The sequence below is a fragment of the Equus quagga genome, chromosome 4 (genome assembly GCF_021613505.1).
Source record: "Equus quagga isolate Etosha38 chromosome 4, UCLA_HA_Equagga_1.0, whole genome shotgun sequence".
Lineage (NCBI taxonomy): Eukaryota > Metazoa > Chordata > Mammalia > Perissodactyla > Equidae > Equus > Equus quagga.
Window position 1 is genome coordinate 29,635,495 of NC_060270.1, and position 288,358 is coordinate 29,923,852.

The 288,358-nt window shown below is 40.9% G+C and overlaps 3 protein-coding genes across 13 annotated transcripts; 2 read left to right on the forward strand and 1 right to left on the reverse strand.

Moving 5' to 3' along the window:
• The first annotated feature begins 12,705 nt into the window (after positions 1-12,705).
• On the forward strand, positions 12,706-142,421 carry ATP13A4 (ATPase 13A4). Of its 7 annotated transcripts, none has more exons than XM_046658317.1 (31): positions 12,706-12,803; positions 18,076-18,226; positions 53,432-53,605; positions 65,619-65,765; positions 70,101-70,171; positions 70,264-70,344; positions 71,864-71,933; positions 73,431-73,565; positions 77,526-77,595; positions 84,303-84,437; positions 87,299-87,469; positions 88,853-89,010; positions 89,589-89,801; positions 92,267-92,328; positions 95,631-95,781; positions 97,772-97,858; positions 98,089-98,242; positions 99,406-99,517; positions 104,413-104,537; positions 108,766-108,929; positions 109,758-109,880; positions 111,140-111,219; positions 112,706-112,748; positions 113,165-113,274; positions 115,435-115,531; positions 117,246-117,318; positions 125,631-125,802; positions 126,504-126,697; positions 127,774-127,862; positions 131,611-131,691; positions 137,925-142,421. In XM_046658317.1, exons 2-31 carry the CDS (start codon positions 18,164-18,166, stop codon positions 138,135-138,137), a joined length of 3,618 nt encoding a protein of 1,205 aa, XP_046514273.1. In that variant the 5' UTR covers positions 12,706-12,803; positions 18,076-18,163; the 3' UTR covers positions 138,138-142,421. The 7 variants fall into 7 exon arrangements, with proteins under 7 accessions (XP_046514273.1, XP_046514275.1, XP_046514276.1 ...); XM_046658319.1 differs by having other exon boundaries at positions 89,613-89,801; XM_046658320.1 differs by lacking the exon at positions 87,299-87,469.
• Positions 142,422-148,998: 6,577 nt separating this feature from the next.
• Positions 148,999-257,986, forward strand: ATP13A5 (ATPase 13A5). Of its 5 annotated transcripts, none has more exons than XM_046658260.1 (30): positions 148,999-149,059; positions 168,215-168,388; positions 169,086-169,232; positions 169,458-169,528; positions 169,631-169,711; positions 176,674-176,743; positions 179,870-180,004; positions 189,809-189,881; positions 190,811-190,939; positions 199,004-199,174; positions 201,373-201,530; positions 204,527-204,715; positions 208,766-208,827; positions 210,855-211,005; positions 213,598-213,684; positions 214,347-214,503; positions 216,710-216,827; positions 220,454-220,578; positions 221,960-222,120; positions 224,192-224,317; positions 225,435-225,514; positions 228,166-228,208; positions 230,051-230,160; positions 233,665-233,761; positions 236,032-236,104; positions 244,258-244,432; positions 246,830-247,032; positions 253,565-253,653; positions 255,901-255,981; positions 257,476-257,986. In XM_046658260.1, exons 1-30 carry the CDS (start codon positions 149,042-149,044, stop codon positions 257,734-257,736), a joined length of 3,615 nt encoding a protein of 1,204 aa, XP_046514216.1. In that variant the 5' UTR covers positions 148,999-149,041; the 3' UTR covers positions 257,737-257,986. The 5 variants fall into 5 exon arrangements, with proteins under 5 accessions (XP_046514216.1, XP_046514220.1, XP_046514217.1 ...); XM_046658259.1 differs by lacking the exon at positions 148,999-149,059 and adding an exon at positions 154,132-154,371; XM_046658261.1 differs by lacking the exons at positions 148,999-149,059; positions 168,215-168,388 and adding an exon at positions 154,131-154,371.
• Positions 257,987-261,834: 3,848 nt separating this feature from the next.
• PLAAT1 (phospholipase A and acyltransferase 1) lies at positions 261,835-281,184 on the reverse strand. The gene is made up of 5 exons (XM_046659399.1): positions 281,150-281,184; positions 278,389-278,490; positions 272,086-272,224; positions 267,798-268,066; positions 261,835-262,094 (listed from the first exon to the last, which is right to left on the reverse strand). The coding sequence occupies exons 3-5, from the start codon at positions 272,222-272,224 to the stop codon at positions 261,993-261,995; spliced, it is 510 nt and encodes a 169-aa protein (XP_046515355.1). The 5' UTR covers positions 278,389-278,490; positions 281,150-281,184; the 3' UTR covers positions 261,835-261,992.
• Positions 281,185-288,358: the final 7,174 nt, after the last annotated feature.

The following is a 288,358-nucleotide window of genomic DNA, read 5'->3' on the forward strand; positions in this document are numbered from 1 at the left end:
AAGTTGCTGGTCTGTTAAGGCCTGAGCCTTTACTGTCACTTCTGCTGTGTTGGTTAAAGCAGTCACAGACCCTGTTAGATCCAAGTAAATCTGTGGTCATCTTTATTTTACCGCAGTCCGTTCTCTGGCCACAAATTTTGACATTACTCCCACAGACAAATTACCTTCTTCCCCTCCCACAATCCCCAAAGTCTCCTTCCATTAAAGTATCAGACTCAGACTTGAGGTCTAGGTTTTTGGTGGATTAGAGAACTAGAAAAAGAGCTAAGAGAGCTTGGGGCTCTGAAAGCTGAGGAAAGAGGGTTGCAAGAAGAGAGTGGTCAGTAGGGTCAAAGATCAAGTCGCACAGACACTGATGAAGGAGAGCTTTGGGTGTGGCCAACAGAAGACGTGGGTCTCCTACCCTTCCTCCTTCACTGGGGGTGCTGATACTGGGAGTCAGCGACCTTCTTCTTTCCCTTTTTGTATGTAATTTTCTTTTTCTGATGATATAAAATGTGTTCCTTCCAGGAATATAGAAAATATGGAAAATTAGAAAAAAGAAAAAATAATGCATAGACAACCACTAAAATCTTTTGTTGAATTGATTTCTTTTTCTTTTTTTTAAAGATTGGCACCTGGGCTAACGACTGTTGCCAATCTTTTTTTTTTTTTCTGCTTTATCTCCCCAACCTCCCCCCCCCCGTACATAGTTGTATATCTTAGTGGCAGGTCCTTTTAGTTGTGGGATGTGGGACGCCATCTCAACGTGGCCTGACGAGCGGTGCCATGTCCCCGCCCAGGATCCGAACCCTGGGCCGCCGCAGCGGAGTGCGCGAGCTTAACCACTCGGCCACGGAGCCGGCCCCTGTTGATTTGATTTCTCTATTCTTTATATAACTATGCATGCTTATATGCGTGTATATATGTGTGTTTGTGTGTATACAGGCATACCTCAGAGATATTGTGGATTCAGTTCCAGACCACTACAATAAAGCAAATATCACAATAAAGTGAGTCACACTAATTTTTTGGTTTCCAGTACATATAATAGTTATGTTTACATTTTACTGTAGTCTGTTAAGTGTGCAATAGCATTATGCCTAAAAAAATGTATATTCCTTGATTAAAAAATATTTTATTGCTAAAAAATGCTAACCATCATCCGAGCCTTCAGTAAGTCATAATCTTTTTGCTAGTGGAGGGTCTTATAAAAAATAAAATCTATTTTTTTGCATATCTGTGAAGAGCAATAAATTGAAGTGCAATAAATGAGGTATGCCTGTATATATTCATTCCTTTTTACTTCCATCCTTCCTCTGATTGTTTCATCACCAGCAAGACTTTTCTGTGTGCACTCAGGGTAAAGTTACAGCAGAATGCAAAGGGAAAGAAATGAGACAATTATCAACAGTTGAGTTTTCTAAACAGACTTGAAATTCGTGGAAGAGACATTATTGAGAGAAGAGGATTTCTGAGTCTCAAGTCTGACTTTTGTGTACAAAAGCTAAATTTCGTTTTAAAAATACTAGGCTTTGGGAGAATGAATGATGTAAGAGCCAGTTTTCCTGCCACGTATTTGATACAAATTTCACAGCTGAGGAAAGTGAGATTTGTGAAGTATGCTTGGGTTTGGTGTTGGCGTAGGTCTTAGAGACACTCCCATCCCCTGCGGACTGATGGAAGTCCCAGAGTGGTGGGGATGGGGCCTCAAGCAGAGAGCTGTGTCTTGATCCCTGGAGAAATCTGAGGGGGCAGTGACACTGACAGAGAAGTCCTTGTCACAGCAGGAGCGGCGAAGAAATGAGCAAGGAAGGGCAAGTCTAGCCAGAGACCATACCCCACATTGCCTGTGGCCCAGGAGGCTCAGGAGTGCCCTCGAGTTTACTTGTCCCAAGATGGTGAAGGACTGAGAGAAGGCTGAGGTAAAACCTGTGGTGGACCCACAAGGCTCAAAGGAGAGAAGCCTACTATATGCATTATGACCAGAGAAGCAAAGAAGCGATGGCTCAGCTGATGCCAGTGAAGGACAGCGGACGGCAAAAGACCAGCCGTTCCTCACTCTGTGACACCAGAATCCGGTGAGCATAGATGCCAATCTAACTGGAAGGAAGAGGGAAGAGAGAATCCTTGATTGACTGTTTCAACAAAAATGCTCAGGAGTACCCTGAGGTGACTGAGAGAACTCATAGTTGACTAGATTCATTTTCTGCCATCAGGCAAAATGAGGGACTAAAATAAAAATCAGATCTAGATTAAAAAAAGTTACATTTTCTTCATACGGTGACCCAAGAAATATGGTATCATTGTTTGTGTGTATACGTAAATATGTATGTTCATCTATGTTATTCCCTAAAGTTTTGATCACACTGTTTCTAGTTTTACTAAACATTATATCGTGAATAGTTTAATCATGTCATTAAATATTCTTAGGCATGTCTTTATTTTATTTTTTTCTAGGTATCTCTGCATGCCGCATTTTATTTATTTATTTTTTGTTTTGATGAGAACTTTTAAGATCTCCTGTGGGTTTTTTTTCAGTTATTTTATTGAGGTCATAATGGTTATAACGTTGTGTAATTTCAGGTGTACATTATTATTTATCAGTTTCTGTATAGACTGCATATTGCTCACCCTTAATAGTCTAGTTTTTATCCATCATCATACATGTATGCACCTTTACCCCTTTCTACCTCCCTTCCACTCCTTCCCCTCTGGAAACCACTAATCTGTTCTCCTTATCCATGTATTTATTTATCTTCTACATATAAGTGAAATCATACAGTGCTTGTTTTTCTCTGTCTGGCTTTTTTTACTTAACATTATACCCTCAGGGTCCATCCACGTTGTTGCCAATGGGATGATTCTGTCTTTTTTATGGCTGAGTAGTATTCCATTGTATATACACATCACATCTTCTTTATCCAATCAGCAGCGGATGGACACTTGAGTTGCTTCCACATCTTGGCTATTGTGAATAATGCTGCGATGAATATAGGGGTGCATAAATCTCTTTGTATTGTTGACTTCAAGTTCTTTGGATAAATACCCATAGTGGGATAGCTGAATCATATGGTATTTCTATTTTTAATTTTTTGAGGAATCTCCATACTGTTTTCCATAGCGGCTGCACCAGTTTGCATTCCCACCAGCAGTGTATGAGGGTTCCCTTTTCTCCACATCCTCTCCAACATTTGCCATTTTTTGTCTTGTTACTTATAGCCATTCTGACCGGTGTAAGGTGATATCTCATTGCAGTTTGGAATTGCGTTTCTCTGATAATTAGTGATGTTGAACATCTTTTCATGTGCCTGTTGACCATCTGTATATCTTCTTTGGAAAAATATCTGTCCATATTTTTTGCCTATATTTTGATTGAGTTGTTTGTTTTTTGGTTGTTGACTTATATGAATTCCTTCTATATTTTGGAAATTAACCCCTTATCAGATGTATGATTTGCAAATATTTTCTCCCAGTTCGTAGGTTTTTTCATTTTGTTCATGGTTTCCTTTGCCTTGCAGAAGATTTGTAGTCTGATGTAGTCCTATTTGTTTTTCTTTTGTTTCCCTTGCCTGAGTAGACACGGTATTGGAAAAGATGTTGCTGAGACCAATGTCAAAGAGTGTACTGCCTATATTTTCTCCTAGGAGTTTTAGGGTTTCAGGTCTTACATTCAAGTCTTAATCTATTTTGAGTTAATTTCTGTGTATGGTGTAAGATAATGGTCTACTTTCATTCTTTTACACACGGCTGTCCAGTTTTCCCAACACCATTTATTGTGGAGGCTTTCCTTTCTCCATTATATGTTCCTGCCTTCTTTGTCAAAGATTACCTGTCCACAGATGTGTCGTTTTGTTTCTGGGATTTCAATTCTGATCTGTGTGTCTGTTTTTCTGCAAGTACCATGCTGTTTTGATTACTGTAGCTTTGCAGTATATTTTGAAGTCAGGGATTGTGATGCCTCCAGCTTTGTTCTTTTTTTCTCAGGATTGCTTTGGCTGTTTTGGGTCTTTTGTTGTTCCATATAAATTTTAGTATTCTTTGTTCTATTTCCATGAGGAATGTCATTGGGATTCTGATTGGGATTGCACTGAAGCCATAGATTGCTTTAGGTAATATGGACATTTTAGCTATATTTATTCTTCCAATCCATAAGCATGGAATATCTTTCCATTTATTTATGTTTTCTTCAATTTCTTTCAATAATATCTTATAGTTTTCATGTATGAGTCTTTCACCTCCTTGGTTAAATTTATTCCTATATATTTTATTCTTTTTGTTGCGATTGTAAATGGGATTGTATTCTTGACTTCTCTTTCTGCTAGCTCACTATTACTGTACAGAAATGCAACTGATTTTTGTAAGTTGACTTGGTACCCTGCAAATTTACATAGCTGTTGATTATTTCCAATAGTTTTCTGATGGATTCTTTAGGCTTTTCTATATCATGTCATCCACAAAGAGCAAGAGTTTTACTTCTTCCTTTCCAATTTGGATACCTCTTATTTCTTTTTCTTGCCTAATTGCTCTGGCCAAAACCTTTAGTACTATGTTGAATAGGAGGGTGAGAGTGGACACCCTTGTCTTGTTCTTGTTCTCAGGAGGATGACTTTCAGTTTTTCATAGTTAAATATGATGTTGGCTGTGGGTTTGTTATATATGGGCTTCATTATGTTGAGGTACTTTCCTTCTATATCCATGTTATTGAGAGTTTTTATCGCAAATAGATGTTGGATCTTGTCAAATGCCTTCTCTGCATGTCTTGAGATGATCATGTGATTTTTCTGCCTCACTTTATGAATGTGGTGTATTATATTGATTGATTTGTGGATGTTGAGCCATCTCTATCAGACATGGCTTTATTGACTGCATAAGAGTCCATTATATGGATAAGGCTTCCCTTCCCCTCTTCCCTTCTTCCCTCCCTCCTTCCTTCCACAATTCTCTGATTGTTAAACACTTGTATCTAATTTTTCACTGTAATATGTAACTTTTTTGTATTTTAAATATTTTTCTGTAACTTGCCTTATTTCCTGGGAAATAATTTCCAAAAGTGAAATTACTTGGTGAAGGTGTATAAATATTTTTGAGGCTTCCCATTCATACCGTCAAACTGCCCTCCTGCCTGCCATGCTGGTTACATTCCCACCAGCTTGTTCCCTCACATGGATGTGTCTTTCTTCAGAGACCACTCAGGAGGGTAAAGGCCTGTGTAGATGAACAAAGGGGAGTGTGGTCCTAGAAGATCAAAGTGTCTAAGTATATCTTGACTCTTGTCTAGACTTTAAAACATCACAAGTGACTAGAGCATGAAGGCAGCCCTTTGCCAAAAAACGTAAATATTGAGCCACTAGGGGGCAGAGTTATCTCAGTAAACCAAGGGTGTTTTCGTACAGCCCAAGCCAGTTTATACCCTCGGTCTAGATCTCAACTCTGACATCGCCATCAAGGTGGCTTCAATTATTTTTAACAGGGTGGTAAACAAAAGCAGGGATGCTATAAATTTAAAACAGGCAGTTCCCAATTACTGTAACAAACACATTGTATTCACACTGCTTTTTGAAAATGAACTTTTTATTTTAGAATAGTTCTAGATTTACAGAAAAATTGTGAAAATAGTACAGAGAGTTCCCATATGCCCCAAACCCAGTTTCCCTCATTGTTAACATCTGGCGTTAATATGGCACATTTATCACAACTAACGAAGCAATATTTACACATTGCTATTAATTGAACACTCTATTTTATTCAGGTTTTCTTAGTTTTAACCTACTGGTCTTTATTGGTTCCAGGATATCACATTATATTTAGTTCTCATGTCTCCTTAGACTGCTCTTCGCTATGGCAGTTTCTCAGACTTTCCCTGTTTTTGATGACCTTGACAGTTTTGAGGAGTACCGGTTAGGTATCTAGTTGAATTTCCTTCTGTTGGGATTTGCCTAATGTTTTTTTCTCATTTTTAGACTGGAATTATGAGTTTTGGGGGGGACCATCACAGAGGTAAAATGCCGTTCTCATCTCGTCATATGAAGGGTACATACTATCTACGTGATTTATCACTGTTGATGTTGACCTTGATCCCCTGGCTGGGGTGGTGTTTGTCAGTGTTCTCCACTGCAAAGTTATTCTTTTTTCCCTTGTCCCATGCTGTACTCTTTGGAAGGAAGTCACTATGAGCAGGCCACACTTAAGGAGTGGGGAGCTACATAACTCTCCTCGAGGGGACAGTATCTACATAAACTATTTGAATTCTTCTGCATAAGAGATTGGTCCCTTTCCCCCCGTTTACTTATTGACTCTATCCTTTCTTTATATCATTGTGAACTCATGGATAGTTCTTTTATACTTTGGGTTATAATCCAAATCCAATTTTTAAATTTCCTTGCTCACTTTGTTTACCTTTGGCCTTTGGGAGCTCTCTCAGTTGCTCCAGCACCCCTTTGATGTACCTCCATCATTGTGCTGTTTGTTTTTGTTTCATTTTTTTTTTTGAACACTTCTTACTTTTCTGAACTAAAAGAGGCTCCAAGCTTATCTGGTACATTTGCTGCCCTAGTCCTGGAATCAGCCATTTTTTTCCCAAGGAGCTCTGGCTCCTTTTATTGGAGAATGGTATCAGAAACCAAGATCTGGGTGCTAGATTTATGTTCACTTATGAACACATTTTGTATGCTTTTACTCTTCCACTAGCTGCTGTAAAGTTCTTAGCCCCAGCCGGGTGTAGAGCCTGGCCTTGGGTCCGGATTTGGGGTGACTACAAATCCATGCTCCTTTCATGTCCAGAAATAATGGCTGATGTGGAAGAGGAGTGTCCATTACTGCCTGCAACTGGATGAAAGATTTTGCATTTACTTTTATTTTTCTTTCCCCAGAGAAAGAAGCAGCTTTTGTCACGGAACCAACTGTTTGCGGAAGCTTTCTGGCAGCGACGGAAATCGGTGGTGCTTCCGGTGCCACCACGGACCCAGGCAGGATCTCTGGCGGGCTGCCCTGCTCTGCCTGGCAAGATCAGAGGAAGGGGAGTCTATCTGGAGGACCCCGGGCAGGCTTCAAACAGGACCGGGGCCAATCGGATCTGGGAGAGGCAGGGGCTGGTGGGGAGGAAACAAAGGAAAAATCGCTGAGACGAAAAATCCCGGAAGAAGGAAACATCTTGGCAGAAAAGGGAAGGCCTAATACATGGCCGCTAAGTTTCCACAGCTCCAGGCAGTTCCGGAAGTTTGGTGAATCCCTAGTGAGGATTCATTTCCTGCCATCAAGTGAGGTGCACAGGTTCTTTATTTGGATATTTCCTGTATAATTGGAATAAAGTTGCATTACGTTTGCATCTCCTTATGTTTGGCATAATATTAACTTCTAGCTCATGGGCTCAGCCAAAGAGATTGACACTGTGAAGTTCCCAGTGGGGCGAGCAAGAGACTTCGGCTCTAGCACAGAGATGTTAAGTAAAGCTTAAAGAAATTATGCTATAGCAAAATATGCTTTTAATAACATTTACTTTTTCAGATTATGACATTAAAGCATGTTTATTGTGGAATATTAGACGATACAGACTAGTGAATAAAGCAAAGAATTCTCCCACTTCGAGACAGTCACTGTATATTGCTGTATTTCTTCTTCTTTTTCTCATTTATGCCTCCATAGATAATACTGGGCTCATGCTGCATATAAAATTTTGTATCTTGTTTTTCACTTAATTTTTGATTGCGTTTTTCACATTACTAAATATTCCTGAAAAATTTGATATATAATGGATGCATAGTATTCCGTCATATTGGATATATTCAGTTTGAACTATGCTGTGATAAATATTTGCATACATACATTTTGAATATAGCCAAAATTATTTCTTTAAGAACAATTTCTAGAAGTAGAATAAAGTGGTGACAGTAAAAGTATTTTTCTTATGGAGTCAATGACAGGAAATGATTCAAGTTAAACAACTTATAACAGTGTTTGGTACATGGCAAGCATTCAATGAAGGTTAGGTGTGATTACTGTAAATGTATTTTACTTGATAAATATTAAAAAATAGTCTTCCATAAAACTCCTTTTCACTCTTAACATAAGCATGTCATCAAATATTTTAGTAGTAATTGAAAATATTGTAAACCACACACTAAGCTTTGTGAATGACATCTGGGATAAGAGATGGAGTCTTGGCCACAGGGCTAGAAGAAATTGGCAATAGGCCTCCCAAAGAGCAGGTTAAAGGGAAGAGAAATGTCATGGAAAGTGATGGTGAAGCAAATGTTACCATTGGATCTAATGGAAGTGTGACCAGGGCTCCTGCTGGGATTGTGCGTGTGTGTACATGTATGGGTGTGCATGCATGCGTGTGTATATGTGTGTGTGACATTGTGGGGATAGAGGGAAAGGGATGCAAGGCTCTTATGATGCCTGACATCTTCCTGTGGCTGAGAGGCCCCAGCAGATCAGGTTTGGGGCTGCACACCCAGGAGCGTCACAGACCATTGAGGGCAGAATACAAGTGGAGTGGGGTCACTAGTGCTTTGGGGACGGAGGCAGGCCAGTGGCTGTCCGGATACTTGGAATGTTCAGTTATGGAGAAGACATAAGCTAGAAACCATCTGTTCTATCACAGGGGTTAAAAAGATCAAAGCGAAGAAAAGCCTGGAGATCCAAAATTAAGGGTGATCACTGAGGTAGTAAATTTCAATGTTGAAACTGGAATTTAGGGCAATAGCAAAAGGAGCAGATTAGGAGAAGAAAGGCAGGCGCATTGCCTGCAGGGAATCATGGTCTAAAATGTGTCTGTGTTACCTGCTGGAGAAGAAAGCTCTTCCACTCGCTCCTTTCAGCAACTGCACAGGTTTGTGCATTGAGGACTCAGGCATTCTGGTCCATATTGCTTTCACCTGCATTCCCTCATATGCTGCTCACCGGAGTCTCATAACCTGCCCTTCATGGAACACTTAACTCTGTGCTGAGCAGTAGTAAGCACTTCATAATATTACAAGGATTGGGCAAATGATATTGGTTTCATCATGCAGATAAGGACGTTGAGTCTCAGAGCAGTGAAGTGACTTGTTCAAGATCGCACAGCCGAAGAACAAGAGACAGGCAGTGAATGTGTTTCCCACTTCCTATTCCAAAATACTTGACCATTTAATAGTGTTTAGTATGCTAGCTCCTGGCTGCCAGATGCCAGCAAAATATGCCAGCTGGGGAAGGTGCCCTGTGCAGGGCCACTGAGAGAGGGGAGGAGAGGAAGACTGGGACACTCATGGATAGAGTGGGACTTCTGGATGGGAATCGGACCAGGCAATCTCTAAAGCTCCTTCCAATGCCAAGATGATCTGGCTCTGAATTTCTCCCACTGAAAAAGCTGAGGTTGCCAGCATTCGACAGTGAGGCCGGCAGAGGGTGGCTGTGATTCTCTCTTTCCAGGGCTCTCTGATGGCCTATCAAAGTCCCCTGGACACTCCCAGACCCCAAAACTGCCCTCCTATGCCTGCTACCCTTATACGAAACTACCTCTTCCAATGTTAAGAACTTCATAGAAGACAGAGCACCCAACAGTAACAGCAAATGTTTGCCACACATTGACTCTGTGCTGAGCCCTTTCTATGCATCATCTCACCCAGGCCTCCTTTGACTAAATACACATGTACATTGCATCACGCACACGTAAATACATTTTATGCTTTTATGAAAATGGGACTATATTCTACATTGTGTTCTGTAACTTAAGTACTTTGCAGTTTATGTATCATGGACAACTTGCCACGATGATAAATCTACCTTATTCATTGATCTTCCTTTTTAAAAAAAGTAGTAGAAGCATAGCATAACCCATACTTGCTAAAAATGTAGATTCTGTATTTCTCCTCCCAGGGATTCTGATTTGGAAGGCCTGGGTTGGGGCCAGGGCATGTGGAGTCTAGGAAAGCTCCCCGAGTGACTGCCAGGCATCACTGGTAACGATCTTCTGCTGTTCTAGGCTGGCTCCTGCAGGTGAATGGGAGACGGCAAAACAGAGCAACAACGAAGCACACAACCAGCCAGTAACAAGGGCCCTGGTGCCAGCGAAAGGCTGAGAGGAAGGGGAGAAGAGGGCTCAGTTCCCAGAGCGAGGAGATGTACAGTAATATTCTGTGGCAGACATAGGAAGAAAGCAGTGCGTTTTCATAGGGACTTGCAAAGGCAGGGAACACCAAGACAGTGACAGCCCCGCAAGGCCTCTATGAGAACAGAGATCAGACTAGAAGCTGGGGGACTTATCTGAAAGTTGTATTTGCTTGGCAAACAGTTTTTACCTAGATTGTTAATTTGAGGTGCTGTGGCAGGGTTCTTAGAGGATTTGGGAAGAGCTCAAGAACCTCAGAGAGCCCTCTTTGATGCCAAGGTGCCTGGGGGAGAGTCTGAGTACCAGGAGTGCATTAGTTCCACTTTACATTCTTTTTTCCATCAGGAGATAACATTTCCCATCACCCATTTGCTTAGGGCTTTGAAAGACTTGTGCAATATGAACAAATAAAATCTCTGAACTTCATTAGTCATTAATTTCAATCTCTTCTCCTTCCTCAGATATCCCTGATGGATCCACCTGAGAATCTCCTCCCTCCTGGGCAGGGTCTTGCTTGCTGGTGACAGTGGTGACTGGCATAAATCATCCCAAAGTGGATGTTAGGAAGGATGGGAAAACAGAGAGGCCCCGTAGCCTCTCCATCTCCAGCAAGGACCTGTTCTTGATTCTCACCGGGGGTTCAACCCTGTTCCTGGGTCCTCCCAGACCCATGTTGTGGGTCCTGAATCCAGCCTAGTTTCGCTCTCCACTGCTCAGCACTGAGTTACATTCCCTGCAAGTATTACCAGAGTCAGCGCCCTCATTCTGCTAATCGGGCTCCTGCCTCATTCCGAAGCCTTCGGTCCCTGTGGATATCCTGTTCCCAAGTTCCTGTGTGGCAGCCTGCCTTGAGCCCCAGATCCTTCCTAGGAGTAAGGACTAGACTTTCCCTTGCCAGGCTCCCATGGGGAAATGGAACACTGCTCTAGGCCCAAAGCTCTGGTTGGGCTTGGCCACTAGAGGACAGACTCCTGGAGCCAGTTTCCTATCAAGATTTTAAAATATCACCTGCCCCATGTTCCTCATCACTGGACTCGAACTGCTTATTGGAAATGTATCCACTTCTGTCTAATGGGATCCCTCCCTTCTCCCTTCACCAACTGCTCTCCTGAGCTGTAAGCAGACCGCCATGGGCTTCAATTGCCTGCTAGATTGACCTTTCTTTATTAGCAGCTGCAATTTCTTCAGTTCCCGGAGCGCAGACTCTTATGCCAGCAGGTGTGTCAAATGCCACGTCCCACGCCCTCTTGATCCTGCTTAGGTGGATATGCCTGGCAATTCTATGACGTGGCCATGGCTTTACACAATTGGCAAGTTCTGGAAACATTCTATCTAAATCAAACTTTCCAAATGCAATTGTCTTTTAAATATTCCACAGAGAATGTTTCAAAGAATACTATTCTGATTCCTTTACAAAAGGTGGGTGGCCTTGTGATGCTATGTGAAGTACATTATAGAAAACTGGAGTCTTTGATTTGAGTCCCACTTCTCATGTGACCTTGGACAAATTATTATATAGTCTTCCTCGAACTTTTTCTTCACCTGACAAACAATGAAGGTAATTTAGTAATTTCTGAAGGTCTAGTTGTAACACTCCATGATACTTAATAGTTACACCTGAACGTGTATTATTTTGTCAATGGAAAATTGCCAAAGTTCTCAACATTAAGTACACTGGTATAAAGTTTCTCCCTGGGGATTTACTCTTTTGGCTTTTGTTTTTATCGACTGTCCTTCCTGACCTGGAATTGTCAGGATAGTTGCCAACTAAGGCAATCTTCACAGAAGGGGAGCTGCCTTACCTCCAGAGAGCAGCTTGTTATCTTTTATTTTTGGAAATAACAGAAAGCAAGGAGGGGCTCTTCTGAATGTGAACTGACGGGCCACCTCACGCCACCTTGAGAAAGATCAGAACCCGGTGCCAAGCGGAGATAGGTGAGAGCAATGCCTCTGAGAAATCAAGCTGGCCATTAGCCTCCTCTTTTCTTCTGTAATTAATGAGAAGGCCCTGTATCTTTGTATTAAACCCTTTAATCTAAGAGTTTCTAAGTGTTTTACAAACATTAATTAATTCAATTAAACTTCATGTCACCACCTTGAGGCAGGTAATTCCTCTTTGGGACATCACATCTTGCTTGCTCCAGTATGGTCCACAGATTAGGCATTAGTGCAGATTGAGGTAATTGATAGTAATAGTGAAACCTTGAGTTTAGATGAAACTCTGTGACTAAAGACCTCAAGCACTTTACAAATATCAGATCTGGGTAATGAGGACTGAAGAGGAATCTTGAGGCGACTCACTGTCAATGATAACAAGGCAGAAATATTGCACTTCTTTCAGGTTCCACGCCAAGCTGAAGACACATGACCTTGAGCAGTTCTTTGTGACCCCTTTGTGACTCAGTTTCTACAGCTCTCAAGTGGGGGCAATAATATTACTCACCTCCATACTTCACAAAGATGTTGCAAAGAATAATGTTTGTAATCTGCTCTGGAGTTCTCAGATGAAAGATGCGAATTAATATATGATGAAACATCACTACCCACTTATCTTCACATCATCTAAATAGGTTAAGCAAGTGAAGGATCAGCATCCCCACAGTCTTGGCAGAAACTGTCATTATTTCCATTTGATGTGTGTTATACATACCCAAAGAGATTGAGAACTGATCGGAGCAGCAGACGTGCTTCTGGGATAAATGAAAGCAAGCTGAGATATCAGATCGGCAAAGAGGTAGCTGATTTATTTATTTTCTTCTTCTTCTTCTTTTTTTTCCTTTTCCATTCCTATTTGAGACAGGGTATTTAAGAGGGAATGAGTGTAAGGAGAGAATCAGGGCATGGCTGAATCAACCTTTCCTCTTGGACATTCCTCTCAATTCTAAGTTATCAATATATGTGTATAATTTGCAGTCTCTGAATGAGCTCATGTACAAATCCTCCTCTGGGTCTTTGCTTGCACTCTCCTTTGCCAACAATCTTTTCCCTCTCCGTCTCCATTTATCTAGGCCAGCATAGAACTCCCCACCTCCACGAAACCTTCCTGGTCTAACTCCCTACTTGAACTTTTGTAATTAGCACATGTGTTAGAACTTATACTTTGGTGTTGGTCTTGCTTCCTAATAGACTTAACTCTACCAGGGCATATTTTATTTGCCCCTTTTCTTCATCTGGTACATGTCTTTGGGTACTGAGCTTAATCAAATAAGTGCAAAGTAAATAAATGAATGGAATCTGTCAGCAAAATGTGAAGATTCTAATTCAAACCACACCAAAGCCACATCTTCTATTCTCACCACGCCATATGTGACTCTGTGAGGCAGATGTAGTGCAGAATAAAAATATTAAACAGGCAAAATTAAGGAAAACACATATTAAATTAAAGAATAAACTTTCAACTCCTTTGGGTAAACACCAAGGGGCACAATTGCTGGATCATGTGGTAAGGTGTTTAATTTTGTAAGAAACTGCCAAACTGTCTTCCAAAGTGGCTGTATTGTTTTTCATTCCCACCAGCAATGAATGGGAGTTTCTGTTGCTCCATATCCTTGCCAGCATTTGACATCATCAGTATTTCGGATTTTGGCCGTTTTAATAAGTATGTAGTATCTCATTGTTGTTTTAATTTGCAATTCCTTAATGACATAATCAAATGAGTTGAAAATGTATATCTACACAAAAATATGCACATAAGTATTTATAGCATCTTTATTTGTAATTGCTAAAATTTGGAAGCAACCAAGATGTCCTTTGGTAGATGAACAGATAAATAAACTGTGGTACATCCAGGCAATGGAATATTATTTAGCTTTAAAAAATGATTTACCAAGCCTCAAAAAGACATGGAGAAAACTTAAATGCATATTACTAAGTGATAGACGTCAATCTGAAAAGTCGTATGATTCCAACTATATAACATTCTGGAAAAGACCAAACTATGGAGGCAGTAAAGGAATTCATGGTTGCCAGGGGTGAGGGGAGAGGCAGGAATGAACAGGGACAGCAGAGAGAATTTTTAGGGCTGTGGAACTACCATGTATGATACTATAATGGTGAATACATGTCATTATGTATTTGTCAGAACCCACAGTATACACAATGCCAAGAGTGAAGCCTGATGTAAACTGTGGACTTTGGGTGATAATGACATGTCAACAGAGGTTCATCAGTTGTCACAGATCTACCACTTACTACTCCACGGGGGGATGCTGATAGTGGGGGAGGTTGTGTGATGCAAGGAGAATATAGGAAATCACTATCTCTTCTGCTCAATTTTAGTGTGAACCTAAAACTGTTCTAAAAAATCAAATCTATTAAAAATTTTTGTTTTTAACTTTCAAACAATGCTCCAAAGGGAAATAGAAGATTTAACTTAGAGGATTGAAGGAAACTGCTATATACGTATAATACTATCTAGAAAGACTGAGTCACTTTAGAACCTGCTTATGCAATGATTTCTATAATATTTAAGAACAGGCTGATCAAGAAAAATATGCATATTTATGACATCTGTGCACCTTCACCTATCAGTTACTTATTGCATTAAGCCCAGACTCAAATTCAAGACGTCCATGGAATGGCACTGATCTGTATTTCCTGATACATCTTACTCCCCTCTTCTTCCTTTGCATGCAGCCCGCATGCAGCAAAGGTGATGGACTTACTCTGAACAAGCACGTGTGTTTCTTCTTCCTATGGCTCCCTTGCTTTGAATGCTCTTTCCTGTGGCCTCCTTCCAGTCTGGGCCCTAGCATCTCCACCTATTGAAAAACCTTTCCCGTCGTTTTCAAGGCCCTTCTCAAATGCTTCCTCCAGAAAGAGGCTCTCCTGGTCATAGAAATGCAACATCCCTCACAGATATTCCAAGTAAACCAGTAGAAGCAGTGTTAGCCTGGAAACTAGGATGCAGAATTGGGAGAGCAGCATTGCCTGGTCCAAATACTCACTTTTTACTAATTGCTTGGATTTAAGCAAATTATTTATTTTCTGCACTTGAGATTCCTTGTCTGCTAAGTGAAGATGACCATAGTAGTTCTGACCACAGAGGCCATTGTAAGCATCGTGCCATAGTGTGTGTAAAATGCTTACAATAGTGCCTGGTATATGCAAGAGTTCAGTAAATGTTGCTTGCTTTCCCATGGAATCTAGCCCTGTTTCTGGCTACGCTCGTGTTTGTAGACCAACAGTGCGAAACGAGAGAGAGCACTGCCCATGAGTCATGCTGCCTCAGAGGACTTGGATGTCTTACCATGCGAACTCCTTGAGGACGTGAAGAAACTCTCTCACTATATATTTCAACGTCCTCAGTTCTACTGGACCATGTTGCTGAAAATGATTTTCTATGGGCTCTGAGTTTCTACAAAAGTTTATGTTCTTAGGCACTGATTTTGCTATTCAAATTTGGCTTATATATTGTTGTGGCGTAACCAGATTCGTTTAAGGGGGTAAGTTTGTGTGCAGGTTTTCCTATAACTCTTAGTCAATTACACGCTCATCTTAACCCCACAATGGTGCATGAGTTGCCAATTGTATTCGGGAACCTAACCAGAAAGAAACAGTGCAAGTATCGCCAATTATAGACAACAGAATGAAAACACTTCTCTCTCACCTGCATACCAGCACTGGTATAGTTTTACCATTTCACATACTCACACTCTTTAATCCCCATCAGTGGAGACAAAGTTTGAAATTTTCTTGCTTTGTTTTTTTCTCTGCTAAACGTTTGAATGACCCTCTGCTAGAGCTCTAAAATGTTGACTTACTATTTTTGAGGTATACTTTTTTACTGAGGTATAATTCATATTCATAAAATTCATCCTTTAAAAAGTATATGGTTCACTGAATTTTAGTATAGTCACAAAATTGTGCAGCCATAACCACTAATTCCAGAAATTTTCATCTCCCTTGAAAGAAATCCCATACTCATCTTTTGATCTTGTAATAAAATGTTAATTTTATTTTTATTTATCTGGTTAAATTGTGCTAATCATTTTTAGAAATTCAGAGAACAGCATATATATATTTTGTAATTACTATTACAATAGCTTACTATTTTTTATGTTTATCTTACTTATACTTTACCATTTGCTCAAGGATTTTTTGTGTGTGTGTGTGAGGAAGATTGTCGCTGAGCTAACATCTGTGCCAGTCTTCCTCTGTTTTATGTGAGGTGCTGCCACAGCGGGGCTTGATGAGCAGTGCTAGGTCCGTGGCTAGAATCCAAACCTGTGAACTGTGGGGCTGCTGAGGCAGAGCGTGCAAACTTAACCAGTACGCCACTGGGCTGGTCCCCATTTGTTCAAGGTTTTACACACACACACACACACACGCACACACACTTTAGTCTTGGTCTTCGTAGGGTTACTAGCATCAGGTTGGGGATATCCGTGCCAACAGTTGTACACAGCTTGAAGGAGAGTGAGTGAACACAGTGAAGAGAAAAATAGCTCTCCTTTGTTGGAAATGTACTATTTCGCAGGCACTATTCCTCACACAACAGTTTTAGGAGGTAAGTTCTATTATCATAACCTTTTTTTACATGTGACCAAATGGAGGCTTATGGAGTTTATGAAACTTGTTATCCTTAGGTGGTGTAACTAGAAAGCCCAGATGTGAACACAGGCCCTCCAAATTCACAGCACATGCCCTTCACCACTATGTTCCATCATCTGCTGTTAAATCAGATGTTTCATTTAATTATACCAAGAGCACTTGATCAGTGCTGTATGATATATTTTCACGAGTCCTCATTCAATTCCTTCGATTACCGAGTGAGAAGAGCCAGCTGGTGTAGGTTAAATGATCACACAGTTTGACCAATGCCAGTGGGCAGCTGGAATCCAGGGTTTTTCCCAGAGCCAAGGTCGATGTGTGTTGCCCTACATCACATTGGGATTTCTGACATTTATCTTAGCCTTCTGTGGCAGCTTTCATAATAAAAAACCACCTTCTACCATGTTTGAATCCCTACATCAGTCTGCGGATAGTAAATGTGACTTGATTTATATACGCAATCCCTCTGCTCAAAGCTTGTGTATTGAATGAATGCGTGAATAAATTAAAAAAAGTCTTACCATACAGTCATTTGAATATTTTATTTCTAGACCCCCTTAACAATTTTTTTTTAAAGATTGTCACCTGAGCTAACATCTGTTGCCAATCATTTTTTTTTCCTTCTTCCCTCCAAAGTCCCCCAGTACATGGTGGTATATTCTAGTTGTGAGTGCCTCTGGCTGTGCTAAGTGGGATGCCGCCTCAGCATGGCCTGATGAGCCATCCCACGTCTGCGCCCAGGATCTGAACCAGTGAAACCCTGGGCTGGTGAAGCAGAGGACATGAACTTAACCACTTGGCCACGGGCCGGCCTCATAGACCCCTTAAGAATATAACCACTAGTGATATTTTAGTGGAAGAAGACTGCATAAAATAGTTTTACTATACCTTTGTTCTTTCTCTGCATGTTTTTCAAAAAAGTAAACCATTCCACGCATACATTAAGTAGAATGTTTTTGCATACACAAAGAAATGTGATTACAAATACCTTTGGAAGAGGATTAGTCATGATTTGTACCTTTTGTAGGCAAAAGAGCCGATAGATGGGGCCTTTCATTAATCAGATCAGCAGCTCTGTTAGCCTCCCCCGACCCCAGCTCCTTAGCCTCTGTGAATAAAGCAGTGGCCTGGGCGTTCTTGCACCCGCTCCCCACTCCTCAGAAGGGTCCTGCCAACTCTGCCTTGTCCTGTTGGATTTGCAGTCAGATGTCTCAGGCTGGCACTGGGCAGGCAATGAGTTCTTTCCCTGTAACTTGGGCACAAAAAGATCAGCATGGGAGCAGCCTCCTTTGGGACAGCTGCTCTGAGAGAATGCAGTAAGCAAGGAGCAGGAAGAAATTCCTCCGAGAAGAGGGTGACTCGTGGGAGGAGTTCAGTGTGCTAACTATTGTCATTTGCTGAGAGAAGGTGTGTACTTGAGGAGTCTTAACCTGGAGGATCCTTAACTCTTTCAGTCAGCTGGCGAGCAGTGGTGGCTCAGCAAGTTCGTCCTGGAAGCGTCTGCTCGGGAAGGTCAGGGCGGAGGCGTGGAATCGTTCTTTCATGGGGGACCACTTTGAGAAGGGCCAGCACGCTTTGCTCAATGAAGGAGAAGAGAATGAGATGGTAAGATTCTAGCCACATTCCCCTCTTCCCATTCCCACACCCCAGCCTCCAACACACACACACACACACACACACACACACACACACACACACACACACGCTCAGACACACTCACATACTTCCTTGCAATTTGACTCTGGTATTGTGTGAGAAAAGATAATGTCCAAGAATCTCTCTGTCCCATGCACGTGACCTCTAACAGGAGAAACTTGCTAGAATGAAAATATTGCATTTATTTTATCAGTAGTATTTTCTTTTTAAGCAAAACAGAAAGGGAGAGAAGCATGATGGCACTTCACGGTGAGCTTTTGAGCCTTACCAGCATAGCACGTTCTGTTCAAAACTTCTCGTAATTTCTGCAAATCCCTAAACTTGGGAGCAGTGTATTACCTGACAGGATGAAGTGGATCATCAATAGTGAAGGAGTGCCTCTGGTTCTTTGACCTTCTTCTCTTCTCACTTATCTGTATTCACAGAGACTGTTGGACAGGGAAAACATAAAATAGTAACAATTATCAGCCTACACACACATTTCTGTTTACTTCTAGAATTTTACTTGTAGCTCCCTAGTTATAGGGAGTGGTTACAGGAAACTTTGTGTAGTCCACTGTCTCTTTTATTTTAGATGTGTTCCCCTCTCGGGAACTGTAGGAAATTCAAAGATGATTCTTATGCTCTTACTGAATTTAAAGCTGTATTGCTCAATTACGATGTAATCAAGAGAGAGTTAGAAATGTGTGCTCTGTTTAATAAGGCCTTTCTGCTAATTGTATAAGCATCGTCTTTTACGCCAGTAATGGTGTAATTAAAATGTTGAAAAGTGATGCTCTCATTCTATGATAGCATTTTATCTTCCTGGTATTAATATATAAATAACACACCCAAAAGACATTTGCTTAAAATATTTGCTTGGTTAATTGCATTAGTCCTGACTATTAAATTCTTTGTTCCTAAACTGGTCTTTCAAGTCTAATCTGCTTACCTGTTCCTATAGCAACAACATATTTTGGACCTTCAAGAGTAGAGCTCTTCTACTATCAGAGCTGAAAATATTATAAAGGAATAAAAGGCACCCAAATTTAAGTGGCTTTCTTAACCATCTCCTTACTTCTTTCAGATTTGACCACCAAATGACAATTGCCTTCAGGCCCTACACAAATGTCACCAGAAATGACCTTCTGACCTCATGTTGGATATCATGCTTATTTCTCCAGTGTTTTCTTTAGAGAGTGACTATTCTATTACTCTCTCTATTAAGTTGAAAATTTGATTCTCATCTTGAATACTCTTCATCAGCAGGCAGAGTCTCCTTCCTTCTAATGGTTTTTTATCTTGCCTCAAATCCTCAGATCGAATTACACCCACTCTTTTCCTGTACACTCATTTCTGCTCTTCGACAATTTGTCATTCGAGAGTCATTAAGACTCATCTCCTCGCTAGCAGATGTTCCTAGTTTCAGGGAAACTACTATCTCTTCTCCAGCCTCCACATTCCAGCAAAGCAATTTTGTTAATAGTTCATCTTCATCATAGCAGCACCCGATGCACCAGGGTGTCAACTTAGTTTTGTACACAGATGAAAGCCTAGTTAGGAGCGGGCCTTTGAAATGGGAAGGGACACTGTGTTTTCTGGAGAGGAGTCATTTGGCCCGTCGCCTCCATGGAGGTGCCGCGATTAGTATGCACTCTTGAGCTCCCCATCCTGTTCCGGCTGGAGAAGGCTGGCCACCTGCCTGCTGTTGTGTCAGATACTCTGTCCTTTTTTTAACTCACTCCTCCGTCCCCTTCGCCCAGAGCAGTAAATCTCAAAAATTACCAAGCTATCTTAAATTCATTCCACATATTTTCATATTGATTCTTAGTTTACAAAATATTTTGTTGGCCACTAGCTACTTTAGCTTCCACTACACCCTGTGCAGCAGGTGCTGTGCTTCCATCTTTAAGGATGAGGAAATGGATGCTCTGAGCATTGGCTTGTCTAAGGTTACATAAGTCCAGGAGCTGAGGCAACACTTGCATTAGTTTAAATTGGTAGCTTTTTTGTCTCTGGATCTGAACACAGCCCACTGAGACCTTTTTTCATTTCTTTCAAAGGACATTCTACTCTTAATAGGAGAACACACTTCTTCCCTTAGTAAAGCAAAGCTTAGGAGAGGGTCTGCTTTTCTCAGATTTCCCAGGATCTGTTCTGTTATGTACAATTTGTACTTCCTGAGTAAGTCTGTCTCCTCTGACTTCAATGTGAATCCCTCTGGAAAACCAAGATTGTCTAGAAATGTGTCACATCACAGTGTTTAAAGTATTTTCCTTTATAATATACAGTTTGGACCTTTGCAGAAGTCATTCCTCTGATAATAGAAACGATTTCAAATTTCAAGAGAAAACAGCATTTTATGGTTTAGTCCTCATGTCAGGTAAAGAATGGGAGTATTTCCAGGCTTAAAGATGCCTGGGACTATTTTCCATTCTAGAATAAAAGAAATAAGAACTAAAGAGCAATTCTAAATGATCTGAAAGTAATATCTGTAAGTGTAAAACGAGACAGGAGCCTATGGAAGAAAGAATTCTTTGGAAGGACAAGATTGGAAAGGGGAGGAAGTGACACTCACAGAAGGTTCACCTAGATGACTGCCCCAGAAAGGCCTCAAAGAGGAGACTGAATCCCAGACAGCACAATGACTGGACCAGAGGCCCGGCTCTCACTAGCCACTTGCCCTCTCTAGCCTCGGTTTTCCCATCTGTAAAATAGGAATGGTCCTTCTGACCCTACATGTCTCACAAAGCGCTTATGAGAATCAACAGAGATAACCTATATGGAAGTGTTTCGGGAAGTATAAAATTCTGGAGACGTATAAGCTGCTATTATCTAAACAGAGATAGGAGTCAGGGCTTTAGCAATTAACCAATTGAATGAATACCAGCCCCCAAAAATGAATTCATCTCTTTTCATTAAATAATGACAAGTGGGGAATGTATGCTTTCATTCACAAGCTGTAGAGACCACTTATAAATGGACAGGAGCTGAATTATCTTATACCCTGCCTTGTTCTGCTTACTTTGGGAAAGGACCTACATGTCTTGGGACTCAGTTTCCTTATTTATAAAGTGAGAGTATCAGATGGCCTGGGAGTTCACATTCCTTTGAATTATGATGTTACATATTTATAATGTGAAAAGCCTTAGAAACGCTGAGTGCTCATTTCCTCATACCATGACTGATCAAAGATATCATGGTTTAATTGATTTGAACAATGCCCGCCATTATCTTACTTATACCCTAATGCAATCATACTCCTTTTGGGGAAGTGTTTGTTCTAGTGAGACTTTTTTTAAAAGTAACATTCCCTGATTTTTCTTCTTTTCTAGGTCTTAGCAAATGGGGAAAAAAACTCTTGAATTTTTTTTCTGATTATAAAGGTAGCATATGTTTGTTGTAAAAACATTGAAATGACATATAAAGGTCTAAAGAATGAAGTAAATATGATTCATGAACTTTCCACCCAGACTTCTTCCAGACTTATAAGAAAGGCATACACCAAACTTGTTACTTTCTAATTATTTACGACATTTTAATATTATCTATGCTCTTGCAATCATTTACATCTGTTATGTCTGTATTATGGAAATATTACATAATGCTGTGCTACTGTACATCTCATCCCACCTCTGCACCCAGTGATGTCACATTATTAGCTGGAAGTGAATAATATTGGGAGGATTTATGCCATAGAAATCAGTAAATGCAACACGGACTTCCAGTCTGCCCCACCTGAAGGCTGGTTTTAAGTATTTACCAGCACATCACAAAACATACTTCTTTAAGACTTCTCTATTCTTTCCCCTATACATATCCAAATATAATATCCTTATTGGATTCAGATATCATCCATTTATTTGCAATATGCATGATGCCGAAACAAAATAAAATCAATTACAATCTAATCTTAAAAGAATGCACACACATACTCATAAATATGACTCTGTTTTTAACAAAAAATGGGGTCATTTCAAGTATACTCCTTTTTTAAGCTGGCCTTTTCATTACACCTAAAAATACACATGTGTGTATTTTCCTTTTGATAATTACAGTTCCGCATAGCCATTTTAATGTTTAAATTGTGTTTAGATGAACTGTGCTATATTAAGGAAATCTCTTATGATGCACACTTATGTTATTTCTACACTTTTTTTGGCTGTGATGGATAACTTAATTCATGTATTTTTTCGTATCTGTCAGATTATTTCCTCAGGATAAAGTTCTAGAAATAGCATTGCTACATCAAAGGGGATGTGCGTTTTAAATTTTGATTGATATGTAATGCCAAATTGCCCTCCAGAAGACTGTGGATGTACCGATTTATACTCTGACTAGCAATCTTTTGAGAATATTTGCTTTCTCCACTATGCTTGCCAATGTTGAACATTATCAATCTTTTTAACTTTGGCTCATCTGGTAAGTGAAAGTGATACTTTATGGATGTATTACTTTTGCATTTCCCTAATTTGAAGTTGAATACGTCTCTTTATATGTGTATTGGCATTTATATTTTTTCCGATTAAAATCTCTTAATGTTATCACTGATGTTGTATCAACTAGTAGACTGGGTAACTAAAAAGTAGTGAATGTAGAAAAGCAATAGGAACTCTTTTTGAACTCCATGTGATTTCTGAGAACAGCAAGAAGTTAGTGCTGCAACGGGCCCCTAACATGGCAGCAGAGTGGTGTGTGGTCTTTGCCACATTGGAAGTCCTGCCGTGTCTTCAGCATGAGCTGGGGACATCTGTCCTTACCAATTATTTGGCTCACTTTGATAGCTGATGCTCATCTTTTCTTCTCTAACACCAGGGAGCAAAAGCACCTCCCCCACCTCAATAGCCACTTATTTATTATGCTCCATGAGCACCTCCGAATTGGTTGCCAATGTTAACTAGTGAACCCACAGATCTCATAGTGGAGGAATTGTGTTCAGACTGAGACATTTTGTCAATTGAAATGTTCAGGAAGCTGGGCCACTGGCCAAGTCTAGTGTCTTTATTCTTGATTCATTGCTACAGAACTCCCATGAAGTCAACTCATCTTTGATATAAACTCTTGAAGAGTAAGATTTAATTGCTTCTGGAGGACAAGGCCACTGCTTGGTTCACCTTTTTGTGGCCTCCCCCTTGCCTTTCCCCAGAATTTAGCACAGTGCTTGGCATAGATACTCAGGCCATATTTGATAGCGCAATTGCAAGCTTCATTAACCTGCAATTTTGCATTCTGAGAAGAATAGAGAGGCAGCAGAGCTCAAAGAAAAAAACAGTTTGATTAATTTAAAGCGAAACCTAGGAATTTTATGTTTATTTGGATGGTCAATCATCTTGTGAATTTATCAATTGACTCCTCCCTCCTTCAAGCATAAACAAAGCTTATTCTTCGGAGTTAATTAGCCGTACTACACTATTTTTCTATGAGATACCTTATTTTCTCCTTTCATCCCTTCCTGTACAAATTCAACAAATGTTTACCAAACCCCTATTCTGTGCCAGGAGTCCTCTGTGCTAACCGAGGAAGATTTCAAGTGAATAGCAAACAGCTTCTGTTTTTAAGGAGTTCACAGTCGAGTGGGCAAGACCAAGTACATAATTTATGGGGCTCAGTGCAAAATGAGAATGAGGTGCCACTTGTTCAACAATTGTTAAGAATTTCAGGTTGCCTGTAGCAGAGCATTAAACCAAGTTCATGGCCCTTCTGAGAGTAGGGCTGAACACTCATGAAGCTGGCCCTACAAGTGAAGGAATGAGGGATGCAAATGTAATGAACGTGTGATGAAACAGATGTCACTGCGATTGTTATGCAGACAGAGTTGTGGGAGCACAGAAGAAGGATAAACTCAGTCAAAGAAAATTTCAAGGGGAAGGATGGCAGTTAATTTCCCTGGAGGGGTAGGTGAGGGCCAGATTGTGAAGGACTTTATAAGACATCCTAATGAATGTATATCTTATCCTTTCCAGTGATTCCCAAACATTGGTCCATGAAAAAACTGCACCAGAATAAAACTGGGGAGAATAAAAAAAAGTTTCCTAGGCCTCGTTCCTGACCTACTGAATTAGAATCTTTGATGGTGGAGCTGGACTTGGTTAGAACGGTTGTCATGCCAGCCTGGAGGAATGGGGAAGGCGCTGGAAGATTTGAAACAGGGACTGATATGATAGGATTTGCCTTTACAAAGGATGTTACATCATGGGGTGAGGAAGGTTGGTTGGAAGAGGAGAGACCAGGAAGAAGGTATTTGAAATAGTCCAAGTGAGAGATTCAGGATGAAATTACAGCCTTGTCAGAGAGGATGCTGAGTGGAGAATGGATTTAGAGATATTTGGAGATTAGAATTAAAAAGACTTTGTAATTCATAGACTGTGGGGTAAGAGAGAAGGGGCCAACGGGTGAGTAGTTATTAAAGATGTCTTTAAGGTTGCTAGTTTGTCCAGTGGGAGAAGACGATGCTACTGTTTAATGCCACAGGGAAAAGTAGGAACAGGTGGGAGTGGGGATGGCTATAGTAATAGCAAATACTTATACGGTGGTTGATCTGAACTAAGAAATTTACACATTGTAACTTATTTAATCCTCTCAGCAACCCTATGAAGAATTATCATCTCTCTTCTATAAACAAGAAAACAGAGGCATAGAGAGAGTAAGCGACATGCCCAGGTTCACGGACTAAGTAAATGGCAGGCTATTATTTAAGTCACCACTTTAAACATAGTGGTTTGGGGCTGGCCTGGTGGCACAGAGGTTAGGTGCACATGTTCTGCTTCGGTGGCCCGGGGTTCGTCGGTTTGGATCCTGGGCGCGGACATGGCACTGCTTAGCACGCCATGCTGTGGTAGGCGTCCCACATATAAAGTAGAGGAAGGTGGGCACGATGTTAGCTCAGGGCCAGTCTTCCTCAGCAAAAAGAGGAGGATTGGCAGCAGTTAGCTCAGGGCTAATCTTTCTCAAAAATAAATGAATAAAAAAAAATAAACATAGTGGTTTGATGCCTCTTGATTTTGCTAAATTCTGTATGCACTACTTTGGTTGTTAACAGTTGCAAAAACAGCAGTAAATAATTGAAAGAAACACAACATTAGGAGGCTGGAGACCAGCATTATGGTGTTGGCTCTGCCATTATTTATTCTTCCAGCCTTAAAGTAAACTCTGGTCCCCTCTCTTTGACTTTGCCTCATTTGCAAGGTGGAGATAATAACACCTTAATGGTTTGACACAGGGACTAATGCAGATGGTTTCTTGAGGTCCTCTCCAAAACACACAAAAACTATGATTTAAAAAGTTTTAAAACAGGTGGATAAAATCACTGTGAAACATCTTAAGAAATTTAAGTGATACTCTTGATTTTTCTCAAAGAACTGTGAGATTTTTTTAGTCAAGGAAAGGAGAACATATCTGGAGACATTACGTGAACTGGGAACTGGAAATTTATGGCAGTTGCTGTGTGGATTACTCATGAATAAAGGACTAAAGAGTAATTTTAACGGTAAATGATTAACCAATGCTGAACGCCATAGTGTCCTCAGTTCCACAGAAGACAGAGAGCACGGGACTTGGCCTTCAAAAAAGTTAGTTGGTGATTTGATGATGTATCTAGAGGAGGTTCATTCTTGGGTGCCAGTTTCAAGGCTTTGTGAAGACTAGTCAGAGCGGGACCACCTATCTAAATGGCCTGCAGCTATTTCTGGATGCTCCTAATGTAAACCTTCATGAGTTGCCTGAAACCGCTGCCTGGGTGGAGTTGAAAGGCAGCTCAGAACACCGCCTCCTCAACTCCATCCTCAGCCTCAGGCTACTCTTACGGGCAATGAGCACCGCTGTGCCCTAGATGCCCCCTCAGAGAAAGAACAGAGAGGAGGCCCAAATGTGCTGCGTGCTTTCCAGAGAAATATGATGTCCCTCAGGCCAGAACACTTTCTGACTTTTGTGGTTGTACACACAGGGCCCTGGCTGAGATTATAATCATTCTAGCATTTCTAGAATCTCTTAGCTTCTTGAGGAAACCATGACTGGAGGATTCTGAGACTCTTGTACTCAAGTCTCAGAATTAGTACAGAGAAGATGATATTGTGAGGAAAGATCAATGTTTTGAGGCCAGTTCAAAAACAAAAGTATGCAAGAATTAAGTTTGAGTAGATAAGTGGTTACTTCTATATGTTTTTTAATAGAAAAATAAGTTGATTTTTATGGCACACATTTACCTTCAACTTTGCTCTCCTTCTCTTGGAATCACCAAGCATAATAAGGATCCTTTAGCTTGGAGGCCAAGCCAACTTGTGTAGATTTTTCCTTTAGTCAATTCCAAGAGACAATTTTTTACTTTCCACCTTCTCTGATCACCCAAATGTGGTCTGCTTGCTCTTCCCAGATTGTATTATACACTTTCTCTGCCAGGGACATATCTTCACCCTGCTATCTGGCCATCAGAGTCCTGTCCATCCATCGGAACCCATCTCAAATTTGAAATCATACCACACAATTTTATGTGGTTTTTCTTCACCTAATATTATTACATATATTAAAAATACTTAATAAACATTATTTTAATGGCTATATAATATTATTTAATGACTACCCTATTCTTATATATATATATTGCTTTCTATTTACTACTACTAATAACATTGCAGTGAACATCTATGAATATAAATCTTATTGGGTTTTGTATGAGTTAGAGGTATTTTTTTCTTTTTTGTTAAGATAGAGAGTCTTTCTTAGTGACCTAAAATCATATCCTTTGGAGGTCTGCACATTTGTAAGGTCAGGTTGGCCTTGAATATCCCTCTCTCGAGTAGAGATCTAGACTTCTGTGGAAGTGCCTTGAACGGATCTGATTTTGATGCTCAGAAATGCCATTTGCCATTCTCCATGCCAGAGAACTATGAAGAGGGAGTGTGTAACGGGAAATTGTGAATCTTCAATTTGTTCAAAGGCTTCTCAGGCAAAAAGCATCATGTGCATATAAAGGACCAATTCTGACCACAGCAGACACATGTTGCAGATGTAGATAGGGCTCTGGCCACAAATTGAGGGGCCTTCATATTTAACTTCAGAGAAGTTTCCTATGTAGCCTCCTCCTGCTGTTTCTACCCTAGGAAGAATAAGTAAAAGCTAAAATTTCTGTTATCTTGGTATCAAATTCTATCCTCTGTGGTCACAGCTATAGTATTTCTTCTTTAATAAAGACCTGACTGTGGGGGTTTTCAACCTTAAGGAGAGAAAAAAACCAATCATCTTGCTTCTGAACTTTTACATAAGATCCCAGAACAAAAAAACCTTACTTTTGAATTTTTTTTTTACAGGGAAAGATTTACCTGAGCTAAGATCTGTTGCCAATCTTCCTCTTTTTTTTTCCTCCCTGAAGCCCCAGCACATGGTTGTATATCCTAGTTGAAGGTCCTTCTGGTTCTTCTACGTGAACCACCACCACAGCATGGCAACTGTCAGATGGGTGTGTGGTTCTGCAACCAGGAAATGAACCTGGGCCACCAAAGCAGTGAGAGCACCGAACTTTAACCACTAGGCCATCAGGGCCGGCTCTATTTTTGAGTTTAAACACCATTGACATAATTACCTACAGAATGTCCCTGTATAAATTAATTGGCCAATAGAAAATACAAAAGAATATGCAAGTGACAATGGAATATTTCATTATTCCAAGGAAGATACACTTTGTATTTAATTTTTAATGGATTATTGATCAACCATTCACTGTTGTATCTCCAATGCTTAGATAAATGCCTGGTGCATAGTAAGTACATAATATATATTTTTGAAATAAGTAAATGAATGAACGATGGATGAATGTAGGTAGTTACAGTTACATTCCAAAATTATGTGAAGTAGCATACAAATTCAAAGGCAACTAAAGATTAGAATTTAGAGAAATGGAAGATTCATTTACTAAACTCTATTTCACGTATTCCATAGAGTCACAGAGTCTCAGATCACAAACTTACTCAAAGTTGATCTGACCTTCTCCTGCCCTTTACTTCACCCGTCCAACCTTTTCTTAAATGCCCTTAGAGAAGGAAACTTACCATAAGACAAATCATTTCCTTGTAAGACAGAGCTGACTATTAAAAAATTCTCTTCTTTATGTTGAGCTGAAATATGGTTCAATCTGAATCCATTAGTCCTACTTCTTTTGCCTTTTGGGGCCACTTGTCAAAAATCAGCTTCCATTCCTACAGCTCAGGTATTTAAATATTGTTCTTGTCCATCTGTCGTCCCACCATCTTTTCTCCAATCTAAACATATTCAATTTCTTCAACTGCTCTTCATGAGGCATAAGTCTTTGAAATTTACCTCAGAAAGTCTTGGGAAGATATCCCCTATGATGGTTTAAAGAAGCAACCCTCTCTTAGTGTGATTCTCTCTTTGAAATCTGCAGAGATTCTGGGATAAAGGGGCATCTTCCAAGAGGAACACGGATGGACAGCTGCCGCTGACTGTGTCACTAAGTTTGTTGAAGATAAGGAGTTCAGACCTGTCTGTTCAGATCCAGACAGGTCTTAGATCAGTATGATTCCTGCCTAACGATAGTAATAGTTAATATTTGTTGACTACCTACTAGGTCCTACGCCCATTGCTAAGCACTTTCATGTGATATGTCATTTTAAATTCACAGTAACCCCATTAAGTAGGTACTATCATTACAGGTAAAAACACTGGTTCTGTTGTTTGTCTATGGCAGGGGTCTGCAGACTATGGATTGTGGGGGAATTATGGCCCATGCATTGTTTTGTAAATAAAATTTTATTGGAAAACAGCTCCCTGCATTTGTTTACAGGCTGTCTCTGCTTTTGCACTACAACAGCCAAGCTGGGTAGTTGTTGTGTAGCCTGCAAAACTGAAAATATTTTCTATCTGATACTTTACAGAAAAAATTGGCTGACTCTTGCTCTTTTCCTTTCCTTTATGGTCTCATTCCTTTTTTTTTTTTAAACTTTTCTTTCATTGCCATAGTAAAATGTTACTTGTTAGGGTTGTCCAAGTTTTTTCCTCCACCAGTGCTGGTTTAGTAGAACTCTGAAAGGTCTTTGGCTGGGTGGAACTTAAGGGTTTGGACAGGCTGTCAGTGAGGTCAGCACATATTTACATACTGCTGTGGTGGAAAGGGCCTTGTTTAGAAGCCTGGGTTCTTTCCAATATGGGTTCTTCCATTAACCGTTTATTTTGTGTGAGGAATTTCCCCTTGCCTGGCCTCTGTTTTTTCATCTCTAAATACATGTAGATCTGTAGGATCTGTCTGATTTAATTAGATACTTGTCCTCATTTCGTGGTTGCCTGGACCCTTACTTACTAGCACGAACATTGGTGTTCAGATCTGTAAGAAGCTTCACCTGCTGGAAATAGCGCAGCCATGTATAACCAAGAGCCAATAGATCCTCAGGAACCACCCCACCCCACCCCTTCGCCAAATCATGGAATTTCAGATATAGAAAATCACTTAGTGATAATCTAGTCCAACACATAAAGGCTTTTAAGTTTTTTTTTTTTGTGAAGATGATTGTAGATTCACATGCAGTTGTAAGAAATAATACACAGAGGTTCTGTGTACCCTTTACTCATTTCCCCCCACAACGTCTTGCAAAATCATAGTACAATACCACCATCAGGAGATTGACGTAGATGTAATCAAGGTATGGAACATTTCCATCACCACAAGCATCCTTTATTTTGCCTTTTTACAGCGACATTCGTTTTCTTCCCACCTGCACCCTCTCCTTAAGTCCTGGAAATCACTAATCTGCTCCCTATTTCTATAAGTTTGTCATTTCAAGAATGTTATATAACTGTAATCATACAGTATGAAAACTTTGGGACTGACTTTTTTTACTCAGCATAATTTTCTGGAGATTAATCCAGGTTGTTGTGTGTATCAATAGTTTGTTCCTTTCTACCGCTGAGTAGTGTTCCACAGCATTCTATGGTGCCATGGTTTATTTAACCATTCCTCCACTGAAGGGCATCTGAATTGTTTCCAGTATTTGGCTATTATGAATAAAGCTGCTGTAAACATTTGTGTATAGGTTTTTGTGTGAATGTAAGTTTTCACTTCTCTGGGATAAATGCTCAGGAGAGCAATTGCTGGATTGTATGGTAGTTGCATGTTTAGATTGTAAAAAAACTACCAAACAGTTTCCCAGAGTGGCTGTGCGATTTTACATCTCCATCAGCAATGTATGAGTGATCCAGCTTCTCCACATCCTCACCACCATTGACTGTTGTCACTATTTTTTACTTTAACCTGATAGGTAATTAGTCACATTTCATTATGGTTTTAGTCTGCATTTCCCTAATGGCTTATGACTTTGAACATTTTTTTGTGTGCTCATTAGCCATCTGTATCTTTTTGTCTTTTGTCAATTATTTAATTGAATTGTTTGTTTTTTTACTGTTGAGTTTTGAGAATTCTTTATATATTCTGGATACTAGTCCTTGCAAGTATTTCTTCTAGTCCATAGTTTTTCTTTTCCTCCCCTTAAGGGGTTCTTCCACAGAGCAAAAGTTTTAATGAATTCCAATTTTTCCTCTTATGGATAGTGCTTTTGAAGTCAAGTCTAAGAATTCTCTTTGCAGCCCTAAGTCCTGAGATTTTTTTTCTTAAAGTTCTTGTTTTACAGTTAAGTGTGCAACTAATCATGTTAGTTTTGTATAAGGTGTGAGAGTTAGGTTTGAGATCCGTTTTTTTTCGTCTGTGATGTCCAGTTGTTCCAGCATCATTTGTTGAAAAGGATATTTTTTCTCCATTGAATTGCTTTTACACATTTACCAAAAATCAATTGGGCATATTTATGTAGATCTATTTCTTGGTTTCTATTCTGGTCCATTGATCTATGTGCCAATGTCACACAATTTTGATTAAGTAGCTACATGATAAGTCTTGAAATCAGGTAGACAGGTTACTCCTACTTAATTCTTATTTTTCCAAATTATTTTAATTATTATATTTCTTTTAATTTTCCATATAAATTTTAGAATAATCTTGTTTCTATCTACAAATAAATGTTACTGAGATTTTGATAGGAATTGTGTTAAATTAGTATATCAATTTGAGAAGAATTAAAATCTTTACTATATTGAGTTTTCCAAACCATGAACACAGTATGTCTCTCTGGTTATTTAAATATTCTTTGATTTCTTTCATCAGCATTTTGTAGTTTTCAACGTACAAGTCCTGTGCATGTTTTGTTGGATTTACACCTATGTATTTGGGTTTTTGAGTGATTGTAGAAAGTCTTGTATTTTTATTTTCAGTATCCATGTGTTCATTACTAGGATATAGAAATACAATTGCTTTTTGCATGTTTATCTTGTATCTTGTGACTGTGGTGAACTGACTTATTAGTTCAAGAGGCTTTTTTTTTTTGTAGATTCCTTGGGATTTTCTAGATAGAAGTCATATCATATGCAGATAGGAACAATTTTATTTCTGGATGCTGTTAATTTCTTTTTCTTGTTTAGCTGCAACTCCAGTGCTGTGTTGAATAAGAGTGGTGAGAGTAGATTCCTTGTCTTGTTCCTGATCTTATGGGGAAAACATTCAGTCTGAAATATAATGTACCCTGTGTGTTTTTAAAGATGTTCTTTAAGTTGAGGAAGTTCCTTTTCATTGCTATTTCTCTGAGAATTTTTATCATGAATGGGGCTGAAATATTGTCAAATGTTTTTTCTGCAATGATTGATATGATCAAAAGATTTTTTTTTTAGTCTGTTAACATGGTAGATTACATTGATTTTTGAATGTCAAAGTAAGCTTATATCCATAGAATAAACCCACTTGGTAATGGTGCATAATACTCTTAACGTATTACTGAATTCTATTTGTTAATATTTTGTTGAGGACTCAATGCCTTTATATTCCTGAGAGATATTGGTCTACAATTTGCTTGCATTCTTTTTCCGTCCTTCGTTCTCTCTTTGCTTTGTGCCTTTGTTCATTTGTCTGTTCCTTCCTTCCTTCCCTTTTTATTCTGTCTGTGTAATTTTGTTATCAGGGTAACACTAGCTTCATAAAGTGAATTGGGGAATGTTCCATCCTCTTCAATATTCTGGAAGACATTGTGAAGAACTGGTGTTAATTTTTCTTTAAATGTTTAGTAGAATTTTTCAGTGAAACCACCTGGGCCTAGGGATTTCTTTTTTGGGAATTTAAAATGCATGAATTTAGTTTTCTTAATAATTATGGAGTTGTTCAAAGTATCTGTTTCATATGGAATGAATTGTGTAGCTTGTGTTTTGTGAAGAATTGGTGTATTTCATCTAAGTTGTCAAATTTATGTGTGTAGCATTTTTCATAGTATTCCCTTGTTTTTCTTTTGATGTGTTTATTCTTGGTACTGATAATTTGTATATCTTCTCTCTTTTTTCTTTCTCAGTCTTCCTACAAGTTAATCAATTTTACTGATCTTTACAAAGAACCAGCTCCATTGTTTTTCTGTTTATAATTTGATTGGTTTTTGTTCTGCTTGCGTTGGGCTATTTTGCTCTTTTTCTTTGTTCTTGAGTTGGTAACTTAGATCAATGTATTGGGAATTTCCTCTTTTGTAATATATGCAGCTAGTGCTATAAATTTCCCTTTCAGCACTGCTTGAGCTTTGTCCCACAAATCTTGATAAGCTGTGCTTTTATTTTCATCCAGTTCAATGTATTTTTAAAATTTTTCTTAAGACTTCCTCTTTGGCCCATGAAATATTTAGAAGTGTGTTGTTTAGTTTCCATGGTTTCCTATTATATTTCTGTTAATAATTTCCTGTTTTATTCCATTATGATTAAAGAACACTATGCATGATTTCAATTCTTCAAATTTGTTGGTGTTTGCCTTGATGTTTCATGAGCACTTGAAAAGAATGTGTATTCTGCTGTTGTTGGGTGGAGTGTTCTATAAATATCAATTTGACCCTGTTTGTGGATAATGCTCTTGAGGTCTTCTATATCTTTGCTGATTTTCTGTTTAGTTGTTCTATGAATTGTTGAGGGAGCGGTGTTAAAGACTTCAACTATAATTGTGGCTCTGTCTATTTCCCCTTCCAGTTCTATTAGTTTTCGTTTTACATATTTTTCAGCTCTGTTATTTGGTATGTACACATTTAGAATTACCATGTTTTCTTGGCAGATTGAAACTTTTATCATTATACAATGTCTCTTTCTGTTTCTGGTAATTTTCTTTGTTGTCTCGAAGTCTATTTATCTGATGTTAAAATAGCCACTCGCCTTATTTTGACTAATGTTGCCTGATACATCTTGTTCCATTTTTAATTTCAATGTGCCTATGTTGTTGTATTTGAAGTAAGTTTCTTGTAGACAGCATATGGTTGGATCATACTTTTAATCCACTCAGATGATTTCTGTCTTTTAATTGATGTATTTAGACCATTTCATTCAATGTAATTATTGATATGTTAGGGATTATCGCTGTCCTTTTATTATTTATTTTCTATTTATTCTCCCTGGCGTGTTTTTTTATTTCTCCATTTTCTTTTTTTCTGCTTTCCAGTTGGTTTCTCAAATGATTTTTGGAATTCCGTTTTGATCACTGTCTAATGTTTTTGCGTGTATCTCTTTGTACTGCTTTTTTAGTCGTTGCTCTAGTACTGTATTATATATACACAGCTTGTCACAGTTTACTGGTGTCATCTCTTTATCAGATCAAGTGAAGTTTAGAAATCCTAACAAGCTTTTCCTCCTTTTATTCATCCCTGTTTATATTTTAATTTTCTTAAATATTCTACATACATTTAGAACCACATCAAATAGTGTTATAATTTTTGTACAATCATTAAACATAATTTAGAAAACACAACAGGAGAAGAAATTTCTACTGTATTTGCTCTTATTTTTGCTTAGCATATCCTCTCTTTCTTCCTGATGTTCCATATTTTCTTCTTTTGTTTATCTTCTGTTTAGAGAATATTTTCTTTAGCCACTCTTTTAAGCTTGGTGTGCTGACAACTTATTTTCTTAATTTTCCTTTATCTGAGAATTTCTTGATTTCCCTCTCATTCCTGAAGGATATTTTCACTGGATATGGGATTCTGCATTGACTGTTCTTTTCTTTCAGCACTTGAAAATGTGTTGTGCTGCTTCCTTCTGGCCTTCATGTTTTCTGATGAGAAATTTGCAGTCATTCAAATTGCTTTTCTCCCCATAGGTAGGTATTATTATTCTCTGGTTGTTTTCAAGATTTTTTTCTTTCTCTTTCTTTTTTTTTTTGTGGTGAGGAAGATTGGCCCTGAGCTAACATCTGTTGCTAATCTTCCTCTTTTTGTTTGAGGAAGATTGTCCCTGAGCTAATATCTGTGCCAATCTTTCTCTATTTTGTATGTGGAATGCTGCCACAGCATGACTTGATGAGTCAGGTGTAAGTCCGCAGCTGGGATATGAAGCTGCAAACCACGGGCTGCTGAAGTGGAGTGTGTGAACTTAATCACTACGCCACTGGGCCTGCCTCTCTTTGTCTTTATTTTTTACGTTTGACTATTATACTTCTTTTTGTGGATTTCTTTGGGTTTATTCTGTTTGAAGTTTGCTCGAATTCTCAAATTTGCAGATTTATGTCTTTTGCCAAAGTTTTAAAGTTACAGCCATTATTTCTTTGATCAGTCAGGCCTTCTTTCTCCCCTCCTTCTAGGATTCCAATGACATGAATAATTAGGTCATTTTTTTATAGTTTCACAGGTCCACAAGGTTGTGTTCAACATTTCTTTTAGACTATTTTCTCTGTTGTTCAGATTGAACAATTTTTATTGTTCTACCTTGCCTTTCACTGCTTATTTCCTGTCCCTCCATTGTACTGCTAAGCCCATTCATTGTGGGTTTTTTTAAAAAAAAAAATTTAGATATTGCATTATTCAGTTCTGAAATTTCCATTTGGTCCTACTTTATATCTTCTATTTCTTGCTGACATATTTTAATTTTTCATTTGTTTTAAGTGTGGTTTTAATTGCTTGTTAAAGCATTTTCATGATAGCTGCTTTAAAATCTTTATCACATAATTCTGACATTTCTGTTTTCTTGGTGTTGGCATCTATTGATTGTGTTTCTTCATTCAGTTTGAGATCTTCCTGCTTTGGGTATGGCATTTTAAAAATTAAAACCTGGACATTTTAGATATTATGCTATGAGAGTCTAGATCGTATTTAAAACTTATATCTTCGTTGGCTTCTATTGACGCTGCTCCAGTAGGGAGAGAGTAGGGCACCACCTGCTTGCTGCCAGTTGGTGGTGAAAGTCCAGGTTACCTACTCAGCCCCTATTGACACTTGGGGAGGGAGAGGGTCCTCGGTATTGCTAGCTGAGAGTAGGAGTTCCAGCTTTGCACTGGGCCTCCACTGATACCCTTCTGGCGTGGAGGATTAGGAGTCCTCACTACTGCTCCCACCATGGCCTCCACTGATGCCATGGGATAGGGTCTTTTTACTGCTGGATGGTGGTGCAAAGTCTTGACTCTCCACTAGGCTTCCTCTGACAACACCTCAGCATGCAGAGGGAGGGGAGCCTTGTTACTGCTGGTCGGGAGTGGATTCCAGGCTCCACATGGTTTCCACTGACACCACAGGTGAAAGGGTGCTTCTTACTACTTTGTGGGGATGAAAGTCCCTGCTTCCTTCTTAGCCTTATCTGACATCATCCCTGCAGAGGTTGAGGTCCCTCTTTATAACACGGTGAGGAGAGTGGTCTGGACTCCCCACTTGGCCTTTGCTGGTGTCGGTAGGTGGGGCCACAGCTTTGTGTGTGTGTGTGTGTGTGTGTGTGTGTGTCTGTGAACTTTGGACCCTTTCCTGGTCATTTGGCTAGAGAGGTGAAGGTTTTGGTGGGGACGGTGGTTTTTTTCCTCTTCTCTCTTTTTCAGGTTGCCAGCTTCTTCTGCTCTGAGCCATAGGTGAGGCAAATAGAAAACCCAGGGATTCACTACTGTGTCATTTCTTCTGTGGTTCTCAAGTTCCCTAGCCAATCTGCCTTCTCTCCACCCTTCAGAGTCTTCTTAGGTTTGTTTTTTATATAACGTCCAGGGATTTTAGTAGAATTTATTGACAGGAATAGAAAAAAGGAAGTCTACTCTATGTTTCCAGAGGTAAAAGTCTCATGTACTTTTAAAAATAATATGACTGTCTGACTTTATTTGAAAATATATTTTATAAAATTTTGAAAACACAGAAAAGTATAAGAAAATAAATAAACATCACCATAGTTCTATCATTGTTAACATTTAGCGTATTTTCTGCTAGCTTTTTTTCCCTATAAATTTCCTTCTACATTATTAGACTCAAACTATAAATGCCTTTGTTCGTTTAATACATTATAAATATCTCCCTGTGTCATTAAAAATTTATTGTCAACTTTAATTTGATGACTGAATAATATTTCATTTTGCGGAGGTGTCATATTTACCTAACTGTTCTCTTAATGTTGAAGATTTAATTTCTTTCTACTGCATTTTGTACTCTTATGTATAAAAATATAGAATTTTACTTTTTCATTTCAGATTATTTCCTTAAGACATATCCTAGAAATAATAATTGCATTATTGGAGCAAAAATTATGAACACTTTTAAGACCTCTGATAAATTTGCTGAATTACTTTCCAGAAAGTTTGTGCAACTTTGTAGAAAAATGCCCTTGTAACTCTCTTTGGTTGGCTTTCAGTCCTTGCCAAAGATCTTGGCCAATTTTAGTAAAAATGATGTCCTGTTTTAAGTTTTTCCTCCAAGCTTATTCAAGATTAACATTTGGTGAAATTTAATTTGTTGGGGGCCTATTATCTATGAGTTTCTATACTGGATGTCAAAATGCCAAGGTGAATACAAGGATGAAAAAGGCATGTCCTTTTCACCAAGGAACTCAAAGTCTAGGAGCAGTACACACTTGCCATGTGTCAGGCATTGCGTAAGCACCTTATAGGCAACATATTATTTAATTGTCACATCAACCCTATGAGGTAGTTACTTTTGTAATATTCATCTGAGAAAAGAAAAATTACTTGTCCAAATGGCAGAGTCCCTGTCAATGTTTCCATCAGCAGTTCCCCAAAGCCTCAGCTAGGATACTGAGCTGGAAATACCCTAAGCCTCTGGTCCTACCCTCAGAAATTTGGGGTGGTGGCCCAGGAACCTGCGTTTTTAAAAAGTGCCCATGTGATTTTGATGCTTGTGGTTGGTAGTCCTACATTTGGGCATGTTGGTATAGGTAACTACTTATGGCTTGAAAATAGGGGCTATCTGATCATCAAGCAAGGAATAATTTTCTCTGACTAGGCAGAGAACCTAATTGAGGGTAGAGCTGTTTGAACTATTTCCAGTGCCTAGTTTAGATGGGAGATTCCAATTCTCTACACTCCCATCTATTTATTTAGCAATAAAGAGGTTCTCCCTCAGAGAAGAAGTGATTGTTGTAAAGGGAAATACGTGGCAGTCACACTCAGGAAGGGGCAGCAGTCAATTAATACCTTTAGACCACACTTATGCATCCCTGCAGTCCCTCTTGACATGTCTCCCAGCAAAGACCTTTATGTCACCATCTTTTCTCAGTCTTAGACAATAGCCAACCATAGCAATTGAACAAGTGGAATGAGCCTCTGTAGTGTGGATGCTGTAGAGATAGATAAGGCTCGGTTCTTGCCCCCGAGGAGCTAACACACTGTTGGGAGGAGCAAACATTTTATTCAACTATCTAGAATCTAAGTTCTATGCAGAAGGCGAAGTGATCTAGGGAAATACCTTTCCTCCCTTCCTTCCTTTCTTCCTTCGTTTCTTTTTCCTTCCTTCCCTACTTCCTTCCTTCCTCCCTCCTTCATTTATTGAGCACTTATTATGTGTAAGTCCTTGTGCTAGGTATTAGGTATACAAAGAAAAGTCCTAGGTCTGAATATCTGATGGAGGATAGAGTTTGGTGGGCTAGTGTGACCACAACAGTTTATGCAAAGTGCTATGAGAACACAGAGGGAGCTATAGCCAATTCCTGGATGATTTCAGTGAAAAAGTGCCAATTGAAAAGAATCTAGATGGATGAATAGGGGCTTACCAGCAAGCCCAGATAAGATGAAGGACATTCTAAGTCAAGGAGACACAATGTACAAAGGTACTGAGATGTAAAGGGACGAAGCACATTCCATTCGGAGCACTGAATGTAGCTTGGCAAAGCTGGTGCACGGGGTGCATGTCTGTGTGTGGTGGAGTGGGACGAGGAGAACAGAGAGCTGAGACTGAAAAGATAGTTTGGGAAAGATTAGGAAGAACTTTGCATGCCGCTTTAAAGAGATTTAAGGGTTTTAAGTAGGTGGCCAATCATCCTGGTTTGCCTGGACTGTCTAGCATCAGCATGGAAAACCCACATCTTGAGAAACCCCTCTGTCCTGGACAAACTGGGACGGTTGGTCACTCCAGTAAGGAATTGAAATCAGATGTCTGTTTTAGGAAGGTAATTTGATAGCAGTGTGGACAAGAGCGTAGACAGAGGTGGAACTGGAAACAGTGGCTCTTGCGGTGATTCTAGCTAGAGTAGGGATGGAACTAATAAGGCAGTAGCAACAGGAATGGAGCAGAGGAGACCAATTTGAGAAATTCTAGGAGAAACCATCAGTAGACCTTGGACTCACCAGGTATTGAGGGAGGAGGAGAATATTAAAGGAAACCCCTAGATTTCTTAGTCACATAACTAGATGTGCAGTGGTAGTGGTGGAGATTCAGAGAGGAGGGTGTGAGCAATGAGTTGGGTTCTAAACTTGTGATTAATTCTTATCGAGGAGGCTTCATAGAGATACTTTTATTAGAATAATACCTTAAAGATTGCTAGGGTATTTTTTTCTGGGAGACGGAACAAGGAGGTTGGGGCAGGTGTTTGCAAAACAAAAACAAAAGCAAAAACAAACAAACAAAAAACCTGCTTGAATAAAGGCATGTTGGTGTGTAAGATTGGGTGTTTCTAGGAATGCTGTGTAGTTATAGGACATACTCAGTTTAGGTGCAACTTTGGCCAATATGGTTCTGATTAGACTCAGGGACATAAGAGAAGAGAAAAGTATTGTTTTGTAGAAACATAGAATAAGGCAAGGCTACCCAAATGGTGAGCTGCAAATGGCACTGGGGTACTACAATGGATTACAGAGGTCCTTACAGAACCTTGAGACATTGATCCCCTCCAGCTTTAAACAGCCTCATCTTTTTTTAACCTGATCTGCACTGTGCAAACGTCGCCATTTTTCTATGAGTGCCATTATACGGTAAAGATTCGGAAGCACTGTGCTAAGGAAATCCCTTCTTTTGTTTGTTTAAGAGTCAAACTTAAATGGACATAAAATTACACCTAAATTTTTATTAGAATGCAAAATAGCAAAACAAAAATTAAGTTCTTTTCCCTTTCTTGTTCATAGAGACATAATTACATATAACATTGTGTAAGTTTAAGGTGTACAATGTGATGATTTGAAATACATATATAGTGTGAAATGATTAAGTTCTTTATAAACAAAAACTTGGGATTTTTTTTTTTACCATTCTCCTGTGGGATAAATATTATTATTTCTAAAACAAACAGACAAAAAACCCAAAACATTAAAATAAAAGAAGCTGAAGATTAGGTCGTTTGTCTTTTGTCTTTGTATAACATCTGCAATCAGTGGGAGTGTAGCTATCAGCACATGAACTCTTGCAGAATGACTGGCCCTTCAATAAGTCATTATCATGAAATAGGGAAGGAACTAGATTAAAAGAACCAGCAAAAGTACAATGATAATCTTCTGAAAGTATGTGACATTTCCCCTTTTCTTTTTTTGGGAATTACATTATAGTATATATAAATAGTACTTTTTGTACCTACATAAAAGTGCACAAAATATTTCCATACAGCTTAATGGATAATTACAAGATGAACATTCATTAACTATCATCTAGGTTACGAAAGAGAATAATGCCAAGCTAGTTTGGAAAAACCAGTTGTAGTGGACATTAGTGAGTCTTTTGGTGAAATTTGAATATGGTTTGGATATTAGTTGAGTAAAAAACTCACTCACTTGGAAAAATGGAGGCCATTGAATGAAAAAGCAGATAGTAAAGTTCATTGACAGAATGGTGTTGTTTTGGTAAAAGAAACAACATATATGCCGTAACTTGTTAATTGTAGTGATTTCTGGGTTGTGGGAGTGTAAAGTTTTTACTTTTATTTTTATTTTCTGATCTTTAATATGTGTATGTATTGCCTCTGTAATAATAAAAGCATTAGAAAACCCTGAAATGATGTATAACTATCTGGCCCAGCCTTTAAAGTCCTGAATTACCCTGTCTCCATTGGGTGTGGCACCCCAGGATGTTTGAAAAAGGCAGAAATCCTGGTCTCCCTTATGCCCCACTCTTCTCCCAAGTAATCTTCTATTCTTATCAGGTCACTCATTTCCCTGTCATCCTAATTTCACCATCTTCCTCTTCTTCCCATTTGCTTGAAATCCTCCAGCAGATTAGAGGGCCCCTTTTCTGTCATTCTAAACCAGAATCATGCATCATGACTTGATGATACCACCTTACAGAATTGCGAGAAACCTTCCCCAAGGCTGTGCTCAAGTCTGAATACCAGTTATGAATATGAATCAGGTAGTCTTGTCACACTGGGGATTTCTGATGCCCAGTTGATGAATATGGCACAGTGGTCAGGAAGTCACACAGTGGCAGGCTAACTCCCATTCTTGGGATCAAGCATGGGGCTTCCTGCATATGGCATGCTCCTTTCTCCAGAGGGCTGTCTCATAGTTCTCAAGGAGGTGGTCTGTACAATATGTTGGCACCAATTTGCACAAATGGCTCAATAGAAGTCACCCTTCATTTTTCCTTAAAGAAATGTCAAAGCTTGAGTGAAGGCCACATGGCCAGCTTTGAAATGGAGGCAGGCATCTCTGTGAAAGGGATTTATGACCTTAGATGTACACTTATGAGGGGACTGCAAGCTGTCACATAGGTGGTATTCAGGAGGTTCCTATTGTTACAAGAATTATAGGTATTAAAATTTAGAGGGATTCAAGAGATCATATAATTCAATCCCTTCTGTTACAGGTGGAGAAACTGAGGACCAGAGAGGGGAAAGGGATTGTTTAATAGGACCAGAGTTGAGACTAGAACCCAGGCTTCCCTATCTCCAAGCCAGTGCTGTTCTCCCCCATGCCGGTGGTTGCAAACTTGTGGGCCGCAACTCCAGATAAGTCTTAAGAGTTATTGCTATGGGTCTGAGGACTCATATGCCCAACAAGCATTGATAATGCCTTCATAAGCAAAAGTAGAACTCAACAATTTGAGATTATGTGGCATTTATTTTGAAATGTCATATAAATGTGCAAAAAATATATACAACCAATTTAATAATAAATCAAAACCCATATGATCATTGCCTAAGTCAGAAGATAGAACACTGCCAGCATTCCAGGTATTCTCCGGGGGCCCTGCTTAACTACACCCATCTCTGTCACCCTCCTCCTATGCAGAAATAACTCTCATCTGACTTTGGTAGTTATCATTTCCTTGCTTTAAAAAAATAATTTTCCTAAATTTGTATGCATCCCATAACAATATTTTTGAAGTTTATATGATTTAAATCACACTGATTATTTTTTGTGTGTGTTTTGTTTCTTCTGCTTATTATATTTGTGAGACGTATACATATTATTACATAAAATTGTGGTTTATTCATTTTCATTGTATTGGTATATGTCAGTGTACGACTATACTTTAAAAAGACAGTTTCATTGTTGATAGACTACTGGATTGTTTTCAGCTTTAAATTTCCTTGTTTGCACTTGCTGATAAACACATGAACATGCTTTTGTAGTGAACACACTTAGGAGCAGAATGTTGGGTCATACAGTCTGTATATTTTTAACCTTACTATCTAATGTGAAACTGCTTTCCAAAATGCTTTCAACAATTTATTTCTCACCAGCAATGTTAAGAAAGGCTCCTTGTTCTAAAAAAGGGTGGTAGCCATTGTTCTATAGCATGCTTTCCACCCACTTCCGTTATATGGAAAAGATTTCAGGCCGTCTCAGCAAGAGAGCTTGGTAAGATGGTGATTTTCAAATGATTTTTATCTACATAGGCCCTTGTTTAGGCATAAACTTGCAATGGATGATCAATACATTTATACTGACTTTATATTGTTTGAACAAATAGAATGGAGTTGTTCTCGATGAAAGGGAAGTGGTGTGTGTGTGCATGCACATGATGAGTGGGAGGGCGCTCTGACTACCACGGTCTGGGCTCTTGCCCAGTGTCTGGCACACGGTGTGATTATTAGTAGGGTTGTCTGAAAATGGAACAGGCTTCCCAGGCAGTAGAGTTTGCTTCATTGGAAGTGTGGGAGTTTCACATTGTGAGAGAAATACAGGATCAGATCATCTCTGATCCTTCCCTCTCTCAGAGTTCACGATACCATACTTCTCTCTCTTTCATTCCCTTAAATACTATGGAAAGTAACTAATAATAATACCTGGAATACAGACAAATAATACTTGAGGATACAATTTATTGTCAAGATAAATTCTCGACTGATCAAAGAGTGGAAGCCTGACTTTGGAAGGAGATCATTGCTTGTCTGATGCATTCTCTCTCTCTCCGTGTCCTTGTTTGAGAATTTTCCTAAGACCTCAGCTTTTTTCTCTGAAAAATGATGTTTGACTGGATATTTGCTGAGATTCCTTAGGTGCTTACAGTCTGTGATTGTCATTTTTGGCCTCTCTGTTTACCAGTCCAGTAATATTCCAATCTACTTCCTTAGATCGGAATCCCGGCAATGTAATCTGAGCCATTTGTTCATTCAAAAAGTATTTGTGGGCCTATTTTGTGCAGGGAACTGTTCTACTACGTGCCAGGGATCCAGCAACGAACAAGATAGACCAAAGCTCTGCTCTCGTGAAACTTTCATTGTAGTAACAGATCATAAAAATGTCAACAAATGAAGGGCTGGCCCAGTGGTGCAGCAGTTAAGTTTGCACCTTCTGCTTCAGTGGCCTGGGGTTTGCTGGTTCAAATCCCGGGTGCGGACATATGCACTGCTTGTCAAGTCATGATGTGGCAGGCGTCCCACATAAAATAGAGGAAGATGGGCATGGATGTTAGCTCAGGGCCAGTCGCCCTTAGCAAAAAGAGGAGGATTAGCAGCAGATGTTAGCTCAGGGCTAATCTTCCTAAAAAAAAAAAATTAAAAATTAAAAAAAAATGTCAACAAATGAGAAAAATGTCAGATAGAGATAAGGGCTTGTAGAGATTTAAAATAGGATGATGTGCTGGGGCCAGCCCGGTGGCATAGTGGTTAAGTTGACGGTCTCCGCTTTGGTCTCGGGTTTGTGGGTTTGGATCCTGGGGCTGGACCTACACACTGCTCATGAAGCCGTGCTGTGGCGGTATCCCACATCCAAAAGAGAGGAAGATTGGCACGGATGTTAGCTCAGCGACAATTTTCTTCAAGCAAAAATAAATATATATATATATATATATAGGATGATATATGTATATTGATATGTGATATATATGATACCCATATATGATATAGGTGCTAGAGAGGGACTAGGTAGCTTCTTTAGACTGTGCGGTCCAGGAAGCTGAGATACAAATGATAAGGAGGGACCAGACATGTCAGGACCTCACTGAGGTTTTATCAATCAGCCTTAAGTCTAATTGTCCTCATAATAGGAACAGCTTATATTTGAATAACACTTTGACCGCTGTTGTCCATTTTACTGTTGTAACAGTTTTGTGAGGTAGGCATTAGTATTCTTATTTTTCAGGTGGGGTAGTGACTTCCAGATGATGAAATTAGTAAGTGGCCTTGTTTGGTCTTTAAACGTGGCCTCTTCCCTTGCTCTGCCCTGCCGTGGGTCTTCATCCCGTGCAGTGAGTAGGCTCCCAGACAGGATGGGCATCCCAGACACTGACCTGTCTGTGCTCTGTTTTATGCCGCTCAGACGTCACCAGCAAGAGAAGTTTTAATTTCAGCAACACACGAAAACCCAGAAATTGTCTCCTGTCCAAGACAGGTAGACCAAGAGATAGGATGTCGCCTGCAGAAACCAGCATCTGGCGGCTGGGCGGAGTCCCTCCTGCAGATTTCCTCTCACTCTGTGGTCTGAGGCTTGTGAAAACCTGCTGAAGGGGAAGCTGAGAACTTGTCTGGGCAGCACAGCCATTAGCTTGAAGGAGAGCAATCAGCGAGAGTTGCAGCACCTGCCAGATGAGACCATCAGAGCGCTGAGGAGGGAGTGTCTTCATGAGAGGAGGCCTCGTTGGGAGGAAAGGATTTTTAAGTAAGAAGGACCTGGTTCCGTGACCTACCAGCTGGGTGACTGGATACACTGCTTAACCTCCTGGGACCTCACCTTCTTGTTCACCTACAGCTGATATTACCTTCCTTAGAGGATTGTGAAGATTAAGGCAGAATATGGAGAAGTATGTATTTGTAGAGACTAGAACATAATAAGACATTATTATTCACCCAAACTGTGTGTTTTCATGAGTTTCAGCCAAGTTTGGATAGACAATTATCCACAGGGCGGGGTGTTACTACCCTGCCTGCCGCTGACAGGAGGGACGGGTTTCTTCTCTCCCAGCCAACCGGCGTAACAAGGAAGACTTTCCACAGCCCAGCTGGCGGCCTCGCGGGCTGAGAAAAGGAAACCCTGATTAGTCAAAAGACACTAAAGCTCCACGGATGTCTGTTCACCCTGTTCCCATAATCAGCTTGTGGCCCAGACAGAATGGCCAGAGGCTGCGGGCTCTGCCCTGAGTTTGCCTGAGGACACCAGCTTTACGGAAGCCTGAGAGGTCCACCTGCTGGTTGTGGAGGCAAAAAGATGGAGGTGCAGTTTTTAAGGGTTCAGTCAACTGTCTTCTGGCCAATGGCTAGCTGGAGTAGAGTGCATGTGCTAGAATCTCAAGTCCCACCCAAAGGTGCATGGTCTGGCCATACATCACTGGGTTAATTGTAGTACCACAGGACACTGGCCTGGAACACCTTCAACTGGCATCTTGTCCTTAAATACACTCCATGTTTCCACACTCTGCACCTTTGCCCAAGGCTAGTTTCTCCACTTGGAGTGCCCTTTCTCCTACCCTCCTTTCCCAACTATTGAAATTCTAACAATTCTCCCCAAGTCCACCTCAAGTAACAATTCTGAAAAGCTTTTCCTAATTATCATCCCAGAAGGATATCTTCAGGCAGCCCTGGTGGTCTAGTGACTAAGATTCAGCACTCTCACTGTTATGGTTCAGGTTGGTTTCCAGGTCAGGGAACCATACTACCCATCTGTCAGTTATCACACTGTAGTGGCTGGGTGTTGCTGTGATGCTGACAGCTATGCGTAGGGCTTATGATACTTAAGGCCTGAAATACAGTTACTTTTTAATTCATCATGTCTCCTGTCAGCCCATTGAGGGTGGGAAATTTATCTCCGGCAGACCTAACTTACCCATGGCCTTAGACACAGCAGGCAATTTGAATTGACCTGAAGCAAAGACACCTCGGAGACTTTATGCTGGGGATGCAGTACCTAAACATTTTTGTGCTGAGTTGCTCCGTTCTGGGGACTGACACTAACACGGGTGTCATTCTACTGTTTCCCATAGTAGTCGTGTGGGTGATGTTGTGGCAAGAGAATGGCCAGAGAGGTGGCATTCCAAAGCTAGGAATGAGAGAGAAGTGAAATTCCAATGCCAGGAATGAAATTGATTTAAATGACATCTAACTGTCTGACAAGGGACAGTGGATGGCAGTGAGGCCACTAGACTCCTAAAAGTTTATATGTGAACAGCGACTGAAATAGGCAAGACTCACCTGAAGAAGAAAAGCTGTGTGGAAAATTACTCTGCTGGGTATGGAAACACTCTGAAGCAAAGGGATTAAGACAGTGTAATAGCAATGCTAGAGAGAGACCTTGAAATTGACCTACACATATATGAAAAATGTGATAGATCCCCTCAAGGCTCACACTTGGCACCACTTAATGGATGTCAACACTGTTAACAGAAATTGAGACTCAGCTGTTAAGTAGTCATTGTGGGAGAGTATTTCTTCATATATTTTTAAAATAATTTTTCTTGTAATTTCCACGGTTAGGAAATTAGCACAGCTCACCCAAAGGTAATTGTGGACACATCATTTGGTCCAGAGCAGGAGCCTAGGCAGCAGACGCCCACATCAGTTTGTTCTTTCCAGCCCTGGCCCTTCTTGGTCTGGCTCTGTTGAAGGTAAGGAGTTTGTGAATCTCAGCCTTACCTTTAGCATCTTTTCAACTCCTGGAGACAGACTATGAGGAGGAAGAAAAAGAAAAATGAAAGCACTTGTTCGAGAAATCTGGCCTTAGAGATTAACTTGAGTGGAATGCAAATGATGAGATAGTTAACATTTCCTCCTGACCAAAGACACAGAGCAGTAGGTGCAGGTTGCTTACATCCCCTCCCCCACCGTGGACTGATTTCATTCTTAGGGTGTCCTAGAAGAGGATATAGTTAAACTTGTTGGGCTAGGAACATAGAGAGTAAGGGTTTATTAATTTCCGTTCCCTCCTTCCCTCTGTCCTTCCTTTCTTCCCTTTTTCCGTTAGTACAGTCGCTCATTCATTCAGCAAATATTTACTGAGTGCCCACTACGCAGAGATAATGTGCAAGGTGCTGGGTAAACAGTATTGGCGGAAACAAACTTGAATGGATCCAAACAGACGGAACTTAACGTCTTGTTGTAGGGGTCAGAAAGGAGGAACAGTTAGAAAAGCAAGCAGAAAATACTACCTGGAAATTGTGAAAATGCTAAAAAAGTGTTAAAAAGAGTGTATGAGATCAAGGGCTTGTAATTATATAGGAGACTGGCTAAAATCTTTCTGAGAAGGAAACATGTAAAGGTGACTTAAAATGATGAGAAATAAGCAGCTACGGGAAGACCCTGAGTCAGGAAAGAGCTCAATAAGTTCGAGCAAATGTCCTGGTGGCTGGGGCAGAGTGAGATGGGGGGGCGAGTGGCTCGGGTGGGGGAGGGAGGAAGGAGCAGACCACATGAGCAATTTGCTTTCTCTCATTTGCAAAATGAATTGCTGTGACTACTACTGACCTAAGGGGTCACTTGGCATTAAGCACAAATCCTTTTTTGCCATAGATTTCAATATCAAAATTTTCTAGTTCTCCTCTGGGTGCTGAGGACAGCTTCCTAGGCACTAGGACCTAAAGACCTGCTTAGGTTAGGTGGGGAGACTCAAATGCCTACAGCAGGTTTCCTAACCTCGGCACTATTTGGGGCCAGATAATTTTTCGTAGTGGAGGTTGGGGGGCAGCTGTCCTCTGCATCGTAGGATGTTTAGCAACATTCTTAGCCTCTACCCGTCAGATGTCAGTAGCACCTGGCACCCAGTCCAGAGTGGCCAAAAATGTCTCCAGCCATTGCCAAATGTCCCCCGGGGGGCAAAATGACCCTGGTTGAGAACCATTGCCTACACCTACAGTGTGAGGCCATAACACCAATGAGCCAGCCTAGTATGAGATGTGAAATGAAAGATGACATGTGGCCTCAGTGTTGGGAAAAAAGAAAGCATAGCGGAGACCACAGGAAATGGGACTTGGGGGGCACCTGCTCATTTGAAGGGGGACACCTCTCTTAGTCCCTCTGACTGATTGTTTCTTCCTTTATTTCCTAAGACTTCAGGTGCTCACAATTAGGTTGTCCATAATACTAGTTATTTGCCCATGCATTAATTCAGTTAGTTATTTAATTAGTTCTCTATAATAATGTGATGACCCCACCACCCCAAACAAAAGCCACGACCTTGAGAATAACCTCCATTTGACAGCTTGGCTGCTCATTTCTCTGCCTCGTCCCGATAGAGGTGAGCATTGTCCTGCATCACGTGCTCACCGTTCCCTGGCCTTCCTTTCCATGTGCTTTTCTTTTATCTAAGTGTATCCTAAAAATATATTTTAGATGTTGGTTGTCTTTAACCTCATGAAAAGGTTATCATGCTGCTCTAACCCTTTGCCCTGACTTTTTTCGCTCACTGTTACATTGCTGAGCATCGTCCGTATTGCCAGCTGTTGCTGGCAGTGATTGTCTGCAGGGCTGTGTGACATCCCATTGTGTGAACACACCGCAGTACACCACGCCCCCTCACACTGCGTGGTGTTGGCTTAGGTCCTGGCTTATTTTGTGCATATCTGTTGGTGCTTTCTCTCCAGCTGACTCTTACAGTGCAAAAAGGTGGGCACAGTGTGCTCACGATCTCTCGTTTATTTTAAAGAAAAGGTAGCAATCAGAATTTTTATGTGAAAATAACTGAGGGGTCAATTTAAAGTTTTAAGAAATACTTGGCAGGCCAACAAAAAGCCTGTCTGCAGGCCATTCTTTCTGAGCCTCCCATTGAAGATTTCTGGATTAGGTCATTCAGGTTGAGAATTTCTCATCTGGATCTAGAAGTCAAATGGCTGAGAGGATGCTTAGAAAATCAACTTTTCCCATGAAAGAGAGGCAAACAAGAAACCACTGAGGCAGAAATTTGAATAGGGTTTGGGGTTGGGGTAAGCAGTGAGGTAAATCGCATTCATTTAGCACAATTTGTTGTAGTGCATGGAAATTATAGTGAAACGTTCTTTTCACACCAAAAGTTTGGAAATAAGGGAAAAGATTATCTTCAGGGAGGTAAACTTTTAAAAAAGGAATCATCTAGGGGCTGGCCTGGTGGTGTAGTTGTTAAGTTCACGCGCTCTGCTTTGGTGGCCCGGGGTTCACTGGTTCAGATCCTGGGCACTGACCTACACACTGCTCATCAAGCCATGCTGAGGCAGGCGTCCCACATATAAAGTAGAGGAAGATGGGCACAGGTGTTAGCTCAGGGCCAATCTTCCTCCGCAGAAAGGAGGATTGGCAGCAGATGTTAGCTCAGGGTTAATCTTCCTCAAAAAATAAAATAAAAAAGGCATCATTTACACTTTCAGATATTTAATGAATCCAATAGAGAAATGCATTGTCTTAAAGAGAATAAATGGCTCCCAGGCCAAAAGGATTTGACTCTAATTTGATTGAATGAGTTAATATGTTTAAAGGAGGCATGTCACTCAAGATGGGAGATGGTCAGAGAAGATTCCAGAGCCCATTTTAAGCACTATGCTTGCATATGATTCCATTGGTGGGATGATCTTGACTGTGGAGATGGTGCCTTTGGGGAGAGAACAAACTCTTAATACTTACTTGTATGTTTATCGGGTTGGTGTGACAGTTACATATAACTCCCGTTCTCATTCCACCTCAGTCTCTGAGACCTGGTTGACTTGAGTCTTCCCTGTGAGACGTGGTCTGCCTCCAGTCTCTGGGGCTCAAGGCTGAGAGCCACGCTCAGGACTTGGTGAGCCCCCAGGTGATGAAAGCACCCCAGGAAGCTTCTTAGAGTCAGCCACTGCCCTGCTCTTGTTGTCCCCTCACCTGCATTTCCAGGTGCTCATGTCTTCACATGTCTCCCTCACTGAGTGCTTCCCTAGTGTCAGACCCTAAGGTAAAGCACTGAGCATAAATTCTGGAAGATCAGCCTTGATTCAGCCTTATGAACCCTTTAGGGCAAGGTCTTATCTAGACTCTGGGAACCTCCTGAATCTCTGTGGAGAAGTTTATGTGTATGCGTCTCTGTTTATTTTTCTGAGGAGAGGGTCTGTAGACTCTTAAGCGGTTCTGTTGGCTGAGGTGGTTTAAACCATTGCTTTGGGGAGAACAGTTGGACTTAAGTACAGAGACTCTGCAGGGCAGAAGGCCTGGACACCTGGAAGCCGAAGTTTGCGCCCTTAGGGATGCAAAAGATCTAGATGCCCAAGGACACAGGGAGGAGAAAAATCTGTGGGTGGGAGGGGGAGAAAGGAAGGGACAGTGTGCGATTCTGCAGCGCACGTAGACTGCTGTGAGTGTAATATTTTTTTGACATTTTCCCGATATTCTTTTTTTGGCTATTTGATTCCTTTTTGTGGGATGGAAGGGCGTGTGGAACGCAGGGTAGCAGGGACAGTTCCCTCAAGCATGCTCGGAGACATGGAAGGCACTCCACAATGTAGAAAGTAAATTGCTACCGGGTGATGAGAAAAAGCGCCATGATAATTTTGGCAATTTTAAACCTCAATATCTATTAACAATCCCTGCAATGCAATTCACTTCAAGTCATATAATTCAACTCACTTCAACAAGCAATAATTGAACACCCCTTGTCCATTTTACTCTCACCTTTCTACTGAAAATTTGACAATGGATTATGGGTCATGAGCTACTAACCGGGGTTGTAGCGTCCACAGGACTGAGCGCAGGTAGGCTTTCAGAGGAACGCTCTGGTATAACTAGCGGAGTAGTCACCTGGCTTGGCCTGGGTGTTTCTGGTCTACCTGTGCTGTTCCGGTGTTATTATCAATAGCACCCCATTCAGATGACAATTTATAGTCACGCCTTTGTATAATATTTTCATTGCTCTAACATTGTTCAATCGTCTCTGTTTATGTCTCTCTTTCTGTTAAACTAGTGAGCTTCTTGAGACTAGAGACATTGCTGTATTCATCTCTGTGGCTAGTACATGCCCGCTATTTGGTGGGTACAAAAAACATTTGGCAAAATAACAGAAAGAAAGAAAAGCCTCAGAGCAGAAATGGCCAGCTCACATGATCTTCTGTTTGCTGCAAAGGTCTAGGCTGGAGGCCCAGTTTTGAGTCACTTATGAGCTTTGTGCCTTGGGAAACTTTATTTAATCTTTTTCAACTAAATGGGAGAGTGTGTGTAAAGTGCTTGGTGAAGCGCTTTTAAGGGCTCAGTAAATGTTAGCTACTATTATTGTTACCAAGTAGTTGTTAGTAATAACTGCTACATATAACTTTCAACTTCAGTTCTTAGCTGGGAAACGAAGGTGATCATTCCTCCTTACTTGATTTTGGACACTTTGGGAACTACAGAGGGCTCTCATTGCATAGCCTGGAAAGAACGCATGGCAACAGGGAGGTCTGGGCTGCGGAATGAGCGTAACTCATGCATGTTACATGGGGGTTCAATGGCAATACAAAGATTCTTTTAAATATAATATTTTAAAATGCCAGTAAGATGCCTGGGTTGGAGGGTAGTAGTTGATCTATCGCAAAGCGTAGAAACATAAAAAGGCACGTGGGAAAAGATGGTGGGACGGACTCAGGACAGGTATGGAATTTTGGATGGGACCCTGCTCAGTGTGGGATCAACAATGCCTTGCATCAGGCACAAGGAGGGAACAGGTCCTTTCTAGGCCTGGCGTCGGGAGAGCTTGAGCTTGGGACAGAAGAGTATTCACGTTAGGATAGACATTCTGCTCTGCAAATTCAGTCAGAAGCTTGTTATTTCCGAGTTAATGTGAACACTTTATCAAAGGCGTGTCAGATGTGGACAATACCTGAGGAAGCCTTTCAGCACCTTGATGTGCTGCTGATAGAGGAAGGAACCTAACAATTACTCAAGAGCGGCTTCTGTGTGGGATCACAGAAACTTTCCTGATAGTGTAATCTTCATCAGGTTGCTGGATGTCAAGTAGCATGTTCCAGCTCCCTTGTTATCCTAACAGGCAGCTCTAACGAGAGCAGGACTATCGACATGAGGAATTCCTAGATCTCAATGCCAATCAACCAGGGGGTAGAATTTCAGGTCTATGTTCTAGACCCGAACATTCGTTTACAGGGGAAACAGTAAAATAGTAGTAGTTGTAGTAGTAGTAGTAGTAGTAACAGTAGCAGCAGCAGCAATACTACTACTAGTAGCAATACCACTAGTAGTTATTACTACTACTAGTAGCAATAGTAGCAACAGTAGTAGCAGTAGCAATAGTAGCAACAGTAGTAGCAGTAGCAGTAGTAGTAACAGTAGCAGTAGCAATAGTAGTAACAGTAGTAGCAGCAGCAATAGTAGTAACAGTAGTAGTAGTAGTAGTAACGATAGCAGCAACAGCAGCAGCAGTAGTAGTAAACGCTTACAGAACACTTACACATTTTAACTTATTTAAACTTCACAGCAACGCTGTGAAGTGAGTACTATCATCACCCCCATTTTATGGATGACAAACTGAGGAATAAAGAGGTTAAATAACTTGCTCAAGGTCACACTCAGTAAGTGGCAGAGCTGGGCTTTGAACCCAAAGTGTCTTAGTGCAGAGAATGTGCTTTTAACCAGGGCTCTCTACTGCCTCTCAATTTTAGCCATTGTAACCAGATACCTGTGGTTTACAGCCATGTCCCTGTGGCTTTGTGGGAGACAGTTGTGGGACTGGGCCGTACACTTCAGGGGTAGCTTTCCCTTCTGTCCCAGGCTTTCCTTGGAAGGAAGAAGGTTGTCCAGATGATAAATTTAGTAGAGGTAAGACTCTTGTCTTGTTCGTATTTGTATCCTCCAGGGTCTTGTATCCCCTCAGGGCACACAGCAGGTGCGCAGTGAACATGAGTTGAAATAAACCAAATGGTCTCTATGCTTTTTCCCCCTTGACGTGAAATTCTTTTTGTTACTGAACAAGAGAAGAGATGGGAATGCATAGCGCTACCCTAAACTCCCAAAGGCAGGCGGGCATTTGGTTGTTCATCCTCTTGTGGTCAAACACTTTCACCAAATCCTGACTCCAAACTCAAGGCCTGGTTCTAGTCCCTCTTGCCCACAAGGCTGCTGGTCCCAGCCAAGGGAATCATTGGTCGCTGCTGTCATTTGGTCCTCCCGTCATGTGGCTCATCATCATGTCTGTGAAGGCTGTGGATCGAGCTCAAGATTTGGAGGCTGACACACCTGAGTTTCAATTTGGTAGCAGAACTTCCTAGCTATGTGGCTTTGGACAAGTCATTCCGTTCAGCCTCTCTGAGCTCAGTCCCATCATTTAGGAAATGAGGGTAATATTATCCTATTCAGGGCGTGCTTGTGAGACTTAAACAGGGTAACGTATCACCCAGCATAGTGCTTGGCACAGGGTGGCTTGGTGCTCAAATTGTAGAAACTAAATTTCCCAGTTAGATTGCCACTTCTTGGAGGCCTGGGATCACGTCTTATACTTTGTCAGGGACCCTTCTCCACTCTCTCAACCTCTCACCCTGCTCAACTTCTGTACTCTCTGGCCCTAGTTTCATCACCAAAATCTCAATTTGTTCATTTGCTATTTGTTGTGCTTAACCAACATTCAGGGTTGTTTTGGTTCTGCCCCAGGAGATATTTGGCTACCGGACTCATGGCTGCCGGAAAACCCTCTGCCTTGCTGGATCTATCTTCTCCTTTGGGATCCTCCCCTTGGTGTTTTACTGGAGACCTGCTTGGTACGTGTGGGCAAATTGCATCCCGTGTTCCTTGCAGGAAGCAGACGTCGTGTTGCTCAGGACAACAGTAAGTGTGTACCTGGTTTTGTACCTGGTGGCCTTTTCTCCTGGACATCATGTTATGGGATGGCTGTGGGGAGACGTGCACAAGGCAGGTGGCAGGTGGAGGCTCCAGGCTCAGTTTCCGTCACAGCCTTGCCTTTATTGACCAAGAATTCAATAATTTGTGTATGATGGGATTTGATTAAGAAGAGCTATTTTACAGGGTATTCCTTTAAAAATTTTGAGTTTTGTGAATAATAGAGCAGGGAATATCCATGTTAATAGCTAAAAATAACAGGTAGTGTGAAGTAGTTAAGTCGGGCTTCAGACTACAGCATTCACTCTGACCCTTCCCCTGCATCCTGACATATCCATGCCTATGCCAGCCCCCCTCCGCTGGAGTGACACTGGAGGAAGAGATGGGGAAAGGTGAGGGAGGAGATGGAGAGCACCCCTCTGAGGAGGATGCTGTCTTCCCCTACTCATTTGAGAGAGCCATGGTTATTGATTGGAGTGCGTTGCATCCAGTTATGCTAGACTAAAAAATGCAGCCATCTGATCCCCGAGGTCATCGCCTCTCTCTATTAATACAAAGTCCTGGCGTTAGGTGAGTTTCCATGAGTTTGCTCCAGTACACTTCCTCCTAGCGCTCATTACACTTAGGCAGTGTGCTTCGGTCCTGCGGGACTGTCAGCTCCACAAGGGAAGGGACACTTCTGACTTGTTAATGGCTGCATCCTCTGTTCCTGCATGCGGCAGGGAGCCCATACATGTATGGCGGCTGACAGGCTGAAGTGGATGTTCCTATTGATGAGAGTCAAGGTACAGTCTCACAGAGGACTCTTTTCTGGCTGACTTTTACTGAGTGTTTCTGGCAATGCATCAACCCACATGACCCAGAATGACAACCAAATTCTTGATAAATCAGCCACTTTTGGGCTGTTAGCTTCTTTTTATATAGAGCAATCTCTCTAGATAAGCATTCTATTCAATACAGCCAGAAGGGCACATAGCAATAAGTCCTATAACTGGCCAAAATAAAAAAAAATCCAGGAGCCTGCCTGGTGGGGCAGTGGTTAAATTTGGCACCCTCTGCTTCGGCGGCCTTGGTCCATGGGTTCGGATCCTGGACGCAGACTTACACAACTCGTCAGCCATGCTGTGGCAGTGACACACATACAAAGTGGAGGCGGATTGGCACAAATGTTAGCTCAGGGCTAATCTTCCTCAACAACAACAAGAAAATACACATTTCAATCTAACAGAATTGGAGCTGGACCTCAGTGAAATTGGGAATTGGGTGAAGATTGTCTTTGTTGACTCACTCCACTGGGGTCAGCCCCACCCTTTGTTTCTGGATCCTGATTGCTTCAAGAACCATCTGTTTTATGCTCCAGCTTAGCTGACATGATAGCTGAGGCACCTCCCCCCAAGTTCAACTATAATTTAATTCAAGATTCTTGGAGAAGAAACTTTAAGACTTTAAGAAGGCAAGATTATTGTGGAGTCAGAGCAGGTCACATTGGTGATGTTGGGCTGGGAGCCCCACTCCACTGCCGCCTCACTCCATGAAGTCTCACAGAATATCCGTGAGAGGAATGCCTGGTGCTCACCAAGGAGCACTTCCTCATTTGATGGATGAGGAAATGGGGCCTGGAGAGGAGGCATAGTGGCCTGACCAAGACTAAGTCCCATGTCTCCTAGCTCCTAGGGCACAGCTGTTTTCATGGATTGTACTTAGACCAATGGTTCCTGAATTTCAGCCAGTATCAGAATCATCTGGAGGGCTAATTAATGCAGATTGCTGGGTCCTACCCCCAGAGTTTCTAGTTCATTAGATTTGGATTGGGGCCCAAGAATTTGAATTTTTAACAAGTTCTCAGATGATCCTAAGGCTTCTGGTAAGGGACCATATTTTGTAAAACACTGCTGTCGATAGTCATCAATCCCATTTATGAGCTCACGTGGTCCTTGGGAGAGGAATAGAGGCCTGGGCATTTGCTTTATGGTTCAGCCAATATACATTTATATAGTCTCAAGGGAAATGACCCAGATTTAGCAAAGTGTTTGAAGTGGTCCTCTCACATACAACCTGAGTGTCTTGCTGGAGCAGGGGTAAAGAGAGGTTGTTTTCTGGGGCTCAGAGTGGGAACATAAGAACTTATGGAAGACCACATCTTTGGGATCCTTTCATAGATCAACCCCCTCCACGTGAACTTGAGGATCTATGAGATCACTCTTTTCCGGCTTAAAAGTGGGATTTAGGAAAGTACTTAACTCCATGCTGCAGGTGCTTCCATTTCCTCCAAATAGTCCTTGGGGAGTATGCTTTTGCTGCAGCAGAAACGTCAGAAAGAGAAAGGCTTTCTGCCTTTCAGAGTGCATCACCAGACTCCTCAGATCTGAGAACATCTGGCTGGCTGAGCTGTACTCTCTGAGGTTGCTGGCAGAGTCAAGGCACAGATAGAGCTAAGAGGCAGTGAGCAAGAAAATGGCAAAGGAAGGGAGGAAAATGAAAGTAATGGAAAAGAAAGTAGATAAAGGGAAATGAAAAGGAAGACAAGAGAAAGAAAGATCAAATAAGTGTGAATGAAGTCAAAAAGTATCAACCAACAAGGAGATGGTGCATTTTGGGATTCGGAGTCAAAAGTTTTGACCTCTAGTCCTAGCACCTTAGGTGTGTTGCACTTTAGGTTTGTTACCTAATCTTTCAGGACCTCGATTTCTCCGCTTGTAAAATGGGCCTAGTAAAAGTATTTGTTCTTTCTTGGGCTGGTGTGAGGATGAAGTGAGATTATGTACGTAAAAGCCATTCGCAAACTGTAAAATGCGTTATCAAAGACCATTTTGATAGTGTATGTGTGTGGTATTGCTCAGGCAACTCCACTAGCTTGCTATACGGAAGGACTCGCTGTAGACCAGATGCACCGTACGTGAGCGCCCCACTCATCTGCATGCTGTGTCCTCTCCTTATCAGCCAGGAGGACGGGCATTCCCTTTCAGGACAGGTGACACGGGGAAGGCATCCTGTGGCCGGGAAACTCCAACACTCATCCATACTCAAGTCACCCCTCCTAAATGCCCATGGTCAGCTTTGCAACTGGACATATACTGGAAACGTTCAAAAAGCCGTTGGTGCCGCAGGGAGCTGCTTTCCATCATCTGACCTCTTTGAAAGTCTGTTAAGCCCCTTTCCCATTTCACTGCCCTTCACGACTAATCAGAGCTGTCGAAACCAGCTTAAATGTTGCCTTTTTCATCTTGATTTCAACTTTAATTTTTAATTACCTGCTCTTGTGTGTCATTTTATATGGATTTGCTATGCCAGAGTCTCTCCAAATAAATGAGGTTCTAAATTAGTCGTTATGTAATTAGACAAGAGCTCAATTATTTCAAACACTCTTACTATCCGAGCCTTAGAGAAAAATAAGCTTTGGGCACCAATAGTTTAAAAGTCTGCTGCTAGGTTATTTGCATTAAAATGACATCTTTAAAAAGATTTTATTGGAATTATATTATAATAGCTGGACTGTGAAGACTTTCCATTACAGAGGACGGGATGACTCCCACTTGAAATGTGTTGTCTATCTGTTTCTCATGTTATTAAAAAATCAGTACTTGGTATTTATCATCAATCCCACACTGGTAAAATTCCAGATCATTATCACAGATACTGATTAGGTCGTCACTTCTTAACATTTTTAAAAAAAGGCGACGACGTACTGACTGCAAGTGTTTAGCACTCAGTTTATTTTCAGTTCTTCTCTTATTAAGCGTCTCGAAGAGTGAGATCTTTCCAAAAGATAAGAGTAATTACACTCTTATTTTATAATTTTAAAAGTGGCATTTTATTCATTATTCATCTACTTCCAAATTGGAAGCAATATCTGTATGGAAGCCACATTTCTATGCAAATGACACGATTTATATTCATTGGCATTTTGAATTCAGATGCTCCCGATGATTTCCCTCGTTTTCATCTTTATTATAGTTACAAATGCATTTTTTCCTTCACTGTCATTGTATGTCACATGTTGTCAAAGACCCACAATGTGCAGAGGAGAACTTTGTGATGAGTGGCTTTCAGGCCTGACTCAGGGCATTTCGTGTCAATGTTTTAAAGGGGAGCAGTTTTCCTTCAGTCTCACCTAAAGATGTCAGCGTTAGGGGCTTTAGTTTGAAAACTTAGAAATTCCACAAATCAGCCCAGCAAATGGCACCTCAAGTCTGCGAGCTCACCAGGGTACTCATCAGCCACCACTATTTGTGCTCATGTTTCCTGGATCCCTTACTCATCTTCTTCCTCCTCCTCCCCAACCTGGTCTCTCCACACCCAGGCTCCCCACATCAACACGATTTTCTAAGGGAATCAGACACTTTGTTTTGTCTATGCTTTTACTCATAAAATTTCTTCTGATATTCCGTATCCTCTCCATTCATTCATTCATTTATTTATTCATTCAATAAATATTTACAGAGCACCAATCATGTACCAGACGTTGTTATAGGCACTGGGAATACAGCTATGAACAAACAGAAATTCCTGTTCTTACAAAGTGACATTCTGGTGAGGAGTCACCTGATGCACATACACACGCACGCATGCACACACATGCACAGACTCGCCCACTTCTCTAGAGAGTAAATACAGAAAGTAGCTGTTCTCCCTCTGCTTATTAAAGCCAGCCTGGTGGTGCAGCAGTTAAGTTCGCACGTTCTGCTTCAGCGGCCTGGGGTTCGCCGGTTCAGATCCTGGGTGTGCACATGGCACTGGTTGGCAAGCCATGCTGTGGCAGGCATCCCACGTATAAAGTAGGGGAAGATGGGCACGGATGTGAGCTCAGGGCCAATCTTCCTCAGCAAAAAGAGGAGGATTGGCAGCAGATGTTAGCTCAGGGCTAATCTTCCTCAAAAATAAATAAAGAAAGAAAAAACACCCCTACTTACTCCTCAGCCGTACACCACTTCTCTATCAAGTCATTTTTTTTCTTTCTTTTTCTCCCTAAATCCCCCCAGTACACAGTTGTATATTTTAGTTGTGCGTCCTTCTAGTTGTGGCGTGTGGGACGTCGCCTCAACATGGCCTGATGAGCGGTGCCATGTCCGCGCCCAGGATCCAAACCAGCGAAACCCTGGGCTGCCAAAGCGGAGCATTTCAACTTAACCACTCGGCCATGGGGTGGTCCCTAAGTCTTTGTTGATCCGTTCTCTGACCCATTTCTGGAGGGAATTAATTACCTTTCCTTCATTCCCTTTTAGCTCTGTATTTTCATCTCTGACTGCTATAATGCTTTTTGCAGTCTGCTTTGTATTAAAATGCTTTTAACTGTACGTTTTACAGAACAGCATTTTATTGATTATTTCATTTAATTCTCATAACAACCCTGCAAAATGGGCATTATCATCTCTATTGTACAGATGAAGATACAGAGGGAAAAAGCAACTTTGCAACCTAGTAAGTGTCAGCCAGGATTTCCCTCCCTCCCTTTCTCCTTCTTTCTCTCCCTTCTTCCTTCATAAATTCCATGAGCACAGGTTGTGTGCCAGCCACAGCGGTAGCTCGTGGGCAGGGGGCAGGGAGTATAACAATTACTAAAACCAGGGTTCTTGACCTAATGGAGTTCATTATAACATTACATAAACAAATATAAAAATCCACTGTTATAAGTGCTACTTAGGAAAAGTTCATGGTTATGGTCGGATTGTAGAATAGGGATTTGATCAAGTCAAGAAAGCCAGGAAAGTCTTTACTGAGCTCCAAAGGATGATGAGAGTTAGAAGGTGATGGTGGCTGGTGGGGAGGGGCGCATGGGGAATGGTCCAGGTAAAGAGGATAGTGTGGACAAAGGACTTGAACCTGTCTTCTGGCTCTCTAAATCCAGAGTCTTTTCCCACCATGCTACATTCCTTTTTATAGCTTTTTCTTTTATTAGATTATAAGCTTTTGAAGAATTGACCGTGGCTTGCTTTTCATTCCCTAATGCCCGTAGCACTTGGCCACAGAAGCTGCTCAATATGGATTTAATTCAATTAAATAAATTGAGTTGAATCTGTAATAAATGGTCTCCTGGTCCCTATCAACACTTTATGACAAAGACACTAAAGTGAAAGGTCAAGTCTGAGAAAGTAAGAGAAGATAGTAGTATGTTTCTTTTAGGTACACATTGCCTCTTCTGAATCTCATTCCCCCACTCGCATTTCAGTCTGGTTTTTCCTTAGACATCCAGCCAGAAATCCGTTTATATGGTGATTGACAGTTTGAAACGCATTTGCATTTATCTTATTCTATGTTTACTGATAGAGATTATTTTTTCCCCATTTTACAGATGGAGGCACAGAGAAGTTAAAAGAGATGCTCAGGGTCCCATAGCTGTAAGCAGTGAGAGCAGAACTTCTACTGAGAGTTGAACTCGAGTTGGAACTAGAGATCTTTCTTAACATGGCCTGTCAGTGACCAGACTCTACACAGGCAGGATTGTGAAGTGGTTTAAGAGCACAGAGTCTGGAGCCTGACTGCCTGGGTTTGATGCCCAGTGTTGCTCTTGACCTATCTTGGGAACTGTATTAGCTCAGCCTGCCATCACAGAACACCACAGACAGGGCACCTTAAACAACAGACGCTTATTTTCTCACGGTTGTGGAAGCTGAAAGTCCAAGACCAAGGTGCTGGCAGGGTTGGTTTCTGGCGAGACCTGTCTTCCCGGCTCCCAGACGGCCAGCTGCCTTCTCTACATTCTCACATGGGGTACAGAGAGAGCGCTGGTGTCTCTTCCACTTATACGGGCATCAGCCCTGGTGGATTAGGACCTCATCCTTATGACCTCACTTAACCTTAATCACCTCCTTAAAGGCCCCGTCTCCAAATGCAATCACACTGGGCAATAGGGCTTCAACATATGAATTTGGGGGGAATTCAGCCCATACCAGGCAAGTTACTTACCCCTCTCTGCCTCCATTTCCTCTTCCATTCAGTGGAGCTAACAATAGTGCCTCCCTCACTGTTGTGAGGACTAAATGAGGTGGTATGTGTAACGTGGTGAGAGGAAAACCGTGCCTGGCACAGAGGCATTCCATGGGCATTGGTCACTACTCATGTTTTTCAACTAATTTTAACTTTTTATTCCTTGCTTCTTACTATGTACTGCATCTCCAGATATGTTAGACAATGAGCCGGCTGATTCACTGCTCCCTCTCACCTCAGAAAAACATTATAAAAAAAAAATCAAACAAAAACCCCAATCTCTCCAAAAACGTATGCAGAGTTGTTCAGGATTTCTTTTTTTTTTCATGCAAACATGGGTACAGCCTTTCCTTTGCCATATAACTTCTCTGCTTTGGCCACCCTCCTTCCCTCTTTTTTAATTTTGGTCACTGTGTCCCAGGAGTACTGAGAGAATAATTAGTGTGAGACTTCTCCAATGCTTAGAACTTCCTCTATATTTTATAACTAAATCTCACATTCTAGCCAATGTCCACTTTTTCCAACGAAGCAACTTTGGGAATATGAGGTCAAGCTGTCAAGAGTATCAATGGGTCCAAGAAGGGGAAAGAGAAAGAATAAACGGTACTTAAATATAGAAAGAACAGTATTTTGCCCAAGTTGTGGGTCTGTAAAGGTAGTGCGGTGTTCTAGAAGGAGTCTGAGAAAAGTAAGTCATTACTTTATCCATAATCATCTAAGTACTTCACCTCAGCTTGAGTTCAACTTTTTAGCATTGCAATGGATCCATCTCCAAGTGAAAAGTACTGATTTCCTAATGTCTCTTTGGAACTGTGCAATGGGTTACTTTTTTCTTTTTAAAGCAAGCTCAGAAGTACGTTTTTGTAGAGTGAACGCCTACACGAGAGGATAAGTCACAGCATTGGCCTGAACTTAAAGTGACTGTTAACGCGGCTTTTAAATTCCACGAGATGAGGCGCTTACAGCGAGAGGTTAGAAGAAGATGAGCGAGGTCACTCACTTCATTCAGTTATAAGAGTTACTCTGGTATTTGCAGGCTCAGAAAGTGCAAGGCCACAGGAAATAAAAAATGCCGGGATTTCCTCCTCTATCTTTCTGTCCAGGTCAAACATAGGTCCCCGGTGTACATTCAATTCCTTGAAATGCAGTCTTGAACTATTTCAAATCTGACCCTTTTAGAGTTCAAGGACTGCTCTGGTTAATTCTCTTGATAAAGAGGCGGTAAAGCGTACTCCATGAGACTCGAGGTGTTAAAAGTCTAGATTTGCTGGGCAAACAGATTGGATGATTTGCATTACAAAGCAATTATTTAAAGTGGAAGCTCCTCTGGTGCATTTAAGTATTTTACAGATCATTAACAGCTTGAGAGAGCTGGGAAACAGACTGAAGTGGAAATAGCCATTTCCGGGTAAAGAGGCGTCTTTTCCAGAAAGGAAAAATAAATAGAGAGACTGTCAGAGATTCTCGTTTCCTTAAAGGGAAAATAAGTTCACGTTTACAGAAAGATCTCAAGAAGAACATTCAGTGGAAAATGAGGCACAGAGCTATATCCAACTACCCCTTGTGTACCCTGCTCTGGGCCAGACCTCAGACCAGGTGCATTATGGATTATTGTGTTTAATCCTTCAAACATCCATGAAATGTGGTATTATCATCCCCACTCGCCACATAAAGAAAATCAGGCTCAGAGAGTTGCCGTGATTTTCAAGACAGTTTGGAACCGAGATATGAGCTCAGAAGGAGCCTGTGCTCTTTCCATATTGGACAGCACTAACCCAAAACTTAGAGAAGTTAATGATGTTACCCCGTGTGCCCATTTCACATAGAAACACTTTCCCTCCATTTCCTTGTCTTTTTTTCCCCTGAAAAAGTCAGGCAAATTTTTTTAAAAATATGGATGATTTCATAGAGTCTTTAATAGAGTAGTAAACGAGAGAAAAGTCAATATTATTGCCTTATCTAAGAAAAATGGTTGTCTCACTGTGGTACCTTTTGTAGCCAATAGAATTCTACTTTGCATTATACGGAATTATAATTAATATTGGGGGCAACAGGCATGACAAGAAATGAGATTAAAGGCAAATATATCCAAGCACCTTTGATTCGGTTATGCCTCAGGCTATAATAAGATGGAGGCATATAGGTGAATTTCAGTCTTTCCCGCTCAGCTAGACTAAAGCATGCAGTTGGTGCAATGAACTAACACTGGCCTTCGAGAGCTGGGGAGTTCCAATGGTCCACTTTGCCTTTCCCTTTTAGATGTTACAGTCTAGAGTTCTGTTTGCTGTCACACAGGGCGGAAGGGTGATGGCTTGATTTCAGGAATCAGATTCTCTGCTACCATGAGAGCAGACAGTGTGAGAAACCAGATGCTATTTGTTACGTGGTACTGAATTCAAGGTGATTTTCACACATGAACCACAAACACCACGGGACAACTTGTTGAAACAAAGAGGAAGGAGATAAGATTTGGAGTGAGAAGACCTGGCCCCAGGTCTCAGTTCTCCCTTGCTACCCACACCAGACTGGCTTGAGCAATTTACAGCCTTGCTGATGGAGAGTTTTCTCATCTGCAAAATGGAGATGATAATACCACTTTGGAGAATTGTGAGCCTAAAATAAGATAACTGACAAAAAGTTTTTGTAAACTGCTAAGTAATTATATGAAAATTAGTGGTTAATGCTATTTTAATGCACTTAAGAGGACCAAGAGTAGCTGTCTTCCTAATTGTCCTCACTTGGTAGCCAGAGGTCTCTGGTCTTGATGGCACTTTTATAACTTGTTTTCCTATTTACCTACAAATTATGTGTTTTCTTACCAAATTTTTCATTGAGACTTTGTTCTTTGGCAGTCCCAGTTCAGGCTGAATCTAAAAGTGGCAGATCAATCAAATTGTATTTTTAAACAAAATGGAGAGTAGAGCAGGGTAGGAGGTGGTCTGGAAGGGGTCAAATCTCCTCTCTCATAGTTACCAACTGTCCTCAGTTTCCTCACCTGTAGAATGGGGAGAATAATGATCAGTTACTACCTCATAGGATTTTTGACCATTAAAAGAAATAATACACAATATGGCACTATGTGCCCAGAACATAATAAGTGATGAATAAATATTAACTATTTTTATTATTAGAATGCAAAGTTCTTCTGATAACAAAGCCCCCTTTGACGTGGTCAAAGCAAATCTAGTAATGCTGAGCTATGTCAAGGTGTATGCCATGGGGTGGGTTGCCTGCTCCACAATACGTAGAACAGGTCCACCAGTTCAGTGGCTCGGTCTTTGGAAAGTTAGCCATCTTTGATTATTTGGAGGCTCTGAAGGTAACTCCATGCAAATCTAATTTGACCTGATTTAGCCATCTTTCTTTTTTATGAGATAATGAACAACTTTACTGGCTTTTAAAATGCATTAACTTTCAAATTTCTACTAAGGTCTTTTCCCCCTCCTCTTTTCTCCCCTCGTCTTCTCTCTCCCTCTCCTCCTCTCTTCTCTCCTTTCCTTTCCTTCTCTTCTCTCTCATTCCCTGCCCTGCCCACTTCCTTAGCTTTGCTTTCCCTCCTCCTCTCCCTCCTCCCACTTCTCTCTCTCTCTTACTCTGTCTTTCTCAGAATCTGTGCTAGGCCTGGATAGAGCACAGACATGCATCCGATGCAGTCCCTACCCACACAGTCCAAGAGGAGCGATAAGGTGGACAGGCAAAGGGCAACACACTGAGATAGACTGTGGTAAGAATCCCAAGTACCCTGATGGTTTAGAGGAAAGATCACCCAGAGAATTTAGAGAAGTTCCCATGATGTGAACTTTGAGCCAGACCCTGAAGGATGATTAGGATCTAGCCATGTGAGGACTTAAAGAGAGCAGAGAAGGGTGTATGTTCCAGGCTAAGGAAGCAGCAGGAGCAAAGGCATGGAGGTGGGCTTCTCTTCAGGAGAATGGATGTAAGAGATTTAGCTACAACAAGTACTATATAATCTCCTCTCTGCCTTTTGCAGCGTCAGCTTGGACACTCTTCATGGCAAAAGTGGGTGTGGTGGAGATAATTCTCAGCTCTGACCTACATTCCCCAGCCATCAGGTTATTTCCCAGGCTCGATTTCCTTTGCCATCCTTCCTAGCTCCCGAGGTTTACCAGGCACCCAAGTAGATTTTATGTGTAGCATTTACCCATTCAGATAATAACCACTGTTGCTATCACATCAGTCTCTAAGGGACCACTGTGGCACCTGTTACTCAATCCAGTGCTGCTCTCTCTAGTTTTATTCTGTGACAAGCTTTATCAGGGAAATGCAAAGGGGAGCAGCTTCAATTAGGGTCATGCAAGAAGGTACCTTTTTCAAGCCTACCTGTGCCAACATCCTGACAATTACCTGTGGGTACGTTCAGTCCATGTATTCAGTCTTTTTTCCATCTCTTTATCAGATCTCATTGAGCAGGTCACAGTTCTCCACATAGATAAGATATAGGGGACAGTAAGACACGGTCCCTACCTTCAAGATAGTCTAGAAGAACTAAGAGAATACAAAGCAGAACGTGATTAGGAGCACAAGAGAGGGGCAGTGAGAATCTTTTGGAGTTGATATAGGGAAATTTCCCCCACCCTCCGCCCCGGCAAGAGTGTGTTAAAAGGGCTGTTCTGGAAGAGGTGGAATTGAAGTTAAGCCTGGAAATGTGGATATTTAGTGACCTGGTTTCCCAGCCTGAGAGACCTATAGAAACTCTTTGGAATGCTTGCTTATATTCTTGTTTGTTTTTTCTGTGAAATTTTGCATCTGCCTGTAGCCCCACGGTTGGAGGGTAATAGGGGAAGCTAATTCTTACCTGAGAACGAGCCTCCCAACTCTTGAGCTTTGTTGCATGTGCTGTGCCTGATATTTATATCCAGATTCCTCGATAAGAGATGGCACGATGTTTCCCCTCAAGACTCTATGTCCACCAGCTTTCAAAGGCATATAATTCCATCTAGAATGTTTATTCACTCCATAAACTTACAGAATTATGTTAAAATGATGTTTTTCAGGTCGAATTTTAGCCTGATGACTTCTTTTAACTTCACGGGGGTTTTGGTGTCTATTTCCTCAGGATGAATTCCAAACTTACTCTTGGAAAAAGGTGACGTGGATCTACCTGTCGGCACTCAACAGTGCAGTTGGTCTCACTCCTGACCACCCTCTCATCACAGATGAGGAGTATATCATAAATAGAGCCATAACAAAGCCAGATCTAAAGGTAAGTAAATTTATGGCTATGGCTGATGCTAGAGAAATTCAATCTTTTTCCCCCAACATGTAAGGTTAAATTCAAATCCTCCACTGTGCCAATCTCAATTGACAGCATAGAACATTATAAAGGACATGGACTTTGGAGCCAGACAGTTCAAATCTCAGCTTCATCCTTCTAAACTGTGCAATCCTGGATTAAATACTAAATTCTGCCGAGCCTCAATTTTCTTACATATAAAATGATAATGATGCCTACTTCTCATATTAATTGATGAAATTCAATAAATTAAGGAATACAAAGATCAATACGGTGGCAGGTACATAGTAGACGCTTGGTGCATATTAGCTCTTAGCAGCATCATGCCCTGTATTGCACTGTACGTAACAGGGTTTCTCCTTCAGTAAAGGTGATTACCCAGGGCTATCCCAGGGAGTTTGCTGATGTCTGCAAAATGAACTTGTTTTGAATTCTGCCATTCAAATGTATTTGGTATTAGGTCTTCATCCTATTAAATTAGTACTATTTTGATTATGACCAGTTAACATTCATATTTATAAGAGACTATTTTCTCAAATTTATATATGTGTAGACAGCTGTTTAAATTAGTTTTATGAGCTCAAGGTCAGTTTTTTAAAATAATAAAAGTCAACTGTTGAGCAGTTTCTCTACTGTCAATTGTTATCATTTAGTTGTCTTAGTTGCCAAAATAAACACAAACAAAGGAGGTCAGACACCTCCACCTAACAGACTGCTTCATCTGTGGCCACTCACCTGGAGAAGTAGGAGGCCCAAAGTCAGCCTTGTGGACACGGCCTCAGAGCGGTATTGACCTCCAGTATCTTTAATTGCATCAAACAAGCAAGTGGAAGAAATGTTGAAATTGACAAGCAAAATGTGAGGAAAGGGCAGATATCTCAAAATGGAAAGTTCTGGCAGCCGGGCTTGATATCTTCATTTACCAGCATATGGCATTGGAAGTTTAGCTATTTACTGCCACTCTGAGCCTTGAGTTTCTTACTTATAAAATGAGAGTAATAACCCCTTCTCTGACCATTTCTCAGGGCAGTTGTGAACCTAAAATGAGAAGATGGATGACTAAGGTGTTTGTGGGCTGTAATGAGCTAAATTCATATAAAGGATGGAAACTTTCATGAGAATTGGAGGAAAAAATAAAATAAAATAAAATTGGAGGAGATGTCACAGGCTGAGCCATGACAACACTGATGGCGATAAGAATACTAACACCATACCAAAGTAATAACTGTTCAGGGCCATGTAGGGGGAGTTTGGAGACCACAGCAAAGAACCTTGTCAGCTTTGCAAATATAGGCTAAGAGGAGACTGTAAGTACCATTTTGTAGGGTTGCATGCAAAATTGAAACTCAGTGTTTAACCTGTTAAACAGGATGCTCTTACTACTTGTTCCAACAAGAAACGAAGAGCAGGAAGCCTTGGGAGGGGAAGCTTCCTAGTTTTGAGCAGAAAGATGAAAATCACAGCTCATCACAGCCCACAGCAGATCCCTGATTTTCTAATTACTGGTTCCTGCTCTGAAGTTCCAGGAAATGGGCAAATAAACTTCACCTCTTTCAATTAGTATGCTTAACATCCTCTTACCAACTTCCAGAGCCTCGAAGGTGATGAGGGAAGGAGAGAAACTCCTGGCAGAGATGTTTCCTGCTAGGGGAAGACGTTTAAAAGATCTGTGATGGAGTCCTTCTTCTCACTCTGTGATGAGTGGTCTCAGAAATTGTCGGGAGACAATGGAAATTTCCATTTTCTGGTCTGAGGTGAAACTTATCAGTAACCTGTTTCTTCCTCATTATTGCTGCCTTCATCTGCTGATGCTTGGCACCTATTATGTTTTCTAAGATTCTCAGTCTCAGCCTGTGGTTTCACAGCCTCTTGAGCTGGGTTCTCTGACTCAGTCGGGGCTCACATTCTACCACAGCTTGTCCTTCAAAATTTTCTCATGTGGATTTTTGAACTCACAGAGTTAATAAAGCAGGCAACTCTCAGTTTATACAACTTGAGTCCTGGAAGTTATGGGATTTTCAGACCTTCTTCGGAGACTAACTTGACTGTTAGATTGTTTGAGGGAGTGGACTTTCAAGACAGATGTGCTTGAGCTCAGGTTCCAGCCGGGCGTCTTAATAGGTGAGATCTTGGGCAAGTTACTTAAACAAAATGAACTTCAGGAGTGAAGTGAACATGAAGATAATATCTGTCCTCCCACAGGATGATGAGAAAGACTAATGATAGTGTATGAAAAGCCCCAAAGGGCTCAATAAACTGTAACTGTGTTTATAGTCCAGCTCTACTTGCAAAATTGCAGGTACCACTGAAAAGGGAAGGAAGAGATGAGGCAAGAAACTTCAAGTTCCAAGATCGGCCATGACGGCTGACACATCGTAGGCTGCTCGCTTTCAAATGCTCTTTCCTCAGTCTAACTCACAGCTTGTGAAGGAATAATCATTCCCAGTGGCGATTCAATGCAATTTTATGCTAAAATTCATTCGGAAAATAGGATTTATTTATTTATTTACTTTTTGTGGGGAAGATTGGCCCAGAGCTAACATCTGTGCCAGTCTTCCTCTACTTTGTATATGGGATGCTGCCACAGCATGGCTGATGAGTGGAGTAGGTCCACACCCGGGATATGAACCCGTGAACTAGAGCCGCTGATGTGGAGCACATGGAACTTTAACCACTTGGCCATGGGGCTGGCCCCCAGGATTTATTTGTTTAAAAGTTATTTTGCATTCAACTGTATTGGAATGAATCCATTCTGTAAAATAAAAAAATGCAGCATTTTTACCCGGTAACCATGAATGTGTGTGTGTATATGTGCACCCATGTGCATACACAGTGTGAACAGGGTTAAGATTCATTTGAGGTCACCCAGGCCTTGGATCCTAGGGACATAAATCTATTTCTAGCTGACATGTGGTTGTCCAAAGCATTCATTCATTTATTTAATAAAAAATGTATTGAGCAGTTATTATGCACCAGCTATAGGCTCCTCCCAGTTTTAGAATTTATCTAATAGTTATATGGACAATAATATTCATAGATACAGAACATATACAGAGGAGTTGCAGTTGAACTTATAAATGATCTGGCCAATTGCTTCAATTTGTTAATGGGAAAACTCAGGTGCAGAGAAATTTAGTTGAATTTCTCCAGGACTACAATTATCAGAGTAGCTATAAAAGGAAGTCTTGAAACTGTTTCTCAACTTGTGCTGCACATTAGAATCACCTGAAGAAATTTAAAAATATTTATGCCCAGGCTATACCCCATACAAATGAAATCAGAATCTCTTGGGGGTGGGACCCAGGCATCCATATTTTTTAAAACACCCTCATTTGATTCCAGTGGGCAAAATGAGGTTATAACTATTGTTTCATAACAATATGACAGTGTCGCTGTTTCTCTTTGTGCTTAATTAGGTCAATAGTCAATGAAAATTCCGATTTATGTATAAAGTTGCCTAAAGAAACCAGAAACAACAAGACGCAATTGTCATAAGCATTAACCTTTCCTTTCCACTGCCAAAATCCTCAGACTCTCACTTCCTGGAGCACGTTTTCTTGCAATAACCTCTTTACTCTCTTCTAGAATCTGCTGCCAGACTAACGTTTTTCAGTGTCTCTTCTACAGGTTACCCTGCAAGTCTATTGCCTACAAGATGAAGTCCTAACTACCTCACCCTAGCATTTAAGGCTGCATGGTCTGATCTTTATTTATCATTCCAGCTGCATTGTCCATTCTGTGGGCAAATAGGCCCACACAACTTGCCCCTCCCCCACAACTAACTTGCGCATAATCTCTTTGAAATGCCCTTTTTCCTTCTCCCTTGAGCAAAATTCTTCCAATCCTTCAAGGCTGCAGCTCAGATGTCATCTGCTCCATGATGCCACTGTCATCTGCCCTCTGTATATTTCTACACTATTTCAATAGTGTAATTTTTACTTTATTATATTTTTATTTTTTGACATGTACGTATTTGACTATATGGTATAGTGGATTTTTTTTTTGTAATATGTTTTCTTTCCTTGTTAGGTTATAAAGTCGTGGAATGAAGAGACTGAGTTTTATTCATATGCTTATCCATATAGCAGGCCCATGATACACATTGGTTGAATGATGACTTCTAATAAAGAAAGCTACTGGTGTAGTAGAAAAGGATAGAATGAGTTAGGAAAATATAAAATCTTAAATAAGTGTAACATGGCCCTATCTTTGCTTCTTCTACAAATGCTTCTTTAAAAGCCACTGAACTGCTGTGTATTCACTGATCCTCAAACCAGAGACTTTCTTAGTACTTTTCTTTCACAGGTGAGATGCATAAAAGTGCAAAAAATAAGATATGTTTGGAACAACTTAGAAGGACAGTTCCAGAAAATTGGGTAAGTTGTTTCAACAATTTCCTTCAAACAAGGAAAATATTATCTCAAAAATATTATTGCTAAATATGTCTTTCTCATTATTGTTATTTTAGCTCTTTGGAAGACTGGCTCAGTTCTGCCAAGATACATCTAAAATTTGGATCAGGACTCACAAAAGAAGAACAAGAGATTCGGTACCATGCATATTGCTATCTATGCCAGCTCAAAAGGACTGTTACCAGTTAGCCAAATAGAGAGCCCAGTAAATAGTTATCTTAACTGGTCAATATCAGAAAATATTATAATGCTCTATTTAATATCATTAAATGCTTTCATATATTATCTCATTTCATCAGAGCAACCTTGTGGGGCAGGTAGACCAGACATCATCATCGTGATCTCAATATAGCAGATGAGGAATCTGAAGCTCGGGTCTAATAGCCTGAACAAGTGACACAGATGGGAAGTAATAGAGGAATAATTGAGTCTCACGCTTCTGCCTATGGGTTTAGTGCTCTTTCTACTTTATACAATGCTTCTCAGGGTTATTATATTAATAAGGTTGAGCCAATTTTGATTGTAATCAGGAAATATATATTATACTACAATAACATAGTTAAATAATAATTGTAGAGCAGCAGAAGAATATTATGCAAGACCTGTAGCTCCACAATTCCGAATCAGTTGCTGGGCAGAGGCGCAAGGTTTAGAAAGGGCACTGGATTGCATGTCAAGGGGCTGTCATTAATTCACTATGTGGCTTTGAGCAAATAGCTTCTTCTCTCTGGGCTTTAGTTTCCTAATTGCTAAGGGAGGGGGGAGGTCAGGACTCTATAATGGCCTTGCTGGTCCTACGTTTTTATGATTCTCACATTCCCTTCCACCCCATTTCCGATGGTTAGAAGAGACCTAGAGTGCGGCAGCATCAGCACCACTGGGGGCTTGTTAGAGACGCAGAATACCAGAGCACACCTCCCCCCATGGAATCAGAATCTTTATATCAGCAAGATCCTGAAGTTATCTCTGTGAACACTGAAGTATGAAAAGCACCGCTCTAAGATATTTGGCCAAGCTATTTGATCTGAGCATCTATGTAGAAGGCACAGAGAGAGTGGTTAGTGCTCCTAACAGCAAAAGAACTCATACAGGGTCATTGCTTTGTGTAATGAAAGAAATAGGTTTCTAGGTTTTCAATTAAAGGGCCGTATATACCTGTATGGAGCTATTTCTGAGAGCCCAACACCTTTTCACTCACATTAAAATAAATTCTGCAGCCTCCTAGACCTGGAAAGGAGCAGGATAGATACAGGATTCCTTACCAGTAAAACTACTGTCTCCGCATGACCCCTTCCTCCCACTTCCACGGAGCCAGAGCTGGGGAGAGACAGAGTGGAGAGAGTGTCAACCCTGAAACTACTTCAACAAAACAATGGCTAAAATGAAATACCCAAATTACCATCAGGGGAATATTCAGACCTCAGGAAGAGTTTAGTTCAATAGATGCAATAGGATCATGTTTATTGTTTTTGCACCTGGGAACCCTCCCACTCCCCAGTTATTTTGAGAAGGTTGGGGATGTTATGTAACGAGGAAGGCTTATGTTGATCCCACAAGTCAGAAAGCGAACGTGGAACAGATCTTTTTTTGAATGGGTGAGAAATGAGTTTCATTTTTATTATTAGTAACTGAATGATCTGTGATCTCTCCCTCTAGGAGGTTAATATGTGGGCCTAATACCATCGATGTTGAAATCACACCAATTTGGAAACTGCTCATCAAGGAGGTAATCAGTAGTGTCTCTGGGTGCTGGATAGAAAATAAAGAAGTTTGGTTGTGGTCAAATGATCAAGAATGCTACTTGTTAATAAGTAACTGTAATTTGGGTTATTTTAAAAGAATGCGAAGCATATTTTCTTCACATCTCTTTTCTACCCTTTTCCTTAGCATCCATCTTTTGGACTATGATGCTCGTGTGTCTACTTATCCTTAAATGACTGGATAAACATAATGTTTCTTTTCTTCTTTCCTTTTTAATCCTACACTCCTTAGCCTGTCTCAACTTTGTGAAACTAAAATAATACTTAAAATTAAAAAAAAATTAAATCTCTTTCTTACGGATGCAATGTACAATTTCTTCAATATCCAAAATTGTGGGAAGAAAAGTATCTGCTTAGCCTTATTAGTTTTATTGATCTCAATGTGTGTTTGGGGGAGAAAGAAGGATTTGACCACCATTTTTATGAAGTTGAGGTTTTCCTCTTTGACTCTATCACTGGGTTTATTTTTCATTTTACAGTGGTTATTATGAAGCTGTAACCATACAGCTGTACTCAGGGTCTCCTGCACTTCACCTCCACTCCTCCTTGCCTTAAAAAAGCTTACTAAACTCAAGTACTTTATCAATATTTCTAGCAGGCTTTCGGGCATGAAAGAAAGCAAGAAACTGATAAGAAACGTTTTTGGATGCCTCTTCCCTAACCAGAGGCAGGATTACAGCTCCTGTTTTAGACAGATGGAAATCAACTAGAGGGAATTTGAGTAAGGGCACAAAGTGTTTTAAACCAAAGCAAGATTACAGCTGTTGGGGTAACCTCTACTTTCTCCCACCGTGTTCTAGATGCTCAGTTACAGGTGACCCTTTCAGCTTGGCTCTCTACTTCTGAGAAAATGTAGTCTTCCACTTGTACGTTAATCTAAAGCATTTTAACAGCTTCAAATATGGCAGAACTTGTGTCATGGAGAAGAACAATAGACTAGAAAGCATTTTAACTTTGCAAACCTGAAATAATACTTTACCCGTCAGAAGGCCAGTCAATGTAAACTAGACATGATAATATCTACTTACACAATAGTTGTGGTGCTCAACATGAGGATCCATGAGACAATGCTTTGTAAATTATAAGGTGCAGCAGTAATTAAAAGTAAGTGCTCTGAGGCTAGATTGCCTGGGTTCAAGTCTTGGTCTGTGACAGTCACAGCTGTGTGACCTTGGGCAAGTTTCTCAAGATCTAAGGCTCAGTTTCTTCATCTTTACCATGGAGATAAGTAATAACGTTTGGTTAATAAGGTAATTATGAGAATCAAATGAGCAAATTCAGGTAAAGTTGCTTAGTGCAGTGTCTGGCACATGGCAACTGCTGAATAAATATAATAAAAATAAGAATATTATGTGGGATGGTTTATGTCGTGGAGGCGATTATGAAAACAAACAAGTCAACGAACAGCTAAGTGTGAAGCCTAAATGTCTCCATTGTCTTCCTGTTTTTATGTCTGCCAACAGGTGTTAAATCCATTTTACATATTTCAACTCTTTAGTGTCTGTTTGTGGTTTACTGAAGATTATAAGGAATATGCTTTTGCCATCATAATCATGTCCACCATTTCCATCGCTTTGACAGTATATGATCTCAGAGAGGTGAGTTTTTCTATCAATTTTATGGTCTCAGAAAGGGAGCACTAGTGACTTTATTGAAATTTTGTTAGAAAGCAGAATCAAGCAATAGTCATTGACTACTCCATAACCAATAAGACCACGTTTGTAAATATCTAGCACGATAGTTGGTGCTCAACAAGTGTTAATCTTGTCCCTTCCCTCACATTGCAATCCCTAATCTTTCAAGTTGTTTTTTCCCCTCTCATTAGCTTGCTCAGGCTGATTAGCCAAGAGAATATGCAAATATTTATGAATTGTGAATAAGTGAAAAAATATATGCAGGGAATACTGATGGATCTTGAAGATGATAGAAGAGGGGTGGAAGGTGGAGGAGTCTCTGTTTGATATTATGTCTTTTGCCCCTTATATTTGGTTAGTACTCATTTGTTGAAACCCCAATCCAACTCTTTGCTTTCTTTATGCCTGCACCAGGGGATCTGGGTGCTTTTGGGAAGAAATCACATAGAACAGATTGGTTCATTGTACTATAAATCCACAAATACCAACCTCATCTGGGAAAGCTTTCTATATGTCTCTGGTCAACATGCTCTCCTATTCTCTGAAATTAAGGTTTCAAACCAAATCTCTCTTCAAGTTTCTGAGATCCCAACTGCCCGTATTCCATTTTTCCTCTAATTCAGTAGATGATTTCACAAAGAGATGCCATAAGACAGGAATTTGCTAAATTCCCCACTCTCCAACTGCCAAAAGAGTCTTGTCTCCACCTCCTTCTTGCTCTGACCTCTCATTGCAGAGAAGGAAGTGCCCTCTGCTTGTATTTGGGATAGCTACCTCTCCCACCTTCCCAGGGTGCTTATGTGGTCAGTGAATGACTCCTTCTTGCTCCCTCTCCCCAAGAGCCTTCCCATTTAAACGTTCTCAAGTTCCTCCCAATTTAAAAAAAAACCCTGAAACAAACAAAACACTCCCTTCTCTTGACCATGCATTTGCCTGCAGCTACTACCCTACCTCTTGTCTCCCTTTTATAGCAAAACTCCTCGAGCTCTATGCATTCTGTCTTCATTTACTCATCTCCCTCTCACTTCTCAGCTCTCCTGACTTGGCTTCCTCTCTCCTCACTCCATTTAAACAACACTTGTTAAGGTCACTGCTATAATCCTAAGGCTCATATGTAGTTTAAAATTAAAAAAAAATTCTTTTTTTTAACTATCTAGTGTTTTTACTTACTAGAAAGAGTAATATATGGATATGATATATAAGAAAGTCCAAACAGGACAGTATAAATGAAAAGTAAATATCTCCCCTACCTTGGTTCTCCCGGTGTCTGGGTCCCCGTTCAGGAGACATCTGCTGGAACCAGATGTTCTATGTATTTTCAGCAATATTAAACACATGTGCATTAATTTGTTTTACACAAATGGAAATACACTATGTATGCTGTTATGTATTTGCATTTTTCTTCTGTTTTTTGCTTTTTTTTGCTTTTATTTTCTTTGTTGTTTTTTTTTTTGAGGAAGGTTAGCCCTGAGCTAACATCTGCTGCCAGTCCTCCTCTTTTTGCCGAGAAAGACTGGCCCTGAGCTCACATCTGTGCCCATCTTGCTCTACTTTATATGTAGGATGCCTACCACAGCATGGCTTGCCAAATGGTGCCATGTCTGCACCTGGGATCTGAACCGGTGAACCCCAGACCACTGAAGCAGAACATGCGCACTTAACTGCTGTGCCACTGGGCCAGCCCCTGCATTTTTCTTCTAATATATCTTAAATATATTTCCAAGTCTGCACAAATATATTTTCTCTAGATGTTCCATAATTTTTAAACCAGTCTTATATTGATTGATACTTAGGTTGTTTCTAGTCTTTTGCTACTAAAACAGTGCTGTAGTGAGGATTCTTATACATATACCTTTTTCACACGTCCACATATATGTGTATTTATAAATATACGTATATAAATCAAAAGTATATATAATTTATATTTTATATAAATATGTATATAGTAGGTTTATATGTATGCTTGTATATTTCTTTATTAATAAGGAGATAAACATTTTCTATACTTGAAATTACTTAATCATAAACTAGATATATTATTTTAATAGATGTTGTCAACATGCCTCTTAAATAAGTAATACCAATATACAGTCCTCCGAACAGTAGATGAGCTCTTTTTTCCTTATCTTTGCCAAAATAAGTGAAAATAGAATCCCATAACTTTAATAGCATATTTTCCCGTATGAATTGAGCACTTGCTGTTACTTTTATTTTACTGTGATCTGTATTTGTGTCCTTCATTAATTTTTATTGGGTTGTTGGCCTTTTGCTTGCTGAGTTTATGGTCCCCCTCCCACAGAAGACATTTTTTTGGCACAGATTTCATTAAACCTCTCTGCCACATTGGATACCATGAACCGCTCCAGAGCTTCGCTTTGAAGCACTCTTTCCCCTTGGCTTCAGTGACAACACACTCCATCCTCTCTAGTTGTTCTTCTCCATTCTCTTTTGCCGTTCATCCTCCTTTACTTGGCCTTTTTGTTTTCAATGGATGTCTCAAATCAAAACAATATGAAAATGTATACAACGTAAAGGCTCCGTCTTACTCTGCCCTTCCGCTTACGCAACCATTTTTATTAGTTTCTTGTGCATTCTTTCAACAAAAATTTTTAGGTGACTCAAGCAAATGCAATTACATGTAATTTGTTTTTCTTTCTTTATTAGGTAAGAGGTAGCATTACGACATTATTTCCTACCTAGACTTATTGTTATTTTTAATGATCTGTCTTGATGGTCTCTTCATATAAGTACATTGAGAGATTCTTCATTGTTCTTATGGCTGTATATGCCGATGATTTCTAAAGGTAGATGCTAATAACTTTCAAATCTCTATATATCTCAAGTCCAAATATCTCTTTTGAGTTTGAGATTCATAGATCCAACAACCTGTTTGATTCAGTGTCACTTCTTCAGGGGAGATTTCTATTGGTTCCATTGGCTGCATATGCTCCAAAAGCACATTATTTTTTTCTTATTATTACTGATTGTTAATGATACATTAATACGTTTGGTTATTTGATTAAATGTATTTCTCCAATTAGGTTGCAGATTTCTTGATGGTAAGAACTCTGTTTTGTTGAGCATTCTATCTCTACCTCTTAACATAGTCCTTGGCACATAAAGGTTGTTCAATAAATGTTGAGTGAATGTGTCAATGAGTAAAAGAATAAGTTAATAGCAAAACGCTCTTTCACCTTATATTATTCTATTAATAATTCTTAGGACATATTAGTCAGATTTATAAATTATTTGAAGCTGGGAGCCTTAAGGTGTTCTAAACGACAAAATCAGGATAAAAAAATGGACACACTACATGATTGAGACCTTTAACACCCAGAACCAGGTAGAAGGCCTTTCACACAATAGTTTCTTAATAAATGCAAAATCAAATGTAATTTTATTACATATTTTTTGTCTCTTATTGATTCACTCTCAGTGTCTCATATATTTTGTATATTAGAACAATATATACCATGAGGAAATAGCAGGAATCACCAACTCCTTATAAAGTTGTAGATTAGAAACTCCGATGTGGGGTATCCCAAAGCTGCAATAATGCTTAATTCTTGAAACTATTTAGGTATAAACACATATCTTGAATGATTAAAGTTCTTGATGTTATCTATTCACTTCAAGAACTAAACACAAATTTATGGTTATCAAAAACTCTTTTGAGTGGATGGAGTATGCTGGGAAGTTCTTTTCTACTGAAGAACCCATACTTCTTATTTCTGGGTGAAGAGCACGACAAATTGGATGCTTTTCCAGCTGAGTAATTGGCTACTCAATCTTGTTTTTAGACAGTGTATTCTGTTGGTGATGAGACAGTGCTCCATCTCTGAAGAAGCCTAGCACTTTACTGAATGATACGTAAGACCTATCCTCAAATAGAAAAGCCTTTTCTTATTTTCCCTTCTTTTTCAGCAATCTGTAAAGCTCCACCGTCTAGTTGAGTCACATAATAGCATTACGGTCTCAGTATGTGGGAGAAAAGGTAAGTCCCTTTGTTTTATATCTGTGTGTTGTCTATATGGCATCAGAAAAGGATTTAAATTTGTTTTTCTGATTGTTTCTACTACTCCCATCTTCATACGCATCTTTTCCTATGTATTTACTTAAAGTGATTAAGAACTCAAGATCTTTTGATCTTTAAGAGAAAACAACTTTATTGAGGTGAAATTGACATACAATGAACTGAAAATATTTAAAGTGTATAATTTGATAGGCTTTGACATATGTACACACCCATGAAACTATCACCACAGTAAAGATAATGACTACCCATCACCCCAAAAAGTCACGTTGTGCCTGTTTGGAATCTTCCCTCTCAGCCGCTCTCTACTCCTCCCCATTCTCAGGTGATCTCTTTGCATGTTTAGAATTTTAGATAAACGGTATTGTACAGTACGCATTTTTTGTCTTTTATAACATATTTTTGGGTTAATTTTATCTGGATCAAAGTTCATAAGTATTTTGAAATCAATCCATTTTGTTAAGTATATCAATAGTTCATTCCTTTTTATTCCTAAGTAAACGACCATTGCATGGATAGACCACTTTGTTCATCCATTCACTTTTTGATGGAAATCTGGGTTAATTCCAGTTTTTGGCTATTACAAATATGCAACTATGAACTTTTGGGTTCAAGTCTTTGTATGGACTTACACTCTTATTTCTTGTGGGAAAATATCTAACTGTGGAATGGCTAAACCATATGGTAGATAAATGCTTAACTTTTAAAGAAACTGCCAAATTGTTTTCCAAAGTGATTGTACCATTTTACATTTCCACCAGCAGTGTATGGGAGTTCCAGTTGCTCCACATTCTTGCCAACATTTGGTATGGTCAGTCTTTTTCATTTTAGCCGTTTTAATAGGTGTGTGGTAATATCTCATTGTTGTTTTAATTTGCATTTCCCTAATGACTAATGACATTGAACATCTTTTCAAGTGCTTATTTGATACTTGTATGTCTTTTTTGGTGAACTGTCTGTTCAAATCTTTTGCTGATTAGATTTTCTTATTATTAAATTTTGAGCGTTCTTTCTATATTCTGGATATAAGTCCTTTATTAGACATGATTTGCAAATATTTTCTCTCAATCTATGATTCATCTTTTCATTCTCTTCACAGGATCTTTCAAAGGGCAAAAGATTTAACTTTTGCTAAAGTCCAGTTTATCAGTTTTTTCTTTTGTGGGTCATGCTTTTGTGTTATATCTGAGACATCTTTCCCTAATCCAAGGTCATCAAGATTTTCTACGTTGTCTCCTAGAAGTTTTATACTTTTAGGTTTTACCTATCAGTCTGTATCGTGTTTTGAGGTTCTTTTTTCGAGTTGAAGTTCATTTTTTTTGCAAACGGATATACAAATGTTTCAATACCATTTGTTGAAAAGACTATCCTTTTCTCCACTGAGTTGTCTTTGCACCTTTGTCAAAAATCAGTTGTGTATGCGTAGATCTATGTGTGAACTACATGTTCTGTTCTAATGATCTATTTGCCTGTCTTTATACTAATGCTACACAGTGTGGCTTTATAATAAGTCTTGAAATAGGATAACGTTAGTTCTCCAGCATTGTTCTTCTTTTTTAGAGTTGTTTTGGCAATACTGGGCCCTTCACATTTCCGTATGACTTTTAGAATCAACCTGTCTACCAAAACACATGCTGGTATTTTGATTGGGATTATGTTGAATCTATAGATCAGTTTGTGGAAAATTGACATGTTAACAAGTTCGGCTCTTGTGACCTATGAACATGGTTTATTTCTCCATTTATTTAGATATTCTTTGATTTCTCCCGCAATATTTTGCAGTTTTCAGTGTATGGGTCTTTCAGTGTATGGGGGATCCTCTGCAGGTCTTTTACTTTAATCCACACATTTCTCACTCCATATCTTATTTTTTTCCTCGCAAATTTTCTTGTTGAAGAAACTATTGTTTCATCCTATGGCTTCCACAGTTTAGATTACATTGATTGCATACTCATGGAGTTAGTTAACATGATTTTTCTATTCCTTGTACTTCCTGTAATTGATAGTTCTGAAGCTTGAGTTTTTTGCAAGAAAACGTCATAGTTGGTATTGTGTACTTCTCATGGGAGGTACGTAATATCTGGTTGTCTTCTTTTTGTGATATTAGCAGACTTGAATGCTCATGATCTAGATTTATTATTTCATTCAGAGTTTCAAATTTCTTCTTCTATCATGCCATCTTCATAGATCAAATAGAATATTTCTGTAAAGAGAAACATCCCTCCTCAACTATTTCATTACTCTGAGATTCAGTTTGTTTAAGAAAGAGAGGAGAAATAACTATTTCTCTTCATTTAACAGCTTTCAAAATAATGGGTTGACCCTCTAGCATTTTCCAAAGACTTTTTTTTCCAGTGTCATTATAGACATATATTGTTAACATGGTTGGTATATTTCCATCCATTGTAGTTTTTGTTCTTATTGTTGCCCACATTGTCCCATCTTCAGCCATTTCGAGCCTTTTCAGATTGGCTCCTGAGTTCTTTTGACATGAACCCAGCAGTCTTTGAAAGTTTTATTGCTTTCTGGTATGACAAGATATTCCAGACTCATCTTGGACAATTCCTGCTCCAAACCTGGACACATCCATTTTTCCAAAGAGCTCTTAGATTTGGTACTGAGAGGCCTCAATCAGAGTGTTAGGAGTGCTCATTTCTTTGGTGTTAGTCATTGTTTCTAGGATTTTTCAGAAGACATACCTAAGAAATAATATTTTAAAGATAACATACATTAACGAGTTCATACTGGTATTTCCATTGGGGCCGGCCCAGTGGCGTAGCGGTTAAGTTTGTGTGCTCTGCTTTGGCAGCCTGGGGTTCACAGGTTTGGCTCCCACGCATGGACCTATACACTACTCATCAAGCGATGCTGTGGCAGTGTCCCACATACAAAATAGAGGAATACTGGCACAGATGTTAGCTCAGCGACAATCTTCCTCAAGCAAAAAGAGGAAGATTGGCAACAGATGCTAGCTCAGGGCCAATCTTCCTCATCAAAACAATAACAACAACAATAACAAAACATACTGACATTTCCAATTCAAGCTTAGAACTATGGGCTTTTTACTTAACTTCATTGATTGTACTTCTGTCTCTCCATTCTCCGTAATAAAAGTCCTGATTCTCAATGACAGCAGGAAATTACTCATTAGCTTTATCCCATCATATACAATAATCTCAGAATAACAAACCAAAACACCCAGCAACAATATTATTCCTAGAAACAATGTAAGATTTTTTAGAGTTCTTCTTTTCCCCTGTTTGTGATATACCATTAGAAATGTAAAAATTATACATTTAAAAAAATCATATTTTAAAGTCACTCAAATAATTCTTCTCTATATAGTTATGCCAACAACTTGATAGGTTCGTCTCATTCATTTTGCTGTAGACTTTTAGTCTTAGCTTTTCAAATTCATTTTCGTAGTCGTTTGCACAGATGTTATATAAAATATCTGCTTGTTTGGAAAGTTAAATCCATCAGACGGAAGACATTCAGGGGAGTCGAGTTCTTACCCCTCTTCTCTCTGCCTTACGTACTCATTCTTTCAATAATGATCATTTTTGTTTGTTTTTGGTTTGTTCTTACATTTAAAAAATACAAATTATACATAATATTCATATATATATACAGAGTAGGATATATTTTTATACTGCTGGGTTTTTTAGATAACAGGAGTATATCATATACATTTAACTTATATTACCTGGTGTATGTGCTTTACACACTTAATTTTGTTTCCCAGGGACCCTCCCATAGCAGTGAATACAGATATTCTTCATTCATTGTTTCAGCTGCATGGCACTCTCGTGTAGAGGAACCTCTATTTATTCAAATAGCTCTCTATTAAAGGATTTTTTTTCAATCTTTTACTATTACAAATAGTGCTATAATAAAAAGCCTGTGCACATGTCTTTTCATATTTTTACCAGTCTATCTTTGGTATAGATTTTGAGAAGTAAAATTGCTGAGTTAAAGAATAAATGCATATGTGCTTTTTTTTCTCTTTTTCTTTTTGGTGAGGAAGATTAGCCCTGATCTAACATCAGCTGCCAATCCTCCTCTTTTTGCTGAGGAAAACTGGCCCTGAGCTAACATCTGTGCACATCTTCCTCTATTTTATATTTGGGACTCCTGCCACAGCATGGCTTGATAGGCAGTGTATAGGTCTGTGCCTGGGATCAGAACCTGCAAACCCTGGGCCACCAAAGTGAAACACGTGAATTTGACCACTACGCCACCAGGCTGGCCCCAATGCATATATACTTTCGATAGCTAGATATTGCCAAATTTCTTTCCATAGATATGGTACCAGTTTGCATTTGCACCAGAAATGTGTGAAAGTGCCTGTTTCCTCACAGCCTTGCCAACAGAATATACTGGCAAACTTTTAGATTTTTCTAATCAGGTAGGTGAGTAGTGTTATCTCGTATATATTTCTCTCTTCTTTCTTTCTTCTTTTTTTTCTTTTAGAAAACAATTTAAAACTTACAGAAAAGTTGCGAGAGTGGATCAAATAACTTTTTTCCTGAACCATTTAGAATAAGTTGATGACTTGTGGCTCCCTGCCTCCTGCGTACTGTAGTGTGTATTTCTTAAAGACAAGAGCACTCTGCTACATAAATGAGAGTGCAAACCTTAATATCAGGAAGTTAATATTAATATCTTCATACCAACTAATGCTCAGACCCATTCAAATTCTCCAATTGTCTCAAGAATGTCCTATATAGGCAAGGATCCAGGATTGCGCAATACTATTGTTTGCCACATCTCTTTAATCTTCTTCAATCTTTCCTTGACTTTCATGACCTTGACTCTTTCTCCTCTGCTTATTTTATGAATGCTCCTCAATTTGGATTTATCTGACATTCCCTGATGGTTAAAATCGGGTTCTGCATTTTTGGCTGGAAAGTCACAAAAGTAATGCCAAGCAGTTTTCGATGCTTCCTCTCAGGTGGTACATAGTTTAAATTTGTCCTATTACTGGTGATGTTAACTTGGATTGCTTAATTCAATGGTGTCTGCCAGGTTTCTCCATTGTAAATTTACTTTTTTCCTCTTTTTAATAAATAGTTGTTTTGTTGAGAGATACTCTGAGACTACATAGATCAACCATCCTCATCAAATTTTCACCCACTAGTTTCAGTATCTGTTGACACTTCTCGGCTAGATTAATTATTATTTTGATAGTTGCCAGATGGTGATTTTCTGGTTTTATCTTTCCTTGTACATTAACTAATTGCCATTTTACTGTAAGAAAGAACTATGTTTTCTCCTCATTTGTTTACGTCATTATGGACTCATGAATTCCTATTTTATTTAATGGGTTAGAGTTCATTATTATCATTAATTACGCTGATGTTCAAACTGTTACAGATTTAGTCCACGAGAGCCCTTTAAATTGGCTTCAGTGTCTTTTTGATATGCCCTCATCATTCTGTGAGCACTTCCTTAATGGCACAACCAGATGTTCTGGCTTATGTTATACTTTTCTTGGCCCAGCCTTGTGACCAGCCATTTCTTTGTGGAACCCTGATTCTTTTTTGAGGGCAATGGAATTTAGAAACCAAAATTCAGGCACTGGATGTGCACATTATTATAGGGTTTGCACTGCTCTCAGGCCCTCTCAGAGAACAGAATTAGAGAATATGTGTATAAAAATAGACAAGCAAATCTATCATATATGTATGCTTTCTTATACACATACGCATTTGCATCTACATTGCTTCTTTATCTATTCAAAACCATTAGTTCACACTGTTGTCTCAATTCTAATCCCAATACCACAGAGTTTATCCTGGTTCTATTTTTATCTATATTTGTAATTTCCTTTCTTTGGTGAGAAACCTGGCTCTCATTGTATCTGCTTATTGCATCAATGCCCCCTTGGATGACATCCATGATCCATCACTGCTAATAGCCCTACCATCCCCCACCCTACTCCCATGTAGACTCCTTTTTCACCCTGCTCCAACTCCAACATCCCATACCAGGCCATTGCCACCATGGAGTCCCTTCTTTCCCTCTTTGGCCTCTGACACCCTGCACCAGGCCATAATGAACACCCGTCCACCCTTCTTAGGCTCTAACACCCATAGCAGCCTGGGGTCCTCCATCCCCACCCTACCTAGCCCCTTGCATAAATGCTTACCTTGCTTAACCCCTTATAACTTTGGGATTGAATAAGGTAGGAAAAGAGTAAAGGAAGGCAGGAAAGCAGGAATTTTCAATTTTCTTATTATGAGTAGGAACGAGCATCTTTTCAAATGTTTAACATGCCGCTTGCATTTTGTATGTGTGAACTATCTTTAACATCTCTAGCAGTTTTCCTATACAATCTTTTGATATATCTCTCTTTTTTTAGGAACTCCTTATATATTAGGAATATTAGTCTTTTGTCTGTAAGTTTCAAACATGTTTTCTGAATTTGTCATTAGTTTTTTCTTGGCGTATTTATTTATTTTTTTGCCCCACAGAGATTTTTATCTCATATAATTGAATTTGTTACTTTTTTAATTATTGTTCCAGATTTTGAATCAATGTTGAAGAATAACCTCCTTATTTTAAGTACCTTGGTTGCTTTTTCATTGATTTCCAATTTAGGTAGATGTCAGATTGTGCTTTTGTGGGGAAAAAACTGACTTGACTTTGTCTTCTCACACTTTCAGCTGGAGCCCAAGAGCTGGAATCACGCTTCCTGGTACCCGGAGATCTATTAATTCTGACAGGGAACAAAGTGCAAATGCCATGTGATGCCATCTTGATTGATGGCAGCTGTGTGGTAGATGAAGGCATGCTGACAGGTACAGTTCTAGCTCATGACTTCAGCCTCTGCTGGCTCTCCCAGGCTCCTCCTCCACGTGAATGACAATGGCAAAGCCTGTGGCTGCTGTGGGACCTTCCTATGCCCATAAATCTGACTTAACCGTCCTGTTCTGGATGATTCTGAGAGTTCAAATTAAAGCTGCTTTCTATGGGCTAAGTTTGATATAGTCATAACTTGTAGAATGTTTAGCATTTCCTTCCTGAGCAAAGGGTTATTACAACCCTGTTATTTTATCTTAGAAGATTGTAACTCATTAGATGTTTCAGGATCATCTGTGACTTTTATGTTTACTATTTGTCTATAAAATATGTCTCAGATAAACTTGGAGGGTTTGAGAACCATTAATGACATTCTGAAAGCCACAAGGTCAATTCCAAGCTCTTCCTGGCTTGGCTTGAAAATGTTGAAATGTTCATCATGCAGGATTTAACCAATCTACTACTTTCAAAATATACACTGGATATTTGGAACTAAGTATCTCATTTTTAAAGAGCATGCTGGAGCTGGGAGGGAGCTTAGAGGTCATTGCATCTCGTAGAAATGGAAGCTGAGGTCCAGAGAGAAGTGACTTCTCAAGGTCACAGTGCTTTGAGTTCTTATTTGCATATGCATTTATGAGGTGATGTAGGGCCAACATTTCTGTGAGGGAAAGAAGAATCATAAAGTCATTTTCAGAGATGGAATGAGAGCCTGCGAATACACATTGACGTACTGTGGTTCCCATTAAAGTCCAAATTGAATCCATTTCTCCCAGGTAGACCAGAAAGGCATGAAATAGAGACAAGAACATATGTTTCCCTTGTACGTAACTTTACCGAAAAGATAAAAACGTGTGGTGGGTCAGGTTTCTTCCTCTAAGGAATACATAGATTCATAAGTCTCTTGGTACTGGAACTTTTGCAATGCCAAGTACCATTTTCCTAATGAGAGTGGCCCTAGTATGTGGGAACATCTCTCTGAAGTTATACTGCCCACTCTGCAAAGACCAGCAGAAGGTCTTAGAAGCTTTGTTTCTCAGAACAGGCCATCGTCACTTTCACAACTCCATTCTCCCTCTATATCAGCATTTCAACCCACTGCCATCTGCCCCTCCCCCTGCACTGGCAAAAGTCACCCATGTCCCACTTGCCAAATCCAATGGATTCTTTAAATTTCTCTTCTTGATGACCTCTCTGCTGCTTTTGACTACTCTGACCATCTCTTCTTTCTGAAAACTCTCTTCTCCCTGGCTTTCCAAGGCAGCACTATCCCTCCAAGTTCTCCGACCACTGACCACACTGTTCAGCTTCCTGAACGCCTGCTCTTCCTCCATGCCCCTGCTTGTTGGTGCTGCTCAGGCGTCCTGGTCCTCTCCTCTACTCACCCTACACTTGGTCCCTAAGTAATCTTGTCTCTTCTCTCGGTCTTAATTATCATCTATAAGGTGATGAACTCTCACTAAATATCTCTGGTCAAAGACCCTCCCCTGAGCTCCGGACCCAAATAAATCTCTACCTGCCTACAAGGCATCTCAACATGGTCATTCCACAAGGCATCCCCAACTCACAGTGACCAAAAGGTAATTCTTCCTTCCTCCTATGGTCCCTGTGTCGATAACTCATGTCATCCTCTGCTCATTCCCCAAGTCAGAAACCAGAAAGCCAGTTTAAATTCCTCTGTCCCCAGGACTTGCCAATATAAAAATCTCCCCAAGTCTTGTGGTCTCTTATGTCCTCATTTCTCAAATCCAGCACTTTATTTCTACTCCCACTGCCAGCTGCCATAGTTCAGACCTCATCTTCTCCAACTGGAGCTCTTGTGATCGTTTCCTACCTGGATGTCCAGTCTCCCACTTCACCAGGCTGCAATTCATTCTGTGTGCTGCAGACAGAGTGCACTCCTGTGTACAAAAATGTGATGTACTCTTCTGAATAGAACAGTTCAACGTCTCCCCATCCTCTTCTGCCACGAGTGCCTGTAGAAAAACAGTTATCACTTAGATATGCGCATGTAGGGCCCTCCATGCTTTGGATCCTACACAACTCTCATGGCCCCTATTCCCCACACCCCACATTCTAGATGGCACAACTTGCTGTTCCCTAAATGGTTATTTCCAGCCTATTTTAGCATCCATGTTTCGTTTTACAATGCTCATAGCATTTTTTTTTAAAGATTTTATTTTTTTTCCCTTTTCTTTTTTTTTTTTTTGCTTTATCTCCCCCACTCCCCCCCCCCCCCCCCGACCCACATAGTTGTATGTCTTAGTTGCAGGTCCTTCTAGTTGTGGGACGTGGGACACCGCCTCAACGTGGCCTGACGAGCGGTGCCATGTCCGCACCCAGGATCCGAACCCTGGGCCGCCGCAGTGGAGCACGCGAACTTAACCACTCGGCCACTGAACCGACCCCTTCTTTTTCCCTTTTCCTTCCCAAAGCCCCCCAGTACATAGTTGTATAGTCTTCGTTGTGGGTCCTTCTAGTTGTGGCATGTGGGATGCTGCCTCAGTGTGGCTTGATGAGCAGTGCCCTGTCCACGCCCAGGATTCGACCCAACAAAACCCTAGGCCGCCTGCAGCAGAGCACGTGAACTTAACCACTCGACCATGGAGCCAGCCCCCAATATTCATAGCATTTTTAATATGACATTATACTTGTTTATTTACGTGTCTGTCTCCCTCTCTGGATTACAAACCTCTTAAAAACAAGACTTATGTTTCTCCTTGTTTCCCCAGTACCCAGGGCTGTCCCTGCCACATGGCAGGCTCACAGCAAATGTCTGCTGTATGATGAGAGAGTATATGCATGATTTAAATGAGTGAAGGGACCCCACCTCACAGGATGAGATGCTTGTTTTCTGTAGGAGAAAGTATTCCAGTCACTAAAACTCCGTTACCCAAGATGGATGGCTCTGCGCCCTGGAAAACACAGAGTGAAGCAGATTACAAGCGGCACGTCCTCTTCTGTGGCACGGAGGTTATCCAGGCCAAGGGAGCTTGTTCCAGGACCGTGAGAGCCGTGGTCCTGCAGACTGGTTAGTTAGCATTTCCTACTTTGTTTTATTTTAATGAAATATTTTCACTTAGTTTGTCTAATGCCTTAAATTTATTAGGTAAAGTGCAGTCTTTAGATAACAAATTAAATGTGTTAAATTTATATATTTTAAATGTGAATTGAACTATGGCAGATGCCTTTTAGTAAAAATAACACTGATGACAATAATTACTGTTTATGGGGGCCGGCCTGGTGGTGCAGGAGTTAAGTTCGCACGTTCTGCTTTGGCAGCCCAGGGTTCACCGGCTCAGATCCTGGATGTGGACCTATGAACCACTTGTCAAGCCATGCTGTGGTAGGCCTTCCACATATAAAGTAGAGGACAATGGGCACGGATGTTAGCTCAGGGCCAGTCTTCCTCAGCAAAAAGAGGAGGATTGGCAGTAGATGTTAGCTCAGGGCTAATCTTCCTCAAAAAAAGAAAATAAGAAAAAAAAGTACTGTTTTTGTGCTTTGTAGTTTATAAACTATTTGCACCTATCAAACCAGCAGAACAAAGACGCCTACTGTCTCTGCTTTGTACACAAATAGGCTAGGGCTCACACAATTCAAGTGAACTTAGAAAAATCACACAGCCAGTAACTGACAGAACTGGACCTAGAACTCAGGTCTTCTAACCCCCAATCCCAACTTCTTTCTAGGCAGGACTAGAAACTGAAAACTTGATACTAAGAAGCATTTGAAATTGAATCCAGGGGCTGGCTCGGTGGCACAGCAGTTGAGTGCGCACGTTCCACTTCTCAGCGGCCCCGGGTTCACCAGTTCGGATCCCAGGTGTGGACATGGCACCTCTTGGCAAAAGCTGTGCTGTGGTAGGCGTCCCACATATAGAGTGGAGGAAGATGGGCATGGATGTTAGCTAAGGGCCAATCTTCCTCAGCAAAAAGAGGAGGATTGGCAGTAGTTAGCTCAAGGCTGATCTTCCTCAAAAAAAAAAAAGAAAAGAAAAGAAATTGAATCCATCAGTGTTTACTGGGCCATTTAAATTTAAATTCAAGTGAATTATGTGTGTGTGTGTGCACATGCGTGGGCACATGTGTGCGTGTGCGTTCCTGAGTCTCCTTAAAATGAAGCTATATTTGGAAAAGCTGTGCTCTGCCTCCAGTATGGTGCTTTCCTATCTCTGGGCTGCACTGGCTTTGGAAGCAGAGGGAAGGCAGGCCAGAGAGTGATAAGCCCTGAAATAGGTAAGATATTTCCATCCTAGTGCCTAGGTATTTGCCCAATTATTCTTTAACTGTGTTTGGGTTTAAACACTGTTTACATATCTCTAGAGAAAATGAAGGCAATGTTGAGGTTTAGAGGAATGCTGGCAGTAATATTTGTCGACCTGAGAGTGTGGGGTGTGTTTTTGCCACTTCAGGATTCAACACTGCAAAGGGAGACCTTGTGAGGTCCATTCTCTACCCCAAGCCGATGAATTTTAAGCTCTACAGGGACGCCATCAGGTTCCTCCTGTGCCTCGTAGGGACGGCCACCATTGGCATGGTCTATACTTTGTGCGTCTACGTGCTCAGCGGGGTAAGCTGCTTCTCTTCTTTTACCACATGCACGCATACGCTCACCTACGTGGATTTTATACTCTGAGTGCTGACCTTAATCTAAGGCATGGTTTACAAACCTGGAACACAAAGCCAAATACTGAAATTTGCTTTTATATTCCCAGTTCCCCAATACAAGCAATTGATCACGAAGTTCCATAATAACAATCAGATCAAGTGGGATAAAACACTTTGTTTGTTGAGATATCAACATGTCTCCTCTTGCACACTTTTCCTTACACAATTTTTTCATTTTCAATCTGAGAATATATTTATTCCAATCATGTAATACTTTGTAGCTGTTAAATGAGGAATTTTAAATACACCTAGATACCCATTGTTGGTGAGGTCATGGCAAACTGGTACATTGTTCTCTGGGGGTAGCCCTATGAATTGTTACAAGCCTTTTCATTGCATGTTTGCAAAATATATTGAGAGCCATAAACGTGTTCATACCTTTTGACCCATATTTGACCCATTCATACCATTTCTAGGAATTTAAACAAACAAAAAATGTCATATGTGCAAAGCTGTTCATGACTGGTTTATCTTCGACAGCTAAAGAGTGACTTCATCTTCCAGGAACCTCTCCAGGAGGTGGTGAAGAAAGCCCTTGATGTTATCACCATCGCAGTTCCTCCAGCCCTACCTGCTGCTCTGACCACGGGCATCATTTATGCCCAGAGGAGGCTCAAGAAGAGAGGCATCTTCTGCATCAGTCCCCAGAGGATCAATGTATGTGGACAATTAAACCTTGTCTGCTTTGACAAGGTATGTGTGTTTCATCCTCATTCTCATCCCCATTTCTATCATCGTTATTGTCATGTTTAGGTAATTTACACTCTTGTGAAGCAGGAAACATAGGATGTGGATACCTGACTTCATTTTATCTCTGATTGGATGTGTGATCTAGGAAAGACGCATCTCTTGAGCACTGAGATTCCAAGGTTGAGAGAAGGGAGAGTAGGTACTGAATAGGTCAATCTTTTAGGGTCCTTCCAGCTCCAATATTCTATGAAACACAACTAATTAAAATAGCATTCTCTCCCTCTATAGTCAAAACCCTCACACAAACAACAAAATTTAAACTTTTTTGATTTAGGGATATTGCTGTATCCCATATGCCAAGAATATTGCCTGACACATAATCAGTGCTGAATAAATATTTATTGAGTTAATGAATGAATAAAAAATTAAGAGTTTATTTAGCTGTATCTTACTATGAGACTTGGTTACAATAAAGCCCCAATCAAACCCTTACTGTATTTTCCCATCTGCAGTATATGGCTTAAAATTCTCCTTGATTTTACACCAGTTACTCCCAAACAGCCTCTTCATCTCCCTTCTCTTGAATGTATCTTCTAGTCTGTACACACATATGCTGGGGTGAAGATGGGCATGAACAGCTCTTTTGTGGCTGGGTCTTAATTTATAAAGGCGACTGAGCGATGGAAGGGGGAGATCAATGCCATTGAAAGAAAAGCTTAATGTTGTGTACAGTTCCCCTAGACAGAAGAGGCATGGCTCACCATGCAGGGCCACAGGGGGAACGTGAAGTTTTGATCAGAAACAAAGCAGGAGCCATGGAAGTGCTTAGGCAATGGCCTTTGTTGGGGTTTCTGCAGGAAAGGCAAGGCAGGGCAGGGTAAACAGCGATGATTGGCTAGTTTGAATGATTTCGGTGAGCTTTGAACTGTAGAGGTGGTCTCTAGTTGTCTGATACCTGGCCCTAGGTTATTGAAGGCAGAGAAATACTGTCTCCTGGGGAATAAGGCCAGATAGAGGAGGTATGGCTCCCGACTGGACTGGTTAGTTTCCGTATCAAAGACGTACTATTGGCTGAGTCTCAAAGAGGCAGTCTCTCTCCAGTCAGAAAGGCTTTTTAAGATGTCAAAACATTATAACATACAGAAAACTCAAAAACATATACAGTAAAAGGGCATTGTAGGCAGGTGAATATGGGCAAAAGCGTGGAGTCAGGACAGCAATAGAGCATGGTTTTGACCGGAGTAGGACGTTAGTAATGGGAGAGGGTGTTTGTAGACCTTGATGTTTGACTAAGAAATTTTTACATTCTCTTTAGGCAGTGGGGAATTGTTGAAGGTGTTTTTTCTTTTTTTTATCGTTGCTTTACTTTTTCTTAATATAGTTGTTTATTGTGGTAAAATGTATGTAACATAAAATTTATCATTTTAACCATTTTTAAGTAGCTTTAAGTGTATTCACATTGTTGTGCAACCATCACCACCATCCATCTCCAGAACTTTTGCCATCTTCCCAAACTGAAACTTTGTACCCATTAAACCACACATTGAAGATTTTGATAGCAGAGAATTAATGGGACTCAGAGTTGTGTTTTATAATTACTGCAATATCAGAGAGATGTACCAAGATTGGAAGGTTAACACAGTTCTTGCCACCATTTCAATATTATTTTGTGATCAAACTAGCATCATAAGGAAAGAAGTTCTACTTATGGGATCATCTCATCTTGGACTTGGAAAAAGAAACAGGGGTGGGAGAGATAATTGTGACATGAATTTGAATAAAAAACAAGTAATAATTATGAGAATTAGCATTATTGTCAGCTCTTGCTCTATGCCGGACGTCAAATTAAGCACTTTATTTGTATTACCTCATTCACCCTCTACGAGTATCATGATGTTACAGATAAAGGCTCTGATATTTAGAGGGATAAAATAATTTGCCTGGGTTACCCCGCTGGGTTTTAACCCAGTCCAAGCTCTTCATCATTATACTGCACTGAGAGAAATTCCAATAAGCACCTTTTTACCAAATAGGTGTCAGATAGCAAATAATTTCCTTAGAACAGTAAAACATTCTACTCCTGTGATTTATTTCTGATGATACTTTTGACTTCTACTATGAAAACTGGACTCACCCATTTTATAGCTCTTACAGCCTTACCTGGGACTTTCCCATCCATTTGGTCTACATAGATCCTCAAAACAAGCCTCTGAAATATGTCAGGCAGATACTGTTTTCTTCCTTATATCGCTCAGAACACTAAAATTCAAAGAGATTAAGTGCCAGCTTGTCACACAACTGGTATGCGCTCATCAAAGTTTCTGCCCAGGACTCCAGAAGCCCACCATATTGTGTCTGTCCTTGAAGAGCTGATCTTGATAATATGATTGTGACACATATTTACCTTATTGCTCATCACTATGGGGCTGCTGGATCCCCAGGGTCAACTGGTGCTCGTTTCTGTTTAGACAGGCACCTTAACAAGAGATGGCTTGGACCTCTGGGGAGTCGTGCCCTGTGACAAGAATGGGTGAGTACTTTGGACTAAAGGCATTTAGTTTCGCTTTTCCCAGAACTCTGTGTTTTCTCCTGAAAACTAATCATGGAGAGATCGTGCCATTGGCTTTAGTGAGCAGTGGTTGCTGGAGTATTTTCCTTTAATTTCTTTTCTTGAATATTTCTAAATCTCACTAAAGCATGCATATTTCCGCCCACTCCAGCCCCTGCCCCATGCCACTCACAAACCTAGGAGATGAAGGGGTGTTTTGACACTGCATTCAAATCCTTGCTCGAATGTAATGTGTTGTCAGCATATTAGTCAGGGGCCTGAAATTGGCCCAGGGTCCCTAATTTGGACAATACCACGACATTGTCCTTCAGGGAGGTGACATTCCTAGTACAAACTGAAGGCTTTCTGTGTGCTAAGGGGAAGAACACTGCACTGACTTGTGTGCGCTGAATTTCAGGAAGAGGAACAGCTGTGGACCCGTGGCTAGCGTACTCCTTTGCCTCGGGATTCTAGCTCTGGGAACTCCACCTTCTGGCTGCCAGAAACCCCCCTTTCCTGGCCAGAGAAGACTCAGTTTGGGTAGATTTCAGCTTGGTGTGGTGGATGTACACATCCCCCTGCTGGGGCCCTCTTGTGGCCATGAGTGAGTTTGTTTCTCTGCCTGCTTTTTCTCTCCCCTGCCACTTCCAATGTGATCAGAACAGGAAGCATTTGACATTATTTCGTTTTTTTAATGAAAATACTTCCCTCTCACACTTACAACCTAAATCACAAAGCATCTTATACATGGAAGATACATTGTGGTTCCTGCATAATGCAGAAGACATAGACATAGAATTTGTCCATAAAATATTTTAATCATGTATGTTTAATACATTTTCATATTAAAATATAATTTATAAACAAGTCTATTTCCTGGGTTAAAAGATTAATCCTGATGCTTCTAACCACTTTAGTCTCCAGATTAAGTCTCTTACAAGGGTTAAACTTTCTAAAGTTATTTTCATTTTCCCTTGAAGATAGATTGGATGTATACCTGGTCTCTTTGTTCATGAGTATTTTTCTGTTTTAACTTCTACAAAAAGTGTATGCATTTATTCCAGTATGTGAGCATCCTGAGGGCAGTCTTTGTCGTATTCACCTTTGTGTCCCTATGACGTAGCCCAATACCAGGCACACACAGCAGACGCACAGTAAATGTTCATCTGAAATGAACTAAATACCTTCCATCTTTTGAATGCTCTTCCACTTACTGAATTGCCATCATATTTTTCACAAGACTTTTGAAACTTTCTATTTCTAAGAGTGGCTTGTCAACTTTAAATAAAAACAGTTGATACAATATTTAGGTGAGTGACTAATTAATTAATTAGGCCTACCACTCTCCCTTCCTCTCTCTCTCTCTCCCTTCCTTCCATCCTTAAAAAAGGTCAAAGTTGGCTTCAAATGACTAAAAGAGAAATTTAAAGTTTAAAAAAAAATTGGCAAATTTAATTAACAAAATGAGAGAAAAAAGATTCAATTCTAGCCAAGAAGTCAGCACCTGACTTATAGACTATTAAATATCTTCTTGTGAAAGGTGAGCCCATCTCTAATAATTCATATCTTCCAAAAATGGCCTGCCCAATGTGCCAGATACTTCAAGAACCATCAGAAGGCTATCTGGCTACCTGGGCTTGATAAATCATAAACCTTCAAACAAAAATCCAAGGACAGGGATGATAGAAAGTTTTATGTATCTGTTGTGCAAATCAATCTGGCTTGATCCTCAGGAACTCAGAATTACATAGTCAGAATTCTTACTGATGACTGTGAGTGTGCCATCTTAAAGATAAGAATATTTCCCCCCGATCTGTGTTTGCTTTTTGGTTTGAGCTTAATGTCTGTGTTAATCATGCTGCAGGTGATCACTTCCTTTTAGATGTTCACTAAAATACCAGGTGACACATTGTAAACTACTAAGATAACTCGATCTTTCGATATGTAATAATAGATATGATCAACAGAGTGGGTAATCAGCCAAGAGGTTTTTGAACTCTTTTTGAACTTGAATGAGGCAGCCAGGAAGAAATAAGGCTGAATTATGAGTCAACACTGAGATGTATATGCTTTCAAGAACAAAAGACTAGAGCAAACTAAGGCCGTATTTAAAGAAATGCAGTGTCCAGGTCGTGGGAAATAATAGTCTGATCCTGGAGATGTCATTTTAAGACAAACCATGACAAATAAAAACTTCCAAGCAAGAGTAACTAGGAAGGTGAGAGGTCTAGAAACTGCATGTTGGAGGCACGGCTACAGGTTCCTGTGGAACCCCAGAGAAAGGGGGGATCAAAAGGGAAAAGAGCCAGGCTGGTCCACAAATCTGAGAGAAGCGGCCATGTGGAGCAGGGAGAGTAAGTAGATTCTGACTAGCTCGAAGAAGCAGATTTTGCCTCGGTTCAGGAAGCACTTTCTGGCGCTCAGAGGTCCTCCAAATAGGATGGGCTGCTTTGTGAACCACCTACTGTGCTACACATTTAAGAAGGGACTGACAACAAGGTTACAGAGGACACCCCTCCAGCGGACCCGAGGCCAAACTTGATGACTTCAACTCTGGATTAGTGAAAGAACCCTGATTACGACATTTGAGTTGTATCTCAGTGGGTTTTAGATGAAGCCACTTTCTATAGGAAGCGATGGGGATGATGGCTGCCATATTGACACTAGATGCCAGGTTGGAAGAAGGGGATGTTGCAAAACATTCTCAAAGATGTTTTTGAAAGTTCCTTTCTTTATCATTATGGTCTTTCGGGGTTCCAGTAACCAACTCACTCATTTATTCGCTCATACATTTGCTGACTATCTACTGTGGACCAAACATCAGACATGTTGGGGAGAGGGCTATGGAAGACACAGCCCCGTCCTGAGGGATTCATTGAGGGAGATACACACATACACAAAGAGCTATAGTGGGAACTAGCCTGTTCTGTCTCACAGCATTGGAAATGAAGTGGTCTGGAAGTTGGGGTGGGAGTGGATGTGTTTAGAACTAAGGGTGATACTTCTAGTTCTTTCCATACCTCTGGAATTAAATCACGGCCAGAGAAAGGGTAAGGAAAAAGAGGGAAGAAAGAACTTGAAAGAATCTCAGAGACTTTTCTCATACTCAATGAACTTATGTAAGGATGATGGCCGAATGAAGCACTGTTAATTCAGGGGATTAGAGAGTAGTCACGTAATGTAACAAAGCATATTAAACCACTCTTTAAAAAGATAGTCACCTCCAGAAGCTCCATTTTGGCCCGGGAGAATAGGATTGAAACTCTTTCTATTTTCTTCTTTAGCTTCCAGGAAGTCCATAGCTTTGCCTCTGGCAGGGCTTTGCCATGGGGCCCACTGTGTGCGGCCATGGCCAGCTGCCACTCTCTGATTCTTCTAGATGAGACCATCCAGGGAGACCCTCTGGACCTCAAAATGTTTGAAGCCACCACCTGGGTAAGCCCTCTGCTCTACAGAAACTCTAAGAACTCTCTTCAATGCCAGAGCAACGCAGGTTTTATTACAGCTATTCAATACTTATAAAATGTGAATTCCCCAGTATAGTGTATGTAGCAGTGAGGGGTAAATCATGTAAGCCTGGTTTTCTTCTCCGCACAATGTATCTCTGTGGTAGGATTATTGTGAGGATTAAATGGGATGATGCATTAAAAAAAAAAAATCCCTGATACTGTGCCTGGCACATATTACAGGCTCAATAATATTAATATAATTGTAATTATTATATAATTATTTCCAACTCTTTAGGCTGTAGTAGGAATAATGTCTGGTTTCAAAATTTTCTAGAACATAAGGATGAGGAAACATCACTGTCACCAGTGGTTAGGATAATTTATTGTGACCAGGAGTTTTATTCTTATTCATTTAGTATCGATTTTGTTTCCAAGGCTGGAAACAATAAAAAGGAAAACCATGAGAGCTTTTGTTGAAACTTCGAAGTTGATTTAAGAGCAAATGTTGCTGTTCAGGACGAGGAATATGGCTCTCCCGGTTCTAGTTTTGGTTCTGCTCTAACTGACTGCTTGACCCTGGGAGGTCGTCTCTCCTGTGGGGACTTTGGCTTCCTTGACCTTAGAATGAGGGCATTGAATTAGACCCGCAGCGTTCACATAAAACAAAACAAAAAAGCCACAATCTTTGCTTAAAAGGAAATCTTATTCAGAAGAACCCTATAAAACACAAATAATTGGAGTTGCTCTGGTTGAGAGCGCATTTGAGGAGTAAAGGTGAAACTTCAGGGCACACATCCCCACCTACTTAGCCACAAGCCCATCACCACCCCCTGTAGCCTGGTGCAGCTCTGGACCCCCACGATACATGTGTGAGCCCTGCTGAAGGAGACCGTCCTTAGGATCCTTTCCAACTCTACTAGGGCATGGTTCTGTAGCCATCTGATGTAACTTTGCCATTCTTTCTGGGTTACTATCTCTGTATCTTTAGGTAGGGATTGCAATTTCCTCTCTCAGATTTTTTCAGCCACTCAGTGAGATGACTACAAAGCATTTTGACATCTCTAGTTCAGAAGGTTCCTTTGTTTATAATTTAGGGTCATTATTATAGCAATTAGCTAGCCTTGGTGGTCTAGGTTTGTTTCCTGGTCAGGGAACCACCTACCTGTTTGTCACTTGTCACACTGTGGTGGCTGTTGTGTTGCTATGATGCTGAAAGCTATGCCACTGGTATTTCAAACACCAGCAGTGTCACCCATGGTGGACAAGTTTCAGTGGGGTTTACGGACTAGATAGACTAGGAAGAAGGATCTGGCCACTCACTTCCCAAAAAATTGACTATGAAAACCCTATGAATAGCAGCAGAGCATTGTCTGATAGAACACCGGATGGTGAGAGGATGGCACAAAAAGACTGGGCAGGGTTGCGCTCTGCTGTACACAAGGTTGCTAAGAGTTGGAATCCACTCGACAGTGCTAACAACGACAAATTACAGCAATTACGGAGTGTTTCCTGAACATTAACCACGTACATCACAGTCCCTGCCCTGCTGCACGCTGAGGACCATCCATCCAAATTAGACAGAGAGGGAGAGCTGGAGGAGCACTGAACTCCAGGAAAAGGAAGACAGTAAGGTGCTTGCCTCACACACAATAAGTCTGGCTATTCATGTTCACTATTTTCAAGTTAAGCTCTTCAGAAATGAGAATGAGCCTTTATACAGCACATCCAACAGAGATAGCAGGACAAATTGCATGAATAATTCAGAAGTGTCTGCCCTTCAAGTTCTGCAGCATTTCTAACGCACTATTTTTTTCTGTGGTGAAATAAGGCTGGTTCACCTCCGTCTAGCTGAGGGGAGAGACGCCGAGAAAACATTGATTGGTGTGAGGATTTTCTCAAGGGGAGGATTTGAGCATAGTATCAGTGGATGAACAAGGAATAAATCCCTACAATGAAATATCCTATTTGTGAAATAGGAAATGGCTATTTCTGGGGACGATTTCCATGTCAAAGGAGTACCGGCCCACGCCATGGTAGTTAAGCCCTGCAAGACAGCCAGCCAGGTAAGCCTTGCTTGCTATCTACCCCACCACACCCAAACTCAAAGGGAAGCTTCCCTCACATCCATGATTTTGAAAGGTCACAGGTGTGTTTCCGTTGAATTCCACATGTGGAATTGGTGAGACCTTGTTTCCCTTATTTGCTAAAATAAGGATCGAGGGAGGAGGAGTTAATTCCCAATAGTCAGAAGCTATGTCGATGTGTCCCTCTCTCTTCCCCGTCCCTCAACCAGGTACCAGTGGAAGGAATTGCAATCCTGCATCAGTTCCCATTCTCATCAGCACTGCAGAGGATGACAGTCATTGTTCAAGAGATGGGGGGTGACCGGATGGCTTTTATGAAAGGTGCACCAGAGAAGGTGGCCAGCTTTTGCCAACCTGAGACAGGTAAGTGAATAGACTTGTATTACAACTGGAATATCTGTATTTCCAGCTCAAATATGTGCCTTCAGCACTTGATCTATGAATCCTATTGCCTAGTGGTCATTGCCAATTGGGTGACTCATTGGCATCCCAAACTCAGTACCAAAATCAAGCCTCTCTTTCTCACTTCCTATATTTCTCATCTTGGTGAATGGTACCAACATTCCCACCCTTACCCCTAGTTTAGGATTTTCCTCTGATTCCTCCCTCTATCTTAGTGCCTTTATCTGTTCAATTGCTAATCCATGGCCCTGTCACTCCGTCAGCTCAGGCTCTCATCATCCCTCCACTGGCTCACTTCAATAGTTGATAAATTGACCCCTGCCTTCAATCTCCCCTATGCTGATTCACCCTTCATACTGTGACCAGATTGGTTTTTCCATTGCATAGCTTAACTATTTTGTCACTTTCCGGCTTTTATTCTTCTGGTTGCTTCACATAGGGGCCAGAATAATCTCAAACTCGTTTAGGATCATATATATGGGCTTCATGATCTGTCGCCTATCAAACTTTCCACATATGCCTTACCACTCCTCTCCTCACATCCTGTGCTTCCCCTGAGCTGAACTAACTACTCAAGGAATGCTGAGTCTGTGCCTATGCACATGATGCTCCCTGAGCCAAAATGCCCATTCCCTTCCTTCATCTAACCACCTCCTCCCAGTCTGCTATATGCACACTAAGTACTTCCATAGCAGCTGCAATTGCTCGGATCATAGTATTGATTGTATTGCTAGCCTTCCAGCCTTTACCCCACTGGACAGAAATCCTCAGGGCAGGGCCTACAGTTCAATCTCTGCAGAGCCAGAGCCAATGACTGACAGAGAATAGACTCAATAAATGTTCACTGATTAAACCAGAGAAAAAAGAATTATACCCCTTTTCCAGCCTTTTTCTTTCTTTCTTTCTTTTTTTTTTTTTTTGAATGCCTCCTTCTCATTTTGGCTACACTGGATCCCACAATGTCAACCCTGGCAATGTATGTTTAGTGTTCCCACTGACTTGTTTGTGTACCTTTTTAGAGGTACGTTTTCTTGGACAACAGTTGGATCTGGTTGTAAAAAATTTCTATGCTAGTAATAGCTGAGTAAATTTTACATGCTAATCTTGTGTTATTTTCTGAACAGTACCAACTACTTTTGTTAGTGAACTTCAGATTTACACGACACAGGGCTTCCGGGTCATAGCGCTGGCCTACAAAAAGCTGGAAATGGACCACCACACCACTGCCTTGATGAGGTAAGTGGAGAGGATTTTGATAAAGCAGAATGGTTTTGTGGGAAGATGCACCAGACTGGGCAGCGGACACAGAAACAGAGCGTGCTGGATTTGCGTGCATGAAATGTTTTGAACTTGGTAAACAAGGATGTAGTCATCCCTTCTCTTCCTAAATCACAAAGCTGATATGAACAGTGACTGGGAGAATTCATGAGTAATAGCTGTATAAACCGTAAACTACGATGTGATTGTAAAACTTTGTGAAAACAGACCTATAAATATAACAATGCTTCAGAGAGGTTGAAATTGTGGTCGTGCCCTCATTTTGAACTAAATATAGGTAGCTAATCTTTCATTGTAGTTGGTGAGTTAGTTGAAAGTTAGGAAACATTTGTCTGAAAAAATTCTTGATAAGAAATATACAACTTAATATAACAAATAAATATAGTAGCTTGGACTTACATAATCTAGGTAGCATTTGTAGAAAAACAAGAAAAGCTTCAGAGGGGCCCTTCTACAGAAAGTTTTGATAGGTATAGATTAATAGGGATGCTCAAAGGCTGAAATGGACTGGAGTGTTTATTAGTTCAAATCTATTCGTTGTTTTATTTTCCACCGTTTTTAGGCTATCATGTTTATTTCACCTTCAATGCCATGTCCAATACCTTATACCACCCACTATTAGTAACACTGCTATGGAGATTATCAAGGCTTATATTGTTATTTAGGATTTTAAATTTGGAAGGTCTAACGTATTTGTGTTCGATCCTGTCAGACTCAACCCTCTCTTCTTGTGACTATATTTTGTGCCACGTCCTTTAACATACTAAAATAAAATTCATGTGTAACATGATCTGTACGTATTCTCTGTAAAAAACAAATAGAGTGCCCTTCTATACAGTAAAAATAAAAGGAAAAAATGCAATGAATTACAAGAAGGAATGGTTCAATGAAGTTTCAGCTGACTCCATTAAAACAAAATGAAACAATATATTGCTTGCACCTGTGTGTAGAGTCGTTCCAGCCACAACAACTAGGAATGCAGACTGACACAGGTGTGCCAGACACCGGAATCTCAAATACTGCCAGCACTCTTGCTGCCAGTGTGGTGACTCTGTGAAGTGGTTAAAAACTCTTCGTAAAACTGAATAAAACAGTACAATCTTTTCTCAACTTATGTGGTAGTTACATTCCTGGAAAATTCAATGGAATATTGAAAATGTGCAAAAATACGTTGTATTTATATGTAAAACAGAGGTAGGGGAAGTATACACAATTTTGTATGTGTTTAACATAATATAGTAGTATTATACGTACTGTAATAATACAGTACACTATCTAGTCCAATGTAAACAATGTAGGCCTGTACTGGCTTAGGAAAGTATAAACAATTTTCAGCGTCCACGAATGTCCTATAAAATATTCAAAAGGCACGTGGGATGCAGAATAATTCTTCGCTGTGCATTGGTCAATGCAGAAAATCTTACATAGGTGTCTAAACAGTTTCCCGAATGTCCTCTAGAGGCGGTACCACCCCTCCTGAGAATGACTGATGTGTCCCAACCCTGTCGCTTCGTGGATGGGCAGTGAGGCCCAGAGGGGGAGTCACTCATCTGAAGTCCCTGAGTATTGGATTCCTGGCCTTATTGGCCCACTCTCCCTGAGGCCAGCTTAATGTGACCCTTAAAACTTTGGCTATTACAATTCTGGATAGTCGTTGTAGTTTACTCAACTCTGGTCACTCAAGTCAGAGGGCTAAGAGTGAACTTTGAGACTGGATGTCACATGTTAAAGAAGAGGAAACGTGGGTCCAGGGAAGGGATGTGGGGATGGAAGGAACTGGGGATGGAAGGAACTGGGGATGGAAGGAACTGGGGATGGAAGGGACTGGGAATGGAAGGAACTGGGGATGGAAGGAACTGGGGATGGAAGGAACTGGGGATGGAAGGTAGTTTCCTGAGAGCCTGTTGACAGGGATACATCAAGAATCTGGCCACTATGCTGCTGCTTCTGATTATTGTAATAAAATATTTGCAAATCTACAAGTTTCAGACTCATGGCCTTCAGGCTTGTGTGTGTAACAAAGCACTCCTGGTGGAGGCCCATGAGCAACAGGAAACGGTGAGGGCTGTGGCACACAGGAGAGTACGTGACCTGGCCAAGGTCATTGAAATTCCAAGTTTTCAAAATCCGGTAAGGTCTAAACACAAGTTCACTAATAGGATCTGATCTTAGGTTCTCAATTTGCCCCTCCTGTGTTAAAGCCACATCACCACTACTCATGGCCAAGTTAGTTTACCTAACCTTTGCTAATCCTTGATTAGAGCAGAACATTCTCTCTGGGGGGGGGTGTGTGTGTGTGTGTGCGCGCGCACGTGTGGTTACTCAGAGTGCTTCCAGCACTGATATCATAATTTCTTTGAGTGTTCTTGGCCTGCTTTATGCATATTTCATCCTTTAATAATCACATGGATTTTAAGAACATGAGATATAATCACAGGGATGACAATACTTGTTTGTATTAGATGCCCCATTCCTTATTATTTTTGGATGCTTCAGGAGGAGGTATAACATCTATGTAGGAAGCAGGAAAAGATAGGATGCAATTCCAAGTTGCAGAGCTTAAGACCTCTCAAGGGACTACTTCTCTTTATTTCCTGGCTCGGATTGAATACATGTGAAAAGAAGAATCATATCATGTTAGAGCTAGAAGAGACTCTGGAGATTCATTAATTTCACCACCTTCTTCTACAAAAGAAGAAATAGGCTGACATATAAAGAACAGGCAAGGTCATGCAACAAGGTCATGATGGGGATTAGAACTCTAGTCTTCTGATTATTGTGCATTGAACCCTACGAAGGCTATGTGCCAGAGGAACCGTAAATATGAGTGCCAGACTATGTCAGATGGTTGACCCTGCAGCCATCTTCTTGGCTCAATCTAGTGCCTTGTGGTTGGCTCATGTCAAATCATCTCTGAACACATCCAAAGCCTGAGGCCTGGTTAAGAAGGTTACTAGAAAGACGGGAGGACCTCAATCAGGCGTCAACTAAGTTATCCTCCAAAGACCAGCTCAAACATCACCTTCTCCATGAAGGTTTCTCCAATTACTCCATCGAGAAATGACTACCCCTTACTCCATAGGACTCTTATTTGTACATCATCACAGTACTCTCCCAGCCCTCCTTATAACTGAGATAGTCAAGTCTAATCTTGTCCTCCAGGTTGGACATGAAGTCTCTGGAGTCAGGGACCACTGAAGTCTCTGCATATTCTCTCCCCTTTTTCCTTAGCCTGGGTCCTTGTACTTAGATATTCAGTAAATGTCATGGATTTGACGGACTGTCTGACTTCGGTCCCGTGAGAACCTTCTGGCAGTAGAATTTCTGAAAGAGGCAATACATTTTCCTAGGTTCCCTGACAAACAATGGTCACTAGAGTCTTTTAACTAGGCAAACACTTGCCAACCACTTCCTCAGTCTGGGGCACCGTGTAGGTGTTATTGAATTTGTTGAACCAGGCTGGCTTGCCCTCAAGGAGTTGAGACAGAGGGACAGATCAAACGGCAAAGAATGGTAATATATGGACAAATAAAAACAAGCTAAACTGAAGTAGGAGTAATCTGCTGAGGAAACAATTATTTCTATCTGGGGAAGCCTTCATGGGGAGGTGCATGTGAGTTGGACCTCAATATAGGAAGGATTTCAATAGTAGATCTTAGGGGACTTTGAACCTTTTCCATGAAATAATAAAGAATGTCTCATGGCAGTCTAGAGCAAACGTTTTAGAGCTGGCTGAGGACAGAGCATACCCATGGTGAGTGGTCCAACTTGGCTGGAGGTTAGGGTGGGTGAACAGTTTCGTGATGGATGAAGCTGGAAAGATAGTTTGGAAACAGATCATGAAGAGACTAAATGCAAAGTTCAGAAGACTAGGAAACTCCATCCTCTTGAGGCTGCTCTGAGGCAAGTAGTTCAAACTGTGTCCACTTCCTGCCACTCTGGTGGAGGTATTAGCAGTGTCATGGGAGCATCACTAACTCTGGGTCATACCTCTCCTATGTGAGGCCCAGCATTGGGACGCACATGGCAAGTAAGGCATGTTGGCTTTTCGGGGCGCTGCTTCATCTGCAGTGCAGCCAGATATAGGCAGTGCTGGTTTCTCACTCATGTGTCTGCTAGAGGTATTTGGGTCTCAGGTAAATGAATCATGGAAGAACTTTGAACCCCTAACCCTAAATGTGCTCCCCTGCGCTTAGTCCTGTGGAATGTCTTGGCAATATTCTCATGGTGAACAGGAGCCTCAGAGGCCTCACTTACTCGCAGAAACATGCCTACTTTAAGCAGAAGCCCAGTGCTACCAGCTGTGGGACAAAAGGAAGGAGACACTCAGCCTTAAAAGAGGGGCCATTTTTTTTTTTTTTTTTTTTTTTTTTGAGATTATGGCCTCATATCTCCTGGGGCTAAAGTAGTGTTGATTATAGCCTTGGTTTCTCGAAAACTGGCATTTTATTTGATTTTTCTTGTGCCTCACTTATTTTTCATGACGTTTTGTACCACAGCTGGAACTCCTCTCTGGTGGTTGGTGGCAGGTGAGGTGATGAAATCACCACAGCAGATGGAAGAGACCTCTGCGGTCCTTCAGTTCATTCTCTACAAAGTTAAAGCAAATCTTCTGCTTAATAAATCCTCTTTCTTCCTCTTGATTCAGTCAGAGGAAATGTCTCAGCATCATTCGTGTCCCCTCTGTCTTCTTCCTGGATAGTTCCTGGCACATACTTAGTGTCTAAGGAACAGCGCGTGAGTGGATGAGAGGGAACCCCTCTGACAGGATGATATTTGTCTTTGTTTTTGTCTTGCTTCCTGTAAAAAAAGACTACAATGTCCTATGTCTGTTCAATCATATATACTTCCAGGGACAAGGTGGAGTCAGATCTGATATTTCTGGGACTGCTGATCTTGGAGAATCGATTGAAGGAAGAGACAAGACCTGTGCTGGAGGAGCTCATCTCAGCCCGGATAAGGACTGTAATGATCACAGGTACAGAACACAGTGGACGATAAAGCAGTAAGAATTTGATGTGGAAATGGACAGAGATTCACTCATTTAGCAATGTTATTGTTGACACCTACTATGGGCCAGACGTCTTTCTAGGTGCTGGAGACAGGCAACGAAAGAGGCAGAATTCCTGCTCTCATCGAGCTTCCGTTCAGGTGGGATGAGATAGAAAATCAATCCACCCATCAACCAATCCAAATAAACAGCTGGTCATAAGCGTTATGAGGTTTGTAAAACAAAACAGGGCGATGGAGTAGAGTGTATCTGACCGGCTACTTTAGATGAGGCTCTCTCTGAGAGGGGGCGTTTGGGATATCATCTGAAGGAGAAGAGGAAGTGAGCCATACAAACATGATGACGATTTTTATCATTAAATGTTAGGAGAAGAAGAAGGTATAGTCAGCACGGTCTGTAAACTACCCTTAAGGCCCATCAATAATGAAATCTATGATCCTGGAGATAAAAAAAAAAACGCTATCCCCTCTACTCCTACTCCCAAACCCCAAATCACACACCCAAGGGAGTGGTGAGAAAGGATTGTGCAAGAGAAATGTGTGAAATTTCTTAGTGAATGCTTCTGAATGGAGAACAGATGATTTCCTAATGCACTCGTAGTTTTTGAGCGTGTGCCTTCCCTTTCACTGCTCTCATAGGCAGACACATCTAACTCTATTAAATTGTGTTACAAGATACAATATTTCCCCACCAAAGCACTTACTCCCGCCCCACTTCCCCTGAACCCAGTTCTACTGTTGGGAACTGGAGAATGCTCTTACCTCCGCCTCTGTGCTTCTCCATCTCGCTAGTCTCCCCCGACAATCCAGGAGAATTTTGGGTCGTTTTTCCTCTCTCCATTTCCATCCAACTTCTAGGTATTGCTGAGTTAATTTACTACTTAGAATTTCCCTTACATTATGACCCTTCTGTTTCAGAATCTTTATTTAACACTTATATTACACATTCTCATAATCTTTAAGCATTTAGATTAATGTAGAAATAAGAGTTCATTGCTTTCCACCTTCCCTCTTGACTTCTTCCCTCATATTGAAATTTTTGTCCTGTTTCTTTCCTCACTTGGCTATAATTTTTTCTCAAGAATTGTCCTTGGATGAGATGGAAGGGTGATATGCTCTCTGATTTCTTACCTATCTTGGAATATATTTCTTTGCTCTGACAAGGGATAATGTCTTGCCTGGGTATAGAATTTGGGGGCTAGAGTCCTTTTTTTTTATGAGGAAGATTGGCCCTTAGCTAACATCTGTTGCCGATCTTCCTCTTTTTGTTTGAGGAAGATTGTCGCTGAACTAACATCTGTGCCAATTTTCCTCTATTTTATGTGGGGTGCTGCCACAGTGTGACTTGATGAGTGGTGCTATGTCCACACCCGGGATCTGAACCTGCGAACCCTGGGCCACTGAAGTGGAGTGCGCACACTTAACCACTAGGCTACTGGGCCGGCCCCTAGAGTCCTTTTTCATAAGTGGTCTGTAGGTGTTATCCTTTGGTCTTCTGGTATTTGGTGTTGCATATTATAAGTGCAATACCAGTCCACTGTAGGTAACTTGTTCTTTTCTGCACATAATCCTTTTTCTTTAAATTTGGAGTTTAGAAATGTTACCAGGGTATGTCTATATGTCTATCATTTTTTATTAATTTAGTCTGGAACATAGTGAGCACTTTTAATCTGTCTCAGGGAAATTTCTTCTATTGTTCATTTAATTATTGCCTTTGTTCTTTCTCTTTCTTTTTTCCCTTCTGGAATTTCTATTATTCACATGACAGGCCTCCTGGATCTATCCTCTCAGTCTCTTATCTTTTTTCTTGAGACTCTCATATTTTTATGATTTTGTTCTGTGCCTTAAGATTTTTTTTTGCACTCACTTTTTCCAAATCACAAACTCAGGTCTCAAAAATAACCATTATCTTCTTTGAATCACTTATTGAATTGTTAAGTTCTTGAATTGTGTTTTGGGGTGGGAGTGGCTCTAGAAAACCTTTGTGTGTGTGTGTGTGTGTGTGTGCATGCACACACACACACACACACTACATTTGAGTTTCCTTAAGTGCGCTCACTACTTTAATGCAGGTTTCATTTCTCTCTAGCAGCTACTCTATTTCATCAGTCATGTGTTCTGGTTCTTTCACCTGATCTTTTCCTATCTAGCTTCTGGGACTTCTTAAATAAATTGTTACATTCCTTTGTCAGATGATTGAGGCTCAGGCCTGGCCTGCATATCCTAAACGGTAGAACTCTCATGGGTGGTGGATGAAAAATGAGCCGGTGTTGCAAAGCAGACTGGCTGCTGGTGCCCTGCTGAGGCCTGTGGAGGAAGCCTGTCAGCTCTCAGGGCTCCCTGTGCTCTTCCGACCTCAGGGTGGAGCACTAGTTAGCTCTTTTGAGGATCCTCATAAGTATTTTGGTAGAAACCTGGGAGAAGCCATCTTAGGGATAGCCAGCCAGATGTAGTATTATACATTTTTTAATGATTGCTCTAGGAATTACAATATCTGTACCTACCCTTGCATGAAGGCTTACCACCACAAATGTCCCTTCCCTCCTCTCCTTTACCTTTTGCTTATGTGTATGACAGACAATGAAAACTCTACCAGACAACGTTAAAGGTGTTACTTTCAACAGTCAAGTTAAAGAACATAAGTAAAGAAAAAGACTTTTATATTTACCCAGATCTTTATTATTTCTGTTACTATGTTTTCATTCCTTATATCACAAATTTCCCTCTGGTATCATTTCCTTTCAGCCTAAAGAAATTCTTTTAGCATTTCGCTTTGAGCATGTCTGCTGGCAACAAATTATCTTAGTTTCCATTCATCTAAAAATGTCTAACTATTTCTCCTTCATTCCTGAAGGATATTTTCACTAGCTATATGCGTCTGAGTCCACAGTTCTTTTTTCAATACTTTAAAGATGTTGTTTCACTGTCATCTTGCCTTCGTGGTTTTTGATGAGAAGTCTGTGATAACTTGAATAATCATTCCATTATATCTAATGTATTATTTTCTCTAGCTGCTTTTAATTTTTTTCAGCTGTGAATTTTTATATATTTTTCATATTTTTATATTTTATATTTTTTTCACCTGAGAATTTCTCTTTTGTCATTTATTTCAAGAGTATTAACCTTTACCACATGGCGGAGGCTTATAATACCTGCTTTAAAACCGTTGTCTGATAATTCCAACATCTGGGTTATCTTGAGATAGGCAACTGTGAATTGTTTTTTCTTGAGAATTGGCCAGATTTTCCAGGTTTTTTGTATGTTGAGTATCCTGAACGTATTGAATGTTATATTATGAGATTGTGAATCCTGTCAAAATCCTCTGGAGACTGTTGAACATTTTTGTTTTAGCAAGCAAAAATCTGGAACGTGGGAGGTGATTAATATCATAGTTCACTTCTTGAAAATTTGCTATCCTTCTTTGGGTTTTTTCTACACACGCAGAGGTCGCGGAGGTCTGGGTTAAGCCTTGGGCTCACACAGTTCATACACTGAATTAGTCTCCTTGACTAGTTCTCTCCTTTCCAGGACTTCCCCTATAGCTCTTCAGCCCTCAGCTGCCCCTTTTCCTGGTTCCTCTGGCTATAAAAACTAAGTTTCTCTGAGTGTTAGCCACCTGCACAGCTCTGGGACTGGGGCTTACACTCAGATCACATATATGAGAGGAAAGAGAAAAAAAGTTGAGAATCTCGCCACCTTGTAGATAGTTTCTCCAAATTTAACTCCCTTCCACATTCTGTCTGCTTATGCTTACTTTCCAAACTCCTTGGGTAGTTGCTTTTTGTATTTTGCCCAGAGTTTTCCGCTGTAATCAGTGGGAGAGATAGATTATAGTGGGCTGACTCCAGCTTGACTGAAAGTGGGACCCCCAGATACTATATTAAACTAGTAGGGTTTTGTTAAGCTTTTACCAAGCTGTTAACAAATGACAGAAATAGATTAGAATTTCGCCTTTTTGCTTCTCCTTCCCACTCTCTGACAAAGATATACTGGTTATGATGTAACCAGATGAAAAGCAGCAAGAACCAGAAAAGGAATTATGGAGTCATAGAAAGTCAGGGCTGAGAGAGGCCTTAGAGATTATTTCTCTTCATACCTAAAATAAAGTCTGAACTCCTTATCCTAGTTTTCCAGACTCTCTATGAATTGGTTCTATCCTTTCAACCTCATCTTGGGATGTTCTTCCTTTCTTCTAGGTGACAATCTTCAGACTGCAATAACAGTGGCCAGGAAGTCTGGAATGGTTTCTGAAAGCCAGAAAGTCATTCTTATTGAAGCCAATGAAGCCACTGCGTCCTCATCAGCATCTATAGCTTGGAAATTGGTAGAAGAGAAGAAACACATTGTGTACGGGAATCAGGTAAGCCTCAAAACAGACCTTCTGCCATAATATCAAACTTGTCTCACAGTTTTGGCAACTGAGCAGCTTTGACCGGCAGAAGGGTACAGGTGAACTAAGGTCACAGAAGTGTACAGGTGAACTAAGGTCAATGTACTTCTCCCGAATGTCTAACACATATGCAGTTCAGTGAACTCAATTATATGAGTTTCCCATACTATTCCTACTGAATTTTAAGGTACAGTGCTTTCCTGGGTGCTTTTAAGCTTAAAAAAGTCATTGGCTGTGTATGAGAAAGAATATAGTAAATGAGACTGAGAACATAATTTTCCATTTTTTCCCTTGCTTACTAGCCATTGCATTGGGTTCAAAGGGGGTTTAGTTCCTAGGAGAGACACCGCTGTGTACATTGGAAAATCAGACTGTCTTCAGGATGGGAAAAAAAGTTTTATTAGTTTATCTCTAATCTTGTCAGTATCCTCTCTCTATTGTGTCCTTGTGGAACAATATTAATTCTGTAAGAAAAAAATTCTAAGTTCTCACTTCAGGGAGAGATTTGTTAAGCTGCAGCGTTTTTGTATTTTACACTTGAAATGTGTGAAATGTGCTCTTCTCTGGAACTCACTGAGATCAAATCAGGATGAGAACAGGACATGAGTAAGTGATATTCTCCTATTCACTAGAGGCTGTGATGTACAACGGTTGATCCAGCAAAGAGAAAGGGCTTCTCTGAAGAATCTGGGCCGTAAAAAAGAGAGCCTCTGGACTGTCCTCATTGCCTTCTCTTAGATGTGCTTAGATAGCCTAACCACTTTATCAAATCTAAAATAACTGTGTCTTGCTTTGCAGGACAATTACATCAACATCAGGGAAGAAGTCTCTGATAATAGCAGAGAAGGAAGTTACCACTTTGCCCTAAGTGGAAAATCCTTTCAGGTTATAAGTCAACATTTCAGCAGCCTACTGCCAAAGGTAAGGTCTAAGAGAGTACCGATCTCCCAGTAAAGATGCTGACAGTGTCACTTACAGAACATGATCCGAAGTAATTTCAAACCTCTAAAGAGGTAAGATATACCTATTGAATGTATCATAAGAGAGGCAGATATTTTTGCAGAAGTTACTGTTGTCTCATTTCCTACTAGATTTAAAATAAGTAAATTTGATTAGCCAATTTTCCCTCATCTATAGGATTAAAGTATTAGTGCCTTAAGTCATAAGCACTGCTTTTGGGTAGCTGTTACTGTATTGCCATGGTTAGGGGGTTTCACAGCATAGTGGAAATTCAGCAATTATGCAGGAAGGCAGGCCAAGAAGAGAGCAATCCCATTAGATTTTTGATAGAAGACCTGTATAAAAAATAAGTTCACACTTAAAACTTTTTTCATGAAGAACAAACCCATAGTGGGGACAGGTAAATTATATATATATATATGTATATATATGTATATAACATGTGAACAAACTAGTTAAAGAATGTGTCTAATGTAACCCAAATAAAAATTATTTGTATTCAATTGCTCATCATCTTAGGTACTGTTTAAGGAAAAAAGAATAAAGACTTTGAGGTTGAGTGAACACTAAGCTGAGTTTACTGCCAAGAAGAACAGGGAATGCACAGATCTAACACAGAAGAATTTAGACCCTGCAGACTGGAGCTCAGGTGGATGGAGCTGTTACAGGTTTATATACCATTAAACCTTCAGTGTTCCATAGACCAAATAAGGCTTGGGATGTCAGCTGAAATTCACAATTGGTGAAGCCCAGGTGGTGTGGTTAAGTCGAGGACTGCAAATAGTCACTTCTCCACCATTAGGCTGTCTTTCTGCTGGTTCTGAATAATTTTCTGCGATGCAGTTGCCTTCTTTCCTTTTCCTGGGCTCCTGATCTGAATTATCTTGCAATTTCTCATATTCTTCTGGTTTAAATTTCCATTAAGCTCAGAATTTTTCAAACCACATTATCCATAGTAGCTGAGCTAAATTCTTGTAGGTCATCATTTTCATCAAATATTTTTATTAAGTAGTCATCATTACTGATTACAGTCTCTCTGATCACTTTTCCGATGCCCAAATTCTCAATGTATGTCTTAAATTCTGAAGGAGGACTTCTTAGAAACATATTTTTTTCTCATTCATGGATATCATTACCCAGTCAGTGTTCTGAGTGTTATCAATTATTTCATGTACAACCAGCTGACCTGATAAAAAATTTCCCTTCTGAGTTCCTTACAGATATTGATCAACGGGACCATCTTTGCAAGAATGTCTCCTGGGCAGAAGTCCAGTCTGGTGGAAGAATTTCAGAAACTGGAGTGAGTTCTTTACCAGTCGAGGTGGTATGAAGTGCTTGGAGGCATAACCATCATGGGGAGTGTTAGAAGTACAGGTCACTCAATTTAGCTAGGCAGCAGTTGTTAACCCGGCTGCACATGACAGTCACCTTGGGAGCTTTGAAAAAGTAGCAATACCAAGGCACGAGCAGCCAGAGATTCTGATTTAATTGCTCACATAAGGCTTGGATATCATTCTTTTTTCAAAGTTCATCACAAAGGTCAATTTTGCATCCAGAGCTGAGGACCACCGAACTAGAACATAAAGGGCATGAAAGGGTATGGTGAGAAATAAGCCGGGAAAAGTAATTTGAGCTCAGCTTCTGAAAGTACAATGAAAATTTAGACTTCATTTTTGCAAATTATCATCACAGTTATGATACAGAGAGATGTATATGACAAGAGATTCACATAACCCTAAAAATATTAAAACATTCTTATGCCAAAGCATCCTCTCTATCCTAAATCAGAAGAATACTTCTCTTCTAACACAAAGGGTCTCCAGTGACAGGATGGGCAGTCCGAATAAAGTGCCCATCATTTGAGATCCTTTATTTCCTGTTAATGGAAACCCATGGACTCCTGGAGCCTTCTCAATTTCTGGCGATGGACCACATCCACATGACTCCTACTCCTACTCACTCCTACTCCATCCTACTCACGTAATTCAGTTACTAGGCAAGCTTCTCAATTCAGAAAACCCTGTCTTCTCAACAAGGTTGAGAACCTAGACAGTAAATTACTTGCCTTCGTATAGCAGAGTGGAAGAGAAGGACAGCGAATTTTGTAAATGCCATCGGCGAGCTTCTACCTTAAAAAGCAGGCTCTCTGTAATCTTTGTTCACAATTCGAGACAGCAGTATTCACCCAGCCTCAAAAAGTGATCCTGAAGCAGGGATGTATTTTCTTTCTTCAGCTTCTGGGCCTGGCATTGCATTTTTGAGTTGAATGACTGCTGGCAGTGGATTTCCTCTCATGTTACTATTAACAGCACCAACAACTAATTCTTAGTTATCACTTTAGAATTTATAAGAGACTTTCCCATACAGCACCTCACTGAATGCTCATAACACTTTGTAGGGGAGAAAAATGATAGTCAAAACGGTAAATTGATCAGATCAAAGATCTGGATCTTCTGCTTCAAATCCTGTGCCTTCTTCACCATGCCATGCTGTCTCACCATCCAAATTGTGAGCATCCCTGGTTTCAGCTGACAAAGCTGCTTCCTAAGCAGTGGAGTTCAGGGTCTCCCTGAAACACGGGCAGGAGGGGTAGCTGGACTTCTTAATCCATTCTAGGAACTGCTGAGTCCCACCTTACCTTTAGTCAAGCCAGACTGTTAGGAAACTCTCTTAAAATAAATAAGTTTGAAACCTAAGGAATAAAGCTCGTTTTATCTTTTGAATTAGAGAAATAAGCAAGTAAGATTGCTTTGATCTCCTCTACAATTGACATGGCTTCCTTTTAGTTATTTTGTAGGTATGTGCGGAGATGGAGCCAATGACTGTGGGGTAAGTAGCTGCCAGCATGTGGGGCCACAGTACTCAACTGTACTTGCCTGGAGCCCTTTGGAGATAGGATCTCCTGGAATATATACCACCTCCACTCTTCCTGATGGAGAAACTGATATTGAGGGTTTGGGAAGGTTTTGATTCAAGCCACACAATGACTCAGTGGTCAGTATAGACTAAATGGGTTAGAATTTGGTTCTGGGGTCCCCATGTGTTCTTTGGCTAGGTGCCTCAGTGCCATCTCTTTCTTATGCAGCAGGCAGAACAAAATCCACTCATCTCCTGGCTAGTACGTGGGCCCACAGGCCATGTGGCACCATGAGCCGCGTGGCCAGCTTAGCCAGCCTTTTCTTATGTGGCCTCAGGAGAGATGTATGGGAGTGTGCGTGGACAGTAAGCTGACTCTTTGCTTTCAGGCTTTGAAAATGGCTCACGCGGGCATCTCTTTATCAGAGCAGGAGGCATCTGTGGCCTCGCCATTCACTTCCAAAACTCCAAACATTGAGTGCGTACCTCACCTTATCAAGTAAGTAGGCACATTCCACCCAGCATTGTCTTAATCTCTCCTGACTTTTAGGTGCCGAGCCCATTGTTCTGCCAGGCAGAGACCAGGGGAACTTTGTGTCCCTGGGCAGGGAGGGTGCTTCGTGGAAAATGTAGTCAAACATTCTAGTCCCCAGTGGACTTACCAGGAGTTAAAAATAACCCTGGGAGCGCCGGCCCAGTGGCACAGCGGTTAAGTTCGCACGTTCCGCTTCAGTGGCCCGGGGCTCACCTGTTTGGATCCCAGGTGCGGACATGGCACCACTTGGCACGCCATGCTGTGGTAGCCATCCCACATATAGGGTAGAGGAAGATGGTTGTGGGTATTGGCTTGGGGCCGGTCTTCCTTGGCAAGGGGAGGAGGATTGGTGGCTGATGTTAGCTCAGGGCTAATCTTCCTCTAAAAATAATAATAATGATAATAATAACCCTGGGAAAACAGTGGAATATCTATTGAAAATCATTGATTTGGTTACTTTAGAAGATTGGAATCTGGAACTTGTTACTGCTTTGAAAGTGTCAATCATGTTCTTATTATTTTAAACGTATCTCCTTAGATGCTTTCTAATGGGGGATGGACAGAAACTTCCTCACCCTCACTTGCCTTCCTTTCTTCTAGCCTCTTTATCCCTCCTTGGAATATCCTTCCCATCCTCAGTTCTCAAAGTATTTATTTGTCTTTGCTGTTTCTACTAAAATTTTCCTTGGTGCGTTATTCCCTCCCCTCGTCCCCAGAGTGTGTACTTCTGCCACATTTTATTAGAATGATAGAGATGGTTAGTATCGTGGCTGCTTTGGATCATTACAACCAATATGTATTTTCAGCTTATAAAGTGCTTTAATGCCTATTGTCTTATGCTTCAAAATAGCCTGGAGATGCAGGAATGGTCACTATTTCTTTTACAAATAAAGAAATTGAGGCCTAGAGACCTTAATTGAGGTGCCCAAGCTCACCCAGCCATATAGGATTGGATTTTGTATTAGCATTGATTTAGTTTAAATGTGTTTTATCTATCATACGCTTTCCACCACCATGAAAATATTGATTTGGTCAGCTCCTCCTCCTTTTTCATTTCTTTATTCAATGCATTTGACAAATATTTATAGAGTAGGCCCTTAGTGCCAGGAATGGGTGGAGGCTCGTGGGAACCCAGAAGCAAGGAAATCAAATGTGTCTCATGAAGTTCTCTTTCCATGAAGAAGTCGGGCAGTAAACACACGCACACATAAATCAAGGGTAATGTGACAGGAAGGAGGACGGCTGGGGAGGTGGAATTGGTCACTTCAGATGAGGTGGTATGGAGAAGCCTGGCTAACGAGGTGAGGGATGAGCAGAAACTACCTTGTAGGCAGAGCAAATGGCAGCAGCAAAGCCCTGATACAGGAAAAAGCCTGGTTTGAGGATCAAGTTTTGGAATCCCAGGGAACCATTATGACCAGAAGCAAATTTCAACTCTATTTTTTTCACCAAATGAAAGAGGTACAAGTAGCATTTCACAAATAATCTATTTTATACTTTAAATATGTACTACTTCCTCAAAGTTGATCAACAATAACGCAAATAAACATGCTCACTGTTTCTGGTCTATTTCAATTAGTCATATATCATGACTACTTTGAGCATGCATTTTTTTTAGCCCGGTTTTAGAAAAAGTTGGGACTGCCAAATGAAATTTAAATGAAGTGTTTGCCAAATTTCTGAAGCAGCTGCATGAAAATAACCTCCAAACCTGTGATCTTATTTAAATACCTTGGTTCACAGACAAAGGAACTGTGACTAGAGAGGGGAAATGACCTTCCAGATCACGTTAGTGAGTAGGCATGAGATCCGGAGCCAGTGCCCAGGTCCCCTGACACCGAGCTGAAATAATGCCCCCAGAGAGGACGGGAGTGGCTCTAAATCTGGGCTCCAGGGCTACACCAAGGCCTGTGGACCTTGGCCTGGAATATGCTAAATGCAGTCATTGAGCATCCTGACAGCCGGCTCCCCTGGCTCAAGGCTGTCCAGTCTGTCAGACAAACAATCGAATAATCAGGCTTTACATGTTTTTCTCCTGAGCTCAGCTGAACAGCACAGAATAATTGAGCTCATTCCTTCCCCTTGCTGTCATTTCATTGCTTCTTTATCTCTTTTCTCACCCAGGGAAGGACGTGCAGCTCTCGTGACCTCGTTTTGCATGTTTAAGTACATGGCCCTGTACAGCATGATTCAGTATGTTGGTGTTCTGCTGCTCTACTGGGTATGACTTGGGACCTAGCTTCTTGGTTAGTGAGAACTAAAAGACGTGGCGGCGTGCTATCCATTTGTAATGCATCTTGAAGAAAGTGCAAATAGGATATTCGAGCACCAACAGCCCCTCTAAAACTTAAAGTTTTGAAAGTAAATCAGACATAGACACAGGTGCACAGGAAAAGTTGTTGGTGTCAATGTTCTAAGTTTCTGACATGGAAGCTTTTTATCTAATGATGGCTGAGGACCGGAAGTGAATGTATCACTTTCTCTCTCACTGTTGCTTTCCCCTTGCTTGGACCAGGTCTCTAACTTCCCAATCCCAATGTGGCTCTACCTGAGCATACCATCCATTAAACAGATGATTCTCTCACTCAGGGGCTGGTCAATATTTCATAACTGGCTCTCCCCGGAAAAACAAGCCCTGATTATGTATGTTTGCCAATTTCAGTGGTGTAAATACTCTCTCCTTGGCTAGTTTCAAGTTGTCTACCTGATGTCACCAGACAGGGAGTTGAGAAGAGACGTATAGTAACATATCATTATGTGGTACTCGTACCACATAAACATGAGAGCTGTAAATAACCTCAAGAGCAGAGATAACAGTAGAATGTAGGAAAATGATTAGAAAGTGCTGAGTTTTGAGTATTCATTACCTTTGTTTTTAGTCCAACTTATTTAAAGGTAAATTTATATAATTTAAGTTTTTATATTGGCTATGTTTAAGAACCAGATCACAAAATTCCTAAAAATTTAGCAGCTGACTCTCATGAGCCAGCATATCACTGATTCCCTGAATATAGGGATTTGAAAATTGGCATATCATACTGCAAAAAATACATAGGTCTTGTGATGGCTTTCACTATTTAGCAAAATATAAAAGGAGAGAAGACATGATCGTTGTTTGTGAGCTCAGCATGTGAGCTGCTTCTGTTAACTAAAACTGAGAAAGTGAATTCTATTTGTGCTGGAGATATCAAGAGTCATGTCTATGTCGTGCCCTCTTGCTCCTGGGTTGAAGGTTTTAGTTCTGTTATTTTCAGATTACCTATGTCTTTTCCTGCTCATCAGTGAATGAGCTGGAGAAGAAGAGGTTATTTTAGAAATTTGACCCTATTTTGGAATACGATAATTCATGCTTAAAAGTAGAATTAACCATGGGTAATCATTACCTCCTTTCCACTAAGGGGTGGGGAACAAGGAAGAAGGTTATTTGAAATCAGTGAGACCTGACCATTTTTTCCTCAAGAATATCTAGGTGCTGTATCAGGACTTTCTAAGAACACCCAAGAATACAGATAGTGGGTTCCGTTATTCTCATTTTCCATTGGTAAAATTTAGGTAATAGGACACATTTGTCACTTGTTACTATTAGGAATGCACTATTTTATTGTGCCGGACCAAACCCCAACTTTTTTGCTAAAAATTAGAAAATAGAGCAGAGATAAATGTAGTCGACTGAGACGTTTCACTCAAAAAGGGGTGACATTGATGCGCAAGGGACCTCACCCAGAAAGCACACAAGGGTGATCCTCTTAGTTAGAGAGAACCTGACAGCCTTGTCTTTGAGTGCTCCCACCAACATGAACAGGCCCCTGATCACACCATCTGCTTGGTAATTTACTTGAAAATCCCATGTTGCAGTGAGAAAATGAATGCAATTGACGTCAAACTTCACCCAGAAGGTCACAACTTTTTTGAGCCGCTTTCCTTTTTATTTTCAGGAGACAAACAGCCTTTCAAATTACCAGTTTCTGTTCCAGGATCTGGCCATTACAACTCTTATTGGTGTAACAAGTAAGGCATTTTTAAAACTTTCTTCCCAGAGGTGCTGGCCTCTGCTTACTCCCCCGACCCCAGGAGGCTTGGTACGGGAGAGAGAGCAGCTGTAGCAGCCGTGATGTGGGACTTATTCCCAAAGGTGGATACAGAGAGACAAAGAGGAAATAGAATCCTCACTTTTTAATTCTGAAAGTGTTAGCAAAGGAAAAGCTGGCTAGTTGTTTTTCTGTTTTCCACAAAATATTTCCATAAACGGTCACTAAACACTTAAAATGAAAAAAGCACCTTGAAAATCAGGAACACTGACTTCAGCATGCTTTTAGGTGTATAGTTGAAATGTGCCCAATTTACGGATGCCAGTGGCTTTTATGTTTTCTATCTCCAAATCCTAGCCTCTCAGGATTTAGAACAGAGATTAAAGGTAATCTTGCTATTATGCCACTTCCACCTGCCTCCTCCTGGCTAATATATGAATTCTCACCTGAATTTCCCTGCTATGGGATTTTCCCCCAGCCCCCTACTAACCATCATGTCGACCATATTCTCTCCTTTGCTCTCTGTTACATATAAATGCCAAGAGCTCCACCTGTACTCTTAATTCTGCCCCCTCCTACCTCCTCGAGGACTTTGGTCCTGTAATCATCTCTTTCTCCATCATCAACAACTTTTCTCTGGTCTACTGGGTCATTCCCATCAGCATATAAATATATTTTTGTATCTTCTTCCTTTAAGAATTCTTCTTTGACCCCAAATCCACCGCTAGCTGCTGTCCGCTTTATTCTCAAACCTCCCAAACAGTTGTGTATACCCACTTTCTCTACTTGGCATCTCTAATTCTGTTGTCGTTTCATTGCAATCAGCCAGATGCTAACATTCAAGGGCGTGAATATGGATGCTGGGCCTGTGCTGTTGTTAGGTGGGAGGGAGTGGTATGCTGTCAAATGTTTAACAACTGGCTCTCCAAAAAAATATTTGTATATATATGCACGGAAGTTTATTATTAACTTCACTGAAAAGAAAAATGTGTCGTGAGCAATTTTCAAATAATAATAAAATATACACTACTCTTTCTTGCAAATTCCATTCAGCTGGTTGTTTCTCTCAGAATGCTTTCCCTGAGTTTTGCCAAATTCTTGTATCCATAGTCAACCCGTGGTTGCAATTGATGACTGAATTAGTTTCACCATGAATGCTGGTTGATGTTTTTCTTTCCCTGTACGAGCAAAACAAGACCTATGTCGAAACTTTAATCCTTCGTTGGCTATTTGAGCAACTTATTTTCTGAATGACATAATAGTTCTTGAATGCTGGAAGACTATTTCCTTAGTTTTGAACAAAACTGTTTATGATGTCATGGCTACCGAAGTGACATACTTTTACATTTAATCTCTATTATTAACTTCTAGAACATAGGTAATACTAAAACGTCATAAAATAATTAGGAAGTTAAGAATTTTGAGTATTCATTATCTTTGTTTTTAATATATTTATTTAATTGTAAGTTTATCTAGTTTACTTTTAATAAAGCCTATGTTTAATTACTGGCTTGCAAATTTAGCAGCAGTTGGCCCTTGTGAGCCAGTAAGAGCCAGCTCAGCCACCACTGGCTGGGAGGGTACACGTTACTGACGCATTAAAAAGTACCACTCTTAGATTGCCTCTTGTATGTGTCTCCTGGTCTTGCTTTCACACTATTTCCTCTTATAGCTTCTCATCATAATCTTAACAGCTATGATGCCAACTTATCATTTTGCAAACTCGTTCAAAAGCTCTGCTTTTGGAGAATGTGTTCAAGGGAAGCACCTTCTATCTATGCTTCAGCTGCCGCCCCCCGAACCTGCTCTCGGGAAGCCCCCCAATGACTTCCTTGCTGTCAACAAGTGACCACTTCTCTTTTTTCATTGTACTTGAATCTCTCAACAGCACTCTCCTTCCTTGAAAGATTTCTTCTCTTGGCTTTTGTGGTACCACATACTCCTGGATTATCAATCACTTTAATGAATGCAGCTTCCCCCTCTCTTTTGCTGGCCTCTGCTCGTTTACTTGTCCTCTAACTTTGAGAATGTTTCAAGGCTTGTTCTTGGGTTCTCTTGTCTTTTCAATCTTAACCATCTCCCTAAGTGATTTCAACCAATCCTATGACTTTAATGTCATCTATATATTCATGAATCCCTAATTTATATCTCGGGATATCTTGATACCCATCCTGAATTCTGGAAATGCAACTACTCAGCATCTGATCTTACATATTTAGCAGGATGCAGACTTAAAATGCCCAAACAAAAGTCTATTCCACCAGACCTGATATTTAACAAAATTATTAAGTATTTGCTGAGTGCCTACTTTGTACTACTTACTGTGATAGACGCTTGGAATACATCAGTGAAAAAAAAATAAGTAGAAATTCCTTTCCTCGGCTTACATTCTGTTAAAATAGCACCACCATCTACCTAGTTGTTCAAAGACCTTAAGTCATTCTTAATTTCTCTCTTTTCTTTACCCTTCACATCCAATACATATGAAATTCTCATTGGCTCCACCTCTAAAATAGATCCTGCGTCCCTTCTCTCCATCTCTACTGTAGCCACCGTCACAAAGCAATGTCACCTCTCTTGTGGATTACTGTAATAAGCTTACAACTGATCTTGTTCCACACTTACTGCCTTCCCCTCCCTCCTCATGTACCTTTCACACAGTAGTAAGAGTGTTATTTTTAAAATGTAAATTTTATTGTCATTCTCTTGCTTAAAATGCTCCAGTGGCTTCCCATTTCCACTAAATCCAAGGTCTTACATGATTTGGCTCTTGCCCACTTCTCTAACTTCACCTCTAACCACACTGCTACTTGCTTACTCGTCCCAGGCACCCCGGTCTTTCTGTGTCTCAAGCATGGCCAAGCTTTTGGTCACCTCAGTGCCTTTGCTTTTGCCATTTGCCTAAAATACTCTTCCCTTGGATCTTCATATGGCTTTGACTTTTTCTTATTATTCAGACTTTAGCTCAAATGTCATCACCTCGGAAAGGTCACTTTAAATAGTGACCAAGCTAATTATTCTGCGTCACACAATTCTGCTGTATTCTTTTTTTTTTTGAGATAACATTGGTTTATAACATTATATAAATTTCAGGTGTACATCATTGTATTTTGATTTCTGTGTAGACTACATCACGTTCGCCACCCAAAGACTAATTGCCATCCATCACCAAACCCGTGTGCCCCATACCCCTTTCACCCTCCTCTCTCCCCGTTCTCCTCTGGTAACCAGCAATCTAATCTCTTTATTTGTGTATTTGTTTGTTCTTATTGTTGTTTTCATCTTCCACTTATGAGTGAAACCATATGGTATTTGACTTTCTCCATCTGACTTATTTTGCTTAGCATAACACCCTCAAGGTTCATCTGTGTTGTTGCAAAGGGCGAGATTTCATCTTTTTATGGCTGAGTAGTATTCCATTGTGTATATACACCACATCTTCTTTATCCATTCTTCCATTGATGGGAACTTAGGTTGTTTCCAAGTCTATTGTGAATAATGCTGCACTGAACATATGTTTTTATTTGCTTTTGCCTGTCTCCCCTCACCTAGAGTGTGCGCTTCATGAGAAAAGTACCTTGTCTGTCTTGCTCACTGCTGTGTTCCTAATACTTCTAACAGTGCCTGTCTTATCAAAGGAGTTCATTAAATGTTCATTAAATCTATCGAAAGAATACCCTTGGGCAGTCCTTGCTGGTAACAGAGTTCTTCACATCAAGACCAAGCTATCTCTGTGTGACTTTCACCCATCCCAGTTCTGCTATTTGGGGGGCACAGAATAGTCTGATTTTTCTCCCCAGGACAGTCCTTCAGGTATCTGAAAACAGCTCTCATTTCTTCTGTGATTGTTCTCTTCTCCAGAACAAGCATCTCCAGGTTTTTCTCCATTTTTTGATAAATAACTTGGTTCTTTTCTGTTTTTATGAGTGATTAACATATATTCATTGTGAAAAGAAGAAGGGAAACACTGCATTATATAACAAAGAAGAAAACCCATTTTTATTTTACTATCCAGAGCTAACCAATTAAAGTGTTTTGATGTTTTTTTCTTTTTTTTGTATATATAAATTAAGAAATTTGAATTTTATTCTCTACGTAGTTGTGCATTTTGTATTTTTCATTTAACTTTATAACTGCTTTTTAATGTTATTAAATATTTTAATTCTTTTTTATTGTAAAATATATATAATATAAAATTTTCCATTTTCACCATTTTCTAGTTCAGGGGCATTAATTATATTCACAATGTTTTGCAACCATCACCACTATCTATTTCCAAAACTTTTTCATCACCCCAAACAGAAACTCTGTACCTATTAAGCAATAACTTCCTATTGCCCCTTTCCCAGCCTCTCACAACCTCTAATTGACTTTTTGTTTCTACAAATTGCTTATTCAACATATTTAATATAAGCTAGACCATACAGTATTTGTCCCTTTGTATCCGGCTTTTTTCAATTAGCATGATGTTTTCAAGGTTTGTTGATGTCATAACATGTATCAGAACTTCATTCCTTTTTTATGGCTGAATAATATTCCGCTATGTGTATATACAACATTTTGTTTATCCATTTATCTGCTGATGGTCTTAGGTTGCTTCTACCTTTTGGCTATTGTGAATAAGGCTGCAATGAACATTGCATAAAGTATCTGAGTCCCTGTTTTCAATTCTTTTGGGTATAGGAATGAAATTGCTGCATGGTATAGTAATCATAATCTTGACTTTCTGAGAAACCATCAAGCTTTATTCCATAGTGACTATATCATTTTACATTTTCACCAGTAATTATGACTTGTTATTTAACCATGACTAATCATGTTGAACATCTTTTCATGAGCTTATTGGCCATTTGTATGTCTTCTTTGGAGAAATGTTTATTCAAGTCCTTTGCCCATTTCTTAACTGGATTTTTGTCTTTTGGTTGTTGAGTTCTTCATATATCGTGGATATTAAAATCTTAGATATGTGATTGCAGAAGTTTTCTCCTATTCTATATGGTTTTTTTCACTTTCTTGATGTCTGTTGATGTACAAAAATTTTAATTTTGATTAAGTCCAATTTATCTATTTTTTCTTTTGTTGCTCATGCTTTTGGTGTCATATTTGAGAATCCATTGCCAGATCCAATGTCATGAAGATTTACCCAATGCTTTCTTTTAAGAATTTTATGGTTTTTAGCTCATGATCCAGTTTTGTGCTAATTTCTATATGTGGTGTGGGGTTAAGGTCCGACTTCGCTTTTTTTTTTCTGTTTTGCATGTGGAAATCCAGTTGTCTCAGCACCATTTGTTAAAGAGACTGTTCTCTCCAACATTGAATAGTCTTGACCCTCATGTTGAAAATCCATTGGCCGTGGATGTATGGGCCGTAGATTTTTGGACCCTCAAATCTATTCCATTTGTCTGCATGTACCCTTATGTCTATATGTATCCTTATGCCAGTACCACACTGTTTTCATTACTGTTTTCGTAGTAAGTTTGAAATCAGGAAGTGTGAGTTTTCTAATATTGTTCTTTTTCAAGATTTTTTGATTATTCAGGGCCCTTTACAATTTGACATGAATTTGAGGATCAGTTTTCCATTCTGTAAAAAAAAAAAAAAAAAAGGCATTTAAATTTTGGTAGGGATTGTGTTGAATCTGTAAATTATTCTGTGTAGTTTTGACATCTTAAGCATGTTAAGTCTTCCAATCCATGAACATGGAATGTATTTCCGTTGATTTATGTCGTCTGTAATTTTTCAGCAAAGATTTGTAGTTTTCAGTGTATAAATCTTTTCCCTCTTCAGTTAAATTTATTTCTAGGCATTTTTAATCTTTTGAGTGCTATTGAAAATGGATTGTTTCCTTAATTTCCTTTTTAAATGGTTCATTGCCGATGTATAGAAACACAACTGATTTTTATATGTTCATCTTATACCCTGCAACAGAGTTGAATTTGTTTATAACTCCAGTAGCTTTCTTGTGGATTCTTTGGGATTTCCAACATATAGGATCATGTCATTTAAAAATAGAGATAGCTTTACTGCTTCCTGCCAATTTGGATCACTTTTCTTTTTCTTCTGTAATTTCTCTGGATAGAATGTTTGGTACAATGTCAAATAGCAGTGGTGTAAGTGGGTGTCCTCGTCTTGTTCCTGATCTTAGGGGGAAAGCTTTCTGTCTTTCACCCTTAAGTATGATGTTAGCTGTGGGCTTTTCACTGCATAATATACAATAACAGAGATTACATGTAACATCCTAAATTTATAGCAATCGAATTTGAATTGATGCTTTAACTTCAATAGATTGTGAAAATTCTGCTGCTTTATAACTCTGTCTTCTCTTTTATGTTCTTCTTCTTGTAACAAACTACATCTTTATCCATCGCGTGCCCAATAACACAGATATATAATTATTTGTTATGAATTTGTCTTTTAAATCATGTAGGAATAAAAAATGGAGTTAAAAACCAAAAGTGCAGTAATACAGGCTTTTATATTTGCCCAAATAATTACTTTTACTGGATAAAATGAGAATGTCAATAAAGAGATCGAAATTATTAAAAGGAGCTTTAAAAAGAATTTCTTTTGGCTCCTCAATAATTTTGATCTCTTTATTGACATTCTCATTTCATTCATAAATTGTGTTCCTGATTTTCTTTAGTTCTTAGTCTGTGCTTTTCTTTAGTTCTTTGAGCATATTTAAAACTGTTGTTTTAAAATCTTTGCCCAGTAAGTCCAATGTCTGGGCTTCCTCAGAGATAATTTTTTTCTATTTATTTTCTTTCATTGAATTTTATAGCGTCATGACTCTGGAAATCAGATTCTTCCCCTTCCCCAAGGCTTGATGTTTTTTGAAGGCTGCAGTAATCTGTTTGTTTAGAGACTTTCCTAAACTATTTTTGCAAAGACTGTATTGATTGTCATATGTGGTCACTGACATCTCCATTCCTTTAGCTTTTGTTAAGCTAGTGTTTTGACAGAGATTTCCTTGAACTCTATGAGTTTAAAAACATGAACAAGGAAATACTTCTCCCAGTCTTTGCAGATGTTTTCCATGGGGTGCACTTCAACACTTAGCCAGGTTTGTGCCGACTCTAGAGATCCAGAGCTGAAACCTTAGGGTCTTTTCTGGTGGTCTTTTCTGAGCATACCTCTTGCCCTGTGCATATACATGGCTTTCTATGTTTCCCAAAATACACAGATGGTTTTGAATGCTATAATTTCCCAAAGAAACTTTCTTTAGCTTTTCTTGCCAGACTTTAGGCAGTTATTTTATTTCTCAACTGTAATCTTTCACCTGAGGTGACTGCAGATAGTTTGTTAGCCTTACAATGTTTTCAAGCAGTGTATGCTGCTTTTCCGCCCTGAGTGAGCTTTATAGTAGGTGAAACAGAGACGAGCACCTTGCACCAGTCCTTCAGGTAACCCCCAGACTGGTCAGAACAGACCTGCACAATAATTTGTGGGTCAAGCCTGCTCTTTCCCCTCTGTACCCAGGGACCAGGGTCCTCCACTGGGGATGCAGGCTACATCTTCAAGATTGCAACTGAGTTGAGGAGGGGTTGGGGCAAAGGCAAGTAAAAATGCCACAAAGCTTTCCTGCTGTTGTCAAGTTGCCTTTTTCTTGATTCAGCATTTGGTTGATTGCTATAAACCTTTGTCTATTTTTTAGAGTTCTGACAAAGTTGGTTCTGACGGTTTCTGCTTGTTGTTTGATGTCTGTGGAGGATGGAATCTTGGAGCTGCCTACTCTGCCATTTTGCTGATGCCATTCCTCATTTTGTCATTAGATATTTTGAAGCATTGCTTCTTAGTGACTGCACTTTGTTCCATTATATAGATGTACCGTAATTTATCATAAATGATGCTGTGATGAACATCTTTCTACATCTTTGATTTTCTAGCTTAGGACAAATTTCCAGAAGTAGAATAACTATGTCAAAAGTTACAAACATTTCAATCTCTTCATATTTATTACCAGATTGCTGTGCAGAAGGTTTGTGTCAATTTACATTCCCACAAGCAATGTGTGAGAGTATGCATTTTATCACTCTCTCCCCTGTAATTTAATAGTCTTTGCCCATTTAAAAGGCAAAACAAAGGCCTCTTGTGTTGTGCTGTCTCTGCTTTCTTAAGAATTCCTCATATGACTTGAGTTTGAATCCGTTCATTGTTTTGTTCCCTCAGTTTGTGATGTACTTCAACTTGTCAATCTCCTTAGATGTGTGAGCACAAGAAGTTACACCATCCTTCTGAGGAAGGATATGTTTTCCTGCTCTCATAAATATAAAACTTGAATTTATTTTGTAGTGAATTTGAATGGTGCCTACCCCAAGCTCGTGCCTTTCAGACCTGCAGGACGGCTCGTCTCCCCACCTCTGCTGCTCTCTGTGATTCTCAACATTCTTCTCAGCCTGGCCATGCACATTGTGGGCTTCATTCTGGTTCAGAGGCAGCCTTGGTATTCCATGGAGATGCAGAGGTAGGATCACAGCCACGATTTTAGCTTCTCATATTCTAATTTCTATCAAACGTCATCTGGCACATGTGACGGGAGGCAAATGGGTCTTCATTCTTCCAAAGGCTTTGGCTTCTTTGAGTCCCCTGGATAATTTCCCAGCAATCTTCTCTTCTCTGTGGCACAGTCTGATGATCGTTTCATTGGCACTTATCTTTGCCTCTCTTGTATGATAAGAATCTATGACCATCTTTTATATCTAGGGTGATCAAGCATTATAGTTTGTGTGGACAGCCCCAGTTTAAACCTGGTATCTCAATGAAATTATGAAAGTCTTTCCTTTCACATTCAAATCTGTTCTTGTTGGATGATAAATTATATGGTCACCCTACTTATAAATGTGCAGAGATCTTAAGCCACTAGAGGCAAGAATCATAGCTTACTCATCTCTTTCTTTCCCACATAGCCTTAATACATGATTGGTGCCCAGTTTATTGAATAAATAAGTGTTAAATCTATCTATCTATCTATCCATCTATCTATCTGTCTGTCTATATCCAAAATAGAGATCTATCTGTGCTGGTTTCTTTCTCCCTATTTTTCCGTATATTCCTTCCTGAAATGTAGGCAATTTTAGAAGCATTCAGGGCATGGAGGCTTGTAGATACAAATACGCCATAAGGACCTGTCGTCTTGCTTCATTAGCTTCTTTGGTTTTTTTTCAGTGCCTGCACAGTGCAAAATAAAAGCATCTCAAAGTTAACCATATCTCCAGCTGCTCCAGGAAAAAATGGAAGTTATAGTGACTTCACAAGTTTTGAGAACACTACTATATGGTTCTTGGGAACAATCAACTGTATCACTGTGGCTCTTATCTTCTCTAAAGGAAAACCATTTAGGCAGCCGACCTATACAAACTGTGAGTAGAACTGCACCAGATCACAGGTGAGAGATCATCAGAGAGGACAGACACACCCGGGTCACTCAGGGAACAGCTGCAGAGTTGATACTTATCTAGGGTCTCCTGGCTATCTTTCCAGGGCTTTGTAAAACACGTTGTGCAGCCTCATTCTCGTGATCCTTTGGTCCTTCCCTCAAAGCTGCACTAAATACTAAGGTTTCTTTCTCCACCTCTTGCCTTCACCAGAAGTTTGTCTGTAGCTCTTTTCATGGGATCACTCCAAACTGGGAAGACTCATTTATTTCTCTGCTTGTCAGTACTTGTCAGAATTCATCCTGGAGGAGGTGGGGAGAAGAGTCATGGCATTTAGTTGGAATGTGTCTCCTGCCGTGAAGACAATGGTCAGGATGGCATTGTGTGGTTGGTAGACTGAGAATGGGTCCAGCCTGGAGGAACCTGACCAGAGATGAGTGTGGAGGCTCTTGGCCAAAGTACTTCCCACCTCCTTACATTCTAGGCTGGGGATGGGAATGTGTGTTAGAAGTGAGCTACCTAGTGAGCCAATCACTACCCCTGTAACTGGGGAAATTTAGATGCACAAGTTGAAGAATCAATATCCTTATAAAATTTGCTTGTTCAGAGACATTTACTTTGTCCTTCTCCTTCTTGGAATGAGAAAGCAGTTGAATGCTGACCTCTACATGATTTCAATGTATACATTTGTTTATTTACAGCCCTCCTTTTTCCCAGAAAAGGATTGGAGGCAGATGATTTGCATTAAAGAGATTCAAATACTTGGATATCTTTAAGACATTTATTGAAAATGTATTTTGTCAATGTTACCCTTTGTATAATTCCCACTTTTATTAATTGAAACTTATAATATGCATCTGAAAATTTCCACTTGCCTCAAGCACATGCGTAGAAATTGTAGTGATGAGACCCACTGCATAGAAATGAGTACTTTCCATCTATTATGCTGTGTTTGGATGTGGAAATCAAGTAAATTTAATCAGTGTTAATCTAGAATATGTCTATCAGCAGACGTGATCTTCTGGTTTCTCAAAATGACAGCTGTGTTCTTCTTTCCTCAGATATATTTGTCCTTGTGTTGGTCATACAACTGGGTGTGTGTCTGTTCATTCTCTTTGCTGATATTCCAGAATTATATAGGCGTTTGGATGTAAGTCTTATCTCTGGGATACAATGATGGTTTACGGTTATATAACACCCTGACTTCAAAAAGCAGGTCACAATTGTAATTGACATGGGTTCTTGACATTGATTGTTCTTTTGGGATAGTAGATTTAAAAAGAATGCTGAATTTATTCATATTTTTTATTTAAGCTGCTCAGGAAATAACCTTCTGCCTAGTCTTGAATTCAAGTATTTCAAAAGCATTGAACATTTTTCTTTTAAAAGATCCCTTTAAGACTGGAAAATCTATTTATAATATCAAACGTGAGAGAATTTTCCCCCTAAATGCTTCTGTTTTGAAGCTGTTTAAAACAGTTTTGCCTATAACACTTTCTTGGTTAATTCTCAGGTCTATATTTCCATCTTTTTTTTTTTTTTACCTCTTTAAAAATGTGCTTTTCTGTATGTTCATACTTGATGTCAGCAAAACTTACTTTCAAAGAGCCATACCTTACCTCATGAACTCTCTTAGATTTTGAGACAACTTTGAAACTCTGTAAGAGACAGACATTTTATATATTCAAGCAAGGGAAAATATGTATTCTGATTCCTCTAACCTATCCTTTAGGTTAATCATGACTAAATATCCTTTAGACCAATACATAGAATACAGAAGAGATGATGAAAGGAATGGTGCTTCGTGAACCTGCCTACCTGCCTCTCTATCTCAAAGATAAGTTTCATGAGGGCCAAGATCCTATCTTACTCATTTTTGTATGACCAGTGCCTTGCATAGCAAATGGCACATAATGGCAATGAGTGACTGACTGGTCATCATATATCAGTTTCCTGGATGCAGACAAACACTTGGTGCACACAGTGCCTTCCAAACCAGCAATACCTTCACAAATCCACCTAGACATCTGACATATAAACTAACGTCCACCTTCAATTTTTATTTTTCTAATTGTATTACTGTGGTTAACAGTGCAATTGCCTTTGTTGTTAAATGTCCTCCTGAATTAGATTAAGTACTCACAAAGATAAACAGTCGTTGCCCACTCATCTTCTAAGTGAGTTAAAACTTCTTAATCCTGCAGAAGTTAAGGTTAAGACATGTTGGGTTTAGTCATACTCCAATAGTGAAGACTCTTTCAGAGATGCTGGCTCCTCTGGTATAACAAAATAGGGAACATATTTGGTTTGGAGGGAATCTGTGTGGGTCATCGCCAGCATGACTCCAAAAGAGTCTGCAAAGAATTATTGTTCACCTTAAAAATAATTATTTTTCTTCCTATTACATAAAATTATGGATACCTTTTCAAAAACGTGAATATATAAGCAAGGAAAATTTTAACATTATTCACTATATGCTTCCATCTTTGAAAATTCAGATATTATAAACGTGCATTGACTGATTGATGAAGTTTGTTTCATTTTAAATATAATCATGCTGTTTTATAATCTAGTTATTGCTCATTTTAAAAAAATGCATGATTTAGGGCTGGCCCTGTGGCCTAGTGGTTAAGTTTGCGTGCTCCGCTTTGGCGGCCCAGGGTTTTGCCAGTTCGGATCCTGGGCGCGGACATGGCACCACTCATCAGGCCAAGGTGAGGTGGCGTCTCACATGCCACAACTAGAAGAACCCACAACTAAAATATACAACTATATACTGGGGGGATTTGTGGAGAAAAAAGCAGAAAAAAAAGGAAAAAATGCATGATTTTATTTAATAGAGAATACATTCACATGGCTTAAAATTCAATGGGTAGAAAAGTTATATAGCAAAATTCTCCTTCTCATCCTTGTTCTTCAGCTGCCACTTCCTTTCTCTGAAGGCAACTGATGACACAGTTTATTTTACATACTTTCAGACATTTTATACATATATACACAAATATATATATTTCTTATATGTGTATTCCCCCACATTTTTACACAAGTAGTAGCAAACTATTACCTTTGTCCAGGTCTTCTGAGATGGAGATGTCAGGGTGAGATGAGATGTGTAAGAAAGTTATTGGAGGAATTGCCTGTGAAGGAGAAAAGATTAGGAAGGCAGAGGAGGTGGTAAGGGCGCCACACTATGACATGGGTCTGACCCCTGTGCAGGAGAGAGGGAAGGAAGGAGGGCTACGTGAGTAGAGTTTCAGACTGCAGAACACTTCTAAGGAAGTCAAACCAAAGTTGTCCACCAAAGGTGCCCAGTGTCTTGCAAGAATGAGTGCGATTGGAAGCCCTGCTCATAGTTAGTAGCTGTGAGCAGCCCACGGGAAATGGGGCCTTCAGGTGAATGTAGCAGTGGTACATCTGCTGTTTATCCTTCCTGCAGCAGAAATCCCAAGTGGAGCATTTTCATGGTTGCCACAACCACACACACAGTCCTGCACTTTGTTCTTTCATGTGACAGTGTATTTTCGTAACAGTTCCATATCAGTTCATAAGGCTTCCTTATTCTTTTTTTATGCTAATATGGTATTTCATTGTATATATGTACCATGATTTGTATGTAGTCCGTTATTGGTAGACATTTAGTTTGTTTCCAATTTTTTACTATTACAAACAAAGCTGAGGTAAAATAACCTGATACATATGTCATTTCAGCCACGTACAAGTAGATCTCTAAGATAAATTCCTAGAAATGAATTTGCCCTTCCAATTTTACCAGCATCTCTATAGAGTTGTACCAGTTTTTACTCCCCTCAGTGTATGAGGCAGTGCCAGGTACAATAGAGTGCACTTGGCTTCATTTCATTCATTCATTCATTCACTCATCTACCCATTCAACATCCATATTCAATATCCATTCAACATGGATATTCCAGTGCCTGGAAAGGGGCTGGGGAAGATACAGAGAAACTGGGAGCAGAGACAGTAGTGACAACTTGTTTTCAGCCCCACTTGTTCCGTTGGTGAGCACCTTTGTGATGTCACAGTTTGTGCCATTGTAGGCACCGTCCTGAGGGGGCCCCCCGACCTTAGGGTCAAAAACAGGGCTCAGCTGAGGGGAGATATGGCACCAGAGAGAAGAAGGCAATGCTGCCTGTGTGGAAGTTTGACATGTGTGCCCTCAGAGCCTCCAGGGAACAGAGCCACATAACAACAAAACAACATAAGCACACAAAAAACACTTTTATTATTATTTTTTATTGCAAAGTGACCAAATTTATTTTAGGAAGCTTAGAAATTACAGAGGAACTAAGAAGAAGAAGAGGAAGAAGAAGAAGGAGAAGAAGAAGAGATAAAAGAAAAAAAACAAGGGGCCGACCCCATGGCCGAGTGGTTAAGTTTGCACGCTCCATTTCGGTGGCCCGGGGTTCACTGGTTCAGATCCTGGGCACGGATCTACACACTGCTCACCATGCCATGCTGTGGCGGCATCCCACATAGAAGAACTAGAATGACCTACAACTAGGATATACGACTACATACTGGGGCTTTTGGGAGAAAAAAAAAAGAGGAAGATTGGCAGCACATGTTATCTCAGGGCCAATCTTTCTCACCAAAAAAAAGCACATACCTTTAAAAAAATAAATAAATAAAAAACCAATAGTCATAGTTCCCAATCATTGGGATCATGCAATTTCATACATGCACAGAAATATATATATAATGTATTTATATTCATGTATATGTGTGTATATAACATGTATATATGTAATATATATATATATATACATGTGTCTGTTACATAAGTGATTTATAACCTACAGAAATGTGCGCTGTGAACATGTGAATGTTTTTCCAGCATATATTTGTCTTCAGACTAACTTTGCTTCTTCCTCTCCCACCAGCTGCTCTGCACTCCTGTCCTGTGGAGGGTCTACCTCATCATTATGCTTGGCTCCAATTTTATTGTGTCCTTTGTTGTGGAGGTGAGTGCCCTCAGGTTGGTGATCACTGGGCAGGGACATTCTTTGGGAGTCTGAAAAAGGAACAGCTTTAGGTGACAAGGTTCAACAGTGCAAGTGGCTCCTTCTCTTAGCAACACGAACAATGGTACTTTCCTCAGATGAGTTCCAAACAAGGCATTAGTTATCCCATCTGTAAAGTGGAGATGGAAAGAGTGGATTAGGATCTCTAAGGTCCTATTCATTTCTAAAAGCCACAAATAGAGACCCAACTCAATTCATTTTTTGAAATGAAGGCATGATTCACATACTATAAAATTCATCTTTTTATTTTTTATTTATTTATTTATTTTTTGAGGAAGATTAGCCGTGAGCTAACTACTGCCAGTCCTCCTCTTTTTGCTGAGGAGGCCTGGCCCTGAGCTATCATCCATGCCCATCTTCCTCTACTTTATATGTGGGACGCCTACCACAGCATGGTGTGCCAAGTGGTGCCATGTCCGCACCCAGGATCCAAACCAGCGAACCCCAGGCTGCCAAGAAGTGGAACGTGCGAACTTAACCGCTGCACCACCGGGCCGGCCCCTAAAATTCATCTTTTTAAAATGTACAATTCAAGAGATTTTAGTATATTCACTGAGTTGTGCAAATACCACTGCTAATTCAAGAACATTCTCATCACCCCAAAAGAAATCCTATACCTATTAGAAGTCACTCTTCATTCCCCTTTCCCCCTCTTCTACCCCTTGGCAACCACTAACCTACTTTCTGTCTCTGTGGATTTGCCTATTCTGGATATTTCCTATAAAGGGCATCATGAAAAGGCTTCTTTCACTTAACAACTTGTACTGTTACTGAAACCAAAATGGATTCCCTCCTGGCAAGTTAAATCAGACTCCCCACCAGAAGTGGTTGTCTCTCAAAGTAAAGGGTATTTGCAGCAAACAGGAGACCAAAAGGAATCATTTCCGAATTCATGGCGTCCCCGAACAAAGGGTAGCAGGGACATTTATTTCAGATGGAGAATGACTATTCAAAAGGGAGAGGGGGGTATTCGCTTGTGCAGACTCGGCTGGAAACTTGCTTCCACACACACTGCAGGTTACGGGAATAAGGCCTAAGCTCCTCCTGGAGAGATCTCAGCATTAAAAATAAGGCAAAGGTCATAGTTGAGGCTTGGTCTGGTTCAGGGTGGTTGGTGATTGCCTCTCCTTAACATAACGAAAGGAAAAAGAACAATTTGGAAGAACAGTTAAAATATCTGAACCAATCTGGAGTTCCTCAGGGCAACTAGTTGGTGACAGAATCACTATCACTTTTACTTTACAAACGGGAAATGAGATTCATAGTGAGGTTTTCTTGGCTTTATTCTTTAGCCCCCATTTGCTCCATTTCCTCAGTAAAATGAACTGGTGCACCCCCTTTCTTTTGCTACATGGTTCACACTCTTCTCTCCAGCACCGTTAGACACAGTCTCTATTCTTCAAAGCCCACCATTGGGCAGGGGCCACCCTGGAAGAGGCATCTATTTTGAAGGAGAGGTGAGCTGCAGGATTCCATCTGCTGATGCAAATAATCCATAACCAACCAATAAATCAAAATTGGAGTGAGTTTATTATGAGCCAGAGTGAAGATTATAACCCAGGAAGGCCTTAGAGGGCGTTCTGGAGAAGCACGGCTTTCAGTTCAATCTTATGTCTTTCTAGAACAAAGAATATACATTAAACACACCCAGGATACATTTTCATCAAAATTTAAATAGGTATTTGGTTGCAAATTAGCAGGTCAACATCGCCCTCATGTCACGAAAGGGACTAATCTGGAGTTACCAATGGGGCGGAGGAGGGGAAGTCTGCATTCTTATCTTAAGAGAGTGCATTCTTTACTTTAATGGTTAAGCAGATGTACAACGTATGGTTGAAAGGCCATAAGTCAGGCTTTTAAGTTCAAGCTGAATCAGTTCTGAACCCGAACTGTTACCCCATATACCTCAATATGAGAAAATCTCTTGTCATGTCTGTCCCCATTCCAGCTCCCAGTTACAAACCCAGGCTTGGTCCAGTGAGGGAGGATTTACGGTGGGCTGGGGGCACCTGGAGCCTGACTTCCCTGCAGTATTTTGTAGGCAGGAGCTCAGTGAACTTTCCCTACTAAGGGAAGTCAAGGCCAACAGGAGCTGGTGGCAGAATAGGACAATAATTAACGTACCGGAGCTTCTCTCTAGATGCTAAACCAGGGCAACTCAAACTTGAGTGGGCATCAGGATCACCTGGAGGGTGTGTTAAAATACAGATTGTTCAGCCTGGCTCCCTGCATTTCCGATTCAACGGGTCTGGAGCAGGCACAAGTTTTTGTTCCTAATGGGTTGTCAGGTGATTCTGACGCTGGCTCAGGAACCGCACTGAGAAGCACTATGCTAAAAACCATATGGTCTCCAAAGCCACCAAATTAATAAAAGAGCATCATCGTAGCTGTCCTCATCCTGATTTGCAGAAAGATGGTCGTTGCCCTTTAAGGGATAATCTTATGTATGTATCTTGTCCCTATCCATGGTGGCATTATTTCCTCTGTCTAGTATATCTTTCCCCATTTCTGCATATTGAAAGGCTATCCCATCCTCTATGGCACAGCTGTGGCACTATCCTTTTCATGAATTTTTCCTGATGCTTGGATCAGTCAGGCAAATAACAGAACTCAGCTAACAGTGGCTTAAATAATAAGGATATTTATTGACTCGCTTAACAAGAAGATTGGAGGTAAGCGGCTTTAGGGCCGGTTTAGCAACTCAGTGGTGTCTTTGGGGATCCTCATTCTTTCACTTTTCTGTCTCACCATCCTTAGATGTTGGCCTTTCATGATTGTGCTTATTGATTGTGGTGCCCAGATAGCTTCCGCATAGCTGGGCATTATGTCTGTTTTCAGTACAGGAAAAAACTGAAGGAGAGGCACTAGCAAGCTTTTTTCCCCCAGGTATGGACCTTTGATTAGGAGACAAAAAAATTTCCCACAGCCCACCAGCAGACTTCCCCTTATGCCTCATTGGTTAGAACTGTGTCTCGTTGTCATCCTGAGTAGAAAAGGATTCTGGGAAAGGGGATCTATGCCAAAAAGTTAGATAAATTGGCTTAGACTGTTTATAATTTTTTTCCTTTTAGGCAGACAGGGGAGAGTCGGGGGGAATGGCCTGTAGGGTAATCAAGCCACAAAGTCTGCTTGGTTGCGTATTTTCAGTTAAGAACGTAAGATTGAGAGTCATCTTCTTTGCTTTGAATCCTGTCTCCATCCTTTCCTGCTGACTGACTTTGGGCAAGTTCTTCCACTTTTCTGTGACTCTGTTTCCTCATCTATAAAGTGATGACAATAATGGTACCTTACTTCATAGGGTTACTGTGAGCATGAAATGTGGACAGTAAAAAGCGTGTAGGAAGTGTTTAGTAAATATAAGCTGTTATTTTTATATTACCTCTTGTGGAACTTACCATTTCTTACTTTGTGTCTATCAATCATTCAGGCATTCATTTATGCATTCCCTCTTTCCACAAACACTTGTTGATCATGTGCCACGTCCTAGGGCACGATGCCGTAGGGATAAGGATGACATAGTGGTAGAGTTCACGATCTACAGGAAGCAAGTGGACAAGGGCTAAGGTTATTTGTGTGTAAATTTTTTTCACTCGTCTGCCATTCAACGATGCTGGCAAGAACTTATCTCAGTAACTCTGGCACCTAAAACCCTGCTTTATGCAAATATTAGCTGCCTCAAGGTTTATTCAATTATTAAATGTGAGAAGTGACCCCGCTCACACCCAGCAGATGGAAAGGGTAAGCTGATACTCATGAAAGATGAAGTTTCTTTTCTGTTCTCATGTTGAATGAGGAATAGAGACACACACAAAGATGTTTAGTGTGAGTTCCCAGCAGCTTCTGAGAAATAACATTGTGAGGTTCCAGCTGCCACCTCTAGGCTCCTCCTTGAAGTCAGGCCTTTCTCTGTCATCAGGGCACTCAGGGACAAACCCGAGCCATTTGAGATGTTGGCAAAGGCAGTTGCAATGGAGAATTAAGGGCACTAATATTTTCTGCCTCACGAGGTGAGCCTAGTGGAGTAGGCAAAGACCCCAGACTATCGTGGATGCAGCTAGATGTTTTCCTCAGGTGGCTCTAGGTATGCCTGTCCCAAGATACTAAGGATTCCTGTGACAGGCTGTGCTGACCCACACTGTCTGGTCAGCATGGGGCAGAGATGGTCTAGAAAGGTTTTGGGGAGACAAGCATGGAGGATGACTGGCCTCCTTCTGCGCAGTCCTGAATATTGTCTGGTCTGCTGAGAGGTCTAACCCTAACCCTAGTCCTAACCTTGATCTTAGAACAGCCCAGAAAACAAACAGGTTTAAGTGAGACCTAGTCCTTTCTTTGCCGAGTCTCATGATCCAACTAACCTCCAGCTAACAGGCAGACGGGCTGATGTGGGTAGCTTTAATCCTCCTCTGTTTTGTGTTTGTATATATGTATTCATGGATATATGCATGAATTATTTGAGTAGCCAGTCAGAAGAGTTCATGTGGTGGTCTTTTTTTTTGAAGAAATGGTATGTCATCAAGGCGTTCCTTTTGTTTCTAGCTCTGCATTTAATTTGCAAAGTAGAGCGACAGGACAGATCATCTTTTAGTGCTTCAGATCCCTTTTCCAAAGCAGCAAAGGGATACAGGCCATCATACTTCTAGAATTGTAAGAAATTGTCAAAGAGCTCAAGGCAAAGCACAGAACGCTAAAATTTTTCTGTGTGTGTATGTGTGTGTGTGTGTGTTTTCATTTCATTTGTTTTGTTTAAAGCCTGCTAAGATTTCCTGGAGGTAAGTTAGATCTTAAAACCTTTAATTGGATACCAATGATCCTGCCTTATCCCAGCTATGAGGAAAACTACTGTTCTCTTGTCAATTAAGACGGACAAAAATCTTTGCTATGGGAAAGTCAAATAACAGGTCTGGCAGGTGAGCCCTGAGATTTGCAAGATGCCGATGAGATGGCTGTGTGGGTTTTTAATAGCCTGCTAGCAGATGATCAGTTTTTAGAGGAAGATTCAGACTAGTTGTTCTCTATCATTTCCATGAGCAATGGGACTCAAATGTTAAAGATGAGTGGATTTTACGAAAACCACTATCTCTGGCCAAGTTCCTTTTAGACTCTTACAGAATTAACTCTTACAATTTAGCAAAGGTGCCAGTGATAGACACCAAAACCAGTTCTAATTCTGTGGGACAGCTTGGCTCCTCATATTATTCTCTTTGTTTCTTTCATGATAACTTCTAAGATGATTAACCTCTGTGACCAAATATAATAAAAATGAAAAATTAACGTGATAACTTTTCATGCATTCTGGATTGTGAGTTATAACCTGGGCTCTATTGGAGGCTCAGTCTAACTCATCAAATAAAATTACAGTCCAAAATGTTTCCAAAGAGATATCTTTTGTAATCTTAAAAAATGTATTGCAATGAAATATTTGTGGGTGAAGTTTAGAGATATATCTTTACCAGACCTCCGTGCACAGCCATTTGTTAAATGAATAGTTCAGAAGGGTGGTGAAGGAGGCAACTATGCCATGACACACCTTGCATTGTAAGGAGAGTTATATAATCCCTATGACAAACAAAAGAGGAAGAAATGATTGTTTCTAATCACTGAGGCTCAGATAGGGTGATTAATTTGCCCATAGTGGGTGTCAGAGCTGGAACTCACATCCAGATCCATCCAACTCAAAGACTGTGGTCCATATTTCAATTTTATCGACTTCTATTCATGACTATGCAGTGATGTGCCAAGGTATACCAAAGCCACATAGTACGTGTGACACAGCTTTCTATAGGGTCAATACCATTTGGTGGTAAGTAATTTAAAATCATTTTTTTATTAAATCAGATATGGATGTGGTGTGGAGAGGCCTGCAGAATTTGAGTGATTTTAAGTTTAATTTATATATAAGATTTAGAAGAAATTTCATCCTTGAGGCTGACCACTTCAAGCTATGTTTCCAGATTCTTGAAACTATGTACCTCTCTCTTCTCCCAGAAGAGTTCTTTAAGTGGAAAAGTTTGAGAGGCCGTGAACCACCTTGGATTTGTTTGTCCAGGGCTCAAGTTCTTTGTCAAGCTGAATCTAAGTGGCCAGTGAAGTGGTGCCTTGTTATGGTCTATGGAGAGTTGTAGCCTGGGAACACTTAACTTCTGATTGTAAAGAGTAACTCTTTTATTTTGCAGGAGGCCATTATTGAAAACCGAGCCCTGTGGATGGCAATCAAAAGGTGTTTTGGATATCAATCAAAAAGCCAGTATCGGATATGGCAGAGGGCCTTGGCAAATGACCCCAGTTGGCCCCCGATAAATCAAACCTCCTACTCTCACATTCCAGGGTGTGGCAGGGAAGTGTCTTACAGCAATCCGGTCTTTGAGAGCAATGAGGAACAACTTTGAAGGCAATGGGATAAACGTGTTGAACTAATATAGAAGCAATGACAAAAGGGACCAATTTCAGTGATATTTAAGCAATGAGACTCTTACAATATCGGCTGGAGTTTTTGGAATCAAAAACCTCTCCAATCATGGTGACAAACTGAAGTCTGTTTGATACAATACTTTCTACAGAGTGGAGCACTGCCCCAAGAGACTGCTTTCCTCTTGGCTTCTAAAGGTATTAGAGGTGTTCAGTGAATTAAGAGTGAGCTGGCCAAGAATGGCAATGGGCCAAGAGATTGGGAGGCTAAAAGAGAAGCAGAATATGCAATCTTTTTTCTTAGATAATATATCTTTTAAATGAATTGAGGGAAAGTAGCACTGTGTGTAGTCTTAGAATTGTAACATGTTAAAGATCATTTTTGAATTCTTATTTCACTGATGGAAAAACAAATGCATGGGAACCATCACACCAATCTTCACTGTCTGGTTTCCTTTCCTTCGTCATACTTCTCAAATTTGAGGCATTTTCTTCTACTTCTGGCCTTCCCTTCTATATTAGTAAGGATAGGCTAAGCTGATGCTGCTATAACAAATAACTCCCGTATCTGAATGGGTTAACACACAAGAGCTTCCTTCTTGGTCCAGGTGACTCTTTAGAATAGCTCTCCTGGGAGTGGTGACTGCTTCAGTATCATGGCCCCACTGACTCAACACAAAGACTCCATGTTTACTGTGATAAGGGAAGGAAGACTGAGGATCACACATGGGCTCTTCCCCACTTCACCTCCAAAGCGGCACACATTTCTGCACAACCCACATCTCATTAGGCTCATTAGGCGTCATTTACCAGGGATTTGGCAAAGAAGCTGAGAAGTGCAGTCTCCTGTATTTAGGGTTGGCTTCATGGGCAGATGACCTGTGTAGTCACACACAGCCCCATGCTTAGAAAGGCCCACACTTGGTTTAATACTCTGCACTTGCCATCTTGAAATTCTTAATTTTTGAACAAGGATTTCCACATCTTCATTTCGCACTGGGCCTCACAAATTATGTTATTGACCTGGCTTGTATTCCTGGGAAGGAGAGGAAAGCAGCCCAAATCAAAGGGTTCTGTCCCCTAGCTCTGCGCCTCCTAACCCTGTGAACTTCTCTGTGTCGTAAGAACCTCTCATCTCACACGCCTGACGCCAGGAATTTTCACTCCTCTGCTCTATTATTTTTGAGAAAAGTTAGTCTTGTGCTACAGCATTATATGCTATCATCCACATAAGTACTCACACAACCCACACATTTCTTAAGTTTGAGGCTTCAGTTTTCAGAAAACAAAAATTTTCCTTATTTCATCACAATTACAGTTTGGTTATATTGGATTCACTTAGGATAGAAAACACTCAGGTTTCTGCTAACTCAGCAGACAACCCTGAATTCTGGGAAAACATCCACATATACTATAATACGGCAAAAGCAAAATTATGAACGTCAAGTCCTAAGGGAGTGTTCTGGGCAGGGGGGAGTGTCCTGGCCCAGGATAAGAGGCTGGCTTTGCTACTTATCAAGAGCATCTGCCACCATTCCCTTCCCTGGCTGAACTACTGAGTGTGGTTGGTGGCTCTGTGACTACAGATAATGCTGAGAACATAGTGTTTCTCAGCCACAATGGTACCTTGTTGCTTCTGGTTTTAATATAGGGTGGGAAGAATCATTAAAATAGGCTGCAGAAGTGTTGTCTTCCTTGGTACAGAAAGAAATGTTTGCTTTTACAAAGTCAGCCTCAGCAGAGATAGGGCAGCTCTGAATGTCTTTTTCTAGAACTGATAGTTTTTCTCATTTTTCAAAAGCGGAGGGTCATGGGCAGGGGCAAATTGGAGATGGTCTACAACCTAGTGATGAGCAAGAGCAGTGTGTGTAATTAATTAGAAGAGCTCTTTGCCAAGGGCTGTCACCTCCATGAGCTCACTTGAGTTGCACAATTCTCCTGGGACTCAGACAAAAGACTCATCATCTCCACCTTACAGATGAGAAAATTGAAATTCAGGGTGAGGAGAGCAGACCCAGCCTCAGACGCACATCTTCTCAGCGAACTTTCCATTGCTTCCAAATTCCACCTGATCACAAAGCTCCAGCAGAGCAGGGTGCTCAGTGTGATCTGACAGCCAAATGAGCTCTTTGCCAGGAGGAAGGAGGCAATCTTTTGTTAACGCCAGGACCTTTTGTTCAAATGAATGCGAGGTCTCCTGCCAGGCTTGGCCTACAGGTGTGTTCAAAACAAAAAAAATAAAACCCAAACCCACAGGGTCTGTTTGTCTTTCTGAGACTCTGAGTTGCTCTTGTTTGGTCTAATACTAAGGGATTCCATCCTCAGCAGTTGGCACATGGCTGGCAGGGAACAGGGATGGAGGACTCTGCTTCTCCACCAGCCAAACAGTCCTAAAATCTAGGCAAAAGAGGCTGATTCTGAAGACTATGTTTGAGACCAGCTACATCTTAGAGGCAATAAGTGAAGGAGCAGGGAGTGCTCAGCCTGGAGAAACAGTCGGGGGAATTGTGAGAATTGTATTAAAATGCTTGAAGGGTTACCATGGGAGAGAAGGCTCCCACCTGTGGTTAGTGGTGCCACCAGTGGGTAAAGAACATGGTGGGAATGGCTTTGAGCTAACACGAAGACCTCTGCCCCAGTAGTCAGCACTGACGGATGTGGAGGCTGGTGACCTCACAAGGTGTGCACTCGGTGACATGGGAGGTACCGGTGGATGTTCAAAGACCAATTAGAGAATTAAGTCAAGTATCAGATGAAACTCAATTACCTGCAAGATCCCTTCCAGGCTCCATAGGCCTGGCATCTCAGTCTCATGCTGTGAAGTGAACCATTTACCACTGCTACCCACACAGAATACCAGACCGATCCCCATGGGAAGACGGGCCGAGGGGATGGGCTCCAGCCTTGTGAGGTCCCATGGTGTGAACAACCAGACTTGACTGCTGTGTACCTTGGAAGGTGGTTTCTAATGGGGATAAGAGCCTAGAAAAGAGGGTGCACATTGAGGGGTCCTGACTGCCCAAATGACAGCTGGGGAATACTTCTGCTGTGTGTGTTTTCTTAGAAAGAGGTGTTTGCAAATTTTGAGTAAAAGAACACGAGAGTGCCCCAAACCCGAGGGCAGAGCTACCTGCGCCCAATACGCTTTCTTGACCAGGACTCGGAAGAGAAAAGGACACAGTCATTTGCTCCAGATCAATTGGGAGGGTCCCCTGTATGTTCCCTCCAAGGTGTACAGCTCTAACCTGCAGAGAAGAACCCTGACTCAGGGCTCTCCTCACTACACAGATGATGAGCTGAATAGGAAATACGGCTGTGCCATCTGTGTCCTTATGTGCTCACAGAAGTGTGCGTGGACACAATTGCAGACGCAATGACTGGGAAAAGTGATTATTTATTCAGAGCCTTGTATTTAGTTTGTGCTATAATAAATTATTGTGTACAAAAGAGGCAAGTGCAATCTATAATTCTGTCGTTCTAACATCAATGTCTCTCCCTTTGTCTCTGCGGGGGAGTCTTTCACTTTGGTGTGGTCTGCTCCAGGAATGTTGAATCAAAGAGACACCTTTACAAAGCTCCAGGCATTTCCTCATACTGCAGATGCTATTGTTTTCTGCTTTATATGCAGGGCGTTACAGTCTGCAAGATACTTTTCATACTGGATGTCTCTTTTAAGCCTCAGAATGATCTTAGGAGGAAGGCAGGGCAAGAATTACTATCTTCCTTCTGGTGACGAGGAACCAGACTCTCCAAAAGGCTCGGTGACTTGTCCAAGGGCTCACAGCGAGTGAGTGGAGGAACTGGGAGCTGGATTCAGACACAGGACCTCTGCCAGTGAGTTCCCTGCTCTGTCACTTTCCCAAGTTGTTTTCTCCTGGAGGAAATGTGCATAATACATGCAATATATTGAAAAACAAGAAGGACACAAGGTGGCTATCCAGTGGATTGCCGTCACGAGTATAATTTCCTCCAGAAAGAGTTTTCAGTTTTCACAGACATTCTCTTGAACATGACCATCAATCACAGAAAAGGTCAGCTCCCACAGCTGAGAGAGTAACGTCATAAAACCAGAGCCCTCTGTGACTATTTCAGGTGATCAGGTAAAGCTCCGGTTCATGACTTCAGTCTCCAGAAGCAGAAACCCATATCTCTGCTTGAACTCGGATCAGGCCCTGCTTTGTACAGCTTTTTAGGGTCCTGTGGATTCTCTCTTGGCTTTGTAGTGTGGTCACGTCTGTATGCATTAAAAAAAGCTTGAAAACTTCTGCCATGCAACATTCTGTCTGACCTTTGGTTTCCATTAGACTTGTTAAAATGACTCTCTAAACTTTATCAGCAAAATGACTTCCTTCAAAATTAAACAAACACGCAAATAACAACAACAAAACACACCTCTTCAGGAGCTGTTGAGAGAGTCTTAGAGGCGAGCCACGCTGGCCTTCTCAAACACACGGGCTTATTCCTTCCTCAGGAAGACGTTTGCACCATCCTTTCTGCCTTGGATGCTCCCCCACCAACCCCCACCCTCATGGCTGACTCTTTCTCCTTCAGGTCAAATGGGTGACCTGAGTCTAACATCCAAGTCCACTGACTTTCCAATCAACTCTTTCATGTTCTTCACTCCTAGCCAGATTCTGCTAATCAGATCAGCTAATCCACTGGGAAAAAGAATGTAGGGTGTTGCAGGGCAGTGTCCATGGTTGAGTGAACAGCACTCAAGTGGTCATCTAGATTCTCCCAGCTCTATTTCCTTGCTATCTCCTCCTGACTCTCTCCCCTTAGTGTTTCAATTCTGTGAAAAATCTGTTGAAGCACTGGCCTGTGACAAAGGCTGCCCACATAGCGACTATGGAAACTCTGTTGAGTTTGATGTTGTGGATGAGGGTGACTGTGTTGTCGAAAGGTCTCACACACGTTGCAAGCATTATGCACGGCACGTCTCAACTGCAGCACCACTCACATTGTATTGCAAGCCAAACATGATGTCTCTGTGTGATATCAAGAAGGCTTTGTGGGTGAGTGAGGACTTTTACTGTCGTAACCACAAACACAGGTGTGCAACGAGGAGTCCCGACCTGTCCCTCCTCCCATCAATTCCTAGCTCCCTGCCCTCTCTCTTGGCTGTCTCTCATGCAGAACCTCCTCTCCTCCAGGTGCTTGGCCACCACCTGCATGATTATAAGAATCTCTTAACTGGTCTCCTCGGCTGAGGTATCTCTTCTATTTTTGCTTCTCAAGGTCTCTATGAATACTATTGCCCAACTCTGATCACTCACATCAATGATCAGAAACCCTTTGTAGTCTAAATTATCTACCAAATAAAGTACACATTGCTTAGTAAGGAATTCAAGGCCTTTTGCACTGGCCCCATCAGATCTCATCTCAGGCAGTTCTTCTTCTTGTACTCTATAATGCAGCAAACTATTATTCCCAGAATTCCGTAACTCACTTGTTATTACTAGCATTCCGTAACTGACTTATTCCCAGCATATATTACTTACTTTCCCACCCTAATACATTGTTCATGCTGTTTTCTCTTTTAGAGCATCAATAATTCTTACTCTTTATCTTCACACATCCAAATCCTACCCATTTCTCAAATCCAATTAGGCTGTCACTGATCTGCCATGCCAGAAGAGAGATTTATCTTCACACCCAACCTACTACATACCCATCCTTTGTGTGGCATGCGGATCTTTTTACCTTGGATTATGGTCCTGTAGTATTTCAACTTCTTCCAGCCCCACTTTAACTAGAGAGCACATTCTTTGTGGGTAGGGACCAAGCCTGATTCATCTCATCTTCTCACTCTGCACCTAGCATGGGGGCCATGGTTGAGCTCAGCAAGCAGCTATGGCATGATTGAATACAAAAATATAATCCCTGGGAGATTTTGTTGATCTATTTCTCCCCCTTTGTCTGTGAACATCTGTTTCCATTCAGTACAAAGCTTAAGTAAAACAAGAGGACTATGAATAAAAACAACCAAAAGTACAAAGTATAGTGATTCCAACGTTGTGCTTAATAAGTTTGGTTGTCCATTTATATGGTGGGCATGTGGAGGTGTGCCATGGAATTAGAAGGGCTAGGTATATGATGCATGGACCATCTCAATATAGAGAGGATGCTAGAGGCTTGTTTATACATGAGGGCAAAGACTCTCCTAGGAAGATACTCAACCTAAGGGAAGAGAAGATTGAGGCAAGTAAACTTGTTTAAAAACCAAATATTGGATATTAGAGGACAGGGGCAAAGTTTGAGTACAACTGGGTGTACGTTTCTCAATCTGTTCTCTGGTTTCACCCTACCTTTAGGGACTTTTGCAAGGGCCTGAGGGAGAGCAAGCTGTGATGAACAGAGAAATAGAGACGAAGATAGAAAGAGAGAGGGAGGCGCCCACTCTGTGGACTGGCGTCAGAGTGTAAAAAAAGCAGAGCAAAGGGAATCTACCTGCGGCCTCTGTCACCTGGCAGTGATGTGACTGTGAGAGCACAGGTAGAAGATGCATGTTGCTAGTGGCTGATGGTATCATACAGAGACACATAGTGACATAAACAGTCTGAGCATGTCTCCAAATGGCTAAGGGAGATATATAGAAAGTGGCTAAGGGAGACGGAGAATGGCCTGGGGTAGCACAGAATGGCTGTGCAATCACAGAAGCCTGGGGTCCCTTGCAACCAATTTTAGGGTCAGAAGCCTCATAAGGGTGGCAGAGATCATCTGAGAGTGGTGGGCGATGGTCCATACAGCCAACACAAATTGGGGGAGGGGAGGACAGGGAGTAACCAGGAGCCTTGCAGGCAGCATCACGTGCAAGGGGCTTCTGTGGCCCTTCTCAATGACTCAGGAGGGACTTCAGAGTGGTGGGGCTCTTGTCATCCTGCTTTTAACGGCTGTCCCAGGTTTATGTGACTAGAGAAACATAGGCTATGAAGATAGGAAGGATTCCTTCCCATTAGGTGAATGCCCATTTGGTGAAATCCATGCAGAACCACTTAGGGGAAAGCACTCTGAGAAAGCACTGCAGAGCTCGAAGGTCACTCTTTGTTCTTGGTCTGCTTGGGAATTGAGCAAAGTACAGGATGAGGTGACTTGATAGCTGGTTGGATGCTCTTCCCAGAAAGTTGAGCCAGTTCTCTCTTGACTCAGCCTAAGGTTAGCCCTAAGAATTTGATTAAGGCTTAAATAGCTTCAAGAATTCAGTCATAATCCATGGCTAATTGGAAACTGGTTTGATCTGGGCACAATTTTATAGGTTTGGATTCTCCCTGGGTGGATCCCAGAATCTGATTTTGTCTGGATGCCAAGAATCCTACTTGGGAAAAGCCAAATTTTTGTATCTGCCCACACCTCAGCCTAGCAGAGCATCTGGGAAGATTCACAGGTACCCCAGGACTGGGTGGATGGCTCAGGCCTGCCGGAGTCTGGGCCTGCACCTGGAGCCTGTGTAAAGGCAGAGCTGGCCTATGGGCGCACAGGAGCCGCCACCCCAGCTGAAATCATGGACTCTCGACCAGTACCCCGTGTCTGACCACATCAGTAGGGGACATAGAACACTTAGATAGATAAAGTTCAATCTCAAAAGTGTCTCTTTGGGCACTGGCATTTAGCAGTTAAGAGTATAAGCTTAGGAGTCAGATAAGTCTGAGTTCTAATCCAGACTTCTCTGATTTGTGATTTCGAGCAAATTAATCACGATGTCTACATCTTAGTTCCCTTAACTATTGGCACGGGGATATTATTTATTACCTCAATCATAACTACCAAAACCAAAAGAGATGTGGCACATAATTTCTTTCCCCTCATCTCTCAAGCTTTAAGGAGGATCCTGAAGTCTTGTCCTTGCACACAGTGTAGCTACTTAATGTGTTGTATGAATCGGTAAAAGAGTAAATCAGCGAATGCGTGAGTGAAGAATGAATGAATTAATGAACACACTCCAAACTTCTAGGAATTGAAGGAATAGAATTATATTTTAATTAAAATGTACTTGCCCATGATTTACTAGTTGTTTAACATTCGTTTTTATTTATTCTTTCCAGTCTTATTTATTTAAAACAAGATACTGAGTGACCTACCATTAGCCTTTGTTCCCAGGATCAATTACTCCCACCTCAAAAGAGTCAACTTTCTTTTTAGATCTCATTTCACAGCCCTTCTCATCCCACCACTGGACCATCCTGAAGGATTGCTTGTTTTAAATTAGCCCTTCTTTGGGGCTGGCCCCGTGGCCGAGTGGTTAAGTTCGCGCACTCCGCAGCAGGCGGCCCAGTGTTTCGTTAGTTCGAATCCTGGGCGCGGACATGGCACTGCTCATCAGACCACGCTGAGGCAGCGTCCCACATGCCACAACTAGAAGAACCCACAACGAAGAATACACAACTATGTACCGGGGGGCTTTGGGGAGAAAAAGGAAAAAATAAAATCTTTAAAAAAAAAAAAAAAAAAAATTAGCCCTTCTTTGATGATTTCAAGTCTTCAAGATCTCCAGGGAGATGCAAAGACCTAGATTAAACAGTCCAGAGTCAGACTATTCGGCAGTAGTGTTTAGTTGGTCTTTTTGCTGTCACGTCACATGTTGGCCCACTCTCCCCAGGGGATAGAATATGCAATTCATAGGCTTCTTTTGGGAACATGGTACTCAAACTTGACCCATTCTGAAAATCCCCAAGAGCTTATTAGAAATAATGTCCTGAGCCCAAACTCAGACATTCTCAATTAGAATTTCTGGAATAGGACCTGGTAAACTGTGTCTTTTTCAAGCTCTCCAGGAAATTCTGATGATGAATCAGGTTTAGGAACTATAATTCTAAAAGAATAACTTAGATTAGTTTTCCCTAAATGTGCTATCTTGCAGTTGTCCCCATAGAGACTCACTTTCCATTTTTCCTGTCAACTCCTGCAGTGATGAGAGACCATCTTGTGGTATATCTTCTTTGGAAATGCTGTGTTTGTCACTGTGCATCCTCTACTCCATATTATAAAAGCAATCCCTGGTGGGAAGAAACCCTGCTGATGGACTTCTCTTCCTTGAGACGAACCCATTTATCCCCGCTCCTTGTTAGAGCTCTAAGTACTCTATTCTTGACAAAACAATCGCCTGCTGACCAAGTTCAGTGGGGAAAGCATTGCCATGAGCCAAAGGCAAAAACATTAGAACGGTGTTTAATATCTTGTATTCTTGAAGCTAGTTGAAAATTTACATGAAAATTCCATTCCTTAAGATATTCAATCTAATCCACCCTTCCGATATGGGCGTGGGGGGGGGGAGGGGAAGAAGAACCAATCCTGGACCAGGCCGAGGTCTGAATATCTCAAAGGAATCCTCTCCTCTCCAACAGGCTTAGATCAACTGGAATTGATTAGTAAGAAATCAGTTTGCTTTAGGACATCACTTTAGGGGTTTATATTCTCCTTAGGATAGATCTTGGAATCCAGTTCACTCCAGAACGCCTAAGTCCATTCCCTATCTTTTCAATCATCCCACCTCATCCCAGCTGTTCTCTTCCTAGGGAAGCCTCTTGGATTGATAAGTGTAACTGAACCCCTGTTCTTTGAGCAGAGACGACACCAATTTCAGGATTGCCATTGCTTTTTCGTTCAGCATCCTTCACCAGTCTTGACGGTCACCAGCCTTTTTAGTAGCAGTGAGGGGAGCAGAGATGTGAGTTTAGTGTTCACCAAGGTATTCATCTGACATCACTGGGCGTCCTTTTGGCCACTAGTCTGATTCGGATTGGTGACTCACCTGACAAACATGGTTAACACTTGACAATCATTTTCATTGGCATTTACTAGGCTTGGCCAACAAGCTGTGCAACTGGTAGTCTGTGTAGATTTGCTATTGTGGCCAGTCATCTGGGAAGCCCTCCAGAATATTAAATTAAACAGACATCTAAAAGCTATATAATGTTATAATCCAATGTTACTGCAATTAAAAATAAAACTAAATTAAATTAAAAAAAGAAGAAAACACACAAATGTCTGTGGAAGCATCGAAGGCAGCCAAGGGGATCCAAACAGACCACAGACAATATCTTCCATAGTCTATGTTCCACTCTGCCCCTGACTGAAAGAAAACACTCTGTAAGCATCCACCTAATCTGAAAAACAGAATATTGTCAAGCTGACTCTCTGGGTGGGGAAAGGGCGATTTATTCATTTACAAGATATTTATTGAGCACCTACCATACCTGCCATTCCCTGAGCAAAATGCTTAAATTTGAAGATGAATGGTTCTTTCCCTTGAGGGTGATAAGAGCCATTATTGACTTATGTATAAAATGCTATGGGAATTGTCCAAAGCAACGTTGGTGGAACCAAGGGCAGTGAGAGCCATCAAGCCTGGGGTATATAAAGCATTAGAAAAATAGAATTGACTCCATGATAGAGTAGATCAATTGCTACTTGACTAAAGAGGTACTATCTTTTAAATCCCAAATAGAAGCAATTAAATAAAAAAGAATATTTGCTTCAGTGACTGACACCAAATTACAGTATCTGCAATATATACAGCTAATTTTACAATAAAGACCAAGTAGAGGCTAGGATTTGATCCAAGTTCTGGTACTTGACTCCCATGGGGCCGTGGAAGAGCTGGCCCTATGGAAGGTAGCTGGAGGGGTGGCCATGCCCAGCATAGGAGCAGCAATGAGGGCCCCAGAGAAAAGTCCTTAGCAGAAGGGAGAGGAGCCTTTTCCTCACTGATCAGCCGTAAGTGGGTGAGGTGGAATATTTGTTTGCTTTTGCTTCACAGGCTCTTATCAGAAGTCCCTGGGTGCCCTTGTTTATTATCACAAGTTCAGATGTTCCAACAATCACTCACTTTCAAACATCATAACTTCTGCCACCAGATTCTGAACCATTCTGTTTCTATAGGAGGAAGATGTTTCAAAGGATCCAGGTAAGCAATGAACGGTTTACGTATCAGTGACAAACTGAACCTGAACCTGTCAATGAGAGATGAGCTTGTCAAATCCCTTTTGTGATGAGGTGGGTCACAAGAGCAGCTGGAGGAAAGTAGAGAATACGGAAGATTAGATTCCAGAGCATGGGTACAGTAGACTGAGCTCAAGGGCAGGGTCCAGGCGTCATTCATCTCTGGATTCTCATGTTAGGACCTAGGACAGTGCTTTGTATATGGCAGCTTTTCACAAGCATGTGCAGAATTGAATTGAGAGGAGCTGAAGACACTGGCAAGGAGCTACTATTACACCTCCAAGGGATGCTTCCTACCAACCATATAAAATCTAATTCCTTGGCTAGACAGTTCAGATTTCCATCCCCTGGCTCCAATTTAGTTTTGTAGTTTTTTCTTCCTAAAAAGAGTAAAACAGAGTGCACGTTGTCAGTTGAAATATCTGTGTATGGTAAGTGCAAATTTTAGTTCATACTTGAAATATCTTACTGAATTTGAATAATATCTTCAAAGTTGAAACTTATTTTTATTTTCACATTTTTAATTGTTTATTTTAAAACTGAAGAATAGGTCAAAAAATAAAGGGTTACATCAGTAGAACAATTTGATAATTGCCCAAGTTTACCTTTTGCAATTCTTTTGATTTTATTAAAATTCATTTATTAGTCACTGCAATGTTACTATTAATTACAATGTATGACATGTTTTCTCCTTTTGTAAAAATACCTTAATATAATTAAAAAGTAGTAATCCATTACTTCTTCCTTTATGTACAGTAGCATATATTTTATTCTTTATTTTTAAAATTCTTTTTACCTGCACTATTATGCATACAAAAACCAATTAAAAGACCATTTTAGTGTCCATGTTTGTTTTCTAGCTATTGTTGTTAAATTGAAAAAGAATTGTCATATAGAGGAGGAGATATAAAGAATGATTTGCTCTGGGTGCCAAATACTCTGGGACTACACCTCTGTCTCTCTGCCTCAGATCCCACGACTTTCTCCCTTGCACAGACTGCCCTGGGCACACTGGCTTCCTTCCTGGCCCACAACTTCAGGGTTTCTATATTTGCTATTCCCTTTGCCTGGAATCCTCTTTCCCAGGTAGTCACACGCCTTAGCTCGAACGTCACCTTGTTTGTAGTACCTTGCTTGACGACTTCATTTAAAATGCAACTCCTTTTCATGTGCCTGTTGGCCATCTGTATATCTTCTTTGGAAAAATGTCTGTTCATAGCCTTTGCCCATCTTTTGATTGAGTAGTTCTTTTTTTGTTGTTGAGTTGTATGAGTTCTTTATCTATTGTGGAAATTAACCCCTTAGCAGATATATGGTTTGCAAATATTTTTGCCCAAGATGTTCAACATCACTAATTATTAGGGAAATGCAAGTCAAAACTATAATGAGATATCAGCTCACACCCATCAGAATGTCTATAATTAACAAGACAAGAAATAACAAGTGTTGGAGAAGATGTGGAGAAAAGGGAACCCTCATACACTGCTGGTGGGAATGCAAACTGGTGCAGCCATTAGTGAAAACAGTATGAAGAGTTCTCAAAAAATTAAAATTAGAAATACCGTATGACCCAGCTATCCCACTACTAGGTATTTATCCAAAGAATGTGAAATCAACAATTTGAAAAGACTTATGCACCCCTATGTTCACTGAAGCATTATTCACAATAGCCAAGATGTGGAAGCAACCCAAGTGCCCACTGAGTGAATGGGTAAAGAAGATGTGGTATATATATATGCAATGGAATATCACTCAGCCACAAAAAACCCAAAATTGTCCCATTTGTGACAACGTGGATGGACCTTGAGGGTATTGTGTTAAGTGAAATAAGCCTGACAGAGAAGGACAAGCACTGCATGATTTCACTCAAATGTGGAAGATAAACAAACACATGGATAAGGAGAACAGGATAGTGGTTACCAGAGGGGAGGGGGGTGGGGCCAGGACGAAAGGGGTAAAGGGGCACATACGTATGGTGACGGATGAAAGCTAGACTATTGGTGGTGAACACGATGCAATCTATACAGAAACTGACATATGATAATGTACACCTGAAATTACACAATACTATATGCTGATATGACCTCAATTAAAAAAATGCAACTCTTCATCCCCTTCTGCCCTAATCCCGCTTACTCCTGACCTCCCCGAAATTGCCTGTTCACATTTCTGGCCTTATTTCTCTCTGTTGCAATATTGCTATCTGACCAACTGTGAATTTTGCTTCTTTACCTGTTTTGTCCATCTCTCCTCACTGAAATGTCAGCTCCATGGGGCAGGGACTTTTGTCTGCTTTGATCACTGCTGTGCTCCTAATGCCTTGAACAGTGCCTTATAGAAAGTAAGTGCTGGGGCAGCCCAGTGGTGTAGTGGTTTGGTTCACACACTTGGCTTTGGTGGCCCAGGGTTTGTGGGTTTGGATCCTGGGCGTGGACCTATACACAGCATATCAAGCCATGCTGTGGTGGTGTCTCACATACAGAGTAGAGGAAAATTGGCACTAATGTTAGCTCAGGGACAATCTTCCTCAAGTAAAAAGAGGAAGATTGGCCACAGCTGTTAGCTCAGGGCCAATCTTCCTCACCAAAAAGAAAAAAAAATAACAGGTAAGTGCTCTCTAAGTATTTGTTCAACAAATTAATGAAGAACTATAACATGGAGGGATTGGCCCAGATAAGGTGTAAGTAAAAACTGATGTAAGTAAAATTTTTTTCACATGTGCTTATGTGTCTTATTCTTGGGAGGAGAAAATTTACAAATTTCATCAGATTCTCAAAGCTCTCTGTGACCCCACAAAGAGGAATAAGCCACTGGGCTCGACACCTTTGTAAGTCCTTGAGTTGCTGGATTCTGAGCCACTGTCTTATAGTCTTTTCTCTGTCTGTCCCCTCTGGCTCGTTCCATTTTTTCCCCTATAGGGGAGTCCCATTTTCGTCCTGTTTCTTTACTAGCCTGTGAATACACTAAGGGCAGGATTAGTTTTGGATTTATTTCTGCCCCCGATTCAGTCCTAACCCTGGTCTGAGAGCTTAGAAGCTGTTTGCTAAATGAATTAACAGGACAGGAAGAAGCTGAGGAGTAATAAGAGAAGGCCCCTTTCACAGTCTGGGCTCTTTTTTGCCTCCAGATGGTTCCGATTTTACTTCTAAGTTTTGACACATTTACCAAATTCTCAATTTGCTGATCTCCTAAAAAGAAATTTAAGGTAGAGAATGGGAATGGGCAAACCATACCTTCACCTTGAAGAGCCCATATTTGTGTTTCCAAAAGGGAGCTTCCTCTGCTCTGTTCCACCCGGTGAGAACATGTGGGCTGTTTTGGTGCAGCAGTAATTAGGGTTGGAAGGGGCAAGGGTTGGTTGGCTCTGCCTATAAACAGATTGAGTGCAATTAAAGAGGGGATGCACGTCCACATCTTTGAATCCATATTTCAGATGAAGGATTAGTCATATATGGAAATTCAAGTTTTTTCCCAACCTTGTGGTTGTTGCAAAGAGCTCGCAAGTTTACTCAATCAGATGTCACAGGCCACTCCACTCCTGTCACCTGCCATTAGGGCCTCTCAGGTATGCTCCCCCGAGTCTGCAATAACCCAGGGCTTCGTCACTTCTGCCTTGTATAGCAGTCACTTCTGAATGGTTTTGCCTCTCTTGCCAGACTCTGAGTCCCCTAGGGACAAAGATCCAATCTGATCCATCTCTTTACCCCTCACTAGGATCATCACAGGGTGGGTGTGGGACGACTGCTAGACGATCACCAAATTTATTTCCTTTTCTTCCTGACACACAGCTGGACCACATTTGCTGGTCAACTTTGGGATTAGGTATGGTCATGTAACTGAGTTCCAGGCAACCTTCTAGTGCAAGTACAGGAGCAGTCCATCAAAATCTTCATCAGCTATTCTCCAAGCAGGCCCCTTTCGTGTAATCATCACAGCCTCAGAAGCCCCATGTTGAAGATGGTGGAGCCACAAGATGGAAGAAGCCTGAGTCTCTGAATCAAATTATTATTATTATAATTTACTTTTAAAAGCTTCTTTCTTCTTTTTTAGTATTATGATTACAAAGATGATGATGATCCATCTCTTGTTGTGATGGGTGCTAGGGTTGGCCTTTTACAAATATCACCTTAGATCTTCATATCAACTCTATGATTATTATTGACATTTTACGTACTAGAAACCTAAACTTCAGATTTTAAGTGATTTATCCAGGGTCATCACTAGAACAGGGTTTAGAATTGATTTTTCTGATTCCAAAATGATTCTCACAATCCTCGTCATGAGCTAACCTCCCTTCTTTCAATTCTCATTGTCACCCCCAGTATGCCCATTACTTTTCCAAAGTCCACAGGGGTTCTATTCATTTCTCACCAGTTACTCCTGTTGTCTCAGGTTTTTGGCAAAGCGGCCATGCCCATTCATTGGCTGAAACATTTACAGGCAGCGCGTGGAACTATTCATCTTTCTAGTTTGACAACTTCAGTCTGAAGGCACTCACAACTAGCTCAGCAAGTAAACACTAGGAAGAAAAAAAAACGCAACAAGCAGGTAGATTAACAGACCAATTCTGTGGCCAGGAGACTATTTCTGTCGGTGTCGCCATCCAATGTACACATCAGGATAGATGCGGAGAGGGCTGATGGCCACTCTGAGTTTATTATAACCAGCGTTTCAATATATACATAGCTTACAGCTGTTAAACATACACAGGTGTTCTGGATGAAGTAATTAGCGAATGCCAAGAATTCTTAGTGATTTCTCAAGGAGACTTCCCTCGGCCTCTGTTTTGATATTATCATGTTTTTGTGGTGCTCGTATATTTTTATCTCAGAGCAGGCAAGGCCTCCCAGGCAACGGCTCCTCCTGCTCCCGATATCGATATCGTGTGTCCATCTGTGCCCCCAGGTGACCGATGCCTGGCTTAGGTTGCCTCCCCCTGGAGGTCTTACTCGTCATTGACTAACCGGCCTTCTCACCTCCGGGTCACAGTTTGTTGGCAAGCCTTTTCCAGTGATTATTAATCCTTCCTGCATCAGGGGCAGCTACAATTTCCTTTTTCCTTTGTTAGTCTAATAGGTGAGGTGTGTGCTAAGAGGTTTAAAAGCACCTGAGAACAGCAATGACAAGACATGAGTCTGCTGAGTTCACAGAAGCTCCAGTGGTTTTGACATTTTCAGAAGGAGTTAGCTGGGGAGCACCCTAAGAGGTCTGGTTTAGATGGAGGAGAAGAGTAAGAACCATCGGGCTTTGCTCAACCCAGGAGAGGAGAATGAGCTGGTGAGTCCTCTCTTGTTTTTATTACAGTCTTCTCAAAGCGGCCGAGGCTGTGGACTGGCGTTCTGGGGATGGTTCCAGCTTTAGGACCTGGAGAGGTTAAGTCTGGTCAGGCTCCTGGAGAGCCCTGGGCACTACCTTATAGCAAGGGAAACTGCAGGGGCTGAGAAAGACGTATCTGCTAGATGATAGTGTCTTGCTATCTTCACATGCGTTGGACCGGGCGAAGATTCCTCCTCAGACATTTTGCAGAGTATGTAATTGGGGTGCACTCCCTCATGTGCTCATTGAGGGGTTCCCCCCTTATTATCTGGGTCTCCGTGTAATTGGACAAACTCTGGCAAAAACTGAAACTCTTTCTTTTTTAAAAACAAATTCTTCTGTTTTTAGTGTATCTGCGTAACTCAGGCTCAGAGTGCTTTGGGCTGAAGTTACGCCTTGTAAAAGCAGAGAGAGGCTTTAAGTACCAACTCCTGAAGAAGGAACAGAGGCTGCCCTGGGATTTAGCACAGATCTTTTCAAAAACTCCTCACTTCTCCAATTCTTTTTCCCTGCTGCCTCTTCCACCAAACATATATAAATCTTAAAAAATAATTATTAAACGCTTGAAAACTCCTACGGTGTCTATTTGGTGCTGATGAGTTGACCTTTATTATTTGATTTGAGCCTCAGAACTCAGCCCTGAAGAAAGTAATCCTATTTCATAGAAAAGAAATCTGAGACTAAAGAGGTTAAGTAACTTGCTCAAGGTCCTCAGGCTGCAAGGGGCAGGCTGGGAATCTAGCCCATTCCTTCCTCCCTCATGCCCCACGCGGCTCACACTGCAATAGTGTCCCTAGTTAGGCAATGAGAAAGGGTGACAAAGAGAGAGGGGGATGGGACACAGAGGGTGCACTGTGGGGGCGGAAAGGAACCCAGAAAATCTGGTTCATGTATCAGAAGGGTGCCAGTTTCCCGCCTAGCCTCCTCATTCCCTATGAGATCTGAGGGAAACCCATCCTTGCCCTCTCTCCATCTACCCTTGTTTGTTGATCTAAGGAAAGTGGGTGGTTTCATAAACACCTGCACTGTCCAATAAGGCAGCCACTAACTACATGTGGGTTTTGAGCACTAGAAAATAGTCGATCCCAATTGAAATGTGCAATAGTGTAAAATATGCACAGGATTTTGAAGACTTAGTAAAAAGGAGTGTAAAATAGCTCATTAATAATTTCTATATTGGTTACACTTGAAATGACAATGTTTTGGATATGTTGGTTAAAGAAAATATATTATGAAAATTAATTTCACCTGCTTCTTTTTACTTCCTCAATGTGGCTGCTAGGAAATTTTGAATTACAAGCGTGGCTCACGTCAGTGGCTTACATCATTGTACCACGCTGATCTTGATAATGGTACAGAGCTTTAACATCTTCAGACTGAAGGGATTCAAAGAATTAAAATCTATCACCTGTGTACACTGCCGAACAACTCTGTGCCAGTTTGAATGTTTTTTCAATAAGTAGATGAGTGTTCATGAAAATCTTTGGTTGCTCTTTATTTTTGTGTCACTAGGTGCTGTGTTTGTAAAGTTTTATAGCCTGGTATTTTAATTTTCTTAATCACAGAGGGGGCATGGGTATCAAAAGATTAAATAACAGGCCAGGCATCACAGTTTCCTTCTTTTTTTACTGGTAATCAAACACTTCTAGAGACATCCACCAAAAAGCTTTATTATGCATCTCACTACGCTTATTAATCTTACCCTTGTGGAAAGAGAGCACAGATACAAATTCTACCTGGGCAGGCGGATCAGGAAACTTGAGTTAGGTAGGCCTGGCTGACAGGAGTCATCTAGGTACACAGGCTGAAGAGGAAGCTGTTTCCTAGCTCCAAGGATCTTCCGTCCTTCAAGTGAACAGGCCCAGGGCTGTCTTTAGAGTTTGAAAGGGAAGCCAGAAATCTGTATGCTTACGTGAAATAGCCTTCTTATAAATTTTGGAAACAAATTCCTTTTTTTTAACATCGTAGTAGGCCAAACTAAATCTAGGCCTGGTCTAGTCCCAGCCTTAGGGACTGTTAGGCTGTGACTTTTACAACCTGTCCCCACTTGCTCTTCCTTTCTTTCCCGAAGGGTCCCCATGGCCCACTCTGCCTTCTACTGGGCATTCGTCACTTCAAGTGAACCACCACTTGTGATTGCTTGAGAGGATTTGAGGTAGAAACTATACACTGTTGAGGCAAATAACAAATTCTTTCCATCAAACACCCACGAAGGACCTGAGTGGGTGGGGATTGCCTAGGAAATTACTGAAGAACGGTCTTGGGCCATTTTACTGAGCTCAGCACAGATATAAAGTATTGCATTAGCCCCCAGAGTTGAATCTTGTTGTCATTCCTGTCCCCTGTTCTCTGGTCCCAACACCTCCAGGAGTAGGGAGCAGCTTACACTCACTGTGCTGGGCCCTTGAGAAACAGTACTTCATGTCACCCTCACAACAGCTCCTGCGATAGATACCTTCACTGTCCAGGCCTTTATTGTCCTTCCAAACCTCCTCCCTCCTACTCCTCACCCTCTCCACCAATACCCAGCTCAAATAGTCTCCTTTTCCTTCGCTAGTCTTTTTTCTAAAACTTTGCCCTGCCCAAGTGTTTCATCAGCCCCTCCATTCATGGTCAGCTTTTCTTATCTTCTCTTAAGGTCCTTTCAGGACCCACAGCTTCACAAATAGCCCTCAGGATCCTTCACAACATCAGACCTAAAATGAGCCTGGAGCCCTCAGGCTGTATAGCTCAGTGCCTGATGGAATGGGACTTGGTCTCAAGCAGACCCGGGTTTAAATTCTCATCCTGTTGGTCAAGTGATTTAACCTCGTTGAGTCATTTGTAAAATGGGGATAGTAATATCTACCATTTGGAGTCATGGTGAAGATCAAATGAGGTAATGAAGCCTTTCTAAAAGTATTTTCTGTAGAATAATATTGTTAATAGGTGTTATATAAAAAGTCTCCTTTTTCTCCCTATCCAGAAGGTTTGAGAAATACTAGGTGAAACAGGTAAGCAGATAACAGCAGAGTCTCTCAGAGCCTTTAGTATATTATGAATCTTTGTGAATTTCTAAGAGGGGCATTACAGTGGGCTCTACTTCCCACACTTACAGATCCATGGACTCCTTCCTGTGTGTGTGTGTGCCGATTCTCTCATGACTACTGTCTCATGGAACCACCACAGGAAGGATTGGAATGTTCTCAGTGAGTGACAGCTGTGGTTTTCTCATTATTACCTTTCTGGGGAGGGAAAAAGTCATCATATCTCTTCTCAGTAAGGCATATCGGGAGGCACACATGTGCACGTCAGCCTCTGTTTCGGTGTCCTCTCTGGCCACACTTGCTGCATTTACTTTCTGGAGATAGTCTTGACACAAATGCTGCTTTATTCATGTCAGTGGCAAAGCCCATCCATCCTATTGGTGCTCCCGCTCTGTACAAATACCCCCCAACTAAGTGTCAAAATTACAAGTGGGAGCAGAGCCTCAGAAGGCAAAATGGCTGGTTGGTGTGGAGGATACAGGCTTGATAGGAGAGCACTTTGATGAGGATTATTTTAGACTGGTTACTTTTAAAAACTGCAGATGGGAAGGAGGCTCTGAGGAGTGGAATTTGCTTGCCCTTTGATGAGAGACATTTGCATTTGTGAAGGAAGTCTCCATCTGTGGGGGTGTCTCCCTCTCTGCACCAGGAGGAAGGGGGATGACCTTATTTCTAGAAACTCTTAATGGGGACAGCAAGGACTTAAATCTTGTTTATTGTGCTTATCTGGTAACCTCATGTAACTGACCCCTCCCCCCTTTAACATCCTCCTTTGTCTTTTGCTGAGGATAATATTTAAGGTGATGGCTTCTGCCATTTACTTAATCCGGTTTGATTCTTATCTAAAAGTTATAGGACCACCCAATAACCGACCCTACCAGCACTGATACCGTTTTAACAACTCGTTTTACACATACTTTCCTTTGTTTTGTAAAGAGATAACTTACGTACCTATGCCTTAACTTTAGCCCTACCCTCAACCCACGTTTGCAGCAGCTCTTTACTGCCCATGGGTCCTGTCCCCATGCTATTCCACAGTATTCTCTAAATAAAAGAGCACTACTGACAGACCTTGAGAGTCCAAGAAATCTTTCTTTCGACTCTTCAGCTCGCCAACCCTGCATCAACTTCAATTCATGGTAACTTTTTTCTAGGAAATAGTGGAAGAGCCCTGGAAGACAGAAACTCCGGGCTTTAAGGGGTCTGCTGCTAACTGTGTGGTTGTGGGCACCTTTTCAGACCTTGCTAGTTGCCTGAGAGCAACATCACTTACCCCTTCTGACTCACAAGGTTTGCAAGGGTCACATATGAAATCTTGAAAGCGCTCTGAAAATATAAAGGGTTCATTTGCATCCAAGGAGTCAGGAGTTATGATGTGCAGTTTGAAAAATGCAGGAATACTTGTATTAAGTGAAATTGATGTTGAGAACATTTCCCCTTTTTCAAACTAAACTTGGAGAGTGAAAATTGTTTGAGGTTTACCATTATAAAAACAAATCATATGTGAAAATTATTTTAAACAACGTCATGTATTCCTCATCTTCCGTTAAAGGACTGAAAAACAACTCAAAGGATTAAAACTGAAAATTAAAAAGTAGGGCCTCTTGGTTCTCTCCTGTCCTCCATCAACATTTATATGAACAGCTTGTTTGAAGTCTGGTTTATCTAATCTTCAGCATTCACCTGGCTATGAGGGAGAGATAACAATATAGGCGACAGAATCAAGACTCAACAAGTTTTCTCAGTGGGATTGTAGGAGAGAACCTGGGAAAATGCAGGTAACAGGCCTCAGTGTCGAGATTTTGTTTTAAGTCATAAAAACATAAGGTGAGGGTGTCAATGCTCAGGCTTAGTAGCCACGCATGAGAAAGTAATTGAAGAGCTTTATCTGGTTGTGAATGAATTTTAGTTGCCAATGTGATATAGCCATAAAAAAATTAGTCTTTGGCTGTCTTAATAGAAGTCTGTTCTGCATGATAGAAGAAGTAACAGTCCTGCTATAATCTGTATTATTTAGGAAACCCCTAGGGAGTTCCACTTAACTCTAAGATTCACACAAGAAGTATAGTGTGTTTGGAGGAATATCTGCATGTCGCAAATAAATACTGTTTATAAGATGCTGGAAATAATTCCCCAAAGAACAATCATGACAGTTGTTTTCCCACAGTTGAGTGGCTGACGTGGGGAACAGTAGAGGTTGGCAGATTCCCGCTAGATTTATTTTCCTTATGGAAGAACTTCCTAACCATCTCTGGTGGCAGAATCCTAACACAACACCCCTCCAATGACCTTTGCCCTTGTATAATCCCCTCCAGTTGAGTGTGAGTGGAACTTGCATATATCATGAGCTATAATTCCTGCGATTACGTTAGATTGTATGGCAAAAAGTGATTACACAGATGTAATCAACATGGACTCAGCTGAGTTAAGATAAGGGAGATTGTCTGGATGGGCCCGAGCTAATCAGGTGAGCCCAGAGAAGAGACTGGGCCCTGCATGAAGTCAGAGATTTAAAGAAAGAGAGGGATTTGATGCAAGGGAGCTTTTTTGTTGCGTTTGTGAAGATGGAAGGTTCAATGCGGCAAGGAACTCTGAGAGGTCTCTGAGAACTGAGAGTAGCTTCTGGCTGACAACAAACAAGAGAATGGGGGCCTCTGTCACAGCGATCCAACAGGAGAAGGTCGGCCTGTGAGTTACGGGTGGCCTATCTTAAGCAGACAATCGATGCTCATCTGTGAGGTTGGCGTACAGCTATTTTTTCCAAGAGAGGAATTTGAACCAAATAATCTCTGAGATATCCCTCTTGTTCAGTGATGCTCTTGTTCGTGAATAAACTTTAACAGAACATGCCATGTTGCCCCATGTCCTTGATCTAGGGCAAATTCTAGTTCCAGAAATTGTCCCTGCTAATTAGCCCATGAATCGCATTACCTTTTGATCCACACTCACTCCTCTCTCACCATTAGCGTCATCATACAAGGCTCCTCAGTTGCACTTTTACTTCAGAAAGTCCTTTTGGGTGGCTTTACGGGGATGCCTGGAGCTGACAGTGATAATAAGTTCCTCTCCTTGGTATTGGGTTTTGGTTCACACCCCTAAAGACTGGGTCGAACTATTTCAATAATTATTTTGAACATCTTCAAGACCCAGTTTCTTTGATCTACACATAATAATTTATAAATATTATTAATAATAGCACCTATTTTAATAAATAATCATGCCTATTTCGTAGGGTGGCTATGAGGATTGAATGGCACCTAAGTAACTGCTCAAGAAAGATTACTTCTCCTTGTCAAATGTACACAAAAGTGAAAGAGACTCCACATACTTTATCCCTACTCAAAGGGCACTCCATGGCAGAATGCAGGGCAAACTATATGAAACTATAATTAGCAATGCTTAGTAGTTAGTGATAACTAACACAAATTGCTACATGTGGCCAAACCAAGCTAGTAATAGAGGATTGAGGAATAATGACCTGACTAACATGATCCGTTAACTAGAGACAATATTATCCTAACAGTAAAGAAAAGAACCTTGAAACACGGCAGAGGTAGAGATAAGAGAGCAGAGTTTTAAGAAAGTCCTCCTATCTGACACATAAAGGAACACAATTTGGCATGTCCAGATAAAGACAACAAAGGGGAGATTGTGAACCCTGAATAGAAACTTGGTGCTGTGATTGTCCTTTGAAAAAAAAAAAGGAAGATGAATCATAGTGAATTCTAGCCTCACAAAGGGGCACAGAGATATTATCTCCTTGACCATGATTCAAGGGACTAAAAGCTTGATGTCTACACAGAAAAGGCTAGCTTGCTCTAAGTCTATTGGAATATTTTCACCCATAGAAAAGCCTAACACATACAGCCAAAAACCGGCATTGCCATTCACAGAGCGTAATTGTGGTACTGAGAGTTATCTATGTTATGTCTTGGTTGAGTAAGTAAATTTATAACTTTGTTCTGCGAGAATCTTGGTTTGAGTAAGTGAAAGTGTTGTGAACTGTAACGCAAAATATCTATTCCAAAGAATTTGAATCGCACACTACTGTGCCTGTGCATGGTGGGCGTGCAAGAAATATTTTAGATGGCTAAACACATGAACAGTGAAGATAAGAATAAAAGGAGTTACAAAAACTAAAAAGGACCTGTTCACAAGACCAGTTGTGCATAGATGCTAGTGCTCCAGATGCAAGGAAAATTCAGGAACAAAGACAGGCAGAGATCCCAGGGGATGGGTTCCTATGACTAAGAGGATCCCACAAAAAGGGAATTTGGGGAAGAAACCATGTTGAGATGAAGGTACACCCTGTAATTCTCCTTTCCTGAAAAATTTGGCTAGTCTTCGTTCTGTCTCTGATGGTAACTGAAAGAGCTACCTATGAAGGAAAGAAAGAAGGGAAAATAATTTTAAAAGTGTCCTTTATGTGCTGGCACTTCATGTATGTTCTCATTTAATCCCTGAGCTAGCCGCTCAGATATCCATTTTACAACTAAGGAAATTGAGGCTCAGTTAAGTAACATACACAAGGTCACATCACCTAAGTATCATAGGAAGGATGGTCCATTATGCTGTTCACCTCCTGTATGAGTGAAGAATGATTGGGCTGCTTTGTATGTGTGTGGGTGCACGCATGCTCGTGTATATAGTTACTACATCTAGTCAATATCTGAATCAATTTGGTATTTATCCTAAAGCCTTTCCCCTAGCTTCACATATTGCAAAGGCAAGCAGTTTTCTTTTTGGTGTGTATTTGACTTCAATTTTGACAGTTTGCACTCTGTGGGAAAAGCAAAAATTCTATTTAAGCCATTGGATCCATTTTTTTGAAATTTTAGAAATACAACTTATGGTTTTGGCAAATTGCATCTAGTTCTGAATATTGCCTGTGGTCAAATCACTTCATGATGAGGCCAATAGGACTAGTCACTTTCGATCTACTGAAATTTTGTTGAACTGCACACTATCCAAGCTAGTATTAAATCTTAACACACATTGCATGCTCAAAATGTCTCAGAAACTGTACTAAATTCTTTGCATGTATTATCTCAGTTTCTTTACAACAACCCTAGAAGATAGTTATTGTTACTATTCTCATTTGTGGAGGAGGAATTTGAGTCATCAGGAGTAAAGTGAATTGCCCAAGGTCACCCATGTGGTTAAGTGGTGGAGGTATGATTTGGACTTGGTTTTCTTATTCCACATCCCCAGCTTTTAACTGCTACACCAGACTATTTCTGTTGTGTTTTACAACCAGCCACATTTTTATAAGGAACCTAAAGTTCAGTGAATTTAAATCATTTACCCAGATCACATTAACTAGTAAGTGATGGAGCAAGGAGCAGAAGTGAGAAAAGGCAGTGGGGTGAGTATGAACAGAGGCTCTGCTGATAGACCCAGAGAGGGCTCTAAATTGTGACCTTAGGCACAACCTCTGTCAAAAGGCATGTGCTTATTTCATTGTGACTCCTAATCGTGGCTGCTCCCGCTGTACTCTGGGTCTAGAAAAAGACCATGAGGTCTGTGGTACCTCTACTGCTATCTGGAATACAGAATTCTAGTGGGAAACAAAAAAGTGAGGGAACTTCACTGCCTAAAGGGAATACAATTCAGGTCTATGTGAAGATGGGCACCGCTTCTGTGCTATTCAACTTGATTCATAGGCGGTGGCAGATCTGGGTTCCTGACCTTATGGAAAGCAGCCTGTTTCCATTACCAACGTTGACTCAAAACTGGAATAGTCACTTCTTTCCTCCCTTGACTGACCCCATTATCTAAACACCTGCTAACATTGATAGAGAGCTTGCTCTGGGCTCAACACCTTATACCTGTCATTTAATCTTTACAACTATTCTGCCAGGTGTGTGTTATTAAGAAACGTATAGCGATGGAAGCTGAGACTTAGAGACGTTAAATCCTAAGGTCACATAGTTAATAGGTGGCAAAACTCACTTTACTACAAGGAACCGTGTATAATGGGTTTCAGATTCCGATCCTCTCACTCTGTGTGTATACTTGTGTATACCTCATTTTCTAAATTATCGTAACTTGTAGTAAATCCTCTGCTTTGGTGCCGGAAGTCCACCACATTTGTTCTTGTTGCAAATTGTCTTGACTACTTTAAGACCTTTGCATCTCCATACCAATTTTAGAATTAGCTCATCAATTACCGCGAAAAATATCTGATGTGATTTTAAATGGGATTGCTAATGGCTAACCCTCAAACTTAGTATATCTATCCATTTATTTAGATCTTTGCTCTCAGCAATAATATGTAGTTTTCAATTTAGAGGTCTTTCACAACTTTGCCAGAACTATTACCAGGTAACTAATTTTTTCCCTTGATGGTATTACAAATGATTTTTAACTTCATTTTAAAATTGTTTGTTACGTGTATATACAAATACAATTGGTTTTTCCGTACTCACTCAGTAATCTTGATAAACTCACTTATTAACTCTAATAGTTTATTTGTACATTGTTTTGGATTTCTTTCTGTACATAATTACGTTATCTACTCATAGAGTTTTACCTCTTTTCCTCCAGCTTTATTGAGATATAATTGACATATAACATTGTGTAAGTTTAAAGTGTACAATGTGTTGATTTGATACACTTAAATATTGTGAAATAATTACCACTGTAGTGTTGCCTAACATCTCCATCATCCCACATAATTACCAGTTCTTTTTTGTGGTCAGAACATTTAAGATCTACTCTCTTAGCAACTTTTAAATATATAATACAGTATTTTTACTTATTTTCCAATTGTTATAAACTTTATTTCTCTGTTTTGCCTTATTGCATTGGTTGAGACTTCTAGTACTATATCAGATATTATTGGTGCTTGTTGATAATCTTATGTTGCTTGTGACCTCAGGGGGAAATGTTCAATATTTCATCATTAAGCATGATGTTAGCTGAAGGATATTCCTATCTATTTCCTCGTTTGCTAAGAGGTTTGTTTGTTTGCTTGTTTGTTTTTTTATCATGTATTGCTGTTGAATCTTATGAAAGTATTTCTCTTTATCTATTGAGATGACCTTATGACTTTCCTGCTGAATGTTAACATACCAAAACACATAGATTGATTTTCAAAGCCCTGTAACCCTAAAGAAAGCACCATTTGGTAATGATGTATTACTTTTTAAAATATATCGCTGAGTTAGTTAGATAATATATTTCAGGGTTATCGCATCTATTTTTCTGACAGATTTTAGCCTGTAATTTTCCTTTCTTGTAACGTATGTATCAGATTTTGGTGTCTGAGTATGCTGGCCTCGTAAAACAAGTTGGGAGCATTCCCATCTCCTCTACTTATGAAAGAGTTTGTGTAAGATTGATATCACTTCTATCTTAAATGTTTGAAAAGATTGACAAGCCATCAGGGCTTGAAGATTTCTTTGTAGAAAAGCTTTTAGTTACACATTAATTTTCTTTAATAACCAGAAAAATACTCAGATTTATTTATGAGTTTATCAATTTTATTAACCTTTCAAAGAGGAAATTTGGCATTATGGATTTTCTTTATTGTATATCTTTTCTATTTTATTCATTTCTGCTCTTATCTTATTTCTTTCCTCATACTTTTATAAAGTTTAATTGGTTGTTCCTTCTATAGCTTCTTGAATTGGAAGCTTACTTTATTGATTTCAATTTTTTTTTATTTTCTAAAATATACATCTAAACCTACAAATTCACCTGTAATCACTGTCTTAACTGCATCACACCAGTTTTAATTTGTCAATTTTCATTTTCATTCAGTTCAAACATTTCCTAATGTTCTCTGTATTTTTTGACTCACGTGTGTTATTTAAGAATATGTTGCTTAATTTCTAAACACTTAGAAACTTTTAAGTTATCATCCTGTTGTTAATTCCTAGTTTAATTATAATGTCATCATACTTTGTGTTCCAGAATGTGGTCAATTTAGGTAAATATTTTATGTGTACTTTAAAAGAATTTGAATTATTCAGTTTTGGGCTATAATTTTCTGTTATTTGTTAATTAGGTCAATTTAGCTAATGGAATTGTTCAAACCTCCTATAGTCTTCTTTTTTTTTTTTTTTGGTCTACTAGTCTCATCAGTTAGTGAGAAAAGTGTGTTGACTCCAGTAATGAGAGTGGATTTAAGTTCTATCAATTTTGCTTTACAAATTTTGAAACTGTGTTTATAGATGCACAAAAATTTAGGGTTATTATGTCTCCCTGTTGAACTGATCTTTTAACTTATGAAATGTCCTTTTTCTCATAATATTTCTTTCCTTAAAGTCTGTTTTGTCTGATATTAATATAGCTATACCAATTTTCTTTTGTTAGCCTTTTCATGGTATATTTTCCCTTTCAATCTCTCTGCTTCTTTATATTTAAAATCTTTCTCTTGTAAACAGCATATAATGAGTTTTCTTTTATTATCTTGTCAGACAATCTTTGCTCTCAATCACGATATTAGTTCCATTTACATTTAATGTAATTATTGATATATTTGGGTTAAAGTTTATAATTTGCTATTTGTTTTCCACGTACTCTATCTGTTCTCTGTTCTTTTCTTCACTTAATATTATATCACAGAATGACCCATGTTTCTACACTCACTTCATACATTTTGTTTTTAACGGCTCCACTATAGCCCTTGTTTTGATGTTTCACGTCTTATTGAACCATTAGCTATCATTTGGTTCTTCCAATAACTTTGCTATTACAGATAATGCTGCACTGAACATCTTTGTATACATCACTTTCTACTTTATGTGTTATTTCCTTAGAGTATATTTCCAAGTGTGGAATTACGGACTCAAGGGATAGAAACATTTTTATAATCCTTAATACAATTTGTCATCTTGCTTTCCCTAAAGAATTATTCCAATTTATAAGGTTATTTGCAGTGTGTAGCTGTAGTGATTTCATTGTAGTCTTGCTAGCATTGTGAGTTCCCTTTTTAATTAAAAAAAATTCCTATACAGAAAAGAACTGAAGGAGAGTCAGAATTATGATTACCAATGCCATTTCTGTGTGTGAGTAAACAGAATAAGAGAAAGCCATTTATGAATGTGCTCGTTTCAGCTACAAGCTGGACTAAAATTCCAAATTGTCCTGCTTCTACTTTGCACACATTTGGGCTTTGGCAATAAGACCCCATAAATAACTGAGTAAAAGAACGCATATGTACGACATAGTATGTGAACTTGCATATACATTTTATTTGAGTCTAATAAAACTATAATTCACAAATAAAACCAAAACAGATTTATAGAATCAGAGGGAAGATAGGAAGAGAGAAAGGAGACCCAACTGAAAATATGCTTAAGGGCAGAGTGAATACATGTTTCTGAGTTACACTTAAACCTTATCTTGCATGAATAATCTCAAAATAGAGTGTCTGCATCACTAAACATAATGAACGTTTTTTTCCCAGGTGGGTTAGTGTTGAGGAGCAGTGGAAAGGAACTCTTAAAACTGTAATCACTTTTCAGAGCACTTAAGGAGATGTTATCTTATTTGAGTACAAGTACCCTGTAAGGCACGTATTCCTAATTTTTTTGTAGAGGAGTAAATTGGAATTCCCTAGAGATGAAATGATTGATCTAAGGCCACATAGTTGATAGCTAGCAGAGTGTTAACTCAAACTTGTGCCTGTGACCTTTCCACTATGTTTAAGGATTTCTGTCAACAACTGTTATTAAAATCTGGATCTACTACGGAGTTCTTTTTCAGAAAAAAATGATGAAAATGACCTTATTGAAAATGGAAACTTTTCCAAAGAATTAAGCCAACAGATTTATTGTAACATGATCTAAACGGGCATGAAATTCAGGAGATTCCATCATTGAAAACGCGATAGAAACTCCGTAAAAACCTATTTTCTTGACATTACAGCTCTGTGATCTGGACATAGCAGTTCAGAGTCATAGGAAAAACACATGAAAAATAACAGCAGAGCCTAAAATAATAGTATAGTGATGATGTCATTTATAATCAGCATCTCTTTGGGTTTTCCAAATACACTAAAAAACTAGTTTTTGAAATTTAAAAAACAATGCTGTGAAACTTCATTGTAGATGATGGAAACTGGAAATTTGTTTTAAATAAACAAGTCTATTTTTTAGTTATTTGTTTTCTCCTAAAAACACATGAAGTCTTTGCTCAATTCATGACAAACGTTAACTAACCTACTACTAAGAGTAGAAACATTTTAGCCTGTTACCCTCAGGGTGAATACCTATAAGCTGTCTTTTGAAAAATCTTTCATGTCCATAGATAATCTCTTAATTTGTCTCATTCTACTGTTTTAGAAACAGTACACTTATTCATACTTTCAATCCTTCTCAATCATATTATTATAAGACAAAGCTGAATTTGAAAAAGGCTAGATATATGCGTGGATCGTATCTACCATAATTTTATCATCTTCCTGCAGTAAATTCATATTAAAAAGTTTTTAAAACCTTATAGCTAAAGAAAGCAAATCTGGTCCAAAACATGAAGTATTTTACAAAAATCTTAGGTGACTTTTAAAGAGTATTTAGAATCAAATAAGTCTGCCCATTTCTTGCCCCTGCTGTCTTATGTTTTGGTTCATATGCCAGGGTGACAAAATGAGTCTTTCTTTTTTTATTATATCAGCTGACAGCTGTAAGCAATCAATCTGATTCAACCAGCCAAAACTAGATTTCCCTCCCAACCAACACTCCTGCATCTAAAGCTTGTGTTTCTTGGAACAAAACAATGTGTTTATGTGAAAAAAAGAAAAATAGAGGGATCTTTTATTTACTCTCCAGGAGGTGTTTGGTTACAAGACCCAGAATCTACGCAGAGCCTTCTGCCTTATAGGATTTGTGCTGACCTGTGGGGTCCTTCTGCTGGCGTTCATCTGGAGACCCCAGTGGTGGGTGTGGGCCAGCTGCATCCCGTGCGCATTGCAAGAAGCAGACACTGTGTTGCTAAGGACAACGGTGCGTGCCCTTCTGTGTTGCGTCTGTGGCACAACCAATGCCTGGCCAGCATTCCAGAGAGTATATCTTCCTCTATTTAAAAAATTTTCCTGTCCGCAAACAGGAGATGGCAAGACTTTCCCTGCAATCTACTTGCCATCTCTTATTTTGACCCAGGAATGAAGGACATTTCCTCCATGTCAGCCTGGGGAAATTTCTACCATGTCAGGCTAATTGGCTGTGCTCTTAGCCATTACATGAGCAGTGGTTGTCAGTGTTAGAACTCTAAGACATAACAAGGAAATGATTGCTCAGTTTTTCAAATATATGCATTTCGAGAGAAATGAGACATTTTAAATTTCTAGATGTCATTTTAAGATAGCCAGAAACTATTTTCTAGATATAAAACTTTCCCACAAAGTGTGTCTTTCTCTTTATTTTCCAGCACACTGATGCTCAAATTTTAGTGCAAATCAGAATCACCTGGAGGGCTCCTTAAAATACAGACTGCTGGCCCTATCTCCAGAATTTCTGATTCAGTAGGTTTGAGGTGGGACTGAGAATTTGCATTTCTAGCAAGTTCCAAGGTAATGCTGATGCTCCTGTCTGTAGCCCAAACTTTGGGAACCATTGGTCTAGCACTTGGTAGATATTTGGTTAATTGAGAGCCTTATTGAATAACATTTGAGAATTGCATGGGCTGGATTGTCTTTTCTAGGATGAATTTCAAAGATATATAAGGAAGAAGGTAATCTGTCTCTACTTATCCACACTGAAGTTTCCTATAAGCAAGAATCCGGAAGAACTCCTGGTGGTTGACCGCCACTCTGTCATAAACCAAGCCGTATCGAAGCCAGAATTAAAAGTAAGTGATTTTAAGGATGCCTTGTTATGGCATGTTTTTGCTAAAAATGAATAATGTCAGTGTTTATTTGATGAAAGTCTGAGTATCACACTACTGGGCTGGCAATTACAGCTCTGTATCAAGGAAAGTGCGAGCCGCCTGAGGACCTGCATTTAACAACCCTCCCCTCCCCTGATGGGCTTTACTTTGTGAATAACATCTGTTCTATCACATTTGTCATTGCAGCTACGATATATCCAAGTGCAGAAAATCAGGTATGTTTGGGACAACTTGGAGAAGAGATTTCGGAAAGTTGGGTAAGTGACTTTTTCTCAGCACTACATCAGGATATAAAGGAAGCACACCGTTTGTTGAGTACCATGAACTGAGGTGTGGTTCCTGTTGCGCCCACATCCTAGGTCGCTGGAAGACAGCAACACCTGCTACGACATCCATCATACGTTTGGACCAGGTCTGACCAGTGAGGAGCAAGAGGTCAGGTAGGGTTTGCGGTACTCTCTGAGTGAATTCTGCCAGCAGAAACTGAAATATCAAATGGCTTATGATTAGTGAATTGTTAGCATAATGCTTCACCAACTTCCTATAATCCCAGTTCACTTACTGGCATCAGGGAGATATTCTAAATTGTTCACCTCGTGGGCAAACTTATTAGAAAGAAAAGAGAACAATGCAATCAAATAACATTTTCTCTTTTCTCTCAGGATCGTAGATCAATCTGCTCTGTGTTGTCTTTTTTAGTCTTTCCTTGAAAAATCTTAAGCCATTTCATAAACATCAGCTTCTTCATCCTCCAACTCCTCTGAGAGACAGAAAGACAATATTATGATTGCATTTTACTTTGGAGAAACAGCCCTGGAGATGAGGATTTTGTTTGTTCATTTAGTTGTGTTGTTCACCACTGTATTTCCAGCACCTAGAACAGTGCTTGACTCCTGGTCAGAGCCTGATGGATATTTGTGGAATGAATGAATAAATGAATGTGTTCATCGATCTATTCACTAAATGCCTCTAATATGCCAGGCACTTTGAAAGGCACTAGGAATCTAAGGATAAATAAGACTTTGTCATTGTCCCAGAGACATTCTCTGACTAGTGGGAAAGAGAGAAAAAGAATAGTGGTACAATTGTGAGAAGGATATCTATAGAGCCACACAGATTAGGACATAGTAGTATAATCATAATAGCGTAGGAAATTCTGATGCTACTCAGTAACTTACAATGGTCTAGAGTCCCTGCTCCCTCATCTGTAATTTGAAATGGTGAGTCCTGGCGAGTCTGAAAGGAACCATTGCAAGCCTTCCCCAGAATCTTATAATCACATTCATTTCTTGTCCAATTTTAGGGACATTATCTGTCTGACCTTCTTCACAATCATAAACACTGATTCTAAGCGAAGAAGCAATCTGGTACTTAAAATACAGGTTCTTGGGCTCTCCCCCATCATTCTGAGTTAGTAAGTGGGAACTAGGGGTAGTGGTGAAAGAAGAAACTCTGCATTTTTAGCAAGCATCTCCATAATTCATATACACACCAAGTCTGAGAATTACCGATCTGTTGTCTTTAAATTTTCCCTCTGCCTGAACACTATGAAAAATGAAGCGGGCATCTAGACTATGACAATATCGCAAAATGCCTTAGAAATGGTATCATTATATAAGATATCAGATGCAATGCTTAATATATTGAAATACAAAAAGTTTTCAAAGTCATTAAAAACATATTGATGTAATAGCACCATGCACAAGACTTTAAAGGATATATCTAGGGCATTTAGGAAATCTCATTGATAAATGTAGATATACGCTGCCTAGGAAACCATTTCTGCAGGAAAGATTTCCCATCAGTGTAGCTACCTCACGTTTGTCCTTATTTATCAAGTGTCAGGCTTTAATAAACATCATGCATAATTAAATTTAAATCTGGTCCACACAATAAAGAATGTGACAATCTAATAAGCAGGACAAAGAGTATAGTTTCCCAACTATGAAGAAGAGAGGAGATAATCTACTTTTGAACATATAGGCATATTTTATTTTATGGGCTTATCTATTTGGAGGGTAAAGAGAAGAAATAGAAGGTGGAGTATTTTTCCCTCTAATTTTTCACCTCAATTTTTAGTGTAAGACTAAGACCTTTTTTTAAAAAAAAAAATGTGATTGAGTGAGTGAGTGAGTGATAGCAACTTCCTCGAGCTTGCTTGCATGAAAAGCAAGGGTACAATATGAGAACTATAAAAATCTCTGGTGATGACAAGCCACAGAGTCTAAATACAACTTTCCCTTAGGCTTCCTAGCAACTAGGCAAGGAAGGAAAATGCACAGATTTACATAGTTCTCACTTTTCAGCAGCAAAAAGCAAATCAGGACATCAGGAGTGAGAACTTTATCCCGGAGAGAAACTGTCAGAGGGCATCAGGAAGAAAGCAAAAAAATTATTCCAGGAGGTTCCGTGCTCCTGGCTTCCTTCATTCACGAATGAATGCATATTTCCCTCTTAGTACCTGTCCTAGACAGGTTCAGAGACACTTGAGGTAATTCTCTTATCTTAGGAAAACAGTAGCCCATGGAAAAAAAGCACACCTACTTCATTCCCCATCCATCCAAGTAGTCCTCCTATGAAGACAGTTTTTAAGGTGATCATCTCTTCATCTTCTTTTCACTCAGCCCACCTTCCTCCTGCCACTTTTAAAATAGAAGGGGAACTTTCTGACAGCAGAGATAGTAGGCACCTCCTAACTGGGGTTCAGCTCCAGACCACCAATAACCTTGTTGATAACCCAGCTCTCGGGGAGACAACAATCTGTGATGGGTAGAGTTTGCCAATTTCTATAATGGGACTACTCCAACTATGGCTGATTTCAAGCCACTGATGTGACATCTCTGGAGCTGGAAAGAGATGCTCAGAATCGGGTCAGTGACTCTGCAGGGCCAAACTTAATTCTCAACATTCGTCACACCGTTGAGAAAAAAGCCATGCCTGTTAGTACCAGAGGAAAGAAATTCCACCAGTGCTCAGCTCCAAGCCAGTGGAAGCTATTCCAGGAGAAGAGAGAATATTGGAACAGAGAGAAAGAAGAATTAAGAAGGAGGCAGGAGAGAGAGAAGGAAATTAGGGCTGGTATGAGACCCTACTTTCTTACTCCTCCAGTCTTGCAGGCAGCAAAAGTCAGAAAAGAAATCATGCTTATATACCATGAACTGTATCCCCTTTGAAAGCTCCATCCCTCGGAAACAGCCTGATTGTAGACACTGGGCCATCAGATCAGTTCCTTGGAAAGGAGCAAAGGAGGGTTAGTTGCAATAGAAGAGAGAGAATTCACTCATTCTTTTGGAAACCAATAAGATTATCTCAACTCTTAGCATTCAGTTAGAAGTTAATAAGTTACTTAAAAATATGACTTTGCATAGGTCGTTTAACAAAAATTAGACTACTGAGATCAACATTCTCTTTTGAATAAATTGGGTTTGTCAGACCCCTGGTTCTATGGGTCTGGAGCCATTGAATGTATGAAATCACTTAACTTCAGTGCCTTGTTTCAGAGCCAAGCCCTATGGCGACGTCAGTAAGCCCAAGTCCTGGGTGTCCCTGCGGACATCCTGCCTGGGATTTTTCAACCCCCGCCTCTACCCCATGCCCTTCTGGCCCTCTGCTCTCAGATCCTTGCCTAAAAAAGCTGACTGGAAGCACCTCACATGAGCCTGACTTTCTCTGAGGCTATCTGGAAACGTGCTTTCAGAAATGAAAGAAATGGGCAGATCATAGATGGTCACTAATGTGAAAAATTAAAATGCCACTTATGTCTTCTGTAAAATGGAGCTTCTCTGTATAAATGCTTCATTGAAGTGTAGAAGCAGGTTCAAGCACTGCTCAAATAGAGTGTTTTTTCTCCCAGAAAGCAATGTCTCTAAACATACCAATCTTGTTATTATTAATTTTTTTAATGGGAGGGCTCTAAGACCAACGTACTTCTTATACTATACAACCATACCCAAGTCCCAGCAATTGGATGCCTCATTCTATGCATCTATGGATTTCTTGGCTCTCTTTTCCTTTATAAAGCAGAAGTGTTAGCAAAATGAGGGATTGGCTAGCAGAATCACCTCAGAACTTTTTAAAACTAGAAGTCTGCTCCCTAAAAATTCCAAAGTTCACAGAAGCAGCTTGCGCCAGAATCCCCTGACTCAGCATTAATTGTTCAGAAAACTACAAGGCTCTCTCCCTGCCCAGAGTTCTACTGGTGGCTATCAGGATGGAAGTACAGTGGTCATGTGCAGTTTGCAAAAGCTCACCAGTGATTCTGACGCGGTCCTCCTGCCTCCTTGAAGACCCTTTCTCTAGCCTTCACCATCTGGAGCCTAAAGTGCCTAGCACACAACATATTCTCAACAATTATTTAGTGAATAAGTTGATACACAAAGGAATGAATTAATGAATGAGCAAAAATCAAATTGAAGAAGGTCATAGACCATCCCCCAAAGAAAGTCTTCCTAGTCATCCACGCTTGGTTTTTCAGAAATAAATGCATTCTAGCAGATTTACTCATATCCATGGATTGCAGAAAACCTCAGTGATCCTCCAAGTCTAGCTCATAGCCAGTGCGGAAACGTCCTCCACAACTTCCCTGTGAAGAAATTCTTCAATCTCTTTTGGAGCGGGATCTTATATCTCCAAAGCAAGTATTCTCCTACTGAATAGTTCTGAATATTAGGCAGTCTACTTAGTTTTATTCAGCCTATTTAGTTCTATGAGGCCACCTGGAATAATTGTAGGGCTTCTTTTTCCTGCCAGCATGTCAGATTTTTAAGGTCAGGGCACGTACTCTCCTTTATTCCTTGGAATTTTCCCTGTGGGACCCAGCTTCAAGCTTCGTGTTCCTTCTGGTTGCTCAGCCATTGGTTAATGTCCCTGAAAAATCTGCTTGGCTTATGCTGAGGTTGAGATGAGTACACGAGCCCTGAGCACACAAGACTTTGACAAGAGATGGTGGAAAAGATGAAGCAGCAAGGGGCATGCTAGACTTGGTTCAAACTTGGCCCAGATGAACCCTGAGGAAGGTAGTCTATAGGCAAGTATCAATCCTCTTGATCTCAGTCCTCACGGGCGCTGAGCTCCTCTCCCTTACTGGTAATATCAGAAACCATCTCCCCAGCCAGGGAAAGCCAAAGAACTTTGGGCCTTGGTTTGCTCCTTTCTCAGTTGGCTTTGCACAGCCTGTGTGCTCCTGTAGTTCTGGAAACTTGGTTTTTAGCCTTGTTAGGGGAAAGAGTATTCTAGACATGGGTCACGAGATCCTCATTAATTAAGTTCAATGTTTGGGAACATTCTCTGTGTTAGACACTGTGTCTCTGGATGCTGGCAAACACGGTTGAGAAAGCTCCATTCTTGCCATTAAAGAGCATCTGGCAAATTTGAGAAGAAAGACATGTAACTATAAGTTACAATTCAAAGTCACTAAGAAAAGAAGTGTTGGAAGAGAGAAACATCCAGTTAATTGTGCTCCAGGAATAGGGAGGATTTCAGAGATGACTGGCATGTATTGAGAACTTGTCGTGTCCTGGGCACTTTTGTTAAATGCTTTACATATTTATCTCATATCCTAGTGATAGCAATTTTATTAGGCATATATCTTCAAACCCATTTTACCAAGGCTCACCCCTCAGTCATCTATTCATTCATTCACAAATTAATTCTTGAGTGCATTATATGTATTAGGCCCTGTTTTAGGCATTCAGGATATATCAGTGTCCTCCTGAAGCTTATATTATAGTGGAGGATGCAGTCGATTGTTTGCATACATATTAACACGTAAAAAAATAAAGCGTAATTTCATATTATCAAACACACTATAAAGAAAAATGAGATAGGGAGATAAAAGGAATCTGACTTGGGGGTCAGGGTAGCTATTTAAAGTAGAATTATTAAGGAAGGCACCAATAAGGAGGTGGTGTTTGAACAGAGATCTGAATGAAATGAGGAAGTGAGCCATGCAAAGATGTGGGGAAACTGGTTCGAGGTCGGGGAAGCCACCAACGCAGTGGTTTAGCTGGGTTAGATACAGGTCTGTTGGATCTCACATTTCTCAGCCACTTGGCTCTATTGTCAGATTTGGCTCTCAAAGGCTGAGAAGGCATTTACACAGTGAAGAATATGAGAAGGGCATTCCAAGTAGAGAGACAGAAGACCAAGTCCAGGAGCCTGAGAAGTTCTGACCCTTGGCCAACAACAGGTTATTTCCATGGGTTCTAGAAAAGAATCCTGAGCACCAAAGTGGCTTGAGTGATGGTCTCTTCCCAGTGTGAGGTTTAGGGACTTGTGAAGTCAAACAGTAGCACATGCTATTTGACCTGTCTGCTTCCCAACATCTCTGAACCTCAGTGTTCTCAAGGCAAGGAGTCAGAAGACCTGACTCTTGTGAGTGATAATTGTACTTGGAAAGGCATGGCTTAGAAGTCAGACAAACTTGGGTCAGCTCTCTGTTATACCTGAGACCAAAGATCCATCATGCAGATTTCGCCGTTGGAACTTACTGAGGCAGAGTGTGAAGTGGAGTCATAGGGACCATGTTGTGAACCCTGGCTCTGCTTCTTTCTAGCTCTGAGACACTGGGAAAGTTACTTAGTTTATCTGATCTTCAGTTTGCCTTACAATAAAGATGATGATATGAAATCTCATAGGGATAATGCGATGATTCAAGGAGATAATGCATACAAAAGGTTAAGTGCAGTTTCTCACAATGTCATCTCTGCTTTGTCATGATTAATATTAGATATGTGCACCTTTGGCAAAACACCAGGGCTAAATAGCTCTTGCCATTGGCAAAACGGGGATATTAGCCCTTTCCTTTGGCCTATTGTAATGATCAAATGAGAGAATCTTCTGTAACAACTTTATAAATTGCAAAATGCTATACAAACATGAAGGCTTCTTATTGAAATGCACATATGTGCGGATTTACAAGGTGTTAGCCGTGAACACCACATATCTATCATCTTTCAGTTCCTTAGCTCATTCATTCATGTGTTTGTTGAGGTCATATACTAAGAGCCTGTCCTAGGTGCTAGAGACACCAAGATAAGATAGACGTGATCTCTAACATCAGAGCAATCCAGAATGCCTGAGAGTTCCAGGAACATCTTCATATCTGTGTCTTTTTAGATCCTCTTAGAGTATATTAAAATAATTTTTTAAATAACTCAAAATGCCTTTCTGACTTCATTTCTGAGATATTCAAGATACTTTTTAATAAGAAAAACAGTTTTATGCATCATGCACTGACTTTAGTTTAAAAAATATATTAGCATTTTAAGATTTACACATTAATTTTTAATTGAAGGCACGAAATCTCTACAGGGTAGAGAAGTGACTTCTGCTTAGTTTGGCCTGTACTCACTTGTCAATGAGCTTGTAGGTGCGACACTAACAGATGATCAATCTCCTGCAGAAGATTAGTGTGCGGGCCCAATGCCATTGAGGTTGAAATTCAACCCATATGGAAGCTGCTTGTTAAACAGGTAACTAACTGTTTTCCTTTATTTTTGAAAAAAAGATAATTCCCATCTTGATTTTCCACTTCCTACTACTCAGGGGAATCTTTAGCAACACATGGGTACCTTGATGTGAACAAAATCTGGGTTTCATGCAATTTCTTTTTGTTATTTCCTTGTTGCCTTTAGTCTTTGCTTTTCCTATCTATTGAGGTGTCTTTTTAGAAAAATAAATACACAGACAAATATATATGTATATTTGTTCCAGGCTTTCTAAGGGGTCTGTTTCACTCACCACTTGTTTTAAATTCAAATCACTTTAAAAATCCCTTTCCCAGTGCGAGGGAAGATTCCTGTTTCATAATCTCCTCTCTGTTTGTTTTGTTTTCTTAAGTTTTTGATGGTAGTTGTGGTGGCAAGGAGCCCAATGTTATTACTTCTATCATCTCTTTGAGGATTTAGAATGTATTATTTTGCTCTTTTTCGTATTGATCTATTATTTCCATTTTCTTGAGAGTGACTTCCTCCTTTGTTAGCAGGGTTTTTTTTTAAGGAATATTTTCTTTGCGTGCTTTGAAGTTATTATTATTTTTTTGGTTAACTCCCCTTACGTGGGCCGTTCCCTCCTCCACTTTTCTCCTTCTCTTTGTGCTCTCTCTCGCTGTTTGATGGCTCTGCATTTCCCTCTCCCTGGTCTCCATGGGTCCCCAGTTCAGAACCAGGACTTACGTTGGAGGTTTGGGCTCTGTCCCTTGGGAATCTGTTAGATGCAGGCCCTGAGCCAGCGTGGGGCATGACCCAGTCACAGTTGCACCATGTACTCTGTTCTTTCTCTTTCCACCCTCTGCTGGTGAAACACTGCTAAATATGACTTTTATCAGCTTCTTCTTTGGGGCAGAAGAAGCCCACTGCCACCCCTATTTTCCTCTGCAAGCTTGGGGTTCGTCCCCTGCCATTTCTAGGGCATTTTCTGTCTTACTCCCCCTAGAACTGGGCTCCTAGCTTTCTGCCTCCAGTCCTTGTCTGGAACCCAGCAGACTGGTCACGTTAGTGCCCATGCAATGCTGCATGTTTCTAGTCTATTTCTAACCCAAAAAGATGGTCATTTTATTTTTGAGCATGGTCGTATCTGTTTTAAAATAAAATTCTCACTAGACTTTTTTCTTAGGTTCACAGCAAAATTCAGTGGAAGGGACAGAGATTTCCCATATACCCCATGCCCCACGTATGCACAGTCTCTCCCGCTATCGAAAAGCAGGCAGCTCTTTTGGGCCAGCCCGGGTGGCTTAGTGGTTAAGTTTGGCACCCTCCACTTTGGTGGCCCAGGTTCAGTTCCCGGGCTCGGATCTACACCATTCGTCAGTGGTCGTGCTGTGGTGGTGGCTCACATACAAAAAAGAGGAAGATGAGCAAAGATGTTAGCTCAGGGTGACTCTTCTTCAGAAAAAAAAAGGAGGCAGTTTTTTAAACTTTTTATTCAAGTACGTTTTCAAGTTGCCAATGACTCTCCCAAGTGTCAATTTGGTCTAGTTTGAAAGTTAGAGCTCGTATTTTCTGGCACCTATTTACTAGGCCTTCAGAAGAAAAAAAGCAAGTAAAACTGTTTCTTCACATTTGGTTTCAAAAGAATATTGAATAAGGGAGCTAAATTAATTATGATGGTGTTGTTTCTTCGACAAGAATTATTTAACCAATTTTCTCCTGAGTTTATATAAATTGAAAATTGTATTATCGTCAGTGCATAATCTACAATTAGAACATTTTATGCCAAGCAACAGAAGAGCTATAATTTGTAAGAGAAGCATGTTGCAATGGAAGTAATAAATGTTAAGGAACAAAAGCTTTTCCCATGTACAAAATACATCTAAGAGTTTAAGAAACTCTTGAGATACAGCCTATTAACTTATTAACCAGGTGGTGGTTCATTTTTAGGACTAAAGTAGAAGTTTATTTAATGTATTAGAGAATTATAGAAAGTAGAGGTAAGAAAGAGTGGCAGTGTTTTAGGTAATATTTCATCTAATTCATAATAATCATAGAGAGCACTTCACCAAGAAAAGAATCGTTGCACTGCTGAGGCAAGCTCTTTAACTCATACTATGCGTGTATATCACGTGAGCTTCTCCAGTTCCCTCAGGTTCCCCTCTCTGCTATTAGTATTAGTAGTGGAGTCAGGGGCCGGCCCAGTGGTACAGCGGTTAAGTGCCCGCGTTCCGCTTTGTCGGCCCGGAGTTCCCCCGGTTCGGATCCTGGGTGCTGACCTGGCACCACGTGGCAAGCCATGCTGTGGTAGGCACCCCACATATAAAGTAAGGAAGATGAGCACGGATGTTAGTCAGGGCCAGCCTTCCTCAGCAAAAAGAGGCGGATTGGCAGCAGATGTTAGCTCAGGGCTGATCTTCCTAAAAAAAAAAAAAAAAATAGTGGCGTCAGCAGGATCAAAATGGGGGAAATGAGAGAATAAAAAAAGTTGATGGTATTACCAAAAATACCTGCATGGCGACCAGCTTGGGGGCTGAGGATCCATCCTGCCATGGTTTTCACTGCAGCTTCGGGTAAGGCCTTTCTCTTCACTCCTCCTCCTTCACTCCTCCTCCTTGTTTAAGGGAAGGCCTGTGCTGACTTGACTGAACCTCAGAGGATCTTGCTAAGGCCTGTGACGCAAAGAGTATATTATTTTTAAATAACCTGGATAAACGTCGAATCTTTAATTTTCGTTGTACAACTTGACTAAGTCTGCGGTGTGTGATCATGTAACAAAGAAACCTGCAATAAAAATGTTCAAAATTGAACTATGTTTTAAAAAGAAACTGAATCACGTGTCTCCTCCATTATGGGTAAATCTATTTAAAAAGGTAAATTGTTGGATTTTTGTTATTGGTAAAATAGTTTTGAAAATTCAGAGTAAATAAGAATGGTGGGTTTGTGGGCATAGCTCTGAGTGCTTAAAATAATTTTGCTTCCACCACGTTACATCCTATGTGCTTGACATTGTCCCCACCAAAATTAAGGGAGTTCAAAGTGAATTTTTAAATATTAGACATTGTTGTATGTTGTAAAAAATTGGAAAAACCAGTCTATAAAGAAATGACATCATCTTGACTGCCACTAAGTTCCATGCAAGTGACCTAAATGCTGTCTTTGCACCTGCAGGTTTTAAATCCATTCTATGTGTTCCAAGCCTTTACTCTAACTTTGTGGCTGTCTCAAGGTTACCTAGAATACTCTGTGGCCATCATCATCTTGACCATTATCTCCATTGCCTTAAGTGTGTATGATCTGCGACAGGTAAGAGCTGAAATCACAGTTGGATTCTATTTAGCTTTCGGCTGCAAGAGAAACAAAACCTACAGAATTTCCATTAAGAGCAAGGAGTTGCTTTGTTAAACATAAGTCGTAACAAAAAAAACCAACAAATCAAGGGCTTACTAAAAGTGGAATCTCAGGAAGAGGGCTTCGGGAATACCAAGGAGATTCAAATGTCCGCAAACTCTGATTATCGACTGAAGGCTGCCCTGAATACTATATTTAGAAGGACTCTGGGGCCGTGTCTGAGTATGGTGGGGAAGATACTGTGATGGATTAATGAGGCTGGCCGTAGTTTTAGGAGGGGCAGCAGCCTAACCGTGCATTTTAGTCAAGACTCTTTCAGTTTGAAGTGGTAGAAACCCAACTTGATCTAAATTAAGTAACTTATATAAGCCATTTCAGGGGTGTTTGTTTTACTTTGGCCATGGATGGATCCAGACACTCCAATAATGATTAGGAATCTGTTTCTCTTTATCTCTTAACCCTGCTTTACCACAGTGCTGCTGAAAGTATGGTCTGCAGACTGGTGCTGGTTATCTGTCTGTGATACAATAAGTACGAGAGTAGGCGTTTGTAAATTTTTTTAGCAATTTGATATTACCACACCATCCAAATGTGTGATCACTTTTCTAGTAATCATGGTTTGAGAAATGTTTTACTATATATGGTCTTTACACCCACATAGAGACTCTCTGTACTGACAAAGACGGCCCTAGAGCAGTCTCAGGGATATATGACTTCAGGGCCCATGATCTCAGATGAAGGGAGAGGTCTTCTCTTTACTAGCGTCCATATCAATATCCCCCGAAAGATCCTGGTTGGCCCAGCTGGAAGCAGAAGATGGCGGTGCTTACCTGCTTTCATCTGTCTCCAAACCCTCTTTCTTCAAGCTCTTTTGATTCGGTTCTTCAATCTATGTTCCTTCACATTGCAAGATACGCTATTTTCCCTTGTTCCTAAATGTTCTCCCACCGTGGACTCCAGTTTAGTTTGCACTAGATGCTTCCTCTGTCTCTCATGTAAGCACAGCCTTAATCAGAACGTGGTTTTTAAGAGCTTCCCATTTCCCTTCACTCCTGAAGCCCCTCTTAGGCTGTCTTGCTAATTCCTAGACTCCTTTGTAATGTAAACTCTTCTCACAGGTGATAGTAGGTTCATAGTTCATAACCTTTCCTTCTCTCACCATCATTGTTCATCTTATAGCCAGTGAAAATCTTCCTTCTTAAAAAAATCAGTCTTATAAGTGATATAACAACACATTCTGAAATAGAATTTAGCTGACTGCTACTTGTAACTCCACAGATCCTCTACGTCTCAGCTCCCCACAGCATCTTTCTAGAAAACGTTCTATTACTTTGCTTAAGATTCATCAGACTGAATCACGAGGCAACCCCTAAAGGAAGTCTCACTGTATTGGTTGCATACTTTTATGAACTTGACTGTGGAATTAGCTTTTTAGACACGGTGGGTACTTGTGTCAGGCCATCAACTCCAGTGAACTGTTGAAACCATCAAGTCTCAAACTTCATATTTCATCTGGAGAGGGGGAGACTAAGACACGCGGAACTTGTTCCAGGTCATCGAGTGGGTTTGTGACAGAGCCGGGGGTTGTGGCTCCTCATAACATGAAACTCTTCTGCACGTGCAGTATTTTCTTAGCAGAAAGCCCTTTGCAAAGTAGCATCAGAGCTGGGGCTGAGAGTCTAACATGAGTGTGAGAGGAGAGGTGAATCCTAGCTGTCGGTGGGGTAGACTCTGGGCACGTGTCAGTAAGGCAGACATGCGGGTGTTTAAGCAAGCCCAGCTGGAAGAGAATTTTGCTCCTTCTCTATTTCATCACTCAGCAAACATTAGGTCTAATACTGGCTTTTTATCTGGTTTTAGATCCTACAAATTTTGAGTTACAAAGCCTTCGATGAGAAATGAAAGTAAGGCAATATGTATTTAAAGAGTTAGGAAACAGGATCTAAAAATGAAAAGTTAAATGAATGAAGACACTTTGAGCTAGGGAGTGAGGCCTGGAAGGCCTTTGTTTTGTTCATTTGTTTTTGGTTTTTTGCTTTTTTGTAAATGAGTGCCCGAGTGTGTTTCTTCATGAACTAACTTAAATCACAAAAATACTAACAGTGACCAGTAACCTGCCTTTGATGGTGGCAAACACTTTCTGTCTGGCTGCCAAGTCAGGGGGAAGTGTGACTGTCCTGGTGACCTCTGGGCATTTGAGCAAACGCATGAAAACAGATGCCAGGACAATGAAAAATCTGACATGTTCCCCTTAGTCATGGTAGGAAATTACAGTGTCCCAAACTTTTCCCTTGGTCATTTGAGAAAGGTATGTAATATGAAGCCCCCAAGTCGAACTTCTAGTTTCTGGTTTTTGAGAAATCTTTGCAGTAATCGAATATCTAACTTGACACCTGCAAGCCACTCATATGCTTTTTGGCTTAAGTCAAACCTTGTGAATGTAGTTCCTTCCCCCGTGTGCTTCAATCTATTGGGAAAATGTTACACACAATGACCAGGAAATATCATCACAAACCATCTCAGTGTTCAGAGGGAAAATACAGAACCCTCTGACAACTTTGGGCCAAATAATCTTATCAAGTTCAAACCTCCCTCTTACCACTCTATTTGTATAACTTGACACTATTTGTTACTTGATGTGCGTTTGTGTGCGTTTGATGTTATAGTCCAAAAAATGAGATGAAATAATGAATTTCAGACACTTGTGTTCCTACTACATAGTAGGCACTCACAAATTATTAGTTCTTATTATCACTGACATTGCTGTCTTTATCATTATTTCTGGAATGGGGAAAGTAGGTGATGAAAGGCTGGGAGGGGCACAAAGGTTGAAGGGAGGGGTCCTGTAATTTGAGCAAGGAGGTAACATCGAACATCCCAGGACATGGCTTCCAACAATCACTGACTCACTCATTGTGTGACGCTGGGGACTCTCCCTGGAGAGTCCTCCCTGGGCCTCAGTTTCCTCAGCTGTAAATGGTAGAGGTGAAACTCTGGTTTTTTTAGGTTCCACCTTTTTAGGATCCTGTTTCACCAGGGTCATCAAAAGACATGAGAAAAGAGCCCTTTAAAACTTTATTTCTGGCCACTGGCAATCTGGGAGCATGTGTTGCAGGCTGGAGTTGATTCCTGCAGGTGTTGGAGTAACTATCACTAGTAACTAAACTGCTCAGTCATGATAGGTACAAATAATAGAAACCTATTTAAACCACCTCAAGTACAAAAGGTATATACTATAAATATGCACCAGTAACGCATGGGACCCAAGGACATAAAGTACAGAGGTACTTTGCCAAGAGGCTAGACCCAGCAACTTGGGTTACTCTCTCCAGCTTCCTTTTCTCTGACAGATATGGAATGTAGTACATACATATTTGAGGGCAAGTGCTCCACCCTCACTCCTCTTCTCTGGGAATTGGGCACACCCAGAGCTGTGGCAACCTGAAACTACTTTGTTCCTTGTGGCTCTCTCCCTCTGCTGGCACAGTTAGCTGGAACAGGAGGCACCTGACGCAGGGGAAGCCAATCCATAAACAGGGGTGATGCCAACATAGCTTTTTGCCTGGGATCCTAGAATAAGGGCTTGAAGCTGCTGGGCATACTCTGTTAGGAATGTGATCTGAGAAGTGATGTGGAGCTGGCACCGAGGTGGCCACCCTTGATCTCTGTGCCTGGACAAGCAGAGAAAAAACTTCTGTAGAGAAAGAGAGCAAAAGAATGAATGAAATACACCGTGAGACACAGAGAGGAGCGGGACAGAGTCCAACAGAGATAGAGAGAATCACCTGCTCCTCGTAGTATGTCCTGTTTCTTTTCAGAGTCTCGGGGGACCTGGCTGCACTTCCCAACTTGGGTTCCCTGAGACAGCCCTGCCTCCTCACAAATTCTTGTCTTCAGCTTAAACCAGCTTAACAAGTTTCTGTTATTTGCAATCAATGAGTCTCAAGTAAATATGGTGTTCCTGCCAACTAGTACGTTCCCACATATTTCCCTTAAATAATACTTTATTTAATAATGCTTTTATTAAGGCTTAAATACTGTCTTTATCCTACACATTTCCCATCTATGTTTATGACAAATTTCAGTTACTCTTTTAAAGTTCCTTTACCATGTCCATTTCTTCATTTGAAACTCAGGCATAGCTTTCTTTAAGGAAATCCAAAAGAAATATAGAAATTCCTATGTAGGAGTTTGGGGAAGGGTTGTAGAAAAATTAGATTTGATTCTACACTTCAGAGGGCAATGTTTCCATAAGAGAATTACTTGAGATTCCTGAGCTCTTGACCCATTAAATCAAAACACCCAGGGTGAGGCCAGCCCAGTGGCACAGCGGTTAAGTTCACACGCTCTGCTTTGGTCGCCCGGGGTTCGCCGGTTCAGATCCCAGGCGCAGACTTAGGCACCACTTGTCAAGCCATGCTGTGGCAGGTGTCCCACATAAAAAATAGAGGAAGATGGGCATCAATTTAGCTCAGGGCCAGTCTTCCTCAGCAAATAGAGGAGGATTGGCAGATGTTAGCTTACGGCTAATCTTTCTCAAAAAAAAAAAAAAAATCCAGGGTAATGACGGGAATCTGCACTTTTAACGGTTTCATAACAGGTGATTGTTAAACATTCTAAAGGCTTAAGATCTATGTTGTAAGGGAATCCAACAAAGGACAAATTCAAACACTAAGATTCCAAGGACATCATTTATTTATTACTGTCACCATGAGCTGAACATATTTTTTCACACTTTTTATTCTATTAGATGCACAGAAATCCAAGTTTATATGGAGATTTATTTATATATTTAATATCACATTTTATTAAAACAGGATCTTACTATGTACATTAATTTGGAACTTGTGTTTTCCACTTACATGCTATGTAATGGCCACCCACCATGTAAACAAATAATTCTAAATCATGTTTAAAAATAATGGTGTGATATTCCATGGCATACCATGATTTATTAAACCATTTTCTTATTTATGAAAAATAAGGGGTTTCCTCCCAATTTTTGCCACTGCAAATATATTGAATTAAACATAACTACACTATAGGTATGTCCTTACATATTAGTGTTTGTGGGTTTTTTTTAGCAAAGCAGCCAAACTCAGGTTGCTGTATCAAAGGATATGTCTATTTTGGATGTTAATAGATGCTGCTATATCATTTTTCCCAAATTAAACAATTCCTTCTCCTACCAGCAACGTATGAAAGTACCCACTGCCCAAGCTCCTCACCAGCATTTCATTTTCTATATTGATATTTAAAATTTTATCAATCTAATATATTTTTAAAAATTGCATCTCCTGGATGTTTTAGTTTATGGTTCCCTGATTACTAGTGAGATTAGACACATTTTCCTTTGTCTAAGAGATTTTCATTTTTCTTTTCTATTTACTATACTTCATATCCATTATATACGTGGAAAAGTTTTATTTTTCTATCTTTTTTCTCTTGACCTTGACTTTTGCCAGACATTTAAAAATATGTATAGTCAGGGGCTGGCCCCGTGGCTGAGTGGTCAATTTTGTGCACTCCACTACAGGCAGCCCAGTGTTTTGTTGGTTCGAATCCTGGGCACGGACATGGCACTACTCATCAAACCACGCTGAGGCAGCGTCCCACATGCCACAACTAGAAGGACCAACAATGAAGAATATGCAACTATGTACCGGGGGACTTTGGGGAGAAAAAGGAAAAAAATAAAATCTTTGAAAAAAAAATATGTATAGTCAAATAGGTTTCTCTTTACTTTATGGTTTCTAGGTTTCCTGTTTTGCTTATAAAGTTCTCCTCTTCCAAAATTAGATATTCTCTGTTTTATCTATTTATAATTCATTTAATATTCATTTTAAAATCCTTAATGGAATTTAAACATTCAGGTTCTGCATCTTAACAGAATCCTTAAATGCCTTTGCTCAAAACAATGACAGAAATGGAACTTCAGACTTAATGGCAGTATTGCAAAAGATTTCTTTAGAAAGAAGAAAAGGGATCAGAGGACAGACATTTATTCCATTAGCAGACAGTATTTGCTAATAGAAGCTTATCTGACCCAACCTTTAAGGCATCTTGTAACACTATACAAAATGGGCCAGCTTCCTGAAACTGTATCTTTGCAGTTTAAATCATACATCCTCAATGATCAATATCTGCCTAGCACTTTACAGTTTACAGTGGGCTCCCACATCCATGATGTATGTGCTTGTGCGGGGCCTGGCAAACTGTAAAGTGACACACATACGATTGTTTATCCTCCCATGCCCTGAGAGGGAGGGACGGGCGATCAGGAGGGGCTCGCCTAGGAACAGTGGCAGCGGACCACAGCCCCGGGTTTCCTGACTCCAAGTCAAGCACTACACACTGTCCCATTGAGCAGAATCTCAAAGTGACCCGAGAGCTTCCTTGCAGCAGTAAATGATGGTTTGATAATTTTATACAACAGAAAGCAGATCAGAGGAAGCAGGTTGGCAGGAATGGAAGAAGGAGCTTGTACCGCCTCTCCAATTCCTCCTGTTGAGCCACGTCGATATTCACCATTTCACTGAATTGCCAATTTAGCTAAACAGAGCCATGCTTTTGAAAACTAAGAGGGGAGCTGTGCACAGGAGTAGAAATAAGCTATCTTCCTGCATGTATTCTAGCCCAGGTCATGCCGCACAGAGACGGCTTACCTTGCCTAAGCCAAGAAAGACCCGCTGCAGTCCCTTTCTAACAAGCCTGGTATAGGCATGGGTGCGAACCTTGGCACTCAGCTCTGTTTACGTGGAGTTGTATTGCACCCTCCGTTGCTGACTCCACTGGCGGCTGCTAGCAATAGCGCTGAGCGTACCAGGCCCATGGTGCTTTGCCTCCACTCAGGAGTGAGTCTGGCTCAAGAGACACCTGAGTGGATGCTCTCATTACTTATCTCCGGAGGAAATCCAGCCACAGCAAACACAAGGACACACAGCAACAGATGCTGAATAATAACAATATGCAAATTAGACTTGGAAATTGATCCTGGTCCCACTGAACAGGGACTGGAGACACCAGAGGGAGCCTAATGAAAATCAGGCAGCGAGCTTGGAAATCATGACAAGCATCAAGCATTTGCTTTCTCCTAGCTGGTTGGTTGTCATAGAAACCTGTGTTTGTAGAGTTTCTGAGCATATTAGCTCAAAGAGGATGCTTACATTATCCTACTCCAGTGTCGTTAGGAAGAGTAGAATAATTCAGTTGTATTAAATAGATATTTGCTGAGGGCCTACTATGTGAGAGACCACAGGGATACATAGATGAATACACGGTCTCTTCTTTGAACCGCCTGACATGCAGGGGACATCTCACAAGAAAACAGCTAGCTGTAATGGAATGTGATCAGTACGGTAATGCACATGGAAATGGAGAAAGCAGAACAATTAATTCTTCCTGGGGATGTTAGGGACTCATGGTGCGGAGGTGACATTCGAGCAGGCTTTATGTGAAGGATCAGAAACTTGCTAGTAGAAAACCAGGGTGAACATTCTAGGGAATAGCTTGAGCAAAGCCACGGAAGCGTGGAGGGCTACACGGAATGCCAAGTGTGATAAACAAAGCCAGCTTTCTGCCATAATGAGTTTTGAGAATTACAGTCAAGCATTATTAACTCCTACTTCGCTACTTGCAAATGTGTTGATTATCATCCTCTTAAGCTAGGCTGAAGTTATCACGGCATTGACGAAGAGAGTTTGCCAATGCAAGAAAAGAACTTAAAGAAATTTATAAAGAAGGATGTTTATCTTCTTAAAGGAAAAAAGCTGTTTTCAAGCACTTTCAGAGAACAAATTCGTCAACAGAAAAGGCTTGAGAGTCAGATGAGATTGACTGAGTTTGATGGTTGATCTTAATCCTTAGTAAGTAAATAGCTGTGGGCAAGTTACTAAGCCATTTTTAAGTCCCAGTTTTTTTTGGTTTTGCTTTGTTTATATGCATTGGGGAGAATAACATTTTCATCGTAGGATTATTTTGAGGATTAAAAAAATCAAGCAATATATTCCAAGGGCCTACGACAGTGCCTGACACACAGTAGCCTCTTAATGTTCTAAACTGCTTAAAAATAATAATAATTTGAGTCATTTATATACTTTAGATATTTCTTCTACGAAGTGGTGGGTTATGAATAAGTCTCTGGTATGCAAAATAAATCAATATCATGTCATTTTAGAGGTTGAAGGGAACTTGAAAATGATCCAATTCAATGTCATCTGTTTACAAAGGAAACAACTAACTTATAAGGTGAAATTTCCTATATACGGGTACATGGCTGGTTAGTGGGTAAGCCAGACCTACAACTCGGGAATCCTGACTAAATCCAGTGTTCTTGCCACAGAATCACGGCTGACTTTCTCATTGTTATCCATCATTAAAATGGAGCCCCAACAGGCATGCCTCAGGAAGTCAAGTTAGGGCAATGAATACGTGCCAATAGTAATATCACTTCTTCCACTCAATTGATCCAAATGATTGAAGTTTACCTTTTCAAGCAAAACTGAAATAAATAATAAATTGTTCTGTGTAAATATTAACATTGAATTCATTATGTTCTCTCAAGAGGAAAGTTGCATAATTGTGTGTAATGCTTGTCTTAGCCTGGTGACATTTGTAACATTAAAAATCATCAACAGAACAGATAAAAATAATTTACTGTAACATCTAAAAGGAAATGTTTTATATCTGAATGGGGTTAAGCTGTATTTAAGTACCGCTGACAGTATTCAGACCTCTCCACTTAATGGTACCCAAGTAACTGACATCCATAGAGAGAGGGGCAGAGCCAGCCGGTGATGCTCCAGCTGGCCCAGCATCCCACTCTCTCCAGCTGATGGCGCCCCCTACTGTCAGTCTGGGGAATTGTGTGGACACCTCTGCCTTGTCCTCTGAGTTCACCTACGAGATACTGTCTCCACTTCCCCAGGCTGCTTCTCTTCCCTCCGCTTTGCACAAGTCATATCTCAATGAATTCTACCTCAAGTGATTCTTTCCAACTGATGTTCTCAGACAATTGTTTTTTCAACAACAGCTTTCTTATTAATCATTAACACTCATTGAGTTCTTACCACAGTAATGAGTATTATCTGAAGGGATAACTAAGATAAGCACTAGCGAACTTGAAACAACCCCATGAAATAAATACTGTTATTGTCTCCACTTCCAGATGAGGAGAAGGAAGTTAAACAGCTAAATAAGTTATAGGTGGTAGCACCAGGATTCCAAACAGTGCAGCGTAACTCCAGTCTGCAGACTTACTCAACATGCAAATCTACCAGGTCATAAAGGAGGAAATGGCTGTCCCACATACAATCGAAAACAATGCAAATATTCACAGGCTTTTGCAATGGAAAGCCACTCACAGATCAAATTCAGCTTTGCCGTTTTACAGACAGAGAAACAGAGGCACGGAGAGGGGAAGTAACCTATTTGTGGTCTTGTTCTTCCTCGTCTAATCGTGCATCCTCCAGAAGTGAAACCTCGGTGCCTTTGCCTAGGTCTTTGGGGTGCAGCGGCTGGGCACTATTTTTCCTGGAGTTGAAATAGCATTGAACTAATGAACATATTTGCTGCTGCTAGCAGGGGGTTGGGTAGGGTAGAGGTTGGGGTCAAGGAAGCAGGAAGATCAAAAGAGAAACTTGAGTCTTTGCCCAGAATCAGCTTGGCTGTGACATCAGGCTCAACATTTACTTTATTGAGATCATGTGGTTTTTAGAATATGGAACATCTAATATTTAAACTTTGACTTTAAATTGGTAGCAATCAGTTAAGCTGCACAACCTTGTGGAGGATCACAACAAAGTCCGGGTTACAATCGTCGTAAAAGGCAAAGGTAAGTGAGATGCTCTGCCATCTTCAGCATCCTAATATTTCAGGGTGGAATTGTTCTCATTTGTTGTTATTAGTTAAAGAGAAAAAAGTCTTTTCTGATTGAATTCAGGACTGGGGCTAAGGTGAGGCAAACGAGTCACCTAAGATGGAAAATTTAAGGGGGAAACGGCATGCAAAGCTGACCTGTACCTATAGGACCCTGAACGTGAGTGCTTTGTTGAATTTTGCACCCTGGGTACCTAGCATGCCTCATCTTGTCTAGCCCTGATTGAACCGTTTCTATCCAATGTCAAGGTTACTTCAAATTCCCTTTGCCCTCCATATTTCACTCACTTGAATGTTACTGGATAAGTCTTCTTAAGGCATTTTATTTGCCCAACAAACCCTCCAAAACAGACCCTGCGTCCTACATTTTGATCTGTCATTGAGAATTAGGCCTGCAGGAGGCTTGTAGATGGCTGGCTGGACACCTGGCATTTGCTCTGAGTTGGCCTGGGGTAGAGTGGCCACAGCCCTCTGCAAGGAGTGATGAGCTGTACCCCAGGGCAGCAAAAGCTGTCTGGATGGTTTACACTAGGCCCCAATCCAAGGACAGAGTGTGCCACGGAGGGTGGGGAACCCAGCCAAAGAGAGTAGGCAGCAGCAAAGGGACACTTCATTGACCAGGAGTATCTTCTGTGGGCAGAGCGCTGTCCCAGGTACCAGGATCAAGATGGGATCTTGATGCTGAACTAATCCTTTGCTATGGCCCAGGAATCAATTCCCTAATCCTGGGTCTCTGGGAATTTCTGATCCTGTGGGAAGGGGCTGGAGCAGGTCAGCATGCAGAGTAGCTCTTGGCCAACGGGTTGATAAGAGTTCTCAGCCACTTTGATTCCTAGGTAAAAACAGGAAAAAGTCAGCTAGTCATGGACAATTTGTTTTGCCTAGGTTTGCAGGAGCTGGAATCCCGTCTCTTGGTTCCCGGAGATATTCTTACTCTTCCCGGCAAAGTTTCATTGCCATGTGATGCTGTTCTGATTGATGGAAGCTGTGTGGTGGATGAAGGCATGCTCACAGGTAGGCACTTGTTGTGGAGCTTTCTCTTTCCTGCTCAACATCTCGGCCAAGTGTTAGCAAAGCAGGTCAACATATACTCACCCGCTTTATACCAGGCTCATGCTAAGATGGTGAGAGATTGGGGAGGGAGACATGCTCAACCTATTTGTGCAGATGGAGACTCATTATATACAAACAGGAAACATTTAACAATATGAGAATCAAGCCACGATAAATACGGAACTGGAATAAAAGTGTAACACAACATGTGACTAATTAACTGATGGGTGTGGCGCATGGGGTGCTTTGGATTCAGAGGACAGTGAGAACACTACATCTTTTTATAAATATGGGAATGGTTTCTACACCTATCCAAACAAAACACAACCCCAAACCACCAACTCTCACAGTTGGCAGAGCGTGGATTTCTCCAGCCCTGTAGTCTATAGTTGGGAAACGGAGCCCCAGGTTACCCTGGGAAGGAGACTAAGTTCACCCTTCTGGGAAAGGCAGTGTAACAGTTCTGTTCTTCAGAATCGTGTCTCCAGCTGATCTCCCTGAGCAGAAAACCAGTTTTCTAGTTACGATTGATCTGTCCTTGTCATTTGTACTTTGAAAAGTCCGCTTGAATTTGTGTCATTAGTAAGACACTATTTATAAAATATTCTTTAGGCAAACAAAAAATTGCATAGGACATGGTAATGGGAGAAGAAGAGACTATATAGCAACACAAAAATAGAAATGATTTGTCTTTTGTGCTTATAAATTGTTGCATTTTTCTGTTTCCAAATGGCTAAAGACAGGACACACACGCAACTTTTTTCCATCACTTAAACGTTACCAGTCATTACGTATTCCTAAACTGTTCAACACGAGCAGCTTTCACATTAAAAATGGGTCTGCTTAATTTAAAATTGAGACAAGAAAATGTAGTAAACATAACTCGGTTCCATATAATTACAAAATACCTCTTTAATGTGTTGAAATCTAACTGCCTTATAATGATAGTGATGAGGATTTGCATACTGATCACATCCTTTATCCAGAATGTTGCCATAGCACCCAATGTGCAACCCTCAAGCCCAAGACAAACCGTCCTCCCCACTCAAAGGCATCAGATGTCTTGCATTTCCCCGCAGCCTGCCCATGAAGACTGGCCTCTCTCATTGGTGACAGAGAGCGCGGCCATGAGACATCAGGGGAGGACAGACAGCAGGGTTCACTCCCCTGGGTCTGCTGACTTGGGGACACTGTTCTTGCCTAGACTTTGAGGAAAACTCAGAAAGTTCCAGAGAAGTAGAAACAATAAACAATGCTGCCTTTCAACAAATGTGCAAAATTGACCTAAAATAACCTTAAATGGTAAGTGGCTTTTCCTAGGGTCTGTTTCTAGAAAAATAAAGTCACCAGCATTAATATCTATGTAATCTGAGTGCTGATAAAAGTCAATTTTAGAGACAGATGCATGAAACAGAAATACATATATTTCTTTCTCATTGATTTCTTCAAAAAATCTAGGTACCTCCGTGCTCTAAATAGTTTATTACACAACTTATGTAGATCCTCCTGCTCATGTGCATATTAGTGAAAAGGATCCTGATTGAACAATCAGATTAGAGTCAGATTCTGGAAACTGCACCTGTATTCCTAGAGCATTTGTCCACAACTGTGACTCACTTGTTTTTTTCCCCATGTGCAAAATAGCCCTTTGCATATATAGAAGTCTTTATTTACATAAGAAGAAAAATAGCAGATACTCTTGGCATCTCTATAGCAACAACTTTTATATCTTACTTCCTCATAGCATAAAACCAAAGAGACCAGGAGCTATTATACTACCCAAATTACAGATGAGGAAACTCACGTCAAAAGAAAACAGGGCTGCTCAGCTAGGAAGTGAAAGAAGCAGAGTTGGAGGTGGCATCTGCTCCCAGACGTGAAGGACCGTAGGCATGAGGAGGAGGATGCTAAGATGGGCAAAGCCGCTGCCTTCAACTTCGGGGCCTCATCACCTTTTTCCCCTGCTGGGTATTCCCACGCATAGCACGTGCCCATTGTAGGATCTTCCGTCTCCTCATCTCCTTAGCCTCATCCTATTGCCATAAGCTCAACTATGCAAGAAACTTTATTTTATAACTATGCCTCAATTTTACTTGGTCTCCAAATTTTGCCGTCGTTGAAAGGCTGCACTGTGAAGTATCTGGTCTGGGTCAGACAGCCGTCTCCATCAGTTACCAGGTCCTCCCAGTCCTCGCCTGGCTACCTGCAGCCGTGCAGGGCACTGGGGAGGGCCCTCTGCTCTAGGGCGGCTCTCCTTTCCATTGCTCCCACTCCACTCTGAGCTGGGGAAATGTCCCAGGCACACGCACTGGAGAAGGAGGCAGCCCCAGGTGCCTTTTGCTCTCAGTTTCCACAAACTTCTAGAACATTTCCATACGCTACTGTGGCGCAGGCCCCTTCTCTCAGGGACATGCAATATCTAAGTTTCCTTTGGATTTTTCCTCCACCTCCCAGTCCAGAGATTTTTATTTAGCTGGAAAAGTAGTAGAGAGAAGGTGTGGCTAACGGAACAGCTTTGTTCTTACTCTTAGGTCGTCCTTAAAATTCATGATCAAACTTAAGAATGACTTTTGAAACCCAAAAGCCGGTTATCAACTCCTCTTTCCTTCTTTTCTGCCTCCTAGAGCAATGATCCCCTTCACGGTCTACCTCCTCACAAAGCGGTCAAGAGGCAAAAGGGAGTACTGTGGGGGAAATTCTATTAGTATTTTGAATTTTTCTCTTAGCACAGTAGCTAATTTTTCTTAGTTCCTATATGTATTAGGCACTGTGCTAACATTTTACGTATGTTATTTCATTCAATCCCCAACTCTATAAGATTATAACTCTATAATCTAAGGCCCAGAGAGGGTAAGTAATTTGCCTAATGCCACGCAGCTTAAAAGCAATGGAGCTGAGATTTGGGTTCATTATTTTTTCGCTCATTCGTTCATTCCACAAATGTTTATTAGCTCTTTTTATGGAACAGACACTCTCCTAGCTGCTAGGGAGACAGCAGTGAACAAAGCAGGTAAGATTTCTGCCTTCATGGAACTGACATTCTGGTGGGAAGGCAGAAAACATGAAAATAGGTAAGAGACATAAATTTCCAACAGCTATAAGTTCTATGAAGAAAATAAAACACTTAAACCCAGGCATTTTGACCTCAGAGCCCAGGCTTGTAACTACACGTGTTTCCCCTTATCTGCACTTTCGCTTCCCGTGGTTTCAGTGACCGGTGTTTAACCATGGTTGGAAAATATTAAACAGAAAATTCCAGAAATAAACATTTCATAAGTTTTAAATTGAGCACCAATCTGAGTAGCCTGATGAAATCTCGTGCTGTCCTACTCCGTCCTGCTCCATCCTGCCCAGGACAGAAATCATCCCTTTGTCCGGAGTATCCACACTGTGTAGGCTGCCCACTGCTAGTCACTCAGTGCCTGTCCTGTTATCACTAAATTGTTACAATATATTGTTATAATTGTTCTATTTCATTATTAGTTATTGTTGTCACTCTCTTGCTGTGGCTGATTTATAAATTAAACTTTACCATAGGTATGTGTGTACAGGAGAAAACAGAGTATGTACAGGAATCCATACTATCTGTGGTTTCAGCCATCCACTGGGGGTCTTGGAACGTAGCTATTGTGGATAATGGGGGACTGCTGTCCTGACCGCTCATTCTCTTAGGGATAATTATGAGGGAGGGGCTTAGATTTCACTCTGCCACAATCCCCTTCCTCTACTCAGTAGAATTACTGATTTAATTTACACGTACACGTGGGAAGTATGGGGCCATCTGAGTTGGACATACAGGACTTTCCCTAAATAGTTACTTCACATTTATATCCTGTCAGCCAAGCTCATAATCAGTTGATAGGTCAGGTTTTTTCCTCTCTTCCTTTTTCACTTTCTTCGTCTCATTCCCTTCTCCCTTTCTTTCACTTATTCATTCACTCATCCACTTATTACACAAAGGTTCAGAAATGCCTACTGTTTGCCAGGCACTGTATTGTGTGCTGGAGTCACCCAGATAAATGAGCAGTGACCCTTGCTCTCAAACAGTTTATAGTCAAATTGTCCCAGAAATATAAATAAACAAGAACATGGCATTTCAAACACTGTCACCATGTGGTGCATCTGGCTTATTGGGGACAAGGAAGAGACTCTCTGTTTCACACGACCACGATCCCCAGGTCCCAGAAGCCACCTGAACAGTTGATGATGAATGTACTTCATTCTGAAACCCTCTCTAGCCTCCTTAGAACCACTTTTGTAGGCAAATCCATCCTTTTTTGAGATTCCAAGAAAGGCCAAGCACAAGACTGCTTATTAGTACATGAATAATGTGGAAGAGACTTGAAAATCATCTCTGTGTAAAGTCGTCTCATTTGAACCTTATCTCTGGAACATGATCGCCAGATGACTTCCACCTCTGGTTGATAAACACCTGCCTGACCCGATCCCATTGTTTGTGTGCAGAAACTTACACTAATATCAGCCTAAGCATATATTATGGATTGATATTTTGTGACCCAAAGGCAGAAAAACATTTGAAATTATAAGTATCTGCCTTTACAAGGGCTGATTTCAAAATAATGCGGTACAATGATTTGGAGATTTGTGAACATGTCCTATCCCTTTTATAAAGCCATTTGGAACGCAGTGGATAAATCCATACAATGGATAAATATCATAATTGTTTTAAAGAAATGACTTAGGGACAATGTTTGGCTAAAGGAATTTCCTGGAGAATGTTCAAGACCACTAATACAAATTTGATAGTTTCTTGCATCTTACGATGTAAAAAAAGGTACCATAGTAGAAAAGAAGTTTTGAAAAACAAATCATAGAAAAACCTGAGTAAACATTTTTATTCAATTCATTCAGGCATTCAGCAAAAATATGTATTTTGAACCTATTACATACCAGTAGGGAAAATGAGGAATATAAAAAGTTATACATGTCAAAGTCCTTGCCCTCCGTTATTGCCTAGAAGGAAAGATAGAACTAAAATCAATACAGTACTATTTCCAAACTAGAAATGTGACATGTTATCTTCCTAATTAAACATTTAGCAAAAGACTTATGGAATTTTAAATTAATTCCAGTGCTTTTTAAATCTGGGAGCCAGAAGTGTTATTAACATTCTTATTTTGTCTCTGAAATGTACCCTTTTGAACTCTGAACTCATTTTCTTTGTATCTTGAATATCTAGTCTTACAGCCATCAGGGACAGGAGAGGAACGATACCCGCAAAGGAGGGGAGTCAATAAAAGAATATGCAAGGGGCCTGGTTTAGCTGGAGTTTGTGTAGGGGAATGACAGCCAAGGATGCTTGGATTGTGGTGCCTTTGACAATCTAGCAAGAGAGTTTGAGCTTTAGTAGTAACGGCAATGGAAAAGCTTAAGGCCTTTTGATTAAATAATGAGATAACAAAAGGGGGCTTTGATAGGATTCATCTGGAAGTGGTATGGGATGACTAAAGGGAGGAGGGGCTAGGGGGAGAGACCAATTAGGAGGTGTGACCAATATATGTATTTATTGGTCTCTGTCCCAGGTTCTTGGTACCAAGCTCCTAACCTTGTAATTTCCTAAGAGATAAGAGCACTAGGAGCATCTTTTGTTCTAATGAAGTGACTCTGGATGGGCTCTTGGATGGGGGCTGGTCACCAGAAAGATCAAGCCATGATTAGAAGCCTGGAACTTTTAGTCCCACTTCCCATTCTCCAAAGAGGAGAGAGGGGCTGGAAATGGAGTTAATAATTGATCATGCCTAAGCGAGGAAGCCTCATAAAATCCCAATAGCAGGGGGTTCGAAGAGCTTCCAGGTGGGTGAACACATCCACATACTGGAGGGTCCCAACTCACAACTCCACGAGGACAGAAGCTCCTGTGCTCAGGACTCTTCCGGTGTATCTTTTCCTTTGACGGTTCATCTGGACCCTTTGTCATATCTTTTAATAAACTGGTAAATGTGTGTTTGCCTGAGTTTTCTGAGCCACTCTAGCAAATTAATCCAACCTGAGGTGGGGGTTGTGAAACCTCACATTTACCCGTCAGAAGCACAAGTGACAACGTGGATTTGCATTTGACATCTGAGATGGGGTGGGAGCAGTCTTGAGGGACTGAGCCCTTAACCTGTGGGATCTGACTCCATCTCCAGGTAGATAGTGTCAGAGTCGAGTTGAACTGAGTTAAATTGTAGGACAACCAGCTGGTGTCGTGGAATTGCTCCTTGTGGGGAAAACCGCCACGTATCTGATGTCAGAGGTGTTGTGAGTGTGGTAATAATGTGGGAGTAAAGGAGAAACACAGGAGGAAGGTTGAGAGGTTTTTCATAAGTCAGGAGGTCAGGCAGGTTGTGGTTGAGATACTTCCTCATAAGAAAGATTTATTGGTTCCACTGTAGCCTCAAGTTACCTAGAGGATGCGTTTGCACTTCAGAGAGCTAAACAATTTACAGCTAATCTACTGTTAATGCAACCACCATGAGTCAGACAGCGACTGCCAGTGATGCCACTGGAACCTAGATGGAGTCCAAGCATGACTGGCCAGGCACGCTCACAAGGAAGGAGCAGCGGGAGGGGAGACTCATTCCATAAGAGGGCAGAGTCTGGGAGAGGAGGTGTCAAAGACGCTTCTGAGATTGGAAACCTGTGACTCAGCAAAAGGGTGGTACCAGAAGAGAAACAGGAAAGTCAGGAGGAAGGTTAGGGGTGAAAATAATGCTGTGGATTTTAGGTATGTTGAATTGGAGAAGTTAGTGGGATATCCAGACTGGGATGAACAGCCTACAATTGGGAAATACAGAACAAAAGCCCAGAGGGAGGAAAGACGAAGACAGACATCACTGACATTTCTATTTAGAGGTGCTAATTAATGGAAGTAGAGCTGAGGTCATCGAGAAAGAGAAAAGAGAGATCCTGTCTTATTGTATTGGTTTCTATCTTTCACTGCAAGATCATGAAGAATATTTTGTAGATTTTGTGAAGGCATCATTTCTCGTTCATCTCTGTACTTCTAGGACTCCTTACCTCTACCCACGCTCTCAGTGTCCTGAACATCCTGAGCTATCTTTAGTGCCTGGAGGACCCCATGCTCTTTCTCTCACTTCTTCCAAGAGCACTTTCCTCTCCTTCTGGATCTGGCTGGGCTGACTCTCCTTTCTTTTTTTTTTTTTTTTTCCTGCTTTATCTCCCCAACCCCCCAGTGCATAGTTGTATATCTTAGTTGTGGGTCCTTCCAGCTCTGGCATGTGGGACGCCGCCTCAATGTGACCCGCCGAGCAGTGCCATGTCCGCACCCAGGATCCAAACCCTGGGCCACCACAGCGGAGCGCACGAACTGAACCACTCGGCCACGGGGCCGGCCCCTACTCCCCTTTCAAGGTGTCGTTTATTCATTGTCCGGGAAATCTTTTCTAATCATCTGTTTGGCTTAGATCTTCAGATCTCCTAGTACTACTACCAAAATACTTACTTTGTTGTATTTTAATTATTTACTGCTATTTACTAGCCTGGCTCCCTGAGCTTTACGAGGGCGGGGTTTCTGTCTCTCTTGTTCATTATGATATTCTCAGCACCTGGAGCTGTGCCTGCACAGAATAAGCACTTAAAAATATTTGTGGAATGAATGGATGAATGGGGGGACAACTGAGTGAATGAAAGGTAAATAATAATGACTATGCACATGCTTTATTGCTCCCTTGTTGCCTAGAATAGTGCTGGGCTTAAGGAACACTTGGGAGAGTGATTAAGTGACAGTTCTCTTTGTGAAAATGGGCCACTTTTTAGATTATAGCAACAAACCATGCTGGCCAGGTGTGGGAAGGGTAGGCAGACTTTGAGGAAATATTTGAAATGTAATCAAATGTACCATTGCTTGCACCACCAGCATCCCTAAGAACAGCCCTTTGACTCATGGGATAGGCATGAAGACTGGGTCAGCTGTGGTTTGTATATTTTCTTGAAATTGGCAAGTGCGAACTCTAAGTAACTACCTGAGTTTGCCCAGAACCAACAAAATACGATCTTCTTTAGGAGAAAGTACACCTGTCACAAAGACACCATTGCCCCATACGGAGAACACCAGTGCCTGGAAATCCCACAGCTTGGAGGATTATCGGAAACATGTCCTTTTCTGTGGAACCGAAGTGATCCAAGTCAAGCCCTCTGGGCAGGGGCCAGTAAGAGCAGTCGTTTTGCAAACAGGTTAGTAGATTCCACTTTTGTAAATTTAGTCCATGACGGGAGGTAGGGGAGCTGGATTAGGGAAATCTTGTTTAGGATTACGGAGTTTGCCACATTCTGGAGTTAACAAGCACACTCATTTCCAGTCAGACCCTTATTTTAAGTTGCCACCATTTCCAACTGAATGGTTCATTGTTAAAACCATCGTATATGACGAAGCGTATACAGGGATGAAGTATATTTCCTCAAAGGCAAAACTATGTTCTTGTTTTTTCTTGTGTCCACAGGCTTCTTCTCTTTTCCCTCTACACCCCTTTTAAGTGATTGCCAAGAAAACAAATTCCAATCGCTATCACTTGAGGACTTTTTCCTTTCAAAGAGTTGCTTGCTGGGCTGTTATTTCAAGGTCTCTGCTAGATAATTCTGCCTGGGTTCCCTACAGACACTTCACAGTCAAGGCATCCGAAGAGAAGCATCCTCCTCTGTCGCCTCTCTCTTGACAGCATCACCATCTAGCTAGCCTCTTCACGTCATCTTAGACTCCCCCTTTCTCCCATAGCAAATAGGACACCGCATCCTGTCAATTCTTCAAAGACCTGCAGGGTCTCGTCTCCCTCTTCCTCATCCCCATGGTTGGTGTTTTGTTCCGACCTTCATCGTCTCCTGCCTAAGCTATAACAACAAAAATATTCTTTTGACTGTTCCCTTTCAACTTTTACTTCAAACACTTTTTCTTGTGTTGGTCCATCTTTTTTTAACCTATCCCTCAATCTGAATCAAGTCACATTTCTAAAACATGGTTTGAAGCAGTTCATACACACCTTGCTGAAAAACTTTTCAAGACTGCCAACATTAGTCCCAATCTTTCACATGACATTACACGACCCACGCAGATACAAAACATGCCTTGCACTTTGATATCTCTATGTTTTAGTTTAGTCTATAATTCAATTGTTCTACCTGATTTTTTTAAAATTAAAAATATTAAGTTTTGTTTTATGTTCGAAGTAGTCAGTGGGCACGAGAACATCTCTCAGCCTGCTGATCAGCAGTAGCTAGTGGGCGGAGATCATGGAACCTGCCTGACCTGAGCTTGTAAAGTTCTAAGGCTACAGGTTAGGGGAGACTCTCCTCCTTTTCTCCAAAGCCTGCAAAGCTTTGTTTGAGGAGACCAGATGTCCATTAAGCAGAGGGATTAAGGCGTGTTTTATACTTATAGTACTGACTGATATCTAAAATATATAGTGGTCAATGTCTTTTGCCAATAATTTAGATCTTAATGAGTATCTACTAAGGGCAATGTACTGAGGGTTAAAGAAAAAAAAATGTGAGATACTCTTTGCCCTTAAAGAAGATTGTGGTCTGGTGCAGGAGACAGATGGATTCATAGTTAACTAAAACACAAAGCAGTGATAGATGTCAAACCACCAAGTGTTACAGGAACTCCAAAGAGTGGGAGAAATTATTTTTGATATGAGGTATGGGAGTAGAATTTTGGAAGCATTTATTTGATGAGATGGCATTTTGAGCCAAGCCTCATAGGATGGGAAGGATTTATCCAATCATATCAGATAGCTGGAAAGGCATGCTAATTTGTGTTTGCGAAACACGAAGGAAGGAATGCACAGGGGTCTTCTGGGCCCAGTGAGCAGTTAAGAGATAAGTCTGGCAAGGTAGCAGGAGATCAGACTGAAAGGGATCTCAAATGCCATGCCTCGAAATTTGAACTTGATTTTAAGAAATAGGGGCACTGGGAGGTTTTTGAGCATAAGAATGACGTGATTGGAGGCATACTATTTAAGAAATGACTTGCCTTGTGCTTTCCTTTTCTCTTAATTTCCTATTACATTCAATGCATATCTGTGCTTTAAAGCCTTCTTCTCTCAGCGGCTCCTCTTACCTGGCCACCACAGTCATCAGCTCCTTAGTCTTCTTTTCCCTAACCCCATGCGTAAGTGCAGAGCTGCACTGTGTGAGCCACTGAAGCACCGACCCCCAGAGCAAAAGAAATGGAGCAGCACTAAGTGAACGCCATTTATGGTTTCTGGTGACTTGTAAGAACAATAAATGTAAATACACTGTTAGGTCACAGCAATGCTGTGTTCATTCCATATTCAAATGACTCTATTAACCAATCCTTAATTCAATGCAAACTATTTTTGGTTTGGGATGAAACTGTCTTAAAGGACCTTACTTGACCTGTGATTATCTTCATGTAGGTTATAATACAGCAAAAGGAGACTTGGTGAGATCCATCCTCTACCCCAGGCCTCTGAACTTCAAACTATACAGTGATGCCTTCAAGTTCATAGTGTTCCTGGCCTGCCTTGGAGTTGTGGGTTTTTTCTATGCTCTTGGTGTATACATGTACCATGGAGTAAGTACTGGGTGTAAGCCTTTTCAATGGCATAGCTTTCTCCAGGAGCTTGACCTCAAAAGGGTTGGGCAAGGTTACCTCTTAGTCCCATCAGTCTGAATCAATGCTGTCCAGTAGAGCCTTCTCAGGTGACGGAAATATTCTATATCTCTGCTGTCCCATATGGTAGCCCTTGACCACATGTGCTTATTGAGGACTTGAAGTGTGGCTAGTGTGATAGGGAAATGAATTTTCAATTTTACTTCATTTAAAGTAATTAAAATTTAAATAGCTATGTATGGTTAGTGAAAATTGCATTGGATGGTACATCTATGAAAAGTTACAGAGTTCATGGCTCCTTTTACCACTTGGTTGGGAATAAGAGCTCACCACATGTGTGGCATTTGTGATAGCCAAACCTAAACAGCCTCAGAGGACATGCATGTTTCTCAAGCCCGATAGGCTGGGGAGCATTTAGTCAATCAGATCAGAGAGCAGGAAGGACATACTAATTTGAGCGAGCAAAACACAAAGGAAGAAATGCACATGGGTCTTCTGGAATCAGCAAGCAATTAAGAGATAAGTCTAGCAAAGTAGAAATAGATCAGATTGAAGGGGATTTTGAGTGCCATCCCTAGAAGTTTGGGCCACTTGAGAGCATTGAAGTATTTGAGCGTGTACATCATACCCAACACACCACGTAGTCAATGGATTGCCCCTGTGTTCTGGTTAGGTTCTGAAATGAAATCAAATGTTTACTTTTACAGAGTTGCATTCTGCATGGATCCTCACTTCCTTTTAAGCTTCAGGGTATCTGGTTTCACTTGGATGTCTCACTTAATAGTTGTGATGGATGGAGAGAGAGGGGTTGTCTCAAATGACCTTTGAGTTCCTTTCTGGTCCTGGGTCTGATTCTGTTGTGAACCTGCAGTCTCTTCTGTAAGACATGCTGGGATCTTAGCAGTGTGGGCTCATGGGGAAGAAGAAAAAATTGTGAATAAAAGGATCCCAACAACAGGTGTGAAATTGGGTGTGGTGGCCTAAAATTATGATACCCAAACTGATGGCATCAGTCCATTCTGTGTCCGTGTGTAGTGGGGTGGATATTGATTGGCAAAGACACAATCACAGGAATTTCTATGCAATGTTCATGTTCAAACTTGAGCTCTGAGGGGCTGGCCTGGTGGCATAGCAGTTAAGTTTGCATGCTCCGCTTCGGCGGCCCGGTGTTTGCTGGTTTGGATCCCAGGCATGGACCTACACAGCACTTATCAAACCATGCAGTAGCAGGCATCCCATATATAAATCAGGAAAGATGGGCATAGATGTTAGCTCAGGGCCAATCTTCCTCAGCAAAAAGAGGAAGATTGGCAGTGGATGTTAGCTCGGGGCTAATCTTCCTCAAAAAACAAAAAATACAAAAAAAAAAAAATTAAACAAAACAGAACTTGAGCTCTGAACAGTCATTTGAATCTGAAATAAGTCCCCTAGGAGCATTTCTAGGGCAGGCGAGGGCAGAGGAGGCCAGAGCATATTGGCACCAGTAGAACGGACCCTGGAAAGAGCTAGGCAAGATGTCAAAGCCGGTGAGGCTGGAATTTGAGGCAATGTGCCATTTTCATCTCGAGAGGGAGGGTTGGGCAGGACAACAAGCCAAAAACCCTCTCCTACAGACCAGAAAGCCTGGCAGTGATTGGAAATGAAGGCTTCCAGGGCAGGACTCAACATCCAATAGACGCCAAAGCAGCAAGGCTAATCCCAGACCCCATCGTTCTGCGGGGCAGAACCTGTGGACCTGTTGGCTGCCTCTATCTGCACTGGCTCAGGATTAGACAGGGCTGAGTCCTTGGGGGCAAAACTCCTCTGTGGCTTTGGTTGGGAAAAGCAAGGAATGACAGATTTTGTGATAAACTGAGATCGAACCAAAGATGTATCCAGCAGCCATTGTTACTGAACTTGAATCTGTGTTTCCAATACACAAAAGAGGACTGGATGGCTAAAATTATGGTTAATTTCATAACAGCCTAGGCAAGGTGGTAGAGGGTAGAGCCATCAGTGTCTAGAACATGTGAAAAATGAAAGAAGCCACTCCATGGTTTTATCTTGGTCTCGCCCTTATCAGCCATGTGAGCTTCTGCAGCCCTGCCTGGGATCTGACTCCGCAAGAACTGGCCTGATAATAGGTCACACTGGTCACACCTTTGTACCCTCGAGTCAGACAGACTAGGATTCATACCCTCACCACTTAACTAGCACGTGGCCTTGGGGAAGTTATTTCATTTTTAAGCCTTTGCTTCCTCATCCATTAAATGGAGAAAATAACAGTGTTTATGTCATGAGGTTTTTGGGGGGAATAACTAACTAATGTACGTAGCCTGACACAATGCCCGCCCCACAGTGCCTGTCCAGTGAGGACAAGCTATTTGTATTATTGGCTTCCCTTGAATAGATAATATATGCTGAATTTTGCTCGTAGTTTTTGTCAGGTCATCATTCATTCAATCTGTGAGCTGAGCACCTCCCCTGTATCAGACGCTGTGCTAGACTCTGTATCTGGAGATGAATAAGATGAATCCGAAGATGACTTCAGAGATGAATAAGCCACAGCTGCTGTGCCCAAGGAGTTTGTGGGCTGGTGGGGGAGAGAGATTTATAATAACAGTCAAGTTGCTGTGTAAGATATTACAACTCAAGACCAGTTCCTGGGAGTCCAGAGAGGGTATGTGAGAGTCTGATGAGCAGAAAAGGGATGGGCGCTCTGGGTGGGGAATGCTGAGGAATGGAGAGAAAGAGTCAGGAAAAAGCAGAGTGGACCCAGAGAAGGCATCAGAGGACTCCTTTGTTCTGCAGTGGGAGACAATTTGTTCATTCCCTGGGCACAGCCAAGAGAACACTCAGTCCCACCAAGAGAGCCGACGCACTATGAATATTCTGAGCGGTGGTTTTGCAGGAAATGGTGCCAGGAAGCGTGCCAGCCTGCTCTGCTAGGCTAACCAGTCTGTGCCTCCCCTCCCCAGGTCTCTTTTGGAAATACTGCGCCCATGGCCCTGCTCCTCCTTACCGTTACTGTCCCTCCCGTGCTGCCAGCTGCCCTGACCACAGGCATCGTGTATGCACAAAAGAGGCTGAAGAAAAGGAAAATCTTCTGTATCTCCCCACAGAGAATCAATATGTGCGGACAAATAAACCTCGTGTGCTTTGACAAAGTATGATCTAAACTTTCCAGGTTGGAGGTTAATGATTCCAAAGCACAGCAGGGCGGGGAAAGGGCCTCAAAGAATGTCTGGTCCGGCACCCTCATTTTATAGATGGGAACACTGAGGCCAGAGAAGATCACGTTCTAGAAGCCTGCTTTACTGAGTCATAGGAAGGGGTTTAGCCATCATATCATGAATTTCTTCCCTGTGAAATTTAGTATTTTTGTGTCTCATTTGGATTTCAAGACAATCTCTTACTGTAATAACTTTGGCTGACTGGCTTTTTCAGACAAAAAATATGAGGAACATTTCTGTTCTCCAAAGGGCTTTGTCCAGAGCTTACGTGAACATATTCCTTTCTCCTCCTCTGCTTCTTCTAAGGAAAGGGAGGGAGTGGACCGTGACCTGTGTTTATGCAATCTGCTCCCTCTTTTCTCCTTTGCTCCCCAGGTTATCAAGACTCAGGACTAGGGAAGCTTGTCTGTGTGCGTAGGGCCCTGGAAAGGTGGCAGAGGAGGGATATGTTCAAACGGAGTGACTGCTGCATTGGGACGGGTCCCGAGACCCCTTCCCATGACTCTCCTCTGGGGGATCTGGAGGTCTTCAGTGTCAGCTGCCTGCTGTTCAGATGCTGCCCTCAGCTTGGGCAGGGCAGTTGAACTGCTCTAACACAGTGGCCCCAGCTTGGTCCCTCCATGTCCTCAGTCTATTTGCATTTGAATAATTCCTAAAGGCTTCGCTACTTTTTAGTGAACCCACATTGGCAGAGAGCCGCATTAATGAGCTGCTCCTAGCTCTTGAGAAGCTCGTGGTCCAGCTGAGGAAAGAGATAAAATGGAAGTGTGGACAATGATAATGCAGTGAAATGTGTGCTTGATAGCAGTATGAGCAAAGCACTGCGTGCAGTTCCCTGCCACAGGTGGGAGGTTGCCTTTGAGCTGTGGCTTTGGTTGTTGGACAGAATGCGCTCCAGGCTCAGAGGCGAGCAGGTCAGAAGCACAGGGATGTGAGGGCCTGCAGTGTGTGGGGAATGGGGCAGGGGTTGTGGCTAGAATGTGGCTGTTTGGTGGGGAATGTAGCTGGAGAGGAGGAGCCCAATGGCTCAGGGCCTGATGTGCCAAGCTAAGGAGTGGGGCCTTGTTGTGAAGGAGAATGGGGCCCTTCTCGTTTTTCAATACCAGTGACATTTTTATAAGTGTGTTTTACTTATTTCACGTGGGGGAATTGCTTAGAAGGGACAGAAGGGAGATGGGACTGAGGCAGGAGGCTATCTGGGGACAACTGCAGATCATTCATTGTCCTAGACACAAAGGGCAAGAATGCAGAGATGAAGACCAACTCGAGAGACACCATGAGTGGGCTTGACCAGACTTGGTCCCCAGTTGGAAGTGGCATAGCTCTTAGCTTATTTCAGTTCTATTTTGTTCGAGTTTCCTTTGGCAGGGAAAGTCCTCTATGGCCACCAGTCAGGAAGCTGTAGAGTTAGCATAACAGTAGCTTCCTTTTAGATTCGGGGTCAGGTACCAGCCCCTTGGAAGTTTTTGATAGGAATTCCCATTACTTCCCCAGTAGCCTTACTAGTGTCTAGAATATAGGAGGGAGATTTATAAAATATGTTCATTACATATTTGTCTGTTTCTAAAACTAATTTTTCCAGAGGCTGGCCTGGTGGCACAGTGGTTAAGGGCTCACGTTCCGCTTCTCAGCGGCCCGGGGTTCGCCAGTTCGGATCCCGGGTGCGGACATGACACCGCTTGGCAAAAGCCATGCTGTGGCAGGCGTCCCATATATAAAGTAGAGGAAGATGGGCATGGATGTTAGCTCAGGGCCAGTCTTCCTCAGCAAAAAAGAGGAGGATTGGCAGCAGTTAGTTCAGGGCTAATCTTCCTCAAAAATAAATAAATAAATAAATAAAACTAATTTTTCCAGACAGTGGAAACATTTTTTTTTTTACTTCCCATATAGGGCTTTTTCCTCTCCATTCTCCTGTGCTCCTTTGCTAGACTGTTTTAGGGACTGCCTCTCAGCCTGTTTGGCCAAACTCTGTACAGTATGACAGCATGTTACAGTGCAAGAACTCAAATGAGAAATCTAATCCTGAATTTGATGCTAAGTTCCGTGTCACTTTTTAAGATAAGAACGTTGAATTACAGTCATCTCTAAGTTTCTTTCTAGCTTTCACATTATAAAACTCCACCAACACGATGTTGGAATAAAGCATTTCATGATTAATTGAATTTCCATCTAGTGTAGTTTCACTGTGGAAGATATTCACCACTGAGTTTCTGAGTACATTTACTTCCACGTATATTTCTAGTTTAAGCTGATTTGTTATAAGTTCTTTAAAGCAAATTCTCTCTTTCTTTTCTATCCAATTCAGTCCAAACCTTGGCTAGTATTTATGCTAAGAAGCTTTCATTTCCTGTCTTATTCCCTTTATAATGGCAACTATAATTTAATTTCTTTCTGTTTATGGTTAGTTTTAACATATAGGGTTATTTTCACGTAGAGAAAGAACACGGTCCCATTTCCGTTTTGCTGTGGCATCATTGGCATCATCTCTCTGTCTTCATGTTCAAAATATTGAAGCTTGAAAACATAATCTAATCATCAGGAAAACATTTCAGTTTGAATTAAGTTGCTAACTCTTTTTGAAATGGAACAACTCAAGAGGATTTGGAATATAAACACACAACTTGTGGCCCTTATAAAATGCAGGAGGGAAATGAAGCAAATAGCTTTTGTTGCTGTCATTGTTGTCCTTCAAGGAATAACTCACACAAACATGCTATCTCTCCATGAAGTTCAAATGAATTAATGAAATAAAGAGTCCTTAATTCTTTAATCCAGAAACCCAGTACAGGCTTTGTCTTTCCACATGCTTTGCTGAGTTCTCTTAACATTTGTCATCTAGTGGAAGACTCTAGATGGGCTGGATTCTGGTTCTTTCTCTCCATCCTACTCGGCCACTGGATGCTGAGACTGCTCATTTCACCTCTAGCCTAAGAATGCCTCTACTCTATTTACTCTGTTGTAAGAACTGAAAGCATTGAAAACACTTCACTGTAAAGCATTGTGCTAATATGATGCGCTGTAATGATAGAAGATGTCATTTGGTAGAAAACTAGAAAATTCAGTGTCTTATACAGAGATGACCTTAAAAAACAGCATCAGAGACCTGGGTGTTGGTGTTGAAACAGGATATTTACCAACACTTGGTAATGCCCCGCTCTGCCTTGACTATGCTGAAGCAGCACCAGCCAACTCCTTTCTCTGACTGGGGGTTAAGCAGGCCTCGTGCTGTCAGCCTGCTGCATTAGACACCAGGTCTGTAATTAATGATCGACTGTGCAGCAATGAGCACATTAACAGGGCTGTGAGAGTCTTCAGTTCCATTTTGCTTTCTCTGTTACGTTATCTGACAAATACTCTCCCCTAATACAGCAAATCAAATCTCCCAGCCATTTTCCTCTTGATCTGCAATAAAACCCATTCATGGGCACTAATTAGTATTTATTATTAGCACTTCGTTTCTCTCTATCATCTCAAAGCCCTTTATCAACATTTCATTATCAATCTGGACAGTCACCATGTCACCCATATTTTAGAAAATTGCTGTGAACCAGATGGCAGACTGTGAATTAAATGGTCTTGAAAAGAAAGGAAAAAAAAAATTCTGAGCTCTGCTTTAGAGAGATAGCGGGTGCCAACTAAAAAGTCAGACTCGAGCTGGTTCTTGTTGGATTTTCAGTTGCTGAACCTCTGTCATTTAGCAACAGCAACAGTCACAACAATAAACAAAAACAAATACTTGCATTTTGTGGTAATAATGAGTCATTAGAGCCCCCTGACTTTCCACATGGTCTTTCGGGAATCACTTGTCACCTGTTGAATCTTTCTTTCAGGCCCTCTTCTCTGATTTAAAATTTGATGCTTATAGATAAGGGCTTTGGACAATTAGATCTATTTTAGTTTCTTTGGAGCTTGGGTTTTGTGTAAATCATGATATAATTAAAAGCTTTAAATTTTATGCTAATACCATTTCTAACTTTTTCCCAGACCGGCACTCTTACGGAGGATGGGTTGGACCTCTGGGGGACCATCCCTACTGCTGACAACTGGTAGGCACATTAGTGAAGATGGATGTTGATTGGTGGGCCATCTTGGTGCTACTCAAAGCCAACCTTCCCGTGTTGAGGGATGAATGTCACATAAAATATAGATAATAACTGGCTGGAACCAGCTCCCAATTTTTCTAACTTGTTAAATCAAATGAGTCTTAAGTTCAGAATCAGACAGAGAAAGTAGGCCTTGAAACTCCACATGGAAAATGGGATAGAATGAGGTGGATGATTAAGGAGCTGAATGAATAAAACAGAGGAGCAAAGAGTGAAATCAGGACTGTGCTCAATTAAAAACTGCACAGACTTCCTGAGTGGCTAGTTCGGTGGGGGATCCAGACAGGAAGAGCTGCATCTCCTCCCTCACGGAGTTCACACTCCAGCGGATAAAAATGTGCAAATGTGCCCATCCACGTTCAACGTACAACACAGGCTGAGAAAAGGGTCACTATGAAGGCATAAATATTAGAACAGAGATGAAGAAATCATAATGATGGCTTGATATAATACACAGTCCTGGTGTTTATTATAACATAGTGAATAAAAGGTAGAAGTTAAATTTGAAAATGAGTACATCAAGAAAACCACCTGAAGGAGATAGCATTTGAGATAGGTTTTGAAGGGTGTATGGATAGGATTTTTATAGACCTGATTTAAAAGCAGGCACTAGGGAAGGGAGAGGGCAATCTCAACGATGCTACCCCAGAACAGAGCTAGAGAGGGGAGGGAGTGGCCCCTTCTCAGAGAGGGTCCCTGAGCTCCTAGCTCCCTTCCCTGTCGGGCCAAGACCAGCCTTCTCAGTCTGAGTGGAGGGGCCTCTGCTCTTAAGCTCCAGGAACCCTGCCTTGGCTCCAAACAGTGGCTAAGGCTGCTGACATTGAAGGAGTCAAGCAGGGGCTCCCCAAGAGGGTAACAGGGCCGGACACAGCACTGGCACTTGGCAAGAGCAGACAGGCGGTGCAATGTGGCAGAAGATCCTCGGGCTGGGCATCAGTGAACTATGTGGGCTCTAACCTGCTCATGTGTCTGCTCCTGGCTGCTCAGATGCCTGGTCCAGGCCTTTGTCCAGAGAGGCATGGCTTCTATTTGCCAGAGCAGTGAAAGGAGAAAAGGATATTTGTCGTTTCCATCCCTCCTTTATTCCCTTGTCCCCAGAACTCTGAAGCTTTTGGGGAGTAGAAACTAAATACAATTACTACTCAGCTCTAACATGGGAGGAGACGACGGTAACACAAGCCAACTGACAGTCACAGAGGAAACTGTGCTTTAGATGCTGGCTGTCTATGCCAGGAGTTTCAGGAAATAGGGGCAAAGTCTGAAGAACTGAGTAGCAAGAAATACTTCAGAGTCCGTGCATGCTTTCACTTGAAGGAACAAGGAACCACCAGGCAGGCTTCTTTCTCATCCCTGCTACCTCATCGGCCTGGAGACTTCTTGCCTGGGCTGTGTGGCTTTCTAGAGCCAGCACTGCGGAGTTTGCAGATGTCAGCTCCAAGCCTTCCCACAATATGCTTTCCTACAATACGGCCACCGTGGACGGGGCTGCAGAAACCTGACAAAAGTCCCTGTGATTCTAGCCAAGCCCTCTGAAATGATAGTAGTTCCTGGCCGGTGGCAAACTGTTGAGAAGGAAATTCACATCCAACTCAAAGGAGGGCTTTATAAAGAGCAGTCTACAGGCAGAATATTCCAGTTAGAAATTAGAAAACCATGTGAGCAAGGGCTCAGGGCAGGGAAATCCCTGTGTGAGCATAGACATAGCAAGAAGTTTAACTTGACTCTGGAAAAATTGTGCATAAAGGGCACTAGTATGAGTAGAATCTGTAAGATGATACAGAACTGTAGAAGACAGGGCCTTAAATACCAGCCATAGGAGAACTTTATCACACATGGCACGGGGAGCTATTGAAGGTTTTCTGCATGGGGGTTAGGTATTATTGAAGCTTTACGTTAGTAAGATTTAAGGGGCAGGGTGTACAAAAAGATTTCGTTGAAGACCTTAACTTATGAATTGTCTTCTCTACCAGCTTCCAGGAAGTCCATAGCTTTGCCTCGGGCAGGGCTTTGTCATGGGGCCCACTGTGTGCGGCCATGGCCAGCTGCCACTCCCTGATCCTTCTGGATGGGACCATCCAGGGAGACCCTCTGGACCTCAAAATGTTTGAGGGCACTGCCTGGGTAAGGTGATAATTTCTTGCTTCAGCTGAATGAGGAAAACTTGAAGAAATCCTTACTAGGAGTGCTAAAGCTTTTCTAACTTTGGTGGAAACCCAGAGAAGATTCCTAACAATGCATGAATGAACATCTGATTCAACCTGAATTTCCCAGACTCTGCTCCAAAGAATTCTGTTAATGAGTGCAACAGGAAATCGAGTTCTATGGGCTAATAAATTTGGGAACTGCTATTTAAACAAACTTAAATAGGTTTCTTGACTGCAGGATTTCTTTAATATGTCATGGTCTGGTGTGAACATTCAAGGGAGAATATGATATGCAGCACTTGCCAAACTTATTCGACCACAAAAACTTTATTGACAGGCCAAAACATGTTTTGGAGAAAACAAATATTCTTTGAAACACCCTCAGAGAAACAGGGTGTTTATACTAAAACAGTGCCATCCAATATAGTAGCCACTAGCCACATGTGGCCAATGAGCACTTGAAACAAGGCTATGCAACTGAAAAACTGAATTTTTTATTTTATTTAATTAATGTTTTTCCTTTTCTTTCTTTCTTTCTTTTTTTTTTTTTTTTTGAGGAAGATTAGCCCTGAGCTAACTGCTGCCAATCCTCCTCTTTTCGCTGAGGAAGACTGGCCCTGAGTTAACATCCATGCCCATCTTCCTCTACTTTATATGTGGGATGCCTACCACAGCATGGCATGCCAAGTGGTGCCATATCCGCACTGGGGATCTGAACTGGTGAACCCTGGGCCGCTGAAGCAGAACGTGCGCACTTAACCGCTGCGCCACCCGGCCGGCACCTACTTTAGTTATTTTAAGCTTAAGTTTAAATAGCAACAAGTGGCTGGTAGCTACCATATTGGACAGCAAAGATCTAGACATCAAACTGGAGGACTCTTGGTTCAATTGATTCAATTTTCTGAGTGAATGACAGTTGAAGGGTGTAAATTTATCCTGGTGGCTGTCATGACATGGTGGGAAGAGCTCTTGACTCCACCACTCTCTAGCTGTGTGACCCCAAATTCAGAACCAAGACTCAGTGTGCACCTCATCTTGCATTTGGGATAATGTCTCATTCACAGACTTGTGGTGAGCTTGAGACTATGAACCTAAAAGGACTGTGTGCATTGTAAATGCCCAACAAACGGAGGGTATTCATTCATTAGTTAGTTACCTAGTTAATTACATTCTGCTGCCCTCCAAAAAAGTGTCCTAAAGCTACTTACAATGATACATCAAGTACAGGACAGCGTTTTAAACAGAGTTGTAAAGGAATGGAAACAAATGATCGCAGAGAAAGGAAGTACCTCTCACAAAGAGGCTAATTTACAGATGTATAGCAGGAAAATTGTAGCTTTCTAGAGGCCAAAGTAATAAAAGAGGAAACCTGGTAAAAAGGGAAATTTCTAATCTCAGTAAGTTAAATTAAAACATTTGCTGTGGAGAAATTTTTGACACCAAGACAAATAGTAATCACTTTCCCAGATCTTAATGCAGAAGAATCAGGGTAATTGTTATCAGCAACCTCCTTACCGGCATCCGTGGAGCTGACACGGTGATGAGTTGCACAGGGTCGCCGTTACCGTATGTGCCTTTGATCCTGGTTCTAACAGTGGCCGCTTCTCCAGCAGAGGAGGGTTGATCCACCTGTACAAATGACATAGCAAGTTGGGGTCTAGCGTGGGAACATAAATGTTTAGTATTAGCTCTGTACGAATTGTTGTTAAGAACAGTTACATCTACTCCAAACAAAGCATAAAGATTATTCATTGAGTTTAAAGCTTGGTGAGAAACAGCCTTGCATTAAATCCCTTGGCAGTTAGGAACCTTTCAGTAAACGTTAGGGGGAGGGAAAATGTCCTTATAGACCCTAAGAATGTTTAGCACTAGAAGGGATGTCAGAATATTTTTCAGAAGAAACTGAAATCTGGAGACATGAGGTGATGTCCCCAGGGTTAAACAAGCAAGTGACAGAGAGGAGACCAGATGTTGTCTCCTATTTTCTGACCTTTACTTTTTATATATCCAACTGCTTTTTCGCGTATTTTAGGTTACTATTGGTTTCTCAGGTGGTGTAAATTATACTGTTTAACATCCAAAGAATGCACACCATTTTCAAGTGTGCTTTCTAATTTGCTGGCAGCTAACTCTCTAGCTAAGCAATTAGACCAGTAGCATAGATATAGCATAAGAAACAGTCCCGTGTTTATCTCAAGACCCAACCCTGACTCATCTGAGAGCTAATGTGCTCAGCTGTATTGGAGAGTAGATCTCACTCAAACCCTCCTCCAATTACTAGACATACCATTTAGGAAGATCCATTGGGCCTGTAGCTAGCACTGCTTCCACCAATTACTACATAAAGTGTGGTCACAATATTTTTGGCTTTTTGACATTATACAGTAAGGTCCTTAATATAAATCAACACAACAGAAATTTGACAATGACAGTATTAAGATAATTGGCCTAGAAGAGAAATATATGTGAAAAGGGCTTTGAAAAGATTAAAGTGCTATGCAAATGAGAGATATTTCTTTCTTACTATTTTTCTCTAAGGAATCTTATGAATGTTTTCATTTTTAAACAGATAATGGAAGATCACAAGGTAAACCAGTGCAAATTTGGGATGTCAGATTCAAATGTGGTAATAAAACCAGGACCAAAAGCCAGTCAGGTATGATTTGCTTCTTTAAATCATGTAGCTCTTTCCCCTTAAACCTGGAGAAACTCTCTTGACTTCCACATATTTTTATACTCCTATTATTTTGCCTTATCCTAACAGGATCCATAGTTGGTTTGCTCATTCCTTCATTCCTGAATTTATCCATTAACTTATTCAACAAACATTCACTGAGTACCTATGTATGCTAGAGCACTGTGCCGGGTGCTAAGGGGTGGAGTGATTTCAAAGCTAGACAAATGGGGCTCTGTGCTGGAAGAGGATATGGGCTGGGAGAAGAACCAAGAGAGGTGCAAATAAGTGCAATACAACGTGCCAAGTGCTATAACAAAGGCCCAAGAAAGAGCCGCAGGCGTCCAGAGGTGGTGGTAACTACTGATTCTTGGAGACAAAGCGCCATGGAGGAGCTGACCTGTGAACTTGGGCTGGAAGATGATTAGGATTTTTCCAGGCAGCCAAGGGGAAGGGCCTTGCAGATCAGCCAACTTGATGAAGGAATTGTCTTAGAAGCAGCCAGAAAAATATCAACGTCGGGACAAATGTACCACTTCATGATGTCCCTAGGCTCATTGCAGAGTAAATCTTATTTGTTGGCATGCATCTGCTAAATCTCACTTAAAAGCTTCTTGAGCTCCCCTTTCTCGGTGCACTTGTAGAGTCCAGTGGAAGCCATCACCATCTTGCACCAGTTTCCATTTTCCTCCAGCCTGCAGAGGATGTCTGTGGTCGCTCGGCTGGCGGGAGAGGATCACTTCCATGTCTACATGAAGGGTGCCCCGGAGATGCTGGTCCAGTTCTGCAGGTCTGAAACAGGTACTAAGGAACAGTTTTCTCTTTCAGGAGGTACAATATTTTAGAAGCCCAAACACTTAAAGCAAACAAACCTAAATCAATGAAGGTGGAGGTGGTTGTTTTCTAGGTGATTGAAAGTGGGCCCAATAGATTTGATAAAGCAGAGGTGATCATTTCAAGGCAGAGAGGCAGACAGTAACTCTCTGGCCATGGTCCAGCCAGAAAAACCCAACCACAATAGGGTATCGGGAAAGGAGAGTGAAGTAAACATCAGGAGCCAGAACAGGACACTACGCAGTGATCAGAGAACCAGGGAGGGAGAGAATGAGGAGCATTCAGAGGCAACCTAAGGGAAGGGTCTCACATTAGACTAATTCTGCCGACGGGGTGCTCTGTCACCTCTGGGGGGCTGTCATCACTTGCGGGGCCTCAGACTGATCGATGGCAGGAAAATACAGAAAAGACAAATCCTGTAGAAAAAAAAAAGTGATTAGAGCAAATTAGATGGTATTAGAGCAAGGTAATTGATCATTTTCACAGCAATTTCATCTTTCTGGGCCAGATTTTGAGCTGATTTGTATTGTTTCTTAGTCTTACAAACATATGCACTGCCTAAGCAGCAGCACAGATTTATAAGAATATTGTTGCATTCAAATGAGTTCATTTGGATAAAATGGGTCTTTTTCTCCTGATTTTCATCTATATTCTCTTTACAATTGCTGATAGCCATCAACTGGTGCACAGAATTCCAGATTTGGCAAATGATTGCTTTAACTTCTGTGTCTACTCGAGCTCTTTTTTAGAAGCGCCCCCTTTTTTCTGCCTTTGATCTTCCTCAGGGCTCCCGTTAACTCTATCCTTCACAGCTTGATGGCCTATACTTTGTTGTTCTTTTTTTTCAGCCACACAAATACAAGTGTCTTCTTGAAATTTTAGCTGGCAATTATTGCTCCTGCTCTGTCAGTCAAGCTGTGGGTCTGTCACTCACCATCTCTTATTCTTATGGGAGCCCTTCCAATTCTTCTTAGTGTCCTAACCTCTGATCCTTGACATGTGTTAGCAACATCTTAAGTGATTTTTCCCCCCTGTATTTAAGAAATAGAGCGCTAGCAACTTCCTGGAAATTAGATTCCCCCCTCCAGGATTATTCTAGAATTACAGGAGCTGAATGGGGATGTGGAGATCCACAACCTCCTCATTTTATGGAGGGGAAAATTGAGGCACAGAAGAGAGACTTAACATGTCCAAGGTCAGAGGGGTAATTGACAGTAGAGTGGAAACTAGAACTCAGGTATTTTGCTTTCTAAGATCCCACCCCTCCCATTATACTGTGCCTCTTTCTAATACACTTATAGGCATACTATAAATCATAAGAATTTTATAAGTATGTTAACATTAGTCATGATTGCCATGCCAAAATACACAAATGTTGGCATTGTGTCACCTATTATCTTAAGTAGGGTGTGGTAAACTTTTTTGCAAAGAGCCAGATAGTAAATATTTTAGGTTTTGCAGGCCCTATGGTCTCTGTCTCAACTGCTTGACCCCGCCATTGTAGCCTGAAAGCAGCCATAGATAATGAACAAACAAATAGCCTGGCTGTGTTCCAATAAGGCATTATTTACGAAAAAAAAGCAATGGGTCAGATTTTGTCTGGAGTCTGCTGACCCCTGATCTAGAGGGTCAACTGTTTCCCTCATTTCATCTGGGTAAACATAATCCTGAGGTCTGTCCTTACTGAACCTGGCCAGTGTATCTGACACCCAGTTGATGACCACTATGTCTTTGGCATTTATTTCCATCAGAGTAATAAGAACTCACTGATGAAGTTATTTGTGGCCTTATCCTGAAACTGTAGTTTTTCTGTGAAAGCATTTTTATGGAGTGAAAGTTAAAACAAGGTACAGTGGGGCTGGCCCCGTGGCCGAGTGGTTAAGTTCGCGCACTCTGCTGCAGGCGGCCCACTGTTTCGTTGGTTCGAATCCTGGGCATGGACATGGCACTGCTCGTCAAACCACGCTGAGGCAGTGTCCCACATGCCACAACTAGAAGGACCCACAACGAAGAATATACAACTATGTACTGGGGGGCTTTGGGGAGAAAAAGGAAAAAATAAAATCTTTAAAAAAGAAAAACAAGGTACAGTGACTGCATCACAGAGTCTTGTTCAGGAGTTGGGTGGCCTTCGATGTCACCATACATTTACCTCTTTCCTCTCTCCTGAAAGTGCCCCAGAATTTCCCACAGGAACTGAAGAAATACACAATGCAAGGCTTCCGCGTCATTGCCCTTGCCCATAAAGCCTTGAAGATGGAGAGGTTTTCAGAAGTAGAGAGTTTAACCAGGTAAGGAACTTGCAAATTGGCACTAGGGCAGACTCTGTGTGCGTGAAGTGAATGAGCCCTGGAGACAGACAGATGGACAGCTCAAGTCACCAGGAAGGCTCTAGGAGACGGAGAATCACTCTCATCCAGCCTTCCGATTCCAAGATGGGCAACTTGGGAGGACTTGCTCAGGTCACAATGCTCACTGGTGGCAGATCAAGGATGACAGTTGAGGTCTCCTGAATCTTAGATGTCAGTGAGTTATCTCTGCTCTGCACTCCATCATCTCACCAAAAATGACCAACTTTTCTTCAACTTCAGTACATTATGCAACTGACTGACTTGGGGCTCCCATATACAAAGGGGTTGAGAGAAGGAGACAGTTGGCACTGTGAAAGACTTCCAGAATCCCTCAGACTTGGCTTCTTTCAGGGCTCAGTAGTACACCTCCCGCAGATCTGGAGAGGTAGTGAGTGCAAATTGAATTCCTTATACGAAGTAGAATTCAGTATTCTTAATTATGTTAAGGGGATAAATCATCATCATTAGAGGATAACCTGTAGATTATTTTTTCTTTCAATGTTTCTCAGCTTTTAAAGGTTGTTTTTGAGTTGTCTATGACAGAGTAGAGAAGTACTGTGGAAAATTGAATAACAAATCATCTATGTGTCACTTATCTTTGATTTTGTGTTGCTCATAGATCCTCATTTATAATATAATTAAATGCTCTGTATAAGATGTGGATATCCTTGGTTCAACGTTACTATTTATAGCCTAAGTTCATCCACTCTGATATACTCAGTAATCATTGTCCCTTCCATGCACTGTGTCTATTTCCCCATCTACAAAATGTAGGATTGGATGATCTCTAAGGAGCCTTTCAGCCATGAGATTTTAATCTTCTAAATAGAATCACAAAACTCACTTTGAAGCACATGAATGGCATTCTCAGATTTAACATTCAAGGTGTTAACTATTCTTGAGCAAGCATAAAGACCTGTAACACACAGGATTTGGTAATTTTTCATGACACAAATTTTAATAATGAAAGTTAAGGTCATGTGTGTAGAAAAGATTTATGTAGCTAGACATAGAAAGTGGCCACCCCAAGCTGCCACACACAAATGCGGCTGTGATGTTCTCTTTTAAAAGCCACTAGTGAGACAGATATTATTATAAATATAACAAAATAAGAAAATGAGGATAAAATGTGTTAGATTTACAACCATCTCAGGTATTTCCCACAGAATATGAGGAGCCTGTTATGCTTCTTGGAATTTAGTTACTATTTTCAAACAGAGTAAAGGAATAGAGTTTGGACATTTTGTTTTTCAGAATCAAATTATATTTAGCAAAGTTTTCCAACTGGAAAAATCAAAACTTGTGAAAAACTGGCATCGTCAAGGGGAAGCAGAAAAGTTTCTTGAAATGACTTAGAAAAAAAACTAAACTACAAGAAGAAATACTTTGTCCAGATTCCCCCTTTCATTGGTTTAGCAAATTTCTATTGATCTTGACTATGTGTTAGATGCTCTTCAAGGCACTAAGGATTCAGAAGTGAATAAAATAAAATCCTTGCCCTCATGAAGCTTATATCCCAATTAGGGGAAATAGACAATAAAATAAACCTATAAAGTATTGTCAAGTAGTGATAAATGCCATGAAGGAAAAAAATAAAGCAGATTAAGTGGATAAAAAATTGACAGAGGACGCGATTTTACATGGAGGAAGTCCTCTGAGGCGGTGACATATGGACAGAGGTTTGAGTAAAGGAAGGGAGCAAGGCACACAGTGATCCAGACAAAGAGCATTGCAGCCAATAGGAGCAATGGGTACAAAGGCCCTGCCACAGGATTTTACTAGGAACGTCGTAGAGTCAGACAAGGCCATAGCGCCTGAAGCAAACGAGAGGAAGAGTTGTAAAGACCAGATTAATTGGTGAGAATATTTTTTTAATCTTTTTTTTAGTTCTAGTTAATGAGAAAATGTTAATCCAACTTATAATAGAAAGCCATGAAGTTAAATGATGGGAAATTAACAAGTTCTGTATTCAGGTAGATTTTCTTTTATAATCTTCTCTGAGAACACTAAGGCAGGATTCATCTCTGATTATCTGAATACTCACCAAAGTGCCTAATATAAGATTGAAAATAAAGTCATTATTTAGTGAATGGACTTTTGAATGAAGAATGTAACAACTTAGATTCTACTCCAGAGAGAATTTTCTTCACTGTGTTCCCATCCAAGTTTGAATTATATTGCTCATCATGAAATCCAGCTCTGGGGCCAGCCTATGGCCAAGTGGTTCAAGTTCCACGCACTCCGCTTTGGCAGCCCACGTTCTCCAGGTTCACCTCCTGGGGTGGACCTACTCCACTCATCAGCCATACGGGGGAGGCATCCCACATACAAAGTAGAGGAAGACTGGCACAGATGTTAGCTCAGGGCTAATCTTCCTCAAGCAAAAAAAGAGGAAGATTGGAAATGGATGTTAGGTCAAGGCAAATCTTCCTTACCAAAAAAAGGAAAGAAAGAAAGAAAAGAAATTCGGCTCTGATCTTTCTCTTAAAGAAGGTTTACTGATCTTCTGTTTATTTCTTTCCCAAGTCCTACTAACACAATGGAAAAGAAATAATATCAAAGAAAGCTAAAGAAGCAATACGTGTAGATGAGACATTTCTACACATTTTTGTAAGATGTAATGTAGATGGGAGCAGTGGTTAGCTGAATCAAGCAGGATAGAAGAAGCTGTAGCCTACGCCATGCCAGAGAGAGAGAGAGAGAGAGAGAGAGAGAGAGAGATGGCGAGAGGAAAGTTGGTTCACCCTGTAGAACCCCGGAGAGGCTGAGACTCAGATGTGTCATGTACTGTGGAAGGTGGAAGTGAGACTCAGGACTGAACACGGGGGAGTAACTGACAGCGTGCAGAAAGGCTAGATCCCTAGTCTCCCGCTCCTCCCCCGTCCTCCCCCTGCAACCTTATCTCCACTCTGGATAGAAAAAGGAACAATGGGAGATCAAGAAAGAGCTCTTGGCTCCCAAATTTACTTTTAAAAAAGCTACCTGAGACGTGTTTCACTTCCGAGGAGAGGTCCAGCATAATAAATGTAACCCAGTTAGACTGCGAGACTCCAATTTCAAATTCTGAGAACTGTTCAAACCCTTGGCTGATGCCATATATTTACTGGAGGTTACAGATGGAGGCTGAAGTGGATGAGTCCAACAGTAATGAGTCAACTGTTACTATAGTGGCCTGTTCACAGTACGTACTTAATACATGTCTAAGAAACTGAAGTGATGACAAGCTCAAAAAAAGAAATTAAAAAATATATATAATTAACAAAACTTTTAAAAACCAACAGAAGAGTTGCAAGACAAGCACATTGTCTTAAAACAAATGGAGTTGAAAACTGGAAGAAGCAGCTAAAAGACATCAAAGTGGTTGCCTCTGGGAAGGAGAATGGGTGAGGAGGTATGGAGACAGGGACTATTGGTTTTCATCATAAACCTTTGGGTTCCTTTTGAGTTTTTAAACATGTGCATGTCTTACATTGATAAAACAGAAATTGTAAAAAGAAGAAATAAACCCAACTGTTGAGATTACATAGATAAGCTTTAATACCATTGATTTTCTCCTGAATCCAAAGGGAGAAAGTGGAGTCAGAGTTAACATTTCTGGGACTTCTCGTCATGGAGAATCGCTTGAAAAAGGAAACCAAACCAGTCCTGAAGGAACTGAGCGAGGCCCGCATCAGGACCGTGATGATTACAGGTGTGTGTCGCTGGAGGCCTGACAAGTTGAATGCATCCCGGGCATGAGAAAAAGACCATGTGAGCTGAGTGAGCTCCTGTGATTGGGGCAGAAAGAAAACTGCTCTGCTGTCAAGTTTGTTTCCCTGTGGTCCAGTTACCAGGGGCCATGTGTAGCTCCCTCAATACCACCATGAGCTGTGGAGGCAGGACCCATCACTCCCTTTGTCTAATGCCCACTTTTCCTACCCAGGATCTGCACAGTCCTAATAGACTCACAGTAATGTTTAAACACAAGAATGGATGTGTCCTCATCAAGAACCCCCATAAGACCTCTGTGTAAATGATGTGAGACTCTGCTGGGCTGTCCTTCAGAGCAGTGGGGCAGGCAGGGCATATGGTAATAAAATCAAAGCATGACACAGCCCTAAGTATTCTTTTCTCTGCTTAAGTGGAATCCACATGCCAAGGATGTGTCGATGAAAATAATCCATAACCAATCTATGAATGAAAATTTGGGAGAGTTTATTCTGAGCTAAAATCTGAGGACCATGGCCTGGGGCCTTTCTTCCTGAAGGAAGAAAGGGCACCAAAGAAGTGGGGTGCACAGAGTGGTTATATACCCCAAAACAGGATGTTTCACATGATTGAAATGTCCCTTTTACCATAGTCGCGAGACTGCTCTGTCAGCACAGTGATTGATGGACACAGCAGGTAGGTTGCTGTCTCGGTGAACACAGCAGGGTGGCACGTCTGTTGTTCCGAGCTGGGTGGTCACAGGCAAGTGCAGCAATCAGTTCCTAGCCTAAGGAAAGATTCTTATCCTTAAGGAAATGCCAATGTGGGGGAAAGTTGCACCTTTACCTCAAGGGCCTTTGTTCTTGCCATAGGAAATGTTTTAAAGCAGATATGCAATGCATGCTCAATGGCCACAGTCAGACCCTTTTGGAAAAACAAGGTCAGGCCGAATTAGGTTTACACCAAATGGCTTCCTCATATACTCCAATATATCCTATTGCTTGCCATTTCTATTTGTCAGATGGTTTGATGCTGTCAGACTGGACCCATATTACCTTCACCACTAAGAGCTGTCAGTCTCCTGAGGATCAGTCATAAAGATCTCAACCATGTATTTATTCACTACTGCATGTTTTGGAAATACGCAATGTTCAGGACACAATGCTAACTATCATGGGAGGGAGATGCAGACATAGAATTTGACCACTGAGGTAGACAGGCTTGAACAGGAGGAAAAATAAATGGTTACAAGATAAGGCAGAAAGTGATAAATGCCCCAACAAGGAGCACCAACCAAGTGGTATGGACCCTCAGAGGAGCAAGAGCTCAGTGCTGGTTGCTGAGAGGTTTACACATAAAACAAGGCGATTTTCTTTGTCATCTAGGTGACAACCTTCAAACAGCCATTACTGTTGCAAAGAGTTCTGAAATGATTCCTCGAGGGAACCAAGTGATCCTTGTGGAAGCCAATGAACCAGAAGAGTGTGCTCCTGCCTCTGTGACCTGGCAGCTGGTAGAGAACCAAGAGAATGGACCTGGGAGGAATGTGAGCAAATGTTTGAAGGCCCCTCTGTGGCCTGCAGTGATGGAATACAGCCCTGACCCTGGGCAACCTGCTCTAGGCCATAGAAGTCATGACTGTAATAATCCCTCACATCTGCCCGGAGTTTTACAGTTTGCAAAGCATGCAGCATTTCCACCAGTGTGTCTCAGCCATGGCTGCACATAGAAATCACCTGGAAGAGTTTTTAAGTTTCCAGTGCCAAGGCTTTACCGATTGAATCAGCATCTCTGGGCTGGGAGCCGGCATCGGTCCCTCCTCCCGGCGATTCCAGTGTGCAGCCGTGGTTGAGAACCACTGATTTACATCCATCTGATCCTCACAGTTACCCAATACAGTTGAGCAAGCTGGTCATTTTATAAATGAGAAAACTGAGACCTAGAGAGGTAGGCTTGCCCAAGGCACACAACTGGCAGGTTACAGAGCAGAAATCAAATTCAGGTCTGTTTGATTCCACCCAAATAAATCCATGGGCATTTAGATCGTGCTGTACCTGTGACGTGAAGTTAACAGGTGTCAGGTTTCTCTAGAAGGCAAGCTTCCTGTGTGCTAGCCGCAAAACAGCTCATTCATATGAAGAGAATGGGCTGCAGCCTGACCTTCCATCACTAAAGGTGGCACCTCCACCTTTGTGTGAGTTCAGAGATGGTCCTCCAGGGGATAAATTACAAAAATGCTCCTTTCCTCCAGGCTGACCAGCCCTTCAGATTGTTGAGTGTAGAGTAGGCCTTTATTCAGTACACAAACTGCATAACCATGCAGAGTGGCCCTGCCCCCACCCTGTGAAGAGGTGCATTAACTTGGCTCAAACACCATTACATTAGCTGTAAAAGACAACCGCTCTCTCTATGCTTTCAGCAGATTTCTGGTGCTTATTTCATTGCAAACCCGCTTGCTTCTGCATCAACGCATGTTGTCTCAATTACACTATGTGACAAAACTCAGGTCCTTACTAATTTTTAACAGTCTACTCACACTACCCATTCATGGGTTTAATACCTTTACTGAAGTTTTGGTCGTTGCTGGGAGAAGTTATATCACAATCTCAGGTTTTCCTCCCCTCTGCCTCACTCCTACCACACTCTCCTTCTCCCTTTTCTAGTAAAAGCAAAAGAAATCTTGTCCTTGCCTCATGCAGAATGCTTTAGAGCGTGTCTTTTGTTGGCTGTTTGCAATAGGGAATGGAAGGGGAGGGGTGTATCACGTTGCCTCCCAGTTTAGCACATCAAAATATTTTCTTCTTCCAAATACACTGCTTTCCCTAAGATGAACTGCTCTAATGAATAAAATTTTCTCACCTACTCTACTATTTGAATTCAGAGTCCTACGCAAATGTAACACCCTCCGAGAAATGTTGCATGAAAATCATTATCAGCTATTGACTTGATGGGTACATGTGCATCATCAGATGCTTTCTCTAGCTGAGCCAGGTGGGTCTAGAACACAGTGGTGTGGGGTATATTGACAGGTGAAAGACAGGAGGGAAAGGGTTTCAGAAAAGGAGTAGTACTGGTGCAATGCAACATAGAGGTTGGAAGAGGATCTGGGCACCAGGAGGGAACAGGTTGCCTACCTGTTGGGTTGGGGAAGGACCAGGTGCTAAAAGGCGTTAGGCTCTGAGGAAAGAGTCTGCCTATTTTACAGTGAAGAAATTGGGGCATCGTTTTTGAACAAATGAATGGTAAGAGACCTTAGGAAATAAAAGGTTGCATGAGGAGGAGAAGGAAGAGGAGGGAAAAGTGTTCCTTATTCTTCCTTGGAATCGCTAATTGGTACCTTGGAATGATTTCCTCAGTAGACTGACATCACGCATATTATCTCCCAGGACAGGATCCAGAGCATCATTTTGTCAAGGTATCACACATTTATATGATCTTGGGAGGACGTTTTGAGTGTCTTCTTCATGTGAGTCTAAGTTCCATGGGCGAATGACACATTATGTGTTTGCTGGCCCTCACATTGTTATGAAACATGAATATACTTCCTTCAATAAAACGTAGGAAAGCAGAGACGTTCCTTCAGAGCTGATATAGAAATAACGCCCTTTTGATTTTAGGAAATCTGCATTGACATTGGAAACAGCTCAGTGCCTGATGGAGAAAGAGGGAGCTGTTACCATTTTGCAATGAGTGGGAAATCATACCAAGTGATATTTCAGCATTTCAACAGCTTGCTTCCAAAAGTAAGTACTGGAGAAATGAAATGTTTTGTTTTGCTCTTCAAATTAGTGAGGCAGAAAAGGAGAAGAAAGTAGTGAAGGGGATGATCACGTGGTTGTCTCAGATTTAGGGACTAAACACCCACAAAGGGGCACTGCTCCTTCGGAGGTTTCCCAGCCCCACCTACGCCGACCTGGTCCTGCATATGCGCATGGCTTCCTTTTCAGAGTTGGCGTTCTGGTACAGCACCCCTTGCCCCCATGGGCAGTCCAATCCCAGCCTCCCTTTCTCTCACTCCTCAGCAAGGGAACCTCCAGATAGTTCCAAATGTCCTGTCTGTTATTTGGGTCATCTTCTCTCTGAAAGCTGCCACCTCATGTTAGGCTGAGCTCTATTCCCCTTCCTGTCTGGATTCTTAAAGTACAACAGGAGGAAACAAAGGCCCCACCGTTTATTTTCAAAATCCTTTGTTATCTTATCCTCTGTGTGTCTGTTTTAAAATAGTGCTGTGCAGGGTTGCACTGTCAGTGTGAAGGAGATAAGGGGAGCACAAGCGGAGGGCAGCAGCCATCTGTTAGCAGTGTCTTGAGAATTCTGTCGCTTTACCAGTCAAGGACCATGGAATGTAGACCCCAGAGGCTCCTAGAAAGCTGTTACTGCAATTCCTCATTGAAGAGATTGGGAAAGCTGAGACTCAGAAAGGATGTCACTTGTCTAAGGTTTGCATAGTTTGGGGCAGAGCTGAGAATAGAACCTGGATTCTCCACTCCTGACCTGTTGCTCTTTCCTCTGCCTATGATGCAATTATGGTGACAATGTTTAATAAAAAGAACTGTATTTCCTTAAGCATTTTTATCCCATATGCTCTGCTGCTTTTTTAGTTATTATTATTAATTAAAAGTTACCCCATCTTTGAAAAATGGCCTGGAAAGAAACAATGGGGTTGTGATGGACGACTGAAAGTGAGAGTTAAATATTAAACTGTTAAGTCCCTTATTTCCTTTCCTGGCATTTGGTCTAATGACACACCACCCGATCCTGTGTTAAAACGAGGGCCAGGAGTGATTTTTCAGGGCTGATCTTTTATTTAAAAAGTGTTCTTCTTCCTAACCTTATTGCAATCGTTGTTTTTCTCTTTAGATCCTAGTAAATGGAACCATTTTTGCAAGAATGTCTCCTGGGCAGAAATCAAGCCTTGTTGAAGAATTTCAGAAATTAAAGTAGGTGTTATTGCCTGAAAGAGTGTATTCATTATCCATTGCCGTGTGACAAATTACCTCAAAACTTAATGACTTAGAATAACACCATTTATTATTGTACATTTCTGTGGATCGGGAATCCAGGTGGGCTTAGCTGAGTCTTCTGCTCCGGGTTTCTCACAAGGCTGTGATCAGGTGTGGGCCAGGACTGCAGTCACCTCAGCACTCGAAGGGGGAGAATCTGCCCCCAGCCTCACTCACGTGTTGTTGTCAGGATTCAGTTCCTTGTGGGCGGTTGGATTAAGAGTCTCAGTTTTTCACTGGCTGTTGTACAGAAGCCACCCTCAGTTCCTTGTCACATTGGTCATTTCATAAGGAAACTCACAATGTGGCAGTTGGCTTCCTTAAAAGTGAGCAAGCAAGGAGAGCCAGAGAGACACCATTTTTTATATCCTCAGCTCAGAAATGGCATGCCATCACTTTTGCTGTATTCTCTTTAAGGCAGCAAGTCATTAGGGCCAGCCCACATCCAAGGAAGGCACTATACAATGTCTTGAATACCAGGAGGTGGGGATCGTTGACAGCCATTTTAGAAGTTGCCCACCCCAGAAAGCATCCTTTCTGTGTCCCATAGGGCATATCTTAGAGGAAGAGCCTCTGCTGGGATGTAGAGAATAGAAACAATAGGAGTTTATATAGCTTAGAATAGGAAAAATAGAGAAGTGTGTGGGTTATCACTTGGAATTATTTGAGGGTGGTCCATTAGAAGATATATGAATAATTTTGGGTCCTCTAGGAAAGAGGCAGAATGGCATTTTCACTGTATCTGACCCTGTTATGGATTTGGAATAGAGGGCAAAGTAAAAAAAAAAAAAGAAAAAAGTTCTTTCATATCTCCTTCAAAAATACAGATGACCAAGTTACATCAAAGTGAAACAGTTCTTCTTGAGACCAGATCTACCTATATTTGCTGGAAATATTACAATTTCTGGGCTGCAGATTTCTGGGAAGCGAAAAGCGATAGAGAGTAGTGAAACTTTAGGTAATTGCTGATAAGTAGTAGGTAAAATCAGGAGACTGCCTTAGACTATTATTTTTTGTTGCCCAAGCATTCTTAGGGGAGTTTCAAAAACTGCCTATTAACTCCCATAATGCCTTGAGGCTGGCTTAGTAACCAGTGTCTAAAATGACTATTTTACTCACATGGTCATTATATGATATTGGCTGAAGAAAGTAATTTTACCCTTCTCAAACGCCTGAGAAATTTTGCCAACTTAAAGGCTTACTTTTGAAAAGCTATATTCCCCTAAAGAAAAATCGATTCAGGAATATATATGCTGTCTCAGAATGAGCTGTCTTCTCAGTTTCCCAATCTTCTTCTTCATGCGTTTATCATTGGGAATGTGCACAGGTTGTCTGAATTCTCTCCTGAATTCCGGGAACACCAGAAGATGTAAGATTCCTCATGTGATAAAAAGACTAAATATGTGTTTTAAGCCTGAAGAAAGGAAGCCATTTTCAGCAAATGTGCATAGTCATGGCATGAACATGAGTACATGAGAATGTTTGTAGGGTGATTTTCATATATACTAGCCAAATATTAGGTTGAGCCATACGAATTTGTTTGCATTTGATCATCTTTAAAATGGTCATTTCCTATGTTTCAACTAATAATAAGGAAATTCTCTGAGAACTTCTCTTTTCCTTGGATTTTTGATCTGTTATCTCATGTTTTTTGGAAAATTGCCACTGAGCTTTTAATAGTATTGCCATTAATTATTACTTATAATGTATTACTTACTTAAAATAGAACACAGAGTGTGTCTTACGTCAGAAGTTCCTTTTCTCTGGCAACAGCTTTAATATTTATTCTTCTATTTATCTGATTGTGTTTGCACATCAAACTAGTATAGAAGGGAGCATGTTATCTCATTTTCACTCTAAGGTTCATCAACAATGTGTATATATTGGGCTGGCCCAGTGGTGTAGTGGTTAAGTTCCTGCATTCTACTTTGGTGGCCCAGGGTTTACAGGTTCAGATCCTGGGTGCGGACCTACACACCGTTCATCAAACCGGGCTGTGGTGGCGTCCCACATACAGAATAGAGGAAGATTGCCACGTACGTTAGCTCAGCAACAATCTTCCTTAAGCAAAAAGAGGAAGATTGGTAACAGATGTTAATTCAGGGCTAATCTTCCTCATCAAAAAAAAAAGTATGCCTATGTCTCTCGTTATGCCTCTCAAACCATCTCCAAAATGTTTCTCATCCTAGTGTCTAAACTCTAAACTTTCAACCTCAGTCAGCAACCAAAACACAGATGGATGAGGTTATGATCTGTGCGTGAGGTGGTGCAGAAGGGCTGTGATTATGATTGCATACTCTTAAACTTGGCCTTGGTGGATATCATCAAACAAAACTTCTTTTGAAGTGCACGAGCATCCTTGTGGATGTCCTTGGCAGTATCCATGTGATTGACTGAAACAATTTAAATGATATGGTGGCCTTATTCCTCTGGGAATATTTCTCTCCAAGTCATTTTCCTTCAGCCTGATTCCACATGTGTTCAGGACACCCCCACACACACGCACACATCGCGTGTGAGTTAGTTATGATGGAAGTTATTCAAGTGAGACGTTAAGCTATTAATTTTTCTTATCCTTTCCCCTGCAGTTATTACGTGGGCATGTGTGGAGATGGAGCTAATGACTGTGGGGTGAGTAGAAATTACTTCTCCTAATGCAGGCAGTTCACTAATATCTCTCATGAGGACCGCACGGTCCCTGGGGTCTGTCTCTTCACCCTTTTGCCAGCAATCACTTGATTATTTTGCTGTTTATATCCACTGCTATCGGCATGTGGGTTGGAAGTGGAGAGGAATAAAGTGAGATGAGTCACTTCAGCTATTTTCTGGCAACTCCTAGAAGACTAAAGACCAGGAGAGGCTACTTAGACTCCCATATTTTGGACTCAGAAGGGACTTTACAAGACTAGCTGATATAATTCTATCGTGTTATCAATAAGGAAATGAGTCTCAGGGAAGTGAACTCTTTTTTTGTCCGAAGTCACACAGCTAGTAAAGGCTTAGTGAAGTAAAAGTTTGAAATTGATGGTTAAAGATTTTGAATTATATGTAAACTGTATTTATTCCTGACAAACTTCTGCTCCAGGTTAGTACTCCAAAAATTCTCACGCTCAGTGAAATCATAGACCGAACTATGTGGTTATTACGCACTATAGCAAACCTAAGTTAAATGATTCTAAGCAGATTACTTCTTATACACAATAGAAGGCAGTGCATGTTTTATAATCTGAGTTTTGAAAAGATGTTTGAAACTATAGCCTACCTTGAAGATTTATGCATGTAAGAAAACATTTTGGTGCTAATTTGTAGAATAAGAAATGAAGAGGATTGCCTTGTATTTCCAAAGCCTATTAGATATTTAAGATCTGAGTATTGTTTTACTTCCTTCTTAAATATTTTCTTTAAAGTTCTGTGAAAAACTGTGTTCATCCTTGGAGATCTATTTTGAATTTTTCTGCCTTGTGCTTCATGAGAAGAAGATAGTCATTAGTCTGCTGTTCAAAATCTAGAATGTGTACTCATTCCCATTAATTATGAGGAATTTAGAACAAAACAAATAAATTGAGTGCTAATTCAAGAATACTGAATTCTATTTCTTATAAGGATGTAGTCTCTGCCCCCAAAGAGTTCATTGTCTAGTGGGGGAAAGAATCATGCATAAGTCTAACCCTAGCATGAGCTAGAAGGCCTGAATTATATAAGAAGGAAATATTCTAATCTTTATTGAACGTGAATTTAGTATATACTGGCCACAGTAATCAGATACATTGTAGTTCTACAGAACTACAGAAATACGAAATCTCACTTTATGCTTACATAATTCTTGCAGGATTAGGGGCTTGCTGGCCTGCTTATTGCCCACTGTCTGCTCTGTGCACTTTCTGGGAAGTTTTCAGTCTTGAAGAGGAATGAATTAGCTTTTATTTCAGTGAGGCAACACACATTCTGGAATGATTCTGTGATGAGTGTGACCTGGACCCCGTCTCCAGTGAAGATGTTATGGGCCCCATACTTCATCCCAGCAGTTTTCTCATTGGCTGGATTAGACAGCCCAGGAAAAGGTGTGGATTAGGTATCTTTTCTTATTGTTCATGAAGGTGGCCCACTAAGTGTAAGAGCTATGATGGTGAGGGCCCCCACAGTTGGCCATCCAAACGCTGTCGTCTTTTTAATAGACTTCTTGAATGAGTGCTTCCATTTCTTCTATTGTCTACACCTCCACAACCAATACTCACACATGCAGGTGCACACATCTGCACACCACTCTTCTACCTCTGGATCATTGTTTTGTTGGCGACTTTGTGAACCAGGGGAGAGAGGATATTCCAGGTGGAAGGATAGCATAAACAGAGACCCAGAGGTGGAAGGGTACAGTGTTATAAACTCTATAATGTGAAGAAGAGCCTCATGGTGTTTGAACAGTTAGACCCTGGCCTGAGGAGTAATGGCTGTAACATGGATGTTTCATTCCAGGCTTTGAAAATGGCTCATGCAGGCATTTCACTGTCAGAACAGGAGGCATCTGTGGCATCCCCTTTCACCTCAAAAACAGCCAACATCGAGTGTGTGCCTCGTCTCATCAAGTAAGCCACTTCTTCCCCTTCCACCCCATGACTGACGGGCTCATTGTCTGGCTCTGGACAGAATTAGCTATGTTTTAAAGGGATAAATGTCACAACAGAGGCTTAGGTAGAGCACTACTGGAGCACCAACGAAGGGGGCATTAGTGCTGCTCGAGAATGCTGGTAAAAGCCACAAAAAAGGTACTTTTTCTGAGTTTTAAAGGACAAATGGCTGGGTCACGTGAACCATTGAAGGCTAGAGTTGATCTTTAAAAAACTAATTGCATTTCTTACTTCTCGCCTCCTTTATTTTGTATGTTGGATACTTGCTGGAACCTTTTTCTCAGGAGTTGGGGATGAGTGAGGAAGCAGAAAAGGAGCATTCCATGAGATCACTTCCCCAAATAGTGTTGTGACTCCAAAATATAAATTAGTGAATATCCAAAATGACTACATAGAAGACTTCTACAATTGGTTGGCAATAGTTAGGGAAAGGGAAGGAATTAAAAACTGTTTATTCCCCAATACAGCTCCCTCACCTCCACTCCACTCTCATTTCTGGTCTTGCCTCTACTTATGCTTTAACTATAGCTAAGAATAAAACATTTGACTTTATACTTTGTTCATAAATCTTATTTCGCTGTTGTTTCCTGTAACACTGTCGGGTAACTTCAGGCCATCTTCCTGGCCAATGGTCTGGAAGACATCACTAAATCTTGAAGTTTATACAAAAAAGACAACCATGAAGTTCTCTGGCATGTTCCTTGGTGCATCTGAACAGGCAGCTACTGGTGGGAATTACTCATGTAAAGGTGCCAGGCTTGAAATTCCATGCCCACATCTGGCTGCATATCAGCAAGACAGCTTGACACATCTCCCCGAACACTTGTAGCCTGCACCTGTATTCTTCCACACCCTCAAACGCCATCACCTACCCTGCCTCCAAAGCAGCTCCTCTTCCCAGCTCCCATGTTCCCTGCTTCTGAGGACCATTTGGTTCTTAGAGTCCATCACTGAGGTTCAAACTTGAGAGCACTTTTAACTTTTTCCTCTTCTTCACCCCGAGCAAACCAGGCATTATGTTTTTCTGGTTTGGCTTTCAGAGGGTCTCTCCTAGCCCTTTCCTTACTATCTCTGTTGCCTTAACCCAAGTTCACGTCATGATGAGTACAAAATGAGAGTGCTCAGGACATGCGCTCTATTTCATGCTTTCCATCATCAGCATGACTCATGGAGCTCTTTTTAAATAGTGTGCTTGGAAATGTGTTATACTAAGAAGAGACAGAGCCTGCCCTGGAGGACTTACACTCCAGTCAAGGATAGAGATAGAGATAGATATAATCACAAAACAGGGAATCTTTTGCCTGATGAGTGAGAAGTGCTCAATAAATTAGCTTTAAATAAATTAATGGCCAAACGATACAGTAATTGCTCCAGTAGTTCAGTGTGATAACTCAAGTCAGGAGAGAAGGTTGCAACTTGAAGGATGGGAAGTTTCAACTTGAAGGATGGGGAGTTGCGACTTGAAGGATGGGGAGTTGCAACTCGAAGGATGGGGAGTCACAACTTGAAGGACAGATAGGACTTATGTAAAAAGAAAGGGGGTGGGAGGTAATACAAGGTAGGGGAGATGGAGAGCCATATTTAGAAATGAAGTTTTAATTGGAGAGTGCAGGTGCCCCTGATAGCCAAATTGGGCTGGAAGGCTTCTGGGATGGGAGTTATGGAGGTTAAGCTTAAGTGCCAGGTATGGAGGCCTTGCATAGGAGTTTAAACTCTTGGATGGTTGCACAAAGTGCTGACGTGTTCCATCCAAAAGGCATTTGAACTTCAGATGCTCTTTCTCATGCAAGTGGCCCATTGCATTTAAGAACGCAATATGCTGTTTTAAAATACAAGTCATAATATAAAATTTCTGCAGTGACAGATGGTTTAGTAAAGAGTTTCAGGGTAGAAACTCTTTTCTTTTAGTATTTCATAGATTCATAAAAATTAGATATGGCTCAGCTCTGTTAGGCTCATTTTACGCTTGCTGTCATCGACGCATACTTATTCTTGAGAAAACATCCTCCCGAGGGGTGATGAGGTTCAGATCCACAGGTTTTCATTTTTATCCTTTGAAACTTGACTGACTTGTTATAGTTCAAGTTCTTTAAGGCAAGACCTGTGCCTTGTTATTTCTGTATCATTGTGCCTAGCACTAAGCTGGGAACATCAGAGCATTCAGTGTATGTTTGTAGACTACATAAATAAGAGAGTGAGCTGTTTAAAATTCATAATCATTAGGAATAGCAGTAATTTTGGAAGCCCATGAAAACTTAGAATGTTTTTGGGCTTTCCTTTGAATCTGAGTGTCTTAATTTTCCTGGAAATGTACACAACTGCAGGAAAAAGGATGAAATCACAAAGTTTTTGTCAGAAAATGATTTCAGGCTTCACATGCTTGTGCTTTCTTAGCTTGTTTTCTGCTCCACCCTCTGTGTTGGAAAAAAATGGCAGTGCCTTCAGCCTGGGGAAAAACCTCTGCCCGAGGCATCCTGACCTATCTCCCACCCAACCTTCTCGTCTTCTCTGAGGCAAAGTGGCTATTAGTCTGGCTTTTTAGGTTTTCCTTCTCACTTCACTGGTCTGTTGACAAAGTCTTTGAGCAGTGCAGGTCTCTGTGTCACCAAGCGCTGGGAAGGAAGAGGATGTAGGCTGTCTCCCACATGGATTCACTTCTACCTTAACAAGCGAGGCCTGCAGGAGGCGTTGTTGGCCAGGTTCCTCACTCTTCCATTGTGTATTACCACCTCACACTGTCTTCTTTGGCCTGTCACAATCCACCAGTCAACCAAGTCTCAGTTAAGGGAATAACAGCTCAAACAGAATTTTTTAAAAGGGGGAATGTGCACTTTTGAAGACGCATTTTTTTACTGTTTTCTTTATCTCTTTTGATCTCCACGCTAGCTCAGATTATTACCCTAGGTTCTTCCTGCAGTATTAAAGACAAGAAAATCCATTTCATCTCAGATATTGGGGTCCCATCCACACTTCCTAAAATGTGAGAGCACCTGTCCTTTGGCTTTATGTCTCTAAGGGTCTTTAAAACACACGTGGTTCAATTCTCAGGAAGCAAGTGTTGTCAGGATGTCATGGGTCACAGTCAAGTCAACGCCTGACATTTTGCACCTTAACATAATGTTGTATTGTGTTTATAATGTGTATGTTAATCTTCTTAATGTACCGAAAGCTTGCTGAAACTAAGAACTGTGCCTGATTCTTTTTATATCCTCTGTGACTCTTAGCATAATGCTGGTACCTCATAAACTCTAAATAAAAGTGGATATATGAATCAGTGAGTGAAGTAATGATTGAAGGAGAGAATGAATGAGAGAATGAGTAGTTAAATAATTGAGAGGATTAATCAGTGACTAAATGAATGTAATTCAGTAGCTATTAAAAATTGAACTCTTTTTGAAATATAAAAGAGACTGGGAGATGCGTATCCTACGTAACCAGTTATTTTTATTTTTTCTTAAACAGAGAAGGCCGAGCTGCTCTGGTTTCATCCTTTGGGGTGTTTAAATACTTGACCATGTACAGCATGACCCAGTTTATTGGCACATCACTGCTCTATTGGGTATGAACCAAAATAGTTTTTTCTCAGTTCTAATTGCATTTACATCCCTGGTTTATTCTTTGGAGAGAGGCTCCTACACAGGATTTAATGTTTTATAAATAAATGACATTTCTCAGAATAAATATCTGCAATCTTGGGAACTTGGTATAACTGTGCATGAAATAGGGAACTAGAAATAAGTAGATGTCGATCAGTTTTCTAAGAGTGTTGTTTTTCTTTAGATAGCCTGAGACACTTGACCTCTTTGAGCCTCTGTTTCTTCACTTGGAGTACGAAGAGAGCTTCAGAGCAGCCTAAATATAACTCGGCAGGAAATGGATCGGTCTCCAACTGTGGAATAGTTTTGGCAAAAGACTAAGAAGAGATAAAAAGAAAGAGAGGTTGTTGAATTTGACTTTGAAGGACACAAAAGCTAGAAAAACTCCCATACTGGAGCTTTACTTCTGAATCTGCCCAGAGCTTACACACTTAAGACATGTCATTAGTTAAGGATTAACAATTCTTTAAAATAAAAAAAAAAAAAGGCTTTTGAAATTCAGTGATACAAACAATCATTTACGAATTAATTGGCTGTCTGGAAGGAATATGTATAGGTTGAAAGTAATCTTCCTTAGGGGCTGGCCCCGTGGCCGAGTGGTTAAGTTCGCACACTCCGCAGCAGGCGGCCCAGTGTTTCGTTGGTTCGAATCCTGGGCGCGGACATGGCACTGCTCATCAGACCACGCTGAGGCAGCGTCCCACATGCCACAACTAGAAGAACCCACAACGAAGAATACACAACTATGTACCGGGGGGCTTTGGGGAGAAAAAGGAAAAAATAAAATCTTTAAAAAAAAAAGAAAGTAATCTTCCTTAGTTCAGCCATTATTTGAGCCAAAACAAAATGATCCAATAGGCTCAGGGAGCACTCAGGGAAGAAATTATTTTACCGCTTTCCTGGGACATTTGAGAGGTGAAGGGGAGGACCACAAGACTCCAGCATCTAGTGGGCCGTTGCTTGCAAGAATCGCACACAGAGGGCTGAGGGGCAGCCAGGTGGACAGAAATGGGAACCGGATTGGGAGGCAGGAAACCTGAATTCAAGTTCTGCCTCTGTCACTAAGAACAAATTAGGCCTTGCCCTTGACCAAACCTTTATCTGCCTCTGGGAAATCAGACGGGCTGATTTCTAAAGCCCCCCAGGGTTCTGTGAAAGCTGCTCCTAGAATGAGAACTGAATGAGACCTAAAGCTGCCTTTGAACATTTCTCCCTGTTCCATCTCACCCTAGCTATATATAAGTTTACCACTATGAGGGAGAAGGGATATGAGAAAGACAGGGACAGGAGACAGAGAAAGAATTAGAGGAAGAGAGGGACACCGAGGAACCATTTGCAGCCTCTCAAAAATATGAAAGCAGAATTTCAGTTCCAAAGTCTTCTTGGATAGAATTGGAACTGTAGTCCACTCCGATGGTCTAGACCAAAATAAGAGTGTACCCCAAGGACCTTCACCTGGAAACTTCCGGGTTTTGGGTTCATTCTCTAAGAGGCCAGAAATATTTTGCATTTTGCATAAATCTGGTCTGTAATGTGCTCAGAACTGGATTATAATTTAGTGCTCCATCAACAGCTATGAAGCAGATAAACAGACCTGGCTGCAAAAGGTATTGCCAAGGCAAGTTTCCAGAGAGTAATAGGTTGCCTTTTGTGTTTAAATACTTCAACCCCATAAATGTGACCTTCAAAGAAGTTCTCTGTCTACACTAATCTTAGGAAGGCAGGTGTACCAGACTGAAGTCTGCCATGGGCTTACTTGGGCTATGGGCACTTGTTCAATTTGTGAAAGTGATTGGACTCCAAGAGAGCTATGTTGTGAACTCCATCCAGGGATGAGGATGGAGAGAAACATCTGCTGAATGATTTGAGAACTTGACTTCAAATTTTAAGTTTGAGGTTCCCAGTGGAACTTTCAGGCTTCAAAATCTTACATTGAGAATTCGACTATCTATGCTGAGACTACAGCTGCCAGAATTACTGTGGCCAGTAGGAGAGTCAGTCCCAACTGACTGACTCTCGTTGCTAATCTGGAATTAAGTTAAGCACTGGGAGAACAGTGATCTGGTTTTATTCTATCCAATGAGATGCTAAAGATCTTAGATAAGTCATTTTTTTCCTTAAGAGGAGAGGAAAAAAACAGTTGCTTCCTGATTACTTTCAAAAGGAGTGTTGGTGATGATAAAAATGCTATAATGGCAGAATCAACACATATTTACTTTTCTTTCCTTTTCAGCAACTACAACTCTTTGGGAATTACCAGTATCTCATGCAAGATGTTGCTATTACCTTGATGGTCTGTTTAACAAGTAAGCTCTTTAGCAAAGTAAACTATATTATTGTGTTCATCCATATCATACAAATAAGAGCCTCTGAGAAAGATGCACCTCATCACATATGAATTTTCTGAAAGTGGTTTTGGGAGTAACTTGAGGTTTCAAGTTCTCAGACTTGGCATTAAAATATCTTGATGGCAAATTTTAGGAGTCTTAGCCTCATAAAATTGTCAACGTATTTTGAGTTCTTTGTAGGTTTGTGTCTTGTACATAGAAAAATGTGCAATAAATCTGGAAAGGGAAATCGTTAAAACCAAAGGTCACTTTCCATTATTCAGCTCTGCTTCACATTGGCATGAAACCAGATTTTTGCTAGGTCTTTGATGTGTGAGAACAAATGCTAGCATTTTATTCTAGTGGAATTCTTTCAAAAGCAAGGTGTGGCTTACAGCAGCTATTGCTCATTTCCTTCCTTTGAGATGACACTGATAAAGCATTTCCTATCAAGGAACTCAGGGCTTCATACTAACCCTTAATAAGTGAGGAAGGTGACTGTCTCAACAGAGAGCAAAGAAAAAGAATGACATAGTCCTCTCCTTTTCCTTGTTCAACAGTGAAAGTGCTATGAAAAATAACAGATAAAATATCAGGCAAGGCAGGATATTAATAACCTTGAGAATTTCATGTAGCATCTTAAAATATGAAATTGATATTGAAATCGTTTATTATATCAACCCAATGATAAAATTTACTAGTACCAGAGACATAAGTAATATGAATTTTGATTCTCAGGGTTGAAAAGTCTATTCATAGCCCATTAAAATATTTTTCTACATGTTATTAATATTCATGACTGGATAATTTTGAATCAATGATATTGCTTCTGCAATGCTGGATATTTTTAAGCAATTTGCATGATTTACCTCTGAATATGGTCAATGATGCTAAAAAGGAAAAAGAGCACCAGGAAGTTCCAAGAGCTAAACTAGCAGGCAGTAGTGTGAAGGTGAAGGCCACAGCCATCCTCCATCACTCCCTATCTCTGTGACCTTTGACAAATGTCCTCATAGGGTTGTGAGGATCAGATAAAATAAAGCATGGAAAGTGTACAGCACAGTGCATCACACATTGTAAGTGCTCATTGCAAGATGAATAATGTCACACTGTACCTGTTGGTTTTTTCTTCTTTTGAGATGACTGGCTAACTTGATGAGCTCTTGCAAAGAATTAGACTGTGTACAAGTGGATTGTTTGATTAGAAATCCAAATACATGAGTGTTAGTCCTAGCCTTGCTGGTCAGAATTGCTAGATGACCTTGAGCAAGTTATTTTGAGCTTTTACACACTTGATTCTATGATATTGGTTATGAATTTGACTCCCATGGTGGTGGGTGTACTTTAGTCTTTCCCATGGCAATGGCCTGTTGACCCTCATAACGGTTGGTCATCCAATGAAACTTAGCCTCTCATCTCAGAGTGGGCTCAGAAGGAGAGTTAGAATAACTCAAGGCAGAACCATTGTTACCAGTGGGAGAAAACAGTCTCAGAAGGCTGATAGACCAGAGGCATAATGTTCTATCAGAATGACAACACTTTTTCTAATATTCAACAAATGTGTAGCTGGTTCAGTAAATGGGCTGGACTAAGGGTAGATTGCTGAAGGTGAGAAACAGAATCAGGAAACAGCCATTTTTGTTTGTTTTTTATCCTCTGCCTTCAAACACTCTTGCTTTTCTACCCCTGCAAGCTCAGACACCGCATAGGCAGATCATCTCCTGGTCAATTCCACATGTTAAAATGATCTCCTCTTTAGATATGAAAAGTCCAAGTATTGTAAATTAACATTTCGTGTTTTCATTCATTTTAAAGCTTTGCTTCCCCTACATCAAGCCTGCCCTATGGCTTGGAGCAAGCAGTGGGAGAGAAAGCCATGGTCTCTACTTTTGTTGTGTGACCTACTCTCTAACCCTGCTTCAGCGAAGATGAGAGCAAGAAGAGCAAAGGACTTTTTATTTAGTGGAGCTGCTGTAATTCTCTCCTGCCAAGTGCCCTCTAACACGGCAGGCATCTACATTCAGGCAATTTGCATGGGGCTCATTGGCTAGTTCTTGGGTTTTTCAGAGATTCCCTGTAGATTGGTCTGGACTAGACCACTCCTTGACTTGGGTGGTGCTCTCTCCCTCTGACTCCTCAGGATTCCTTTCAGCAACTGCCTTCTAGTGGTACATACCACAAAGCCCTTTTCTACTACTGGGCCCCAGAAGACTGCCCCATTGGGCAGATTCCTTTCAAGACAGCTCTAGCCTGGCTAATTCCCATAGCTTCTACTTGACCTACCATATAGTAGATGTATAGGTTGCTCTCACTGCTGCCCCCTCTCTCTTCCCTCTAATATTGCAACGGGAGAATGAGCAAGCCCATCTTCCTTCTCAAAAACACTTCGGTCCTCTCCTAAAGTGGTTCTTATGACCTCCCCTCATTTGGTTTAGGGTGATGCTGGGAAAGAAACCACAATTCCTGCTCCTCCTAACAATTCTTTTCAAAGAATCTCTTGATAATCTCTGTAGTTTTCTCTTATATAGTCTGTACATAGGTAATTGTGGGGAGCAGGGACATGCTTACAGTTGAAGGACCAGAATGGATCCCACTTTGTAGGTACACTGGAGATATGGCAGTCATCTCTCTTTACATTAAATTCATACTTACCCTTCATTGCCTCAAATATAAGGCTCAACAAAATTCCCCAGACAAAAGGAAAAACCCCTGCAACATCCCCCTAGACATGTTCATCTCCTACTGTGTATTAGGCACACAGGTGCCTGGGGCATGAAAAAGCTGATTGCTGGATTTAAGAGCTTAGTGGGAGATTCACATACATGAATGAATGAAGTGCAGGTGGAAAGTAGTGAGTGGCAGAAAACAACAGAAGCTTTGGGAGTTCAGAGAAAGGAGAGGTTGTTTCTGATAATCTGGGCTGAGGGAGGAGATGGCAATAGAGAAAAGAGAGAGATACTGGGAGTGGCTTCATGGAAGAGGTAACATTGTACCAAAATAGGAAGGATGGATAGATTTCAAATATCTTTTACTAAAAGAAGGGCATTTCAAGTAGAAGAAACCAGCATGAGCAAGAGAAAGCTGATAAGTAGGGGGCATGAGCTTTTCAATTTGGCCTCACTGTAGGGTCTGTGAAAAGAAACAGCAGGAGATAAAATTTGAAAAGGTGAGTTGGGTCAGATCACAGAATTTTGACTACCATGCTGAGAACTGTGGACATTCAAATAGACATTTGGAGTCACTGGCAGTGGGGTGATCAGTATAAAATAACTCTGACCAAGGCACCTACACTTCCAGGTTAGGGCTTTCGACCTTAAGCCTTAATTAGTACAGGACAAAGACAATACCATCACATATTTGATTTGTTAACTTGCTTATCTATGCACACCCTGCCTTTTTCCCACAAGATTTTAAGGCAACATACAAAGGCACTAATAAGACAAGATAGCACATATTAAAGGGAAAATGAAGGAGAAAAGTAAGATGAATCCAGGAAAGCCAATTAAGAAAATGCATGTCTTGGAGTCCAGTTTGATCCTAATAGGTAGAGAAGCCATCTCCAAAGGAATTTGTTCTAGCTACATCTCTGTTCTCTTCAACAAGATCCACTCAGATTAGATTAACAAAATAAAGGAAAGGGGATGCTTAAGAATATAATTCTTAACAAAAAAATCTGAGAACAGAAACTCAAAAGCACCTGGGCCTGAGAAGGGCCAGAACATTAAAGGGTGAAAAATAGAGCCTGCTTTCTTTATTTCCAAGAGGCTGTCTTGTCTCTTTCTTCTTCTTTCTGTTCTTACTGTTTCATCTCACTTCTACTCATTCACCTTGCAAATGACCCTAAATGGTGACTCTATTATTGACTCTCCATAACCTTTCTGCTTGTCTTCCCACAGCTAACTAACTCAGCCTCTCAGTGTCTCATTTGCAAATCTTCTGGAGAGAAAATTTATTGACCTAACTTGGGTAAGATGCCCAGATCTAGGCCAATCATTTCTGTGAATGAAGGTGGCATCATGTAATTCACCTCCATTTAGGCCAACCACCCCAAATATGGGAGGAGGCAGTGCCTAGGGAAGGAGGCTGTCGGAGGGAACTCATCCATTATGTCAACACATCTCCTACATAAATCCCATCAGTGCTTCAATGACTCCTAATCTTTTCTGGGTCTTGGTCCCCTTGGAGGATCTAATGGAGGATATAGATTGTTTCACCTTAAAAATCTCAGGATGCACAGTCAACATTTTGCATATAGTTTAGGTAAGTTCATGAGCCTCCTGAAATTGAACGTACATGACTTGAAATGTCCATAATATAAAGGAAGCCAACTATTTGGGATAAGCACACCTACATTATATCTAAATGATGATGAATGATTAAAAACTATACCTTGAGAATAGAATTTGAATCTGCTAAGTCCTCACATACAGCAGGCCCTGGGTGAGGTTCAGTAAAGGACAGGAATGAGAGAGGATTCCTTCCCTCAGAGGGCTCACAGTCTGCTGAGTGCATGTGTAAACAACTAGATTTACTGCAAGGCCCCCTCGTATAGCAGCAATATGAGTAAGGTGCCGTGGCAACTCAGAGGAAAGAGTGATTAAATCAGAACAAAATAGAACAATTCACGAGTTTTCATTCCTCTGCACGCAATCTGACAGCACATATCATTATCATTTTAAGGCAACCTGGACAATTCAGAAAAGTTCTTCTGGCTGCTGGGAAACAATATGCTATCCAAGCTTATACTTCAGGGCTCCCCATTTTATCCTTTCTAATTCAGAAGATCCATCCCCCTGTAATACGCTGTAGAGCAGAGAAAATGGGGTTCACAATCACACAAACTTGAGTTTATATCACCACCCTGAAACTCACTAACTGTGATCTTTAAACAAGGGACCCTACTTCTTTGAACCCCAATTTCTTCACCTGTAAACTAGGAGATAAAATACCTATTTTTGCACTATTTTTTAAAGACATAGAGACTACGTTTCTAAAACACTTAGCATAGCCTCTGGAACCTATCAGGGGCCCTAAAATGCTAGTCATTGTTTTTATTTTTAGTCAGGTATACAAATTCCCTGTCAGAAAGTATTAGGAATTTCTAATATGGAAAAAGTTAAGATATTCTTTATGTAAGAATTCTGTATCAATCAGCTATTGCCGCAGTGATGCCGCATAACGTACCTCTCCCAAAAGTCATTGGCTTACAATGCCCACTCATTGCTCTGTAGGTTGACTGTCATTCAGGTGATCCAGGTGGGCTCAGCTGAGCCACTCTGTTTTAGGATGTAGATCAGTTGGTCACAGGTAAGGCTATGGGATTGATTCAGGCCTGCTCCACATTTTTCACTCTGGGGCCACACTGAATGGACAGACCCAGGCATGTTCTCATTGTGTATCACAGAAAGCCCAGCCATGCAAGCGGGCTGCAAACCTCTGTTGACATCTCTTTGGCCAGAGAAAATCACACAGTGAAACCAAAATTAAGGGATATTAAAGTACACTCTGCCATGATGAGGCCAATAATTCACTATCTACCACTGTCCCTGTATAAAAGAAAAGCCAGAAACTCAATAAGCTTCTGAGAAAGTGAAGACCAAAAAGTTAAAAGCCAGATGCACAGAGATGCAATTGCACCTCTCTCCCCTACCCACAGCCTCTTTATGACCTCTATGGCCACACTCTACCTTGGATATTGGAGCTCAAAGAGAACTCCAAGCACTGCAGCTTCCACCTTCTGCAGCCCAGAGCATGGTCTTCTTGCACTCATTGTTGGCACTGACCATAGCCCACATTGTATGTCTCTTTCTTGTGTGCCCATGCAAAGACTTTTCACACCAGCTACCCAGGAATTAGGCCAAACCTCACAAGCTGCACAGCCTCCACAAGAGTGCTCTCATTTCAGACACCAGCTGTAAGTTTGGGGGTACCCATGCCACCTGCACTTCTGACTAGCTGGCTACAAATTTGGAGGTTCTTACTACCCTCTCAAGTTCAGTAATTCATATCAACAACTCACAGAACTCAGAGAAGTGCTAGACATATGATTACAATTTTGTGATAACAAAAAGATTCAAATCAAAACCAGCCAAAGGGAGAGACATGTAAGACAAGGTCTGAGAGGTCCCAAACATAACAATTCCATTGTCCTCTCCCTGGGGAGACAGTTTGCCTCACGCCCCTGGCACATCGACGTGTGAAAATAGGAAGAGTATTGCTAAACAGGGAAGCTCAACTGAGCTTTGGTGTCTGGAGTTTTTATTGGGGTTTCATTATGTAGGCATGATTGATTGAATCATTGGCCATGAGGTTGAACTCAATCTCTAGCCCTCCTCCTCTATCTGAAGGTCAGGCTGATATCAAGTGGCTTAAAGCCCCAACCATCTAATCACACAGTTGGTCTTTTTGGCATGACCTGCTCCCATCCTGAGTCATCTTAGCACAAAATTTCTTTGGGCCCAGCATCAGTCATCTTGTTAGTTCAAACTATCAAAGCCCACCATGAATAATAAAGACACTCCTCTCAACTCAGGAAAAAGTCAAGGATTTAGAGAATACATCCCAGAAACTGGGGATAAAAGCCAGTCAAATTCTAGGGGCTGGCCCTGTGGCCTAGTGCTTAAGTTCGGTGTGCTCTGCTTCGGTGGCCTGGGTTTAGTTTCCAGGTGCAGACATCGGTGGCCATGTTGGGGTGGTGACCCACATACAAAACAGAGGAAGATTGGCACAGATATTAGCTCAAGGCAAATCTTCCTCAAGCAAAAAGAAGAAGATTGGCAACAGATGTTAGCTCAGAGTGAATCTTCCTCAGCAAAGAAAAAAGGCCAGTCAAATTCTTTATTCCAGGGATTTAGAGGGAACCTCCTAGAAACCTGGGACAAAGGGCAACCAACTTCTTTATTATACACTCTATCTGCATCTTCCATTGGACTTCAGGCTCTTCGATGGCAGATGAAATGTCCTTCTCATCTCTGCATAACTGACAGCCTCATGCCTAGCACCCTCCTGAGGAAATCTTGATGGAATTGGTAAAGATGAAGCCTTAGATAGTCACAGAGCTTTAGAATAAATGAATTGGAAGAGTCTTTTGGAGAACATTTAGACATTTCAACACATTCATTTTATGCATGAGAAAATGAAGTAGCAAAGAGTTTCCGTGGTTACCCCAGAACACACATTGAGCAAACTGAAGACGTACTTTAGAGTTTTATTATCCCAAACAGGACACCCACTCCCCACAGCCCTGCCCCTACAAGCATGAATGCAAATCTAAGCATACACATCCTGCTTTCTTCCTTACATCAAAGAAACCAGTGATAAGCCATGAAAAGGGAAGAGGTGACAGATATGAAGACAAGAACTGAAACATGACTATGATATAAATCTTTAAATGTGATGTGTCTAATTCCTGACCTTCCCATGCTTTTTTCCTGCTCTGCCCTAAGAAGTAAAGAACATTCCATTTTCATCAACTTGTTAGAAAATATGGCTTCTAAGAAGGGTGTAGTCATTTCTTCTGTAGTTGTTCTGTTTAGTCTCTGCTCATTGCAAACCTCTTAAATTAAAAAAAATAAATCCTAGCAGTTCTCCATTTACACACTTATCCAGGAGGGAACAGAGCACACCTCTAGCATCTATCTTGGTGCACTAAAGTGCTCAGAGAAGGTTGGCTGAACAAATAATACAGTGAATACTTTAAAAAAACTTTCCCAGCATTTGAAGATTAGTCTAGCTAGATGCCTCCTTATTCTCCTCATCTTAACTCCTCACTTTCTCATCATCATTGAGATAAACAGTACTGCTAATCTATGTGGAAGGCCATTTTCCTCTTTTACATATCATTCCTGGTCAGTCTGGTTGTGGGGGAAAATATTTGCATCATGCAATATCATAAATGTTTTAATTACAGGACTTTTAACCATTATTTTTCATTTCTGAAGGTGAAACGAAAGCATGGAAGAGGTAAAGGCTGGTAGCATTGGATGTGCAGCTAGGCAATGTGCTTACCTAGATGTAAACTCTTGATTCATGTTACTGAGTCTGAAGCCCAACGCAAGACTTAAGATAAAATGCAGCTCAGTCTTTCATTCTCAACAATGAAATTGCAATGGGAAAAATGCGTTATCTTTCAGTGAGTTCAACTCATGCCTACCCAAACCTGGCTCCATACCGACCAGCAGGACATCTCCTGTCTCCTCCTCTGCTGCTCTCAGTCTTTTTGAATGTCTGTTTCACCTGCATTGTGCAGATCTGTGCATTTCTCTATGTGAAGCAGCAGCCCTGGTATTGTGAAGTCTACAGATACAGGTAAAGTCCACTTAGTTTTCCTTTCTGAAGGTGATACAGTGAGTACCCAATGACATTGTACAACTTGGTTTGAACGGATACACTCAAATTTTAATTAACAAATGTTGTGTCTCCACACTGCAAAAGGCTGATGACTGGAAAGAACACAGAACACAGTTAATGGGTGGAGTCCTGGGGTAAGCGATGTGAAGAGGGTGGGAAAATATCTTCACACCTGTTGTTCATGTATGCATCTCACAGCTGGTTGACTGAATGATCGTATTCATTCCCTGGTGGTTTGGATATCGTATAGACCAGGGGTCTGCAAACACTTCTTAGAGAGGGCCAGCTAGTAAATATTTTAGGCTTTGGTCAGATGGTCTCTTTTGCAACTACCAAGCTCTACTATCGTTATGAAGAAGCAGCCACAGACACTATGTCAACAAGTGGGTGCGACTGTGTTCCAACAAAACTTTATTTACAAAAACATTTGGGTCAGATTTGGTCTAAGGGCTGTAGTAGCTGGCCCCTGATATACGAGGGAAATTTGCTTAAATTAGTTTGGGGTTTTCAAATGAATGTTAAAATTAAAATGTGACGTGATGGTATCATTATTCTGATTGAACTGAATACTAGACTCAGGGCAAGTCTCTTCATCTCCCTGGCTTTAATTTCTTTAACTGTAAACTAAGGGTAAGATGAGGTGAACTGTAGTACAGATGTTCAAACTTCATTTTCTCTGACAAAGCCTGCCCGACCTCCGCAAGGAAAGGCCAGAAAAGAGCTGCTTCTTTTGAAGTAGGGCTTCTGGAAACTCCTGCTCACTCCACTGTGATCTTGAAGGCATCAGAGTCCCAGGAATCAGTGAAAGACAGATTGAAAACTACCAAATGATGTCTAACATGTCATTTAGACCCAAAAGTCAGCAATTCAATTTATTCCTTGGAATGTAGAATTCATTTTTATTTCAAAACCAGATTTTTCCCCAAATTGGAGTGCATATATTCAGAGAAGCAAAGTTCTGATTGAATCTAGAAGACAACATGGTGTAGCCAGAAGAGTGAGGATGGATGGGTAGTCTCTGTCACTATCTGGCTATGCCATGCTAGTCCTCAACTTTATCTGCAGTGTAAGTATATTGGGTTAGATACATTTTGGTGTCAAACTCTGTAATACAGGCCTTCTAGTCTGTCTGTCCCCTTTGTGCAAGAATGCCTTGTGACTACTGATTGTTTCACTGATACATTCAGCAAACATTAACTGAACATATGCTGTATGCAAAGCACATTTTGGGACCCTAGGGAGCCAAGGATAATAAGACTTAAGTCTTGCATTTGAGTTCACAATTGAGAAATGAATTTTATCTATAAACAGTTATAATAGTAGTAAAAAGTTTCAAGCTGAACATGAAATCTCATTTGTGGATTTGATTACTGAAAAAAAAAATCAACATTGTAAGCAGATCAATCAGGATTAGGAAAGCCCACATCTTCAATAAATATTTTTCTGAGGAAATATTATGTGGCATCGCTTGGCTAGGTGCTAAGGATTTGTTGTAAATATGAGTAAAACAGAAAAAGAAAACCAAAAGAAAAGTTCCAAATTCAAGGAACTCTCATCCCAGGGATGGAAAATAAAAATATATGAACGAATAATTACAAAACAATGAGCTAAATGCAGCAGTAGAGGGAGGAAAGGGAGGCGCTGGATACACTTGGCAGCAAATGGAAAGCTGGTTCAGATGGAGTGATGTTAGAGGCAATAGCGCGTCTGACTCCTGACATGCGCATTGTGATATTTGGGGAACAGGGAATATTCCTATATGTTTGGAGTTTAAGGAGCCTGGGAGGACTGGGCAAAAGATAAGGTTGGAAAGGTAGCTTGAGACCAGAGCGCGAAGGTCTCCTGGGCCTGCCTGAAAAGTTTGAATGTAATTTATTAGCAAAACAGAGCCATAGCCACTCATAAACCGGAGAGCGTCACGTTCGGGTCCTCAGGAAGAGCCTTCCGTTGTGTGAGGAGAGTGGATTAGAGTGGGCAGATTCAAACTCAAGACCCAAGTGAGGAAGCTTACCTTAGTCTATGAGAGAGAAAACACCACACACACACACACACACACACACACGCACAGAGTTCGTTTTCTTTGAATTGAAAGGAACTCCACAGAAAATTGTCATACGAGCCCTTCCAAGACACATCACTCGTTGTAAATGCAATGCTGGGTGAAGAACGGCCTCGACTTCCTGAATTTTATTTCCGTTCTGTCATTGCAAGAGGAGAACAAAATATGTCTTGGTAGCTACTGGCTGCAACAGTTGGAAAGCTGCAGTCTGGTAGTAGTGATTACCTATTTTTTTTCCCACCAGCTGGATAAAAATAGAATAAAAAGTCCCATAACCATTGGTGTTTCTTTTGTAGTAAGTGCTTTCTGGACAACCAAAGTAATTTCTCAACAAATGGGAGTGTGGAAAGAAACTGGGCTGGAAATGCAACTCTGAACCCTGGTTCAGTTTTAAGTTTCGAGAGCACCACACTGTGGCCCATTGTCACCATCAACTGTATCGCAGTAGCCTTTATCTTTTCTAAGGGAAAGCCATTTCGAAAACCCATCTACACAAACTGTAAGTATATGAAGTTTAAGTTTTCTTTTTGAATGTTTTCCCCCCTCTCCCACCCTCCCCAGCATTGCGGCTCACTGGTGGAATGATGGGCTGAGAAGGAAACAATTGCATTATTCTGAAGTTGAGTCTTGAATGGTCATTTTCATAGGTGGCCGAGCCCCTAGGCAGAAACCTGCACGTTGGCAGATAGGCCTATGCGTTATTGAATGCTCACATGAATCCTGCCCTATTGTGAGTCATCAAGAGTGATTTTAAGCACGTGCATAGATGTCAAGATATTTTGTAAAAGCCTTACCAATTCAAATACAACTTGACCTCTTAGTAGCTTTATAACATGGGTCAAGTTACTATAATCATTCTGTGCATTTTTTTGATCACCTGTGTGGATAAACATATTTTCATGTTCTTAGCCATTTCTTCTTTGAATTATCTATTTACATTTTTATCCATTTTTCTATTGATTTGCTGTTATATTTCTTATTTATTTGTATGAGCTGTTTATTCCTTTGTAATTTTTTTCCACTGCCTTTATGCACAGGGAGTTTGTTCATATTACAAAACCGGACAGATTGTCACTTACTTGCTTCTTTCTTTCTTTCTTTCTTTTTGATGAGGAAGATGGGCTCTGAGCTAACACCTGTTCCCTATCTTCCTCTTTTTTGCTTGAGGAAGATTGTCCCTGAGCTAACATCTATACCAATCTTCCTCCATTTTCTATGTGGGTTGCCGCCACAGCATGGCTTTGATGAGTGGTGTACGTCCACACCTGGGATTTGAACTTGCAAACCCTGGGCCACCAAAGCAGAACATTCTAGCTTAACCACTATGCCACTGGGCCAGCCCTAGTTATTTCTTTTAACACATTTTTAAACTAATGTTAATTTTGGCATGTAGTTTGACATACAGAACAAACTAGATTATTCAACTAGTCACTAGTTTTCCTGGCAGATTTTATTACTTAATATTCTTTTTGGTCATTTATTCGTCAACTGAATGTAATGTCACTTTTATCATACCTATATTTATGTATATTTATGGTTTTCTTATAAACATAGTTTATATTATATTTTTTAATTAAAACTATATATGTTATATGCTTACATATTAATTTATATATAATTAGTTTCTAGAGTATTTTTTCCATTTCATTGATATGCCAGCCTGTTCTTGATCTATCACTGTACTTTAAAAATTATAGTTTTATAAGTTTTCATAAGTAATAAAATTGGTCTATCCTCGCTCTTCATTTTTCAAAAATTTCTTGCTTTTCTTTCTTGTCCATTTTTCCAGATAAACTCTAGAACAAATTGTCAGGCTCCAAGAAAAATCACCTTTGGGATTTTGATACTTTGGGAAAATTCATTTGTTTACAGAATTTAGTCATCACATTTAAGAACATGTCATGTCTCTCCATTTATTCATGCTTTTTTGGCGTCTCTTAGTAAATATTTGTAATTTTCTCCTGCACATTTATTTAAGAAACTAATTCTATGTTTTTTAAATATTTTTATTTATATTGTAAATGACTTTTTCCCATTTTTTTCTATGTGGTTCTCAGTAATACATGTGAAAGTTTTAATGCTCTTTACATTTATTTTCTATACAGACCCCTTTCTGAACTTTGCTATTGATTCTTCAGTGTTCTAGAAAGATAATTATTAATATTTGCAAGTAATAATATTCCTTTTCCCTTTCCAATAGCTAAAAATACCTTTTTATATTTTCTATCTTAGTATAGAGTTCAGAATTCCCAAGACAATGTTAAATAACAGTGGTGAAAGCAAATAGTTCTACTTCTTGATAATAATACTTGTAGTAGTTTTTACTTGTAAATATGATTTTGAATGTTGGTTCAAGGCAGGCTACATCACGGAACCCCTTCTATTTTCAGTCAATCCAGAGTATGTTTCACAATCAAGAATGGGAGACGTATTTCATCAAATGCCCTTCCATCACCTCCTGTGATGGTTATACTTTTTTCTCGTTTGATCTATTGCTGGAATGTGTTGTATTATAAACTTATTAAATCGTCTTCATCCCAGCCCTGGTGGTCTAGTAGTTGAGATTCAGTGCTCTCAATGCTGCACTGGGTTCGTTTCCTGGTCAAGGAGCCACACCACCCATCTGTCTGTTGCCATACAGTGACAGCTGCGTGTTGCTGTGATGCTGAAAGCTATGCCACCAGTATTTCAAATACCAGCAGTGTCACCCATGGTGGACAGTGGAGCTTCCAAACTAAGGCAGGCTAGGAAGAAGGCCCTGGCCACCCACTTCAGAAAAACCTGGCCATCAAAACTCTGTGAATAGCAGTGGAACACGGTCTGATACAGCACTGGAAGGCGAGAGGATAGTGCAAAAAGGCTGGGCAGGGTTCTGCTCTGCTGTCCACAGGGTCGATGAGAGTCAGACAGCATCAATAACTAAAAAGTCATCTTCATTCTCTTGGGCAAATCCTACTTATCTGTGGTGGATTATACTCTTACTGAATTGAATCTTATTGGTTTTTTAATATCTACATTTTATATAAGCTTGGTCTGAAGTTTTTTATACAGCATTTTGCTAAGTTTGGGTATTCGATGTGAAACTCTTGGACTTTTTCTTTCCTCTGAAAAATATTTTATAAATAGACATGGTCTATTCTTCGATAATTTGCAGGAAGCCAGTAAGATCATCTGGTTCCAAATCCTTCTTTTGAAAGAATTAGTTCTGTAAGGATTGATTTAGATTATCCTCTTTTTAAATGTTTCTTCAAAATAATGATTTTTATATTTTTTTGGTGAGGATGATTGGCCCTGAGATAACATCTGTTGCTGATCTTCCTCTTTTGGCTTGAGGAAGATTGTCACTGAGCTAACATCTGTGCCGGTCTTCCTCTATTTTGTGTGTGGGACACTGCCACAGCACAGCTTGATGAGTGGTGTGTAGGTCCACACCCAGGATCTGAACCTGCGAACCCCGGGGTGCAGAAGCAGAGTACATGAACCTAACCACTATGCTACCAGGTCTGCCCCTAAAATAACAATTTTTTTGCCCAGATAATTCCATTTCATTGAGATTATCAAGCTTTAGCATAGGATTTTGGGTGGTACTTTCTTATAATTTTTAATGCCTTCTACGACTCTTTCAATATCTTCTCATCCTAATTTTATGTGTCATTTTTCATTTATTTTTGCCAGAAATGTATTTTTACCATTTTTTTAAAGAGCTAGCTCTCAGACTTAATAGTTGTGTATGCTTTCTATTTTCTAATTTGTTAATTTTTGCTTTTTCCATTCTTTTTACTTTAATAATTTTTTTAACATTTGAATTGACTCTATAATTTATATGTTGTCTTTTATTCTTCTGAAGTTAGAAAAGCATTCACAATAATTGTAGTTTGGATTACATTCTTTACATTTTCAGAGGTCTCTAATTATGACTGAATTTTCTCTTTGACTCACTGGTTTTCAGAATAGTGATTTTTAATTTTCAAGTGATAAGGGATTTATTTTCATTCTCCTACTATTCTTTGTCTTAATAGCTTAACAACAGACTTGAATTCTTTTTTGAGTCAACAGATTTTTAGGATTTTGTTTTGATTTGTATTTTAGGAGGGATTTTTCATTTGAATTTGGTTAATAATTTCCTTTTATTGTCATGATCAGAGAAGCTAGCCTGTAAAATTTCTGCTTTGGAGAATGTGCTACAGTTTTGTACATCAAAGGGCAGAAACTCTAATATCTAATATCTAATTTTCTAAATAAGGCATAGATATCAGGAAAGTAAGTCTCGTTCCTATTCCTAAATTAGAAATATACATTTGCTATATTAAGCCAGTTTTAGGAATTATGTTTTCATATTGTCTCATCTCCTCCCTTTTTTTTTCTTTTCTGCTGTATCTTCCCATAACCTCCCGTACATAGTTGTATATTTTTAGTTGCAGGTCCTTCTAGTTGTGGGATGTGGGACGCCGCCTCAACGTGGCCTGACGAGCAGTGCCATGTCCGCACCCAGGATCTGAACTCTAGGCCGCCGCAGTGGAGCGCATGAACTTAACCACTCGGCCACGGAGCCGGCCCCTCCTTTTTTTTGTATAGCTGTTTGGTCAAAGGTTTTGAGAACATGTTAAGATCTTCTTCAATTTATATTTTCTATTAACTTCCTCCTGAATTTTTTGTAATTTTTCTTAATTTTGATACAATGTTTGATAATGCCCTTGGCTCTTGTCACAACAAATCAAGATTCTGTTTTATGTTTTAAAGCTAATCTCTTATAGTCCTTTTTTTATTGCAAACATATTTTACAAGGAGGTTATATGACATTGCTGGAACTTTAATTTGAAGAGTAGCTACAAAGTCCTTTTACATAAACTGAGTTAATTAGAGCTGAATTAGTTACCTTGTAGTGACATACAGCTTGTGAGTAAACTCAAACCCTTACGTCAAACATAACTGATAATTTTAAATGAAAAAATTTCATAAAAATATTCTAACAAATATAATCTTATAATAGATCATATTCTCTCAAGGTTACAAGCCAGAAGTCCTTGGAACTAGTGTTAAAATATACAAGCAATTTCATTTTGCTACAACAGGAAGGTCTTTACCCTTCTTAACAGCCTTTGACAGAAGCGCAACTTTATGATGAGATATAGAAAAAGTACAGATTACATTTTCATGGAAACACATGTGACTATTCACTAACACTTTCCTCATCTGAAAACGATCTATAGTGGCTTGGCCAGGACTTGGCTTCCCAAACCACCCGTGCAAACAGGGCCCCATTCTTTCAAGTTTCCTCATCAATAGCAACTAACCAAGGAGGGCAACATTCACTTCAGTTCTTCACTATGTTTTCCAATAGGAGCTGAATTAAAGACGACAGCCTTATAATTTTGTTTCTGCACTGCGCATTCGTGCACTAGCCTGGCCTGCTTTTCAGATCATTAGTCTGAGGACAGGGTGATGTACACAGCACTCAGTTCTGATGCTAGTGAGTACCAGGCCTTCATCGGGATGCACATTTGGAGCATCATCTTCTTCCCCGCATCTCGGTCGCTGGGACTTGGAAACAAGGAAATGAATGAAAAATACACACAGCCATTCCTGGGGGCTTCTTATCACCAAGCTGCTCAGATTGCTTTATTTTGGGAGATGCCGCTCCTGCATTTCTTCTCTCCGCCTCACACCCTCCCAAGCAAGCCTGGGTATTCTTCTGGAGGTGCAGCATCTAGTTGTATACATAAAATGAGGCTTGGATGAATATGAGAGTGGGTGTAGGTGCCCAAGGGTGAAAACAGCTCTGGCGGCTTAAAAACATAAGGCCTGCTAGAGAGAGGCAGTTGCCTCTGATTTCTGCTTGGTATAGACCTATATAGAGTTGGGGGTCAGTAGACCATCAACGCTAGAATGAATGAAGAAGAGCGAGTATAAGAGGAAACCTAGTTTGTTTATAAATTTCGAGAATTGTAAGAATCATTTATACCATGGCAACCTTGATTAAATGCCGCTGTTTTGGCCTGAACATGCTAATCCTATCAAAAAGCACTATAAGGCACCATCTGCAAAGTGCGTGAAAGCTCTGATGGACACGGGAGTGGACAGGGCTAGGGGATCAGAACAGTGACAATGGCACAGTGCATCCTGGGAAGTTTAGCTTCCCAAAGCAAAGTGATTTGGCCAAGTTGGAGACAAAGAACCCAGGAGGTGCGCGTGCTAGTTTCTCACACACTGTTTAAGTTCAGAGTCTCAGAGAAACATACAAAGTCGCTTTCAAGTGGTTACAATCTAGTTGGTACATAAATGAAGATCATGCAAAGCAGGGAGTGATATACACCATATGGAATAAAACCTTGTAAGGGAGGATGAAGGACTCTTTAAAGAGAAAGTGGCATTTGAACTGGGCTTTTTAAGAAAAATTGGAATATGCCAAGACAAGAAGAACATCACCTACACAGGGTATGGTGTGAACAAAGGCACAGAAGCTGGGAGGTGTTGGGCCTCTGTGGACGCAGCAGGTTTGCGGTTTAACTTTCCTATGACACACAAGGAAGAGCAATCGGAGATCAGTTTAGAAAGGCTGACTGGAACCAGCTTTGGAAGGCCTTGAATGTCAATCAAAGACCACTGGGCTTTCTTCCCTAGGCAACAAAGAAGAATGAGATGCTGCCAAGAGGACCGACTCTTTATCCATGCATGCACTCACTTGACACACAGCGATAAAGCACCAGGGCCTCTCTGGGGACCATTCCTGGGCTGCTCACTGCAAGATGTCCCAGCCCCCAGGACTCCTCAGCTGAGATAACTCCTCTATGGAGTTTACTACAAAGCGTTCGATTAGCAGCTTTCTACACACAGCCTTTCGAGGGGAGATTTTAAGATGGTACCTTTGTCTTGTAAGCATTAGACCATATTTTAAAACATACGAGGATATATCAAAACATCTGAAGATGTGTCCGGTGTTTGCCCAACAGAGATAATTGATTCTGCAATGTGTGCCAAATTACAGGAAACGTTCCTTTAGCATCTAAAAATAATGTTTGGTGTTTCTTCAGATATATTCTCATTGCTGCTGATATCTGCCTTGGGCCTCACAATTTTCCTTCAGTTTTCTGATTTTCAAGATATATACCGCAGAATGGAGGTGAGTGGTATTCATTGCACACCTGGCGTGACTCCTATGTGCCATGGGATCATATTTGCATTGTAATTTGCAAGTCAGTTATAACATATTCTCTCCAACCACTGAATATTGTGAGGCTATTCCTGCTGGCTGGAAGGGCAAATAACGTATCTGGATCTCACAGATGCTAGCCTCTGAGTATTTTCATATCATTAGCATCATCAGTTGGGTACATTTATCCTGTTCACACCTGAAAGACTAGGGGTACTTTAATCTTCTATGTTATCCTAGCACAATAAAATTAATATATTGATATGATAATTCTTCCAGTTTAATGTTTTTCAACATATAGGAGAAATGCTTTATAAGGTAGTTGTGAGGACTAAGAAAAAGTAGACACATAGGCCAATCATTTTCGTCTGTCAGACATTGAGCATCGGGAGTTTTATTTCAAAGTACATCACTTGATCCAGGGTTAAAATTAAATTTATTAAGAGGTTATTGGACCCAGCATTGTGAGAGAAATAAAAGAAAGAGAAGGATTGACCCTTGACCTCCAGTCTATACTTTTGTTGCAAAGATGAGCCATACCTGAGAGAAATGATAGCATGGCCACTTGAAGCCACCCATGCTTAAAAAGAATGTAAAGATACAGAGAAAAGGGAAAAATATAGAAAGGAGGAGCTCTCTCTGGGGCCTGTGGCTACCAAGAGAGGCTTCACACGGAGGACATGCAACTTGATCTAGGACCTGAAGGACAGGCTGGATTTTGCTAGGGAAGAGGTAGGGATGTTCCCATCCAGGACAAGCAGAGAGGGCTAAAGGAGTTATCTCGGAAATGGAAAAGAATGTAGGGCAGCAGCGATAAAAATCGAAAGCAAAGCTTCTTTCACAGAACACCTGGAAACTTGGCTAGTCTGGAGGCCGTGTGCTGTGGAGTGTGAGAAAGGCATGGATGGATGAAGGCAGCCAGCAACAGGGAGTCACTGAAGATATCTGAGCAGGTTTTTCAGCAGGACATTGAAGCAGATTAATTAGATTATGGCAGGAAGGCTACCTGTGACGGCAGAGAGGCTGTGGAGAGAGAAGCAGTTAGGAAATGAAAACCTAGACCATTCAGTCATTTATGAAACATTATGAAGCTCCAGGGTGTACTTGGCACTGTGGTTACAAAGACGAGTAAGATGTGGTCACTGCTCTCAAGTAGCTCAGAAGCTAGGAGGGGAGACCATCACATAAGCAAATAGTCCCAAAGCAGTGTGACAGGTGATTTCCAGGGCAAGAGATGGAGAAGTGATGAGGGCGGTGGCAAGAGTGAGGGAAAGAGCCAGGGTCTGTGCTACGAACCGACCCGCTGCCCCATCTTACAGCCTCCTCCGGACCACCCTTGCACACAGTGTGCTGTATTTCACAACCCTGAGACAGGCTGTCGCCACTTGAGGGAAACAAAAGTGTCACTTTGAAATAACTCATCTCAGAATCGAGATGAGAATTAAAGGCGAGTGTTTAGACACTGTGGAGGCTCTGGTGGCGGTGCAGCTCTGTCCCCTACACAGTCATCCATATTCTGCTCTTGGGAGTCAGAAGCGGGGCTGTGTAACTATTTTTTTGCTATGGATGCAGCCAGCGGAAGTTGTGGCGCTCACACCTATTAAAGAAGTGTATTTGGTCGTCACTATGTACCCTTTAATCATTGAAAGGAGGGGAATGGGTGAGTCCTACTTTCATCAAGCCCTTAGATGTAGAGCTGGGAAGATACTGTCAGAAAATTTTCACCTAATTTCAATGAAAACACACTTGAACTCTGTCCCCTTATGTTCACCTATATGCCAATTTTACTGAAAGAATGAATTCCAAGTACATTTTGCTTTGGGAGATTTGTAGGTAATAATATTACTAGATGAATAATTTAATCTTATACTCTCTTCCCATCTATTTGAAAAGATAGAAATGAAGAGAGACACACAGGCTGGAAAGTGCCCAGTCTCACGTCTGTGACCCAGGGCATGTCTACTCAACATCTATCATCAGGCAGTAGAGGGAGCACAGGCCAAGAGCCGTCAGTTGTCTGAATTCTGGCTTTGTCATTCATTTCTTGGCTTTGAGTCCTTGGTCAAGGTACTGACCTTCTCGTCTGCAAAGTGGAGAAAGTAATGCCTACCCTCCAAGCCCAGAGAGTTGTTACAAATATATAAGTTAAATAATTAATACGTGTTTTCTCAAAGTGGAAGCTATGCGAAATATAACGATGGCATATTTTTTTAACAGTTCATCCCAACCATAACATCATGGAGAGTTTTGATTTTGGTGGCAGCCCTCGCTCAGTTCTGTGTGGCCTTCTTGGTAGAGGTAAAGTAATTTCTGTACGGCTCCTATTATTTTTCTGGAGAGAGAAACAAATAAAGGGTCTTGTTCTCAACAGACGCTCATTTTTAGAGCCACCGCTTTTTGTCCCCCAAAGTGATAGTTATTAAGTGTTTGTAAAAACCATCCATGTTCTCTTTGGGGGAAATTCCTTGGAGAATTATTTAAAATTCTTTGAAGGATGCGTAGAAATGCTCTCAGTATCTGTAGCATAGAAAGCAAAATACCAAATTAAGTCTAATTTTGCCTCACATGAAGGCATTGTATTGTACTTTTCTAGTATTCTCGATAATCTAGTAAAGACCAGACAGGGGACCTTCCAACTCTAAAATTCAATGAGAGCTTTTAGAGTGAAGAAACGTCTTCAGGAGGGCTTCCTTAATTAAGAGTAGGGAAGCCATTGCTCAGGCTAGTCAATTCTTACCCCGGAATGTCTTCTCTTACAGCATTTCTCTTTTACTCAGTGTCACTAAATGACTTTACCTCCTCAGTGAAAGGCTCAGGTACTATTTTTTTTTAAGGGACAGTTGGAAAAAAGAAAAAAAGATTCATGTACTTTAAGTTCCTTGGGAAAAGGGATCAACCAATTTAAAACATACGCACAAATATCTTGTATATAACGAGCATAAAATTCCTCACTCTTTAACTGAGGAATTCCATTTTGGAGACTATATTTTAAAAAAAAATAATCCCAAAAAAGAAAATCTACAAGGTATTCATACATCTACAATAGCATTATTTACAATGTATTAATTGCACATTATAATGTACAAGGCATTATCTACAATGGTGAAATATTAGACTTGACTCAACTGTTCCAAAGTAAGATGCTGTTTAAATAAAGTTATACAGCAATTTGAAGGAATATTATACAACTATTAAAATGATTAAGAAGACCGTAGCCACAAATTGTATATGACAGAAAGTTTAGTACAAAGTGGAATGCAAAATTTGACCAATTCTATTATTATAAATGTGTAAAAATCGTGTGTGCATGTGAACATGAAAAAGAAGGGAACCCAGAAAATGGAAAGCAAACCCATTTGATTTCTAGAGGTCATCCATTCATTCAACAAACCATTATTTGACCCCTTCTATGTGGCATGTGGCAGGTAGCAGTGCTTTTTTTCTTTTCTTTTCTTTTCTGGATTTTAAGTACATTATTTTGTAGTCATTTCAGTCTGGCAGTAAAATAAATCTAAGTGAATCACCAGCCAGGATTTAACTAGAAAATCTGTGGAAATGAAAGGCTGTACACTTTTGCAGATTACTGCGAACACAAGCATGCTCTTGCTTCTCAAGGTAAAGAGCCCTGGGAGCTGCTAGACTTTGTGGGGACCGCAGGGAGACACTGCCACCGAAGCTGCAGCAATAGGCACATGGCTGAGGGGGGCCTGGGGGAACAGGGTGTGGCGGTGAGCCACCTGGATACAGGCTAATGGATGATGGTTTGATTTTCTTTTCTACCTAATTTTTCAGGATGCCATCCTTCAAAATCGAGAGCTCTGGCTGCTGATCAAGAAACAATTTGGATTCTATTCTAAAAGTCAGTATAAGAACTGGCAAAAAAAGCTGGCAGAAGACTCAACCTGGCCTCCCACAAACAGGACAGATTATTCAGACGACGGCAGAAACGGATTCTACATCAATCGAGGCTACGAAAGCTCTGAGCAGATTCCAAAAGAAAAACTCGAACTGGAGGGCCAAGCCACAGAACAGCATTTTTGGAGCAGACTGTAATCAGAATTGTTGTCAGACATGCTTCAAGCTTCCTCTTTTTCCCCTAGAAACTAAAACATTGTGGACAGGTGATGATAATCTACGCTTATCTTTTCTCTCTCCATCGGAGGGGTCAAAGGGGCTTCCCAGTGTATTGAAGCTTGCAACAAAGGACCTTAAATATGCATATTTTGACTGTATCCTCTGCCATTGAGGGAAAAAGCGCATTTCTTGGATTATTCTGTTTTTCTAATAAACTTTATTCTCCTTACACAGCATTGTCTGGTTAAAGCACACAACTTTTCAGAGTAGTGAAATTAGTAGTATGAACATCAATAGAAAAAAGGAAAGTCGAAGAAGAGGTTGACCTTTGAAGATTTCAGCCATCTATTTTTATTTTCATCGACAGAAATAAAAGAATTTTGGGGGAAAAAGCCCTCTCAATAAATTGTCACAAGTTTACTTAACCTTATATTCATTGCGAAGAACATTTATGTACATATCTTCTTCCAAGGTCACAAAATTCCTCATTTTGCTTCTTTTGTATGGTTTTAATAGAGAAACAAGAATGGACGTTTACTTCAGAAAATTCAGTTCTAACTGTAGTAAGTCTGGAAGTGGAGAATGATGGAAGTTTCTGTTAATTGCATATAATCTGGTCTCGGGCACAGCTAACATCTAAGCAGACGCCACCAAAGTTGGCATCTCCCAAAGTATATTGTTTGGGGCCATTGAGCTAGAAGGTCCAGAGTAGATGACAAAGGCAATGAAATGAACTGTTAGAATGTATGTTTCACATAAAGAAGCATGACGCCTTTATTTACTCTTTTCTACTGACAGGCAAAAACCTCAAGTTCTAACTCTAAAAGTTGACCCAAACTCAGCATTGTTCATCTTACAAAACAACCCTGGGGAAGGGACCCATACATAATGTTTGTATATAAAGCATGACAATCATCATGCTACTAAACAATCTTAAGTTCCGTTTCATGTTTTCATTATCTAAATCAATTCTTAGATGCACATTAATGATCACTAAAAAGAGTACATCCTTTACAAATACATTCTGTACTCTCTTACCTTTCCTACAGATCAACCCCACCGTGACACTGAGAGGACATTTATTCCTCGTGAACATTTCAGATTACCTACGAGGCTTTCCTTGTAACAACAAATCTAATTTTGCTAACTTAGATCTTTAATGGACCACAGGAAATTAGATAACCAGTGCCATTCCATGAATGCCAATTATGTGCCTAATACTGTGATGTATGCATTCAATAATGTCTTTACAATTCCGAAATCCTTAAGATTGAAAAAGTGTTTTCAATACTTGAGCAATTTGTTACTGTAAATAGTATTACACACTTTGTTACACGAACCAGCACATAAAGGCAAATTCCTATAAAAGCAAACCCTCTGTATTTACATTTTATTCACTTTTTTAACCTTTTCTTGGGTGCACAGCTCTTGGAGAAGAAAAATTTTCAAAATGTGTCTAATTTAGTAGCTACCAATAAAACATAAAAAGATATTTTGCTTACGATTAAGAAATGTATGTCAGGGCCAGCCTGGTGGCACAGCAGTTAAGTCTGCACGTTCTGCTTTGGCAGCTTGGGGTTCGCCGGTTCGGATCCTGGGTACAGACCTACGCACCGCTTGTCAAGCCATGCTGTGGCAGGCGTCCCACATATAAAGTGGAGGAAGATGGGCATGGATGTTAGCTCAGGGCCAATCTTCCTCAAAAAAAGAAACATATGTCAACATAAAAAATATGGTAGCTCAGGTTTCTTGAGCTGACATAACTGTATTTAGTAATCTGACCTTTAGAGTGAGAAGATTCAGTTGATACACTATGACATTTAGATAGCATAAAAAGACTTTTTAAAAATCTTGATTCAATAAATGTACAGCTCTTTCCCCCGCAGTTTTCCCAGGAACCTATTAAGTATCTGATGGATGATGATCTTTATTTCACACATCATTTTGGGGGTAGCACGTGATAAAGTTGAACTCTATACTTGACTTTGCTAAAATTATGCTCAGAGAAACATTTAACAGTCTTGGGAAAAGTGTTTGATAAGAGCACAATGGACATTGGCCACATACCAAATGGTCACTTGCAGGAAAAACAAACGTCAGGAATAAGCTGCCCATCATCAAGAGGGGCCATTTTTATGGGAACACTGACGACCAACTTTGTGAGCTTACCTCTAAGGGTGGAAACTACTATAGCCTTGAACACTACCTATGTGAAAAATGAGTCCTTGAGTTTCATTTAAACGTGCGTTTGTGGGGCTGGCCCCATGGCTGAGTGGTTAAGTTCGCGAGCTCCGCTGCAGCAATCTAGGGTTTCGCCGGTTCGGATCCTGGGCGTGGACATGGCACCGCTCGTCAGGCCATGCTGAGGTGGCATCCCACATGCCACAACTAGAAGGACCCACAACTAAAGAATATATACAACTATGTACCGGGGGGCTTTGGGGAGAAAAAGGAAAAAATAAAATCTTTTTTTTTTTTTTTTTTTAAAAGTGCATTTGTGACGTTATCCAGACAGCTAGGACCGTCTTCTAGAGTGCAGACATCCAGAATTCTCTAGAAAGGTTTGACTTGAGGAGCCTCAAGAGGTCTGGCCCTACTTCTGCTCCCTGTCCTACCAGCCAGTGATGTAATTCCACCACACCCACGTCTCCTGCTTTGGGTTTAGATCTGCCCTCTGAAGTCATCCTTTATTAAAAGGTAAGCACACCTTGAGCAAGGTAACGCAGTAGGCTGCTACCAATCTCACCCAAATTTGTGAATATGAGAAAACTGCTCATTTTTGACTATTACTTGAGAGCAGGACATAAAAGGAGTAGGACACCGAATTCAGAATAAAAATGAAGAGATAATTCTGCATCATGGTACCTGGTAGAAGACACTCACAGGTCTCAGAGGACCAGTGGAGGAGGAGAAAGCTTGCGGGTTATCTGGAGACAGAGTTGACATCGTAAGAAAAGGAAAGGATTAGTCAGGGAACAAGGAAGGAAGAGAGATGGAGTCTCTTCGGGCCCTGATTGCAGCACACGACCCCTCCTATTATTATTACTCTCAACCTTTCGATTAGATTGCAAAGAATTTCTGCTCCCTGGGGAAAACCTAAATCAGGTTAATAGGTCCAAGACTTCCACTGAGTCTTCGGCTTAGTTACTTCATCTCAGTATTCCTAGTTCTCTCACTGTGCAACTCCCCCCCCTCAATATTTACTTGAACTTTTTCTTTTTTCTTTATTTAATGCCATGCTTTTAATGGTGGCACAAGAAGGATGTCATTGGCCATTAGTGTGATTTGTAGGGTAATGTTACAACATCTTGGTTATGGAGACCTGCATCCACTTTTCCCTACCTGCTGCCAACAAGAATTCCACCAGAAAGGTATTAAAAAGCAGTTTGTTTCATTCAACACATAATCAATAAAATGCAAGCATAAAATCACCACACCCCTTGATTTATAGTAAAAGCCTTAAAAAGTAACATGGATATTGTTTTCTAAATATGGCACTTTAAACCTACATTTAATGATCTCTTGCTAAGGTTAAAAGGGTCAAACCCTTGAAATACTTCAAAATCCAAAGGGACCAGTGTAACTCTGTAGAAGGAACAGCCCATTTTTGCTTGTCACACACTCCTGACAAATGAGTAGCTTCCAGGGAAATCACTGGATCTGAAACCTGGAGCAAGGAGCCCCCTCTCCTGCCCCACTCCCCATCTCCAAAGGAGCAAGGAGATGGGAGCGCACCCTCAAATAGCTTGTTAATCAAAGTTCCTCAAACTGTCTAACCAAATGCGGAATTTTCCAGTTTCTTTTCTGACCAGAAAAGGAATGTGAATTTAGATGTCAACTCTAACAATTTGGAGCTCTTAACTTTTTTTCAAAATCACATATAAACAATTCTTCATCCCTCTGGAAAAGGCAAAATAGCCACCCTTAGGGAAAAGGAAAACAGTATTTATAGAAGACAAAATATGATGTGATTTTGTTAGGATTTTCTGCTGGCTCACTCAAAAGGCTACTGCTTTTTGTTCAAGCTGCCACAGCAAATCTATGCTAGTAGGGAGAAAAATTTCCTTGGCTCAGTGATGAGATAATATCAGTATGCAATTTATTAAAGAGCCTGCCATCCATCAGTGGAATTTGGAACAATAATGATGCACTGAAAATAAGTATCCATCCAAGGTTGGCTTTTTTTTTCCCCTCCTCACAAATTCCTTCAGTCCCAATATCTCTTCAGTAAACTGTTAATAGTACTTTGTTCTTTCTCTTTTTGGAAACAAGCCCAGGAGCGAGAAGGCGCCAGCAGCAGCTGTCACAAACCCAATGGTACTTATTGCTCGGTTGGCCTATAAGGAAAGGAGAAATAAAAAACACATCTTATTCTAAAGGTATCTCAGTGTCCTAACCTTTAAGCTTTAGCTTGTTTCTTAAACCAAAGATTCATTTTAACGTACAATGGATATATTTAAAGCTCAATGCAAAATTAAAATTCTGTATGAAGAAATAAATTTATAATTTTTATAATTATGACAAAGATGTAAATACACGTAGGGAAAATTTCTCACATTTATATAGCTTCTGACAGTTTATAAACTCATCATGCCACAATTCCTAATAATCATCATAGTACACCTGGGAGGTAGCATTTTCTGTTTTGCAAAACCTGAGACGTTAAAAGTGATTTGCCTGAGGTCATACCACCAGGATGTATAGACGTAGCTTGAGTCTTGAACTGTGTCTTCTCCCCCTATGCAACCTCTACCCGCTAAACACACACTGATTTGGATGGGTCTATACCAGGAAATGATTCAGGGATGCAATCTGAGCTAAATACCTGTAAGCTCTCATTTGGGAGATACAATTTCTATTCTGATAAACAAACTTCAAGAGACGTCAATACTGATGTTAACTATCATGTCAAAAATTAATTTCTCACGTAGACAAACTAAAATACACCACTCTTAAGCTCAATTGTCCATAAAGGAGTTCAGACATTTATAGCTGTAAGGGTATTAATCATCATCATGATGAGGGATCTATGAATATTCATGGTTTTCATGGCACTCAACTAATACTGCCTCCCATCTGCATGGGTTTCAGTGCAATTTTATGACCCAGAGGTCACATTCAGATGCTTCAGAGTCATCAGGTATTCTGCAAACAACAGTTGTTCGCTGGGATTTAAGAATCGGGCTTTCAAATAGAGCAACACGTTTTTCCCAAATGACTCTGGGGACCAGCCCAAATGCTGAGAATGCCCCCTGTCTAACCCACAGGCCTCCACCACTGAGCCTGCCACTCCCAAATTACTGCCACTCAATGCTACCTCCCTAACTGCAGCTTCCCTGTTGGGAACAAGCAGCAAAGGCTGTGGCCAGGAAGGCAGCACAATGACAGGAGTATTCCCTCCGTTACACCATCCTGCGGTCTACAGGGACAAGGCCTGTAACTGCAACTCCCTATTCTGCCACCATCCCCAGCTGCTGGGGAGAAGAGCACTGGCAAGCAACTGACAATCCTATTTTAGTTTGCAATTCTAATTTTCTTGATTTGTTTGGTTGGTTTTTTATTTTATTTATTAGTAGCTCCCTAAGTTATTTTTCCGGGAGAGAGTCAGAATTCACTGCAGCATAGAGCTACCCACACAGAACAGGGGGAGCAAAGAGGGGCAGAATCAGTAATCAGACAGGGATCAAAGATTATCGATCAAGCCCAGCCCCCATAGAATTCCAGGCAGATGCTGAGATCCCAAGAAGGTATGATACAGGGAAGTGTGGCAGGCAATGAGAAATAGGAAAGCACAATTGGTGTCTTTAAACAGAGGTGTCAAATGGCAGCAGGGTACAGCCCTGGGAAAGCAGCAGGATCTGTGGGTAGGGTGGCTCGAGCCAGATGCAGACCCAACTTCCTCAGTATCTTTCAGCCACTAGAAACATAAGATTTGAGAGATCCCATAAACCTGAGATCTGGGGAGGAGACAGGCAACTTGACCCTAAACCAAAATCCCCTGAGATCACACAGGCCAGCTGCAGTTATAATAAAGTCACATCCAGCATGCAGTCTCCCCAATCCCAAACACTTATTTATTTCAAGCTGCATTCTAAATGGCAAAATCCCACATAATTTGGACAATCCCTTGGAGTTATGTGTAATGGGATCTGATCCGCAAGGTTGTAACATCCCAGGATGTTCTTGGTGAACAAGCATGAACAAGAGCTTATGCTTCACGGCTTACTTAGGATTATAGGATCACTAAATCCGACTGCACACTTCATGCTTTACAGGGCTCTCTGCCTGTGGGCCATAATAAAGGCCTCATTCTGAGGATCTATACATGCCCAACGAAACTATTAGCTGAATCCGGAGCAGCTATGTCCAGATATCAGAGTAGCTGGGCCACAGATGACTGAAGGGTTTATCAAAATGCCTCTTCCCCCGAGATGCTAAGGCTGCAGTACCATGCACTGAAGCACAGCCAGCGGGTGCTGTGTGTCAGCTTGTCCAGGCCTATTCAAGGGTGCTGCCATCTTCCACTAAGACAGACACATTTTAATAACTTGTTTAGACTATCACAGTGACAAATGTTGATTTTTGAAATTTTCAAAAAATACAGAAAAGAGAAGCCCCAGACTGGGAGAAAACATTTGCAAGAGACAAATTTGATAGACTATTACCTGAAAGATGCAAAGAACTCTTAAAACTCAACAATAAGAAAATGAGCAAGCAACCCAATTAAAAAAGGGGCAAAAGCTCTCAAGAGACACATCACCAAATATGCTATGCAGGTGGTAAATAAGCATGTGAAAAGATGCTCAATATCATATGTATTTTGGGAACTGCAAATTCAAATGAGTTACCACTTAGAAAGTACCTCTTAGAAAGGCTAAATTCCCAAATGCCGATGATATCAAATCCTGAAGAGTATGTGGAGCAACAGGAACTCTCACTCATTGTTGGTGAGAATGCAAAATGGTGCAGGCACTCCAGAAGACAACTTGGGGGTTTCTTACAAAATTAAACATACTCTTACATACAATCCAGCAATCATGCACCTTGGTATTTATCCAAAAGAATTGAAAACTTACAACCACACAAAAACCTGCACACAAATGTTTCCAGTAGCTTTATTCACAACTGCCAAAATTTGGAAGCAACCAAGATGTCCTTCAGTAAGTGAATGTACATCTGGACAATGGAGTATTGTTCAGTGATAAGAAGAAATGAGCTACAAACCAGGACAAAATATGGAAAAATTTTAAATGCATAAGGCTTAGACTAATTTTGACTACACAACATTCTGGAAAAGGTAAAACTATGGAGACAGTAAAGTAAGTGGTTGCTGGAGGTCTAGCAGGAAGGAGAGACGAACAGGCAGAGCATAAAGGATTTTTAGGCCAGGAACTATTCTGTATGATACTGTAATGATAAACACCTGTCATTATGCATTTGTCAAACCTATAGAATGTACAACACAGAGAGTGAGCCCTAAGGTTAACTATTTTAGGGGAGTAAAAACTTTTCCTTTACGCATCTTAGGTTCTCAACTAAGCCTCTGTAATAAAAGATGGATTAACAAGAGAAAAACAGAAGTTTATTAAAATGTACATCTCATATATACATGGGAGAAACTCAGGGAAGAGCAACTCAAAGACGTGGCTTAGAATTCAGGCTTATACAGTATCTTCAACAAAGAACAATAAATTTGTAGAGAAATGATAGGACAATGGAAAGTGGTTTTAGGCTCATGGGCAGAAATTGTGGGAAGGTAAACAAACAGGAAACTAAGAGTAGACAGAGGCTAGTTAGTAAAATTAGATCCCTCTGGTGCCCTCTCCAGGCTGATAAGTGTCTTACCTTAACCCCAGGTTGTCCCCAATGATTAACTTTTGCCCTTCCTGCTAGAGAGGGGAGGAGGGACACCTCTGAAACTCTATGTCCTGCTTTTAGGCAAATAGGGGAAGGGCAGGGAGCTTTTCTTGTACCTGCGTCTCCTCAATTGTCTTTAGCTCAAAATAATCCTTATGCCACAGTGACATATTTTGGGGGTGGCACATTCTGGTTTCCTTCACTATCGACTTTGATAATGATGCGTCAGTGTTGGTTCACCTTTTGTAACAATTATAACACACTAGTGTGGGATGTTGATGCCTGTGTATGTGTGTGTGGTTGGGGGTGGGGCGAGGTGTTACGTGGGAACTCTATACTTTCAGCTCAATTTTGCTGCAAACTTAAAACAGCTCGAAAAAGACAAATTTTTTTTAAGAAAGATTTTTTAAAAAGGCATGAGGACGAAAAAGAAAGATAGGGCCACAATCCTTCCACTTTTCTCTTTTATGCATTTACAGATTTTTTTAATTGGGGGAAGTATATAGCCCTTCCCAAGAACAATGTTCTAAGCTCAGGAGCCCTAAGCCTTAAGGGGACACAAAAAACTAATCTAATACTAGCTATTATTAATATTAATACTATTAATTATCAATAATAATAAAAGTAACCCAAGTGTTGTAGTTTCTGTTAGATCAACAGAGATTTTACTGAAGATCTATAAAAATCCTAAAATACTGCAATTAAAAATGGTATCCATCTAAGGCACGCTGTTAAGGGGGATGGATAATATATAACACAATATGCTAGGATACTTCAAATATCTCCTATAATCTTCAAAACAACCTCAGTTTATAGATTAGGAAACTGATAAACAACGTGCCCAAGGTCAGTCATCTAATAAGTGGTGAGCATGGGGTTCTAACTCGGGTCAGCAGAATTTCAAAGCTTAGGTGAGTTCCTAAGGCTGGGCACCATCTTCTTCAGAACCTTCTAGAGAACAGTTCTACTAGTTGTTGAAGAATAATTAACTTTTCGTGGGTCTCGATTCTGGGTCAGAAAGGTGAAAAGATGATGGATTGCAAGTAAGAGTCAAAGCAAGAAGATGGTTCTAACTCCTTTGTATGGAGCCACATTTTTTAAAAAATTGCTGATTGAGTGCAGTGGACAACTTTAACATTAACAAGGGAGAGGGAAAGAATCTATTTCCTAGTTATACCACTAGTTTTCAACGCAAAAGTGAGCGGGAATTTGTACCTATCTCCTCTGTGTTCTGGCTCAGAAGCAATTTATTGTTACATGTGAACAGAGCATTCATTACTTTAATATATCTCCTAAAAAAAATAAATTTCCAGTTGAATTATTTCCTAATGAAAACAAAATTATGTTCCATCTCCCACTTTCCCAAGCTTTTGTGAGAAGAACTGTAACCTCATTCCTTAGAATAGACGATTATATAACTGATCCACTATTTCAGGATACTGGAAGGCTTTATAGATTTATTCTGTTAGATCACTTTAATAAATCTTTAGATTAAAACATCAATGATGGAATTGCATTGGTGGGACGACAGAAAAACAGCACTTGAATCAAGCGTGCTTTTAGTTAGGAATCTGCCATACTACAAAATAGTGGTGGTAAATGACAAAAGTGCAAGCGACTTTAAAAACAGTCAATTAATCCACTGAAAATCATCCAAAATTTCAACAAATCAAAGGATCTACTTAAAAGCTCAAAATTTCTTGACACTGTCATTGCAAGGAGACAGAAACTGTTTACAAACGCACCAAGCTATGTCATCAGCTGGCCTCTTTCAGCCAATGGAAAAGAATTTCAGAATTACCATCTACGTTTTTGGCAAACGAACTTCCACTCAAAAAAAGTCAACATTCTTTTCAGTATATGAGGTTACCGATTTGAGATTGCTATACGGTTGGGGTAGTGGGAAAAAATGGAAGGACAGAGGGCAATAAGACTGACAGAAAGCTATGGTCTTGAGTCTGCTTCAGTCCCTTATAGCCCCAAATTGATGATATCCATGTTCTAGTCTCAGTTTGATCATTAATTGGCTGCATGACCTTGGACAACTCAATTCCCTCTTTGTCCTTCAGTGTTCTCATGTCTTCTCATTGTTTTCATTTTTTTTGAGGCCTGGGAACCTTATGATAGTCAGTAGTTATCATTTGCCCAACGTAAGAAGCATATATCTCTTAAAGAAGACTCACCTGCTCTGAAACTCCTTCTCCATAGCGAAGCAAAGTCACAAAATGCTCACAGTTGTTGACAAATATGTCATACTCCACCTCCTGGCCAATAACAAACTCTGACCGTTGTATGACTTCTTCCACAGGGAGAGGGGGGTATGTTTCATCGTATTTATTGTTTATTCTATACGTGTCATTTCCTGCAACATCCTTCAAGAGCTGCATCTTCACCAGGGCCTTTCTGCTGAATACAGACTTGGCGCTTGTAAATGCTGCAGGAATGCCATCTTCTATAAGGAGAATTCTGGTTAGCAAGATAGATTGACCTGGCCCAGTGAACTCCAATGCCATCTGAAGACTTTGGAAGTGCAGGGAGGACTAAACCCAGCTGTGCTCCTAACTTACCATCAACCAGCAACCACTTCATCCTACCAGCCTCAAGCTCTCATTCTGTAATTTATCAATAACACTTAATACTGTATGAGTGAGAATACAAGAAAACTTTCTGAAAATTTACATCTACTCATAGAATAAATTGGGTGAGAAAACTCTATCCATTCTTGAGGAATAAGTTCTCTATCAATCAGTATGATTACTACAGATCTTGATATGTTTCTAACATACTATAGATAAGATCGTTGCTCACTTTTTCTATAAAGTAGGCTCCTTTTCAGCATCTGAACCCTTCCAAACTAATACCGTTGGGTCGTAGCAATAGTGCATTATGATCAGTAGGCTCGTCCTAGCATCTAAATTGCACCTTACCCCCACCTCCACTTTTCTACATTTATTCTTTCAACTAGGCTTCAATTTGGGTCCAATCTGAAACCTGCATGGTATCCTAGTCCTCTGAGGTGTCAGCTAGTGTCAGGCTGGGGCCAAACTTTTGTCTTGCCAGTTCCTTTGGCCAAAGAACTAAGTTTTGAACCTGAACCTAATATAGTGGACACTGTCTGCTAGATGTGGCCCATGCTGTGCCCTACCCTCCTGTTACAATGCCCCAAGCCCCACCACTCCACCTTACTGCCTCTATTGATAAGCATTTGCCCAGACTGCCAGGAACCTTTGTTTCTGGCCTACCACTGTCAGTATCTGAGGCTGGACAGATGAGTCCTCAGTGTTCGGTCTAACACCAGGACCAGGTCCTTCTCCATATGCCCAAGACTGCTATGCTTGGCCATGGTTCAAGAAAATCATGGGAGGAAGGGCCTCTATATAACCAGTGGTTAGACACTTTCCCTTTTAGTAATGACTAAAAGTAAACTTTCTTTTCCACTCTTCTTTTTTTCTATCTTCTAAGCTTCTTTGCACTGGAGCAGCATTTCCAGTTAATATCTAACACATTGAAAGTTTTTACACATTACAAGCTCTTAGAGCACATATATCGTAGTTAGAACTAACAAACTTTGTTGGGGGCTGGTCTGATCAAATCAATTTACAGATGAGGAAATTGAAGCTTGGAGAGTAAAGTGGCTTGTAAAATATCACCTTAGTAGTTAATCACAGCAACAGGAATGGAGTTTCAGCCTACAGGATCAGAGCTCAGAGCTTGAACCACATTAATATGGAGCTTAAGACATGAAAATAACAAACAGCATCAAAATCTCATATTATTTTCCAGATGCGAAGACTGCAGAGATAATGTAGAGGATTACTTAGTGTTAATGACTAGATTCTGCAGAGACTAACGGCTCTGTATCATATTTGCCATTTCCAACATTCTAGAACAAGAGGCAAATATCTTAAAATGTCGCAAAAACTGCTTTGTCAAAAATTCTCAGAAGTTCCCAAGATAGTAAAACTTAGGCCTATAAACATTTCTCTTTTAAGTTATCTCAAGGAAATAATAACAGGCTATTTGTTATTTACGTACATTTTTCCCTAATAAATAAATTAATTTGTGCTCATTTCTAAATATTTTAAAAATATAGCATAAACATGTAAATATAAATCACCTATTATCCCACCACCCAGAAATAACTACTATTATTATTTTGATGTACTTCTATGTCTTTTATTAACATATGTGTATAGATGTGTGCATGTGTGTGCATTCATTTATGTATATATTATTTCTTTGCAAACTGAGTAACATATTGCATATTGAATTTCTATAAGCAAATATTTATATTTATTTTCAAATAAATATTACTTCAAGATTATCTCTCATGTAATTAAACATATCCAGAAATATGATCTTATTTTTTTGAGGAAGACTGGCCCTGAGCTAACATCTGTGCCCATGTTCCTCTATTTTATATGTCGGATGCCGGCCAAAGCATGGCTTGATAAGCAGTGTGTAGGTCTGTGCCTGGGATCCGAACTGGCGAGCCTTGGGCCACCAAAGCAGAGGGCATGAACTTAACCACTATGCCACCAGGCCGGCCCCTAGAAATATGATTTTTAATGGCTGTTACTGTGGCTTTTGTTTTTGTCTATCACTCCATCCCACCACTGCCTCCTTCTTTCTGCAAAAGACCCTGTCTACGCCAATCATAGTATGCCATTCCCCTGGACACAGAGATGGTCCAGCAATGGGCAGGGGACCCCCAGTGGACCAATTAGTGTTGTTCTCCATGATTTTTCTAACTACAGTGGACACGGATTAGCTCTCTCTCCTGTTGGGTCACACAACTGTAAGAACGAGAGCATAAGGACGCTGATGGTCATCAGTTTAGCTTCTTAGAGAGTCATAGCCTACGAGAATGGAGACACTGAGAGAAAAAGTATGCAGATGTGAGACAGAGTCTTGATAGTGTTCCGACCCCTCATCCAGGCACCCCTGAGGCCAGCATCATCTCTCCCCTTTCTGCAGTTTCCCTCAGTATAGGAATGAAGTTGCCTTTTTGCTTAAGCTAATTTGAGTTTGATTTCTGTTACTTGCAACTAAAAATTCTCTCAAACACAGATACCTAATATTCTGTGGTTAAATCATAATTTATTTATTTATTCCCCTATTGAACATTAAGCCATTGTCTATTTTTTAAACGATTACAAATGAGATAAAAGTGAATACCCTTATACAAAAATGTTAGTCTACATCTCTCTCAAATTTCCCAAGAATAGACTCATAGAAGTACAGTTACAGGGCCAGAGCATATGAATTCTTTTAAGACTCTTAAGATATGTGTACCGTTAAATTGTTTGTGTGAATGATTTTATCAACTTATATTTCTATCAGCAATATCCTTGCGTTCATTTCATTATACCCTTACCAACACTGATTGTTATCATTTTTTTAACCTTTGCTAATGTGATAGGCATAAAATCTGTCGTTTTATTTTACAATTCATAGACGACTCAAAAGTTGAAGCCTGTAAAGATGAGTATTGGCTTTTGCTTTTCTTCTCCAAACAGTTCCCAATTCTTTACCCACTTGTTTGTTGGGATTTGAGTGTTTGCTGTCCCCTTGGCCTGAGAAAAATCTGTCTCCAAATATCATCTCCCTGGTTTCCTCACCTCTTTCAAGTCGTTCTTCAAATGTTACCTTCTTAGGAGATTTTTCTGACCACCTCATTTAAAACTGCAGAACCCTCAGCACTTCCTATCCTGTTTCTCTGGTTTATTTTTTCCATATCACTTGTCTCTCTTCTAATGCTGCTTTCTGTATTTTATCCATGATCTCTCTCGCCACTGGAATATAAGCTCTATCATTCAGGAAGACGTTTATGTACCCCCAGCACCAAGAATAACATTTGAGGGGTGGGCCCCGTGGCCGAGTGGTTGAGTTTGTGCCCTCCACTTCGGCAGCCCGGGGTTTCGCTGGTTCGGATCCTGGGTACAGACATGGCACTGCTCGTCGGGCCATGCTGAGGCGGGTCCCACATACCACAACCAGAGGCACTCACAACCAGAATATACAATTACATACTGGGTGGCTTTGGAGATAAGAAGAAGAAAATAAAAGAACATTGGCAACAGATGTCAGCTCAGGTGCCAATCTTTAAAAAAAAAAAAAATAGCATTTGGCACATACTGGGTAATCAAAAAATAGACATTTAATGAATTGAAATAATCTATTTGTGTGATATATAAAGACATTGAATCTTGTCATGTTTGTGGTGAATATTTTCCCCAGCTATTTACTTTTTAATTGTGATTTTTTTAATCCAGAGGTTTTAAATTTCAGTGTTAATTGCTCTTTATGATTTCTTTAATGCCACTTTGGTCTTAGAATGTCCTTCCTTAAACCTAGATCAGGTAGATTTACCTACTGTCTACATTTTATTTCTATCTTGTTTTGTTTTATGATTTCATTTTATAACAAGAAAACTAAAGAGGTCCCAGGAGCCAGTGGAACAAACCTTACCTATAGGTGCCATGTTGATAACATAACCGTCACCCAAGTACAGCGCCCAGTGCTGATAGCCAGGACGAAACACTTCAATCAAGTCCCCTGGCTGGGGGTTGCCAGGGTACTTCAAACTAAAGCAATCATTGAACGCCATCTGCAACGACAGACACACAGAAGATCTAGCTGATACAACTCGGTAAAAGAAAATCAGTTTAAGACTTCCGTAGAAGCGTAGGGATACAGAATTTATTGGGATTGCCTTCCTTATTAAAGACTTACACTCACACCATTGTCCTTTACTTTGAAGGATTCCAACACTGAATTGTGTGTACACAAGTAGACAAATGGAGAAGGAATTTGTCTGCTATTGCATAATTTCCTACAGCAATTCTTCTCATCCTGATCAACTCCACCGCCCCTTTATTAAGATCAGCATTTTATAATTCTCCCTTTAAATTCAGAAATTCATGGATAATATAATTTACCTCTACATAAAATTTCAAAAATATTCATATGACGTCCTATTTGGAATGGAAAGGGGAGGTAAATTTATAATAATATCCGTTTTACTATGTAAATGCTCAGTCCATGACTACACAAAAAGATTTAATAGAGCGGGTATATGCTGTACTCACTTAGCATGAAAAAGTCAGGATCCAGAAGCAGAAGATAAGAAGGCGTTCAGCCTTGCATATGCAGCATAGTAAAATCAAAGAGCAGAAATATGGGTAGACACCAATATTGTGTACAAAAAATAATCTGTAATGCAAAATTTACTGTCTCATTTAATTTAAGCAGAGGTAAGTTCCGGGCTCAGATGAGCATCTAGCCAGATATTCAGGCATACTACAGGATACGAGATGTTTCTTCCTCGTACCAAACTGTGCTTTGCAGGTCTGAGCACTCTGGCCTTCACCCACGAATTATCTGTAAAAGCCCTTTGTCATTGTGACAACCACAAACACCCCTACAGATTTCCACCACTCCCGTACTGCCCACTTACTGTCTGAATCCTCATTTATTGATTCCAGAAACAATGCAAAGTGGTCAATGTAGAAGGGAGACAACTTGGAAGGTTGGGGAGTCCATCATATTGATGAATATGTCTGAAAATTCTAAGTTTGGTCAGTTTTTTTTTTCCTTTTAAATCAATACTTTTTAGAAAGAACGTACAAGTCTCTGACAGTTGATTTTTATGGAAGGTTACATTTTCTATGTATGGCACGGAAGTAGAATGACTCAGCGAGAGGGAGTTATGTACATTCATTGATAATCAAAAGGGGATTTAGTGCTATGTCTATGTTGAATCTCTAATTGGCAACAGCGTGTTCCTCATCATCTCTCCCTCTATTATAGCTGTGTACTCTCATTTACAAAATAAATCCAAGTGCCAGAAAGGGGAACTTCCAAATCATCTAAATTATAATTATAATAGCACGGGCTAAGGACTTGGGAATACAGACTATCATTTTTCTGGCACTCGAAAAGTCTTTTTTACAACAATTAATATAGGGAGGGTGTTTTTCCAAGTATGAGTATGCCATCTGTTGAAAACTTCAATCATCACACTGTCACAGAAACGTGGCCAAATGTAAGTTGTCCATCTGTTGAAAAAGAACTATTAAAACAACTTTACGGAAACATCAAGTCTAACCACCCTCTCAAATATGTTTGCATCTTATTAATACGGCAGTTCACAATTTGGCACATGGGTACTAAAAGGAAAAATAGATAATCTATGACGATATAAACACACTTCTCGTGAACAGCAGTCAGCAAGCGTACACAGCTGCCTACTAGAATCCAGAGACGCAGCCAAGCTTACAATAATAACCATCATTTAAACAGAGAGCACTTTGTAGGGCAACACATTTTTTTGCAAATTCACTATCTCAATTCACCCTATTTAATTTTTTAAAAACCTACAGCTATTTGAGTTTATGGTGTTATCATCTTATTTTAGATAAAAAGCTACAGTAGCAAACGCCAACTTCTGGAAGATACTCACCGAAGTGCTTATCAAATAAACAGGGGAAAAGAACTGGCCCAGGTGTTAAAGATGTGAGCTCTTGTCTCAGGTCTTCCGCTTGTTAACGTGCTAGTTCTGTCACTTTGGGCAAGTCCATTCAAACTGCCCGAGTCTCAGTTTGCTCATTTTGAAGGCAGGCATAAGAGTATAGAGCTAACTGGTTTTTCTCAAAAAGCTGTTACAAGCAATATTTCATGAACTGGGTGAAAGCTGTTGCAAACGCTTCGTGAACTGGCAAAAGCTACCCAGGCGGATGGCGAGAGGGAGGTAGCCATTTGTAAAGGTTGAGATACTGGTTCACGGCTCATGAGTGATTTTAGTTCCTGATCCTCTCTTTCCACCATGACAATGCTGCAGAATGGATGATTCCACTGAAAATTGTAATATATTTAACACATCTTCAATTCTGACAGATAGTTCATAAACTGCTGTGCGAATTGTGTGTTAATTGATTTCATGAAGCCTGTCATATTTAGAAAGAAGGATGACAGGACAACAAGGGAAGCTTTCACATGAGTAACCTCTCCAGAAACTAAGGCAGGAGACTGAAGGGTAATATGTAAGGGGAAAAGTGGGTTCTGACACCAAACGCTTGGAATTACAGCAATTTACTGCGGAACGGTACTTCAGGTGTTATCCAATCCACTGCTCTCCGAACATGTTTTTAGCAGCAGGGCCATCTATCAAACTAAGCATCAGACGGACCCACAAGAATATAAAATATAAAAAGCAGCCCTGCCCTGGATGAAGTCAGGGAGAGGCATGAGAGCCCCATTTGCTCCTCACTGTTGCTGCCACTGAGGCTCCCTGGGACCCCAGAACATCTAGGAACGGAGCTTGGTGTTTAAATAGCACCCATGCAGTCCTAGTACAAGATCCTCACTCTTAAGATAGAGGAAAGAGAACCAGGCAGGTGATCTGACGTGCCTAAGGTCATAGGCTAATTTAAGGGCTTTCAACAAATGGTGCTGGAGCGATTGGACATTCATTGCCAAAAAAGAACCTTGGCCTAAGTCTCACACTTTATACAAAAAATAATTCAAAGTGGATAATGGACTTCAATGTAAAATGCAAAACTATAAAACACAGGGAAAAATACAGAGGAGAAAATCCTCAGGATCTAGGCTAGAGGAAGAATTCTTAGACTGGATACCAAAAACATTATCCATAGAAGGAAAAGCTGACAAATTGATGTCCTCAAAATTAAAAACTTTGGCACTGCAAAAAGATCCTGTTAAAAGGACAAAAAAATCAAGCTACAGAGTGGGAGAAAACATTTGCAAACCACATATCTGAGAAAAGACTAGTATCAAGAACATATAAAGAACTCTCAAAACTCCACAGTAAAAAAAGCAAAGAATATAATTAGAACATGAGCAACAGACACACTTCACCAAAGAAGAGACACAGATGTCAAGTGAGCCATGGCAAACATCGTTAGCCATGTGGGAAAGGCAGATTACAACTGTGATGAGATATGCTACACCCTATCACAATAGCTAAAATAAAAAATAGTGACAACAGAAAACACTGGCAAAGATGCAGGGTAATTGGACCACTCATTGTTGGTGAGAATATAAAATGGTACAGTCACTCTGGAAGCAGTCTGTCAATTTCTTTGAAAACTTAACTTGTGACTAACATATGATCCAGGAATTGTACTCCTAAGCATTTATCCCAGAGATTTAAGAAAAGGAAGACTTACATTCAGCCAAAGCAATCTTGAGAAAGAAGAACAAAGGTATCATGCTGCCAGATTTCAAACTATACTACAAACCTATAGTAATTGAAACAGCATGGTAATGGCACGAAAACAGACACAGAGATGAATGGAACAAGAGAGCCCAGAAATAAATCCACGCTTACGTTGTCAATTAATATACAACAAAAGAGGCAATAATATATAACGAGGAAAAGACAATCTCTTTAATAAATGGTGTTGGGAAAACTAGACAGCTACATGCAAAAGAATGAAACTAGAACACTTTCTTACATCATATACAAAAATAAACTCAAAATGGATTAAAAACTTAAGCGTAAGACCTGAAACCATAAAACTCCTAGAAGAAAACAAAGGCAGCAAGCTCTTTGACATCCATCTTAGAAGTAGTTTTGGATCTGTTTCCTCAGGCAAAGGCAATAAAAGCAAAAATAAATGGGACTACATCAAACTAAAAAGCTTTTGCACAGCAAAGGGAACCATCAACAAAATGAAAAGGCAATCTATTGAATGAGAGAAGATTTTTGCAAACCATACAACTCAATATCAAAAAAACACAACAGCCGATTAAAAATGGGCAGTGGACCTGAACAGACATTTTTCCAAAGAAGACATACAGATGGCCAACAGACACATTAAAAGATGCTCAATATCACTAGTTATCAGGGAATCCAAAATCGAAACCACAATGAGACATCACCTCACACCTGTCAGAATGGCTACTATCAAAAAGACAACAAATAAGTGTTGGTGAGGATGTGGAGAAAAGGGAACCCTGGTATACTGGTGGGAATGTAAATTGGTGCAGCCATTATGGAAAACAGTATGGAGGTTCCTCAAAAAATTATAAATGGAACTATCCTACAATCCAGTAATTCCACTTCTCGGTATTTATGCAAAGAAACTGACAATGCTAATTTGAAAAGATATATGCACCCCTATGTTCATTACAGCATTATTTATAATAGACAAGACATGGAAGCAACCTAAATGTCCATCGATTGATGAATGGATAAAGAAGATGTGGTGTATATATATATATATATAGTTTTCCTAGCACATATATATACATATATATGTATACACACACAATGGAATATTATTCAGCTATGAAAGATAATGAAATCTTGCCATTTGTGATTAACATGGATGGACTTAGAGTGTATTACGCTAAGTAAAATAAGTCAGACAGAAAAAGACAAATACCATATGATTTCACTTATATGTGAAATCTAAAAAATAAAATAAATGAACAAACAAAACAAAACAGAAATAAACTCATAGATACTAACAACCAATTGGCACTCACCAGACAGGAGGGATGGGTGAAACAGGTAAAAGGGATTAAGAGGTACAAACTTCCAGTCATAAAATAAATAAGTCATGGGGATGTAATGTACAGCATAGGGAATTTTGTCAATAACATTATAATAACTTTGTATGGTGACATGGTTACCAGACTTGTCGCGGTGATCATTTTGTAATGTATATAAATGTCAAATCACTGTGTTGTACACTTGAAACTAACATAATATTGTATGTCAACTATTCTTCAATTAAAAAACAAGTTGCTCAGCATGGTCAAGAAATGGATCCTAAGATACATAATAATTTTTAATTGATAAATGTAATTAAAACATATAACTTTAGTAAAGGAAGTTTTATTTAATAAAATAGTGCTCCTGAATTTGACAAAAAGACACATTCACACAAAAACCTATACACGAATGTTCAGGGCAGCTTATTCATATCAGCGCCAAACAGGAAACAAGCCAGGTGACCTTCAGCAGGTGAACAGTTAAAGCATGGTACAGCCATGCCATGAAATCTTACTAAAGAATAAATGGAGCAAACGATTGTCGATACATCCAACACCTGGATGCATCTTCAAAGAATTATGCTGGAAAGAAAAAAGCCAATGCCAAAAGGTTACATACTGTATGATTCTATTTATATAACATTTCAAAATGATTGGTCCTGGGGTTAAGAGGTGGTGAGAGGGAAGTGGATGCGGCAACAAGAGGGAGACTAGTGGTGAAGGAAATGTTCTGCATCAAGATCATGTCAGGGGGCCAACCCTGGGGCTGAGTGGTTAAATTCACATGCACTGCTTTGGCGGCCCGGGATTTTGCTGGTTCAGATTCTGGGTGCAGACATGGCACTGCTCATCAAGCCATGCAGAGGCGGCGTCCCACATAGCAGAATCAGAGGCACGCATAACTAGAATATACAACTTTGTACTGGGGGGCTTTGGGGAGAAGAAGAAGAAGAAAAAAAAACAAGATTGGCAACAGACGTTAGCTCAGGTGCCAATCTTTAAAAAAAAAAGATTATGTCAATGTCAATATCCCAGTTGTGATATTGTACTCTAGTTTTGCAAGATGTTACCTTTGGGGGGAACTGGGTAAAGGGTACAAGGGCTCTCTCTGTCTTATTTCTTACAAGTGCATGTGAATCTACAATTATCTCAAAATAAAAACTTTAATTAAACAAAGAGAGACCAATGTAATTTTTCTACAGAGCACGGAAGAGGACCAATATGTGGAAGTTACGCTGAAGCAGTTTTTACCTGTATGTGGGATCCAGCAATGGATGAAGCACCTTGTGCAGACAGCAGTCTCTGCCACAGGGAAGGTTTAAACACAGTCAGGGGGACAAAAATAACATCTCCCTGGTGTGAGGGAGTTAGGGTAAGGAGGCTGTCCAAGGTCCCTGCAACTTTAAAGTTCTCTCTCATTCTATTTCCCAAAAGCCATGCCAGGTGTAATCCTCAATCAATACCAAAAAGTAGACATCATTATTTCCCCCATTTTAAAGATGAGGCACCCGACATTCACAGCAGGTCAGGAACTCACCCAAAGTCACATGGCCGGAAAGGGCAGAACCCACACGTGGACTCAGATTGGTCTACTTCCAAGGTCAGCTCCTAACTCTGCCTGCTCCTCCCCATGTACACACTTCTGCCTCCCTCGCTGACATTTCTGCAGCCATCCTCACACGTTGTGAGACTAGCTAACGACTAGGAGCTGACAATTAGGATCACCAGTTTATACAGGAGGAAACTGAGACTCAGAGGAGTTAAATGTCAGACCTAAAGCCACGCAGGCGGTAAGTGACAGAACTAGGCCTCAATTCCAGGTCTGCCTTCTTGCTCCAGACGCCATGTTCCCTCTTTATATCACTGATTAACATCACTAACCAAAGGAAATGCTACTAAACATCATTTTGCCTTTTTCCTCTTCTCAAATACCCATCAGACAGAGATGCTACAAAAGCATACAGAATATATGTTCCGTATAACAGAAAGTTTTTAAACATTCATATCCAAAACCAGTGAGTAATGGGAAGTAGAGCCTTGCTGGGGAACCTCTGTTCTTCTCTCACAGGGGAGATGCCAAGGTGGGGTTAGAAAAATCTAGAAGGTGCCCAGATTCAGACCGCAGGCAAATGGCTATACCCTGTTGATTTGGGGAATTTGATTTACAAGGACCACATCTACTCATTTCATTCAGGCACACATATTAATATACTGCTTCATAAATATGAGATAACAAAACCAATTAAAGATACATTTATAAAGTTCTCTACTGCAATCTGTTGTGTGTCATCTTTAAGGTAAAAATACTTCATTTTAACAGTTCACCTACACAAAATTGTTTCACTAGTTTATAATAAACAGTAGCATGAAGGTAAGTCTGTAATCTTTGTGCAAGAAATTTCCCGTTCCAACTGCCAGAACAGGCTATCCTGTTTGTAGCTCCATGTTGGTCCCTGGGAATGCATCAAGAGAAATAACTGCCCCCTCACAGATAGGCACATGCTGATTAACTGCCACTCCTGACCATGAGGCCACTTGTGTTACAGGAATACTAAGAGTGTTGTTTCGCAAACTGCTCCAAGAATGCTATTGGAAGTCTGAAACACCATCACAGGCCATCAATAGTCCAGCAGTCTCCCAATTCGATTTGGACCATTTCCCACTCCAGCTATATTTTTCATCCGCAGTCCTGCTGTTCTGAGAGGGCTCCATGAACCCCTGTGCTCCTAGATTGGCTAATCCACAGACCCTCAGAGAGTTGCAAGGATCCTCTGGGCCAAGACTATCACTCGACAGCTGAGGGTTCCACCTCCCAGCCAAATGAACCATCCTCAGCCACTGTACCGTCATTCTCTGCTTGGAGACCACCCTGAGGCTCCTCCATACTCACTCCCCACCCTGCCCCCTCTATAATCTTGGGCTCTTTATTCATCGCTACATTCTAGGCAAACCAAACTACTCACTATTCCTCAAACTCTCCTGGAATTTTGTTGCTAACACTGAACTTCCTACCTGGAATGCACAGCCCAGTTCCAAATGCCCCCAGATGGCCCGCTCTTAAAGATCCAGGCCAGATACCACCTCCCCCCCAAGGTCTTCCTCCAGTCAGCCAGAAATGGCATCTCCTTGGGAGTTTCCACTGCATGTTGGATCTAAGGCCCAGCGCGTTTCTACTCCTGCGTCAGTTACTAGTGTCTGGGGAATTTTTTCCTCTGCTCGATATGGAGGACTGGTTCTTGTTTGTCTCTACACCCTCAGTTTGTAGCGGAGTGTCTGGCACAAAAAACCTGCCCAGAAAATGTTTAAGGAATGAGGAGCCCAAGCCCAGGGAGGGCGGAGTGGACGAGTTTTCCTAGCACATAAATCGTATTAACAGTCCTGAAGGCCAAAGTAATATCACCATCTGTATTTCCAAAATCTAATATTTTATAATAATAATCACTTGTAGTATTGTTCATATACGCTTCAGGGAGGATGGTAGGTTTAAAACGCCTTGGTAAGCAAGAACAGGTTTCTAGTCCGGTTCTGCCACTTAATAGCTGTGTGACTTGGGGAAGGAGTCCCTCATTCTCTGAGGACTCAGTTTCCCTATTCGTAAAAAGGAGGGGTTGGGGTTAGATTAGATGCTCTCTACTGATCCTTGGAGCTTTCCGACAGTTGGTTCAAACAAGGCTGTCTGGGAGCCTGAAGTCCTCCCTCCCTATCCCCCGCACACCTCACTCAAGCCCGGGTCGTCCTCCCCCACCGGCGGCAGCTGCGGGGCTCCTGGGGTCGCCCTCCTGTTAGCAGCCGCGGGCCGATTCCATCTGCTCCGGGGGAAGGTCAGGGCGGCAGCCACCGACACCGCTCAGGGCCGCCTGCAGCGCTAACGCCAGCCCACCGCGCGGGGACGCCCTGGACCCCGCCGCCGCCGCGCACGCTCGCGGCCCCCGCCCCCCGCCACGGCCGGGGACGGGTCCTCCCGCCCGTACACAGCCACCCCACCCCCGCACACACGCCGCACCCTCCTCACCCGAGGGGCCCCGACGCGACCCCTGCCCTCCGCGCGCACAGAGACACCCACCCTCCCAGCGGCTGAAGCGCAGCCCCAGCGCAGCAACTAACCAATCGCAGCCCTCCTGGCCGCTGGGACGCTCCTGCGTCAAACTTTCCTGGTACCAAGGGCTGTGCTAGGTGCTGCGATTATACGGTTAACTCGTCCTGTTGAGCCCAGAAATGTTCGTGTACAGTCATGAATACACACTATTCCCACTGGAAGTACGCCCCCTCCTAGCTCTACGCAAATTCTTTTAAGGCGGCGGAACGGATGCCGGTCCCCGCGCCACAGGAAAGCATCTCAGTCTTTGTCTCTGCGAACGTGGGAGGAAGGAGTGGCCTTAAAAAACCTCCTTGCTTCCAACCACACACAAGCCTACACAGTATGTGCTTGTGAGCCTGATTCATCGCCCAGGGCTGTGAGGACACATGTGGACCCCACGTCCCATAGGACCCCTCCCTGTCACGCACCTCCAGGCTAAGATCAACTTCGGTGGGAAGAGGGGAGGAAGGAGCTAGGAGAAAGGGAGGGTGGGCCAGCCCTTGGACCCCCCAGCTGTCAGTTTCGGCCTGTGGGAAATTTACCTGGCTCCAGATGGGGCCTTCATTAAAGTCAAGATTCTCTCAGGCAGCCTATCGCCCTCCCCACCTCCCCTGCCCTGCACCCCCAAAAGACGGCCTAGTTCTAGACAGACTGGCAGAGCAAGTCTCTTATTCAGCGTGCCTTGGGAGCATGTGACAGAGCGGGGCCTAACTGCCTCTGTTTCAGGCCAGGTAGGCCAGCAGAGGCCTCCAGGAACACAGCCATGTGAGTTTAAAAATAAAACTGGGCATGAGGAGTATCCTTTTTCTCATTTCTAAATACGGAAGGCCGGGAATACTAACCAGCTAAGGAAGGAAGGCCTGGCGGACTGCTCCGTGAACTTTTTGGGGCTCTGCACAGGACTTCTTTTCAAACAAGTCATAACCTAGATTTTAACTCTGATGTAAATGGAATCTCAGCTAAAAGGTTTTTTTCCCCCCCTACTGATTCAAAGGCCGAAATAGCTCACTAATTTTGTGTGTTTTGTCACAACGGGATAAGAACTACCTAAAGATGTGACTGCCTTTATATAAGGATCAGGTTCTGTTACGTAAGTTAAAGCTGACTCTGAGCGGCATGAAACTGAGGGTCTGGCTTTGGCACCTTTGGAAACGCAGAGAATGGAGAAAGACATTGACAGCGTGCAAAATGTAGATATAATTATTGGCAAAGTGGAAACTAGAATGCTTGAGAGGCTGTAGCTTTGGTTTTCTGTGAGCTAATATTTTTCTTACATGTTCCCTATCTAATACATTTTTTAGAATTATAAACTGAATCAGATATGCCTTTCAGTACCCTTTTAATGTCTCAAAGAGAAAGCCGGAAACAGGTATTTGCTTTATGTTCCCCAACTATTTCAATTGAGTTATCACGGGAGGAAGTGGTTCGTGATTTTATACAAGAGAGTTATTGTGACCATTTAGAAAGCCGTCCTGCTTATGAGCTAAATTTATTATGTTTGCCAGGTTAATCTGTTTTCTCTAATCGGACACTTAATCATCCAGTCTCCCCTGCATTATGGATTCATGACTGTGAACTGAGGAGGGCTGCTCAGTCAGGGCAAGATGATAAATGATCTTTTCATTTTGAGGGGTCTTTGTGATTAAATGCATCATAATAGAATTAAAATGAAATAAATCTTGTAATTTTACTTCTAGATCCCTGCCAGGTAGAGATAAAATGCATTCGGTTAAGAGTAAACTCAATTTGATGCCCGAATGGAATTTGTAGGAGAAACAGAGAAAGCTCTGGAGTTCAGGAAGGCTCTGAGTTCTCCATTCATTTCTACACATTGGAGGGAGAGTTAATCACTTGGTGGGACTCTGTGGATGAGCGGCTCAGAATTAAAATTTCCATTTAGAAAGAATGTGGAATTAGCCTTGGGCAGTAAGAGCCAAAGTCTGTCTGAATCTAGGGTTGTAATCCTGGGCTCTCCAGAGCTGCACGTGGGATGCCATGGGAGCAGATGTTGGATTACAACGGAAGAACTGGTTCTCACGATTTTGGCTATTATACTAAGGGAAGCACCAGGTGATTGGCACTATCAGTTGCTGCCTAGTTGGTTTGAAAGGCTTGAAAGATATTGAAATGACCATAATGGAGATGATTTAATTGTGCTTGTAAAATGAATAAAGTCCACGTACCAGGAAAAGCCCTGCAAGGTAACAAGAGTCATTATTTGCCTTTTTAACACATGGAGACTAAAACTGATTGGCTTGGGTGATGTTAGGGGGAGCCCTCAAAACAACCCTATGTTTTTGTGCATATTTTATTTATTTATTTGGTGAGAAAGATTTGCCCTGAGCTAACATCACTGCCAATCCTCCTCTTATTTTGCTTAAGGAAGGTTAGCCCTGAGCTGACATCTGTGCCAGTCTTCCTCTACTTTGTATGTGGCACTCCTCCACATCATGGCTGATGAGTAGAGCAGGTCTGCACCCGGGATCCGAACCCGCGAACCTGGGGCCGCCAAAGAAGAACGTGCAGAACGCTAACCACTTGGCCACGGGGCTGGCCCCCCTTTTGTGCATATTTTACAATTAGTAAAGTACTTTCCTATCCTTTGTCTCATTTGATCCTGACAATAAAGCTGTGTCTGCTCAGGTTCCGGCAGGTGTTCTGAGGCCTGAGATGTGGAGCTCCTCCCTCAGGGGGTCCGGGGGTTAGGACTAAAATCAGGCCTCTTTGTTGAGAGCTCTTCCTTCTCTCAGACTCCTTCTTTTATTAGGCAGTAAAAATATAGTCTTTCTTTTAGCTGAAGAAACCACAAGAACAAAAGACACGCACAAATACAAAGTGAATGAGACCTAGCGCAAAAATGGTCTTTGGAAAGACCTTAACTCAGGTATTTGCCAAGATGATACAGAGGTTGCTGGCTCCAGGAGCTTAGTAAGTAAGTGAGAGTTGAGACAGTCATTCAAGTAGTTCCAACTCTGCCCCCCAAAATCCATGCTGTTATAGTAAAAGCTTTTTTCTTGCCTTGAATATCCGGGCAACATGTCTGCTCAGATTGGACTTTGGTACAAACTGCGCAAGGCTCCCTTTCAGTCTGCTCTGTACCTTCTTTGTCAATACGACTGGAACCAGAAATCGGTTCCCTACAAATTCCTCATGTAGGGCGCCTTCAGGCTCTGTGCTGTCTCTGTGACTGCTGCGTCCCAGTGATCATGTGCATATGAAATGACGAAGCTCAGTAAGGTAGGCAAGTGTATGGGGCAGTCCAGGGAAGAGGTGGAGAAAAGAGTGAGTTCACGGAGCCCAGGTTAGAGGCGAGGAAACCTGTCAGCATATAGCCAGGAAGGAAGGAAACGGGCATGCCTTCTAGAGAAGCTGCCTGCGTTCTGCCCTGGAAGAAGACAATGGAAAAGCCCTGGAGAGTAAGTCAGGAGTCTTGGGTTCTAATCTCATTTCTGCCACTTGCTAGCTGGGTGACACGGGCACACATTCCTTAAACGTTCTGAGCCTCAGTTATACACGTGTGAATTGGGAAAAGTAGTAACATAGCCTGCCATCTTCACAGATTTGTGAAAAGGTCTTTTAAGTAGACAAAAAGCTTAATATGTGTAAGAAAGACTAAATGCAAACTATGATTGGTTGATGGATATAATGCAAGGGTATCCTTGGAAGGGACACTATGTTTCACCATATTCAGGAAGAGAAATGGCTAAATATAGACAGAATATTCCTACTCCTACTTTCCCTATTAGCCACTTTCCATTTGAAATTCAGAGAAAGTTGTCTTATTTATTAATTGTAACATTTATGTAGCATAAATATCTGTCACTTAAAAGTGATACTGACAATGTCGTTAAGCCTTCACTGTCTTTTATTAGGCTAATAAATAAAAAGCACATCAGTAAAAAGAGGCCACAAATACAAGTGACTTCAGGAACTTTGCCCTAAGGGGAAGCCACACAATGCCTTTTGGAAAAGGTACTCCTGACTTGGTCCCCTATAAAATGCTAACTTTCTGCACACAATCTTAAAGCACAAGTGTCGACAGGACTCTTGGTGACAAGAAAAGCGATAGTAAATGTGCCTTAGCACTAAAATGCCCGTATCCATGGAAACCTGTGAAGTTCTGTAAGCACACAGGCACACGGCCTACAGTATTTATTGAAGGAAGGGCTGAGGCAGCGAGTGGGGTTATTGCTGAGAAAGCTGATGGATGACTGGGAGCTGCTCAGTACAGGCCTGGGTGTTTTTCCCCTGCAAAATGTGATTACAGAGAAATTCAGAAATCTCAGACATTACAGAGAGAAACATGTTTGTGTATTTACATGTGCTTATATCTCCCAGAATACAGTGAGTTAAGTCAGATTTCTATCAGAAAAAGCTTGAGAAACCATCGGCATTTCCCTCACCCCTAAATTGATTGGTAGGGACATTCAAATACTCTCTAGATTTTCCATGTGCGCAGATCCAGACATTTCTCGAATGCTGGGAGAGATTGCCACAAGTTTTTATCAAACGGATTATCCCTGGGAATTTAAATGTGTTCCTGGCCAGTGTTTCCTAATGTTTAATGGCTTTAAAGGTAAAGAGCATAATACATTGGAGGGAAAGAATCATCTACGGATATCTGAAGTATTTGTATAGCCAAGGACCAATATTGCAATAAAATAAACAACTAATGCTATTTGTAGAGGCATATTCACACAGTGCTCTATTTTTTTTTCTTTTTTTGAGGAAGATTAGCCCTGAGCTAACATCTGCCACCAATCCTCCTCTTTTTGCTGAGGAAGAGTGGCCCTGAAGTAACATCTGTACCTATCTTCCTCTACTTTATATGTGGGACGCCTGCCACAGAATAGCTTGCCAAGCGATGCCTTATCCGGGATGCGAACCAGTGAACTCTGGGCCACCAAAGTGGAATGTGTACACTTAACCGCTGCACCACTGGGCCAGCCCACAGTGCTGTATTTTTTAAAACACATATATCGTCTCATTTAGTCCCTTCATCAATGCTGATGGGTTTTATTATCCCCGTTTTTCATTCCACAGCCACGTCCTGAATTCTTTCTCAAATATTATTCTACTTTTTAATGATTTAGAAATGGTCTGTGTTTTGGTTGAAATACATTAAAACAGGTAAAATTATTAATAAGTTCTTAAAACTCCTTTGATTTTTTTCCTCACAAGAATTTTCTCTTTAAAAATTTTTTGTATTTGGTTCTCTAAAGATGTGCCGTTCAGTATGGTAGCCATTTGCCCTTGTGGCTACTGAGCACTTGAAATGTGCCTTGTGTCATAGGTTGAAATGATAATATTTGAATTTCTTTGATTTAAGAAAATACATGACTTTAATTTCACCTGTTTCTTTTTACTTTTTTATTATGTTTTCTAAAATATTTAAAGTTATATATGTGTCTGGCATTGTCTTTCTATTGACAGCACTGCTCGAGTGAAACTGTCCAGAGCCTTCAGGAGGGGTCTATTTTGGATCATTTTTTAGTATCCCAGACTCATTCAGTCTTGTAATTGACCCATCTTGCTTTTCATCTGAATAAGGAGATTAGCAGCATTGATTGCTTTCACCTAAAAAGAGTGCTTTAAATTATCCTTCTCTTTCTGGGCCAGGTTTCTCTCCTTTTCTCCCATGAAATTCTTTTTTTCTTTTTTTGGTGAGGAAGATTGGCCCTGAGCTAACATCTGTTGTCCATCTTCCTCTTTTTGCTTGAGGAAGATTGTCTCTGTGCTAAGATCTGTGCTAGTCTTCCTCTGTTTATGTGGGATGGCACTACAGTATGGCTTGACCAGCCATGCGAGGTCTGCGCCTAGTATTCAAACCTGCAAACCCTGGGCCTCCAAAGTGGAGTAGTGATCTTAATCACTATGATATCAGGCTGGCCCCTCCCATGCAATTCTCATGGCAAAATCCCTGTAAGCAAATCAACCCTCTTCTCCTTTATCTTTGCTGCCAGAGAGGCAAGGAGGCAGAGCACGTGCTCCTGTGAAACCCCGTAAACCCCACCGAAGCAGTGCCCACGGTTTGTGAGGGAAGGCACGCTGGATGCCAGACAAAGGCTGATAAACACCTAGGAAGAGAGTACTGCCCTGTGTTGAAAATGGCTCAGCCGCTTCCACCTGCGATGGGAAAAGAGCTGAAGCTATTTTGTGTTATCATCTTGTGTTATTATTGTAATCCACACTCAGCTTGCCCTCTGAGTTGTCATCTCAATACTCACTAACGTGCTGTGGGACTTTGTCAACTCGTTTAAGCCATCTGTGCCTCAATTTTTTTTTTTAATTCTATTATATTTTTAATGGAGTTTAATATTAAGTAAATTTTCTAGACAAACCCTTGTCTGAGAGTTTATAATGATTCAAGATTCTAATGGCTCAGTTTGAAATCATAAAACCAGAAAGAAAAGAACATGTGAAGAAATAATAGTTTTGCTCCCAGTTACATCAGGAATACTTTGAGCTGCAAGTAAGAGGACATCACTTTAATAGTGGCTGAAACAAGAGGAGTTTATTTTTCTCATAGAGTAAGAAGTCTCAAGGTAGATCCTTGTTGGAATCATACAGGTATTCAACCATCAGCAAATCCTGGTGGTTTGACCCTCAAAATACATCTAGAATCTAAGCTTTTTCTCTGCCTCCACCACTTCCACCCATGGCACACCACCATCGTCTCTTGCGGTAATTTTCTAACTTGTCTCCCTTTTTCCTCCCTAGCTCTCCTTTAATGTCTTCCATAGCCAACAGCCAGAATGGGTTTTCTTTGACTACCAGAAAGGTAAAATTTAAGTACCGTGTTGCTCCCCTACTCAAAATCCTCCAATGATTTCTTACATCCTTCAGAATGAGGCCTAAAAGCTTTAGCACAGCTTTCAAGTCTCTCAATGGTCTGGAGGCCTGTGATCTCTCTTATCTCATTCCCTTCATTCTCCCTGTGGCTCCCTCAGTCCTGGCCTCCTTGGTCTTCCTGCTGCTCCTTGAATATGCTGAGCAGGTTTTCCCTCAAGCCCTTTGCATATGTTATTCCCTCTTCCTGGAGCACTCTTTCATGCCCCTCCCCCAACCCCAAATATCTTCATGACTTGCTGCCTCACTTCCTTAAGCTCTCTCAAGATTACTTTATCAGACAGACCTTCCTTT

What these genes read in the sequence shown, in the direction of transcription:
- ATP13A4 (XM_046658317.1), top strand. Translation starts at nt 18,164, where the DNA reads ATGGGGGACCACTTTGAGAAGGGCCAGCACGCTTTGCTCAATGAAGGA. An exon ending in AACTCTTATTGGTGTAACAA is followed by an intron (nt 117,319 to 125,630) that starts GTAAGGCATTTT and finishes TTTATTTTGTAG; the next exon opens with TGAATTTGAATGGTGCCTAC. An exon ending in GCAGCCGACCTATACAAACT is followed by an intron (nt 126,698 to 127,773) that starts GTGAGTAGAACT and finishes TTCTTTCCTCAG; the next exon opens with ATATATTTGTCCTTGTGTTG.
- PLAAT1 (XM_046659399.1), bottom strand. Translation starts at nt 272,224, where the DNA reads ATGGCGTTCAATGATTGCTTTAGTTTGAAGTACCCTGGCAACCCCCAG. An exon ending in TATCAACATGGCACCTATAG is followed by an intron (nt 268,067 to 272,085) that starts GTAAGGTTTGTT and finishes TTCTCCTTATAG; the next exon opens with AAGATGGCATTCCTGCAGCA. An exon ending in GAGAAGGAGTTTCAGAGCAG is followed by an intron (nt 262,095 to 267,797) that starts GTGAGTCTTCTT and finishes CTTTCCTTATAG; the next exon opens with GCCAACCGAGCAATAAGTAC.
- ATP13A5 (XM_046658259.1), top strand. Translation starts at nt 154,312, where the DNA reads ATGGAGGAGAAGAGTAAGAACCATCGGGCTTTGCTCAACCCAGGAGAG. An exon ending in ATCCCTACTGCTGACAACTG is followed by an intron (nt 208,828 to 210,854) that starts GTAGGCACATTA and finishes CTTCTCTACCAG; the next exon opens with CTTCCAGGAAGTCCATAGCT. An exon ending in GTTCTGCAGGTCTGAAACAG is followed by an intron (nt 214,504 to 216,709) that starts GTACTAAGGAAC and finishes CTCTCCTGAAAG; the next exon opens with TGCCCCAGAATTTCCCACAG.